Source organism: Podarcis muralis, chromosome 10 (genome assembly GCF_964188315.1).
Source record: "Podarcis muralis chromosome 10, rPodMur119.hap1.1, whole genome shotgun sequence".
Taxonomy (NCBI): Eukaryota; Metazoa; Chordata; class Lepidosauria; order Squamata; family Lacertidae; genus Podarcis; species Podarcis muralis.
The window spans coordinates 20,592,167-20,880,524 of NC_135664.1; the positions used below are offsets into that span (position 1 = coordinate 20,592,167).

Here is a 288,358-nt window from a genome sequence, read left to right on the forward strand (position 1 = left end):
TGGATCTTAGGCAAGTCACTCGAAAAATTGAGCGTTTTTGTAAAAAATAAAAATACCTCAACAACTTTGGGGTTTGTCTAAAAAAAAAAAGTTAAGCAACTTTCAGGTTTCCCTAAGAAAATTTCAACAATTTCGCTGGTTTCCTTTAAAAAAGTTTTGGGGGCTTCCTAAAAAAAAAAAAAAGCTCAATCGTGGGGTCTTCCTGAAAAAACCCCTCAATCTTGGGGAATTCCTAAAAAAAGTTCAATCTTGGGGTCTTCTTAAAATCTTCTTTTAAAAAAGTTCAACAACTTTCGGGGTCTCCTGGCTTTTCGAGTGCTGCTCGTTGTTGCCTTGGGAAACCCTCCTCCAGCGCGGGATCCTCGCGTGCTCTCGCCAAGTGACGCAGCTCCGGGTGGCCTCTGCGACTGGCGGAAGGGGAAGGTTGCTCCCACGAGGTCGCGCCCGATTGGCTGGCGGCGGGGGAGGCGGCCCGACTCCCCCTCGCAATGTTGCAAACCGCGCGCCTTTGATGGGCAGCTGGCCGCTTGTTGCGCAAGGCCAGGCAGGCGGAGCTCGCCGGGGACAGGCAGCGGGGCGCCCACCTTTCCCACGCGTGGATCCGAAAGGTAAGCGAGCAAAGTGGCGCGCGCTCTTGGAGAGGGCAGCCTGCCTTCCTGCCTATATGTGACGGGGGGAAAAGCCTGAGCTTCGCCGCTCCTAGGTGCTGAAGGAGGAGATCATATATATATATTTGCAACGGAGGCCTAGGAGCCTCAAGGAATCCCAGCGCCCACGTTGCTGCTGGAGATGCTGAAGCGGCGAGATCCAGGCGCCTGGAATCGCTTGCCTTAGGCCTCACGGGGAAAGCCGAGGTGCCGACTTGCATTGCACAACCTCTGGTGTGAAGCTGCGTTGCGTTTTTTTAGTGGAGCTTTTTTCCATTTCTGGCAATGCGTAATTGGAGAGCGTCGCGCACTCTTGCCTTTCCTCGCGCACTCTTGCCTTTCACATTTGAGCAAGCCTTTAAGTTTCTTTTTATAATGATTTTTATTAGTTTTCACAACTAAACTAGGCTTTTAAAGTTTCTAGCTCTCAGTGTGGGAGCCCAAAGATTTCTTCTTCGCAACGGATTAGGCAGAGACCCTTTTAAAAAAGAGAGCGAGAGCGCTGCTCCTCTGATTACTCGGCCATATGGGTGCTTTCGTGGGCCAAAGAAACCGGGTTGTGTGCTTCCTGCGCGTCTCCCCATCTCTCCTCGTACCTGAGGCTTCATGCACCTGATGAAGTAGACTTTCCTAGCATCGTGGAGTTGGAAGGGACCATAGGGTCATCTAGTCCAACCCTCTGCAATGCAGGAATCTTGTGCCCAACACGGGGCTCGAACCACAACCCTGAGATTAACCTGCGTGCTCTAGCAACCGAGCTATCCCGCAGAAGTTTATATAATTTTTTTTAAAGGTAGTTTTAAAGTTGCCACAAGCCTTGTTGTTGTTTTTTTGCTGCGAGAGACTTAAAAGGGTTCTGGACATTTTAAATGTCCTCCTTTTTCGTTTTATAGGCTGATGGGCAATGAATGCAGTGAGCAACTGACTCTTCTCCACACCCTTTTGTCTCCCTTCCTGACTTGAGGAATTTTTAGCCTGAGGGAAAGGTGGCTGTTTCTTTCAAGAGGAGTGGTTAGGTTGGCCTTTTGATGCCAAAAAGGGCAGTGCGTCTTTAAAGCAATGGTTCTTAAAGGGTGTGGCAGGAGAAGACGGCAAGTGTGTGTGTGGGGGAGATTCAAGGACAATCAAAGAAACATTTAAACACGTCAGTGTAGTATGGTATCAAACAAACTTTTAGTATAGTATCATAGTCTAGTATCAAAATATTTTTGATAGTATAGTATAATTTTTATTTTTTTGCAGAATATGGATAATTATCTTTTCAAATTGAGAGCAAGATCAGTGAACTAGGACAATCCTAGTTGTGTTTGTTACCAATAAAAAAAGAAAATTGGTGTGCTGCGAACAAATTTTTATTCTGAAAGTATGGCCAAGAGGAAATTTTTTTGAGAACCATTTCAAGGCTCCCTGGCTTTAAAGAGTCTACAAGGTGCTCGTCTTCAAGGAACCACAATACTCTTTATTGTTCGCCTTTCGACCTTGCTTCTCTAGTTGACGATGTTCATAGGCCCTGGCAAATGTACAGCCTTTGCAACTAGAGACAGATAAATTTAACAACCTTTTTGCATTGCCCATAGAAAGGCATAAAATCTCTTGCTGTTGATATCAGTGGTAATTGGCTTCCACTTATTGGAATATGTAAGGACCTTTAAGCTCAGTAATGCGAATGGTTTTACTGAGGGCTTGGTTGTCCTGGTAGCAGTCTTGCATTTGTTTGGAATATATTTAAAAGGCAGTGTGTGTGTTTTTTCCTTTTTTGCCTTAAGCCAAGGCAAAGTTGGACCACAGAGCTCTCCTGACTTCAAGAGAATAGTGTTTGCAGTGGCATCAGTGAGGAGGGAAGAGGGTTGGGAGTGGTGAACTTTTCCACTCTCTTAGTCATCAAATAGCAACTACTGTTTGTCCTAATGACTGGTGAATCCTACAACCGAGACCAAATAGTTGTGAATGTGTGTATTGAACCATTGTTGCTGATAACTGTAATAGTAAAGATGTTAAAGCTACAAATATAACAAATTGTTCTCTGTTATCCAGTCTGATATATTGTGGCACTAAGATCAACAGTTCCCAGTCTGTCTTGCGAATGTTGTCAGGCTATGATGAGATGGGCAGTAGATCATATTTGGAATCAAACCACTTTCTGCTCAATACTGGAGCCACAAGCTATTGAAATTTTACAGTGCCTGCTGGGTAATTTTACTGTGTTGATATGTATCAATAACCACATGCACTTTGAAAAATTGAAAGTTCTCATTCTCCCTTCAATCATCCATGAATTTGGTGTGTAAACCAGTGAGAGTGATGTCTGTTGCAGTTTCAGATTTGTAATGTTTTGGTTTTTGCTTCCTGTGGAATAGCGCTTGTTTCAAAGGAAACCACCAAGGTTACTAAAGGGGTAACTAAAACTTCAGTCCTAGGCACACCTACCTGTGAGTAAGCCTTACTGAACTGAATGAGATTTACTTCCAAGTAGAAGTAAGCGCTGCAAAACAGTTTTGGGACTGCAGTATGGATATCTTCAGGGCTGCGTCTAAATTCTCCTTTTTATAATGTAAAGAGCAGGTCAGGATTTCATATTGCAGTTGACAACGTAAGAAAATGTACATAGTGCTGGTCATGTTTAAGAATGGAGGTATAAATATTTAAATAAAACCAATAAATGTGGAGTTGGACAAGTGTTGGCGGTTATAGGTTGGCCACTGCCAGCCTTTCACACTGCGTATCGTTCATCCTTCCACTTAGTGTGAGAACCATAAATCTATTCTTGCATCCATAGTTTTGGAATTAAATGTCAGAAGGGACTAGCTGATGATTTAGGCCAAGTTTTTCTCATTCATTCTGCACTGACCACACTGTTTAGAATTCTTGGATTCCTTGATTGAATTTGAGATACAAATGTTACTTTTGGCTGTTACCAGATTGCTTCCCTTGTAACAATTTTCAGTTCATGTTCTCGCTTGTAAGGAAGACAACATTCAAGGTTTTTCCCCCTCTGAAAAAGTTTGAAACGTTTGCACAGTTAATTGGCAATGTGCAGTTATGACTTCTGCATTGCACCTTGTGTTAAAAACCAACTAGTTTTACAGCAGATTTCTAAGGAGACCAGGCGTTTTCTTTGTTGGGGGCAGGAGATTGACGGACACGTAATGGCTGTTTCTGAACACCTTTATGTTGCATCTCCTTACTACTTTGTCTTTGCTTGCTGTTAGGTTTTTAATCATGCTTCGAGCATTCAAACGCACAGGTGGTAGGTTTGAGAGCCATCTTTCAAGGTGGCAGCATTATCATAAATCTGTCCTGGCAATCAGAAGAGAGGATGTCAATGCCTGGGAAAGAAGAGCCCCGTTAGCCCCACGGCACGTCAAACTTTTAACCAACCTGGGCTACAAAGTTCTGGTGCAACCGTCCAATCGAAGGTCCATCCATGAAAAAGTAAGTGCCGACATTTTTGTTGTTGACCACGAGGGTAGGAGAGGCATACAGTTTGTTTCTTGTGCACGTCTAATCACAATTATTGGGCCCTTGATGTTACAATGCCCATAGTGGTTTTGTGGGTGCTGATGAAGCCTCTTGGCAGTGATTGCCCGTACTGCTCTGATGTCACAGAGGGACTGAGCAAGCCACAAAGTTTGCTGCTGCTGTTTGAGCTGCCTTGTTTTCTGGAGTGGGGCAGAGCAGGATCCAGAAGGCCCTAGAAGAGGAGAGGTTGAAAAAGCAAACACAAGGGACTTGGTAAAGAGGTGGCAGGCACCAGACAAGTTTGTAGAACTGGGCAGCACCTAGGAAAAGAGGGCTGGAAGGAGGAGTGTGTGAATGAATGACAGGAGGAGATGGGGCAGTGTGGAAGGAGCTGCAGATGAATGAGCGTAAGATGGAAGAGTTGGAAGCAGCAGAGGGGATGGAGGCTGAGGTTGACACAGTGGTGACTTCAGTGGGGGGGGGTCCAGGCCCCACTCAGCAGAATGGGCAAACCCCAACAGGGCCAGCACCCCCCAATTTAAAGTACCGTATTTTTTGCCCTATAGGACGCACTTTTTCCCCTCCAAAAATGAAGGGGAAATGTGTGTGCGTCCTATGGGGCGAATGCAGGCTTTCACTGAAGCCTGGAGAGCGAGAGGGGTCGGTGCGCATCGACCCCTCATGCTCTCCAGGCTTCGCACACCTCTCCACAAGCAGTGGGAGCCCAGCGCTGGGCTCCCGCTGCTTGCGGAGAGTTGCCTGCATGCTGAAGCCTGCGCATGCTGAGCTCAGCGCGTCCAGGCTTCGCGGACGTCTCCGCAAGCAGCGGGAACGCTCCCACAGCTTGCAGAGAGCTGCCTGTTTGGGGGCTGGGGTCGGGGGGAGCTCGAGCTTCCCCCTCCCCAGCCCCGTGCCTGGGGGGGAAATAATTTTTTCCCCTTTATTTCCCCCCCAAAAAACTAGGTGCGCCTTATGGGACGGTGCATCCTATAGGGCAAAAAATACGGTAAATGAAGTAAAACAGCACCTGAACTCCTCCCATAATAAGTCCATAATAAGCTGAGAGTCTAAAATTACTTTAACAGCCCCACTGAGATCACATAAAGATTTATGGAATCAATATTGTGGTGGCCTATGGCTTTAAACAATTAAGGTTCATTCGTATATGAACCCACAAGCCACATCTTTGGCTAAAAGCCTCCCCTCTGCCTCATATGAAAATAGCAATCATTGTGTACTGCCATTTTGCTCTGGCACCGAGTGTGTAGTTTCATTTAGAAATGGCAGGTGAGAACGATACCCCTCATAAGTGGGGAAGGAATCTCTTCTCCCCCACCCACAGGAGTGGATAGCCAGTATAGAAATAAGGCTCACCTTCTGGAATAGCATCTACTGAACTATCTCGATATTTTCTGCCTTTGTTCAGTTTGGCTCGAGACGTCAGTTCCTCTTCAATGCTTTGTTTGCAGGACTATGTTAAAGCTGGCGGTATTATACAGGAAGACATTTCGGAGGCCTGCCTGATTGTGGGTGTGAAGAGGCCGCCAGAGGATAAACTAATTCCCAACAAGAACTATGCATTCTTCTCTCATACTATTAAAGCTCAGGAGGCAAATATGCCCTTGTTGGATGAGATCCTGAGCAAGGTAATATTTCATTTACCGAGGATTGCTAACTATTATTATAATATGGTGAAGTGGTCAGTTCAGCAGAATGAGAGGATTTGCAAAGTGCAACATTGGGTTTTCATGATGCGGCAATGAATTGACGGCAGTGTGTTTTAGTAGCATAAAAGGCAACTCACTCTACGTGACCCAGAAACTCCAGCGGGTGCAGAATGCCGCAGCGAGACTCCTTACGGGGTCCTCACTGCGAGATCACATTCACCCGGTGCTATACCATCTGCACTGGCTCCCAGTGGAGTACAGGATCAGGTTCAAGGTGCTGGTTTTAACCTTTAAAGCCCTATATGGCCTAGGACCCTTGTACCTACGGGACCGCCTCTCCTGGTATGTCCCACGGAGGACCTTACGGTCTTCACATAAAAACAGCTTGGAGATCCCAGGCCACAGGGAGGTTAGGCTGGCTTCAACCAGAGCCAGGGCTTTTTCGGCTGTGGCCCCAATTTGGTGGAACGCTCTGTCACAAGAGACTAGGGCCCTGCAGGACTTGACATCTTTCCCCTAGGCCTGCAAGACAGAGCTGTTCCACCAGGCGTTTGGTCAAGGCACAGTCTGACCCCCTTCTTCTGTAATCTTCATAGAACTCTAGCCCAGTGGTTGCCATTAATTTGATTCTGAATTGATTTTAGAATGTATTTCAACTAATTAACACTGATTTTATGTAAACTGTGTTATTTTTACTGTTGTTAGCTGCTCTGAGCCCAGCTTCGGCTGGGGAGGGTGGGATATAAATAAAATTTTATTAGTGAACTCAGAGTAGACCCATTGAAATAAATGCACTCAAGGCACATTTTCCCTGGTCTAACCCCCTACTGAGATGAATGGAAGTGGCTGGAAGGCTTATCTTTGCCCCTTTTTATTTAGAAATCCCATTTATCTCATAGGAGATGTTCCCAAAGCTTTGCTTTATAAAATAATTGAAGGGACATCCTTTACACACATCTTTCTATAAATGGCAGGGGCTGCTGTGATTTGATTTTAATTTTTAGTGTACTCAGATGAGTGGAGCCTGAGAAGAAATGTATACGGTGTGTTGTACTTGCAGAACATTCGACTGATAGATTACGAGAAAATGGTGGATCACAGAGGAGTGCGAGTTGTAGCCTTCGGAAAGTGGGCTGGCGTTGCAGGTATCTAAAGAAAATTAATATTGTGTTTTGGCCATTTTCAACCAGAAGGAACTCCATGTCTTTGCACCTGCTAGCTTTTATTTATTTAACTTGCTCATTCGCTATAAAAGCATTAACACACTGCTTAATGTTATATTAAAAAAATCTCTATAAACAGTAATTGGTGAGCATGGGATTGGGGAGGAGGGATGCTTCTGCTATGCCACCTTCGAGATTTTTGCATTTTATTTTATTTTATTTTTTATTTTTTTATTTATACTTTGCAGGTTTATACATTTCACTAATTTTACAATCCTTTTGACATTTCAAAACTTTACTTCCTTCCCTCTCTTTCTGTAGTTCTTTAAGTAATTTATTATTATTATTATTATTATTATTATTATTATTATTATTATTATACCCTGCCCATCTAGCTGGGCTTCCCCAGCCACTCTGGGCGGCTTCCAACAAAAAATTGAAATACAGTAATAAATCAAACATTAAAAGCTTCCCTAAACAGGGCTGCCTTCAGATGTATTCTAAAATATATCTGCATATCCAAATTAACTTAATTTGCTCATTTATTCATCTTCTTTAAATTTATGTTCTTATGAAACTGCAGGTTATTACAATAATCCTGCCAATGTTCTTATCTGTTTACAATTTATCTGTAAATATTCAATGAACCATTTCCACTCTTTTATAAAAAGTTATCTTAAGTTTTTGTATCCATTCTTCCTTTGCTGGGACTTCTGCTTCTTTCCATTTTGGGGTGAGTAACGTTATTGCCGCTGTAGTAGCATAGATGAATAAGTTTCTGTACAGTTTCAGTAGTTCTGTCCCTATAATTCCCAAAAGGAAAGCTTCTGGTGGTTGTTTTTTACACAGGTTATTTTAAACATCCTTTTCATTCCATTATATATCATTTCCCAGTAAGCTTTAACCTTACTACAAGACCACCACATACGATAAAAAAAACTTATTTCTCTTTACATTTCCAACACTTATTTGATTTAGATTTATACATTTTTGCCAATTTACTCGGTTTTTGCACCTTAAGTGAGACATAAGAAACTTGGGAAACTGCCTTTCATCTGGTCAGTAGTACTCGTCTGTGAGGAGGTGTTGTGTGAATAGTGTATATCAGTGTTTCCCAACCTTGGGCCTCCAGCTGTTTTTGGACTACAACTCCCATCATCCCTAGCTAGCAAGACCAGTGGTCAGGGATGATGGGAATTGTAGTTCAAAAACAGCTGGAGGCCCAAGGTTGGGAAACACTGGTGTATATGAACGTGCATGAGTGCTGGCTGTGCACATGTGAGTCCAGGTACACGCCTGTAACATGCCTATCCCTGTAAAATCTGCTATGGCAGTGGCTTTCCAGCAGGGCTTTTTTTTCAGCCGGAACTCCCCATAAATCAGTTTCAGCACCTCTCAGGTGGGTGCCATTGCTGTTATAAGAAAACAAGGGAGCCTGTTCATGGCGAGTTCCGGCGTCTCTTTTTGTAGAAAAATAGCACTTCTTTCCAGGGTCTTGAGCCAGGTCTTGCCTGATCCATTTATAACTAGACACGGTGAAACCTGGGAGCTTTTGCATGCAGAACAAGAGCTTCACTACTGCATTATGGCCTTTCTTATTTTCTAATTTTTAAAAATAAAGATACTAAGGCGCATTTGGGAAACAGGAGAACGACACACTCCCTAAAATATTCTGCTTGAAGCAACTATCAGGAAATAAGGATTTGTTTTAAGTTTTTCATGTATGCTAAAACTCAGTCTAAGCCAGTGTTTCCCAACCTTTTTTGGGCAAAGGCACACTTGTTTCATGAAAAAAATCTCGAGGCACAATATCTTCCTTAGCGAGCCGCGTTAACCCCTGTAATGCTTTCTATAGAGTAAGCATAGGGGACACTGGGGGATGTGGAACCAAGGGGGCAGTGGGCCAAAAGAGTTCGGGATCTACTGCTTTAAACAGAAATAAGAGCTAGTGGGTTCTTCCTTTTTTAAAGTATCGTTTCAGCGGGGACAGCAGTCCGGATTTCCAAAAAGCGGCGCTTTTTTGCTTCTGAGCAAAGAAGAGAGAGAGGGGAAAAAAGAGAGAGAGATTGATTTGTGGCTGCGCAAAGGGGGGAGGAGCCCAGGAGTAAAAGTAGGAAGGACGAAGGGAGGGGAAAGGAAAGTTAATAGAAGGAAAGGCGGGTGGGAGAGAAAGAGAAAGAAAGAGGGAAGGAAGGGGGGGAAGAGAAGTGGAAAGGAGGGAGACCGAGGCGGGGGAGAAGCGTCTGGAGAGTTGCTCCGAAGTTTGGGGGGCCGTGGGGGTGGGCGCGCGTCCCAGGAGGCGGAGGCCAGCCCGGACCGCGGCTCCTAGGATGTGGAAAGGGGACGGCGGCGCAGGGGGAGGAGACCCGCACGGCTAGGGCAGCGCGCAGGGGGAGGGGAGCGGGCCGGAGGCGGGCGAGGGGGGCCGCGATCCCGCGCACCGCGAACATGGCCTCCTTCCCCGCGGGCCCCGCCGAGCCCCCCGGCCGGGGAGGGTGGCGCGCCCCCGCCGCCGGAGGAGAGCAGAGGCAGGAGGAGGAGGACGAAGGCGCTGCCGAGGAGGCGCGCCAACTTCTGCCAACTTCGGCGCCCGCCCCGTCGCCGCAGGCTCCTCCCGGCCGAGAGCCAGAGGACGGCGGTGGAGGAGGAGGATCGGGTTTGGTGACGGCTGCTGCGTCCTCTCCAAGCGCGGGGCTGGCCTCCGCCGCGCCCGATCCTCCGCGCTCGCCGCGCTTCTCGGCGGAGCAGGTCTCGTGCGGGTGCGAGGCGCTGCTGCAGGCGGGCGACCCCAGCCGGCTGGGCCGCTTCCTGGGCTCGCTGCCACCCGATGCCGAGGCCCCGTGCCTGGAGGCGCAGGCGGGCGAGAGCCTGGCCAAGGCGCGCGCGCTGCTGGCCTTCCAGCGCGGCGACTTCGCCGAGCTCTACCGCCTGGTGCAGAGCCGGCGATGGGATGTGGGAGGGAGCTCGCTCGCCGCCCCGCGTGTGCCTATGTGGGGCACGTTACAGCCCCGTGACGTCAGCGCCACGCAGGCAGCCAGACAGGCAGACGGCGAGAGCCCCGCGCTGGGCGGCCTCTCCTCGCCGCCGCCGCCCCGCCTATCGCCGCCCGACTCGCCCGCCTCCCTCCCACGGCACACCAGGCAACGTCTCGCGGCACACTAGTGTGCCGCGGAACACCGGTTGGGAAACACTGGTCTAAGCTTCTTCTTTTAAAAAACAAAATTTTTTAACCACATCAGTTAACAAACATGGACACATATGCTATAATGTTAATGTTTTAGTTAAATAAATTTTTAAAATTGTTATTAAGGAAATGATTATTTTTTCTCCTTTCAATAAAGTACAGTGGAAAAGTTGTCCAAATAGAAACAGTTAACTTATTAAACCTCACAATGATTTCATTATTATCTGTCTATGTATTTCTAATAGTATAACCAAATCAGTAATTTTCAATATAACTGTAAAAACTACTCTGAAATTTGATTATTCCAAAAATGAAACCTTCACCTGGTTGTAAATATTAAGATTATACCAGCAAGAATGAGAGTTTCTGTAAAAAATGATTTAAATCAAGTCTTACTAATAATTTAAATCGTGATTTAAATCGATTTGATTTAAATCAAATCCACCCTGGCCCTGGATGACTCTGTTGGGTTTGTGGTGGGCCCAGGCACTTGGAGCAAATAAGCCGTTGGTCGCTTGAGACATTGTGACTCTAGAATCCCCTTTAAATTTCTTACTTCTCTCACCAGTTTGACTCTGTTGCAGCATTTAATAATTGTGTGTACTGTACTAACTGTGTATTATGTAATTCTGACTCAGGTATGATCAACATTTTACATGGAATGGGATTGCGATTTCTTGCCCTTGGGCACCATACTCCTTTTATGGTAAGGAGATTATATAACCGGGGGGGGGGGGTAGGATGGGTAGATTTTCGTTAATTTGTCCCAAAGGCCTATTGGCTCCATCAACATCATCATCATTTTGTTATTTATACCCTGCCCTTCTGATTGGGTTTCCCCAGCCACTTTGGGTGGCTCCCAACAGAACACTTAAAACAGAATAAAGCTTCAGACATTAGAAACTTCCCTAAACAGGGCTGCCTTCAGATGTCTTCTAAAAGCCAGATAGTTGTTTATTTCCTTGACATCTGATGAGAGGGCGTTCCACAGGGCAGGCGCCACTACCAAGAAGGCCCTCTGCCTGGTTCCCTGTAACTTGGCTTCTCGCAGTGAGGGAACTGCCAGAAGACCCTCAGAGCTGGACCTCAGTGTCCAGGCTGGATGATGGGGGTGGAGACGCTCCTTCAGGTATACAGGACCGAGGCCATTTAGGGCTTGAAAGGTCAGCACCAACACTTTGAATTGTGCTTGGAAACGTACTGGGAGCCAATGTAGGTCTTTCAGGACCGGTGTAATATGGTCTTGGCAGCCACTCCCAGTCACCAGTCTAGCTGCCTACTGACATTAATCTCTTCCTGGTTTCAGCACATTGGTATGGCCCATAACTACAGAAACAGTAGCCAGGCTGTCCAAGCAGTCCGCGATGCTGGCTATGAAATTTCCCTAGGCTTGATGCCAAAGTCTATTGGACCCATAACATTTGTGTTTACAGGCACCGGCAACGTGTCTAAGGTAAGGCATTCTTCAAATGCATGGCACTAGTACATTTTCTCATTGCAACCGCCGAGGTATTGGCTTCTTGTTGTACATATAAGGCTTGTTCATATCTTCCAATAAAGCTATAGGCCCCTTTTACTGCATTTCTGTTCCTTCCACACATGAATAATTAGATGCGCACATAAATTTCCCCATGTGATGGCTGGGAGATAGGAAGCTGCCTTATATTGAGTCAGATCGTTGGTCTAAGTCAGTGTTCAAAATTAGCCAGGCGCCAGGCGTGTTTTGCTACTGGCGTGGGTCCAGTTGTGACCACATGGAGATTTCTGGGAGCCAGGTTGGCAACTGGGCCTTACTCCACAGTCGATACAATTTTCATTTCCACAGCGTGTGTTTCTAATTCTTGCATACTGGGAAGAGTGAATTGTTGTAAGAGCAAGCTGCAGTCAAGCAGTGTGTTATTGTTGTTCAGTCGTTTAGTCATGTCCGACTCTTTGTGACCCCATAGACCAGAGCACACCAGGCACTTCTGTCTTCCACTGCCTCCCGCAGTTTGGTCAAACTCATGCTGGTAGCTTCGAGAACACTGTCCAAACATCTAGTCCTCTGTTGTCCCCTTCTCCTTGTACCCTCCATCTTTCCCAACATCAGGGTCTTTTCCAGGGAGTCTTCTCTTCTCATGAGGTGGCCAAAGTATTGGAGCCTCAGCTTCAGGATCTGTCCTTCCAGTGAGCACTCAGGGCTGATTTCCTTAAAAATGGATAGGTTTGATCTTCTTGCAGTCCATGGGACTCTCAAGAGTCTCCTCCAGCATCAATTCTTCGGCGATCAGCCTTCTTTATGGTCCAGCTCTCACTTCCATACATCAGTACTGGGAAAACCATAGCTTTAACTATACGGACCTTTGTTGGCAAGGTGATGTCTCTGCTTTTTAAGATGCTGTCAAGTAGTGTAGTTGAGATCAAAGAATCATAGTATTGTAGCATGGGAAGGGACCCCAAGGGTCATAGACAAATAGACATTTCGTTGTTGGGATGCAAGGTGCCATATGGTGCCTAGCTTATATGCCTGAGTTTCTAACACTGGTCCCAAGTCCGTGTCTAAGTCAGATCATTGGTCATTGTCTGCATGGACTGACAGCAGCTAGGAGTCTTGCTGACCTACCTGGAGATGTGAGGGATTGGAACCTGTGACCTTTTGTGCAAGGCATTTGTTCTTCCACTGAACCTGAGCCCCTTAAACTACTGGGATGAACATGATCTGTAGGTCTCTAGCTGTGTTTATGCTGCCACTGCTGTTTGATTTCAGCCCTTGAGGAGCACCCAACCATCTGGAGAAAGGTGCAGAGGGTTGGAGGAGTTGGATGGTTGAAGGTCTAGGTAGCAAGTCTACAATTTGGAATAATATGGTAGGAAACTTGGACAAAAGCAGACAGAAGGAGATGCCTGAGGTCATACACTGAATGATGTGCTAGTTCCACAATTTGAACTCCAGTCTTCCAGGTTTAAATCCAGAACCTCTCTTGCTCTCTAATGTGTGCAGGATAGTCCTTGGCAGAAGTGTTGTTCCTGTGACTGCCCAATACCTTGCATTTTATTTATTTTTTGGTAAATCTAACCTCACTATCAGTCTTACTTTTATCTACAGGGTGCCCAAGAAATGTTCAATGCCCTTCCTTGTGAGTTTGTGGAGCCCCATGAGCTGAAGGAGGTCTCTCGAACTGGAGGTAGGGCATTCTGGGATGGGCTTCAGAAGCTCTGTGGGGTACGTTCTTTCTCTTTTATTTACAGTGCTCCTCTCCACAGATCTCAGAAAAGTCTACGGGACGGTGTTGAGTCGACACCACCATCTTATAAGGAAGAGTGATGGCGTGTATGACCCCGTGGACTACGACAAGCACCCAGAACACTACACCTCTCGTTTCAACACGGATGTGAGTACACCTCTTCCATTATTGTACCCCAAAGTGTTCTAAATGAGTCATTCTGCCCTATGGTTAACATGACCTCTGTTACCTACGACACCCAATTTCCTGTCGGTGTAGCTCATGTGACCAATGTGCTTCTCTAAAAATAAAAAAATTAAGCTGATGATTCTCACATATATATATAATTTTTCTGTTTTACATTTTAGAATCATTTAAACATCCTTAAAATATCAATGACTTTCCTTCTTCTCTTTCCATGGTTCATTCTGCATATCATAAAACCCTGCATATTTTACATAAACTAAACCATTCAGTATTCCATTATTACATCCATCAAAACTTACTTACACTGTTGAATTTATCTTAATGCTGCCCACGTTTTCAAATGTGCACAATTTCCCCCCATATATTCAATAAACGTTTTCCAGTCTTCTTTAAACCTATGTTCTTCTTGTTCTCTTATTCTATGTGTTAAGTCTGCAAGCTGTGCATATTCTGTCAGCTTAAAGTTCCCATTCTTTAGTTGGGACCTCGCTCATTTTCCATTTAAGCTGATGATTGTCTAGATACCTGTTGCATCTGGAGAACCACCTGGTTCCATGACCAGATGATAAAGGGAGGCATGCTATCAGCATCAAGGATTTGCATCACATAGTTACTGAATCACATAGTTAACTATTTGGATCAAGGTGTTGGTTCCTTACAGGATAAGAAGAAATTGCAGCTTTATTTTACAGATTGCACCTTACGCTACTTGCGTGATCAATGGGATCTACTGGGAGCAGCATACTCCGCGGCTGCTAAGCAGGCAGGATGCACAGCGACTTCTGGCTCCTCTGCGACCTTCTGCTGCTGCCACTGAGGGATGTCCACAATTGCCACACAAGTAAGAAGCTTGTATTTGGTGATAGCAGGCATCAGTGAAATCGGTGCTGGGGATCCTCTGTTTTGTTTTTCTTTTGAGGACTGCATTTGCTCAGAGGCAATCTTACGGGGTCTGAAACTAGAAGTGGGCGGGGCCAGAGCTAAAAATTTGACTTGCCTTAAAGTTTGCTCTGTCATGGAATTCTACTCAATATTGATCCGGAGTAGAACTCTGACGTATAAGTAGCAGAGTAAAAACTTAAACACGTTGCAGGATTAAAAAAAAATAGACCAGAGGCCATTGTATTTCATCCAGCAGAGCTTTACCTCTTGGTTCTCCAGCTGTTTTTTGGAGTATAATTCCCACCATCCCTCACCACGGGTCTTGCTGACTTGGGATTGATGGGAATTGTAGTCCAAAAACAGCTAGAGAACCAAATTTAGGAACCCCTGGTCCAGAACCATCCCTTGTTTGAAATCTTTACTAAGGTTCCCTGAGGAGAGTATTTTGTTGAGTACTAATGGCAGACGAAATCTGTCTTGTTCAGCTGTTGATTTCTTTTGACACTGTCAATGGTGGTGCACTTGGGAGTTGTATCTTCAAGACTTAAAAAAACTGAAAATCATTTATGGACTATGTGGCTGCTGTTTTTTTTAATAGACTTGTTGCAATATGTGACATCTCTGCAGACACTGGAGGGTCTATAGAATTTATGACAGAATGTACAACAATAGACAGCCCCTTCTGCATGTATGATGCCGATCAGCATATTATCCACGACAGGTGAGAGGCTCTTCCTAATTTTCTTTTGTGTTGAAAAGCTCAGTTTTATAGCCACACACAGTTATTTCGTAGTGTTGCATTTAATTGTGGTGGATACAGTTGAGGTGTCTCCAAGCATGCATGGGATTGGATCTTGGAGGTTAAGTAGCTTAACAAAATGCATGAGAGGAAACTTCTTGCGTTCCTATTTTGTGCAGGAAGGTCACTCACACACAAAAAAAGCCACTTCGGAAGGTTGGTGGCCTTTCTGAACAAAATAGGATTGACTCTTGGTGGGGAGAAGTGGAACTACCTCTGAAGACAGTTCGGAAACTTCAGCTGGTGCAGAATTGGGCTGCCAGGTTGCTCACAGAGGCAAGATGGTCTGAGCATGAAATACCAATCCTGGCCAGGACACACTGGCTGCCAATTCGTTTTTGGGCCCAATACAAAGTGCTGGTTTTGACCTATGCAGTGGTACCTTGGGTTACAGACGCTTCGGGTTAAGCGTTTTCAGGTTACAGACTCGCCGAAATCCGGAAGTACCGGAATGGGTTACTTCCGGGTTTTGGCGCTCATGTATGCGCAGAAGTGCTAAATCGCACTATGCGCAGAAGTGCCGAATTGCATCACGTGCGTGCGCAGATGTAGCACTGCGGGTTGCAAACGTGCCTCCAGCACAGATCACGTTCGCAACCCGAGGTTCCACTGTGAAGCCTTAAATGGGTGTGGGCCACAATAGCACAAAGACTGCCTCTCCCCCTGGGAAACTTCTTAGACCCTGTGATCATCATCTGAAACCCTTCTTCATGTGTCTCCTCCAGGAGAGGCCTGGAGGGGTGCAAGGAGCCTTTTCTGCAGTGGCTCCCCTCTTGTAGCATGCTCCCCCCCAGAGAGGCTCGCCTTCTTATCATATCTTTAGGCGCCAGGCAAAAACATTTGTGTAAAAAAAAAAAAAACCTTTAAAAAATGTTTTTTAAAAGGAGAGAAATAGTTTACAAAGCTTTTGTTGCCTAGAATCAAATTTCTGTCTCTTCTAGTGTGGAGGGATCAGGGATTTTGATGTGTTCCATTGACAATCTGCCAGCTCAGCTTCCTATAGAATCAACAGAATGCTTTGGAGACATGCTTTTCCCTTACATTGAAGAGATGGTAAGTGGGCGACTTGTTTCTATTTTGAGTGTTAAGCGTTTGTGCGTTGCGGAGCTTCTTGCCTCCCCCGTAGGTAGGAAATCTGCTGTAAAACTTAACTGGCAGAAATGAAGTGTTTCTTAGAAACTAATTCAGACTACACAAGGTAGAAACTTCTCAAATAACAGTCTTTTGTGGGACCTTTCCCCCTCCTCTGAAACCTATGGCTACTAAACGCAGGTGACATGGAAAGGTGTGCAGACCTCTCTTAAACAAGCCGTTCCAATAAATGTTTTTATCCATTTTGATGAATAGGATTTTGATTCTTTACAGTACACATTTTTCACAATGGTGATCTGGCCAGTTGTGTAAGTGTTCTTTTTCAGAGGGGAATTAACTCTTTGTGTGTGTGTGTGTGTGTGTGAGAGAGAGAGAGAGAGAGAGAGAGAGAGAGAGAGAGAGAGAGAGAGACAGAGAGAGAATTCATTTCCTGTTAACAACCAAATCTTAGTGGCTGTGTTGTGACAAGACATCACGTTCACTACAGTGGTACCTCGGGTTACAAACCACTTTGGATTACAGACTCTGCTAACCTGGAAATAGTACCTCAAGTTAAGAACTTTACCTCAGGATGACAACAGAAATTGTGCGGCGGTGGCGTGGCGGCAGCAAGAGGCCCCATTAACTAAAGTGGTACCTCAGGTTAAGAACTGTTTCAGGTTAAGAACGGACCTTCAGAATGAATTAAGTTCATAACCAGAGGTACCACTACATGGGATTCAGGTTGATAAGGGGAAAAATCCTGGGGTGTGGATTTGTTCCGCTGTCCAGCTTATTGTGGTGCCAGTCCCTGTGGATCTCTCCGGTCAGCAAAGGCGGAGTCTGCAGTCAAGTTAAAGAAGCAAAACAGTGGTCAGTAGACCTGATCCTTATTTATTGCAACAAGGTTCAAATGCACAAAGACCTCTCCCCATTTCCCATAATACATTTTTCAACAGCATCATCAATACATCACAAATATGTCACAAAGTAGGAGTGTTTGGCGTGTAGAAACCTGAGCCCATCACCCACTCTTGTCAACAGCCCAGTTCTCAACACCTTTTAACTACCCTCTTTCCCAAAGAGCAGTAAAGGCATTTACACATCCCCATAGCTAGCTAGCTGCAAGGCTTTCCTGCACTTCTCTTTTGAAAGTATCAGAATTCAATCCACCATCCTGATAGATTTCTGCCTAGGGTATGATCTGCCCTTGGTCGCCTCCTGCCTCCTATTGTGAGGCTAAGTTCACACCTTATGGAGGGGCAAGGAGTATGTGACCTTATGGTTAAGGGATTATGGGGGCAGAGGGAGCCCTGGATTCCCCTCTTCCAGAGGATTCATTAGCCATTGGAACCAAAGAAATCGGTCAAACCGTTGAATTCAGAACAAAAAGAACATCTATAAACAGCCGCATACCCTTAATTTCGAGGTTGCCGGGAATGTGGCTCTGGAGTGGAAAAAAGTTCTCCACCCCTGGTCTATATACTGACTGGCATCTCTCTAGGGCTTCATACCAGTCTTTTCCAGCCTGGACTGGATTGAACCTGGGATCTTTTGCATGCAGATCAGATGCTCTGCCATTGAGCTTAGGAAGCCCTTGCAGTCAAGGCCCAGCAGGTGACATTTATATACCCCTCTTCCTGGTATATACCTGGGACGCGGGTGGCGCTGTGGGTTAAAGCCTCAGCACCTAGGACTTGCCGATCGAAAGGTCGGTGGTTCGAATCCCCGCGGCGGGGTGCGCTCCCGTTGCTCGGTCCCAGCGCCTGCCAACCTAGCAGTTCGAAAGCATCCCCGGGTGCAAGTAGATAAATAGGGACCGCTTACTAGCGGGAAGGTAAACGGCGTTCCGTGTGCTGCGCTGGCTCGCCAGATGCAGCTTGTCACGCTGGCCACGTGACCCGGAAGTGTCTGCGGACAGCGCTGGCCCCCGGCCTATAGAGTGAGATGGGCGCACAACCCTAGAGTCTGTCAAGACTGGCCCGTACGGGCAGGGGTACCTTTACCTTTACCTTCCTGGTCATTGTTTTTCAACTCTTCTCTGAAGCTGTGTGTTAATGGCTTTGGATGAGTCATAAGTGGCTGCTTAGAGAGTGTTAATGGTTGTTGTGTAGACTGGAAGCAAGAAATCCAGGAGTCCTGGGCTCCCTTAATGGCAGCAAGAGCTTTCCTGCGAATATCTGCTGCTGCAAAAAGTGAGAGAATGCCGCAAACCATCTTCCCCCCATACAGTGTTCTGCACTGTGGTGTGGAGCCCCTGTAACATTTTTTCTTTTTACACAGGTCATCGCGACACATAATCTGACCACTTCCAATTCCCTGTTGAATTAAAAAGAGGGGATAATGATTATCTTATAAATACAGCATTTTCTTTTTGCTGTTCATTAAAGGCCGTTGTATATGCTTGTAATAATTCAAGTGAATAACTGTACAATCCTATGCATGGCAAGAGAAAGTGACCAATAAATTTAATTAATAAATAATAATACAGTGGACCCTCTGAATACGAATGTCCGGTAATTCATTCCAGGGGCCTGTATGTACCCTGAAAAATCCGCAAGTAGAGGCGCTGCTTCTGCGCACATGCGCGGTGCAATAAAGTGCTTCTACGCATGTATGTCCGGCGAAACCCAGAAGAATACACTTCTGGATTTGCTGTGTTCGCAACCCGAAAGCTACGTTACCTGAAGGTAACATAACCTGAGGATCCACTGTAATATACTGGAAGTAAGATCGGCTGAACTGAAGTGTATGTGTTCTGTGGAGCTTTGCTTAGACATAGGCCGTAACCATAAAAAACACCCGGTTTTTGAGTTACCACAAAACAGCCAGACAAGAGTGAGGCAACTGCCTCAGGGGACATATTCCCAGAGGCAGTTGCAGCAGCAGTAGCCCCCGGCTGTTCTCCCTGAGACCCTGGTCACCCTCCTCTGTTGGCACACGGCCTCTCCCGAGCCTTGGTCCACTTGCAGTAGGGGACATAATCCTGTAACCCGTTTTGAAATAAGATTCAGCTCCCGTCCCATGAGCTGCTCTGTGTGGAAGTGGCTGTGGGCGCCATCTTGTTTGTCACCTCAGGTACCTAAATGTCTCGGGCCAGCATTAAGCAGTGTTTGAAACTCCCATTGTATCTAGGCACATTTTGCGACAGGGAATTTCATCAGTTTCTGTGCTCTGGGCACAGCCCTGCTCCTGAGATTTTCGATTAAAACTGCAGAGTGGAAGGAAAAGACGACCTTTTTTGCCTCCCCACTTCCAGCTACTCTCCAAAGACTGGAGAAGAGACCCTCTTAAAAATATTAGGAGGGTGGGCAGGGGAAGGACTAATATTTTAGCGGAAGTTCATTCATTTTCAGCTTTGTATTTTTGTTATTTTTTTAAAAAGCAAGCGCCCAGCCATTCCGTTGTTGCGCCTGTAACCTCAGTTTCAGGTGCCATTTAGCTCCTAGCTTTCATGTCTCAGTTTCTTACACTGAGAGTTAGCACTGTGCATCTTGGGGAGACAAGTTGCTGCATCACCTGAGGCAGGAAAATATCTTGGTCCAGCCCTGGGCAGGTAACTCACCAGTGTTAACTTATCTCTTCTCTGACCAGTCAGCAAATACAATCTCATCGCTTATCACCACTTTGTGTAGTTAGGAGAGCTTCTCTCAGCCATCCTGTCTCTTAACTTTACCTCTTCTATGGGTGAAAGAATGAGATTTCCAGAGTTACACATGTCTGTCTAGATTAGTGGTTCCCAAATCTCTACTAAGGAAACCACAAATAGAATTTGTCCCTTGTCTTTTTGGCCACCCACTCACCTCACAGAGTGTTTGTTGTGGGGGAGGAAGGGAAAGGAGAATGTTATCAAATCCAAACTCCTCCTCCTCCTCCTCCTCCTCCTCCTCCTCCTCCTCTTCTTCTTCTTCTTCTTCTTCTTCTTCTTCTTCTTCTTCTTCTTCTTCTTCTTCTTCTTCCCCCTAATCCTGACTCGATTCTCCAGCCTGTTGGTCCTACTTGCGGGCTTTGTGCAATATAGATATACGCAGCAACAAGATTTGTTTCATGCGTATTATATCTTGCCTAAACAGTGGCACAGCGGCTCTGTGAAGCGGGGTGGAAGGGGGAAGTGAATCTAGGAAGAAGAATTTAATTGACAATTGAAGGTCAGGAGAATTTCAGGTCTTCGAAGTAGCCTGACTAGCAACACAGTCTGCATTTTAATCTCAGTTTAAATCTTGACGGTTGCCTTGTTTTTAATGAAATATACTTTTCCAAGACTCTTATCTGTGAAAGATAATTATCTGTCTGAAAGCAAGTGCTCTGACGGGAAACCTTGATCTCCACAGCTGTTATCTGAAGCCTCGGAGCCCCTCGAAAGCCAGAATTACTCACCTGTAGTTAGAGACGTAAGTCTTGCAAGCCAATTGACTCCTTTTTCTCTCTCTTAACTTGGGCATGGCGAGGTCAGCCGCCAGGAAAGTAATGATGTGTTTCATATACTTTTGTAGGCAGTGATTGCATCCAATGGTTCATTGACTGATAAGTATAAATATATCCAGAAACTGAGGGAGCGCAGGTAATATAGCTTTCTCTCCCCACCCCCAGTATATCTGACTAAAGTTTTGAATTATTGTGTCATATTGTGTTTCAATGCTGATGGGTTATTCCTACCTTGTTTTCTGTGGCGAAGCATGAGTGTGGCACGGCTGTCACAAGTATTTATTGTAATGGTGCTGATGCGGAAGCCAACTCGGGGACCTTCTCTGCAGCTTGTTCAGAGACGTGTTAACGATTCCACATTTCAATAATTTCTTTCCTCTGTGAGTTTGCTGAAAGAATGCCCTGGGGTCCCCACAGGTCTCTTGGGGAAAAAATTAAACGGGGTGGTTTTCACTAGAAAAAAGTGACTTCTGGGGGGGGGGGGGACGACTGCGCTGAGGAAGAGGCAGTGTTCAAATGAAAGAACCGGCTGCAAAAGAATAGAATTGAAATACAGCCAGAGACAGCAGTGAACAGATCTCAGCTACACTGGAAAATTCCTTTCTGATCTTGTACACGGGAAACAGTTAGCTCCAGAAGATGAGAACAAAAGTTATCCACTGAGCAACCTCAAGAGAAAGTTCTTTAAAAAGATCTAGCTCAGGGATTGGGGAACCAGCTGCCCTCCTGATAGTCTTTGGTTCCCACCTGCTCTGTGGTCCTGGCAGTTACAGTCCAACAGGAAGTGGAAGGCAAAGGATGAGGCTCCTTGATCTAGGTTTTCAGCTTTTCTTTTAGTGTTTCAGTTCTCATGTTGGGGAGGGATAGGCTTCCCAAAGTTTCATCCTTAAAATATGCCAAAGCCCAAACCTTGAAGACATGCAGCCTGTAGGGACCTGGTTCCTCCATCCAAGGACACGGGTGGCACTGTGGTCTAAACGACTGAGCCTCTTGGGCTTGCCAAGTGGAAGGTTGGTGGTTCAAATCCACACAAGAGTGAGCTCCTGTTGCTCTGCCTCAGCCCCTGCCAACCTTGTAGTTCAAAAGCATACCAGTGCAAGTAGATAAATAGGTACCGCTCTGGCGGGAAGGTAACTCTGGTTTCTGTCACAGTGTTCTGAAGCGGTTTAGTCATGCTGGCCACATGACCCAGAAAGGTGTCTATGGACAAACACCGGTTCCCTCGACTTGAAAGAGAGATGAGCACCGCAACCCCATAGTCACCTTTGACTGGACTTAACCGTCCATGGGTCCTTTACTTTTACTTTTTAACCTATCCAAGGGCTGTAAGAGAAGTGCTTTCTTTGTTCATGTCTCCTTATTCTAAGAATCAGTAACTTTAAAAAGTTGTAGTTAATTTTTAAGTTGACCCTTTTTTTAACGGTGTCAGGCTACCTTATTCCAGAGTATCTCTTTAGCAAATCATGCTGTCAGGTCACATGTAGGCACCTTAGATCAATCCAGGCCATTAGTCAATGTGGCCGCGTGTTGTCTACACCAGGGCGACCCGACTGTTCATGCCAAGGCGGTTGCAAGAGAGCATTGACACAGAACCCGCATCTCGTCATGTGTGGGGTGGCCTGAGACCCTGGCAGGGTCCCAGAGTTCACCAAAAAAGGCACAAAGACTGCTTGTTGGACCGCCCTAGTCTATCTGGACCGGTAGTGTTTATCCAGGTTTATCCTGCAAGGTAGATTTTCTGTCACCGAGCCACTTCTCTTCCCTGGAGCCTTTAAAAGCCAGAGTTTTAAACTTTTGTTTTCATATTGATCATGATCATAACGATGCAATTTAGCATAACAAAATTAGCACAGAAAAGCACATTCAAACGTGTTTTAAAGAGATGATATGCCAGGAGTAATTTTCATAGTTTTCCTTGAAAACATTTTTTAAAAAAATGCAGAGCAGACCCCAGAGTTGTGGGCTGGAGACCTAATATTTTGCAGTGCTCGTCTGGTTACTTTTCCACTCCTAATTGAGGCTGAAAGTGTTTTGGCTAATGTTAGAATTTTTTGGAAGACTGGATCGAAACCATCATGTTAAAGAGAGCTCCTTCTTGCTTTCAAAACTTATTTTAGAACATACCAGTTGTTGAAGCCTGTTATGTTGACTTATTCTCTTTACTGACTTTTGTCTCTTCTAGGGAGTACACCCATTCACTGACCATGGATAAAAAGAGGAAGATCTTGATACTTGGATCTGGCTATGTCTCGGGGCCTGTGATAGAATACCTCACGAGAGACCCCAACATTGAAATAACAGCAGGTTTGTATGTAAGACCGTAGCATTAGGAGCACAAAGGAATTGAAAGTGTTGCCTTTGTATAAGTAAATATTTCCTGTTTGAAGTCCTAACATACCTGATACTCAGATCAGTGCTCCTTATTTTTCATTACAAAGTACAGCCGTTGGATGAGATCTAGCACTGTAGCTCCATACACTTTTTGCTCAGATGAGTCTCTAATAATGATGATGATGATGATGATGATGATGATGATGATGATGATGATGCATTTATTAATACCCTGCCCATCTGGCTGGGTTTCCCCAGCCACTCTGGGCAGCTCCCAACAGAATATTAAAAACACAATAAAACATCAAACATTAAAAACTTCCCTAAACAGGGCTGCCTTCAGAGGTCTTCTAAAAGTCAGATAGTTGTTTATTTCCTTGACATCTGATGGGAGGGTGTTCCACAGGGCGGACGCCACTACCTAGAAGGCCCCCGGCTTACATACAATAAATATATCCACATAGTGGAACATCGCAACATGAATTGTATAAAACAATTAACACATCATCAGTAAAACAGCCACCTTCTGTAAAACACTGTTAACAAAACAAAAAATAGGCTAAAAAGGACAACCCCAGGAAAAGTCACATTATAAAATTTGCAAAGCATTACAGCTCTCATAATCCATGAAACAAGATTAACAGCATTAACAAACCAATAGCCCAAATCAAACTAAGCACTGTTGAATTCACATACAAACTCCCCGTGCCTATGACTCGTAGCCTTCCACTCAGTTCATCGACAGACAAATACACATCATGCCCATGGAAGCAACTCCATTTTGAAGGCTTTTAGGGCTCTGAGGGCTGGGATTTCTGCTCATGCGGGGAGAGTTACAGTGATGGAAAGGGACTTTCTAAGTTTCCTTAAGTACAAAGGCTCCTTCTGTCCACAGAGTGACTGCATTGGCCCATTTTTTCTGTCACGGTAAACTCTAGTAAATTTGCATGTCACAGTAAACCGTAGTAAATTTGCATGCCACAGTAAACCATAGTCAATAGCTTACTGTGAATGTGCTTCTCTAGGTTCCTTTGCTCCCCTCCATTAGCACATGGAAGAAACAAACCACAGACTGTTTTCTACTCAGCCAGGTATTGTGGTTTGTTTCTCCACAGTAGGGAGAGAGGCTCAAAGGAGTTCGACTGACTCATATATGGTTTACTGTGGTGTGTACCTACTGTATCATATCTGCTAGGAGCTATGTCTTAAGGAAGCTGGTTGGAGCAGAAAGGCAAGCCGGTGTCTCGAAGGAGATGGCTGTGGGCTTTTCACTGAGGACTGTTTCATCTTCTGTGTGTCTTGAAGCCTGAATGTATACATACTTTAGATACTTGCCAGTGCAATATCTTTTGTAAATCCAGATTTTCAATATCTTACATGGAATGGTTATTATTGGAATACATTGTTTTCCTTTCTGTTTCTGTAGGTTATTTTATGAACTTTCCCAGATCCTATATTAGCATTATTTTTCTGGAACACAGAGATTTGAAAACTAACAGATCTGAAACTCAGGCTATTAAAATAAATAAATCTGAGCATTTCAGGCACGATTCCATCATGTTCTCGACAGTCATGAGTGCTATAAATTTAGTTTGTTTAAACAAGAGCTGTACCAAAGGCTGGCTGTCACACATGGCCTGCTGGCTATTACAATGCCCACCTCTGTTGGTGGAGACGTTTATAGGAGTGAGTGGCTTAGAGCTTCTAAGACCTAGCCATCTTTTAGTCTTTCATTCGTTGATCTTCTTGATTTCTTTCCCCCACTAACAGTTTCTTCGTTGAGCCTTTATCCTAGAACAGGTACTGCTTTGCCTGCATGGATTAGCTTAGTTTTAGTTGGGTCTTGCAAAGTTCTGGAATGGATTTACCAAAACTGAGCGGGTGACTTTGGGTCGGTCACAGCCTCTTAACCTACCTCACAGGGTCATTGCAGGGATTAACCAGGGGGGTGGGGAACCATGTATTCCTTGAAGACAAAGGTGGGATGTAAATGCAAAGAAATAGGCTTAAGAAAGCTGAAGGCCCAGCTGGATGGAGATGTTAGCCTGGCGTCCAGAAATCTCCATGTGGTCGCAATTGGACCTGTGGCAATTGCAAAATGTGTCTGGTGCCTTGGGAATTGCTAACACTGGGCGAAAGGGAGAGGCCCTGGGAATGTGGAGTCCCGAAGGCTCCCCTGGCAGGAGAGGGTGGACAAGGGGGTTCATTCTTCCTGGTGGCAATCTGTCACAATTTTATACAGAAAAGGGGAATCTACCAGTAAAGAAAATCCACCCCCCATCAAAAAATAATTCCATGACACACCCTTTAAAAGAAGGATGAGCAGCAACCCATGCTATCCGGGGCCCAGTTAATTTCTCTGAAAGCTTCTAAATTTAAACCAAGCATCCCCCCCCCCCATTTTATACAGAATTGGTCCTGCCGAGGTTGCATGACACCACATGACTAAGTTGTCTAAAACTTGCTGAGAGGTTATGATTGAATGCTTATTTAATGGGAGCTCTAGAGGAGAAAGTCGTGTCTACCGCTTTCAGCCAATGTTCTTGCTCTACGACAGCATCTGTCATGAAGAAACAACTTGAGCAGCTGGCTAAGAAATACAGCAATGTTGTGCCTGTCGTTGTGGATGTCACCGAAGACGAGAAGAGATTAGAGGCCATGGTGAAGAAGCACAACCTTGTTATCAGGTCAGTGTGTTCTGGTGATTGCGTAGATCAGGGGTCAGCAACCTTTTTCAGCCGGGGGCCGGGCCACTGTCCCTCAGACCTTTGGGGGGGGGCAGACTATATTTTGGGGGAAAACAATGACCCAATTCCTATGCCCCACAAATAACCCAGAGATGCATTTTAAATAAAAGCACACATTCTATTCATGTAAAAACACGCTGATTCCCGGACCGTCCGCAGGCCGGATTTAGAAGGCGATTGGGCCGGATCCAGCCCCCGGGCCTTAGTTTGCCTACACGTGGTGTAGGTGCTTCAGTGATTCCCCATGGTATGGGTGCAATGGGCCAGGTTAGCTCTTGACGATTTTACCTGGTAGTGATGGTACTGAACCTCAGGCTAGAAGAGGATGCTTTTGTGGAAAAGCCCAAAATGCAACTATCGGGTGTTCCTTCATGTGTTAACACTTTTAAGAGATGCACTGAAGTGTGTATTTGTGAGAGAAGTCCATTCTTTCAACTGCATGCTTGACAAGGATACCGCAGAATTGGTTGTGGCTCCCTCATTCATGGGTGACCTTTTCATTTTAGCATCATTATAAAAACCAGGACTTAATATTTTGCATGGAATTGCCTTCCCCATACTGTGCTACACATACATTGTCCCTTGAGATGAATGGCCACGCAGGAATGGTTCCCTTGTTGGTAACATGCCTCTTGAGAGCCAGTGTGGTGTAGTGCTTAAGAGCGGTAGTCTCGTAATCTGGGGAACCGGGTTCGCGTCTCCGCTCCTCCACATGCAGCTGCTGGGTGACCTTAGGCCAGTCACACTTCTTTGAAGTCTCTCAGCCCCACTCACCTCACAGAGTGTTTGTTGTGGGGGAGAAAGGGAAAGGAGAATGTTAGCCGCTTTGAGACTCCTTTGGGTAGTGATAAAGTGGGATATCAAATCCAAACTTTTCTCTTCTTCTTTGAGAGTCAAGGACAGGGCAGATCACCCTAAGTTCACATTTGTCTTTTTAGCTTGCTGCCTTACGCATTCCACCCTGTGGTTGCTAAGAAGTGCATTGACAACAAGGTGAATATGGTTACTGCCAGTTACCTGACACCTGCTATGAAAGAGCTGCAGGAAAGGTAAGTCTCTCTTATGTTCTCCCTTCTAAAGAGAGAAAGCAACCCTGTATCAGGAATTTTTAAATGTCTAATGTTTTACAATTTTTCATGTGCTGTAAGCCACCCAGAGTGGCTGGAAAAACCCAGCCAGATCTTTCATGCACATCTCTTGACTCGATGCTAGAACATGCATTGCGAAAATAGTGTTACTGTGGCAAGTACCACTGCTTGCACATGGAACCACTTTCAGCAACCATTAGGGCTTCCTCAAAGGTCCCTTTTTACAGTCCACTGGTGGCTCAGAACTCATTATATAGATAACAGGTGGCACCTGCACACATATAAAAATGCTTTAAAAAAAAGTTTTGAAAAATACATTGAATTTGGCATAGCTCACTGTCGCCATCTGGCGTCACATTTGTATATTTCACTTTACAACACATTTAAAATGTTTTATTGCCAGCTGTGTAGACGACTCCACAGAGTCTTTAGCGAAGGCAGCTAGTTTAAACTTTACTGATGCAAATGAAAGACGCAGTCATGTTTTCTAAGTTCTGTTCAAGTCTGCAGATCAATGGGAGAAGGGCGTACCATTCCTCCTTGTTCTCCTTGTAAAAGGGGTGAACAGATTCAGTTGTCTGGATGTGGGTCCCCTATTTATATATTGTTTGTGAACCATTGAGCTTGATTTGTGTTTCGGTGCCTCCCAAGGGTCCCGATTGAAGCGGGACATCCCAGATTGACAGAGCGATGCGGTGCCTCAATTTCCCCATTGGAAATCTTGGGATTTGTTCTTTTGGTCTCTAAAGATGCCCCGTTACGGAATTCTTCTTTTGAAATGATACGCCCTCTTATTTCAGTGTCGAGGCGGCTGGCATTACCGTTATCAGCGAAATGGGTCTGGATCCTGGGCTTGATCATATGCTGGCGATGGAGTGTATCGATAAAGCGAAAGAAGTGGGGGCTACGGTAAGCTCAATAAGTAATCAATCTGTTCAGAGGTCTTCCCCTCCGCACTGCTCCTATTTTATAATACCTCCGTTGTTGTGGGTTTATCAGCTGTCACCCACTGGGCTTAGAACATCCCACTCCTTTCAGCCCTTCCCAGCTCCGAATCTAAAATTTTGTATTTTCTTCCTTTTTCACTTAGGCATCAGCTACTGCCTCACACAGAGACAGGGTGGTAGAATAGAAGTGAAGTCCAGGCTGTTTCCTTTGAATTCCTTTAAAAATTTAAAAAATAAATTTAATTAAATGGTTTTTCAGATTAAAACTTTATAGTCACACATCCAACATACAAGATAGAAACAAGATTTAAAAGAATCTCCTGGACTTCCCTTCCTCCCCTTTGTGGGTCCTATTGTTAATCATTTCCTCCTGCATCTTTTATAATAACCTCTCCATTGTGTCCAAAATTCACCATTAAACTACAAGCATTATCCCAATCCTACTAACGATTTTAACTGGTTACAATGGTTTTTAAGACAAACTATAACTTTTCTCCATTCTTTATTAAAATTTTGTTCTTCCTGTTTCTGATTCTTCTGGTCATTTTAGCCATTTGGGCATAATCCATCAGCTTGATCGGCCATGAGAGCCAGTGTGGTGTAGTGGTTAAGAGCGGTGGTCACGTAATCTGGGGAACCGGGTTTGCATCTCCGCTCCTCCACATGCAGCTGCTGGGTGACCTTGGGCCAGTCACACTTCTTTGAAGTCTCTCAGCCCCACTCACCTCACAGAGTGTTTGTTGTGGGGGAGGAAGGGAAAGGAGAATGTTAGCCGCTTTGAGACTCCTTAAAGGGAGTGAAAGGCGGGATATCAAATCCAAACTCTTCTTCTTCTTCATTCTTCTCTGGTAGGGTCTTGATCTTCTTTCCATCTCTGGGCCAATAAATATGGAATTTCATACAGGAACACGATTGCACACAGGGGATTCAGCTGATATAACTCAAGATTAAGGGTGCAATCCTATAGGCCAGAGGTGGGGAACCTGAGGGCCGTGTTCCCTTCTGTGTAGCCTTTTGAGGACCGCTTGCCAGGTGGGTGGAGCAAGCCCGCCCCCATGAGTTCTGCAAGGCTTACTTCTTGGGACATGAGTCCCATGTTCTAGGTACATTAGTTCAGGGAAAAGTTGACTCTGTCCCCCTCCCCATAGCTGTGTTGGGTCTGTGGGCGATGAGCATCTGGCTGCTTCCAGACTAGGAGGCAACTGGGATGTTGGAGAACTGTTATGGCCATGGGGTGGACTTGTATCCATCTTTGGCATGCTCTGGTAACTAGCGTGTTGTCATCTGTTTTGCTGTGTTGCAAATATATTGTAAGCTGCCTCAAGTAGGTCATTTTGTAAACAAAGTATGGATACTGCTAAATGAAGACGTGGGTATGGAATTGCAGCCTCAGCAATGCAGAATAAAGCTGTGCTGAATGAACCTGGAGTTTTTGGACGGATATAGTTTAATTGGAGACGACTCCTTTTCTTCATCTGCAGGTGGTGTCTTACACTTCCTTCTGTGGTGGCCTGCCCGCTCCGGAACATTCTGGCAACCCCTTGAGATATAAATTCAGCTGGAGTCCACAGGGAGTCCTGCTCAACACCGTTCAACCTGCCACGTATTTAAAAAATGGAGAGGTGAAGTTGTCTTCATATACCTATTAAAATGCAAAGATGGGAAGTCACAAAATCTAATAATAATAATTAATGAGATATTTTCCTGTCTTTTCTCCTTGACTGAGTGTACCGTGCTTAGAAATAAGGCACAGAGTGCCTCTGAGTGCAGTCGTAGCCTTGGGATTTGTTTTTTTTGTGTGTGTTGGAATCATTCTCACAGTCCTGCCACATACAAAAACACAATCCTGTTTCCTCCCAAACTTTCAATTTAGCAACCTAATCTTTCTGTAAAATACTTTTTCATTAAACAATTGGGAGTCGAAGTCCTTACCAATCTACTGTTATGCCCCCAGAGATCTGTTAGTAGATCCTAGGCTACTTTCTGCCCACCCTGTTTTAGGCTACATACCCTCCAACATTTTTCCAATGAAAATAGAGACGTCCCATTCCTTAACGATAATTTTACTATTTATACCCCACACATCTGACTGGTTGCTCCAACCACTCTGGGCAGCTTCCAACATATATAAAAACATTAAAAAAGAACACTTCCCCATACAGGATTGCCTTCAGACGGCTCAGGGGGGTCAGATAACTCCATACCCTCCAACATTTCTCCATTGAAAATAGGGACATCCTAAGGAAAAGTGGGACATTCCAGGATCGAATCAGAAACCGGGACGGCTTCTGTAAATCAGGGACATCCCCGGAGAATAGAACACTTGGAATGTCTGAGGCTATAACTCTGAGTGACCAGAATTAGCTCAGGCCAAGTGAGCAAGGCCAAGGCACCAGGGATTGTTGTGGCCTGTATCATTGCCCATGCATCTATTCTGCTCCTGGTGTAGCGATCTGGTTCAACCAGTTCTACTGGAGTTCAAAATGTGCAGAAGCATCTCGGGGTTCATGTTCTCGTATTTTATTTTTATGAGTACAATTAGTAGAAGAGTGCCTGTCTCTTATTTTCTTGTTTTCTATGACAACTCCATGTAGATGCTCTCATTTAAAATGCATTTCTGCATTTATTTATGTCTCACCCTACTGAAGTCTTCTGTGGTTATCAAATTAAAATGACCAATGACATTAATATCCTTAGAATTGGGGTCATTGTTTGTGAGGTTCTATAGCCAGGTTTACTCATCCCAAGCATAAACTTTGCTGTCAGATGGGATTGTTTTAGGTTACAGTCTGAAGTAGTCCAATCAGATGACTTTAAGATCACTTCTGAAATTTTACGAGATACCATTGGTGTCTAAATAGCTCTGCGCATAAATATCTCTGTGTCTCCAATGCCTTAACATGAGTTTGCAGAGTTGTAATATGAGAGATGTGTTTATTGGCTGCTTGAGCCAGGCAAGGTTCAAGAGCTGGAGTCTATGCATACCCTGAATCCACTTAAATGTTATAATCTTAACACAATTTATTCCTGTGACTTTCAGTGACGTTGTAATTCCATGTGACACTTGCATTTTTGAATGTTTAGGATCAAAGTTTATAATCATTCCGGTTTAAGACACCCCAGAACTGAGAAATTTTTATTGCGAAGAACTGGTTTGCTAAGCTGAACGTTATGCTGTTAATCTTTTAAGCTAAATAGTTTTGAATGGATTCTTGTTGAGAGCCTGAAGGATTTGTTTGCGTAGGTAGTTATACGGAGAGGTGTGGAGAGAGAACAGGAAGTTGAGGATGGGTTTGGGATCCTCCTTCGTAGAAATGAAAGGATTCCAGTCTTCCATCGCACGGGAGACGGACATTTCTAAATAGGGACTTGTTGCATGTGAGGACTCCTGTTATAAAACATAGTACTGACTATTGTTTTTCACAATCCTTAGATTATTAATATTCCAGCCGGAGGAGCTTTGCTTGATTCTGTTACTGTCATGGATTTTTTCCCAGGATTAAATTTGGAAGGTTTTCCAAACAGGGACAGTACAAAATATGCCAAACCCTATGGCATTCAGTCAGCTCACACTCTCTTAAGAGGAACATTACGATACAAGGTAAGTACGTTTGGTACCGTGAAGGTCATGGGGAGTTCCAGGTGAACGTATGTTAAGGTTTTTATCCTTTAAGAGAAAATTCAGCTGGGGTGGGAGGGGACGGTTCTGTAAATGGCTGATCTGCCAAGCTTAGCTTATGGCTGTGCTTATGTAATAAAATATTGTAGAAATGCGAGGATGTGGAGAGCATCCATTTTACTTTGTGCAAGTTTTGGATAAAGATTGTCCTGTGTGCCCTTAACTGTGATCTCACCTGTAGTTTTATAAATCATTTAACGTGGTGCTTTATTTTCTAAAAAAACCAACACGTCTAGGGGTACTCTTATTTTGACTCAAGAAAATCATCATTTTATAGTTCAAATAGGGAAAAATAAATACAGTAAATGGACAAAAGTACAAAGATTCACAAAATGTTTAGGGGTATGTGTACCCCTGTGTCCCACCCCCCAGAAAAAAGCACTGATTTAATGCGTCAAGACAAATGGAAGTTGTTAATATTGCAGTTGTTATATAAGGGATTGTTATCTTGACTGGAATATAATTGAAATTAATAAGATTTTGGAATGCAGAAATAAAGTAAATCATCAAACCATCAATGCTAGCACGCAGGGGGCCACCTAAATTATATCATTTGGTATTTGAATGATTGGTATTAATAATTGTATTATAATTTGGCATTGTTATAATGAGGCTATTATTGGATTATTGTAATTGAAAACTAATAAAAATTATTATTAAAAAAACTGATCAGCCGTAGCTCACCCTTTGCATGTACAAGGTATTGGGTTCGATGGAAATAATCTTTATGCTGTAAAAATGTTCTGTGAGATATTTATGTGAGATCTTGGGAGAATAATTGCTAGTTGGGGGAGGAAATATTGAGTTAGATCAAGGTTAGCTAATCTGTGACCCTCTGCTGTTGGGCTATAACTCCCATCATCCCGACAGGGGTGGACTTTGTTCTATCAAAATTCAATAGTGCCCTGTGGCAAGGCTAAAATTTGCCTTCCATTCTGCTCAATTCACTGTGTCACAGTTACAGCGCCCCCTAGGCTGGGAACCCAGTGCAGCGGAACTGGTCGTTGTGCCCTAATTTTCATTTTCATTTCACCTTTAATTTGTATACTGCCTTTCTATTTTACTATACACAAGGCAGTTTGCAGCAACAAAATATACAACCAGGAACTCGCACCTTGTAATATAACCTGATCCCATACAGAAAGTCACAATAAAACATAACTTTAAAATGGAACGACTTCTATCAAATAAAGTAATATTTAATAAATATTAGACTATAATAGCGCACAATAAAATTAACTCTCAAAACATCGGCAAACAATAACGAAACACGAATTCACTCTTAACCGTTACAATGAATAATTACAAAACTATGATAAATAAAAATAACTGCAAGTCACAGTGCATAACATACCAAAATGCATGCAGAACTATCCACCTCTGGGTTAGATTGACCTATGGCCTAACAGCACAATTGTATGTATGCTTGTTTATTTTATTTAAATTATTTCAGCATAGCACCCTATCCAATTTCAGGGTGGCTTACAAGAGCAGGAAAAGCGCAACAAGGCACTTATTGCACAAGAAGTGTGTGTGCAAAAGCCGTATTCAGATTTGTTGCATGTTGTTTGCTGCCTTCTGTCAAAATATCTATGCAGGCATATCGAAGGAAAGCTCAAAGGTTGGAATGGGAGGGAAACCATGTTGGTAGATTTCTGGTGTCGCATATGAGTTTGGCATGTTGATCCCTGTGTTCTGTGGCAGTTTCTAACCCCTCCCCCCCCCATTCTTCCAGGGTTATTCTAAAGCTATTGGAGGCTTTGTGAAACTAGGACTGATAAATTCAGAGCCGTGTCCTATGCTCAGTGCAACAGCAGCTTCTATAAGCTGGGTGAGTGTTGCTTTCGTGGTCCAAGAGAAGTCTGCAGCTGAGGCATGTGTGAAATGGGTTCGCTTTGTATTTTGCCATCTACACCTATAATTATTTTGAAATCCAGTGTTCACACAATAGTGGGCTATCCCATTCCTGACAACAAAGCTCTGTTTGCACAGCCAATGGCTGTACCTTCTGCCCTTCTCATAAAGGTAAAGGTAAAGGGACCCCTGACCATTAGGTTCAGTTGTGACCGACTCTGGGGTTGCGACGCTCATCTCGCTTTATTGGCCTGGGGAGCTGGCGTACAGCTTCCGGGTCATGTGGCCAGCATGACTAAGCCACTTCTGGTGAACCAGAGCAGCGCACGGAAACACCATTTACCTTCCTGCTGGAGCAGTACCTATTTATCTACTTGCACTTTGATGTGCTTTCAAACTGCTAGGTTGGCAGGAGCAGGGACCGAGCAACGGGAGCTCACGCCATCACGGGGATTCGAACCACCGACCTTCTGATCGGCAAGTCCTAGGCCTTGTTGTTTAACCCACAGCGCCACCCACGTCCACCCTTCTCATAGCCCACCCCTTTTCACAGTTCTACTTTGAATGCGGACCGTTTCTACTATTGCACGAAAAAGCTGGTGTTCATCACCTGCGGTTTTCTTAAGGTGCAAATGCTTGTACTTTCAATGTTCTGACTATCGGATGGTGATCTGTTATTATTGTTTTTATATATATATATACCCAGAAAGAACTTATGTGCAAGCTACTTGGACTTAAACAGTCTGCCACATACGATGATCTCCGAAATGCCGTCTACAATAAATTGAATGAGGATGAAAGGCAGCTGGATGCGGTTGAATGGTAGGAGATTTTGGGATTGACCTTTCCCCACATTTTTTCCCCTTTAAAGTGCCTCTCTAGCAAGACCAGCCCACTCATGAGATAAGGTGAGGCAGAATGGACCCACAGGGGCAGCAGATCCCAATGTAGATCTTCATTCCCCCACTTCTTTCTGATGTAGATCTTTACTCACCTCCTCCTTCCCTGCCAGGGAGGCGAGCGCCATTTTGTGGTTGGCCTTAGGTGCCAAAATGACTTGGGCCAGACCTGCTTTCTATCATCCAGGCATATGAGACTAGTTAAAATGGCTAAGAGTAGCCTGCCAATTCCCAGAGAGCCAGTGTGATGTAGTGGGTAAGAGTGGTGGACTCGTAATCTGGGGAACCGGGTTCGCTTCCCCGCTCCTCCACATGCAGCTGCTGGGTGACCTTGGGCTAGTCACACTTCTCTGAAGTCTCTCAGCCCCACTTACCTCACAGAGTGTTTGTTGTGGGGGAGGAAGGGAAAGGAGAATGTTAGCCGCTTTGAGACTCCTTCGGGTAGTGATAAAGCGGGGTATCAAATCCAAACTCTTCTTCTTCTTCCCATTTCTTAAAAGCATGTTTCAAAGTGAAACATTTGGTGTGGAACTGCAATGTACAGCAGCTCAATTTGCATGTAGGCCACTGGCTTGATGATGTTGTTATGTGATACTGTTCTTCATTTGCATGCTTCATTTTGGCTGTAAGGCCACAAATGCATAACAATAGAATAAGATTATAAAACAAGCAAATCCAATAAAGGAGTAACGGCAATCAAAATAATTACTGTGACATAATCGGGTGTACTTAACCTTCTCTGCTCTCTGCATATATCTTGATAGAACGTAAGTAAAAACTGCAAAGGAAAATGCAAGCTAATTGCAGAAGTTAGGTTATGCATGGCAACACTGGAGGTGTATCCCCACAGCACTGTAATAAGGACGCCAATTAAGATGTGAGAAGTATCGTTGCATCTGCTTTGCTTTCTCCTGACACACCGGTTGCCTGACCCAAATTGCGATGTGGTGGCATCCCATTCTTCTCGCTTTGTGATCATGGGCTCGAGCCGTGGCTCTGTTTTTTGGGAGAAGGTCCTGGGCTTTTTCTGACAAATGGTGCCTTGTCCTCGCTCTTTCAGGCTGGGGTTACTTGGAGATGAGCCCGTTCCAATAGCAGAAACAATAGTCGGCGCACTGGCGAAACACATGGAGGCCAAGCTATCCTATGGTATGTGAAACACTCTCTGCTCATGCTGGCTTTGACCTATAAAGCCTTAAATGGCTCAGGACTACAGTACTTCAAGGGCTGCCTCTCCCCATATAAACTTACCCGAACCCTGAGATCACTTTCTGAGGCCCTTCTGCATGTGCCGCCTCCTTGAGAGGTCCAGAGGGTGACAACATGAGACCGGGCCTTCTCTGCCGTGGCTCCCCATCTGTGGAATGCTCTCCCCAGGGAAGTTTGCCTGGTGCCTTCATTATACACCTTTTTAACCGGGTCTTTGTTTGATTGACATCCGATGCCCTTTTAAATGTGCTTGTGGAAAGGGGAGGGTTGTTGGGTTTGTTTCTATTCCTGTTTTTATTATGTCTTTTGTGTTGTTTATTTTGCAATTTTATGTGAATTCCCCTGAGATCTACAGGCATACAAATCTAATAAATAATAATAAATAATATTATATATACTAATATTATTATATAATCTCAATCCAGCTATATTTTTGGATTGATCTCTCCACCTTGTGTAGGAAGCTAAACAAATTATGTTGCTGCCCCTTCCCAATTGCTAAGGGCTGCCCTCAACCACTTTAGCAGGCCAGAATACTAAAACAAGCAACTTCATTTTGTTCCTTCAGTCAAGACTGTTTAGTTCCCCAACCCCATCCCATTTATTTTTATATTTTCTTTCTGGTTGGCCACAACCAGATATTGGTGGAGATGTCTACATCAGTTACGTTACATTCTGCAACGTTCTACAGAAAGGTGAATTTCCTTCGCAATCAAAAGCAGAGCTAAGGAGAACAGGGGTGGTATCTTTCACACACCAAGTTTTACTCAGGTGTCGTGTAGTTCACTGTTAAAGCTACAGCTTGTTCATCTTTTCTGACAACAGAAAAAGCAACATATTTCTGTCTTTCCCTTAGGTCCCGGAGAGCGCGATATGATAGTCATGAGGAATGAAATAGGAATCAAACATCCGTCCGGTCATTTGGAAGACAAATATGTCAATCTTGTGGTGTATGGAGATGATAAAGGATATTCCGCAATGGCTAAAACTGTAGGGTACCCGACTGCCATCGCAGCAAAGATGGTTCTTGATGGTACGTATGGGTCTTTCTAAGTTGTGTGGTGCACCTGGGATGTGTGGTTCTTTTAAGTAGTCTTCAAATGTGCAAGTATTGCTTTAAGCAATACTTTTAATAATTCTTAAAAGGCTGCATCATCATTATTAATATCCCTATTAATAATCACTTGTGGGGCTTTTTTGTGCGCGTGTTTGTACATGACAACACTCACCAGTATGGAGTACTGGCACCTCTGTTTTTTTGCTCCCCATGGCAGCCATTTTGTGCTAGCAAAATAGTGATAGATAAGACTTCCAGCACTTTTTTATTCCCCCCCCACCAAAGAAAACACCCCACTGCTCATTTGTAAGTGTGAATTATAAGTCTTAAGCTCATCACAGTGATTCTGTGGTCATGCAGTTCATTGTTGTCCTCACATTCGCCACAGTTTTGTGTGGTAAGATCCTTATCACCCATGTGAGCCATCATGTCACATACTTGGGCCAATTTCAGGGTCCCAGCACCCAGCAGGGCCCAATGTTGTTATGCGTCCTGGAACCCCAGACCCCTTGGCACTCTGTAGAGAAGTGTGTTTGTTATAATTGATTTTAGCATTCATACTGTTTTCGTAAGGTGTTTGGGGCCATTTATATGAGGAAAGCAGTTAATTGCAATAATTAATAATATAAAGTGCAGGTAGACTGCCATCTGGAACTCCTTGTAGCTTTCCTCAGAGTATTGCTGCCTACCAAAGAGGAGGGACCTCACAAGATTTTGCGCAGGGTCCCCTCGGCCTAGGGGACATGGGTGGCACTGTGGGTTAAACCACAGAGCCTAGGACTTGCCAATCAGAAGGTTGGTGGTTCGAATCCCCATGACAGGGTGAGCTCCAGTTGCTGAGTCCCAGCTCCTGCCAACCTAGCAGTTCGAAAGCATGTCAAAGTGCAAGTAGATAAATAGGTACCGCTCCGGCGGGAAGGTAAACGGTGTTTCTGTGCGCTGCTCTGGTTCACCAGAAGCGGCTTAGTCATGCTGGCCACATGACCCGGAAGCTATATGCCAGCTCCATCGACCAATGAAGCGAGATGAGCACCGCAACCCCAGAGTCTGTCATGACTGGACCTAATGGTCAGGGGTCCCTTTACCTTTTACCCCTCGGCCTGCAGCTGTAAACTGTAAGTGTAAGAGGAACTGGTTTGTTTTAAGAATTGGTAGGTCTCTCGTGCCCAGTTCCTCCCAACTGAACCCTTTCAGATGCTGTTGGACTACATCTCCAGTTATCCCTGTCTCTTGGACACGCTGACTGGGACTGATATGAGTTGGAATCCAACAACTTTTGAAGCACCCCACGTTGGGGAAGCCTGCTATAAGCGCACATAATTTCGCTGTTCCACTGTGAGCAGAGCGCCAGGGCTTTGTTTTAGTGAGGCTACAATCCTTGTCACCCCACTTAAATTGAATTAAATAGGACATACTTCTAAGAAAACATGGTTAGGATTGCACTGTAAAGTTTTAAAATAATTGCCGTACAAGTTGCTTTTTTCTCTATATCTCCTTTAAAGAAGAGTTAATCAAATACAAGAGGTCTGGAGGGCGGCAACACAGGAATGGCCTTTTTGGGGTTGGCTCCCCCATTTGTCGAATGCTGTCCTCAAGGAGGCTTGCTGGGCACCTTCATTACATAGCTTTAGGCACCAGGCGAAAATGGTTCTCTTCAACCAAGCGTACGGCTGATTAACATACCCTGGCCTTTTAAATGTATCTGTGGAAGGAGGTTATTGGTTTGTTTTGCTTCTGCTTTTGTTTCATTATGTATTTTGAAGTTTTAGGTTGCGAATCGCCCTGTGATCTTCAGATGACGGGGTGGTATACAAATTTAATTAATGATAACAGTGCCATTTTTCTCTTTATGTTCCAGGAGAAATTGACACCAAAGGCATGGTCATCCCATTAACCAAGAATATTTATGGACCAATACTGGAACGTGTTCGAGCTGAAGGAATTACCTACAGTACCCAGAGCGTTATCAAACAATAAAGGAGACATATTTTCTACCCTCCTTTTTTCCAGCCCGTAGTTTTGCACGCACATTTTGAAGCCTAAAAATAGTTGTCCGTAGGCACTATTCCCCTGAAAGTCTTCCCTGTCCAGAGCCCATTGAAATGAATAGCAGCTACACAACAGCAGAACTGTTCTCTTGTGTGCAGTGCCAGTCTGCTTTAGTGAAACTTCGACAAAAGAGAAATTCCGGGTGAGTTGTGCTGTATGCCTTTTTTTACAGACTGGGATCCAACCCACTCTTGACCTGGAAGCAAATCCCATGTAATTCAGTTTGGCTTACTTCTGAGCAGGTTGCCCTTCTGAGCAGGATGATTTGTAAAGCTTTCAGGTGGAGAACAGGTGTCCAGTCATAGCAGAGGAGCGCAGGACTCTTCAAACGATACCAAAATGTTTTTATTCATGTCCTAAATGCTGCAACATTGCTGAATGTAGTGAGTTCAAGACTTCATTTTTAAACGGAACAATGACCCCGAATATGTGACAAGAAGAAAATTGTAATATTTGTTGCTTTCCCCATTCTATTCATCATATGTGTAGTCGGCCTAAGGTCTTGATACATACTATGAAGAGCTTCCGTTTAAAGACCAGGAGGTGTCCCCCCCCCCCCAAAATAGCAGTCATTTTATGGTGTCCTCGGCCTTCTCAGAATGCATATGGGGCAGCCCTCCCACAAATACGCACCTCAAGTTCCTACTTCCCTGATGGCCATGGAGCCAGATGTGTGTTGGAACCTCATGCCTCTGTACCCTACATGGATCTCATCATGAGGTTTGCAGAGGCCATCGCTCACCCCTGGCACCTCCTTGTAAAAGGATCTTTGGCAGAAAGAACAAGAAAGGCCTGTGCCTAGGACTGAAGACCTTTTCCAGGCAGAAGATAAAGGGTCACATAGACCAATGGTCTGAAAATCCTTTCATGGCAGACATAGCCATGGGAGTTGTGCTCTCTCTCTCTCTCTCCTCATCAGGCGTTCCACTTAGGTTAAAGTAAATGTGGGGGGCAGGAAGAGAATAACTTCTGCGGCCTCCTAACTTCGTTGGGTACTAAAATTTGAGGCACCTTCACAAATTTGCTTTAGACCGTCAGTTTCCACAAACTGGAAGGTGACAAGTATAACAATCGTGAGGATGGAGCTATTGTCTTCATTCGCCCCACCTAGGTGTTTACTTTAACCTGATCGTGATACCTGAAGGGGGCTTATATCATAATCAAAAGTGGAAACTCATTTTAATTTGCACTATAGTGCTTAGAAAATCACATCAACGGTATTTTTGTATGTATTGGAAAAAACCGTGATTGTTTATAACACTTTAGTAACATATTTGATGTGAGAGCTTGGAAAATGGCATTCTCTGTATCCTACGTCAAACATAGTTTTTCACATGTGTCAAATTTTGTATTGTTTGAAACCATGCTTCAATCTCCTGGTTAATATCCAAAACGGACCCAAGCTATGGAAAGACAGTGTATTGCAGCTTGTATGCTTGCTACAGGCTTTTCGTTTCTCTACTATATGTTCTGTGAAACTATTACGTTGTGCCTCTAACATCTATATTTGCTTGTGAGGTACAGCAATATTTTAGATGCAGTTTTTGTGCTGTGTGCACTGTCCTTTTGAGAGAAACGCCTAAGTGTTCTTGTTCTGCAGTTGCCTTTCCAATCAACCTCACCCAAAACAATAATAGGACATTTCGGCATACTGGGCTTGTTAACTATGACCATTTCTCTGCCTTATATCACTCTGGTAGTTTTAAATGGAGACGTTCCGGATACAGTCAGGCATCCATGTCTTTGCCTCAATAAATGAATAAAAGGTCACTTTCTTCCTGGAAAAAATAAGGTCAGAGAGAGCCCAACTGCTTTGGTATGTTTTCATTGTAAGCACCAGGGATACATGGAATGCATCACATGACCTGGTTATCATATGGAATTTGGCTTCTGGAATTCAGTGGTTGTCTTTTGCATGTAATGCTAAACTTATGGGTTAGCACATGAGCCACAGCGAGTCTTGGGTTTGCATGCTCCATTCTCTTCCTGCAATGCAGTCCTGAAGGAGAGTTTGGAAACTTTCATTTCTGATGCAGACTTAGACTATATCTGCAGCTTTCCATGTTGCCCAGACGTAGATTGACTGCTTAGTCTGAACCATGCTTAGTCAAGCTATAGTTCTTGAAGCGGCCTTATTTTCACCAACTGTGATTAAGATAAAACACAGTTCAGGGTTCAGTTGTAAAAACTAAAGTGTAGGTTGGGGGAGCGTGGGAGCCCAAGACTCCTTATGGCTTGTCTTCATTATTGCAGTTCGCTGTTGCATGTGAACCATGCCATCGTTTCATTTTCAAGTTGAAACTAACTTGCTAAAAAGATTTTCCTTCTGTTTGCCTCCGGTACTCTGGATTTATCAGACATCTCTCTCGGGGGTGAATTGCCAAAAAATAATTGTCGTCTCTGGCACGATCTCTTTAGTAACGAGTTGAAAATGTAGATGGATCTCTAGTTTTGTTATAAAACTCCTGTTTCTTTTGGACAAAATGAACCGAGGAAATGAACTATAAACTGAAATAACCGTTGTTGAAAACATGTAGTTGTCACGGAGAAGAAGCCGTAGGAAAGTGGTAGAGTGAAAATGATTTACTAGGAGAACAATGAAACTGTTTCATTTCAGTTCTGACCTATACATGTTCTGTGTTCGAATCAGGGGGCTGCCAGCCTAGAAGCCTCTTGCCACATGTTTGAATGAAGGGCAAGCTATGCCTCACAATCCTCTAACTTCCTTACGGTAAAGAAAGGTCTGTTCGAGAGCAATCAAGAAGGTATTAACTTAAGTCATCTTACCTGTGTTCTTACAGAATATGTCTGTGTACAGGAATGTGCTGCAAGAAGCGTGAGGAAGAAATAAGTTCAACGGGTTTTAGTGCTCACTTAGCCCAACTGCTGTGGTGGAGTTTGTATACCAGACCAGTTCGGCTGCTGGCTAGATTCAGCTCTCTCAAATAGCTTGGAGGGTTGACTGAGCAGAAGATGGCTTCTTTGCTCTGTGAAACACCACATTTCCAGTGCCAACCCTGATGAAGGGAACACACAAACTCCCTCCTGGCTGGGTGTCCTTTTCAGTCTTCTTGCCATAGTCTGGTTTACTACCTTTGGAGCTCTCACTTTCTCCCTCAATGTAGGGCACAAAAAGCCACACACACCCCTTTGGCATGGAAGCATCCCTTCTGTTTTTTTGTTTTATTTTTAAGTAATTGGGCAGCTTTTCAGTTCTAATAAGATGATTATGACTTTTATTTTAGAATTAAAAACCCAATGCATGTCCTCTTCCCACCGCTCATCCAACTCCCCCAGGCAAGAAGTTTCTTTTCATGGAAACTCTCCTTTTATATGACTTAATACTTTCAGTTTGCAGGTCTGGAAAGGGACAAGTAAAATCGCATCACTTAGAGCCCGGATCACGGAAAAAGTTTGTGTCTGCATTTCTTTTCAGTATACTTTTTGGGATCCTTTTCTTACCAAGGGCAAAGTGTATTTTTATGTGCTGTATTGGGTTTGGGTAAATCCCGTGCTGCTTCTGCGATGCCATTCTCAATTAAAAACTTTTGACTTTCATTTATACTTGTCTCCTTTCACGTGGATCAAAGCTATGTGAGTATAAGATACGTTTCATCTTCAGGGCCCCTTTGCAGTTCTGTATGTGTAAGCCAGCTGCAGGACCTTCTAGAGGTTTCGCAGGGGCCAGGAACTTTTTTGAAATGCAAACATTTCAAATTCTGAGAGAGTACCTGGGGCCCCAGTCACAAAATAGATGCTATAGCGGGTGGTGGTGGCATAATACAAAGTTAGTCACCCCTGACAATCTATTTATCATGGGAAGTTAGCAAAGTTCTGCTCTTCCGATTGTGGCGATCACATAACATTAATTTCACTCACACTGATGCTGCTGCTGTCTATCAGAGTGCTTCTCGGGACCAAGAAAAGTTTACGAGGTGGTAACACCAAACAAATCGCCTTCTCAATCCGGCCCGCGGACGGTCCGGGAATCAGCGTGTTTTTACATGAGTAGAATGTGTCCTTTTATTTAAAATGCATCTCTGGGTTATTTGTGGGGCATAGGAATTCGTTCATATTTTTTTTCCAAAATATAGTCTGGCCCACCACATGGTCTGAGGGATGGTGGATCGGCCCATGGCAGAAAAAGGTTGCTGACCCCTGGGCTAGAGACTTACTATTTCAAAGAAATGAAAGCTCAGAATCTTTGACACCTGCCCAGGGCACCGGTAAGCCTTTGTGGGTGCCATGGGTTGGCAACCCTGGCCTTACATGCTGTTGGTGTGTGAATCTTGTCAGTTTTATGTTTGCTGATTGTTTTGAGCTGTGAACATTGAGGTTAGTGAGGTAGTGGAATATCTTTCTGGGAGTTTTTTTTTTTTAAGCTGCTTGGGTAAATGAAATTTGTTTAGCATGTGTGGGAAAATATAGTTTAGGGATGAAGGTTGTTTTATTATAGAAAAGCACACGTGTGTGTGTGAAAATGTGAGTCTCCTTTCAATGGCTAGATTTGTTATTCTGCTAGTAGTCAATGTGCTATGTAACCTCCAGGAATCATAGCCGGGAATACTGATGGTGTGTAGGTTATCTGGAGGCATTTGGCTGACCTGGTGGGAAGCAGATTTAGGTGGAACTGGCCAGATTCTTCTTATATTCTTTACCTCAAACCTGCGCCAAGAAAAGCACCTATTAAGTTGCCCATCACATTTTGATGGGGTGGAATCGACACACATATCAAGAACGCTGTGAAAATGCTTTTTAAAAAAACATTTTGAAAAATACATTGAATTTTCCATAGCTCAGTCTCGCCATCTAGTGTCACATTTGTATATTGCACTTTACAACACATGTAAAATGTTTTATTTGCATTTCTGTAGCTGAGCCCAGGATGCCTGTCGGGTGACGAGCTGTAGTACAAAACAAGAATCAGTGTAAGAAAACAGACATTTTGTCAAATGGTTAAATGGCGACAATTTCAAAACAAACACTCATCGAAGTTAAAAGTGGCATCATTACAAAATGTTGGTAGTGACCTCATGTTGATTTTTCTAGATGACTGTGCTTTTGAAATGTGTTAGGCAAATGCACCCATGCAGGTTTACTCAGAAGCAAGTACCACTAAGTTCTGCAGAGTTTATTCCCAAATAAGTGTGGGATTGCAACCTGGATAAATCTTTTCCTGGCACCCGTATCAAGTTCACTTCCTGGTTTTCCATTTTTGTTGTTGTTACTTCAATCCTGTCCTGTCCTGTGTTCGTACTAACTAGGTAGCTATTGTCAAGTTTGCATTTTTGTAGTCTGAGAAAGGCAAACAAAAGTTAAATAGGCATTGCTAGTTAAAGATGTCTTGGGAGACTTGCGATAAGTGAAACAGCATCTTTTCTACACTTGACCCAGTTTACCGAAGTAGGCTCTGTTTCTTTGGAGTCTGCAGCATGGATTACAATAAAAATTAATTAGAATATGTCATTTTTGTCTGAGACTGTTTGCTAGCTCAATTTAGGAACCGATGCACATTTATTAAAATGAATAATCCAGGACAAGTTGAAGATTATGAAAGATTTCTTATTCCTTTTTGCCCCAGATCAAAACCCAATGTGTTGCTAAAGAGATTATTCCAAGGACTTATGTTTAAATAACTAGTCAGCATGCTAAAATGATGAATGTGATTACAGTTGTTGATGGAAGGAGACCTTGCAAGCAGCAGACAATTCCTTGCTTTGTTTTATTTATTTATTTACTTACTTAAAATAACACCCCTTCACCGAAGTTTTGCATAAAGGTGGCTACCTTAGCGTAACATTCTAACGGGGGGGCATTTGCGCCATAGTAAGTGATTTTAGGATTGCAACTTCAGTTCACAACCAGGTTGATTTTCCTGGGTCAAATAAGTGGTGCACAAGATCATTATATCCTCATTGATTATCTGAATTGCTCTGTGCCCTAGGATTATGGGGTGGGAGAGAAAATAGAAGGAAAGAGGATTAGGAAATGGGGTTATAGAAGCAGCCATAAGATCAAAATTAACCCTGTGGCACTTACATCCCCAGAGATATTATGAAGAATTATTATTGGAGCTGCTTATGCTCAGTGCTTGTTTTGGAACAAATAAGGGGGCAGGATGAACTGTCCCAGTGAAAATTGTTTTGCCTTTTAAGGCCGTGCATCTGGAACATAAAAGCCACCTTCTCCTCCGGTGTGTACTTTAAATGCAAATTTGGATTTACTTTCTTTTTGAAGACAGCTCAGTGTCTTCTCTGGTAGCTGCTCAGACTAGAGCAGGGGTAGGCCACCCAAAGCCCGTGGGCAGGATACGGCCCAATCGCCTTCTCAATCTGGCCCGCAGACGGTCTGGGAATCAGCGTGTTTTTACATGAGTAGAATGTGTCCTTTTATTTAAAATGCATCTCTGGGTTGTTTGTGGGGCATAGGAGTTTGTTCATATTCCCCCCCCCCAAAAAAAAATATAGTCTGGCCCACCACATGGTCTGAGGGACGGTGGACCGGCCTATGGCTGAAAAAGGTTGCTGACCCCTGGACTGGAGTGATCCCTGAGGTAGCAGCAAGCATGCACTTTGTAACAATAAACAGCGACAGCACTGGTTGCCTTTTTTGCAGGTTCAACCCCTGTTGTTTTACTGTACCTCCTGAAAGGTGACTGGAACTGCTAAAGATGTCAGTGTACGACATCCGTTTAGCAAGCAATCTGAGAATAGTGTGCCATTTAGGAAAAGAGCATACGCGGAAAGATCTAGTCTTCCTCTCCTGTTTCTGATCACATGTGCTGATCTATCGGCGGCACATCTCTCTCTAGTTATTAAGAGGTATACAGATGTATCCACACAATGTTCAGAAAATATACTACTGGTGTGTTTTTGCTTTCACTTCTTTTCTTTTGCAGTTGGTGACTAGGCCTTTCAAAATTTGTGCTATTTTTAAATTAAAACAATATCGTTTAAATTGGATTTTTTGTGTGTTACATAGCAAACAGATAAATGAGGAACAGTACGTCTAGTGTCTCCACTTTCACTTTATAGTCTATTTTTTAACAGTTTGGTGAGAGACATTTTTGTCATAGACATCTTGCAGTTGGGGAGGGGGATATTGTTATATTGCCTATTCATAGTGTCAGCATCACATCATGGGTTAGGTCCTTTGTTTATGTATTTATTTTTATTCATGAGGTTAGGGGTTCCCGAGCTTGGTTGGTTGTGTTTAGTTGACTGTGGTGTGGCTTATTTGTGTGACGGAGGCGGGCTAGGTTGTTGGGTCAGGTGGGCCATATTGATTCATTTACTGTTGGAGGGGACAGGCCATTGTCCTGTTGTGCTGAGGATGTAATACAGGGGAACCACACTAGGGTGAAGGCATCCTCCATAGCTTGTCCCTGTGCTGCTTTGAGTTTGTTGGTTAACTTTTCTAGTAGGGTGGTTTCCCATACGTTTTGGTACCAGTGGTCTATGTACGCTCCTGATAGGTCCTTCCAGTGTCTAGTTGTGATACTTCTAGCAGTTGAGAGTGACATATGCACTCATGTGCGTTGTTGTCCTGGAAGATACTTAATAAGGTGATTTCTGGAGTTGCTTCTATTAGCTGTTTTGTTATCTTGGAAATTTCCTGCAGCACTGATATCCAGAAGGGTTATTCCACATGTAGAGGTACGTGCCAATTTTGGTGCAGCTCCTCCAGCATTTAGATGAAGTTCCTGGGTGTATCTGTGCCAGTTTCCATGGTGTTAGAGTAAGTTCTTTTGGCTGAGATGGATTTGAATGGTGGTTTAGACCATTGGGTATGGTTTAATTCATGCTCTGCTCCCATTGGTTTTAATTGTGGTAAGGGGTTCTGCAGTATGTTGTAGTATTTAATATATTTACTGATTTATTTATTTTTACCCTGCCTCACTGAAATCTATTCTGCCCTTGAAAAAAATGAACAGACATGCCCCTGGGAGTGAAACTTGATGCTGCAATATTGGATGTTCAGCACTGATGAAGCAGATCTTGTTTAAAGCATATATATATATTTACAGTAGTTGGAATATTGATATTTATTTTTGCAATGCCTTGGATAAAAACACTTTAAACAATGCAGAGTACAGATGTTATTCTCATAGAAACTTCTTATTTCAAAACAAGTATATTTTCAATTTTCCACAAAAGTTAAAACTGCATGCAGAGATATGGTTACTCACTTAGGATGCATGGGATAATATATCAGAAGTTTTTTTGTTTTTTGTTTGTTAAAATTAAAAACAGGTACTGAACTACATCATTTTAACAATGCAATTACACAGAACTAGAAAACTGACTTTGTAGTAAAATATAAAAATCTACAATTATAAATATAAATTTGGTCCATGGAATCCACTCTAGAAATATTTACAGTAAGTATCAGCTATTCTAAATGCCTACCAAAAGTTTTAAAATGTTGAATATTACAGAGAAGAGAATTATATTTACATTCTACCATATTAAAAGTTAGATTTCTAGCAAATGTAAGGAATTCTATAAATAACAACAAGTAAAGGGATACTGAAACATGACATTTGTTGCTAGGAACTTTAGCATCTATAGTTATGATTTAAAAAATAATTTAAAATAAAACCAAAGAAATTAGAAACTATTACTGTAAAAGAGACCACAGTTTCATTCTTAGAAACACAGTATAGTTCAATCAAATTAGTCCAAACATAACAAAATGCATTACAATGAGTATTTCAAAAAGGCACACATAGTTAATGATATAAGTTCAGTAATAGAGCCATTTGTAACAACAGTTTCTTTTGAAGAAGGGAAATAAAAAGATTATTGAATAGCTGGACGTTTCTTCCAACCCCACCTCACCCTCACTGCCCCACACAATTTTTAAAAATTAAAAGCAACAGTAGTGAAATTTCCAGCTCTTGATAACCATTGCCATGTTCCGTCCATAGTCAAACTAAAGATTCCAAGCTTTCCGCTGCGTTGCCGTCTGGTAAAGCTGAACCATTACTGTCTATAGATACTGAAGGGTTTTCTTCTTGCCTTGAGCTAACAAGACTGAGAATAGTTTTGTAGAGGAACTGATACTGGTCCTAAAAGGGGGTGGGGTAAAGTAGAAGGTTAGTGTGTTTGGTCCGAACAATAAGAACCACACCCCATTTGCAAGCTCAGATGGTGAGTGGTGGTCGTATTGTAGCCAAAATAGGGTGAACATAATGAGAACCTGCTGGATGAGGCCAGTATTCTGCTCTCACATTGGCCAGCCTGTGTGGGAAACACTAAGCAGGGCCTGAATACAGTCGTACCTTGGATCCTGAACGCCTTGCAAGTTGAACGTTTTGGCTCCCGAACGCCGCAAACCCGGAAGTGAGTGTTCTGGTTTGCGAACTTTCTTTGGAACCTGAATGTCCAACGCTGCTTCCATGGCTTCTGATTGGCTGCAGGAGCTTTTTAGATGATGCCTCAGTTATGCAATTCCCTCTCATCTGAGATATTACTGGCAGAAACTCCTTACAAATTTTGAACAGGCCCTTGTTAGATATTAGTCTCTGTGATGCCAGATATTTTATTCCTGCTGCTTTACTAGACATGTTGTATTTTAACTTCTGTGTAACTGACTCCAGATTGCTATGGCAAGGAAAAGTGGTTTAAGAATGTTTCCCTGAATTAGAATGACATGGGGACCTTAAAACACCTTTCTGAGTCATTAAATGCTATAATGGGAGGCTGGCTAGCAAAGCAAAATGCTGAAGTATATATCCAACCTTTAGGTAATTCTTCACCTTACCTGAGGAATTATGTAACACTCAATTACCATAGTTTTAACCCTATTTTTATAGAGACATTATGTGATGGTTAGAGTGTTGAACTAGGGCTTAGGAGACCAGAGTTCAGATCCTAGCTTAGCTATGAAGCTTGCTGAGTTGAGTCTATCAAAATCTCTCAGCCTCACCTACCTGAGTTTTCGTGAGGATAAAATATGGAAAAAAGAACCATGTACCCCACACCCATGAGCTCTTTGAAGGAGAGGTGGGATATAAATGTAACACAGTGGTAAGTAAAAATAAAAAGCGTATAATGTGATTCTTTCCTTGATGGGAATTTCATAACACATAAGAAAATTGTGCCAGATATTTATTTATTTACTTACAATGTCTGTGAAGACTCCAGGCCTCATCAGATTTATCATCTTAGCTACGTGATAAACGTCCACACAGTTTTCATTTTCTAGCTGATGCATTAGCGTCGTTAATGCACAGAAGGTACCCGCTGTCACTCCTCCATGCCTTTGAGGGTAAAAAATATATAAAATACACATGCAGAAATAGTCATTTTCTACACTTAAAGTAAGCAAGAAAAAGAGAGACTTGATTTATTTTCTAAACAATGGTGCAAATCTGACCACTAAAACATGTTAATTTATAAATAAGGGTATTTATATATTGTTTCATTCTTACAATATTGTTTCATTCTTACAACCAGTGTTTGCATCTATTTGTTGTAATGTATATATTTGCATGCCTTCCTTTTTTACCTAGAGAGGGAATGTCTTTAAATACAGTGGTACCTCGCAAGACGAACGCCTCGCAAGATGGAAAACCCGCTAGACGAAAGGGTTTTCCATTTTGGAGGCGCTTCGCAAAACGAATTTCCCTATGGGCTTGCTTCGCAAGACGACAGCCCATAGGGAAATCTCCGGGACAGCGGGGAAGCGCAGCGCGTCTTCCCCGCTATCCTCGGACCTCCTCCGAAGCCGGGCGGCGGGGCGGGAACGCCTCCCCCCGTCGCCCGGCATCGGAACGATGCCCCGATGCCGGGCGACGGGGCGAGAACGCCTCCCCCCGCCGCCCGGCATCGGAACGATGCCCCGAAGCCGGGCGGCGGAGCGGGAACGCCTCCCCCCGCCGCCCGGCTTCAGAACGATGCCCCGAAGCCGGGCGGCGGGGCGGGAACGCCTCCCCCCGCCGCCCGGCATCGGAACGATGCTCCGAAGCCGGGCGGCGGGGCCGCGAAGCCTGGGCGCGCTGATCTCAGCGCGCGCAGGCTTCGGCATGCTGGCCACTCTCCGCAAGCAGCGGGAGTGCTCCCGCTGCTTGCGGAGAGGTCCGCGAAGCCTGTCCAGGACAGCTTTTTAAGGCAGGCAGGGGGGAGCAAAGACTTTCGCCCCCCGCCTGCCTTCAGAAGAAGTTCTGGACCTCTTCATAAGGCAGGCGGGGGGCAAAAGTCTTTGTCCCCCCTGCCTGCCTTCCCAGGGGCTTTTAAATCGCCCCGGACAGCGGAGAAGTCCTCCGCTGTGTCGGGCGATTTTAAAATGCTGGGGGTGGGAAGAAAAGCCATTGCCCCCCCCAGCCTTCAGAAGAGGTCGGGGGACAGACTGTCCCCGGACCTGGTCTGAAGTCGGTTTCCCTAGGAACGCATTAATTGATTTTCAATGCATTCCTATGGGAAACCGTGCATCGCAAGACGAAAAACTCGCAAGACGAAGAGACTTGCGGAACAAATTAATTTCGTCTTGCGAGGCACCACTGTATTCCCCATACAAGGTCTTTTGACCAGCAGTAAAATTAGTTAAAGTGGTACCTCAGGTTAAGAACGGTTTCAGGTTAAGAAAGGACCTCCAGAACGAATTAAGTTTGTAACCAGAGGTACCACTGTAATAGGATTTCAGCAACTGCAGCAGGTCAATACTTACTCATCATGCACAATCATGGGTCCATCTCTGTTAGAAGTTTCTTCTTTGATGACATTTATGAGTTCAAATGTTTTACTAATAGGACTGTCTGGATTTGGCCATTTCGGACACTGAAAATGCCTCACTTCAAGCACATAATCATCCTAAATAGGAAAAAAAGACACAGAATTCATACCTTCAACTGATTCTTGTTCTGTGTATTTATTTATAAAAAGCCATGTATTGAGCCAGCTGTCACATATCCAGCTTTCAGCTCTCATGATCTTATGCTTTCAAAGATGTCTGTGTGTCTGCTCATAAATTTGCCTCTCTCTCACCTGTGGGCCAATGGCCCATAAGAAAGAGGTTGGGGAAGATTGTCATGAGCAGAATGGATTGTTTTTATTTCTCAGTTTGTTGTGACTGATGATCCAATTCAAGGAATATGTATCTTCATAATGGCATCATCCTGAATAGCAAAGTGACTTAAAGTTGCTAGCAATATAATCCTTGGGAGGGTTCAAGACTAACTGAGATGGGTGGTGTCCATAGTCTTATTGTGCCTTTTGCAATTACAATAATACAGAGATAAAAGGCAATCTGACAAGTTAGAAATATTAACCTTTTCATCATAGGATTATTTTATTAGCAGAAACCTCTATAGCATGTTTTACATACACGCACCTTACTGCAAAATATTTGAAGTCACTCATGAAAACAAAAAAGGCGTTTTTGTTTGTTTGTTTGTGTGTGTGTGTTTGGTTTGCTTACTTTTTGAAAAAAAATTAATCTGCAATTTACTCTGGGGTATGTTTTTTAGTTAGCAATTCAGATCACAGTTTTGTTGTTGTTTAGTCTCCATCTATAAGGCATGGTATCAAGAGTACCTGTGTAGCTTCTAAAATGAAATCCTGGATTATAAGCTTCTCTTCATTTGACAAGCATTTGTGTTCTTCGGAAATCAGGCTGACTTTAAAGCTCTCACAATTTATAGGGTCTTCTTTGTTTGGCCAGTATACAAATTCATCTTCAGCCTGCTAAAAGAAAAAGAAACACTTCTAAACAGTGCTATTTTTCTAGAAAAGAGATGCTAGAATTCACGATGAACACCTCCTTGTTGGTGGGCAATGGAGCCCACCTGAGAGGTGCCAGAACTTAGTTCTGGCTGGGGGGGGGGGGGGACAAACTCCAAATTAGTTATAAACTATAGCTATATCCAGTTGTTTTGTGAAGCAAAAAAAAATACATAGTGCTAATGATGTGTATGCCTTACTTAAACTTAACTGAAATTATTAAATATGCAAGTAATGTTAAGGGACGCGGGTGGCGCTGTGGGTTAAACCACAGAGCCTAGGACTTGCCGATCAGAAGGTCGGCAGTTCAAATCCCCACAACAGGGTGAGCTCCCGTTGCTTGGTCCCTGCTCCCTAGCAGTTCGAAAGCACGTCAAAGTGCAAGTAGATAAATAGGTACCGCTCTGGCGGGAAGGTAAACGGTGTTTCCGTGCGCTGCTCTGGTTCGCCAGAAGCGGCTTAGTCATGCTGGCCACATGACCCGGAAGCTGTACACCGGCTCCCTCGGCCAATAAAGCAAGATGAGCGCCGCAACCCCAGAGTCGGTCACGACTGGACCTAATGGTCAGGGGTCCCTTTACCTTTTAATGTTATGCTAAAACCATGGTCTTCCCATTTCTTCGCAAAACTCCCCATTCCTCATTTCATATTTTTTTAAAAATCAAGTCATCCTTACATGCAAAGGAATGACTTTCCAGTTCAAAGCTATTCCTATGGATGCCCAGAACACACACAGTTTAGGTCTAAAGTCTTCAGAATTCCTACATTTTAATACTGGTTCTTTATTAGAATTAACACTGCTTTGAGAATATTCTCACAGCACACAAATTAAATCACTAATCACTAACTACCTCTTTATTTTATTTTCATATTCTTAATGTCAAAATAATTACTTGATGAATGGTACCTATAAGAAAAGATGAAGTCTATGTTTCTTGCTGAACTAAAAACAGTGCTATAAAGTGAAGTATTTAACTCTTTAATATAGTCTTACCATATTCTGACTATCTGGAAGCATGACAATTATCTGAGCATTGTGGTCCCATATCATTCTCCAGAAATCTTTGATAGTATGTAGTAGAGGATGCTGGGTAATAATGTATTCATTACTTTGATAATAACCCTGCAAAACAAATACATGCAGTGAGGTTACCCTGTTCCTATCAAGAAATAATAACAATAATAATAACAAATCAGTCTACTTCTCACAAATACAAGATGTGGAAAAACATAGCACGGGTTTAAACCTCATCAGTTCTACACATAGAAAGTTCTGAGTTCTTCTCTTCATGGCATCATCCTAGGACATAGCTAGAATTTTAGCTTAGTTACCAACTTGTTTTTATATATTTATTTGTTTAGCTTCCTAGAACCCCTTTCAGCTTACAGGTGACATATAAATAAATATTACTCCTCTGCAAATAGAAGGCACTCATTTTATTATGCAAGCTGGCCATAGCCTTCATTTCACTAGCTTAGTTTATAAACTGTTGAGAAGCTGTTTTTCCCTACGCTAACAAATATTTTCAGGTTTCAAAATATTTTTATAATACATTTTTATATTATTCTGACTTAGCTGCACTACAGGCAGGTGGAACTGGCTAGCACAATAGAGGCCTTGTTTCTGGATTGAATGTTCCTCCTTACTTTCATAAATTTCTACACTTATAAAACCATATGCAAAATTGAGGAGTTATAGATTAATGATGTCCCTGATATGCTCAATCGCTTTCTTTTTGGAGCGTTGGTGGCATTGATAATGGTTAGCTAGCATAGCAACGCTAAAGGATTACGTCGGAACTAGAAATTAGTGCAATTAGCAGGACACGGGTAGGCATACCGTATTTTTCGCACCATAGGGTGCACCGGACCATAGGGCGCACCTAGTTTTTAGACAGGGAAATCAATAAAAAAAAATCCCCCCCCCAGCCCCAAAGAGCAGCGTACAGGCTGCGCACAACCTCTCCCTGCCGGAGGGGTTGTGCGCGGTTATGGCACAAGCCAAGGCAGCCAGCGGGATGGATCGCGCTGGCTGTTTTGGCTTCCTCTTTAGCTCCATGCAACCTCTCCCTGCTGAGAGAGGCTGCGTGGAGCTAAAAAAGCCATAGCCCCATGCAGCCTTTCTCTGCCAGAGGGGTTGCGCGCGGTTATGGCACAAGCCAAGGCAGCCAGCGCGATCCATCCCGCTCGCTGCTTTGGCTTCCTCTTTAGCCCCACGTAATCTCTCCCTGCCGGGAGAGGCTGCGTGGAGCTAAAGAAGCCATAGCCCTGTGCAGCCTCTCCCTGCCAGAGGGGTTGTGCGCGGCTATGGCACAAGCCTGCATTCGCTCCATAGGATGCACACACATTTCCCCTCAATTTTTGGAGGGGAAAAACTGCGTCCAATAGAGCGAAAAATACGGTAGTTATCAAAAACATTTGGGAGCATTTCTATGTTATCTTCTATGTCCACACTCCACACAAAAGCAGTGGCGTCGCAACGGGGGGGGGGGGTACGCACCCATCGCGATGCCGCAGCTGCCTTTGGAAGATCCTCTGTTTGTGGCTGCAGTCGCGAGCAGAGGATCCCGGCGCCGGCAGCAAACCGCTAAGTACAGTGCATGTGTGGTGTGACACGGTTTGCTCCAGTGCTGTACGGATGGTGCTGGGATCTCTCCGTCGCTGCTACATCCGTGTTCGCGGCTGCAGTGCTGACGGAGGGATCCCGGCACCGTCCGTATGGCGCTGGAGTGGTGCCGGCGACAACTGCTCTACGGCACATGTGTGGCGTCGCTACGTGCGGTGCATGCGTCGCATGTAGTGACACCACACATGCACCCTACGTCGTGACGCCCACCCCGGGTGTCATGACTCCTTCCTTCGCCCCTGTACAAAAGCCATGTGCAGAGTGCAATCACCCAAGTGTTCTCCAGGAAGCTGGCAAAAATACGCAGATGCTTTCAAATTACAGTATAATTTAGGAGGAAACTCTCTCACCATAATATAGGAAGCGTTGATGTAGTCTGTGCCTTCACCAGACAACGATGGAATACCAACTCTAGATCTCTCCACTGTAAAACAAATGCGAGAGCCATTTTACTTTCTCTAGCATACATGCAAATTCCTGCTATTTACACAGATTCTGTATTTCTTCAAATCAAGAGATCTGGGAGAAAAACTGACTTAATGCCAAGGGAACGACATTACCCATTACCTAGATGCTCTGCCATTGTGTAGGAAGGGGAAATGTCACAGGTCTTTTCCTCCCTTCTGTCTGGGCAATGATGAAAGGCAAAGGGCCCAGATTAATTATCCTGCTCTTGTTGTAGGCTTTCACCCTTACAGCAGTGGCACAGGATGAAGCGATGAAAAAACAGCTCTTGCACCACTCCAGAAATTTATGGGACTGTTCTTTTTGGTCCATCAGGATTATGCAAAGTCCCATGCAACACCATTCATGTGGAACTGTTCCCCAATGCAATTGTGACTATTGGAATCACACTGTCACAAACTGTGAACAAAGAGGCTTTATGATGACTTACATTACATTGTCTGAGCTGTATAGGAAGCCAAAACAACTTGCCACATGGTGCTATACCCATATCATGTCTTTTTCATCATCCACCAACACATTAGGCTGCACACTGAATCAGGTCTAAGCGAACTTATAAAATGTGGAACAACACCATAATTAATCTGGGTCACCAAGCAGCACATATTTTAATATGTCAATCATTCAGCTACAGACATCAAAAGGTAGAAGCTGCAACAAAGCAGTATTTATTCTCTCTGAAGTTCCCAATGTCATTTATGGATGGTCACTGTGACTTATAGGATGTTAGGCTTAAGTGGTTTATTGGTTTAATTTTGTAGTCAAACTCAGGGTATTCTCAACAAACCTACCAGGAATTATGGATGAGGTCCTGTTCTTTTCTCTGTTACACTGTTTCAGTGCAGTAGAATAATCACACTGCTGTATATTAGATTGGCTCAGAAGCTGAAGACAAAATTAAGAAAAAGAACAGAGTTTTGGGTTGTGTGAATCACAAAAAATATACATGCAAGTGTGGTTCAGGCCAGGACTGCATATATTTATTAGGCTACAGTGGCCAATGACCCCAGCTCTCATACCAGTTTAAAGGATTACTTATATTGCAAATTCAGCCACTACATAATTAATTTTAGTTATTATTAGAACTTTTAGAATCACATCTTTGTTTTCAACATGCTGTAACAAAAACAAATAATTAAAATTAGTTATAAAACCCTGCAAAAACAGCGGCAGATTAGCACATCCTAATAGATTTCAATCATCAAATGCCTTGGAAAACACAGTTACATTTTAATCTGGCGTTGGAATCCCATTAAAATTAGAACATGGCATGGCTCCAAAGAAAGAGAATTACATAGGGATGGATCCATCACTGAGAAGGTACAATCCCACATCACTAACCAGCATACAACAACCACTTGTGAGGTGTAATCCTGTGTCACTAACCAGCAGAGAACATCCACTACTTAGTGAGACAGAGAGAAGGGCCTTTCCCACCAATCTTAAAACCTCAGTCAGAAGTGCTTTGACAAATACTTGCATCCCAGGCCATGCAGAGCTCTGAATAATGGGTGTTCTATGGCATGATGCAGATGCTGAATTCTACACTAGCAGCAGTTTCTGGCCAGTCTTTCAGGGAAACACAGCACAAAGGAGCATTGCAGTATTCCAAATAGGAGGTTACCAGAGTATGCAGTACTGTGGCCAGGCTCTTCCAGTCCAGGAATGGCCATAGATGGGACACAAGTCATAGCTGGTCTCCTTGCCTGGGGCCCAAGTGGCAGTGCTGAATCTAGAACAAGACTATGAACCTGCTCCTTCAAAGGTGAGTTTTAGCTTCAGGCTGTTGGCCATCAAACTCATTAAAACAGCCCTACGATTCAAATGCCATATAGACATTTTTGTGCAGCATCGGTTGTCCTGAATCCTTGAAATCAAAGGGATCTCACCTTGAATTGTTTCTCTAATCTTGTATTTCCCATTGGTCCAGGTATTAAGAGTGAATTGACATAAGCGTGAATGTGGTTTTCAGGTACTTCTGTTTCTTTGCTAAGTATGGCCTCCACAAGTGCATCATGAATAAAGACATACTGTTCCTATTTTTTTTAAAAAAGTAAAGAAATACATTAGCGAATCATTTCAGATTTATTATTAGTTGTTATTGCCGCCCAAAAGCCAGCTACCTTTGCCTGTGTATGGTACAGGTTAACCCCCAAAACCAGAATAGATCTTGCTAAGGATGTACAAATATTATCCAAAAGGCAGAATCTTGTCATCCCCATGATAAAAATACTATCATTTTATTTTGTATGCTGCCTTTCCACAGTTAAAACAATGCTCAAGGTGGCTTACAACATGACAAGATTTAAATAATTACAATCATAGCAAAGTAATCATAAAAATAAATAAAACACATAAAAAACTACATACCGTATTTTTTGCTCTATAGGACGCACTTTTCCCCCTTCAAAAATGAAGGGGAAATGTGTGTGCGTCCTATGGAGCAAAGACGCCATAGCCCCGTGACCCTCTCCAGCCGGGAGAGAGCGCGCGGGGCTAAAGAAGCCCCCTGCGACCCTCTCCCGGCTGGAGAGGTGAAGCGCGGCTATGGCAGGAGCCCCTTTAGCCGTGCGCTACCTCTCCAGCTGGGAAAGCACGTGCGGGACTAAAGAAGCCATAGAAGCTTTCGGCTGCTCCCCACCTGCTCTTTGGGGCTGGTGGTGGGCTTCCCCCCGCCAGCCCCAAAGAGCAGGTCGAAAGGAACCTGAAGCCTGGAGAGCAAGAGGGGTCTGTGCGCACCGACCCCTCTCGCTCTCCAGGCTTCCAAGGTAGCCACCTGAAGGCGACTGAACGCACCTTAAACGGCACCTTGTTTTAGAGGAGGAAAACAAGAGGGGGGAAATTCTCCCCCTCTCTCCGCAGCGCCTCCTGCCGCTTCACTGAAGGGGCGCTGGGCAGAGAGGGGGAGAATTTTTTTTTCTTGTTTCCCCCCCTCTAAAACAAGGTGCGTCCTATTGTCCGGTGTGTCCTATGGTGTGAAAAGTAAGGTAACCAAACTGAACAATTTCCACATAAAAAGTACAAAGAATTAATATCAATAACAGCAGCAAAAACTCCCCGCAGAACTTCCCCCCAAAATACCTCAGTCCTTGTTGGGCTGCTGCAGCAGCATTCTTTAAGAAGCCTGTCAGGCCCCACCCTAGGCCAGGTGGAGAGAGGCAAGGAGCGGGACCCACAGGCTCTCAGCAGTTATACAGTTTTCTATACTATTTGTAAAGGGTAAAGGGGACCCCTGACCATTAGGTCCAGTCGTGGCCGACTCGGGTTGCGGCGCTCATCTCGCCTTATTGGTCGAGGGAGCCAGAGTACAGCTCCCGGGTCATGTGGCCAGCATGACTAAGCCGCTTCTGGCGAACCAGAGCAGTGCACGTAAATGCCGTTTACCTTCCTGCCGGAGCGGTACCTATTTATCTACTTGCACTTTGACGTGCTTTCGAATTGCTAGGTTGGCAGGCGCTGGGACCGAACGACGGGAGCGCACCCCGTAGCAGGGATTCGAACCGCCAACCTTCTGAACGGCAAGTCCTAGGCTCTGTGGTTTAACCCACAGCGCCACCCACTTTGTACACAAGTATTAATAATTATGCTAATCCCTTCCATTCTGTGATTCTGTGTTGAGATTCCTGCATTGCAGGCGGTTGGACAAGATGAGTGTCGGGAGTCTGTTCCAACCCTACAATTCTTTGATTCTATTTGAAAAGCATCGACTCTGAAGGTGCTGCAGTTTGATCTACCACCAGGGTGGATCCGCATGCCAACGTCTCCTATTTCTCATCTCCCAAATTACTATAAAATTCATAAGAAGTTTACCGGAAAAGAAATAATGTATGGAAGCAATACCTTGGCAGTTAGGAAGCACTTTTGCTCGAGCTAGAGAACGAGAACGATAAACAACTTTTTTTTAATTGGTCTTTTGGAAGCTGCAGTTTAAATTAGTACCAGAGAGTTTGTTTCTCGATCTGTTTTTAAATCTTGTAAGAGGTTTTGTGAATTAAGAACACTCTTTTTCTTACCTCCGTCTGCACCAAATAGTTCCTTTGCGTCCGTATGTGCTTCAGGAATCCAAATATGTTGACAGTCCCTTCGTGCTGAATCTGCTGAAGCATACTATCTAATACTATGTATGTGCCCGTCCTTCCAACACCAGCACTGTTAAACATTGGAAACAAAATGAATAAATCTGAATCTAAGAAAGAGCAAAAGTGCAGCAGCCCAGAGCCATCTGTTCATGGAAACACAGCAAGACGTGGATTAAACAAGTTTGGTATTATGTATAGGTAAAAAAGGTAAAGGACCCTTGGATGTTTAAGTCCAGTCAAAGGTGACTATGGCGTTGTGGCGTTCATCTCGCTTTCAGGCCAAGGGAGCTGGTGTTTGTCCACTGACAGCTTTCTGAGTCATGTGGCCAGCATGACTAAACCGCTATGGAACACCGTGATGGAAACCAGAATGCACAGAAACACCGTTTACCTTCCCACCACAGTGGTACCTATTTATCTACTTGCACTGGCATGCTTTCGAACTGCTAGGTTGGCAGGAGCTGGGACAGAGCAATGGGAGCTCACTCCATCACAGGGAACCTTTCGATCAGCAAGCCCAAGAGGCTCAGTGGTATGCTTACAAAACTCGTATTAGGAAACAATTCTGAACATTATGGTTCAAAGATTGCTTTGTTAAATGTTCTTAACTGAACTAGGAAGCCACCTTCATGGAAGATCTACATGCATCATATTTTCATAGGAAGCTCTTGATTAGAGACATTATGATAGGTCCAGAAAACATTCATTTGGTTTTTATTCTTGCAAATAATGTGAGCAGTAATTGCTTTGGTAAAAACAACAGACCTGCAATGAACCACAACTGGTCCTACAGCGTGACGTTTAGCGTACGATGCCTTTCGGACAAAGGTGAGCACGGGCAAAGTATATTCAGGAACACCCATATCAGGCCACTGAGTATAGTGATACTGAGAAACTACACGACCACAAGGCCTTCCTTTCTGGGAACCCTAAAATGACAATAATTAGCGAGAAATGCATATTTTAAAAAGAAAGAAATACAAACATTATTTTTCAATTGCCCAAACTATGAATTTTCAGATTCTATGTTGGGGAAGAGACAGAAAGCCACTGCATCTGATATGAATATATAAAATGATCTATATAGAGAGGATCAGGACATGGATGATAGAGAGGAAATTTTATTTCTACACCACCCTTCTGCCATCCTAAAAAATACAGTGAATAGTCAAAACATCTAAAAATTAAGAAACTAGCTCATGATATAACAAAGCAGCATAATAAGAGAACTGTAGTAATAATGACAACAATGAATTTATTCATATGCTGCCCATCTGACTGGGTTGCTCCAGTCAATCTGGTTTGCTTCCAACAAATTAAAACACAGTAAGTCATCAAACATTAAAAACTTCCCTATAGAGGCCTGCCTTCAGATGTCTTCTAAAAGTCAGATATTGGTTTATTTCATTGATATTTAATGGGCTTTCCACAGGGCGGATACGACTACCAAGAAGGCCCTCTGCCTGGTTCCCTGTAGCCACACTTCTCGCAGTAAGGGAACCACCAGAAGCCAAATGTGCAGGCAAAGAAATTGGCTTAATATTAACATTGGGGGCCCTAAGTTCAGCAACTGAGGTGCTGCCAGTGGCGTAGCGTGGGGGGTGCAGGGGGGGCCGGCCGCACTGGGCGCAACATCTGGGGTTAGGGCAAATCCACAGGTTAGGGGGCGCAAATCCACGGGTTAGGGGGCGCAAATTACTTGCCTTGCCCCGGGTGCTGACAACCCACGCTACGCCACAGGGTGCTGCCACTAAAAAAGCTCTGTAGTAAGTTGCTAATCAGGTGCGGCCCTAGAAAATAATTTCCTGTGAACATCATTATAATATAATGAACTTCTCTGCTTACTTTAAACCCAGAAGCCAATGAGAATTTTACTGGTAGGTTGACTCCCTTGCAACAAGAAAAACAATCACGTCTCACAATGGTATACAAAACATTTTTTATTTCTTCCTGTATCAAAGTTACTATTTAGTACTGCCACCTACCTTTTTCACCTTGGTATTCCTAATAGTAAAATTCCTCACAGTGTAATAGGCAAGTACATGAATGCTCTTTTGAGTGACTAGAAAGTTTCCATATTCTTCACTACCATCCGCAGGCCAGTATTGGTCACACTTTCTCTGACAGCCAAAGGAATATACAGTGTTAAAACAATGTTTTATCATTTCATACATTAAGTGGGGTGTAATAAATAAAAAAGACTGCAATCCTAACTCCATGTACCTGGAAGTAAGCCCCACTGAATTCAGCTGGACTTGCTCCTGAGTGGACATAGTTAGGAATACATTGGAAGTATTTTTTAATCAATAATATGGCAAGGAGAAGGGGGGAAACACATTTTTGTTTGTTCCCACCAGCTAATCCCAGGTCCCCAGGCTGCTCAGACTTGTTATTTATATACAAAGAATATGTATATTATTTTCATCCCTTAGTACTATTATTCATAGTTTTGAATTGAATCTTACAGTACAATACTATGATTATTTTCTCAGAAATAAGTCCCAAATTGTTCAATGAGGATAATTCTTATGAAAGTGTATAGGTTTACAACCTCAGTACATTAACTAGATTCAGAGAGAAATGTGCTATTTAAAAGGAAAATGTTTATAAAGAATGTTTATACCCTTCCTTTCTCCACCAGGTTAGTTATCATTACAATGACTTCCACATTATGTTCCCAGATCATTCTCCAGAAATCTTCTGCTGTTGATTTTAAAGGCCCTTGAGCTGCAATATATGCTTTTGGTCTGTTGTAGCCCTGTGGAAAAGAAAACTGTCCATTAATAAATAGCAGAATAAAAGGGAAAGAACTATCAATTGATTGCAAGGAAGACATGAAACTAGTCCATAGAGACCTAGTGATAGGTCTTGCAGCAGCTCACATAAAGGTAGCTTGTCACTGGAAGAGATTAAGAGGCGTTCGACAGTGGAACAGACTCCTACAAGAGGTTGGGGGGGGGGCTATCTGTCCTGTATTAGAGATTCCTGCATTGCAGGGAGTTGAACTAGATGACCCTCAGGGTCCCTTCAAACTCTATAATTTTTTGATTCTATGGTCCTAACATTCATTTCAAGGCTGATGCCAGTGAAGCTCTTGCTACAGGCTGCATTGCAAGGGACTCTTAATGAAATCCAGAGTTCCAGATGCACTGCATAAAGGTGAACAGGTTAAACCTGTTGTCAATCAGATGTTGATGATTAGCTAGCTCTGTTGGTAGAGCATGAGACTCTTAATCCCAGGGTGATAGGTTTGAGCCCCATGCTGGGTGAATGATTCCTGCATCCTAGGGGGTTGGATTATATGACCCTTGTGGCCCCTTCCAACTTTACAATTCTATGATTCTATGGTTGGATTCCAACACCCATCAGCCCTAGGTTGCATGGCCAGTTTCTAGAGCCAGTCTTGATCTATTCTACCTAGCCTATAACTTAACAGAACTCCATCATTCTACCTCCTCCAACCCTCCATTGCCACAATCTGTTCCAATGGTGGAAAACAAAACGTCCCTCTCATCTGCTGCTGCTACACCCAAAGTCCTGCTCTAGTGGCTCGAAAGAACAACCCTAACACAAGCTCACAGTAAAGGAGGACAGTGAAATAGGAAGATGAACTTACATCTACGTAGTTGGCATTAATGTAGTCAGTAACTTTTCCATCCTTGTCTGCAAGTTGTGCAAGCTTAACTCTGCTATGATCATCTAAATTGAGAAAGAATATTGGAATAAACAGCTTTCAGAATAGTGGTTTTCATTCTTTAAAAGTAAACATCCAAAGTTAAAAGTCAACATTGATAGCTGAAGCTACTTCAGTCCCCACATGCTGCCTTCCCACTTACATCCCTCCAGTACAGGAGTGGCACTGCATGTCAGCTTCCTCCTCATTCTCAGTGTTGTAGAACTCAACAGATATTGGGTTGGTGCTGCCTGTCATTGGCTCTGGTGCGACCCTGCCTTCCACCCTACCAGTTCCAACGGGAACCAGCCACTACTGGGAGGCACATCTGCAATACAGCTGTACCTTGGAAGTCAAACGGAATCCGTTCCGGAAGTCCATTTGACTTCCGAAACGTTCGACTTCCAAAGCATGGCTTCTGACTGGCTGCAGGAAGCTCCTGCAGCCAATCACAAGCCGTGGAAGCCCCGTTGGACATTCAGCTTCCAAAAGAACGTTCAAAAACCAGAACACTCACTTCTGGTTTTCGATCGGGAGCCGAAACATACGAGTTCTGGGGCGTTCGAGAACCAAGGTACAACTGTATTTGGACAGAAATGAAATTCTGAAAGCCCTACTGGTTGTGACATGTAACTATTTGCCCACGTCTTGGCTGCATTGGGAAAACTGTTTTTCAATATGGTTTTATTCCATATATTTTGGTTCCATTTTTTCGCCCTTACACAGGCAGTATCTGTTATGCGAGGCGCATGTGCATGTCCAACCAGCCCACTCATCCCAGAGCAATGCATGCAGAAGATCTTGTTTTGAGCGCAAATACTCTGAATGTTTGGCCTTTTGGAAGAATGGAGCAACTGAATGCATGGGTGAGATTTGCACACAGGCTTTCTATAACTGGCAGGGGTGGACTTGGGTAAACTTTTGTAATATGGCGCCTGATGTGTGGCCAAAATTTGGAGCACCCAAAAAATGGTTCTTTTCAATTATGGATCTTCTCAATTTTGTTTCCCCTCGGCTCAGCACCCTAATGTGGAGGAGCTGCCCACCCCAGCATTGGCCTAAATCCAGCACTGCAATAGGCACTGGCTGGTTTACCAATGTCCAATCCTGGGATATAGTTCCAAACAGCAAATTTGTATCTTCATGTAAACCCTTGATTTTATTTCCTGACTTCTGGCTCTTAAAGAAGATAAGGCATCATTATGTCAAATTGAAGAGGGATTAACTTGGAAAATGAAGGTACTGTCTCTTCCCCTATCCTTTCGTTAAAAAAAAAAAAAAAAGCATTAAAAGGCAGATGTCTCTTTGATATTTCACATTGGCCTTGTTAGGTGAAACTTAGCAATATTTTTTTTAAGCAACAAAATATTCTAGCTCATCACCCTCTGCAGCTTAAAACAACTACTGTATATTTATTTAGTTATACCTATGCCTTATAACTCACTTGTTTCATTCTAGTGATTTATTACAGATATTGAGGCTGTATGGAGGAGTGCCCAGGGATCAGAAAAGGATTCCCTATACACTTCACTATAGGGGTCTGTTCTGAACATTCAAAGGGATACATGCTTATTGTCAAAATGGATGGGAAAGCTCTGTAAATGTAGGAGAGCCTTGAATACATTTTCATGGGCCCTCAATAGTATCTGAAAGAACTCAGTATACCTGGAGCACTCAAGGGGCTCTGGAACATACCAAGTATTTAAGCTCTTGACATATGTGTACAAATGGAGGAGGAGGAGAAGTATTTATACCCCACACACCTGGCTGGGTTGCCCCAGATGTATGCAGTTACTTACAGGCAACAATATTTATGTATCTATTCTTATTCTTGTTGTCCGGATGATTAGAGCTGTCTGAAGTGATGCCCAGATCAACTGTGCAGCTCTGGATTTCCTGAAAATAGAAAGTGAGAACATTCTGTTGAACACACAAATCTATTTGCGTGCATGGCCCCACCCCACAAAATATACAATGCATCTTGCAACTATGTCTTTTCTAAAATAAGGTATGTTGAAAGAATTCCTTACCTGGTAAAACTCTTTCAGTGTCTAATGAAGAAATGAATGCAAAAAAAAGGTAAAAATAAATTCCACAGCACACAACAAATGAGTAAATGTTTATATAGTACAAATACAATGGGAAGCAATCATGGCTATGAGATAAATATACACATATATACACATTCATCAGAGGACACAGCTGAGTATATCTAATTTGCAGCATGCAAGTAAAAGAAATTAAAATAGAAATATAATTTCAGTGACTAGAGAGATAATTTACCTGCCACTGAGGTAAATAGCAAGCCACCCACTGATTGTAATGAATCAGAATGGCTGATGCAATACACAAGCTGCCAATAATTAACCATAGATTGTCGTAGTATCCACAAAAAGTGGTTTGTGGACACAACCAACTTATTTGTTTTACAAATAAAACTATTAATAATGATAACTTCCCCCATTAGAAACATGCAAATATTCAACCATGCACAAAAGAGCTAAAATATATGAATTGCAAATGAAGTTAAGTTCGGTTTTAGTGATGCAAGGCACAGAAATTAGGTGTTAAATGAAATTACTTTTAACACTTTCTTATAGCACCATATCCATCATGTATTAATCACAGAGTTATCACATTCAATTATCTTTGGGCTACTGCCACTGTCAAACAAACAAACAAACAAACTGAAAATATGATTAAAGTCTCACAATCAGCGTTGAACAGCTTCCCCGACATTTTTCTGAATTTGTCAAATTAGTGAAAAACTTAACCATTCCATTTTGATCAAGGGCCTGTTCAGAAGGTGTATTCCATCTATATTTAGAACACGTTCAAATTTTATACACAAGTGTAAAAAGAAAATGGCTTGCATTTTCTGCTTTTGTAATTATTATATAATGTGTGAAGTGGGAGCTCAGTATCTCCTGACGTGAGATTCATATGTTGAGTTGCAGATTATAGAGCCTTAGAATTTACCAGAAGAGAGCTTTAGGAGTTCACACACCGAACAGAAAATGTAAGCCACACATAATTTCTTGCACTTCTTTGGCTAGTTCTTCTGTTTATTGCTTGATATATGTCCCTGAGTTACTGTACTTCTAAAGCTCTCAAGGTGTAGGAGTTCCCCACTGTCAGCTACACAAATGGTGCTCATGTACATTGAAAGTTTGTGACTCCCCTTTTCATAGCCACACATGAGAAAGCCATGTTCTGAAGAACATATACTCAACAATCCTATCTGTGCACATGATACACTATGTGGTCATGCATAAAATCTGACAGGGGTGAAAGAAGTATCTTCCAAAAATATTAGTGCGTATTTCCTCTACAAATTACATGGAACTTCTACTATCATAGTAATTATAACGGAACGTTCAAAACATGTACCGGATTCTCATTTTAATAGGAAAATATTTCATACCTCAAATTCTTCAGCAAACCCATTACTGGTATGCAAGTCTGCAACGTGTTTTGGAAACTGCTTTGTTGGGATTGCTCCAACATCATCTTAAAGATGAATTTTGAGAGAGCAGAGGGGGAGAGAGAGAAATATAATTCAAAACCATGCAGTAGACAACGTTTCTGCATTTCTCCCAACTGTATTCTGGCAGAGTAAAACATGCAAAATATTCAAGTATTCTTATTAATTCAGCACACAGTAGTGTCCCACAGTCCTGCTTCACACAACTAAGAATGGAGCTGTAAGTGTGAGATACCAGAAATAGAAATATAGTTGTGGGTGGAATGTTGTACTTTGGTCTACTCACAACGCTGCTGTGAATTGCTATTCTGTTTTTGGATTGCTACCCCTCTTGGCTCAGTGATGTATCATTTTTTATTTTTCATTTTTCATTTGGAGCCATACAGTCATTGCGGAGGGTGAAGGTATTGGCTGAGATGATGCAGCAGGTCAAATACTCAAAGAATCCTCCATCTGGAAGCGCTCTTAAGAAGGATTGCTTATATTACTTGAAAACCTTGTTATGAATGAGGGCTGCTGGGTGCCCTTCATCTCCCCCTTCCAGCTGTGTTAAGTTTCTTCCCCCTTCACATATATGCATAGCCAAGATGCCTCCCTTAAAAGGTGCAAAAGGAGAAGGAGGTCATCAACCCCCAAACAAAAACGACAATAACCATGCCTTTATATGCACTACAGTGTGGGGATAAATCCTGATTGTTCTCAAGTTATCCCACAGTCTCACGTTGGCTTTGCAAAGTTCCATTTCATTTTGTCTATTCAGCTATTGGAGAACTGACAGGACATTGAGGAAAATTCAAAATGTCCATCACAGGATGCTCCATAACAACTGATATCAAAAGAGAATTTCTAGGAATACCAATGGATTGAATTGAACTTAATAATAATAATAAAAATAATAATAAATTTTATTTATACCCCGCCCTCCCCAGCCAAGGCTGGGCTCAGGGGACTAACAACCAATAATAAAAACAAGATGATTTAAATACAACTTAAAAATAAGATTTAAATACATCAAAACATTAAAATGCAGCCTCATCACAGGAGGAGAAAGGAAAAAAAGAAAGAGGGGGAGGGAATCAAATTGACTCCAAGCCAAAGGCCAGGCGGAACAACTCTTACAGGCCCTGCGGAAAGAGATCAGATCCTGCAGGGCCCTGGTCTCATGAGACAGAGCGTTCCACCGGGCCGGAGCCAATGTTGAAAAGGCCCTGGGCTCTAGTTGAGTCTAATCTAACTTCCTTAGGGCCCAGGACCTCTAGGGGGTTACTATTTATGGACCTTAAGGTGGTGCCCCATGGTTATATTGGCTTCACTTGCAGGCTGGTTTTCTGATGAAACCTCTACCCAGTGCTATGAGAAGATCACACATTCAAATTATTTTTCATTGTAAGCATGTATGTACATATGCATATTTTACTGTAATGAACAGTGTTCTCTTCCCCACAAGTCAGCATGCATAATACCCAAGGAGGGGACAGTTGGTTTGGCACCTGAGACATAAAATCCCACAAGCACCTCTCTCTCCCTGGCACCAAAAGTACAATAACACCAATTTAAAATAACTAACAATTTCCTTTCCTTTCACGACACCTGTAACCAGCTGCTTAAGGCAGCCACCTCACTCTGCCTAATGGTAGGGTTGGAAATGAACAGCATGTGATTGATCCTGAGCATTGTAAAGTATCAGCAGATTTTCAGGAGTAAATCATATAATTCTTAATCAAGGCCTTGTTCCAGAGATAATGATCACTTGCTGGTCCAATCAAGAGAAAGCCAGGCATTCATAAATGCCATTGAAATCAATGGGGACTTCAGAGCTCTTAACTGTGCACTGAAGTTCCCCTGACTGTAATTGAACTTGCAGCCTGATTGTAGCATGTTTACTTGGCAACCTCACTGGAGTCATATTTTCACACACTGCAGCCAGAGCTTTCAGGACATCATTTTATATTTTAGAATACAATTCGTTTTAGGTACAGAAAACATGCATTAAGTATAATCTCAAATAGACACAGTCTCGTACAGAATCTGAGTGTTCTACTCAAAACAGGTTAAAGTAGTAAACATATGCATTGATTAACTGGTGAAGGTCATACTGTATCAATTACCTTTGCCTCTGGAAGACAATACATTTCCTCAAAAGTATTTTCAAAAGAATTCTACTGATTACTCATGCAAAATTGGGCTCTCTGGGGGCTCCTGGAGGGCCATGGTTAGGCACACATGAGCAAGATGAAGCTTCAGTATCATCCAACAGTTATCTTATTATTTCGCACTATGGAATTTCCAAAGTGCTTCATGTGATGAGGAAATGTCAGGCAAGCTGCATAAGCTTCCATCAGCAGGTGTTTAATCATCTACGACACCTATTATTTCTTAGGCTTCAGTTACCAATAATTTGTTAATTTGTATTGGGATCCATCTGTTCTTTTTACTTGAATGGATCTGAATGCACAAATTGAATTAGCTATTCAAGCTTGCATAAAATTGTGCTAATGGGCAACACTAACTTCAAACTTTGGAGAAGGACACGGTTGTTACAAATGTGCTTTCAAATCAAATTAGGCTGAAATTCTACGCATGTTGTTACAGAGAAGCTTGGTTCATCTGGAACTCTGCACATGACTCAGAACTATGCGTTGATTGACTATGTATTTATTCTAGCTTTGTTCTGTGCCATTGCAAAATAACGAGGACAGAAGCACTGGTTTAAGATGAATCACATCTCAGAGGTCATATCCACACTGTGCACTTAAAGCATTCTTATACCATAGAGCAGTGTTTCCCAACCTTGGGCCTCCAGCTGTTTTTGGACTACAACTCCCATCATCCCCAGCTAGCAAGACCAGTGGTCAGGGATGATGGGAATTGTAGTTCAAAAACAGCTGGAGGCCCAAGGTTGGGAAACACTGCCATAGAGAAACCTGGGAGTAGCAGCTTGTTAAGAATGCTGTGAGTTCAGCATCCTTAACTATGGTTCTCATGATTCTTTGGAGGATTCCATGACTTTAAACCTATAGTGCTTTAACCCTATAGTGCAGACACAGCATGAGTGAACAGCCATAACGGACAACACAATAGGTGAAAGCCTATTTATTTACTTCTGTATCTGCTGCATTTACATCCAAAGAGCTCAGTGTTGAATATACCATTCACCACCACCATTTTAACTAGTCTCTGAAATATATCCAATGCAGCTGGCACCTTCATTATACAGCTTTCAGCAAATGCTGAAGATGTGCCTCTTTACCTTGGCTTTTGACACTTGTGATGAAGCTTGATAAAAGCGCCATGGATGCCAGTACACACACACACACATGTGTCCACACACACATACACATGTCATGGTACTCCTTACTGGTTACAAGTTTCTCATTTCATCTTCTGTACTGGTCATTTAAAAGTCTCAGCTCATCAGATAACTGCCCATGAAGTCATTATGGCTTCTTTAAAGGTAAAGGGACTCCTGACCGTTAAGTCCAGTCGCAGACAACTCTGGGGTTGCGGCGCTCATCTCGCTTTACTGGCCGAGGGAGCCGGCGTTTGTCCGCAGACAGCTTCTGGGTCATGTGGCCAGCATGACTAAGCTGCTTCTAGCAAACCAGAGCAGTGCACGGAATCGCCCTTTGCATTCCCACCAGAGCAGTACCTATTAATCTACTTGCACTTTGACGTGCTTTCGAACTGCTAGGTTGGCAGGAGCAGGGACAGAGCAACGGGAGCTCACCCCGTCGCGGGGATTCAAACCGCCGACCTTCTGATCAGGAAGCCCTAGGCTCTGTGGTTTAGACCACAGTGCCACCTGCATCCCTATGGCTTCTTTAGATGTCTCATAAAAGGAACAGTAACCGTACACATCTTAGGCTCTACAAATGCCAGAAGTTTATACTTTTCAACAACAACAAAAAATGAAAGCTGGGGATCTGGGGTTTGCTCCCTCACCCCCAGATGCCCAAACATAGAACACAACCAAAGGCCGATGCCAATATCTCAGAGCACTGGTTGCCCATCTATATGGACCACAGCTTCTGACATATCCTCCTTCTGGTAAGAGAAACAATTATTAATTTACCATTACTAAAAGATTCATACATGATAAACTCATTGGGTGGGGGGTAATTAACTACACACTTAACCAAATTACCTGACACAGGGAAGACTGGTGCCGGAGGAGTAGATATCACACGAGGGGATGTGTTATCTTCTAAATAAAAGTGTGCTGTTTGGAAACATTTCCTAAAAGAAAGAAAGAAACATTTCAAATGGATACATACTAGCTACCTAAAGCATTCTGAGATGCCTTCTTAGAACTGTTTCCAAAGCTCTCTTTTTTTAATGTTACAGAAACACATGAAAAGTATTACTCGCTTACATCTACTAATAGCTAAATAATCATTGTGGACTTTCTTGCATCTCAGGGTAATAGCACTTGGGGAAAGTTGCAACCAAGGCAAGCATATGTAGATCTCCTTGATTTTATTGAGAGGTTATTATTTTTATTTCTTTGGAATATTGTATTTATAAACTTCCAATCATTACAAATTACCAAAGTGGTATATGGTGTATTTATAAGACTAAAAATACAAGTAAAAGCAGATAAAACAGTTCTGAAATTAACCAGTTAACTAGACACAGAAAATGATGAGCCCCCAAAGTATGCAGCCTTGGCTGGATCATGCCCTTCAGTTCATTATATGAATAGATGGTACAGTCATTCCTAATTGGAACGGTTTTTACCTGAAGAAGATGCAGAAGATATAGCAGGCATCTGTCATAGTGAAGTATTCAAAGGTGCAAATCTGAAGCAGGTATAACTGTTTATGTCATACCAGGTTTCAGTGGTATCGATTCAAGTGCTAGGCAATTGTTCTCTTTAATAGTGTAGCTGCTAGCATACACCTTTTTATACCACTGTGAGAAACCAGCTTCCCCAGAGACATCAAATTTGAATGAAAAAGGAGAAAGTTATGAAGAGGAAAATATAGAAGCTTGTAGTGGGGAAGGATAATTAAGCCCCAGTCCACTCTACTGTGATATATCTCATCCACATAAGTTGCTACACTGCAGAGTGTGTAGTATGTAAATGTTAACCAATGAAGGGAGTGAGGTTTTGGAATCAAAATATTTACTGAGCATCACAATATTAGTTGAATCCTCTTTCATTCTCCAGATGTGAAGATAATAGGAACGACATCTGGTAAGAGACTGCTATAAGCAATTCAAAAGACTGTAATAATCATCTTCAGCTTTACACAATGCAGCATTTTCTTAATTAAAAAAAACTATCTTCAGATAATTAAGCTTGCTAATAACACTTTATATGGGTCATTTGCTTTGTTTGAAGTATTATTCACAATTGATTAACTTTAAAATGAGGTAGCTGCATGAGGGGCGGGGGACAGAAGTATAATGTTACATTTATCACTTTCTACTTTATGCCAACTATACCTAAATTTCCTTTTTTGCTTTCTTTGCCATTTTGTGGAACTTTTAGGCTGACCCACAAATCAATTAAATGAAACACTTAGCTTTATAAGCTGCTGTAGTTTGATTTGAATAAATGACTCTTGCTTACTTTAACAACTTAGATCAGACTGAAAGCCATTGTTCCTTTGGCTTTGCTTCAACAGTCTTCATGCCATGGCATAAAGGAAATAACCTGATAAATTACTACCCAGCTATGCTAATAAAAAAGAAAGCAATAAAAGTACATATATAGCAGCTTAAGTGCATTGCAAATATTATTTAAATGATCAAGGAGGTGGTTTCAGAAGTACCAAATTTTTCTTTTGCTGTAATCAGCTCAAACAGATGTACACAACTGCAAGTTTCTCAATCCAGTCTCTGCACCTGGCTGTAAATGTTTTTGCCACATTAAACCTTTTTAGCGGACACGGTAATTGTTATGATAATTGTCAAGGTTGTGAGGACTTTTCAGAATGTTTTCTTCAAACCAAATTTACAAATTCTGTTCACTAGAAAGCCACATACTTAACGCATTTGGAATGAATCCTCTCAACAGGATCTGAGCAGAAATGGGGAATCTGATTTGGCAAGTGGACTATAGCCTAACCCAGGCTTCTTCAAACTTGGCCCTCCAGATGTTTTTGGCCTACAACTCCCATGATCCCTAGTTAGCAGGACCAGTGGCCAGGGATGATGGGAATTGTAGTCTCAAAACATCTGGAGGGCCGAGGTTGAGGAAGCCTGTCCTAACCTTCCCTACCTGCCGAAGTCCCAAGTCTGAATGGTGGGTGGGGATGCTCACCTATCAATCACCTGATGTCAGTGATGTCAGATGATCATTAAAACACCACACAAGGCTTGTAGAGAGCTCTGCACGCTGCTTTTGAAGTGCTGCTGATCAGCAGGCTTAATGTCATCATTTATCAGCTGTTGGGCAATACAAGCCTGACTTCAGCTTTGTGATTGAGTTCCCTGTATGGAACTCAGCTGTGTAGCCAATCTATCTTCAACTCTAACTGCACCACATCATCTAATGTCACCTGTGGGGCAGGTGGGCATGGCATGGGACCTGTGCTTGGCCAAATTTGGCTCATGGTTTACCACCCCTTGATTTCAGTATTCCCCCTGAAATGTGGGCCATATAGTTTCTTGGCTGCCATCAATAAGATATTGAATTACATTACAGTATTACTGTAAGGGTTAAAATTTGATAATACGCATGAAGTGCTTTAACCAACTGATATTGATCTACACATATTCAGTATTATTACATCAGGATATGATAAACAGTCAACTTACCATAAGAGAGCCCATTAAAAAAGGTCACACCACCAAGCAAGACTATATGAATGTTTAAGCCCATGACATTTTTAAACTGAAAAAATGGGGGCATCATTTCAATCCTGACTTTGTATTAAGGCAGCAAAGAATAAAAACAAAGTGCAAAACATTTTCTTATAAAGCTAATTTTATGTTGCTGACAGTTTGCAAAATATATTTCTAAAACCAGGTTTTTCGTTATAGCATACATGCATGTTTTGCCTGGATCTAGGTGTTAATACAAATTTCATTTTCACACATGACATGTGCCAAGGTTAGGTCAACAGGCTCCTTCGTGTTCTATGTAGCATTCTTGAAACCTGACAATTTTTTACCTATAAATTAGTCCCACTGATTTCAATGGAACTTACTCTCAAGTAAGACTGCAATCTTCTGTACACTGAGCCTTTGCAGTGTCATCCATCACTTATAATTAGTGCATGGAGCAACTGCGAGAGACAGGTAGCAAAACATATTACTGTTGTTTGGGAGATGAGGGAGAATCCAGCACTTATTCTGTAAATGTTATTGTATATGAAACCTGTAGTATGCATTCTTGTGATACTGTGGAAGGCATGTAATGTATGAACCAGCTCTGAGGAAGGCAGAAATAAATTTATACAAATACAAATGTAAACTGCCAAAAAATAAAATAATTTACAATATGGTTCAATGTATTGCATTTTACATTCTTACAGATTCCTGACCAATAATTCAAAAAGAAATATTTCATCTCCCAGACTTTGAAACTGTGGTAAGAGTGAGTAATCTCCTTAAATTATATTTAGTTGTTATATCACAGAAATTGCAAAAAAAATTGTTAGTGACCTCTTGTGGCCAATGCAATTCCTCTTTTGGATTAACAAAAAAAAAGAGAGCTACAAATTCTATTTTGTAGTACACTGAAAAGACACGAGGGATTAAATTTAACATCTAAGAGATATTACCATTAATGGGATATCTGTTTTATTTTGAAACATGAAGGTTGCAAAACGGTATATCTTTTTGGGGAAACAGAACAAAATGAACACAATGTCATCTGAAAAGAACAAGGATCAGAACACATGTAGGATTACTGAAACTACAGCATGCAATCCTGGCTTTAAAGTGTATGGCAGTATTTTCTTCTTAAACAGGAAAGATTTCAAATACCATTTAGCCCCAAAAGATAAAACCTCTTGGAAGATGAATATGAACAGTCATGTAAAATGCCACAAAGCTTCAGAGAAGCTTGTCAACAAAATGAAGATGGTTAGCTATAAATCTCCATTTAAAACCCAGAACAAATGTACAGGAAATGTAAACTAAAAAAATAAAGGGCTGCATTCGACAAAGCCATACTCATTGTAGACCCGTTTAAATAAATGGAAATGACTACCTTAAGTGCACTCTGTGCCTGACTTGGTACTTATTGAAAATGCTCAGCTATTTAGATATTTCTCTTCAGTGGGCTGGTTTACGCATGTATGTACACAATCAACAGCTGAATGTGTGAACTGACATTATTATTAATTTATTAATGGTTAAATTAGGTAAATGTAAAGGGACCCCTGACCATTAGGTCCAGTCGTGGCTGACTCTGGGGTTGCGGCGCTCATCTCGCTTTATTGGCCGAGGGAGCCAGCGTATAGCTTCCGGGTCATGTAGCCAGCATGACTAAGCCGCTTCTGGCGAACCAAAGCAGCTCATGGAAACGCCATTTACCTTCCCACCTATTTATCTACTTGCACTTGAATGTGCTTTCGAACTGCTAGGTTGGCAGGAGCAGGGACCGAACAATGGGAGCTCACCCCATCATGGGGATTTGAACCGCCAACCTTCTGATCAGCAAGTCCTAGGCTCTGTGGTTATACCCACAGCGCCACCCACGTCCCAATTGTTAAATTACTATATATAAATATCATAGAATTGTAGATTTGGAGGCTCATTTAGTCCAACCACCTGCAATGACCAATGGCCATCCAACCTCTGCTTAAAAACCTCCAAGGAAGGAGAGTCCACAACCTCCAGAGGGAGACCGTGCTATTAGGTTTCATGTAAGCTCAAGCTGTGGTGTTAAATCTGTGACAGCTCTTTCATGTCTGAAAGTTATTACTTGATGTTTTAACAATAAAGAGATGAAGCTTTATGCATAAACTAGTACTCATTAGGTAAAGGTAAAGGGACCCCTGACCATTTGGTCCAGTCGTGAACGACTCTGGGGTTGCGGTGCTCATCTCGCTTTATTGGCCGAGGGAGCCGGCGTACAGCTTTCGGGTCATGTGGCCAGCATGACTAAGCCTGGTGGACCAGAGCAGCACATGAAAACACCCTTAACTTCCTGCTGGAGCGGTACCTATTTATCTACTTGCACTTTGACGTGCTTTCAAACTGCTACCCCATTATCCAGAGGTAAAAGATGTTATTTTTAAAATAAAACTGCAAAGGGGGAAAAAAGAGGGGAGATATAGCACTAACATACTTCTCTTGTATGGCACAGCTCTGCTTGATTCCAAGGCTGAAAACTATTTCATAAAGCCTAATCCTATGGATTAGGGGGACAGATCAGGGACTGTAGGGACTGTAGGGCAAAACATTATTTCCTTTGGTTCTGCATACCAACCATGGACAGCTTGTGAGTGCCCCCTGTGGCCATAGTCTTACCTGATAGCAGAAATATCTTCTGAGAAGCCAACCACTATGTTAAATTTCCAACATAACATAGCAACTTTGGGTGCTCTCGAATATTACAGTGGTACCTCAGGTTTCATACGCTTCAGGTTACATACGCTTCAGGTTACAGACTCCGCTAACCCAGAAATAATACCTCAGGTTAAGAACTTTACCTCAGGATGAGAACAGAAATCGCACGGCAGCAGCAGGAGGCCACATTAGCTAAAGTGGTGCTTCAGGTCAAGAACAGTTTCAGATTAGGAACGGACCTCCAGAACGAATTAAGTGCTTAACCTGAGGTACCACTGTATAGGAAATATAACATGATCATGATGCTCAGCTTCTAGAGTCAGAAGCAGCCACCAGGTAAGCCTGCAACTGGAGGAAAGGATGGATAAACTGGAGTTAGCACCAGTGGGTGTTGGGCCCTAGGCATCTGCCCAGGGTGCCAGGTTTTGATGCCAACAAAAGACTTTGCCCCAATATTAAAAGAGTGCATTAGTCCTAATGCACTTCTCTACTGGTAGTAATTACCATAGCTACAAATGGCTTTATGTTACTGTGCAAATGTATCCTGCTCCAGGAAGTTCTTGTGGCCATAGGTCCTATTCATATTCTCTGTGCACACATTGGGCTCTAAAGGTAATCAATGGGATATGGTGGGGAGAGACAGTACAGTGGTGCCTCGCAAGACGAAATTAATCCGTTCCGCGAGTCTCTTCGTCTTGCGGTTTTCTCGTCTTGCGAAGCACGACTATTGGCGGCTTAGCGGCTATTAGCGGCTTAGCGGCTATTAACGGCTTAGCGGTTATTAACGGCTTAGCGGCTTTAAGAAAAAGGAAACAAACTCGCAAGACGTTTCGTCTTGTGAAGCAAGCCCATAGGGAAATTCGTCTTGCGGAATGACTCAAAAAACGGAAAACCCTTTCGTCTAGCGAATTTTTCGTCTTGCGAGGCATTCGTCTTGCGGGGCACCACTGTATTGGGAATGACTTACCTCTTAAAGGGATTTATTTGCTGCTGTTGTGTTATCTATGCTTGTGTCAACATAAACACTCTTGAAGCATGGTGCAAAGAGATGGAAGCATGCACAGGAAAGTGTCAGGCACTTGCCCACTTATCTTATACAACCTGCTGCTTAGCCATGAGAGTGCTAGCCAACATGCACCTCACTGGAGATTGTGGCATTTTAATATTCAGCAATGTTTTATATTATTCTTTGTTTGAAGCAGCTTCTCTGACAGCACAATCTAGTTTTTTTAGGCTATTAACCTATGATGCGAAAGCGTGCAAGTACACGAAAATGAATTGTATCACGGAATCATCATCCAGGACAGCACAGTTAAAGTTTAAAACGCAACAGGTTATGAACACAAATGACAATATAAATGCATTTATAATCTTACCTCCAATATATGAGAATACCAACAAGAATCACCAGACAGATGAAAGTCAGGGCTGATACGACCACAAGAGGTATGACTGTCTTCTGTTCTGGGAGACCAATACGCGACTGAAGGCTACTATTACTTGCCTCTGCAGTCAGAGAAAATTGAAACAACCTATATTTAAACTTTGGCAAAAGGCACAGCATAATTGGCCATGATTTCAGAGACCCAGGTACTGTCAACTTACCATTCTAAAATTTTAGCACACACTGCAGAGAACAAATACATTTGCAAACCAGTTTAGGGGAAAGTAAGCAGGTAGATGGCAAAGCAGAACACCACAGCGGAGGCAACTGAAGACCCTAGCAGAGCAGAATTTCATTTTGCAGCTACTGCAAAATAGTATTTTTGAGGAAAGAGAATAAAAATGAAGAAGTTGGACTCAATTGTATATTAGTAAATAATAGAAAGCTCCAGGATGCTGAAACCAGATATACTGAATTATGTAAAGATTGACCTAAAATAATAGTTTGCTTAGACATTCTGTTATTAGCTAAAAATGGAAAGGAATTATTATGAGTACATATTTGCTGCTGATAGTTCCTTTCGTAAGATGTGAAAACTTGGTTCCCTATCTGTCTCATTTTTATAAGAAAGCTGATCTATACAAGAAAGATTTTATTATTATTGAATGTCTTGAGCATGCTCTTCATTGATGATAAACACATGTATTATAATGTTGCTCTAATAAGAGGGAGGGATTTGGAGTATTTTATGAAGATCAGAGATTAAGCTGTAATCAGTAGTACTTGGTGGAAATTGCAGAATCTTCTGTACCAAAACATCTGCTTTTCTTCATTAATCTATTTGGAATAAATTTTTAGGAAGTGAAGCCTGAGGCCTTAACAGACGAGTCCCATGATCAGTAACCATGTTGTGTAGTGTCACAAATTGACAACTTACCCTCTAAGCACCCTCATTTTTCTTGGTCTTTCAGGCCAAATCCAGATGGGGAGAATGGGGTGCCTGGGGCCAGCAAAGATTCCCCCACTTTATCCTGGTCCTGTATTGCCTTACAATACATATAAGCCTTAGTGTATTGCTAGATAAATCCTCCTCAGAGTTGCTCTATGCCTGTTTGTTGCTAGCATCTCTAGTTGGCAGGGTGGGGTGCATAAGGAGTATTGCATATTGAGTAGACAACAGGCACCATGGAAGGATTTCTGGTCATTTCAGTGAGATGTGTGTGTGTGCTTGCACGCATACACACAATTTCAATTGAATACTGTGGTTTTATACTGGATAGATGTCAAAGACATGTATAAAACATTTCAGTCTTTAAGCGGTGACTGAGAAGTGGGGCTCCCAACTTGATTTAAGAGTACCACTATTCTCACACACGGAAATTAAGCAGAAGAAGCTTGTTCTGACGTTGAGAGAAACTACAGAAAAATCTTCACCACCTTCTCTTATAGTGGCAATGGCACCCACCTGAGAGGTGCTAGAACTGAGTTCTGGTGAGTTCCTGCTGAAAAAAGTCCTGAGTGGAACCATGGTTGGCCCAGTTCTGTCCCCACCCCATAATGCCCAGTTTGGGGGCCTTCTGCTGGCTGCGGCTGGTGAAGTCTTTCTACTACCCATGCATTTGGTGAGTGCAGTGAGGGCCTCTGTATTGGCAGATTCCCCTCAAATGGTAGAGTGAAACCTACAAAAAATCCTAACCCCCCTCTAGCAGTGCTGCTCAGGGGGTTAGTATTGCACTCTAGGAAGCAATTCTGGCCTGTAAAGCAGTACATAAAATAAAACAACAACAACAATTATAATTCTTATTACATATAATCAGTGAATGACAAGAAAAATAATAGTGAGTATGAAAATCAGACAATACCAACACAATAAAATATTTATTTTCTACCCTTAGCAAGGAAGGGTTTCTAATTTTATAGATCAACGTTCCGCTGTCATTGCTGTCATTTTAAAAATAGATTTAATAGGCAGCTCTGCTTGATTAGCGAAAGACCTCCTGATAGAAAGCACCTGTGTTTAATTGCTGTTATGATAAAAGCAAAATAAGGCACATGTCGGAAGGGAAATAGTTCTCATGAAAGTGCTCTAATGAGAATGGGATGCTCAGTCGTTAACAAGTGATGTTGTCCAAGCAATATGATATACAATGCTTTTGAAGTATCCTTTAGCGTTAATTGCAAATGAAGCATTTTACCTTTAATTACAGCAAATTAGAACTTCTATCCTTTATATAATTAACTAGTTTAACATTTTCTTTCAAAACATGGTTCCTTATTTTCCTGTATCTACAATCAGGACACAAAGCACATCATTTAAAATGATGAATGATTTTATGTTGAAGCAGTTCTGCACGACACACCTATATGGCTTTCCTTAGTTTGTTCATATATCAAATTTTCAATTTGATTATCTTTCAAGCTGTGTAGCACATGGGGAGGGAGAGAAAATGGTTTAGTTCACATTTTGATAGGAAACTACCAAATTTGCACACCCCAAACTAATATACAAACTGAAAAACACCATAGTCCTTGCGTACAAAAAATATATGACTACATAGTGAAAACAATGTACAAAAATGCATGGCAGGGGAAATGGCCTAATAAAAAGCATTTATTAGGAGAAATGAGGACAAAAATGCATATGAATTGTCACACACTTTTTTTTAAAAAAAAGGTAACAGCTGATTAAAAAAAAGGAGCAAACTGAATTTAAGATTAGAAAAATGATAAACTGAGATCAACTGAAATTAACAGATTTACCCATTCCCGATACTTCAGTTAAGCAAACTATTAGGCATAGCTACAGGATATTCCTTAAATCTTCTGGTTCTATATCTATGACTAAGATTCCTGAAATACATCCAATTAAGGTTAAGGCCCCTGGAGAAGGCATACTTCCCAGACACCTGTTATTTCCTGAATTTGAAATATTTGTTTAGTTGGGTAACACTGCCCTCTACAGACAATGGATATGTGTAAACGAAACAAACAAACAAACAAATAAAAAAACCCTCAGTGTCTTTAGATTGCTGACTTAAGTGGCAGTTGTCAATTTAATTTGCAGTTTGATCAGCTCACATCTACTTTTAATTAGAGCATATCTGTGCCACAGACCATCAGCAGCCATGTTCACCTGGCTAATCGGGGGCAGGTGTGAATATCAAAGGCTACTCCATCAGGACTGCTGGGACAATAATCATATCATAATCATTACCATCCTCTTTGCCCAGAGAACCCTGGGAATTGTAACTGTGAAAGAGTCTTCTGAGGATGCCTTGGTAGTTAAATTGATATACAACTGATATTTGCAATCCAGTATAGAATGTATTTCAATAAGGCTCAGTTTTAATTGCTTTTTCACTCTTAGTACCTGACAGCACAAACAAAACTTGATTTGGCCAGGAAAGATCAGAAAGTTAAGATGGGTGTTCCTGGTGGAAGTTGTCAAATTTGTGATGTTTCACAAGTTTTTTGCAACTACAGAAGGAAATGTATTACTAATAATTAGGGCAGATTTATTAAGCATATTAAAATTAAAATGAATATTTATGTAGCCAGCTACTTTTCACATCACCCAACATGGAAGAATATAAAAACAAATGTAATTAAAAATCACAATAAGACATAATTAAATCATGCCTTCAGACCACATAGAACTTCTCAGTCTTTCAGTAAGTGGAAACATCCTTAGGTCTTAGGCTAGAAAACTATTGTTTAGTGCATATCTATGCTACTGGTCAAGCCACAGAGCATGTAACTGCAATTAAGAGGGCTAGGATAGGAACATCTAAGACTGGTTAGTACCTTTAGAAGAGAAGAGTTGCAAAGATTATGAGAGTTACATATGTCTAATTCACAGTACAGACATATCCCTTAGCCATCTCTTAACTGAGAACAACTTGGGACTTTTTTTAAATTAAAAAACTGGCTTGCAGATGTGAATATGATAATGCATATGCAAGAGACCTACTTCAGTTTCCCCCAATCTTACTATTGCACCATGCCTGTAATTGAAATAGTCATACTAATTCCTACTGGTCACGTATTTGTGTTTTACCATGTGGTTCCCTTTATACCCAAGTAGAAGAAGAACGCTACAGATCTGCAAGTTACACAATCGATGGCCATAACTAACCTGCCTCAGAAACGTTGAATACTGATGAGTGACCACTAGGTATGGATGCTACTGGTGATTGCTGCGATCCAGAAGTTAATTCTGTTTCTGAGTTACCTGCTCCAACTACCCTTTCAGGGTCATGGTCATTAACATCAGAAAAACTGAAATCTGTGGAAGTCTCATTATCGTTAGAGCTATCTGAAGGACCTTGGCCAGAACCACTCTCTTCATCATTTGCAAAAACCGTCCATGATTTAGGTTCCGGTGCCTTTTGTAAGGGATTGCTAACAGTCTGAATGTAATTATCCAATACAGCTGGATCACTGTGTTTCTTAGTTTTTGTCTTCCAAGCCAGAGCTGGTGCTGCTGTGTATTTCAGCTGGTCCACCTCATCGGTTATCACATGGTCTGAGAGAGCAATCGTGGTTTTTTCTTCTTCCTCTTCAGCCGTTTCAACATCTGGATTTATAATTAAATTATGTTTCTCGTTCACATTGTTTACCTGTGTATCTGGCTCATCTACCTCCTCCTGAGTGTCTCTAGGGGAAATGCATGTGTGACAACTGTTTACAGGCAGGCCACTATCATATTCATAATCATCATCAACAACAGAAGACCACAAATCTGTACCAGAACTGGCCGTGGTAGATAACTCACTGGTTACTTTACTGGGAATTAATAAAGTGTTTAAAGTTTTACCAACTTGGGCGCTGGGAGAACCAGGTGTAACAGAAATATACATATCCAGTATATCTTTAAAAGTATGCTGAGCAGAATCGGAAATTATTTCAGGCACAGGAACGGCAATATCAATAATATTGGTAGTTGAGGGAGGAGTGAGAAACTCATCCTTTTCGGAAGCGCTTGAAAAGCTATGGCTGTTAGCCGACGCATTTGTCTTTGGTAAAATATCAGCCGGCAAAACAGGGATATTCACTGTGTTCACTGTTTTGAGGGGAAAGGCACTTGTATTTTCAAAACTGGTTGACTGATATGACATGCCATTATTGTACAAGGGAGGAGCAACCTGCTGTGTGTCTTCATCGCTAAGCAACCTGGGTGAAATGTATTCACTGCCTATATGGGCAACAGTTAAATCTTCTGGTGAATCTGTGGGGTGGTTGCTGGTATGTGATGTGTTTGCAGCAGATGGTGCTGAAGGGTAACGCAACACTGTTTTATTCACAGCAGAATCTAGTGCCATTTTGTGCAATATTTGGTCAAATATAGAACTACCATTATCAGCCCATGCTATTTTTTCAGTCAGTACTGGATCACTAGGCACAGTTACAGATGCTCTATGCAGTATATCACCATCAGAAGACTGAAAGGAAGTTTGCAGCAATGCATTATTATTTAGTGCAGCTGAAGCCTCATAAAAATACTGCTGGGTAGAAGGAGACAATATTTCACTAGAAGCAGGGGTAGAGAAAGCTTGCGGTGAGAATGCACTAAGCACAGGCTTAAGCAAAGTATCGTCAAAGGCTAGAGCTGTAACATGCAAAGGCTGAATAGGAACATGAGTTTCTGAGAGTTTACTAACATCATAATCAAACACCTTAGTAACAGGAAAAGCAAAAGATACTGGAAGGATTCCCTTTGCACTAGAAACAGCAATGATTTTTTCTTCTAAGGTTGTATCCTGCTTAGTAATCTCATCATTAGAAACTGCTGGTGGAAGTTCAGTCTTTGCACTTTCAGTAGAAGCCATTTCACTGAAAGAAGAAATTTGCAGTTCTCTGTCATTTTCATTTATTGCACCACTTTTGTGAGGCATGTCAACATCACCATTAAACCCAGGTGTGCCGCATATCAATTCGGGTGAAGAAGCTTTACGCATAGACAAAATATCTGTGTCAGGCAAAAGGGACTCACTACCAGAATTTGCTTCAGACCAATCCATTTCACTAGCAAGAGAACACGTAGGCTGCAGCAAAGTATCAGCTTGCGAGATTGCAGAAGTCTTATGCGCCAGCACACTGCTATAGCTGCTAAATAACGGACCCTGATGAAATGCGTCAGCAGACTCATGCACAAATTCTGACGTATAAGCAGCAACATTTTGGAGAGTGCCCACATTACTAGATAAAGCATAGGTAAGTTCAGACATTGTAGACAGGGCATGCATATTTAAATCACTGCTGGATGGTTCAACTTGAGACAACAAGCGAGTTCTATCATGACCAAATATCAATGTCTCTGAAGCAGCACGGGCCATCTGATGCGATACCACATCAGACAATTGAGCGAGGCTTGACTGTATTAATTCGCCACCGTCCGCCAATGTCAAAGAAGCATGCAAGGGCACATTACCACTCTCAACAACTGGAGTAGTTTGCGGAAATGTTTGAGAAACCATATACAGATGGTGAAACAATTTACTACTGGAGGAAGCAGAGGAAAATGGAAGCAAAGGTGCATCATCATAGGAAGACAGGGTGGAGTCAAATGACACATCAACACTGGGAAATATGGGTGTGGCATGCAAGGTCACATCACTACTTGATGCGGCGGGGAAAGTGTTGAGCATCTGAGTGCCAGACAACAAAGGGGTTACTAGAGAAAACACTTCACTACTGTAGGAAGGCTGAAGTGGTATCTCACCATTATACACTGGTTGAGTTGTCTGAGAGAGTACCTCACTGGCAGCAGAAGCTGAGCCATGTTCTTCAGAATTTGAAGAGACAGAGTAAGAGGACAACTCAGTTGGGGAGAGAGCAAAAGTAGAAGGATGTGGCAATTCTACATCCGCAACTGAAGCATCTTGTGACACCAATGGACCACTGGGATGAGGTGCCGTTGTAGGATTTGGGGAACTAATGTGAAAGAGCTGCTTCCTATCCAATGGAAGAGCAGTAATATCTGTACCATTATGATACCACAAATTCCCATCGACTGCAGGCATTTTCTCTGCAGAGTCTTCAGCTCTTGGAGGCACTATATCTTCTGACGGGATTTTAATATAGTCTTGAGAGAGATCATCGTGCATGCTTACTTCTGGGCTTCCTGAACTAAAGATGTTTTCCTGAGAGGTCTCCACAGTGACTAACCATGTAGCAGAAGTGGTGGGAACAGAAACCCAAGAGTCCTCAGTGTCTAGGTCAGGTTTAAAAGCAGACACCTCTATATCATCTTCATTACTATCAGAAGCAGATGCTCTTGTTGTCTCATGGTCAGAAAAATCATGCTCATATTCTTCCCCATTACCTTTGGTGGAGCTGTCTGCTGGAGGGACAACTGCAGTAGCTGACTGAGATTCCATGAAATCATCCTCTTCTTCCTTTGGTACTTCAGTGGCAGATTGAGAAGTTGTATCAAAAATGGATTTGGAATGGTCGTTTCCCTCATACGGGTCTTCCTCTCTTTCCAAGTATCTGTTTGTTCCCGCTTCATTGAATTTTGTCCCCATTCTCTCCTGACTGTAGCTAGGCGTCGTAAACTGGAAGTCTTTTTTCCTTATCTGGTTTGCCACACTATCTGTGCCAGCAATCACCGCAGCTTCTTCACCCACCCCTGCCCTTGCCTCTTCGATTTCATCTTCCTCCTCCTCCTTCAAAAACAACACAGAGACACATACAAAACACAAGTCAATGTCTTATCAGAAGATATGCAAATAGAGGGAGATATGTTACAATGAAATCTCATATCTTTGTGTTTGCATTTCCATACATTATGGAAGAAAAATGGCAATTAAAATATTTAAAATATTTAAAAATTAGCTGCTAGTTCAAAATTATAATTCATTTGATTTTTGCCCCCCAGAAATGGAGAACAGGCTTGTTTGCTTAAATCTCATACATAGAATCTAACTCAACTGAAGGGTAGAGAACAACAATCATATGTATTTTTTATTTTAAAAATGGTGAAGTAACTTCCAGTTTAGGCATTTGGCATTATTTAAAATGAAGATAGTCATCTCAAACTATACTTAACAAGTTTAGAATAAGTAAATTATGACTTAATTTTCGCAACAGCAATTGTTTCAGGCACAAAATATCATTGTTGAATGCATAGTCAAGCAACACAGCATTTGTTCATGGCTGAAGTTGTTTAGAAGGGCCAGATTAAGAGGGATAAAGCATTCTCCTGAGCCATACTTTCCCTAGTCTAGCAAAAAGCACTCACAACACATGGTTTTTCAGGAAGAACCATAAAGCCAACAGTGAAAATGTTTATACAGATTTGGCCTAGATGTAGGTGAATCAACACACAACATACCCAATACCCAAACTCAGTAAATTTGTTCCTAGTTTCTCAAGGGCTATACTAACACTCAGTTGTGTGCACAGGCAGTAGCTGTGATGATTGCTGCTCAACTCAGCATGCCCATTTGACCATCCTCTGTGGTAGGAAGGATGCTATATCTCCTTAAGAGTCTTTTAAAAAACCCAAAAAAACCCCACAACCTTTTTTATTAATTTGATTTAAAAAAAACCAAAAACTACACAAAGGTGGCCTTGTCAACTTGGACCTGTAAATGCAAAAGTTAATTTCACATTTCAATCCAAGGTTCAAACTTTTAAAATTAGGGTGGGCAGATTCAAAATAGGACAGGTCTCTCACACCTTTCAATAGGTAGAAGAAGGCTTTCAGAAGGTGAAGGTTACACAAAACACCTGCTGAAAATTTCTCCTCTAGCTAGTGTCCTGTCCTCTTTTGAATCTGGCCACCCTAGACCACAATGGCTATTCCGCTAAACTCTAGGAGTGTAAGTATGGAGTAAATGGGCAAGTGAAGTACGTGACAATACAATACCTCATAATCTTCAGTTTCAGTCAATTCGGGAAATTCAATTTCTATAAAACAAAAATAGGCACTATATAACCTAACATTTGAGCCTCAAACAAACATCACTCATATATTCAAGGGTGAAATAACAACTGATGGACCGGAAAGAGATATTTTCTTTACAAGAAACCCCTATGATCAGCATTCTCAAACCCCTCCCCCAACTTCTGCAAACCTTGTTGTGACAGGGGATGGGTGTAGGGAGCAGATATAACAACAATTTGTAAGGTAAAAAAGGTAAAGGACCCCTGGATGGTTAAGTCCAGTCAAAGGTGACTATGGGGTTGCGGAGCTTATCTCGCTTTCAGGCCGAGGGAGCCAACGTTTGTCCACAGACAGCTTTCTGGGTCATGTGGCCAGCATGACTAAACTACTTCTGGCACAATGGAACACCGTGACGGAAACCAGAGTGCACAGAAACTCCGTTGACCTTCCTGCTGCAGCAGTACCTATTTATCTACTTGCGCTGACATGCTTTCAAACTGCTAGGTTGGCAGGAGCTGGGACAGAGCAATAGCAGCTCACCCTGTCGCAAGGATTCGAACTGCCCACCTTCTGATCTGCAAGCCCAAGAGGCTCAGTGGTTTAGACCACAGCGCCACCCACGTCCCTTCTAAAAAACAAAAAACAATTTGTGGTTCAATGTTGGAGCACAAATACTGTAAATTTTTCAGTTGTTTATGCTACTACAGTATAAGAGTCAAATTAAATAATGTTGGATGTTGTTTTTCTTTGTTTAAAAGCAGCTACGTGTGTGTGTGTGCTTTATTAGCTGTGTGTGCATGGCTACAGCACTAACAGAAGGTGGGTTGAATCATATTTCCCATGTTGCTTCCTTGATTAAATCTCCTGCCACTTCCAGCCATGGAAGGTGGGGAAGGGGGAGACAGCTACAATATGGAAACCCTCATCCCTTGTGGTTAATTGCAGATCTCTGTGTGTGCATGCATCTCTTAAACCCAGGAAATGGACATGCTTTGCACCTCTGGTGTCCTTCATCATATTACAAATACATTTTATGGCAGGCAACCCACCTGCCAAATTCAGCTTATTTTTATCCATAGTGAATTTTTAAGTTCTTTTACTAAAAAAATCTTTGCTGCTCCGGTCTCTAAATTTCTTTCATTCTTTGTTTGTTGTTTTCCATATTTTATTTAAAGATGATTGCCATCTTTTTTAAAAAACAAAGCAAAAACAAGACAGAAGATACTTTTATTCCACCCTCAACACAAGAATCTCTGCGGAGAGGCTACTTGAATTGATAATACATAAACAAGCGTATTGCTTGTGTACTACTTAAGCGGCCTATGAAATTTAATAAGAATGTACCACTGGACAAGTTACTGTAGTTATATGCTGTTCTTGTATTTAAATGAACAACAATTAAAAAAAATACTGGTGGAGGGGGAAATGGAAAGGTGGGGTTTTTTTCTGAATAAACAGTTAACAACAAATGATGGTGATGATGGGGAAAATGTTGCAGCCCAACCCACACTTTATCACTACCACGGCCCTAATCAAAATTGACCCAAATGATTGACATGTAAAGAAGTAGCATAGAAGCAGAAGCAGCTATAGATTGAGACTCATCAAATATTTAAAAATGGTCTTACCTGTTAGCTTTCTGGAGATTAGGAGGCTAGGGATAAAATAATGATGACATTCCCTGGCTTCTCAATTGTTTGTAATGAAATTTTTTGGGGATATCCATTTAGAATATTTTATACTGCAGGTCCAAAATATATTATATAGCATTTCAGCACACCTTTTGAACAATGTTCATTTCCATTGCAGAAAAGCATGATTGTTATAACAGTTAAAGTGAATTTGGGTTTGGATTTCCACCTTCCCCCCATTTCAATTTCCAATTCTTTCTTTCCTTTTTGTGCAGTGCTTGAACTTATGTCTTATACTTCAGGGAGTTTTAACTGTATGAATGGATGATTAAAAACCATACTGGTAAATGAAATCCTAGGACAACAACAATAACAAATCAACAAAACTTCAATTTACATTTTAGAGGCAGATTTCAACAAAATGTGTGTCAGGAGTGCGTGCAGGAGCCAGGCCCTGTGACCAGTAGGGCTTCTCAGGACTGGGGCCTTCCTAAGCTTGTTCTGGAGAGGCAAGGTACAGCAGCACAGTTAAGGCCATTTGGTAACTCCTGTACCTGGTGGCAAGAGCCAGGAAGGGATATAAGATCAGCATTTCCCTTCAGCTCTTTGCCACAGCAACACATTTCCTGCCTTGCTGCGTTTGGCTTCTTGCTTCCTGACCCTCGGACCCCTGGTTTCTGGACTCTCATTCCTGCTCCCACCCCGCCATCTTGCCCCCGGTTCAGCCGTCCTCAGCTGGGACTTTGATCGCCCTTAAACTGGACCGTGACAATGTGTTCACTTCAGGAAAAATGGCATGTATTGCTACTCTACGGCAAGCACAGTAACTAAGCAGCATGTGACTTTCTGTAGCTTTTAAAGTATCTATCAAATTGGCACCAATGGCATCTCCTTTCCTTCATCTGTTTCATCCCCTGAACCAGAAAGGGAGCTTCCTAATCTCTATGTGATGCATCATCTCCAGAACCTCCTGTGAACAACCTGGCGCCACAACCATCAATTCTTAGAAGCCACTGATATTCCTAGCCCTCTGTACCCCAAGCTGGGAATCATGACTCTACTTCTTATGTAGATAAGTTCTTTTGAGTCGGGATGACAAACCTTTCCCACATCCTTTTAGCACCCTTTCCCCAATTCTTTTATTGTGTTTTGATAGATTCCGGAAGCTATACAAAAATAGAGTTGCTCTCCAGGTTGATCAAAGCAGCCAGGATTACACCTAAAAACAAATGTGTGAAGCAACAAGCAAGAGTACAAAAGGAAGTAAGACCACTTCTGAGGCTCCTGCTGGTGCATTTGCACTGTGCTGACCTTGCCACAACCTCAACCTCTCTGTTATTGTATTCAATAGCAACTTGGTTGGAGAGGGACCAAGTTAGCAGCACAGCCCTACCATGCCATCCTCTATACCAGGCATGTTCAAGCGGTCGATCGCGATCAACTGATTGATCACAGGGCATCCCTAGTCAAGCCTGGTTGATTGCATGATCCTGACCGATCACCCACAAAATATTAATAATAATAATAATAATAATAATAATAATAATAATAATAATAATAATAAAGCTCAGCAACTTTAGGTCTTCCTTCCCCCAAAAAGCTCAACAACTATGATGAAGGCTCAGTGCTGCTATGTGGATTTGTGTCTTGCATGTTCTGAAGATTTGGGGAGATGAATAGGGACAATTCAGTATGAGGGGTTGAGAAGGAAGGGAGCCATCTGCTTCACTGTCTGCCCAGGGTTCAGAAAGAGACTTGCACTGTCTTGAGGTTGTGATCGGCTGCCAATTCCAAAAAGAAACACCCATGAATCTATTTAAGAAATATTCAACATGGCATGTAGAAAAGGAGGAACTGGAGACAACAAATGAAATCATGCAGGAAATTAAGAATGGGAGTAATCAAGAGGAGGCAGCTAATTTAACAAATTATCCAACTTTTTTTTGGATTAGATCAAAACCTGGAGCAATTTCAATCATCTGAACATATTCCAAGAAAACATCTGCAAGTTGTGATCGTGCTATAAAATGGTATTCTAACAAGTTGGTGGGAAACAAAAGACCAAAGGCCTTTTCCTGGCTTTCCATAATCATGTTCGGTAGATAAAGAAAACATGTGTCCGCATGAGAAACAGAGCCTTCTTATGCCTTTCTACAAGGGGAGAAATATAACCTTAAGAACAAAAGAAGAGTCTGCTAGATCAGGCCGCTTGACCATCTAGATCAGCAACCGGTTCTCACAGTGGCCAACAAGATGCCTGTGGGAAACTGGTAAGCAGCACCTGAGCACAAGAGCTGTCCTGGGGCTTTCAGGAACTGGTATTCAGAAGCATTTCTCCCTCAGGCTGTGGAGACAGCGCATAGACATCATGGATCTTTGCTACATATAGCCTTAAGCTCCATGAATTTGCCTAGTCTTCTTTGTTGGTGGCCAACAACAAAAAGATCTCCCTCTGGATTCTCCAGGCATCTGATAAGATCCAATTCAGTGGGTTAAGATCAGGGTTTTGAAAGGTGTGGCAGCAGACCAGTAAGAAAAGATATTGCACTTGGGGAAACTAATTGGTACACAATATGATAAAAATAGGGTTTAAGTAAAAGTGAGGATGAGCCCTTAGTCATTACTAGTATTAACTTAACTTCCAGTCTGTAATTTGGGGATGTGTGTGCTCAACAGTTCTTGATTTCACAGAGGAATCATTGGAGGGAATCCTCAACGATGTAAGAATACAAATGGAGCTATTTTTGAGGACCAAATGAAGACTGCTCTTCTTTGAAAGTTTGATTAACTTGTCTTTCTCCATTTTCTTCATACATATTGTTTGTATTGTACTCCCAAGATAAACAAAACTGTAATCCTATACCCTTGGTGTGGGACACCTTCGGCCTTTTAGATATTGGTGAACTACAACTCCCATCATCCCTGGCCATTGGTCATGCTTGGTAGGGCTGATCTGAGTTGTAGTTCAGAACCATCTGGAAGGCCAAAGGTTCCCCACTCCTGCTATACCCACATAACTGGGAGTAAGTACCTAATACTCTTAATGAGATTTACATTCTGAGCAGAACTGTTCAGGATTTAATAATATATTCCACAAGTTCTCACACTTTGTCATAACAACTCTACCTAGGCCAGTAAAACACTTGGGCTGCTAAATGGTGATAAAAGAAAGGCAAATTACTGAGAAACACTTGCTTTCCACCTCAGATCAAACACAGAATTTAAATTCACTTATGCCATTTGATGCTTTGAAACTGCTCAGAAGTATCCTAGGAGAGCAAAAATCATATGGAAAATGAAAGCCTGTATAAGCATCCTCAAACAACCCAAGATATCAGACTCATGAGAAATGGTAGGATGTTCATGTATCCTCTGGTCCAGAGACTCTTGTAGAAGATGGTTCAGGAATTAGCTTATACACCTCCTGATAACTGTCTGTGCCATTCTGGGTAGGTTGCCTTAGACTATGAAAAATTATTATCATGTACTGTTCAATTTGCACAATTCATGTAAGGATGAGGGTGAAAATTTATATATTTATATAATTTTAAAATGCAATTTTCTTAAGCTGCGGTAACTATTCAACTATTCTGAATTCAGAGAATAAAGTTAGGATGAGTAGTTCAACAGAAACAAACCAAACCACTAATATAGTGTATTCCACATTAAGGAGTGAAAATAGAGCTTTGAAGTAAACAAAATGTGATAGTTAGTTCTTTTGAATTTTGCTGTCCAACATTAAGAAGCAAGGGAATTCCATCACCACATTTGCACTGAAGTAGAATTTCAAAGCGGCAACATGCAATAAGATTTCAAAATCAATGGAATCACATTCAGCAATTTCTTTTTACTAGTACATGGGCTATTATTTAATATACAAGCAATTTAGCAACTGACAGTTTATTTGACCATGTGAAATAGATGGTTCAGCTATGTCATGGTTAAGTAGGCATTTGAACCTAGGTTTTATAAAACTACATTGAAATAACTTAGGCAGCAGCAGGCAGAAACCATAATCAAAGTGGCTGTGGAACATTGCCATTATTATGGTTCATAATCTGAAATAACAGAACACCCAGTGTTTACACTTAAGGAAATGTCAGGAAACAGAAGCTCAGAAATGTCAAATGAAAACCATTGATACTGAAATTCCATAGCACTGCATTTTCAGCTGGTTTGCAAATAAGACTCTTGTGGGTTTTCATAGAGAGAGAAAAAGTGCACTTACCTGGATCATCCAAAGGCATGTCAACAATCACTTGATCACTGTGTTTTCCATAGAGACCATTAGCACAAATGGCAACTATTTGAAGAACATAACTTGTATTAGGCAGCAGATTATTCAGAATGGCCCCCTGGAAGGAAAGAAGCCAATTAACTACATTATGCACATTCAACACACCTGCTTCTTTTCTTGCCCCAGGCTTCTGCATGTTAACTACATTCCCAACTCTTAATAACCCCTATAAAAAGGAATACTCTTCAGGTGCAGCATTCTCTTTCAAGTAATACACATGCATGTTATGGTCAGAACTGATATCCATCTGATAAAACTGACAATGGGCAAAGCTGTTGCCCATTTTATTACACAGAATAAAACAAATTCACACAGCTTAGCCTCAAAATCTTGGGTGCCCTGCTCGGCAGAGTTCATAACTTCTCTGAGTTATTCAAGCCCCTTCACCACGGCAAGGCAGTGATCCATGAAGGGGTATGGAAGTGAGAGCTGGACCATAAAGAAGGCTGATCGCCAAAGAATGGATGCTTTTGAATTATGGTGCTGGAGGAGACTCTTGAGAGTCCCATGGACTGCAAGAAGATCAAACCTATCCATTCTTAAGGAAATCAGCCCTGAGTGCTCACTGGAAGGACAGATCCTGAAGCTGAGGCTTCAATACTTTGGCCACCTCATGAGAAGAGAAGACTCCCTGGAAAAGACCCTGATGTTGGGAAACATGGAGGGCACAAGGAGAAGGGAATGACAGAGGATGAGATGGTTGGACAGTGTTCTCGAAGCTACCAGCATGAGTTTGACTAAACTGCGGGAGGCAGTGGAAAACAGAAGTGCCTGGCGTGCTCTGGTCCTTGGGGTCACGAAGAGTCGGACACGACTAAACGACTAAACAACAACGGCCTCAAAATCAGACTCAATGGTGATGGATGCTTGTTTCTTTTGATGTGCCTGCCCCATTCATGTAGAAAGTAGGGAGAGGATTGGTCTTCCTTTAACAGTAAAAGGAATGTGTAAGGGAGACGAGTCAAATCCTAAATCATGCAAACCTTACTCCCCGCCCTGCCCTCCACACTTGTTGTTCTGGTTGATTTTCTCAATTCATTAGTTTGCTTCTAGTCTCAGAGCTGAGATAAAGTTGCCTGGAGCAGAGCAAACATGGAGAGGTTAGAGGGACAAGGAGAGTTCAGTGCCCTACTACCAGCTGTTCCTTTCATAGTTAAAGCATCATCTAATTTTATATGTGAATAGGGCAGACATGTGAATGATGGCTCTGTCATTGGCCCAAAGCTTACCCTCTGTGAGAAGTGCATTGTACCAGTTATATAAATATCACCATGGGTAATTAAAGTTATCATTGAGAGAGGGCAACCAGCATGCTGAGTTCTCATTAGTGCTAGCAAAACAGTCTCTCGCAATAAGGATTTGTAAGTGAATCACTATCTTTGTTTTTGTACCAAATAAAAAAATAAAAGTGGTCAGTTACCAAGTCCTGATACCCATCTGTTAGAAATTCATGCTTTGTCTGGTCTTCTCCTTCCAACTCCTGATAAAAAACAGCAAATCTCTCGATCATTGTGTCATATACAACTCGTGGCCTCTCCCAGGTAACCAGAAGGCTGGTGTAGTTCTTTGGATCAGCTTGAACATTTTCTGGCTCTAAGCTGCAAACTTAGAAGAAAACGACACAAACATGTTATTACATGTTAAAGAAAGTCATGATACGTATACAACATAAATAAAAGGAAACCCACAACATGTTAATCAGCTATAGGGTGAGCCCAGCATCCTCCTGGCTTCACAAATGAAAGAACAGGCTATAGGCCCATAAATCAGATGCTGTCTCAGGAGTGGTTGTAGCAATAAATTCTAAAGAGCAGGTATACTTCATTACAACCCCATAGCCACACTCTCATAGCCTTGCCCCTGCAAAGACAATGCAACAAAAATGCATTTTGAAGAATGCAGACTACGGTTTCAATATCATGGCAGCTTTTATCTCATTTACTTTTCCTGTTTTGCTGACATTGAATTTGATGAACAGGTATTTTTTTGGGAGGGGGCAGAGATTACTTCTGTTTCAATGACTAGCTAGAACCTTATCTTCTCCAGAGGAAATCTAAGGAGGAAAGTGGCCCCATATCTCTAAAAAACAGAATAGATGTTAAGTCTGTCTTCACCTTAAAAGCCAACTCAAGAGAGTCACTAAAGGGATGGTTTACATTATCAAGCAGCCACGTCGTGGACATTATGGATCCATCTGTATAGAGGTTGTTATGCATGTTGAAGCTGTTAGTATCTAATTGATTACTTTGCAGAGCGTATTGTTTTCATCACTTCAAAGCAGAAACACAGGTCTGTGGAGGTATTAGTGCACTGCCATTTGGAACAACTTCTGTGTGGCTGGATTTAAAGTGGCTAAAATGCAGCCACACAGATATAGGCATTGGCCTTAAGGCTGACGGTAATTTAATCCATCACCTAATAAGCCACTAGAATGGTCAGTTTTCATTAAAATGATTTCAATGAATGGAAGACGTTATGTGTGTGTGTGTGTGTGTGTGTGTAAAAAATCATCTAAGAATTTGGCTCTTGAACACAAGAGGGCACTCAAGGCTCAATATTCATTTCCCGTTTTAAACCTGTATGATACAAAAAGCTAAAGGACCACTGGATGGTTAAGTCCAGTCAAAGGTGACTATGGGGTTGTAGCGCTCATCTCGCTTTCAGGCTGAGGAAGCCACCGTTTGTCCACAGACAGCTTTCTGGGTCATGTGGCCAGCATGACTAAACTACTTCTGGCACAATGGAACACCGTGACGAAAACTCCGTTGACTTTCCCACCACAGCAGTACCTATTTATCTACTTGCACTGGTGTGCTTTTGAACTGCTAGGTTGGCAGAAACTGGGACAGAGCAAAGGGAGCTCACCACTGTTATGCTGATTCGGGCTGACCAATTGCATTGCAGATATCTCAGTTGTGGCCCCCCAACACAAAGCCAGCCCTCCCCCCCAAAAATAAATCCCAGCTATGCCCATGGCACCAAACTCTACTATTTAATTATCATCTCTCTCTTTCCCATAGAAATGGATTATGGGGAGATTTTAAATTATGGATCAACACATAAGAGTTTGGATTTGATATCCCGCTTTATCACTACCTGAAGGAGTCTCAAAGCTAACATTCTCCTTTCCCTTCCTCCCCCACAACAAATACTCTGTGAGGTGAGTGGGGCTGAGAGACTTCAGAGAAGTGTAACTAGCCCAAGGTCACCCAGCAGCTGCATGTGGAGGAGCGGAGACGTGAACCCGGTTCACCAGATTACGAGTCCACCGCTCTTAACCACTACACCACACTGGCTGTCACATAGTTGGCAAATCTCAAAATTCAGGATTGGCCGTGAATACAATTTTAGGCATGTGTTCTCAGATGTAAATCTCACAAGAGGACAACAGAGATTATTCCCTAACAAGTGTGTTTAGGATTGCATATTGGATTTTGAGCCCTATACTATCAACCCAAAGTGTTCAGTCTGCACATGGAGCTCCATGCAAGCTTCTTAGGGATACAGAGAGAAGTCTGCACATATGCACAATCAAGGAAGAGTGTTGTATGTTGCTATATTTATATTCGTAAGATTTATAAGCCAATTAAAGAGCTATTTAAGCAGTGCAAAATAAAATTTGTAGATAAAATGAAGCTAAAAACAAACAAAACAAACAAGGAACAAACAAACTGAGGATGACTCATGCTTCCTATACCTATGGTTCTTTGAAATGTCTGAAGCAATTCAGAGATGCTCTGCTGAAGACAGATGCACAAGCACCAAAACTGCATGAATATTGCCACGCATGGAGGTGCAAGGATTTCTCTTTATAAAGAAGGCTGGGAATGCAAAGTATGAAGCACATATAGCCTGAAGTTGCTGTTTGACATGTAAAAAATGGCTTGTATGGAGCTCTGTTTCCACTCCATGTAAACACTGGAACTCCTGCATGCAGAAGGGGTGCCAATAAAACGAAATTCATTTTCGTTTGGACCCATGAACCTGATGTATGTGAGTGCTTGGTCCCATGAGAATCTTTGCAAGAAGGTTTCTGTGAAAGGCAAGTTGTGATGAGATGCAACTTTGTATGTACTTAGACTTAAACCAGATGGATATGCCTCCTCAGTTCCTCAAGATTCTTATGCATCTCAGTCACCTCCCTATTTTCTAGCTTAATGCATGCCACCTGGCCAAGGAGAATAATCCAAACAGCTGCTGGGGATAAAAGGCAACGAACAAAATAGGGGATAACAGCAACCCCCAATGGATGTTCAGCCATGGGACAAAACTAAGGAGGGAAGCGAAACAGCTGCAGCCCCTCTTCTAGCAGTTAGAACAAGGTCAAAAAAGAAAAGGAAAAAAGCATAGTATCAGGACCCACAGCACAAAAGGAACAGACACAACTGGTGTTCTGATGCAAAATAAATAATAATTAAAATTTAAGTACTCATTTAACAAATAAAAGCAGTGTTTTTCAATGCCCACTAATTCTATATGGAGCTATAATATGCAGAACTCAAGGAACTTAACACAATTTTTATTTTATGTACAACTTCATCCTTATCCTAGCTACTTATAACCACTACTGCTCACTTTATTCTTGGTAATTTATCTCATTGAAAACACCAGCTTATTGTTAAACTGATTAAACCATTAAAGATATTTTGTGACTTTCGGGCGGACTCATTTAGCTAAGTTTCTGAAATGGGAAAGGGAATCATGAGGGCTCAACAGCGATGATTTATAAGTTGGTTTTTTACCCTGCCATTCTGAGGCTTATGCCCCACTCGACAGGTTACATAAATCAAAACCACAACCACAATAAAACATTTTTTTTAAAAAGACAGTTAGGAAAAAATATAGGCATGACAGATAAGAAACAAGACTTCGCTTATACCAAAACCTGCAAAAGCCTGCAGGTTTATTACTGATCATTGGAAAATAGCAGAAATGGAAATACATATGCCATTCAATGCACATTAGTGATGAACAGTAAAATCTACGTTGATTTAACAGGAGAGGTGCTCTTCTCAGGGCAAAGAACACAATTGGAAACTTGTACAGTTTTTATTGCACACTGTCGTCTCTGAAGCTATATGACCATTTCATTGTTGTACTGAATTTTTAAAGTAAGGCTTAAAAAAAAAAGTAAAAAAATCCCAATTGTTGCTTGATACCAAATCCAACTGGGGGGAATATGTGCGTACAGAAAAAATGCATAAAAATTGTCACTGTGCATGCAGGCCCTGCCCCCCACCCCCAATATAGCTGCCAGGACTGCATGTATACGGTCCCACTCTGTAAGCAAACAATCACAAAGAACAGCTGTTCAGGTGGGTCTGGATTTAATTTAAAGTACACACAACTCTTTCCCCCCTGCCAAACAACTAATTGGCATGATGACCGATTTCCTGACTGTTTTGTGCATGTGTGGATTTGAATCAGAGCCCATATATTTCATATAGAAGCAATTTGTTGTAGTTAAGATTATGGTCATATCTGTCAAGTAAGCAAGTTAGCAAGACATACCTGCTTCATGAATTACTTCCTCTCCAGTATATGAGGAAAACACCTGGCCAGAAAATTTATGCTGTTGCTCTCTAAAATTGTTTTGCAGGTAGTCCATCAGCATCACGTAACCAGATTGTTGCATGGTAAGGACATCGCAAAATACCGACAGCTGCAAAAATGCAATAAATGCAGTCACACAGGGAGTTTTCTTTAGAAACAGCTCTGCATAAACTATACTAACAAAAGGCACTTTTAGGGTGGTGGAAAAATCAGTATTTGCATTGTACACATTGTTGTGATTGGGTCATAACTCTCATGCAACATATATTGAAAAGGCAGCATTTACATTCTCATAGTTCTTTCCCCCTTCTTTGTGTTTTAGTTTAGCATATAATGATGTTTGTGTACTAATTCTTTGTGTTCGGATAAGTGAAATTTTGCTTTGTGAATGTTCATAAAGTGGGACATGTTTGTACACATACTTCAGTACTCAATGCCACCACTACAGTGAAAATGTTGTGTATATTTTTGTGTGTGCGATTAAAACAATTATTTCTTTGACATGTATTATGTAAGTTACCTGGTTTTCTGAAATGTTAACAGTGTCTTTGAATATAATCCATTCAACTGTCTCTGAGCAGGGCGGAGTCGACAAAGATCCATTATACGTGTAATATTTGTCTGTTGCATTTGGCAATAGGTTCAACAAGATGAAAGGCTCCAATTCAGTTTTCTTCCCTGCAAAATATAATTTGCAAGTAAACAGTGATGATATGCATAAATCCAGGATGCATAAAATAAAAGCAGAGCCCAAACAATATTTTTTAAACAGTAACAAAGGAATCATCCCACTGTGAGGTTAGTTACTGTGAGGGTTGCGGGGAAACAAAAACTAAACGTTATTTATATACAAACACAATTCAGTAAATGATTTGGTGGGGTGGGGGAGAGGGTTGCACTACATATTTTGACTGGGTAGAAAGGTGCCTCACACACCTGCTGCCCTGATCCTTGCCTGTTTTGAAAACTGAAAGGTTGATTAGAGTCCTTTCACTTTGAGTTCTCTTTGTTTAACCTTTCTTGCATTGCTGGCTGCCTACTTTGTATTCATAGCCAAGCATGACAGTAATTATACATGTGTGAAAAATGCCCTTTAGATACTGTTCCCAGTCCCTGGGTTCTGCTGTCAATTCTTATATTTTACACAGTGGCCAGCAGCCCATCTAGGAGAAGGAAGGCTCTGAACCTAAAGCTCTCTGCTGCCCTGCAGGATATCTTTGGGAGAAGAAAAGGCTAAGGAGTATACACTACACAAATCCAAAGTGGAGTCCCTAAGACGTTTGAATGACCCCTTGTGTGCCTCCTTCCGGCCACTCCTGCAGCCAAGCTGGTGCCAGATGTATTGCTCTGCTTTCTTTGGGCCACATTAAAAGGGCGAGTGGGGAGGGGGTCTTGTTGAATGAGCAGCCCAGGACCTCCATACAAATTGTCCAGGTTTGTGCCCTAGGTTTGTGTCACTTTGGTGCTGTTAACATAGCAGTTTGACTTCACCCACGGAGGCGCACGGCATTGTCTCTCGAGACATTGACGGATGTCAACAACAATGGCCAGCAACCCAAGTAATTTACTAACATCAGTTCTAAGGCCTGTAGTGGAAATGTCACAACTTTGTTCAGCTGGTTTTGTAGCTGGAATGTTCTTCTGAACATTAAACCCAAATCTGTGCCGCCTGCAGTATTTAGTTTTAAATTCAGAGGCTTCGAATAATAACTACCTTCCTTCTTCCATCATAGCTGTCTTTCTGATATCTTAAGATTGCTTTCATAAGCCCCATACTTTAAATATTATCATAAGAACTTGCAGTTGTGACAGCTTCATCAAATTAAGTCAATGTCAAGTGAGTATAAAGTTATGCACAATAACTTTCACCCCTACAGCAATAAAATAAACCAGCTGATGGCAGAGACCAAGGAAAAAAGATGGGAGAGCAGTCTCATCTCTTCCCAGGAAATGCTAGGAAGCACTGCTGCAAGAAAAGTATGCAGCAGCTGCAGAGAGTCTTTCTTTCTTAGGATATTAGCTAGGGCAGGACTATGGCTTAAAAGCAGGCTTCCTCAAACTCTGCCCTCCAGATGTTTTGAGGCTACAATTCCCATCATCCCTGACATCTGAGCCTGCTAGCTCGGGATCATGGGAGTTGTAGACCAAAAACATCTGAAGGGCCGAGTTTGAGGAAGCCTGGCTTAAAGGGTATTCCTCAGCTAGGCTGCCTTTATTGGTAGTTCGAACTGGAGGCTACTGGATGCACAGAGAGCATTCATTTGTGGGCCCCTGCACAGTGGAGCCATGGGGAAGTGGTGTCCAATATTGGAATCAAATAAGGCCACAACTTTCATTGATTATAGATATGAGGAGGTTTTGGCATAGACATTGGGTGTGTATCCGAAAATCAACCAGCCTCCCTGCTGGCTGATGGACAGTAAGGGTTGACCATTGCCAGGCATCACCATATGGCATGCACAACATCTGAGCAACTCTCTCTGATCACTGGCAGGAGGTGCCAAGGTTCCTTTAAAGGGGATACCCCATTATAGTGGGGCAGGAGTGGGGGCACCCCCTGCCTGCCTGGACTAAGGATTCAACACAGCGCCTTATTTGCCCAAAAGTTGGGAAGATTGCTATGAGGTAGGCCCAATTAGTCTTCAAGGAAAACTTGTCCCTGGCCCTGAACATGGTGACCAATAATCTCCATAGCTTGTTTATCACGAGGCCACTTATTCTGCCACTAGAACAAAGGGTGGATGGGTGGGAATCCAGTGGAGATTGAGGTGCTTCTTTCTCAGTGTGCCTGGTTCATATAGGCAGGGAGCAGACCAGAGGGATGAAGTCTTCACTCAGGTCCGCTCTGAGGTTGCACCCCTCTGCTTGCATCCGATTGGCTCCTGGAGCCTCCTAAACATTTACCTGGCAGGGAACAGCCTCTCCCATTGCACTGAAGCTAGATGGAAGGAGCAGGCAGCTGCCCCCTTTATCACAGCTTTGCTTGGTGGCAACTGCTGCCCTGCTGCGATTCCACAGGGAATGGGAATTAAAGAGAATTCCTTCTTTAAGAACAAGAAATCTGACTACACCCCTTCCCAACAATTCACGTTGCCAAGACATTATTTTAATATTCTTATTATTATAATCTTCTTGAATGAATCTCTCTGTAAAATGTATTAATATTTTGTTATTGGCTGCTTGGATCTTTCCCAAACACGGGAATCACAGGAACTTTCCTGAAGTAAGATTTTAATAGTACCTTCTTTGTTCTTATATAATGGCACTGAACTCTGTCAGCAGAGCTGAGCAAAAATGCTTCCACTAAGTTGCAGTGTTTTGCCATCATGTTAGACACTTCCATACATGTATCAAACTAAAATGTGTGTTCTGATAGATAATGTTCACTTCACAAAAGATTGATAGAAATCCTCTCCAGAGTTTGTCCAGTTTGCCACCATCGCAAGACTGACGAAATGACTCGTATTTATTAAAATAAGTTTACAGCTCAGAAAAACAGTATCCGGTTTCACTTTCTGGACTGTGAAACTGAATGTATCAATGGCACAAAGAAATCAGTCTTACACAGCTCTGAGCCACTTTTGTTTTCAGTCCATAAAAGGAGGGCAAAGTGCTTGAATCTTTGTTTTCTGAACTGAACAAGAGACACAATAGTTATATTTTGATTGATTAGGTTAATTTGCAGACTGCTTAATATATAAAAGACTAAGTGTTTCACAAAATAAGAAAACAGAATGCCACAAAGCCAAAATACAAATAAAACAAAATGCATACTGATAGAATCATAGAATTATCACATTAAAAATCACGAATTAAAATACAGAGCAGTGCAGTCTTAACACCTAATGGTCAGGAAATGCAAAAAAAAAAAAAAAAGGAATTACAACATGTCACTGTTGATGCTTCTTGGGTGTCCCAAAGGCATTGGAGCCAATGCAGGAAAGGCTCACTCCATGTTGTAACTAGAAGGCAATCCATCAGCCATGGCACTCCTCTTTAGATGCTGACTATAGGGATACACTGTAGTAAAGGTAAAGGGACCCCTGACAATTAGGTCCAGTAGTGGCCGACTCTGGGGTTGCGGCACTCATCTTGCTTTATTGGCCAAGGGAGCTGGCGTACAGCTTCCGGGTCATGACTAAACCGCTTCTGGCGAACCAGAGCAGTGCACGGAAACGCCGTTTACCTTCCTACTGGAGTGGTACCTATTTATCTACTTGCACTTTGACATGCTTTCAAACTGCTAGGTTGGCAGGAGCAGGGACAGAGCAACGGGAGCTCACCCCGTTGCAGGGATTCGAACCACCGACCTTCTGATCGGCAAGTCCTAGGCTCTGTGGTTTAACCCACAGCGCCACCCACATCCCATTACACTGTAGTAGAACAGTCCAAAATTTATAAACTTCCCTAAAAAGGGCTTAGTTCATAAATCCTAAAACAAGTAAAATTAATGGCTGCCTTATCATTAATTTAAACAGAGTACACGTAGCACCCAGCTATTAAAAGATTTGGATCTCATAAGTATGTGGGCATCTCCATTTACTTCAGAAGCACATCTGGAAATGCAATGGAATGCATGTGCAGACAAATTCACTTCCTCAGCTGAAGTGAATGAGACTGTTCATTTCAGATGGTGGCAGCAGAGAGGGCTCTGCACTGATGCCTGGTAAATCAGCTCCCAATGCCCCTTCCCGGCCCTCACAGGCATATTTATGAAAGGCTATAATAATCAATACGCATATCGATTCAGTTTCGAATGTGGTATATCTAGACTTCATAAATTCACATCACTTCTAGGGGAATCCTATACCCACTTAACATTAAATTCAATGGACCTTACTCCTGAGAGTAGACATGTATAGGATTGCACTGTCAGTGTATTCAAATGGATAATTGTGCATATGGTTTCTCGTTTTACACCACTAACTCACCAAAGCGACTAACACTGGCCACTCCATCGATAATTGAATTGTAATCCGTATTATCTTCCAGACCAACCTATTGAAGAAATATTGCATGATTTATTCTTAAGTCAAGTCTACAACTTTATTAATTTGTTATATCGTGAATTATAAAGTAGTATATTTATATTAGTATTGATGCATATGTGCACACACACACAAACCCGAATGCTAAAATATTTCAGTGGATAAGGCTTGCTTTTCCTCATAGAAAATTAATTAGTAATAAGACACGCACAAAGTACAATGCTTACCTTTAAGATGGAAATGATTACATTTCTGAGTTAAGATGAACAATATGCAAAATGATGATTACCTCAAATAAAATAGATAAAGCTCTTAATTTCCCATTTCCTTCAATTGCCTTATCTAAATCCACAAACTGATTTGGATCATAACAGTATATTTGCATCTGTAAAAAGAATAATAACAACAATTTAGGTGTTTTCTCCCTGTCAAACATCAATAATATCAGATATGTGAATTAACTTCAGATAAAAGCTTTTGAAACTCAGCCCTGTTCAAAGATATCTAAACACTGCTTGGAAACCTATCTTAATATTATCAAGCTCTGCAAAACAGGATGGGAAGTCAATGGGGTCTGTCTCAGGTAACAGAGGAGGCAATCAGAAATAGACCTGATGTGGCAAGTAAACATGAGCTGACTTAAGGCCTCATCTGAACTAGATTGTACCAGTACACAGGGGCGGAGGAAGGGGGCTGCGGTAGGTACGGGCCGCCCCAGGTGTCACCACTGGGGTGTGTGTGACAAAATGCCAGCCACTCCCCACGGGTCCTGCAGCATGCCTGAGCCATGTGTCTCGACATGGTGGCTTGGGTGTATGCAGGCTCCGTGCTGCCCAAACAGTCCGCCTGCTGCCTCCCCCCCCCAGCTGTAGGGCGGCTGAGTGGGAGGAGGCAGGCAGACTCCGAAGGCCCCGTGGTGTGCCCCATCCCAATGGGCGGCTCACCCTGCCCCTGGGCGCACCACCCCAGGTGCCCAAGCGGCTTCCTCCACCGCTGCCAGAACACACATTAAACTCAAGTACAAAATGCATGCAAGTAAAAATGGAAAAATACTCATAAAGCATTCTTAATTATGAAAACAGCAAATGCATGTCTGTGTGGCTGAGTTTGCCTACAGTGGTCCACAGATCAACTTTCCAGTTGAATTGCTTTCCAAAGGTTTCCCATCTCCTTTCCCAGCTAAGGAGAAGACAGCTGGGGTCATTGCTACAATTGTGTTGGGATCTGGAGGTGCTTCAAGTGGAGCCTAATATCAAATGCACTATTAGGAGATGGGCAATGCTGATGGCAAAAACAGATTTGTGGACCTCGTGTCCCTTCATTAAACACTGAAACAGTGAAAACAGTGAATGGGCAAGGATCACATGCCTGTTTCCATATTTATTGCATAGAAACCTGGCAATTTAAATGTGGGTATTTTACATTCCAGTCAGGGGGAAACCGAAGTACGTGTCAAGTTTTAATTGACCCCTAAATAATTTAAAGGCCATCTGAAACATTTCTGGTAGAAACTGTCTGGTTTCTGCCTTTGCCATATCAGCTATGCAGCCAGCAAACCTGTCACTGTTCAGGAAAAGATTTAGGCTTACACTCTGTGGCATAACATTAAAAGAGCTGCCAATTACAAATACTCTGGGGGAGAAATGGAATACTATAGGAAAGGAAAAACAGGGCAAGGAAAGATAAGTAGTCATGAAGACTAGCTTCAGAAATACACTACTGCTAGGGGATCAAAGTTATAGGTGATTAACTTTTCTTGTTTCTCATTAAGTGAAGAGACAATGCTTTTTTCCTGTCCTCAAGGGAGGACTGTCCATTCAAGGGTGGAGGCAATTTATGTAAACCTCTGTGGAAGCAAAATGCTTCCTCCTTGACTGAAACAAAAGCTAGCGTGTATTATCCTTACACCAATGTATTGGCTACATTGAGTATACGACATATTTTAGAAGACCAAGACAGGCTTTGAGGAGATTCCTGCTCCACTTCCAAAACATCTACAAGAGGGATAAATTCCACAGTGTTGCAGGACGTCCGGCAACTAAGGAGTCACCTTGCTGGTGCATCTCTATCTCTGTTGGCAGAGCAGTACTGGCACACTACTTCCTAAGGCCCCCCAGCCAGCTTTATGGTGGGGCTAGGGTGGGCCCTTATAACCGATATTGTGAATTCTGAAAGCATAAACCACCATGGGAAATGATCTTTCAGTATGGCAAAGGAGAAAGCAAGTAACAGATGACAATTGTATGGAACTCCCACCCTCTTCAGGTCAGACAGGCTCCCTCTGTACTGAACTTCAAGTGCCTACTGAATACTTTTTTTAAAAAAAATTCCAGCAGGCATTTAAATAGAAGTCTGGTTTTTTTGTAGTATTAGCTGATTTTTACCTTTTCTATATTGTATTTCATGTACACAACTTGTAGACAATTGTAGTTAAGCAGTATATAAATTGTTTAGATAAATTAATACATGCGCACAAAGAACTTCAGTGATCACTGCTGCATGTTTAATAGCCAGCACTATATGAGGCTATTTTACATTTTAATGGCTTCTGTACACATGAAAGTGCCACAAATATCCTGCTATTTCTAATGGCTTACTGTACAAAATCTCAATACGTTCTTTACCTCAAGAGGATACTTTTGTCCATCTATGCTATGTTCAGATCCATCATGAGATATATTGCATTTTCCCCAGTGAAACATTATTTTGCTTGCTTTAAATACAGCTTCTAAGCCTCCTCCAATTACATAGTAATCATTTGCCAGATTAATTTCCACTAAAAAGAGAAAAGGAGTTGTTATTAGGCATGTTAAAGAGGAAAACGCAACAGCTTTTCAATTCAAACATATCAGTGTTAGAACAACAACAACAACAACAACAACAATACCCCAACATGTTGAAGTTTTCATATAACCAGCCTGCACCAACTTGGTGCACTTCAGATGTTTGGGACTACAACTTTCATCAGCATGTGCTGTCTGGGGCTGTTGGGACTTGTAGTTCAAAACACCTGGAGGACACCAGGTTGGTGAAGCCTGGTATAAACAGGGCCAGCCCAACCATGAAGCAAGGTGAGGTGACTGCATCAGGCAGCAGGATTCACAGGACGGCAGATCCTGATGTAGATCTTTATTCCATCCTTGTTTCTAATGTAGATGCATACTCACACTTTTTTCCCTGGCAGGGAGCGGGTGGTGCCAATTTGTGCTTTGCCTTAGGTGCTAAAATGTCTTGGGCCAGCCCTGGGTATAAATGAAAGCTCAATTCTGTGAGTTGGTTCCTAGGTTAATGCAACTTAAGCCCCATTGACTTCAGCAGGAACTAAGGAAACAATCCAACCTCCCATTGCACCAGGCTGGACTGAGCATTATTGTCCTTCCCCTGAACTAGACTCTGCCTGAGAATTCCTGATGATGTCATTCCATCATCATGGAACGTTCTCTTGCAATCCACAGGATGCCTGGTGGTGGCAGATAAAAGAGAGCCCTGAAACAGAACATTACAGGGCAGGGAGGGTTTGAGCTGGCTTGTGATCTGTTGGATCCTGAGCCAGCCTCACTACCATCATGTTACAGCTTCAGGCCAATTCCAAGTGCAATAGCTGCACCAGCTCCAAGCCAGTGAAGCTATTTCCTGCTTCCCAACTTTCTGCCCAAGTAGGCATGTGTGGTGGGGACCTTGTGGTAGTCCTGCTGCTCTCTCAGTTCCTGCCAGACAGTAGCCAAGGTTTGGATTGCGCTTAAAGTCATTTTCAATACATTCCATGGATGCAATGAGAGCTAAGTTCAACTAACTTAGGCTGCAAACCCCACTTTACCTGGGAGTAAGCTCCATTGAATTCAATATGATTTAATTATAAGTCGACATTGTTAGGACCACCTTGCTTGCCTTGATCAAACCTAATAAATGTTGATTCTATTGTGGACTGTGAATATTCTAGCATCTCCAGGAGGCAGAATGAGAAAATTCCTTGCTGTAATTACAGAATTCTAGTGCTAACAGCTTGATGATGGACCAAGAGTCTTAAAATGAAGCTCAAGGTTGAGCAATAATTTTACTTTCATCCTTTCCATCACCAAAGAAATGCCTGTGTGATCATGCACCACATACAGACTTTCCCTGTGCACTGAAACAGTAACGCTGGTATCTGCATGAGTGCAATCCTTTGCTTTACTGGTTCTGGTTTTTTTACTGGTTCTTTCTAACTATTTTGAGCTCTCAAATGGAAAACTAAAGGAGATCTCAAGAATATTTCACCCACCAGCAAATATAAATATGAGCAACAGCAGAAATTTATTGTTTCTTTCAAAAGTTGTTTGGAAATCCCTCTAAGAGGAAAAACAATCCAAATGCCACCGTTTCATAGTTATATAGTTTCACATAGTATTCTTGTAGGATGGAAGAGAAAACAACTTAGCATTGTAAAATGCGGACAGATCACCAACATACAGTCGTACCTCGGAAGTCGAACGGAATCCATTCCGGAAGTCCGTTCGACTTCCAAAACATTTGGAAACCAAAATGCAGTCATTTTCAATACATTCCATGGATGCAATGAGAGCTAAGTTCAACTAACTTAGGCTGCAAACCCCACTTTACCTGGGAGTAAGCTCCATTGAATTCAATATGATTTAATTATAAGTCGACATTGTTAGGACCACCTTGCTTGCCTTGATCAAACCTAATAAATGTTGATTCTATTGTGGACTGTGAATATTCTAGCATCTCCAGGAGGCAGAATGAGAAAATTCCTTGCTGTAATTACAGAATTCTAGTGCTAACAGCTTGATGATGGACCAAGAGTCTTAAAATGAAGCTCAAGGTTGAGCAATAATTTTACTTTCATCCTTTCCATCACCAAAGAAATGCCTGTGTGATCATGCACCACATACAGACTTTCCCTGTGCACTGAAACAGGAACGCTGGTATCTGCATGAGTGCAATCCTTTGCTTTACTGGTTCTGGTTTTTTTACTGGTTCTTTCTAACTATTTTGAGCTCTCAAATGGAAAACTAAAGGAGATCTCAAGAATATTTCACCCACCAGCAAATATAAATATGAGCAACAGCAGAAATTTATTGTTTCTTTCAAAAGTTGTTTGGAAATCCCTCTAAGAGGAAAAACAATCCAAATGCCACCGTTTCATAGTTATATAGTTTCACATAGTATTCTTGTAGGATGGAAGAGAAAACAACTTAGCATTGTAAAATGCGGACAGATCACCAACATACAGTCGTACCTCGGAAGTCGAACGGAATCCATTCCGGAAGTCCGTTCGACTTCCAAAACATTTGGAAACCAAAATGCAGCTTCTGATTGGCTGCAGGAAGCTCCTGCAGCTATTCGGAACCCACGGAACCTGTGTCGGATGTTCGGGTTCCAAAAGAACGCTTGAAAACCATTTGAAAACACTCACTTCCGGGTTTCGATAGTTTGGGAGCCGATTTGTTCGGGAACCAAGGCATTTGAGATCCAAGGTACGACTATACATTCAAAGCGCATCCAAAGCACATGACTTCCCCCAAAGAATATGAGGAACTCACAGAGCTAGACTTTCCAGTCACCCTTAACAAACTGCAGGAAGCTTTGGGGAAAGTCATGTGCTTTAAATGTGTGGTGGATGTGCCTTAAATACATTGAGTCAATCTACCCAAAGTTTAACTATTAAAAGCAGTATTAACATAAATGTAAGGAATTCTGTGTCTGGGATCAAGAGATATTTTTGGGTGCACCCAATAGCTTAAGCATGCCCAGGAGGACTTTCCATTTTTGTCCTTTGATCAACAGAACCCCAATGGCATTCTACAAATTGTTTTGGAAATACCTTTCAGTTTCCAATGTGATGTGTTATCAGGTAATGCAGCATGGAAATTGCTGCCTGAGAAACAGTTCAAAGCCCCCTTTACGTAGCTTGCAGGGCAATTTATTTATATCCAAGACTGTGCAAGATATTGCAACTCTCCTGGAAAATCTAGAAGAACGATACACTGCACATTCAGACAGACAGCAAGCTGCAGTAGACAGCCTCCTCCAGATCTCAATTCAGGTGGTTCACTAGCGCTTTTCCATAGTAAACCTATGTGTAGACCTTTGTAGCTGGCAGCAGCTGCTCAATTAGTAATGGCTTCTCTTTGAAATTCCAGTCCTACACATAAGTGAGGGGTTCTTATAAAATGATTGTTCAAACGTAACAGCCTTTATAAATTGCTCTTTGAAAACACTAGCTGTGTAGTTGTGAAAACATTAGCATAGCAGCGTGTCAAGTGTAGGTATTAACAGTCAATAATTATTATGTGGAAAATACTTAAATCTTTATTTTCAGTAAGCACGCATTAATGGATTACAGTAATTATGCTATTTCTAGGGCTATTTTTGTCAATGCATATAATTTCCCTTTGAGTCCTCTTGACTTGATGCTTGAATCTTACTGCCAGCTGTCTTCCTCGTAATTGCAAAAACCCAAACTTGAAGATGATTAAAAGAAAGAAAACGAAACAAGAGGTTTTAAAATACTTAAGTGCAAAAGGTTAAATCAAAACATTAAATAAATCAAAAAAAGGAGATGTGAAATTTGTACCTGTTTTGCCTGTATTGTAGATTAAAGTTTCTTCTGCCGATTCTTTTTCCCAGCCTTGGAATTTCAGCTCCTTAAGATTCACATTTACTCGAGTTAGATCCTCATCAATATTAATAGGCGATTGCTTGGCACCATTGCAAGCTGGATGTTTCTTCCCCCAGTTTGTTTGATTTAATGCTCCTAAACAATCAAAACATCAAAGCAATACAGGTAAGCAATCTAAATAAACTTGTATGAAAGCACTTGGTTTTATATGAAAGCAACAACAAATCACTGTTTACAATACATTGTGCATCAATGCCCATTCAGGAAAACCTACTTACATTATAGACCAATTTTGTCCCCTATTCAGTGTGTAAGAGCCTTACAAGGCTGCATCATCTCAAAGCATCTGTGGTAGAATAGCACATATGAATGCTCTACCACATCAAGAACGTGCCTTCATGTGTGAAGCTAACACAAAGAGCTTCTAGGCTAGCATTCTTGAACTCCTTGCTTCAGCCTTTAATTCTGCAGGTTGACTTGTGGTTCAAGACAAGCATGCAAATGAACATCTGGAATGGTAACAGCTAATTAGCAGTTCTGTGGGATTTCTTTAGGATTTACTTGCTGAGAGTACAGGGCTTGGGCCCCAGGTTTCCAAGAGGAATATTTTAATTTTGAAACATCTCTGAACACCATCATCATCATTATCATCATTCTGCCCTTCGTCCGAGGACTGCAGGGAGTTTTACAATATGAAAACACAAAAATGGCAAGAGTTTTGTGAATGTTGCATATGGTGTTGCACTGTGTGTCTTTTTCAAATGTCTTAAATGGCAAAAAATGAAAAGGGGAAGGAATGTTTGCTGTGGGGTAACATGGCTTAACATGGCTCTCTGCAGTCACTGCATCCATGGTAATAGCATTGATGCAGGGATAAGAGCTGTTATTTGGCTAAATGTATCAGTCCGAATGTTTATAATAGCTTCAAGAAAATATCCACAACTCCTGCAAATAACTGCTCACACATCTTCTCCATGTGAAAATGGTAATCTGTCAGCAACCAATTTAAGTAAACACATTCCTTCTCTTTTGTGAAATGAAAAATTGCACTTTATGGAAGGGAGTGGTCAATCTCACATGGGTTGATTGCCTAAAATTTACACTGCTCATTAGAACCAATTATCTCTATATTGCTGAAAAAAACTCTGATGTTGCAGATATTAGCCTTGTAATAAGGCAGGAGCCTTTCCGTACTGTTACCAATATCTGGTTTGAATGATTCATACAAGTGCCCCCAGCTGTCCTTCTGGTCCAGGCACGGCCAAACTTCACCCTCCAGATGTTTGGAGACTACAATTTCCATCATCCCTGACAACTGGTCCTGTTAGCTAGGGATGATGGGAGTTGTAGTCCCAAAACATCTGGAGGGCCAAGTTAGGCCATGCCTGTTCTAGTCCAGTGTTTCCCAACCTTGTGCCTCCAGCTGTTTTTGGCCTACAATTCCCATCATCCCTTGCCACTGGTCTTGCTAGTCAGGGATGATGGGAGTTGTAGGCCAAAAACATCTGGAGGCACAAGGTTGGGAAACACTGTTCTAGTCAATACCTTTCCTATTGTAGCTGGTTATCATTCACCCTCCAACAAGCCACAGCTTTTCCTTGCCAGACACAATATTTCTCCTTTCCAGCTAAATCCAAGAAAGCTGTCTCAGTTCTAAACAAGTGCCTGTCATCTGCATGAGGGTGAGCAAATGTGATGGCCTAGGACTCGGGCTCAGACTCGGAACCAGAGGAGTCTCAGTCTGCACCAGATCCTTTGCCTCAGGCATCATCTGAACTAAGTCTGGGGCCTGATCCTGAAGAGTCCTAGTTTGCACAGGTTCCCCAGCAACAAGCACTAGCTGAGCCAAGTCAGGGGCCTGAGCCTGCCCTGGCTCCAGATGTGGGGATTACCTCGTTGTCTTCAGCTGGGCAATCACTTACAGCTGCTCCACTACCAGTTGGGTTAGGAGAGGCTGAGGCAGCCTCTGGGTCTAGTAACCCACCGACGTCTCCCGAGCTGCAGAGACTAAGGTCTGAGAGAAGGAGAGACCTGAGTACTCGCAGGAGGAGTGCTTGCCTTCAGGTGAAACAGGGAGGTGAGTCGCCGGGGGATCAGGACCAGCTGTTACCCCGACAAAGATAAAAGGCTGTCTGATCCCGCCCCAGGTTGCGGGAGCAATATTGCTATATGCCAGACCCTGCCTGAGATCCTGTCCCTGTCCTTGCCTGGTTTCCTGCCTCATGCCCTGCCTTGACCCTTTTTGGACTGACTCCTAGTGGAACCTATGGATTCTGGACTGAACCTGGACTGCAGTTCTCGGGTTACCCCCAGGCCCAGCACAACAAACTGAAACTCAATCCAGACAAAACCAAAGTGCTACAGGTCAGTTGAAAGGCAGAACAGGGATCCAACCTGTGCTGGGTGGAGTTACACTCCCTGTGAAAAGCCAGAGGTTTACAGTTTCGGTGTGCTCCATGATTCTGCCCTGAACCTAGATACCCAGGTTTCTGCAGTGGCCAAGAGTGCATTTGTATAGTTAAAGCTAGTTCACCAGCTGTGCTTATTCCTCAGTGACATCCCTTTGAAAATCTGTTGGCCAACACTGGTTGCATGGAGCACACAACTCCCTTGTTACAACAACTTCTCTGGCTACCAGTCTGTTTCTGGGCACAATACAAAAACGCTGGTTATGAATCTATTTGGCTTAGTCCCAGGCTATTGGAAGGACCATATACTCCCATGAAAACCTGCCAAGACTCTGAGATCTTTGGGGGAGGCCCTTCTCTCAGTCCTACCACCTTCACATGCATTGTCAGGGGTGCGTGCAGGAGCCAGGCCCTGTGACCAATAGGACTTTGCAGGATTGGGGCCTTCCTAAGTTTGTTCTGAAGAGGCAGGGCACAGTCACACAGGTGATTGGTAACTCACAGCACCTGGTGGCAAGAGCTGGGAAGGGATATAAGGTCAGCATTTCCCTTCAGCTCTTTGCCACAGCAACACCCTTCCTGCCTTGGGCTTCTTGCTTCCTGATCCTTGAACCTCAGCTTCTTGACTCGTTGCTTCTTGATCCTTGGACCCCTGATTTTGTCACTCCTTGCTTCCTGACCCTTGGCTTCTTGACTCCCGGCTCTCTGACCCTCTCACTCTTGGCTTCCTGGCTTCTGGTCCCCCGTTCCTGCTCCCACCCCGCCATCTTGCCCCCGGTCCTGACGTTCCCTGCCGGGACTTCGATCGCCTGTGATCCAGACTGTGACATGCATGTTTGGTGGGGACGCAGGAGAGGGCCTTCTTGGTGGCTGCTTTCAGGCATCTTTCCTAGAGAGGCTTCCCTGGCTTCCTCCTTGCTGTCCTTCTGCTCGCAGGTAAGGACTGTCTTATTTCAGCAGGGTTTTGGGAACTACTGTTGTTATGGAAACAGCTCTTGATAGTGTGCTGTACTTTATTTCCTATATGCATTTCAATAGATACAGTACTTTGCCGAAATTACCTTGCAGCTTTCAATAAATATTTAGAAGCACAGTGGTGCCCCGCAAGACGAATGCCTCGCAAGACGGAAAACCCGCTAGTTGAAAGGCTTTTCCGTTTTTGAGTTGCTTCGCAAGATGAATTTCCCTATGGGCTTGCTTTGCAAGACGAAACGTCTTGCTAGTCTTGCGATTTTTTCCCCGCTTCCCCCCCCTTTTTCTAAGCCGCTAAGCCGCTAATGGCCTTTTAGCAGCTAAGCCACTAAGCCTTTAATAGCCGCTAAGCCACTAAACCGCTAATAGCGCTAATCCGCTAAGCCGCTAATAGGGTTGCTTCGCAAGACGAAAAAACCGCTAGACGAAGAGAATCGCGGAACGGATTCTTTTCGTCTTGCGAGGCACCACTGCACTTTGAAGGTAAAGGACCCTCAGTGATCTGAGAGTGAGGGACAAGGGACAGGATGGAGGGGAAGGGAATGCTGCTAACCACAGACTGTGGGTAACTGACCCAAAACCCCAGCAAAGTTGTTACTATTAAAACAAAAATGGTAAAAAAAATGAAGTCAAATTACTATGGAACAAATAACACAAGAAATAGTTTCTACTTAGGAAATAAATAAAACAATTCTAACTTGCCAAATACCATTTATTTTTATGGGCTTAAACTATGATTATATTCCAGATTGTGTCCTTAGGTTATAAATGCACTGAAGTACCACTGCAGTTCAAAACTATTATATCAGTAGCCATAGTCCATCTCTAAATTTAAAACAGAAATTTTTAAATTGGATATAGCATTTCAGATTCCAGATCATTGTGAACAGTCAATTGGTCAGAAAAAAATCATACTGCTCTTTTGAAGAGTGACATAAATATAACATTGGGCATAGCTAAGATTCAACCATAAGTTCTGAATAATGAGCTATTAGATTGGAGAGGTGATTATTATTGCTTGCTGTTTTAATGTTTTTTCGAAGTGAGTTGCCTATACTGTAGATTTGGATTTTTAAAATAGCGCTTTTTACTGTGCGATAAATATATATTGATTAAATAAGCAATTAAGTTTATTTTAAACATGTTAAAAGGGGTCTATGGCCATACTACCCTGAACACGCTCAACCTCATCTGATTTCAGAAGCTAAGTAGGGTCAGACCTGGTTAGTATTTGGAAGGGAAACCATGTTAAAAGGGTCATTAAAAAAGTCATTGAGACGTGCTAAGTCATAGAAAGACTGAAAACAGCTACTTGTTGCCAACATGCTAAACTTCTATGTCAAACATCAACCCCACTTTATGCTCTACATCATTGGCAACCAAGATTGTGCCAGGGACAATTCTGAACTAAGTTTGCTCATTTCACTGCCTCAACTGATCACCCTCCCAGCAAGGACCAACACTTTAAAAAGTCTTGTTGCACCATTCATTTAGGGACTAATTTTTCTTTTCACCGTTTTGTCTTCAGATTGCTGTTGGCTACAAGGCAGGGCCCCAGACCTTTCCAACAAAATGTAATGTTCACTCCTCTTTTCTGTGGCAATTGTTCCATGCCTCATAGTTTCAGGAAAAGAGGCACAGGGAAAAATTAGTGTTACCTAGAATGAAGACAACAGAGGTTTGGGGTGTGTGCTTGTGATAGGAGACTAGTCGCTGCATGCCTTGCCTGCCCCAGAGGTGTAGTGGTCTGGGGTTACAGGAGGGAAAATGCCTGCTATTATTTCTCCAGCAAGATGCCTGTCTCCTGCATCCAAGAGGAGCCCAATCAGCACAAAAGGGCAGCTTTTTAGCTATTGAGAAAGGTGTCTTCTCACCCTTTGTGCTGATTTGAGCTATTCAGAGTGAAAGGAGGTACCGTATTTTTCGCTCTATAGGATGCACCGGACTATAGGACGCACCTTGTTTTAGAGGGGGAGAACAAGAAAAAAAATTCTCCCCCTCTCTGCTCAGCGCCCCTTCAGTGAAGTGGCAGGAGAAACGGAGCCCCTTCCATTTCTCCTCCCGCTTGGCTGAAGGGGCGCTGTGCAGCTCTCCCTCTCTGCTGAAGCCAGGAGAGTCTTGCCCTCCTGACTTCAGCGAAAGGAACCCGAAGCCTGCAGAGCACAGTGGGAACTCACGCCGTGCTCCGAAGGCTTCAGACGGCTATCCCTGAAGTCTGGAGAGCGAGAGGGGTCGGTGCGTACCGACCCCTCTCGCTCTCCAGGCTTCAGTGAAAGCAACGCGAAGCCTCCGGAGCGCGGAGGGAGCGCTCCCTCTGCACTTTGGAGGCTTCACGTTGCTATCGCTGAAGCCAAGGAGCCTGCATTCGCTCCATAGGACGCACATACATTTCCCCTTAATTTTTGGAGGGGAAAAAGTGCGTCCTATAGAGTGAAAAATACGGTAAGTCAGCCGCTAAGGATTGGCACCTAAGGTCAGTCTGAAGAAGGTGCTCAGGAAGAAAACCGAGAGGTTGTTTTGGAGACTTCAAAGGAAAGCATTTAGGAACACTGAAAACACAAAATGTTTCAGTTTAATGGTGTGCAAGTTTTGTTGTGTGCAATGGAACTTCAAGGAAAGCGCAATTTAAACCACTTCAAAAGAAGATATTGGAGCACTCCAAATCATTTGCTCATGTACATGCACAGAAAATAGTAGACCTAACTGGAAGGTAACACATGGAGAGCTGCATTGATTCAGCTGGAAAAAGAGATGAGAAGCAATTCATTTGCAAAAAAACCCCAACAAAACTATGAACAGAAAGGATGAAAAGGTGGCCAGGCACATCAATATGCAATTTTGTATCTAACAGAGAAGCTAGCACAGTTTCAGATTATTCAGATTTCAAAGAGGGTAAGACCTTTCTCTTGGTGACTAATGGAAAAGCACGGTCTTTCTGTTGCCCTGCAGCATACGACAGAACTGCTGATCTTTGCATACTGTCACCAAATTCCAGGAAGGATGAAAGAAAAGTGTTTCAAAAGGTGCTACTCATGAAAGAGCTAAGACTTCCAGCTATGATGAATTAATCAAGTGGTGCATATGCCAGGAAGCATGAACAGCAGTTGAAAAACTTAAAAAAATAAATAAATCCCTACTTCTGGCTGTCACAGCAGTTGGCAGAACTGGGCATCTAGATAAACAAAGTATAGTATTTTCCTCCATCATTTGCACAACCATAACGAATAGCTAAAACTATCACAATCACATGCATTAAAGCAGAAATAGACTGATCTAAGTATTTTTATTGCTATGAATGCAGCATACAAATCATAGCAACATGTTATTTGAATGATAAATTTAATAATTAAAATGTTGGTCGGTTTAAACAAATAAGGAGTATCCAACTTTTCTTCACAACCTCTTTTTGGCTCCACTGCCCTGAATCTAAGTTGTGAATTTACAAAGCTCACTTGGCTATACTCATGGGTTGGGATAATGGAAAGTACTTCACTTGCTCATTGCACACAACCCGAAACCTTATTTATCTAATATGGTTGTAAGAAAACCTCTGAACAGCTTCAAAAATATAAAATAACCAATTAAAACAGACACTTTGAAACATTCAAGAAGAGTAAAAGCAACAGTAGTTATATCTTTCTAACTTTGAATTTCTTTTTAAACTTCTGAAGTTACTGCTGTAACTTCTACATGCCTGGATAGGCGTGACTAAACAAAAATGTTTTAAGCAGGCATCAAAAAGATTACAGTGAAGGCACCTGCCCGATGTCAGTAGGCAGGGAGAACCAAAGTGTAGTTGCTGCCACACTAAAAAGATTGATTTCCTAGAAGCGTGGAACAAGTTATATGTGGCACCTGTAATTGTGTCAGTTCCATAGGTTGAAGTGGTTGAGGGGGTGCATATGGGCTAGGAAAATCCTGCAGGTAAACTGGTCCCAATACATTGAGGGTGGGTTTTTTTAACATCTTGAGCCTGTAACATCTTGAGCCTGCCCAGGTAGCAAATGGACAATCTAAGTGCAGAAGTCTATGCAGATGTGTTATATGCCGACAGGGTGTGACTCCTGTCAGAAACCAGGCTGCAGCATTTTGCACTAACTGCTGCTTCCAAATCAAGCATAAGGGGATGCATTGCAGCAATCCAATCTTGAAGACACCAATGCCTGAACCTCTGTGTCCATGCTCTCCCCATTCAGGAATGACCTTTGCATTGCTTTTGCATCCACTGCAGCTGGGAAAAGGCACTTCTGGTCACTGTGGCTACCTGTGCCTCCAGAACCACTTATCCATTTCACCAGGATTTGAGCTCAGCTTATTCTGAGATTAGGGACGCGGGTGGCACTGTGGGTAAAAGCCTCAGTGCCTAGGGCTTGCCAATCAAAAGGTCAGTGGTTCGAATCCCCGCGGCGGGGTGCGCTCCTGTTGCTCGGTCCCAGCGCCTGCCAACCTAGCAGTTCGAAAGCACCCCTGGGTGCAAGTAGATAAATAGGAACCACTTACTGGCGGGAAGGTAAACGGCATTTCCGTGTGCTGTGCTGGCTCGCCAGATGCAGCTTTGTCACGCTGGCCATGTGACCCGGAAGTGTCTCCATACAGCGCTGGCCCCCGGCCTCTTAAGTGAGATGGGCGCACAACCCTAGAGTCTGTCAAGACTGGCCCGTACGGGCAGGGGTACCTTTACCTTTACCTTTATTCTGAGATTAACTGGTTTCCAAATCGTTTGAGCTATTCCTTAGACACCCCTACCCTTATAGCACCAAGTCTACTACCCACTTTGTTAGCACTCAGCATTTCGTTTCAATTGCTCTGTAATTGAAAACTGGCCGATTTAGATTTGGAGAATGTGCTAGTCTACAACGTAATCATAAAAATAATTTATTTAGGAACAGGCAGATGGTAGATAAAAAAAGGAAATGGATGCTCCCCGATTAAATGTGCAGCACTTTAGTTTCCTGCCAGGGGTTCTGGGACACAGAGATGTGAAGATGTAAGGTGCTTAGGGTCTAGGGAGGTAGGACAAGGAAGATTCGAACATCAAACTGAGGGAGCCTATGCCTGTCTCAAGTCCATTCACCGGAACACAAACCAGAATTCATGCCCATCGTTGCAACAACCTTAAAGCACAGGCATCCTTTCAAACCAAACTTTCAAGCCCTTAGCCCTAAAAGAATATCCTTGGTGTGAAAGGTATTGAATCACCCTCAAAATAGGTCCCCTCCAAGGGATCATTTTGTTCTCCCTCTCTCATAGCTCTGGAACTCACGGACACCAATTGAAGCTGAATGTAGGAAGGTTCAGGACAGAGAAAAGAAAATACATGTTCACACAGCACGTAGTTCATCCACACCCACAAGAAATAGCGATGGACACCAATTTGGGATGCTTTAAAAGATGATCTAGACAAATTTGTGGAGGATAGGGTTGCCAATGGCTACTTAGCCATGATGGCTGCATTCTCCTTCCACTCCAGTTGTTGGGAATCACAAGTGGGGAGAGTGCTGTTGTACTCAGCTCCTTCTTGGACTATTGACCTGACCCAGAAAGCAATTCTCATGTTCTTGCCTATTATGTTCTTCCAACACGAGACCCTCATTTTCTATCACAGCAGAGGAGGTATCTGTATGGTATGTCCTCCACATCCCTGAAAGTCTTATCTATGTGCCTTCCTGCCTGTTCTCCAAGTCAGCCATGTACGACTCATGGGATTTAACCCTAAGAGCCAGGAGAACATTGCATTACTTCCCAGCCGGCAGAGAGTCATTCATGTGGCGCCGAGTGAGGGAAAAAAACACTGGACAGCCACCACACACCTATTAGCTCTCTATCTTGTTTTATATGAAAGGCTTTTTAATTAAAAAAGATAAGCGCTTTCCAATTAAAAAAATACAATGCAATTATGACATACTGCACACAAATGTGCATGTAACCGCCGTTTTAACCTTCTGCAACTGCTTAAGAGTCTGTGCATCTAGCCACTAATTATTTCCCTGATGGAAAGCCGATCAGATAAAATCAGATCAGTGCCAGATTTAGGGTGGTGCTGGCATCTCCCACCCCACCCCCCGCATACCAAGGTAAAGGGGTGCAAAATTGAAAAGATCCGTAATTGATAACATCCACTTGGGAGCACCAAATTTTGGGCTCACTCAGAGTGCCATACAGTGGTACCTTGAGTTAAACGCCTCAGGTTACAAACGCTTCAGGTTACAAACTCTAACTTGGAAGAGTTACCTCGAGTTGAGAACTTTGCCCCAGGATGAGAATGGAAATTGTGTGCCAGTGGTGCAGCGGCAGCAAGAGGCCCCATTAGTGAAAGCACACCTCTAGTTAAGAACATTTTCAAGTTAAGAACGGATCTCCGGAACGAATTAAGTTCGTAACTAGAGGTACCACTGTATTACCAAAGTCCACCCCCAATCAGATACAGTGGTACCTCGGGTTACAAACACTTCGGGTTACAGACTGCGCTAACCTGGAAGTAGTACCTTGGGTTAAGAACCTTACCTCAGGATGAGAACAAAAATCTAATGAATAGAGAAGATAGACGAGAGAAAAGAGGTAATTATTACAAAATATAAACAAAATAAGCAATATGAAATGTGCATAGATTTAATGAGTGACAAAATTACGCAATGAGACTGGTTGGAAGTCAATAATCACAGTATGTTTGTGTCTTGGTTGGTAGGTAGGTAGAAGGGGTGGTGAAAGTGAGATATGTGTTGTATGTTTTGTACGTAATATATGTAATGTAATGTTAAGTGTATATTGTTTTATAAAGCATTGATATTTATAATAAAATGTTTTTTTAAATAAAGGAAAATGTCCAGACCCCCAAGAATAGATGGTGGCAGTCTCTAGTTCAGAATAAAACATTTGCCTTAATTGATTGCTAGTTTCTTTAAAGAATTAAAGTCATATTTCTATTTGTAAATTTTAACATTACTCAGTGTGAAAACTCTGTGTTATTTCATATTACTATTATGTACTTCTGGGATTTCAGACCTGGCCCACTGCTAGAAACTGGAATAAGATAGTCGCTTGTACATTTTTAGGAACAACTGCAAGTGAGCTGGGATTTTATTAGCCCAAGTAGAACAGGTCTCTAGTGGTGATTTGCACTCCTTCTCTTTCTCCGATAAATCAGAACACGAGGCAAGGGAGGTTATAATGATGCTCGTATGCCGGGTTAGACGTATGTCTAGTAAATGATAGCTGCGGATCTCCCTGGGAGTTTATATAATGACACACATCTTCTGAAAACATGAAATTCACTATAAAACAGATTGACATAAATAGTCAGAAGTGCAGTCGCAAGAGAAGTCTGCTGACATTTTAATTCCCCCCACTCTCTACATTGCTATACTTCTGTTTAAATCAGCCTGACAACTATCATCCAAAATTTATATACACAAACCTTTGGCTATTGAGCCAAAGAGGCACATGTTTTGTGAACATTTCCACAAGAATTTTTTTAACACACACTCCTTTTGAAAGAATGTAAAAATAAAAATGCTTGCAGGTCTTAGGAGGAAGAGAGATGTGTCACCATTGTCAAGGCAATTAGTCCATCTTTCCTTTGCCTCAACCCAGTTGTGCATAGTTGTTGTTTTTTAATACATTTTTGGTTTGTACAGTGGCGTAGCGTGGGTTGTCAGCACCTGGGGCAAGGCAAGTAATTTGCGCCCCCTAACCCGTGGATTCGCGCCCCCTAACCCGTGGATTCGCGCCCCCTAACCTGTGGATTTGCCCTAACCCCAGATGTTGCGCCCGGTGCTACGCCACTGGGTTTGTAAGCATAAATATTAAGTGGAAAATACACTAGTGCCATTGGCCTGCAGCTGATTTTATTTTTATTATTATTTTTATTAAAGATTTCTTAGTGTACAAAAACATGTGCGTTGTCTCTTTTTTCAAGTTGCGTTTTCTACAATTCAGTTTCATTTGTTATGAGACATTAGTGTTATATACAATGTTACGTTAGTAAGGGAAAAAAGGGAGGGGAAAGTTGAGTGGGGTGGGGTGGTTATGTTTCTATTCTTAGTGTATGTGTGGGGTTTTGTGTCAGCGTTACTTGTATGGGTTCTCTTACTATTAGCTTCTTGTGTTTCCTTGGTGGTGAGAGAGGTTGGGGGTGGCCTAGGTTGTGGTTGGTTGTCTTTGGTTGGCTGTAGTGAGGGGTGTGTGGGTGTATTTTTGAATCAGGTTAGCCAGATTGATTTGTATGCTTTTGGTGGATTCTTGTTGTCTTGTTGAGCTGTGTATGTGATAAAGGGGAGCCATACCGGGGTGAAGGTGTCCTCTTCTATTTGTCCCTGTGTCAGTTTCAGTTTATTGGTTAGCTTTTCTAGTAAGGCCGTTTCCCATACAATTTGGTACCATTGGTCCATGCTTACTCCTGACAGGTCTCTCCAGTGTCTGGCTATGAAGTTTCCGGATGCTGAGAGTAGGTGGGTTATGAGCTCTTTATGATGTGAGTGGTTAATTATTATCTTGGAATATGTTTAGTAGGGCCAGTTCTGGGGTGACTTCTAAGTCAAATGTCGCTGGAGATATGAATCGGGATGCCATCGACCTGCACTGTTATCTGCATACATTCAGCGGGATGCAAATCAGAATGCAATCTGAATGTACATCTCCACTCACTCAGCTAGTCAAGTCAGTATCACAGAGAAAATCTTGCCATGTAGCAGTGGCCTGCAAGAAAAGCACCAGCATGGTGTGACACAACAGGGGTGGTTTGCTCATTGCTTCAGCACTGGGATGCTTGCTTTCTCTCCATTGCAAAATGAGGATAATTGGAAGGCTTGGTTTACTCGCAGTGGCCCAATCATGATAAATCAGACAATGATGCAATCACATTACATGGCAATGTAATACTATGATGCCCTCTCACATTAAAAAATAAAATAAAAATGGTGCCAACGGTGCAACACAGGCTGGTAACATGTAGCAAGGTGGGTGAGGCAGGAAAGAGTATAAGTTTGTGTCCCCACTCTGCAATCATTGTTGTGCCCCCTGAAATGGCAACTTCTGGAGTGAAAACTAAACCTGTTGAAAAATTAGCATATCACCACAGACAGAGAGATGTACCTACATACTGCAATAGCATTTGCTAATCTGTTTGCTTTGTTGCTCTTCTCTTGTAACACATTTTTTAAAAAATTATCCCCCCCAAAATTGGAGAACTTTTTTGCCCTACGTTCTTTCTAAAAAAAGAAATATGCTTCATTCTGCCTTGCTTAATCTTTTCAAATTGCTAAGTTATTCACATTACCCAATTCTATGATGGATGTACCAGATGAAAACTCCCTCTTAAAACACATTTGTTTGTAAGTAAGCCCTCGTGGTTTCAATGGAACTAACTTGCAAGTATGGGTGCTTACAATAAACTCTTAACTTGAATTGTTATTTTTACACGGCTTACCCATCTGCAAATCTGTTAAGTCTAATATTAGTCAGTCCTTTCCTTTCCTGTCCAGTCCTTTCCAAATTGATGCCAATGGGTATTGTTGAGTTCTTCGGTCATTAGTACTGTTACATAATGCATTTAATATAATATTACAATAAACAATGCATGTTCCAAATACTTGCAAATGTAGCAAAAATAAATTGAACAAAAATATTTTAATTGAGTTATTTCCTCTGAAAAGACTTGTAAAAAAGGTCAACTTCAAAACACATAAAAGTTTAAAAAAATAGGAAAAAGGCTGTTTTACTGCAGGAAGGATGGAGATTTTGCAATACTCTAATGGAAATTTGTTAATTAAATAGCTTGAGGCAACTGAGCAAGCAACAGTGGTAAAGAACCAAACCAGTTAATCAAATCGATTCCCTGCTTGTCAGAATTGTAAAAGCAGATAGCACTGGAATGTGTTTTTTCATGTTGTGCAATTTCCACATTAACCTACAAATTTCCATTTTCTCCATCATAGCATTTGTTATGATGGTTCCACAGAATAAGAGATAAAGCAGACAGAGATGTTATTCTTATTGAACATCTTTCTCAGACAGCGCAAGTAATCAGCATTATCTTAGTATCTACAGAGCATGAAATTAATGTATTTTCTCTGCTTCCTTTTGCTACATAATGAAATTTCACATTTTAAAACAAATACATGGTTCCAGAATGTGGTGTCACTACTATCAGCATAACTTTCATCAATATTCCATACATGCATGCACAAAATGTCTTTAAATTAAGTAGACATTCTAATACTCCACAGCTGCTAGTACAGGAAAATGGAGCGTCTCCACCCCCATCGTTCAGCCCGGACACTGAGATCCAGCACCAAAGGCCTTCTGGCGGTTCCCTCATTGCGAGAAGTCAGGTTACAGGGAACTAGACAGAGGGCCTTCTCGGGAGTGGCTCCCACCCTGTGGAATGCCCTCCCATCAGATGTCAAGGAAATAAACAACTATCCTATTTTTAGAAGACATCTGAAGGCAGCCCTGTTTAGGGAAGTTTTTAATATTTAATGCTGTATTGTTTTTAACACTTGGGAGCTGCCCAGAGTGGCTGGGGAAATTCAGCCAGGTGGGCCGGGTATAAATAATAAATTACTATTATTATTATTATTATTATTATTTATTTATTATTATTATCATCATCATCACTTTACATATAAGAACACCTTATAAATGCAGGTAGATATTTTTCTGTCAAGAAAAAGTGTAGTCTTTCCCTATTCTAGAGAAAGAGGGATGTTTTGGAACACACAAGTGGATATTTTAAAGGTCTAACAACCCATATTTCCATGCTTTACTTTGCTGCATATTTTGTTTTTAATTCTCTGCTGAGGTTCTCACCAAATAGTACTTGCCCCAATCTTGGCTCTTGGCACCCAGGAATTCTCCTTTTATACTTACTTTCCTTGCCTCCCTCTCTTGTACCAACACTAAGTGTACATTTTCTTTCTGCTTCAAGCTATTTTGGTTTCTATTATATGTCCTCTTACATATTTTTGTTAAAATAGCTCCTTCAGAATTATGACTAAATTGTCAAGAGCAGAAACATAAGATTCATTTTACCAAAACTGTGTCCTATCATACTTTTGTAGCACTATTACAAGATCATTTTTCCTGCAAGTCCTATCATGGTTTCAAAACCTACTATGTGTGAATCGTCTTCTCAGTTGGATTATACTATGCCTTGAGACGTGATAACGTTGCATAAAAAGATTTTGCAGCTGCCTTACAAATTCACCATTCCTCAAAATTAAGTGCTTTGTGAGGATTAAATAAATAATTTATGCATCACTTAACTACAAAAGTCTCTTGTCCAATATGTCAGATAAATAGCTTTGAAGCCAAAGCACCTAACACTTCTATTTCCTAATATATTACAATTAACATTTTGTATTGGAAAAGTGAGAAAATGTATTCTCACATTTTTTTAAAAAAATAATATACCTAGAAAAGGTAAAGTACAGAATATCACTAGCAAAATGGTTTGTGCTTTCTGGAATATGGAAGCAAGCTGCTGAACTCTCTACTGAGAACATAAATGTTTTATAACAAAGGGAAACACTGAAAACAAATTATTGTCTAAGATAATCTAATAAACGCTTCTGGTACACTTTGTGAGACAGAAGGAAAGATTAAAGTTGCATTCAAGAATGTAATTAGTACTGTGGATTGCTGTACAGAATTAAATTGAAAGACGATGAAAAGTTATCAGGGTTCTCCTACCACCATTGTTCTGCTAGCTAGGGGTATTTTAAAGATGACCATTGGTTTGCAAGTATAGAATCCACTTACATTACTTAGAATTCTTACATAGTTTTCATTAGATTAATGGACAGTGGCATCTACTTCCTAATTTGCTTCATGATTTAACAACTGTGGACAACTGAGAACATATTTTAACTACTATTTCAGGGATGTTTGGCAGACGGGGGAATTAAATGCTTCACTGATCTGAAATGAAATCTGTGAGGTACAGCACAACCCTATGCATGGGGTTTTTTTTTCAGCAGAAGCAAGTCCCAATGGAGCTTACTCTCAAGTAGAGTGCATGGAATTGCTCTTTTATCCTGCATGATGCCTGTAATAAAATTATAGTTTTGCATAAATGTATGTTGTTGTCTAGTCGTTTAGTTGTGTCCGACTCTTCGTGACCCCACGGACCAGAGCACACCAGGCACTTCTGTCTTCCTCTGCCTCCCACAGTTTAGTCAAACTCATGCTGGTAGCTTTGAGAACACTATCCAACCATCTCGTCCTCTGTTGTCCCCTTCTCCTTGTACCCTCCATCTTTCCCAACACAAGGGTCTTTTCAAGGGAGTCTTCTCTTCTCATGAGGTGGCCAAAGTAATGAAGCCTCAGCTTCACAATCTGTCCTTCCAGTGAGCACTCAGGGCTGATTTCCTTAAGAATGGATAGGTTTGATCTTCTTGCAGTCCATGGGACTCTCAAGAGTCTCCTCCAGCACCATAATTCAAAAGCATCAATGTACAGTAATTCAAAAGCATCAATGCATAAATGTCTATAACTGGCCTATTTGTAAGTCAAGTCGCTTACTGAGAGCAGTTTTAAAGAGTTATGCGGGGCAAACTAGATGTGTCATCAATCACATCATTAGCCTTGTGTGATCATTGTTGTTTTTATGTAACAGCCATGGGGATGGATGACCTAGATCAAGTTCATGGTGTGCATGTGAGAGTGAGAGGTGGCATACCGTCCAACTTTTGGAAACTCAAAACCAGGATGCACATATTCCAGAACATGCCCCTGGGCAAGTCCCCTCACTTTGCCTCATGGGTGGGCCGGTCCTGATTTGATATGTCCCTAGGCTCTTGACTTTCCAGTTTCACCAAGTGGAACTTGGTGACTTGACTTTCAGCTTTTGGAGTTGAAGGTTAGCTTTTCTTCTAACACATTCATGGTTGAGAACACCATTCACAGTTGTAAGAGGTTGTAAGAAGTTCACCACAATCCAATAAATGTGTGGTTTGGCTAGCAGCCATATAGTAATATGGAATTAAAAGGGTTGGCTTCCTTTTGTGGTATTTCCTGCACTTCCCTAAAAAGTTCAGTTGTTGACACTTGGTAGAATTTCACAGAATTTATCAGACCACTGGTTATAATTGCATCTACAAGTTGTAAAGTACCAATTCTATGAACATCAGCTGTGTATTCAGTTGAATTAAAGCAAGGCAAGAAAGTCAATGTTTTTGTTTCAATAGCAAAAACCTAAGCATGACCTCCTGTTGTATCTAAGCAAGAAAGACAAATTAAATGCTATTTGCATAAGAAAGCAGAAAGCTTGTGGTGAAAGCTACACTGCCTCAGTAATCATGGGAAAACACAACTTTTTATAACAGTCGCAGAAGCCTTAGTTTCCTCTTATGTCCCTTGGTTTTTGGCTGAGACTGAGGTTAGCTTCAGCTCCGCCACAACTTTTCTATAATAGGATAATAATTAGATTTCTATACCTCCCTCCATCCATGGGTTCCGGAGTGGTTTACAATATAAAAACACAAACATACATAACATAGTAACAAACAAAAACAATATACCCTCCTCCAGTTTAAAAGGCCACAGCTTGTTCAATTAGCCAATGGCCTGGGAGAAGAGGAATGTTTTTGCATGGTGCCTAAAGATATGTAATGAAGGCGCCAAGCGAGCCTCCCTGGAGAGAACATTACCCAAACAGGGAGCCACAGCAGAAAAGGCTCGTTTTCATGTTGCCACCCTCTGGAACTCTCATGGAGAAGGAACATGAAGAAGAGCCTCAGGTTATGACTGCAGTGGCTGGGTCAGTTCATATGGGGGGCAGCCCTTGTTGGTAGGCTTTCAGCATGCTTATGGACTGCACCTTCAAGATACATAGAGCCCTGCTTCAAGTAGCAAAACACCACACCAGATTATGAGGCCCCTGTTCTGTGCAATAGCTTTCCTGATGATATATGGCAGGCATCCATAACCTGCACTTTTCAGGTGGAAGGATTCCTAAGGCAACACAAAACAGGTGTAGTTTGATGAGGTCACTCGCAAACTGAACATAGCTGTCAATGTTTTCCCTTTTTTAAGGGAAATTACCTTATTCTGAATAGGATTCCTTGCAAGAAAAGGGAAAAGTTGACAGCTATGATACTGAAGGACTATATTAGCTATCAGTGATTTGCATTTCCAGCAAAGGTAATATATTATTAGGCCAGTGTTGTGCATTTCAGTGGAGTAATATGTGGAGACATGGCTTAAAATGCCACTCATCTATGGAGTGATGACCATGTCTGGTGCAAAGTATAAGTGTTGTTGAACCAACTGGAAATAGTGCTGCTAGTGCTATCAACTTCAATTCTTATGTAAACGGACAATTACCAGAGTCAGGAAGCTATTTAGAAAATGTCAGGTGTTTTTTGAGGAGATAGCAAGAAGGAACAACAAAAATTGGCAAAAGAAATACAAGCAGAAAATAAGAGATGCAGAAAGGAAGTATCAGGTCTTAGAGATTGTATAGGCAATATAATAATCTCTCAGACTTATTTCTTGATTATGTAAAGATCCTATGTTTTACACAATTTCAAAGTCTCTTCAATCACATTGTAAGATGCTATATCCACATTTACATGCTATAAATATAAGAACAAAAGGACTTCTTCCACAAATAAAACTCCAAAGGCATACTCAGTCCAAAAGAATAGTTTAATTGGGCTAGGCGTAGAAACCTTTGTCTCCTAAGAGGAAATGGCTATGCCCAAGAGATGGCTTTGTATCTGAACACCTCAGCTGAGGTGTCTTGAGATTTTAATCATTTAGGAACTGTAGACAATGAGTTAATCCACTTGCATATTATCCAGTTGCAGGTCTGAACACCAAGGAAAGGAAAAGATCTGCAGGTGTGCAGTAGAAGCCCTTCGGCTATAAAAACAGATGTAAAGCAGATCTGCCAATGCTTCGCGACCTGAGGGGAATTTTTGTCCTTTCTTGAATGCATGCTGAAATCCTGTGCAAAGCCTACCTATAATAATTCTTTAGCATGGTTTTTATCTCCCATGTTTGTATGCAGAACAAAGATTAGGAAGGAAGACCTAGGTCACAGACAGTTTAAGCATGACTGCACCCCAACAATATATTGGGCCTCCAAACTGAGTTTAATCTAATTTAGTCACTACTTTTGCACCTTTTTTGTGAACGGCTCCAGAAAAAGTTGAAATGGAGCATCAGCCTAACTGTTTTCTGATTTATAGGATGGTGACTTGGACCACTACTGAAGCACTTAAAGGCCCAGTCCACCCATCACACTAAACCAAACTATGGCAGTAAATGCACAATCATGTAGGTAAAGAGGTAAAGGACCCCTGACAATTAAGTCCAGTCACGGACGACTCTGGAGTTGCGGTGCTCATCTCACTTTACTGGCCAAGGGAGCCGACAGTTGCCCGCAGACAGTTTTTCTGGGTCATGTGGCCAGCATGACTAAGCTGCTTCTGGTCAAACCAGAGCAGTGCATGGAAATGCCATTTACCTTCCCGCTGGAGCAGTACCTATTGATCTACTCACACTTTGACGTGCTTTCGAACTGCTAGGTTGGCAGGAGCTGGGACCGAGCAACAGGAGCTCACCGCATCGCAGGGATTTGAACCGCCGACCTTCTGATCGGCAAGTCCAGAGGCTCAGTGGTTTAGACCACAGCGCCACCTGCGTCCCTATCATGCAGGTACTCACAATAAAAAACACACTTGTTTCACACTTCCCCTGTTCCTCCTGACTCAACTTTAGAAAATTATTCATTCATTTCCAATAAGGAATCCAACAGAAGAGATGAGAAAGTTCCTCTCTAGTTTCACATTCAGGGACTGAACTTCAGGTTTTGTTTTTAGGAAGGGGAAATTGAAGTACAAGACCAAATACAGAACACTCCCTGATCTCTTCATGCTTTTAGTAGCTAAGATTTAATCTATGTGGGAGCACATTTTTACCCAGTTGATTCAGTTTGCATTGTAATGACAGTTTGCTTATTTATAATAACAGACCGACATAAAATATCAAATAGTACACTTACCTGAATAGGACCAGTCAACCTCTTCAATAATTTTGCGTTGCTGTCTAATGTATCCAGAAACAAATTCTAAAATAAACAAGCAATAATAAAACATGTCAGCATCAAGTAGTACAGAGACAAAATAGAAAAGAAACAGCATCAGTGCCAATGTGCTACCTTTGTTCTATATTCACACAATATCGAAACGTAATTAACATAAGTTGTGCAGTGGTAAATTCTGAAGTGCAGGCAGTCTTCATGACAAGCCACACACTCATAGCCAAGCTTCTAAGGCTATGCAGCAAAAATGAATTTTTGACATACAGTATCTGTTTATTTTATTTAAATCTTTTTATGCACCATTTAATAATTCAAAAATCCCCAAGCAGCGTGCAGTCTAAAAAACAATATATTTAAAAAATACACAATGCTGTATATTTTTAAAATACGCAACCTAGAACCAGTAAGACAGCAATATAAAAGAGTATAAAAACATATGAAAGTGAATAAAACAGAAATTCGGAAGATTCAAACACATAAAACAAGGGCCAATTTCTTGGGTCAGGGAAAGCCTGGGCTAAATGAGAAGCTTTTACAAGAAACTCGATGCAACTGATTGGTTCAGCAAAGGGAATTCCATGATACAGGGGAAACAGCAGAAAATGTCCATTTATGGATTCCTGCACTATGAGATTCTGCATGGGGCAGTGCCATAAAAAGAATTTCCCAAGATGCCCAAACTGATCTTACAGGTCTATGCAGGGGCAAGCAGTATTTGTTCACTCCTTCCTCTTTGCTTATCATCTAGGCTGATGAATCGTTGCGGTATACTCAAAAGCTTGCTCATTGTTTTGTGACTGTTTAATTGATCATCATAAAGGGGTGTTTGATCCCCCCCCGAATTGCTGATCATAAGCCAGCAATTTCAGGTTGTACAATTATTATTATTTATTTTTCATTTTCATACCACTTTATTTTTTTAAGAGAGAGAAAATCTCAAAGTGGTTTGCAACACATTAAAACATCAAGTAAAAGAAACCCAGAACAAAACATTACTGAAGAAAGTCAAATATAAAATATACATTCAGAGCAACATAAATAAGTAATAGGAAACAAAAATATCATCTTAAAGATTTAAAAACAAAACATTACAAAGGAGGTCGAAGTTGATTTGGTACTCGTAAGGAACAAACCTGCTTCCCCTCAACTCATCCCCCAATGTCATATAATGTCTCCACAAATAAATTAATTCTCCACAAACTGCTGAAGCTGAATAACCTCCCTGCAAACTCTGTGCAAACAAATAAGGATAAACAGGTAAAAGTGTAGAGGAAACAGGAAGTCTGGATGTGTGAAGCAGACATCTTGGAGAGCAGCAAAGAAGCTGTTTTTGCTGGAAAATTCACAAAATGTTCTGAAGGAAATTTCCCCCCCAATAGCTCACCTATAGCGACAGTGAAATATATTAAAAACAGTGAAATTTAAGGGTACCCAGGTCACCTTCTGTTGGGTTGTTATCATTAGGGGAAAATATAACAGGATTTTGCTTGGCAGAGCATCTCAACATGCAGACAGAGAGAAGAGCTATGGAGAGGCAAAGACTGCTTAGTTTAGCACAAACCTTTCCAAACATTCCTTGTAGGCTTTCCCTTGTGTGTAATGAACATGTTTCAACAATTAATATATTTAGCTATAATTGACATAATAGCTGTGGTTTGTGTTGGCATAGTTACAATGGCACTCTCTTGCTTGGCAAGTGAGGTAAGCTCATACTGCTAAATGCCTGTCATTTATAATTTCCTTAGGATCCATAAATTGGGTTGTTAATTTAATTAATAACTAGATTAATCTAAATATTTAATTTAGGCTAAATATTAATTTAATTAAAACTAGGAAGTTTTTCCACGATAAAGCTGAGAAACTGAAAGGAGCACATTAATCTAGCTGCTCTTGGAGGAAGCTGATTTTCTAGAAAGTTTAGGCCCTGTTTTGTCCCAGAAACTGCTTTGGTGGCCTTGGATGATGACCTCTGTCGGGAGAGAGACAGGAGACATGTGTCCCTGTTAATTTTCCTCGACTTCGCAGCAGCTTTCGATACCATCAACCATGGTATCCTTCTGGAGCAGCTGTCCAAGTTGGGGTGAGTGGCACCATTTTGAGTATATAGTACCACTACTGACCCAACTACACATGCTGCCAGGCCAATTCAAAGTGCTGGTTCTGAACTATAAAGCCTTAAACGGCTCAGGACCACAATACAGTGGTACCTTGGGTTACAAACGCTTCGGGTTACAGACTCTACTAACCCGGAAGTCATACCTCAGGTTAAGAACCTTACCTCAGGATGAGAACAGAAATCGCGTGGCGGCAGCGGGAGGCCCCATTAGCTAAAGTTGGTACCTCAGGTTAAGAACAGTTTCAGGTTAAGAACGGGCCTCCAGAATGAATTAAGTTCTTAACCAGAGGTACCACTGTGCCTCAAGGATTGGCACTCCCCATATGAAGCAACCCAGACCCTTTGATCGTCTTCTGAAGCCCTTCTTCATGTTAGTTCCAGAAAGTGGCAACACGAAAACAAATCTTTTCTGCAGTGGCTCCCTGTTTGTGGAATGCTCTCCCCAGGGAGACTCGCCTGGCACCTTTATTACATATCTTTAGGTACCAGGTGAAAACGTTTCTCTACAACCAGGCCTTTGTCTTATTAACATTCTATGTTCTTTTAAAATGTGTTTTTGGGAGGGCGGTTATTGGTTATTGTTTGGGTTTGGTTTTATCATGTATTTTGTGTTATCATTTTGTATGTTTATGTTGCGATCTTCAGATAAACGGTGGTACAGTGGTACCTCGGGTTAAGTACTTAATTCATTCCGGAGGTCCGTTCTTAACCTGGAACTGTTCTTAACCTGAAGCACCACTTTAGCTAATGGGGCCTCCTGCTGCTGCTGCGCTGCCGGAGCACAATTTCTGTTCTCATCCTGAAGCAAAGTTCTTAACCTGAAGCACTATTTCTGGGTTGGTGGAGTCTGTAACCTGAAGCATATGTAACCTAAAGCGTATGTAACCCGAGGTACCACTGTACTATAAAACAATCCCAGTCCCACACTACTTACTTTCTAGCAGTTTACTTGACCCTCACTATAGATAAAATGTGACTTCAGGGCTTTGAAACTTTTATCACAAAACAAACAAACAAACTGGTGGCAATGGTCGCCACTGGCTCAGTTTTTTTCATAGTATATCTGAAATTCATATGATATCATTATTCTGATACCTTCGTCCAAGTCAGTCTCCAGTCTTGCTTCTCCTGGTGCCCACTTATTGGTATCCGGCCACAATCCTCAGTTTCCAGCCAGTCCCAGACACATGCCTTTGGTGGCTTCAGTCCCGCCAAATATGGTGAGACAAAGTAACAACTATACACTGTTAATGTTTTGACACTGCTCACCCACAGGCAACTGCTAGGCTTATAAATACAGCGGTACCTCGGGTTACATACACTTCAGGTTACAGACGCTTCAGGTTACAGACTCCACTAACCCAGAAATAATACCTCGGGTTAAGAACTTTGCTTCAGGATGAGAACAGAAATTGTGTGGTGGCAGCAGGAGGCCCCATTAGCTAAAGTGGTGCTTCAGGTTAAGTACTGTTTCAGGTTAAGAACAGACCTTTGGAACAAATTAAGTACTTAACCCAAGGTACCACTGTACACATTGAGTTTGAGCATAGACGACAGCAAGTTAATATTACAGAATCAAAACAGAGGTAAATGAAGCAATCCAAATCTATCCGTAAACCTTCAGAAAGTGAGATAAATATGCTACCTTGAGGGTCCTTGGTCTATCCAAGACCCTGCTAAAGCCATACAAAATAAAACCAAAATCTAAAAGATTATAGGGACACCACAGTGCTATCAAAACTCAGATATTTTTTTCTCTACAAAGGTACAGTATTTCAAACAACCAACATAGACATAATCTTTGCTTTTCAGTACTATGCCACCCTTTTACTAACACAACAGCAAAACATTTACAACATCTCATGGTACTGACATAACAAGAAAAGTCTCATTTTGGTTTGTTGAACCAAATAATGGAAGCCATGACCTTTCTTCAATTGTCATCTTGTACTCTATTTATCCCTCTATTTAAACAGGAAGCTCTTCGGTGTAGAGACACTCTCTTACAGGCTTCAGATTAGCTAACTGTAAACAGAAAGGTCATAGCAGTGTTGCACTAAGCTATCCATGTTCCACAGCCAGATACAAATAGTCTTGGAAAGACCCAAGAACTTTCTGCAACTAGAAAATGGAACCTTTATTGAGAAAGTGTGGGGACATACCATTACGGTTTTGTAAATAGCAACTATGAGGATCAGCTAGATCTAGGAGAGAATTTTGACCCACTCCAACCCATATTCCCCCCCCCCCACAGATACCCTCTGTCCCATCAAACCAGTTGTCAGGATGGAATGTAGACCGCAGTTTAGTCCACAGTCGGCTGGCTGGTTCAATTATATTTTGGGGTTTTACCTCCATCTGGAAGCATGCTATGTTATCTGCATGGCAAAGCCCTACAAATTCTTAGGGTGTGTTCATATGACTGCTTTAGCATGCAGCTGTGCTTTTCCTTGTGCATTTCACAGCTCACCACCACCAAGCTGTTCACATCAGTAGACCTTTATTGAAGGTGAAGGGACCCCTGACCATTAGGTCCAGTCGTGACCGACTCTGGGGTTGCAGCACTCATCTTGCTTTACTGGCCGAGGGAGCCGGTGTACAGCTTCCTGGTCATGTGACCAGCATGACTAAACCGCTTCTGGCGAACCAGAGCAACGCACGGAAACGCCGTTTGCCTTCCCGCTGGAGCGGTACCTATTTATCTACTTGCACTTTGACGTGCTTTCGAACTGCTAGGTTGGGAGAAGTCCAACATGTATTAAAAATATTAAAACATTACTGCTAGGTTAGCAGGAGCAGGGACCGAGCAATGGGAGCTCACCCCGTCATGCGGATTCGAACCGCCGACCTTCTGATCGGCAAGCCCTAGGCTCTGTGGTTTAACCCACAGCGCCACCTGCGTCCCTAGACCTTTATTAGGAAAGGCTTAAGGACTGCAATCGCTGTGAAGATGGTTTGAGAAGCCACACCATCAAAGGGTAACGTTTTATAACAAAGCAAAGGATGCATATGTATTTTGGGTAACATCCTGCGAACACAGATTAAAAACCCAGTGCAGGAAATAGGAGTGTGGGGACCCAGCCTCAGTCTTTGGAAGCTAGCTCAAGTTCACTTTCTTCTCATTGAGGCAGCATGCCGGGAATATAATGCCAGAAACATTCATGAACAGCCAGAATATCAGTCAAGTAGGAATGAAACTGGTCTTATGAGACATGCTTATGTTTTTACTTTATGTCAATTGGATGCAAATGGAAAATTAGATGTTTATCTGACCCTCTTATTCTCCAACTTTTCAGTACATTTCTCAAATCAATTATCTCATTCAGCCTGACAGCAAAAAGAAAGGGGGGGTGGGGGGTTGAAAAAACCCTATTTAACTATTTGTGCTGGTGAAATATTGTGCAGATCATAGTGTAGAGAGAGGGAGATCCAGGAGTCAAAATGGAGGAGAATTTATTTAAGCAATGCAATACATATTTTATAATGTGGCCACAGACATGGTTAAAAGACAACCACCACTGCCACTTCTGAAATAGAAATCTTTTACTCTTCACTGCTCTGATTAACTTGGCTATATGAATGCAAAGCAGGTCTTGACAGCTTTCCATGAAAACAGCCAACCCTTTTCATGGGTTAACACCATTGTAACTTCCCTTTATACTTTGAACAGATTGCCATGGACACAGATTCAGAACCCAAACATTCATACCAGGTCTCTGAAAGTTTACACAAGTCTACAGAGTGAACAAAGCCAATAGTTTACTAGCACAATCTTTCTGATATATCTTCTGCAACATTTCCCGCTGTCTCTGAAGACAAAGTTACAGTTAAATTATTAATATTAACCAATATGAAAGGTTTGTAATTTTCTCTGAAGTTCATAACACCTAGTTGTATGGAAGCGATAATATATTTCTCAAATTATACCACATTTCGATAAATAAAAATTGTGGTACTTGATGTGTTCTGCTTAATAAATAATGCTTTTGTCATTTATGTGAGGAGACAAAGCTCTATAGTTGCTGTTTTAGTGGAATATTCACTGCTGGGAAACAGAAAAACCTGCAAATTTTTGAGGAAAAGAATGACGGTGACCACTTGAAGGTGGGGTGAAAGGTGAGACATAGGTGAGACAATATTGCTTCTGGACACTATATGTGTGTTAATACAGGAGTAATGTGTGAAGAAAGAGCTTGTTCTGCAGCAGAAAAACATGTGTTGAGATGCACCTATACGAAGCCCAAGATTTGGTATTTGCATTCAGGTTTCATATTGCCCCTTTTACTTTTCATATTCAGAATTCACCTCTATGCATTTCATCAACAAACAAGCAATTTGTGGGTTTTTTAATTCCCACACCATTTGGAAGGCACACAGAAATATTCTGCTTATAGCAAAGCCTCATAATGTGGAAACGGTGCCAATATTTGCATTATCATAAAAGAGGCATCTTGTTTATTCCTTAACCAAAGCAATCTGGGGCTCTTATTCTACTGAAGTCATTTTCCCTTTTACAAAGCTCATGGGTTTTAATAAAGGCTCCTTTTTTTTCATCTGGAATCTAATTTTGTAGCATACAAAGCTAATTATGGAGCTAGTGTATTTGCCTTTGATCTCAAAGGCTGGAAATTTACTAGGCTCGGGGTTAATTACTACTTTCTATCACAAGCCTTTAAAAAAAAAAAACCCTTCATAAGTCAAGGGTAGATGTAACTATTCTAATCATATACCCTCATAGGAACAGAATCCACAGTATACAAAAAGCCACTAATTAACACGAAGAGCTAAAAAAACACGGAACACAAACAAGCAGCATTTACACCTTCAGAATAGTTCCCCTCTTGGTATTAATTGCTAGATCGTGACACTTAGTAGAGAGAATGCTTGAACTGATGCATTTAACAAATTTGCATTTATTAACTTCTTGCTTTTCCTATCCAGAGTAGTATCTGGCCTTCTTCCACCTAGGCGTATTATGTCTTCCTTTAAATTTGTTTGAGCAGTTATAATCTGAAGATGGCTCTTAAAATGGCATAAACACCCTGCCTTGGACAGCGGCAGTAAAATTGTACACACGGTTCTGAAGAGCTATTAACTTTGTGTCATAGGCTCCTCCCAGCCACAGTCTGGCTGGCTTTCCCCCACTTTCCCCCATTTCACATCCATTCTCAGCACTGAAAGCTTCCTTTCCCTGGTCCTCTTTCCCTTCCTTCTTTCCCCTCATTTATACCCCTAGGGAGTAAATCCAGAGGTTTCTGTCTGTGAAATTACCTTTCTCACTTGATTCTTTCTAGCTGTGAGTTAACCTTTCCCTAACGCTCATACCGAGGAAATGTGGATGACAAAGCCATTCTATAGCTTCAGCGAATATTAATAAAAAGTGGTACAGAGGCTAAATGTTTAGGAGTAAAGAGGGGTGAAGAGCTAACCTCTCAGTTTGCACATCTTGTGTAAGAATTAATTGAACAGCTTCTTTCAAGTATCCTGACCCTCACCTCTCTTTTACACCATACTCAGAAAATATGTGGTTACGGGTGGTTTTTTTCTTTTTACATTTTAAAAATAAAAATGCATATCTATTTTCCCCTGAAACTAATAAGGAACACAAGTTTCTTTTTTAAAACCAGATATGACTTGCAACAGCATGTGTATTTAGGGATATTTAGGAGCAGCCAGTGCTATCTGGACCCAAAGTATTCGCTTAAGGCCCCAAGAGAGACTGGAAGGAAATCTCAAAACCTTGTAAAAAGATTTTTATTTTTATTTTTATGTGTTGGAAGCCACCCAGAGTGCCTGGGGCAACCCAACTTAATTCATTCTGGAGGTCTGTTCTTAACCTGAAACCGTACTTAGCCTGAGATACCACTTTAGCTAATGGGGCCTCCCGCTGCTGCAGCGTGGCTGCCATGCGATTTCTGTTCTCATCCTGAGGTAAAGTTCTTAACCCGAGGTACTACTTCCAGATTAGCGGAATCTGTAACCCAAAGTGTTTGTAACCCGAGGTGTTTGTAACCCGAGGTACCACTGTAATTTTTAACATAAGTTTTGGCATTGTCACCCACAGCTGCAAAGTCATCTAGCTTACGTATAGATGTTCACAAAAGTGTTTCTACCCTCTGTGATATTTATTCCAGAAATAAGTGCTAGCAATTGACAACAAGCACTCAGTTCACTCGGATCATTAGGACCACCTTAGCAACTGCATAAATTCCCTGAACGAGACATATTGGCAATATACAGAGTGATGCAATAGCACAAAACACTGAGTTACATAGTGACCGAAATAATATTGCAGGTGAAAAATATAGAGTGGTACCTCAGGTTAGGTACTTAATTCATTCCGGAGGTCCGTTCTTAACCTGAAACTGTTCTTAACCTGAAGCACCACTTTAGCTAATGGGGCCTCCTGCTGTTGCCACGCCGCCAGAGCCCGATTTCTGTTCTTATCCTGAAGCAAAGTTCTTAACCTGAAGCACTATTTCTGACTTAGCAGAGTGTGTAACCTGAGGTGTATGTAACCTGAGGTACCACTGTATGGGCAAACATTTAGATTCAAGCATTGGACAGGCCTTGTTTTCAGTCTCGGCATTGCAAAGCCTATTCTTACCATGTCTGCGGAAAACAAAGGTGCTACTAAATTCATAATAAAAGAAGGATCAAGATAGAATTAGATTTTCATGCCTGATATTATGCAGCTGACTTCATTAAGTCATTGGTTTAGTTTTATGAAGCAATGCAATGTTTAGAACAATGTACCTTTCATTCAAAGTAATTTCCAACAAGAAAAGAAAGGGGGTGGCAGTTCCTATGGTAGGGCAGGAAATGACTATAAGGTTATTGACATCTAATGGGGAGCTTATAATAATGTAATGGAAAAAATCAGGCATGCAAGCTGAATTTTTAAGATTATTGTTTCGTTATTAGGTGTCATTATACAGTGCAACCTAATGGCTTCTTTGGAGGAGAAAAATATTTCACCTGGCAATTAATAAATCTAAATTAAAATATGTCTTATAGTCCTTTTAGGCTTTAAAAAGGTGAAACAGGACCCTGAGGCCAAAGAAAATATAAAATTAACCAGCTTATATCCACTGGGCTTCCACTTATAAGATTCTGTCAAGATGTGACTCTTAGACGGCTCTTTTTAGTTATTTACAAAATATTTCCCCCACTTTTAAGTCCCAGATGCTCAAAAAGCAGCTAACAAGGGTCATTGTTATATACTCACACTGTTCTTTAAAAGTTTTATTTGCATCTTCTTCATGTTAGAAAAGCTTGTTTCATCCCTGAAGTATATATATAAGAACATTTTTTATAAGGAAAAAGTCTCTGTGTGGTGGACTTCCCATGTCATTCTCTGTATTTAAGGCTTTCTGTTGCAATTATCACAAGCTTGCATTTCACCACATTCTAGTCACCATTCGAGCCACATTCTAGGTTTTAAAGATCCTAGTATAATATTTTGTTATTAAAAAAAGATTGAGCAGATGTTTGGAATACAGTGACCAAGTTGGCACGTAAAAACAGCTTGAGGGAAATGAGGGAGAAGTAATCAACTTGTGTCAATAATATCTGTTGGCAGGGTGCAATGAACCTTCAATGTGGAGTGCCACAGGAGGCTAAATGTGGCACTGGGGGCTCCTCCTGAGTATGAGAGAGGAACCACCGGCCACTGAAGCCGCTCTGCGCATGGTCTCCTCCCGATGATGTGATAGAACATATGTGCCATGCATCGCACATATGACATCACACGTGTGACATGCACCAGGCACATGACAACACACACAAGCAATGCATGCTGGGCCTCCTCAATCTTGGGCATGAGACGGCACCGCACACTTGTGTGGTTGGTCATCAGCATTGGCCTCAGCTGGCTGCAGGGACTGACAAGATTGCCTGACAAAATGTCAAACTTTATTGAGCCAGTTGGGGTCTGGTGGGTGGGTGATGGTTGGGTGGTGGACGTGTTAGGGCTGGGCTTCTGTGGGATCCACCCGCACAGTTGTCCTGCCTGCCCCTTCTCTGTGTTGTGGCTGCCCAGAGGTAGGCAGGCAGCTCATATGTATGGCCTTGCTGTGGAATTATTCATTTGCCATATTCATAGCCAGGAAGGAATTTGCCTGCAGATGCATTGGGCCTGTCTTCCTTGTTGCAATTGCCAGAACTTTTGGCAGAAAAAGGCATTGGATTGAATCCTTAGTCTAAAGCTGGGGTGTTGGGTAGCTAGGTAGTTGCCCCACCCCTGAAATCCAGGATAGAACTCAGGGTACTCCAGTAAAGGGGTCCAAGGCAGGGGTCTGTCCAAAAGCCTAGAGGGGGCTGGTGGGCTATAGAACACTGTGCAAAGTCTTGCAATTTCCCTACAATATGTTCTGAAAAGTTGACCTTAGCTGGAACAATCATTGCATATAACAGTGGGCAGTACTAAGACCATAAATATTGCAGTTTATGATGTGGCTGTTGACTTTTAAATAGAATTGTAAAATCATGGAGCTCGAAGGGACCATGATAGTCAATCGTTTTGTATGACAGGAACTACAGGCAAGTGCTTCCTTGCCATGTCACAGTGCTGTGGGCATGAGAAAAGTTACACCTCCCAAAATCCTCCTTTCTGCTCGGCTATTAAATATACAGCACGTACTGCATCTGCAGATCCTCCAAGTGTCCCTATTTTTCAGGGAAAGTTCCAGGTTTAAAGAAGTCATCCCGGTTCCTGATTTGATCCCAGAATGACCCGCTTTTCCTTAGGATGTCCCTGTTTTCATTTGAGAGGGTGCAGAGGGTTGGAGGGTGTGGAGTTATGCAACCCCCTGAGCCAAGGAGATAAGCAACGATATAACCTTTAGAAGACATCTGAAGACAGCCCTGGATAGGGAAGTTTAATGTTTTAATATTTTTTATACATGTTGGACTTCTGCCAACCTAGCAGTTCGAAAGCACTTCAAAGTGCAAGTAGATAAATAGGTACCACTCTGGCGGGAAGGTAAATGGCGTTTCCGTGCGTTGCTCTGGTTCGCCAGAAGTGGCTCAGTCATGCTGGCCACATGACCCGGAAGCTGTACGCCTGCTCCCTCGGCCAATAAAGCCAATAAAAGGTCCCTTTACCTTTGATACATGTTGGAAGCTTTCTAGAGTGGCTGGGGCAACCCAGTTAGATGGGTGGGGTATAAATATTATTATTATTATTGACTAGGAAGTCCCTATTTTAATCAGAGAAATGTTGGAGGATGTGCATCTGGACACCCAAATACGGTATGTGATAGCATCCCATCTCTCACAGCAAAGTGGAGGTGGATTGACATATAGAGAACTGAACTTTTTTACTTGCTCGTGTTCACATGCTGCAGCTGCTGCATCATGTGAACATTAAGATTCATTGTTCTGGCCTGCAGCACAGTCAATGCCTCATGGAAGTCCAGCTGGGACACAATAGCTATAAACATCAGCCAATAAAAAAGCAGTGAATTAGTTTCATAGTTACATAAGTAAGACTTTTAAGAGGGCAACATATGCTTATTCCTTTGGATGATTAGCCCTGTTTCTGACACATAACAACACACTCCGTTCCTCATGCTATCTCCTGAGGCTTTCCCTGAGAGCTGAACAGTTTTCCAGAAAGCCATGTATCTTGAATGAACAGAAAATCAGCTTATTTAGAAATCATATATGCATGATACAGAGTGTAAAATTATAACAAGTCATGCCAAAAACTAATGGAAGCAGAGCATTTCAGGAAGAAGGAAGCTTTCAGAACTTTGAAGAACATCTCAGGTTCTTAGGATTAATCCTAACAGCTGGCTCTCAAATCTAGCTCTATACATAATTCTAGGACTAGATTAAGGTAGGATTTTAAAATAGCTGTTAAACCCCCTTACACCAAGTTGAAGATAGCTTTTATATATTATTTTGCAGGAACAGAAACTTGAATTGACCAAAGTATAAAATCAAGCATGCTTCATTTCCTCAGGGCTTGCATCTGTCATATTGAACAAATATGTACGTGACAGAATTACACATGGAATACACTTGCCCATGTGTGACATAATACCCATAGCTAATGATTTACTGAATCCATCAATGCAGTAGGCAATAAATCACATATATTCCCCAGCCCATGCGCAAAGAATTTGGTACATTGCTTATACTAGCCTAGCCGAATTTGTTTTATGAGCAATTTGAAGATTGTGTTGAAAACTCATCCTTAAAGAGAATGTCAGTTGAGCTTTATAAGCAATACTTGGCACTTGAAAGTATCTTTCCCCCTTCTTTTCTGTGAGTTCTTCTTCTTCCACTTCAACAAACCTCATTCCAAGCATCTACTTCCAGATCAAACAGAAAGACTGTAAGTACATCAAGGCATTGAAGACCTTGTTCCTTTCCTTTCTCAACACTACAATAAGCATGACCCCCTGCCAATGTCTGTAATAAAAGTCCAGGTCAAACGTTACAAACTCCCAACTGTTTTTCCCCATCCACCTAGATTCTCTGTGCCACATCCTGTCCAGTTCTTAATAGTGCTTCATCACTAGTAAGAGGTAATTTGAATCACAGCAATAAAGGGCTTACTCCTTTTCATTGTTACCATATAATCGCAGGCAGCGGTGCGGTGCCAACTTGAATAAAACATTGGTAGGGGGCAGGTAAGCCCCACCTCACGTAATCTATCACATGATGCAGTGAATGCACACCATTTGAATGACAATGCCCATCAACTTTTGCAGGGCAGCCCCCTCAAATAGTTTATTGGGGGGCAAAGACTATTGAAGTTGGCTCCTATGATCACAGGTGACTTATTAGGTGGCATTGAGGCCCCAAAAGCAAAATAAGGCCCAGATTTTGGTAATCATCAATTAGGTCACCTCAGCCTAAATGAATAAATAACAGAAGGAACCCAGTTCCACATCTAAGTCATGGTTACACAAGAATCTATTTTTTTTCATTACTGAATCATGCCAGACAGCCCTGCCTTACTAAACCAGTCCTTGAAGGGTGGGTGGGGTGGGTGTGGATGGCTTCATTTCAAATTAGCACAGACTTCGTTTGGTCTGTTATCAACTCACCACCTTTATAGCTGAGTAAACTATTTCGAGTAAACAGTTCGAAAGCACCTCTGGCTGCAAGTAGATAAATAGGGACCGCTTACCAGCGGGAAGGTAAATGGCGTTCCGTGTGCTGCGCTGGCTCGCCAGATGCAGCTTGTCACGCTGGCCATGTGACCCGGAAGTGTCTGCGGACAGCGCTGGCTGCCGGCCTATAGAGTGAGATGAGCGCACAACCCTAGAGTCTGGCAAGACTGGCCCGTACGGGCAGGGGTACCTTTACCTTTTTAAACTATTTGCTAACAAGCTTGAATTAGTGCATCCACAATGAAAAGAACCATGCTACTATGGGGCTTATTTCTATTCTCTAGCCTTGCCCAAGCCAGAGTTGCTTGTAGAGCTGGCAGAGACAGCAGGTTGTGGTTTATAAAGCCATATAAAACTTGGGAGTAGGATACTGGGAAGATTTACAAACCCAGTTGATGGCTATGCTCTGCAGGCGAGGAAGGCCTCCTACACATATCATCTTATCAGGACGTCTGTTCCACACAATATAGGAGTCAGGTCTTTAGTGTCATGACATCCACCTTTTGGATTTCCCTCTCCTTAAATATTAAACCCTTCTGAAGGTATTCCTCTTCCAACCAGCCTTTTAAGTTGAGATGCAGTCTGCATCTATATTGGAATTAAAAAGAAGCTTTTACTGTTTTATTGCTTGTTATTTGCTGCCCTGGGCTCCTTTGGGAGGAAGAGCAGGGTGTATATGCAATCAATCAATCCCAAGAGGGTTTTACAATAACTTGGGGAAAAATGGGGTAGTTTTAGATCTACCTGAAAAGAAGTGGGATAGTATTCTACACCACACCATCCCGCTTTGAGAACTACAACAGGTACAAAATCGACCTACTGCATTTGTATAGCTATTGTAAACATTTGAATATTTGGGGGACATTTAGCACATTTGCACACACATTCACATGGGGACATAGGGATGTATAAATTTATCTTTCCCATCCCCATGTTTCCTCTGAGGCTTGCGCTCTAGGAGATGACACTGTGAGTCAGAAAAGCCTCCAGCAGATTGTTCACTGCAGTCACGTTGCCATGAAGGGGAAAGCTGGAGCTCCCTCTGTGCAGATAATAAAGACTACTGGCTCATGGTAGGAACATTTCTCTGCAAGATGCCTACAAAACAAATCTCACAGCAGACAGCATGATTCAGAAAAGGCACAGAAGCACTGAGAATTAAATAGCAGCAGCAGCACCCTGAATCTTTTTGTATAGACCTACTGGCCGTGAATGAAGACAGAGAGTAATTCCTAAGCTAAACTTATTTGTATGAACACTTGAATGACAACTGTTGAGTCCATTTTGTATTCAGTTGCTGACTACTGAAGTTTGCTCTCTTGCCTTAACCAACAGATGCCAAATGCTGAAAACTCTCATGGAAAATGGAGACGCAGTGGTGAAGTAAACAAGTTTTACAGAACAATTGACAACTTAATGTGAAAATTATTGTTTCCCTCAGTTGCTGTTGTTGTTGCTGCAGTATCAGTACAATAAGACAATATGTGCTTGCAGCTCTTAAAAGTTTCAGGAGCCACATGCTTCTTCGAAACAGGTTACAGATGTTCATGGTTTATGAATTATATATTACATTTTTATTCCAGATTACTCCAATAGACTTCAGTGAGGCTGCCTGAAGTGCCCAGATTAATCTTTTTCACCTGAAAACACTTGAAAAATATTCCTTCTTACATAACCACCACAGAGTGATAAAACAGACATTTAACAAACTGGGAGGGAAACGTTAACAGCCGCTTCAGTCCCAATATGGTGGCATAACAAACTCTAGGAAAGGCTATGAATAGATATTTATATACGGTATTTGTTATATTTTATCCCACTCTTTCTCCCGGGAACTCTGGGTGGCTAAATGCTTCTCATTCTCTCTCCCTTTATTCTCACAGAAACCTTGTGAGATGTGGTAGACTGAGATATAGTGTCTAGCCCAAGGTCAGCCGGTGAACTTAATCTGAACCTAGTCTCCCTGGTCCTTCTGGGAGGAAAGAAGATGGCTTGTTTGGGACAGGGCTTTACTATCCTGGAAGGAGCAAGTTTACTGCTTGGAGGCACTCTTCACTCTTGGATCCAAGGAGCTTGAAGCTCAGGTAGCCTCGGTGGCTAGGAGAGCCTAGTTCCTGCTAAAGCACCTGAAGTATGTGTTTTCAGGACCTAACCTATTAATGTAACTTGTTTTTACTTTTTTTAAATTTATTTTTATTAAAGATTTTCTTGGTTTACCAAAGTACATGCCTTGTCTCTTTTTTTTTCAGGTTGTACAGTCTCTCTTAAAAATCAGTTACATTTGTTGTGAGGCATTAGTGTTGAGTCAAGGTGTCATGGGCTTTGAAGACACTCGAACTCAGAATGCAAGGGAGAAACGTGCTAAGAGGAAGGCACGCTTGGCAAATCCACACTGTGATCAACTCCTGCCCAGGAACCAATGTCCCCACTGAGGAAGGACGTGTGGGTCCAGAATTGGCCTCCATAGTCACTTACGGACTCATTGTTAAAACCATGTTTATGGAAGACAATCTTACTCGGCTACTAGTGATCGCCGAAGACAAAGAAGAAGAAGTGTTGAGTACAGTATAAGGTTGAGGAAGAAGAGGGGGGAGAGGAGGGGTGGTGTGGTGAGGCTTATATTATTTCGTATAGTGTACATGTGGGCAGGGTGTGGTTGGTTGTCTGCAGTGGGGTTTGTTTGCATTTGTGATGGGGGGAGGGCTTGTTGGGTCAGGTAAGCCACACTGATTCGTATGCTGTCGGTGGATTCTTGTTGTTGTCTTGTTGGGCTGTGTATGTGATAAAGGGGAGCCATACCGGAATGAAGAAGTCCTCTTCTATTTGTCCCCATCTCAGTTTCAGTTTATAGGTTAGCTTTTCTAGTAAGGCTGTTTCCCATACAATTTGATACCATTGGTCCATGTTTACTCCTGACGGGTCCCTCCAGTGTCTGGCTATGAGGCTTCTGGCTGCTGAGAGTGGGTGGGTTATAAGCTCTGTATAATGTGAGTGGTCATTATGATCTGGGCAGAAAGAACTCAATCATAATCTTCAGAATTTTTGTTTTAATGCATAGTCTCCCTTGCAGCAACTCACAGAGCAGTACTGCTAGGTACCTTTGGCCACAGTTAAAAGGGAATTAGAGTTAAAGAAGATATGTTATCCTAGCCAATCCTCAGTTTTGGAGGCTTCTTCCTAGGCAGAATGAGAAGTGTGGCAGAATATAACTTATTCCTTCCACCATTTTTAGTAGTCCCTTCAGTTCTATTATGTGTGCAGTATATAATAATGATGGTTCTTCCCCTTTCACACCTATGGCTACCTTCACAAAGCCACAAAAAGGCATGTCCTAACTTAGTCATGCTCATTAATTTCAGGGGTCTTCTCTGAGTAAAACTTAGATGGATATCACCCATGGTATGCAAGCTATTATTACTCGCCTTGAGTAAATAGCTACCTGTAGGACTGAGTTAAGCCAGAACATGAGTCTGACAATAGCCAGTGTTGCACTGTGCTTCTAGGTCTAGTCAATATCCACTGGAAGAGAAGTAGGGAAGAAGAGGCTGAGCCTGGCAAAGATGACCAGAGACCTTCCTTGCATTGGTATTTAACATGAGCTTTCAAGCTTTTTGATTTTCAGTGTTCCAGAGGTTCAGTGGATAGTCTGTGCTAAATAATGTCCCTCTTAAGACTTAAATTGCTTGAAGGAAGCCATTCCTATTAAATTCAAATTAAAGCTTTTCCACTGATTGCTGGAATACTCAAATTAGCTGATATACAACATTCAAGGCAACAGAAAGCTAGTCACATTAAAGGAAACGCCTAAAGACTTGCCAAGAAAATTTACATACACTAATGACTGTGTGTGAAATTCTATCACTGTGTGCACAGAAACAGGTCTTTATTCATCAAGATACATCTGGGTGCATTTATTTGTATACAATGTCCAGTACACAAAGCAATTGAAAGAAGAAAACTAGAGCTGCATGTTGATATTTGCGGGACACTATTTTTTTCATTTTCCAAAAACTTTCTAGTGATTTTTTTCTCTCTTCATTCTGCATTACCGGAGATAAAATATTTAAAGTTGTTACTTTTTCTGCAACAACTTTTCAGAGCTATCTAGACATCACTTAACGGAAGTGTTTGGCTCTAAGTCAATTTAGTTCCATTGATATCCTTAGGACAGAGCTGACTTAATTGGATGGACGATTGAAGTTTTATTAATTCTCCAACCAAGCCAGAATTCTTCACATGCACAAAATATGCGACTTTAATTTTGCTAATAACATTTGAGATCAGTAACCCCTAATTTTCAAAGTGGGTCACATGAATGGGTGCTGGGATTTAAAACCTGTGAGAACAAAGACCAACAAAATGATCAGTGCAAAACTGCACTGCTCTGGTTGTTTCAGGATATAAAGGAGCTACTGTCACAGCAACACCTGTAGCCATAAATATCTACAGCAGCAGCACTCAACTCTGATTACTCTGCCACCCACTTTTACATTTTTACCAAATAAAAAGAGCTTCACTGCTATATCCACCATGGCAACACATTCTTGTCACTGAGAGCCAGATTCAACTACCCATTTCTGTTAGAAGAAGCCAGTGCAAGAACTCCTGCTGGTGCAGTGGGGCTTCCCCCCTCCCCCTACATCTTCCCACCCCAAGGAGCAAGTAGGGGGAGGAAAGGGGAGATCATTTCATTGGGCAAGCAATTCCACTCTCAGTGTTTTCTTTGTAGCCTACTCTCCTTTAACTTCCTTTTAAAACCTGTGCGCTATCTCTGTAGTCTCTCTTCTCTCAGTTCATCTGTTTTATTCCCTGTCCCTTATTGTTCTGTCTCTGTATCTCCATCTGTTATCTCCTCCCCTTTGCTTTTCTCATGCTCTATTTTTGCCCATGCCTTCCTATCAATGCTCCTCGTTGCTAAACAGCAACAGCACTAAAGGTGTCTACCTCCCAGTAATTCACATACTAATAGCTTCTGTAGTTATTACATACCTAGGTTTGCAACTGCGTTGGGAATTGTATCTTCTCTCTACCGTCCTGTTTCAGCCTTTTCAAGTACCCCTCCTGTCCCAATTTTTTAGGAAACAAGTGCAGTCCACCATCTGTACCATACATGCTTAAGGCAAAGCTCTAAAGGTGAGACACAGGATAGGCATTGCAAACAGCCCATGTACTGAACTTGTATATGTAAAGCTGGCATTTGGACAAAACCCTATAATTTTTTTATCACAATACACAGTGCTATTTTTCTAGAAAAAGAGGCGCTGGAACTCAACACAAAAGCCTCCCTTGTTCTCTTATAATGGCAATGGCACCCACCTGAGAGGTGCCAGAACTGACTTCTGGCTGGAAAAAAGCCCTGACAACAGAGATGCTCATACAGCATTCCTCATAGGAGAGTGGGTTCATCCCTGGTGGCTATGCCCCTCTGCCACCTAGCATTCTGGCAATTCCCCATGCCTGAAGATATAAGCACTTTTTTATGTGCTGCTCTTAACTGGATTGAGATTAATACACCTGCATTTGCTGTTGCCTTACTGTAGTAAAGGGGAACATATAGCCCTCTTGATGCTATTGGACTACAGCAGGCATAGGCAAACTCGGCCCTCCAGATGTTTTGGGATTACAACTCCCATCATCCCTGACCACTGGTCCTGTTAGCTAGGGATCATGGGTGTTGTAGTCCCAAAACATCTAGAGGGTTGAGTTTGCCTATGCCTGGACTACAGCTTCCATCATTCCTAACCATTTGCCACTGCTCTTGTCATATCCTCCTGATCACTCCCTGACATTAGAACATGAAGAAGTGCTAGGGGGATCAATTATAATGACTGTGTGAAAGTACATTGATGAAAAGAAGGCAGACTCCAGAATAATACACTGTAGACACATGGAATTTCCTGTGAAATTGAACAGCAATTCTTCCTTCGTGAGGAAGCAGGAAAAGACTCAAATGAACTTAGTGAATACTGTTTGGAAATGTCTACTTTATGGGTAATTACCGGGTAATTATACTGGAATAGCCACTTACATGCAGCAGTTAAGTGTTGAGCTCTAAAAAAAAATATGTGATGATGTGATAATGCACAGAGTGGTACATGCCAATATAACATATTTTTCAACTTCCAAGAACGACTCCAGCACAAAACCACCGAATTACAACTAATGAAGTTCAGTTCTATCACCTGTGGCCTGAACCAAGATGATTTTTAAATTCCATTACAGATGTTAATTAATATAAAAATCATGTCATTGATAAGTCATTTTCAACACTGGTGTGTGAATGTTTACTGTCCTTACTTCAAATGCATTTAAGCTTTAACATAATCTGCCTGGAGAAGAGGAGGTTAAGGGGTGATATGATAGCCATGTTCAAATATATAAAAGGATGTCACATAGAGGAGGGAGAAAGGCTGTTTTCTGCTGCTCCAGAGAAGCGGACACGGAGCAATGGATCCAAACTACAAGAAAGAAGATTCCACCTAAACATTAGGAAGAACTTCCTGACAGTAAGAGCTGTTCGACAGTGGAATTTGCTGCCAAGGAGTGTGGTGGAGTCTCCTTCTTTGGAGGTCTTTAAGCAGAGGCTTGACAACCATATGTCAGGAGTGCTCTGATGGTGTTTCCTGCTTGGCAGGGGGTTGGACTCGATGGCCCTTGTGGTCTCTTCCAACTCTATGATTCTATGATTCTATGATTCTATGATTCTATGATTCTAATGTCAATCTGGTTTGTTTACATTGTACTGCATTGCATTCCCTGCCCACCTCACCTGTTTACATTTTTCCCGTCTACAGCTGCCAACACTTCATGCATCTGATGGACTCTAGTTTATGAAAACTTGTGCTATAATAGATGAATTAGTCATTAAAGCATCACAATACTTTTGCTAAGATAGTTGTCATTTTGGAAAATATTCCAGACTCTATGATACTCAATCTCTCCCCCCCACCCACTGTATTATTAACATGCTGTGATCTCGCTATGGCTACTTTAACAGTAATACCAGATAATCTTGCTGCACAACCTAATTTATTACATTGGGTTCAACACTGCCACTGTTCCACAGGTTCCAGAAAGCCTAGAAAGAATTCTGAATTTCAGATATACTACGAAAAAAACTGAGCCAGTGGCGACCATTGCCACCAGTTTGTTTGTTTGTTTTGTGATAAAAGTTCCAAAGCCCCGAAGTCACATTTTATCCATAGTGAGGGTCAAGTAAACTGCTAGAAAGTAAGTAGTGTGGGACTGGGATTGTTTTATAGTACAGTGGTACCTCAGGTTACATACGCTTTAGGTTACATACGCTTCAGGTTACAGACTCCACCAACCCAGAAATAGTGCTTCAGGTTAAGAACTTTGCTTCAGGATGAGAACAGAAATTGTGCTCCGGCAGTGTGGAGGCCCCATTAGCTAAAGTAGTGCTTCATGTTAAGAACAGTTTCAGGTTAAGTACAGACCTCCGGAACGAATTAAGTACTTAACCCGAGGTACCACTGTAGTGTGTTCCTTAAAAAGCACATATGGGTTAAGAGAAACTGCCATGGAAATGAGAATTACATCTCTGTTAGGCTGTATATATTATTGGCCTGAACACAGAAGCATTAGGAATAGCCTCCATGGCAGCTCCACAAGGAGGTTATTACATCTGCAGTGGTTTATCTGATGGATCACTGATGTTATGTGGATTGTTTTCATGATCTTGAAGTGGAACTTCCATCAACCAGCCAAGGGAAGGGTATCTCAGACATCAGGTCAGTTTATTCAAAAACTATAAAAGTATAGTGATTAAGAGAACGAGGTAAGAACTATAGGTGACTGTAGGTAAGCTGCAATATCTCAACCTAACAGCTTTCATTTGTAATATGGGAATAACAATACCAGAAAAGGCCAATTCATTTCAATGGACTTGTTCTAAGCATGACAAAGTCTGGATCAGGCATAATATAAACAAAGTGCTTTGAGCACTTAGAAAACATGCTGCATAAATAATTGTATTAACATTATTACCACTGCCAGAAGACCATGAATAACGCTCCCCATGCTGCAGAGACCCTCCACATGATAAGCTTAAAGTGCTGATTACAGCCGCCATGTTAAGTAGATGCACTTGGGAAGACAACTGTTCCTAATCAGGGGAGGACTAGATGTAAATCAGTCTAAAACCCAACTATGGCATCCTACTTTATTCCCCCAGATTTAGTCTGATTGCTTCATTATTTAAGGATGTGTTGATGTGATGGACAGAACAACTTGGATGTGCATAAAGGTTACTTCCATACACTTCCTTGTGCATAGATGTTGCTCTATATAGATTTCATCATGGGATATGTTTTTTTTAAAAAAAAAACTTATTTAAGTTGCCTTTAGGATTATTATTATTTTAAAAAAATATGTGGGTGAAGGTACAGTATTCTGACTCCCATATGACATCAGAAACAAAGAGGTGCAATATCAGAAACTAAACAAGTGATTAGGGTGCCATATTCCAATGTCTGGAGTAACCTCATTAGCTTCACTGAATTATTTTCTGAAGGTGACTTGTAAACTCACCCTTTGATACTCCTTGCCCACATTTTCTGCAAAGCAAGTTCATTTCTATCTGAAATCTTTGTTAAAACAGGGGCAGTGTGCCTTCACAAAAATACTTCAGAAGTTTTGGGGGCTAAAAAGACCTGTATATATTAGTAGTTAAGTTTCTTTGAAAGAGCTGCCTGTACAGTGATGAGTACATATTCTTTTTTTACTTTGCTTACTTGTAGCTTATAGCTTTAAAGACTTTTCGCTTTAAGGATTTTCTTCCTCTTGATTTATGTTTCCTTATGCAGAACCCTCTGGTGTGTTCAAACAGAACTTGTCTTAATGAGATGAGTTTATAAGCATAGTGACAAGAGAGGTGCAATACTGGGAAGGCTCACAAACGGTGCGTGAAGTTTTAAGAATAAGGCTTTCAGCTGTGATACTCGATTTCTGGAACCGACTCAGTTGTCCAACCCTCGAAGGGAAACTTGAAGAACACTGTTTCAAGATAAATTGAAATTGTCAGCAAAAGAGCTGAACCTTCTCGCCCTTAAATTCCTAATTAGAGCAGCCACAGTGGGAACTGACCATTTAAATGACAAGTGCAAGAAAGAAGGAAAACAAGACTTGCTAAGATGACAGTTCTCAAACTAATTACTTCGCAGTAATCCCACAGTATTCAATGGAAACTACATCAGATGCAAAGACAATGCCGGGGAACCAAAGTAAGATTTAAGCCCTTTTCAGGCCTTTTGGGGGAAAAACCAGTTCTTAAATAGGCTGAAATTCAATACTGTACTTTGGCACAACTAGGTTGCCGATTGGGCTGTAAGTGACTCAAGAACTTTGAAGAATGCTGTGAGGGGAAACAGGGTGGGGGGTGCGGGGGTGGGGCATTCTATCAGTTCATGACTGCAACTCTGTCCCTTCCAGATATTACTGGACTCCCATCATCTCCAGCCAGCATGACCAGGGTGATGGGAATTGTAGTACAGCAACATAAGGATAGCTCAGCTGGTTAGAGCGTGGTACTGCTAACACCAAGGTTACAGGTTCAATCCCCATATGGGACAGCTGCATATTCAGGTTTAACTAGTAGATGATCCTCAGGATCCCTTCCACCTCTGATTCTATGATTTCCCAACATTTGGAGGAGAGCTCCAGGTTGGGAGAGGCTGCATTATAGTACAGTGGTACCTCGGGTTAATTCGTTCCGGAGGTCCGTTCTTAACCTGAAACTGTTCTTAACCTGAAGCACCACTTTAACTAATGGGGCCTCCTGCTGCTGCCGCGCCGCCGGAGCACGATTTCTGTTCTCATCCTGAAGCAAAGTTCTTAACCCGAGGTACTATTTCTGGGTTAGCGGAGTATGTAACCTGAAGCATATATAACCTGAAGTGTATGTAAGCCGAGGTACCACTTTATCCACTCACCACTGCTTCTAAAATGAACTATTTATATGATGTGACAAATGTGTCCAAATACTGTACTGTAAGAGTAAATAACATTGCTCCATGGAAATTATTGCAACATACTAACAATTGCAAACTTTATGCTGTCTCATTCCTTATACATAGTATCCACACACTGTTTTCATTTGTTCAGCTGTTCTAATGTCTTGCAACAATCTAATGTAAAATGTAAGTAATTTTCTTTGTGCTCCAGCAAACAGTGTGGATTTGGAGAGACTTGTCAATTTTTTTGGGGGGACGGGTAGATATAAACCCTCTGAATCTGATCTCAGCAGTATTGGTGGGTGGAACCTATCGTATCATTTGTATCATTCTTGACCTTTTGCTCTGGTTTAATCTGTGCACTGCCATTTATTTTCATATGGTCAAGATTCACTAAATAGGCCCCAACCAGTCTCAATGGAGAGAACATAAACAAAGACAGTACAAAAGATCATTCAGTTGAGGAGTTACCGCTGGCCATTAATGTGCAACCGGGCAATACTTTCCAGAGATTTAAGACTGGGGAGAGGCAAATGACTAGTAAGGATGCCAAACACCCACACATTCATTTATACAGCACAGCTGAAGAAATGAATAATGGTGCTCCCAAGAGGAGGATATTTCATACAAGTATATTATAAGCAACACAACGCAAAACGAAGAAATTATCAATCAAATCACCACAGTCTTCAGCACCGTCATGGCAAACACTTTTCATGCTAGCATTACAGAGTAGTTAAAGGTAAAGGGACCCCTGACCATTAGGTCCAGTCGCGGATAACTCTGGGGTTGTGGCGCTCATCTTGCTTTATTGGCCGAGGGAGCCGGCATACAGCTTCTGGGTCATGTGGCCAGCCTTGACTAAGCCACTTTTGGTGAACCAGAACAGCACACAGAAACGCTGTTTACCTTCCCGCCAGAGCGGTACCTATTTATCTATTTGCACTTTGATGTGCTTTCGAACTGCTAGGTTGGCAGGAGCAGGGACTGAGCAACGGGAGCTCACCCCTTTGAGGGGATTCGAACCACCGACCTTCCGATCAGCAAGCCCTAAGCTCGGTAGTTTAGACCACAGCGCCACCCACGTCCCCACCGAGTAGTTACTATAATTTATTTATACCACACCTCAAGGAGGTTATATGTATGCCCCATGTGCACAAACACAAAGATTTCCTCAATAATTTTGGAACTAGACTTTTTTTAAAAAAATGATTTTTAAAAATACAAAACCAAATGTTAGGCAAAGTGGAAATATTGCATAGATTAGAAAACAGTAACAGGTAATGAGCATCCAAATTTACTATGATACTCCAGTACTTGGTACAGTATCTTCATTCATGGGAACAATCCCATAATTCAGTATACAAGTCATTCTCACTCAAGAGGATCAACAACAGACTAACACTGAGATGATACAACCTGCTATAGTCTCTCAGGTCATATTTGAAAAATAATCAGGGGCCTTCAGACGTATATGGCTAATGTTACACCTGATGTATGAATAAAACTCTTGATCTTATTGGTGCTGTATGTTTTAGCATGTCCAAGTTTCATATTCACATATCACAAATTAGCATTCTATTTTTCAATGTAAGCTTTGAGGCTCTTCAGTAAGGAAATGTTTCATCAAGTCTGCAAAACTCAAGGTTCTGTTTTACGCCTTTTAAGTAAGATGATTTATAATATAAGGCTACAGAAAAAGCAGGCTTTTAAAAAATAAGGGCTCAATAAATATTCCTGTAATATTAAGGTTGCAAGCAACAGATGCAGACAAAAAACAATCATTTCCTCATTATGAGGAAATGAATAAAGTTCAAATACTGTTGAGTTTGCCACTGACTTCAGTTGGTGGATTTCTGCTACTATACCTATTTTTACCTACAGCTGAGGACATACTAATTTCATTAAAATGACGTCTTTGTAAAGAATCAACCCCAAGCACTTAATATTGACAATAAGAATGGCATTAAATTACTCAAGTCATTTTAATGTAACCTCTGTTGAACCAGTCACAGTTAGCTACAAATTAAGCCCTTCCAGCAGTCTTCAAAATGGGAACTCAGATTATTTTTATATGTGCAATAAATCATACATTTAATATAATGGCATCTCTTGCATATCTGGTATATGACACTGGTCCCTTACAGTTTACAAAGGTTTAATGAACCAAAAGCAGCAGCACCTATTGGACAAAAATGTAGGTTAATATCTACTTTATCTGTTGTAAAACTGGACATGGGTATAAATGACTGCAGGAAATATTTACTTTCACTCACAGCACAGGAAGCAATATGCTCTAGTCCTCTGATTGGCAAATGCTAAGACATCGTTATATGTTCCATGCAAATAACAACCTGACCGCGTATTTAATTTCATTTTACATTTATTGGACAAAATAAAAAAAATACTTCCAGTAGCACCTTAGAGACCAACTAAGTTTGTTATTGGTATGAGCTTTCGTGTGCATGCACACTTCTTCAGATACATGATAGGACAGTTAGTTGTTTTGCTCGCATGCCTAGCTCATCTATTTGACATGATTCCTTCGAGAAATTCCCACCCTTGCCCGCTCTCACTGCATCCCACTTATGACACCCCCACCCCCACCCTCATTGGACACAAGTGTCGTTCATGTCAATGGCAACAGCTCTCACATTCGTGGCTTGCGGTTGCTACTCAATGACAACTGCCCGAACACGCAGTGCAATCCAACACAGAGCACATTGCACAGGCAGGTCGATGCCTGTTTCCAACGCGTTGTTTGGACTGTAGGCAATTTCTCATTCAGTGACTCTCTTCCTTCCTTCCCTCTCTCTCTCTCTTCCTTATGTCATGTGCAGATGCAAACAGGAGCGCTTCCTCCTGCCTGGCTAGGCAGAGAACAAATGGCTGAAGCAGCAGCATCTCCCCGCCTCCCCGCCCCCCATGTCCCTGCTTCCTTGTGCACAGCTTATGCCTTGGGGGCATCCTTCCTTCCTGCTCTGCAATGCAACCAAGCGAGGCTTTCCCTTGTGGTTTCACAGTTAAGGCAAAAGGACGGGGGAAGGAGCCCCCCCCTCCCAGCTTCCTCCCAATCGATGTGTCTGCTGGCAATTCTGGAGAGAAACAGGGGCACCCCGCCTGGAGCAGGAGGTCAGGAGGGTGCACAGGTGCCAACTTGAATAAAATATTTGGGGAGCACAGGTACACCCCGCCCCTCATAGTTGATCACATTACATGGTGCATGCACACCATTTGAATGGCAATGCCCATCAATTTTGGGAACCCCAGTCTCCTCAAATATTTTATTGGGGGGGGTGAAGACCCCTCGGCCGCTAGAAGTTGGCTCCTATGGGAGGGTGCCAACTTGAATAAAATATTGGAGGTAAGCCCATGGACATGGCCAGGATTTTTGTTAGGAGGGGCAGGCCTTTTGTTGGGGGGGGGGGAGAGAACCTCAGTTTGCTAATGCATTTTTATTGATTTTTATTTATTATTGGTGGGGGCCAGCTGCCCCTCCCTGCCCCCATTGGTTATGCCCATGGGCATGCCCTGCCCCACATAATCAAATCGGCATTTGAATTGCCCCCCTCAAATATTTATTGGGAGGGGGGGCAAAGATCCCTTAGCCCCTAGAAGTTGGCTTCCACGGGAGGGTGCCAACTTGAATAAAATATTGGGGAGCAAGCCCATGGACATAGCCAGGATTTTTGATACGGGAGGCAGAAGCTCAGTTTGCTATGCATTTTTATTATCGGGGGGGGGCAGCTGCCCCTCTCTGCCCCCCCCCCCGTCCCACACAATCGATCCGGTGCACGCACACCGGATTTCATTTTACATTTATTGAACAAAATAAAAAAAATCCTGGGGGGGAGCGGCCCCCTCAAATATTTTATTGGAAGGGGGGGAGATCCCTCAACCCCTAGAACTTGGCATCTAGGGGAGGGTGCCAACCTGAATAAAATAAGAGGGGTGAAGCCCCGCCCCACATAATCGATCGCAAGAATCGGTGCATGCAACCCATTCGAATGGCGATGCCCATCCATTTGGAGGAGAGGGGAGCTCAAATATTTTAGGGGGGGTTCTGAAGGGACCTCAGCCCCTCGGAGTTGGCTCAGGCTGACCCGAGCTTCCCTCATGAGAGACCCTGGGGAAACAGCAGGTGCTTCTTATTCCTCCTTCCTCCTCTTCTTCCCTCAGGGGCTCTCCCTCCCTTCCACACACACGCGACGGAATGGCTGCCCTCCCGAGAAGTCTTCCTCAACTTTGGGAGCGAGGGGAATGGCAGACCCCCCGGTTCGAGAGAGGGGACCCGTGAGGCTGGAGGCGAGGCGACGCCGGGCGAAGTTGCCTCCCTCACGCGCCACAAACACTCACCGAGTCGGCAGAGGCAGAAGAAGAAGAGCGGCAGGGACGCGAGCAGCCAGCGCCGGAGGATTCGCATTTCCACACCGTCTCGGCTGCTGCTTTCCTCCCCTCGAAATGGAAAAGAAAACAGCGCCCCTCTATTCGCTCGGTTCTCTCCGGGCTAGGGAGGGCGTTACGCCCGGTGGGGAAGGAAGCGAGCGAGCGAGAGAACGAAATAATCCCCGCCAAAGACTCTCGCTCTCTCTCCGCGAGGGACTTCGCAGCCTCCTCGGACCAAATGCGCTCCGAGAGGAGAGCGCTGTTGCGGCTCGCGCGGCCGGTATCTGCGCGTGCGCGCGTGCGCGTAGCTGCGAGAAAGGGAGAGAGGGAGGAGGGGGACGCATCTAGCTCGCGCGCGCGCGCTACGCGGGAAGAAAAGAGCTGCGCGCGAGACGCAGGCGGAGTTGGCGCGCGAGCGCGACTTAGAAGGAGCAGAGCGCGGGGAGGGGGAAGGTTTGGCGGGAAGGCGGGGGGCGGGGGGCGAGACGAAGAGCGCCCCGCGTGAGGGGAAAGAGAGCGCCTGAAAACCAGGCGGGCGGCTTGGACACCGAGCATCCTTCCTTGGGGCTCATGCTACCCGCCGCCGCCGCTGCTGCTTCAAGTCTCTCACGCTTGTCTCCCCTCAAGAAAGCAGGAGACTAAGAGAAGCGCTACCTCAGAGCTTGCGGAAAAGATGAGGTGGAGATTTTTCGCCCTGCCATGTGTCCAGAATTTCCCGGGCACACGAGAGTACCGCGCTCCTCGGCCCCTCTGCCTCTCATGCGCCATTCAAAATCATAGTTGTGCCCCCCCCCCAAAGCTCGGCGCCCAGTGTGACCTAACTGGTCCTGCTCCCCTAAATCCGCCTCTGGGAACGGCTCCCCGGGATCAGCTACCTAAAGGCTTCCTCACTCTTTCTAATGGTAGAGCCAGCCCCACATTCTGTGTATAGCTGTCAACTTTTCCCTTTTCTTGCAAGGAATCCTATTCGGAATAATAATAATAAGAGTTTGGATGTGATATCCCGCTTTATCACAACCCTACGGAGTCTCAAAGCGGCTCACAATCTCCTTTTCCCTTCTTCCCCCACAACAAACACTCTGTGAGGTGAGTGAGGCTGAGAGACTTCAGAGAAGTGTGACTGGCCCAAGGTCACCCAGCAGCTGCATGTGGAGGAGCGGGGAAGCGAACCCGGTTCACCAGATTACGAGTCCACCGCTCTTAACCACTACTACACCACACTGGCTCTCAGTTTTAAGGGAATTTCCCTTAAAAAAGGGAAAAGTTGACAGCTATGATTCTCTCCCATGGGGTCATTTCCCCACAGACCTATGAGAGGTACTTCAGTAGGGTTGCCATATTTCATAAACCAGTACGCCCCAAAAGTTTTTGATCATTTTTTAGGAAGACCCCAAAATTGATGAAATTTGTAAAGGAAAACCCCAAAGTTCTTGAAGGTTTTTTTAAGACCCAAAGTTTTTTAATCCCAAAGTTGTGCTTTTTTTTTTTCAAAACACACACACACACACACACACACAAATTTCCAATTGACTTGCCTAAGATCCAAGACAAAGCACCACCTTTGAAATCCTTGTAATGTCGGGACGTATGGCAGCCTTATATTTCAGCCTCTATTAGTGATGAGCAAAGGCTATGGTAGCCCATAGAGCTGGCTTCATTCTGTGAGTGTGGGTCTTCTTACTATCCTTTTTACAGCAATTGGGCACATGGAATTCTGCCCTTAGGGTGCTTCCTGAATTATCACAACTGTTAGCAGCCCTCGGACATCAAGATTAGGAGGAGTTTGACCTAAACTCTGGCACCACTCATTTTAAAAATGAAGCTGCCAAATTAAGTTTGCACCATTCTCTTGAATCCCAACAAGTGTGAGAAAGTTTCATATTCTGGTTTAGCCATTCTCCATTCAAGACACATCCGCCCTCCCCCTGTCCCCCAGAAACAGTACTTCTGTCTTGTCCGGATTCAACCTCAATCCGTTAGCCGTCATCCATCCTCCAGCTGCCTCCAGACACTCACACAGCACATTCACCGCCTTCACTGGTTCCAATTTAAATGGGAGGTAGAGCTTGATCTTCTAATCAAGAGCGTAAAAGAGACAATGAGAGGGGCTGTGATCAACTCTCAGCTGCCAACTCAAAGAACTCGTGTGGGGTTCTCTAGCCCCTGCTTGGTCTGCCTTGTCTACAGTAATCACGGCCAAGACAAAATGGAGCACCAGTACTTTACTGGAGCAGTAAAGTTATCAGGGCAGCAAAGCTTTATTGAAAGTGCACATATTTATTTGGCTGCTCAGAGACAATTATTCCAACACCTTACAGACCAGCTGATTTATTTTGGCTTCATGACTTGGATGCTCATCCCTCAGTAACTTAGTCCTTATCATGACTTTCTTACTTATTTCTTCTAGAATTGCCATATTTCAAAAAGCAAAAATCCAGTGGCCAGAAGGCGGAGCTATGCAAGATGTCGCCATGACGGCAGTAGCCCAAGATCTCTGATCAGCGTGAGCTCCCTTTGTCATAAGACAGCAAAGTGGGTTTTCATACCCTGAAACATCTTAAAGGCTCTCCTATTTGATGAGAAGGGCTGAGCGTCCAGAGAGACAGAACAAGCTCATCGGGAAACACTCCGCTTCAGATGACAAGCTGTTCTTATCTATGACTTAATTTTCTATGCAAGTCCATACAAGAGATAAAAGATTGCTTGGTTCACCTAATGGAACTGTAGGGGAAGCAGTTTAATTCAGCTTTGCTATGATTCCCTTGATCCCTATGTCTGTCTTACGGTATCTGCAAATGGTCTTAACCACTGAATCTCTCCATGGCAAGCATTCAGTAACCATCTGAATCCCCACTCTTGGTAAGTAAAAATCATCATCGATCCTACCACATCCTGCATTATACCTTATTTAACTGTACATGGAAAATCCACTTTATAGTCTCTTTTATCTCCATCACACAGATTAACCTCCCCAGCTGTCCAGTGTGGGCCCTGCTCAGTTCCCCCTAGACAGTGACACTGACTTGGGTCCTACACTGTGGGTACCTAGCACATGCCCGCTGCAATGTCATGACATCACATTGCTGCAACATCATGACATCGCAGCATGTTGTGTGCACATGTGCTCCGGTGCCACTGCGGCGCCTAGACCAGGGCCAGCACCTCTGCTGCAGGTTCTCTGTCTGCTGCGTGGCCTCCATCCACTGCCACAGTGGCCCCCAACAGAGGCCCTGGAGGCACAGGCACAGGTCCTAGCTCAGTCGCTACGGCAGCATCTGAGTGCCAAAGGTAAGGTGGCAGGGTGTCGGTGGCAGCGCACAGTGATGGGAGGGTGGCGGTGGAGACTGGGCACCCCCAACAAAAATTGTTGGTGCCAGTGCCCCTATGGCTGACTCTGTCCATAAGAAATGATGCTCCCATGACTTCCCTGGTCTAATGAGGCCCAACAGCAAGGACTTTCTGCTGCAGCCACATTCTCCAACCACCTGGTAAGCCTAGAAGGGAATGACTGTTTTGGAGAGGGCTGGCAGTTGCCTGAGCCTGTTCAAGCCAGTCCCAATCTTTGGAAAGCTGTTTGGCTTGCCTTGCAGTGAGCTCAGAGTTTCTGAACCTCACCTATTCTGATTCTCATTAACGATGCCCAAGCAAAAAGGATGGCAAAGCTTTGGTATTTCAAATGTCAGCGGTGCCCTGTGCAAGGCCAAAATTCGGCACCCCCTGCCTCTCACCTTCTGTTCAGTACATCATAGTTGTGATTCCCTGCAGCAACCCCTAGGCTTGGCACCGAGTGTGGTGGAACCCATCGCACTGTCCTAAATCCACCTCTGGCCAGTCCTGCAGTTATGTAAAAATACGTCATCTGCTGTGCAAAATTTCACTGTTCAGAATTCGTGCAACACATAAATCCTGCTCCGTAGCAAATTTGTGCATGCTTCCAGAGTCTACAAATGCAAAGACCTCCCCACCCCCTCAACTCTTCATTTCTCATCCACCATGGAGCTGAGGAGGAGAGGAAGATTGCATGAGCACTGACAGAACGTGTGTTGACAGGGCGAGTACAATTTGTGCAGGCTCCTGCTGTTACCCATCTCCCCCCAAGGCTGGCTACAGAACTAAGCGCTGGGAGTGAAAAGGAGAAGACATTGCATTTGCTGTGTGGCCGATATTCCACATGGCCTCACATTTTGTCCACACATGCCAAGTTATCTGCCAGCTCAGATTGCTTTTGGAATTGCCATTATTACCTCCAAATGGCCCCCACCAAAATAGTGATAAGGCATGCAGATTTGTGTGTGTATGTGTATTCCAGTGTTTAATGTCAGTAGAAAAAAGAAATAATCCAATATTCATTTTGACTCCATAGATAAGATAAAATGTACAAAATAATGGTGGGGATATAAATTTATTGTCCGAGATTACTTATCTCATTTTGGGAACAATCCCGTTATCTATTTACACTGAATAACCTCACTTTCCAGCTGAGAAGGATTTTTTATTTCATCAATGGTTTGCAAAACATTTCATGTTTTAATTCTTATTTAGCTATACATGGGGACATCCTTTCCTAAAAATGTAACTATTATTGTCCATGGAAAGGAGTTTAATAAACATTGGGTAACACAACAGCTTCATTGCTTGCCTCCAAAGCTCAGAAGCTCCAGCCATGGTTTTGGGTCAATCCCTAGTCTGAGTCAACTTCAACACACACACGATGAATGCATGAACACATCTGGGAGGGGTGTATTTGTGTGCATGCACATACCTGTCTAAGCCAATGACAGTAGTGGATACATACAAGGTGACTGAAAACCGTGGTGCTCATTCTCTTATTCTCAGGTGGCTGTTTTTGAGAAACTTTAAATACAATATTCCTGTCCATCTCTAGACACAGAAGGAAAAATTGCTCAGATTTTCATCTTTCATTTCGGAGAACTCCAAAACTGTCCCCTTTCAGTTCTGTGAGTCTGTTCAGGAAATCTGTTCCAGTCTATGGAAAACCTTTATTCCCTTGCTGTCTGAGATATGGCAAGCAGACATAAGAAAGAAAGGACTGTAGTGCTAAGATTCTGAAACAGCTTGCATGAGAAGATGCTCTTGACCTTCTTTCTTACTGCTCGCTTTTCAGGAGAGAGCAAAGAGGATTTCATTCCAATGAGAGTTCCCCTAATCTGGTCTCCTTACCATTGGTTTTTAACTATTTTATTGTTGGTTTATTTTAAAACCTTGAGCAGCTCAACTAACCTTCCCTTTTTAAGGAGCAGCTGTTTCTCATGGTTTGTTTGTTTTATTAATGAATCTCCTTCTACATTTGTGTCAAGGTGATTTACAAATATATAAAAACAGGTTAAAATAGTTTTAAAAACAGTACAGTACAGAAGATAACTGAATATAGGTTTTAAAAACAATACAAAATGAACATCTAAAGAAGAGGTCTTTTATCCAGCTATAAAACAAAAATAAGATGATGATGATAAAATAATAAAATTATGACGACGACAATGATGATACTAATAATACCCCACTCATCTGGCTGGATTGACAGGCCTAAAAAGCCTGTCAAAACAAAAATATCTTCAATTGTTTCTGGAAAGTACTGTTTCACGTCACCCCAATCGCTCACCCGGGGTTTGTGTTTTCTCTAGAATGAGGTTCAGCAAAGACTGTGGTGTCTCTATGATATATGGTTTAGTCCAGGGGTCAGCAACCTTTTTCAGCTGTGGGCCAGTCCACCGTCCCTCAGACCATGTGGTGGGCTGGAGTATATTTTGAGGGGAAAATGAACAAATTCCTATGCCCCACAAATAACCCAGAGATGCATTTTAAATAAAAGGACACATTCTACTCATATAAAAAGACACTGATTCCCAGACCATCCGTGGGCCGGACTGAGAAGGCGATTGTGCCGCATCCGGCCCACGGGCCTTAGTTGCCTACCCCTGGTTTAGTCTTTCTAACTACCAACGAGTTGAGGGACGGGGGCCACCCATTTGCTGTCTGGCACAGAGCCACTTCCTTTCTTACCTTAATGGCCCATACTTAGAGGGTCATTACCTCACCAGGAAGCTAGCATGGCTATTCCAGGAATTGAATCCATGTTGGATTTAGGAAGGGGGCCCTGGCAAACACCCACCCCACCAAACTCATAACAGTACAGAGAGTACTCTTATCTCAACAGCAGCCGCACTGAAACACCCGCTCCAAGTTACTGAGCAGTGGACTTTTGATATTTTGGAGAATTGAAGGAGAAAGACTCCTGCAGAACACAGTGACCTAGGTGTATAAGGAGTAAGGTGGTCTCTCAAATAACCTGGTCCGGTGTTCTAAAGGGTCTTATATGTTAGTACCAAAAACCTTGAACTTGGTCTCGTAGCAGAATGGAAGCCAGTACAAATTCCACAGACAGGATGTTATATGCTGGTGGTAGTTTGTCCCCACAAAGCAATCCAGCTGCCATGTTTTAAAGTAACTGCAGCCACTGGGCCAATCTCATAGAGCACACTGCAGTATTATTATTATTATTATTATTATTATTATTATTATTATTACTACTACTACCCCGCCCCACCCACCTGACTGGGTTGCCCTAGTCACTCTAGGCAGCTTCCAACATATATAAAAACACAATAAAACATGACACATTAAAAAGATTCCCTATACAGGGCTGACTTCAGATGTCTTCTAAAGGTTATATAATGACTCATCTCCTTGACATCTGATGGGAGGGCGTTCCACAAACAAGACTAATCTTGGAAGTTGCGGATGTAAGGTCAAAATGATGAAGTTGTGATGATTGCTTGTGTTTTATAGTTTTCTGTTGTTTTTGCTGTGCGCCACCTTGAGCACACTTTGGTGTAGAAAGAGGGGATATTTTTTCTTATGTTTATTGTGTGTGGGGGTTATAATAAATAATAATACAGCTAACTTGTTTCAGCAAAGTTGTTAACTAACCCTTCAGAAAACATATTGGTGTTTCTTGAGTGATTATGCAATAAGCTGTCACTTTTACTTAGTAATTTGATCACACTTAAGCAGTACTCCACTGGTCTCTCTAACACTGCATTGTCAGCATTCATTATAGGATTTTGTCATTTGGTGTCCACACCAGGCTGCTTCCTTAGTAAAAATAAAATTAAAAAATGATGGGGGCTAAATGGTAACTGTGTGGGTTTAAAAACCAAAAACACAAAACCATCTACTGTTATTACATGAAGTGTAAAGAAGATGTGTGGAGCAGTCTGAGGCCTTCAGTCAACTAGTGCTATTCTGGATGGCAATGGGGGTGAGGGGAATGCACATAGTTTATTGCCAAACTGCTCCCAATTAGTAGAATCAGACATTGACATTACTGAAAAGGTTACTACGCATTGTATGTTACCCAACATTTCATGAGTATACTGCAGCCCTGTCTTCCTGACAGGATTTTCAAGGGGTTCAGGTAGAGAATGAGGGGGTTGGGGTGGGATGGGGAAGACTGCTTGCACAAGCTGTCTTCTAATCCCACAATGTTCGGTGCAACCTATTAGATCAGGGGCGGATGTTATTGGGCTCAATGTAAGATGGTTTGATTTCAAATCCTTAGGAACAAGTTACCTGTCATGGGAGAAAGACTTTAGGTAACATCTAATCCCCCCAACCCCGATAGCACCCTTGGATTTCAAATATATTTTTATCATACTATATACCCATGCAATCTGTCAGCAAATATATATATATATATATCAGGGCTGCCTGTGTGGGGGTTGCATTTTAGCGGTTACATAGTGCCAAAATGAAATTGGCAACATTGCCCAGGTACCATTTGTTATGTGGGAGGAAGAACCGAGACATGCTTTACGAGAAGCAAATCACAGGATCCAGAGAGGCATAGAAAAGTCAAAAGCTAGTTGGGCTACCAGCAACAAAGCTACATTTGTTTGTTGCATCTTCGTTTTTCCAATCTCATTTCTTGAGAATTCCTTGCATCTCTTTTGCTACTTGTGCCATTCTAAACGCAAGTTTTGCCACATCTATTACTTGAAAACTGTTGCACAGCTTGCACAGTAAGGTGGATGGTACGTTGTTGCAAACAGCCAGATTGTATTCTCTTTTATTTCTACCATGTAGCAAATATGTCAACACACCCTATGTATGCTTTACTGACTGCTGTATTTAGGTATCATATCTGTTTTCTATTTTTCTAGCTTCATTATGTTTGCTAGCATTAGAATGATAACTACATACATTGTCTTGTGCAACGGCATCTTAGGGTTTTTGCACTGTAGCTTTCCCTGCCCTGCCCTGTGGCAGCTACCTTTCCCTAAATTAGCAACCCTATTCTGTGCAGCGAATTAAACCCCAATGAGTTCAAAGGAACATATTCCCAAATAGGAATGAGGCCAACATTTAATTCAGTTCACATTTGAAGGGAAACCTACCTAATGGCTGCTCAGTCCTTTCTCAGGTGGGTGGCAGTTGTGGCCCCTGACCCTTGGTCACCATCCCCAGAAGCCAGGACACATGCATTTGCTGGCCATTCTGGGAATTCCCCCTGCCAGCACAAACACAGGGTAGGACTTCCTCCAGAAAGATAGCTTCAAATGGGCCAATCAGAGGCACCATTGGCTGTGCCTTGCTGGCTGGTTGGGCATTGGCTGCTGCCATGCCCAGTCTGGAAGCAACACATACCTAATTTGCAGTTTCTGTAACAACATACAGACCCAAACACAGCCATCCTTGTGGTGGCCCAGCCAGATGGGTGGGGTATAAATAATAAAATTACTGCTACTACTACTACTACTACTACTACTACTACTACTACTACTACTATTATCATCCTTCAATATTTGCACTTCTCTGAATTTTGCAGTGCAGTGCTCCAGCCATGTCATGTGTTGTTGTTAAGTCGTTTAGTTGTGTCCGACTCTTCATGACCCCATGGACCAGAGCACGCCACTGCCTCCCACAGTTTGGTCAAACTCATGCTGGTAGCTTTGAGAACACTGTCCAACCATCTCGTCCTCTGTTGTCCCCTTCTCCTTGTGCCCTCAATCTTTCCCAACATCAGGGTCCTTTCCAGGGAGTCTTCTCTTCACATGCGGTGGCCAAAGTATTGGAGCCTCAGCTTCACGATCTGTCCTTCCAGTGAGCACTCAGGGCTGATTTCCTTAAGAATGGATAGGTTTGATCTTCTTGCAGTCCATGGGACTCTCAAGAGTCTCCTCCAGCACCATAATTCAAAAGCATCAATTCTTTGGTGATCAGCCTTCTTTATGGTCCAGCTCTCACTTCCATACATCACTACTGGGGAAGCCATAGCTTTAACTACCGGTATACGGACCTTTGTTGGCAAGGTGACGCCTCTGCTTTTTAAGATGCTGTCTAGGTTTGTCATCACTTTTCTCCCAAGAAGCAGGCGTCTTTTAATTTCGTGACTGTTGTCACCATCTGCAGTGATCGCGGCGAAGGGACTTGAATAACTCAGAGAAGCTATGAGCTATGTCATGCAGGGCCACCCAAGACAGACAGGTCAGAGTGGAGAGTTTTGACTAAACATGATCCACCTGGAGCAGGAACTGGCAAGCCACTCCACTATCGCTGCCAAGAAAACTCCATGGACAAAAACAACAGGCATGTCATGTGTACAGAAATGCAAATATTAGCAAAAAAACCAAAACACATACACAAAAAAACCCCATATATTAGGGGGAATTGTTTTGCAAAACAATGTATCTCAGACAAAATTGCATACAAAAAAAAATGTGCATGTTATGAGAAATTTGCTGATGAACTTCCATGAGAACTTCTTTAATTGCAAATTGATGTGGAAGTGTGGAGATCTGAACTTACTGGAAAGGTGAGAAACTGAGAAAAACCGAAACTGACAGATACATTCATCCCTACTCTCAGACATGCATAAGCTTGAACTGCAATATTGCAACACACACTTACTTGGCAGCGAGGCTTCTTGAAGTGAACAGTCCTTACCTCTGAATAAGCATGCATGGTTGCATTGCTGCAATTCCAAACACACAATCAGGCAGAAGCCCCACTGACATCACTGTGGCTCCTCCAGACAACCTGCTTACTGAGTATTCATCCTGATGTGCTTGCACAAAGCCTACACCCAGGTTATTCAACTTCACATCAATTCATTGTTATCCCATACTTCCTAGTGCGTTTCCCCACCACCTTCCTTACTGCAGAATTCTTTTTTAAGTGGGTTTGTTGCACAAACAAGCCAGAACACTTTACTCCACTGAAATTCCACAAACGTAAATCTGCCAGTATGTGATGATTTCCAAAAAATAACGGCACTCTAGGGGAACATTTCTGAGTAAACATACTTAGGATTATGCTATAACCATTATTAGGAGGATTTCTCGACACCCTAGGGACAAGTTTTAATTTGTTATGCCTTCTTGTTTGAAAACAGGTTCCACAAAAACACTGGAGCTTTATTTTTATGAACACAGTCTAACCAAATGTATTACTTGATAGGAATTCAATGGGAAATTAATGATCAGATTCCTTTAAATGGGAAATCGGTGCTCAAGTTGCTCTGATTTAAATGGCTCAAATAAAATATTTAGGATTGAGCTCTGAGAATTGGGCATGTTCCTACGATTTTTATAAAAATTAATATGCCCTTGCATTTTCTATATTTCCAAAGCTGGGTGTCCTTTTGCTCGGGAAAGGGAAAGAGTCAGGGAAGGTTAGTGTATTGCCACTAATAGGATAGTAGATCCCCACTACTGTGTGGGCTTGGAATCCAGGGAAGCCCAGAAACATGGCTGCTGACTCACCCATTATTTAGTATTCTGGACATTGTGCCCTACATGGCTGGGTTTGGGTTGTTTTGTATTGTTTTGTTTTTGTCCCCCTGGGAGGGACAGTGAGCTGTCAAGTTGCAGCAGCTTGTGCATGGTTTTTGTACTGGCAGCAGATTGAGCAGCGCTTCCTTACCTTCTAACAGATTGTAGAGGGAATATGGGGAAGGGGTTCGTATAGTTAGCAGGAAGAATAAGCCAACACCAGCAGCTACACTGCTCATTCTCCTGCTTGCTAACTTCCTTGTCAGAGTTGGAGAATCCAAGCCCAACAGCAGAAAGAAGAGAGAACAAAGGTTTCAGCGAGCTTGAACCTCAGCACCTCTCATATTAGAGATTAAACGCTGTTTTAGGTGCATGGTAATGTGGTTATTCATTTACCATGTGGCCAAAATTCAGTTTTTCACTACACAGCACAGGTACTGCACAGGTACTTTTTAAATCTGGGTGGAGGCTTGGCATTATCAGGTTTTGTGCTTTCAGATCAAAAATTGATCGTCTTGACATGGCATGACTGTAGTGTTATCTAGAACACTGGTTAGCAAAAGGAGCCATTAACTGGCTAGACCTCACTCTAGTCTATTTTGCAGATATCCATTCTAGCCAAAAGCTGTGACTCAGTGTCTCTTGGAAAGAACAGTTGGGCTATGTGCAATGAATGCTAAGCACACTTTCTAGATATAAGCAACTGCTGCTTAGAAAAAATGGGAACTTTCTAAGGAATGGGAAGGACAAAGTAAGGGGAATGAAAAAGTAACTGTTCATCATGAACCTTATCCTTCCTATTTGTTTGCAGATGTGATTAACTTTCCATTTGTGTTTATCTGCCATACTGCTTAGCATATCATACATCTATTATCAAGGTTTAGTTTAAAATTTGCCTTATTATTTGTAATAACCCCTGCTTACAATTACTGCTCCTACTCCACAGTACAAATTAATCTTTCATGAGTTCATGAAAGAGGCAAAAGGACAAAACAAAGACTATGTATCCAAACATTCAACATTACATAAGCAATAAACATACTGAAAATATTACAGGAGAAAGGGAACAAGGTTTCTCCTTCAATTCCTTTCCCTAGGGAACCCAACTCTATTGCACGGCTTGAGATGTTTAATAAATATTTCAAGGAAACATTAGGAGGAGTGCAAAGCATCTATTGCATCAGACAAAAAGTATATTTTATTTTGACTTTGCCGAAGCTGACACATTCATTCCTGCCTCAGTGGGTGACTTTGCTTCTGTTCCTTGTCCTAATAGTAAACTGTGGATTTGTAAATCACAATCCAGCCTTTGCTATCAGAAACAGGGAGTAGATATATGCTTGTGACATATGATTCTCCTAGCACTTACAGTAACACATAATCTTAGTATTTTTAAATGTCACAGTACTTCTATGTACCTCTTTCCATGATCCTGGGATAACAACTGCGGTCATCTAATGACAATCTCTTGTTTCTGCACTACCACCAATCTGGGCATGAAAAATGGGTACAAAAGGAGTGATTTGTTTCCATGATCAAGCTGACAAAGACTAAAAAAGATATGGAAGTGCCTAGCAAAATCAAATGCCCTTAATTAATTTCCTTTCCATGTGATTATAAAAGCTATAAGTGATAGACTGCACACACTCATAGATAGGTATGTTCCCAGTTGTCAGCTATCTTTGATCTACAGCCTTTACTCAATATTTTTCCAAACAGATGCAGAAATTCTTATTTGACTTTATCCTTTTAAAACAAGTCTGGATAGTTAGCTTTGTCTGCAGTTGATATTACCCTAATTGCCAAATTACTCTGCAAGCTTTGCTTAATTTGCCACATTCTAGTTACTCTCTGCTTCTTTTCCCTTCTTCTTCACCTTTGCTGCTTCCCCCCCTCCTTCCTTTCTTTTCATGTTTTCTTACCATTCTTTCCCTGCTTCCATTCAGACCATCCTCCCTGCATTCATTTCTGCTTTTCATGCCCCATTTGTTCTTTCCTCGCCATGCCTGCTTCTTCTTCGGGTTCAGTACTTCTTATTCCAGGCCTCTCTTTTTTGTTGTTCTTGCGATTTGAATAATCACTCTTTCCTTTGTGTCACTGGACATCTCCATTGATCTTACCAACCTTCTCCTTACTTAAAAGGTAAGGTTTTTCCCAAGGCCATATTGCTGTAGTAGGGGAGAAGCTCAGTGACCCCTTCCTAATCAGGGCATCATGGCTGTGCCATGAGGCTACAGCAGGACCACAAAGACAATTAGAGCATTTTAATTGGTGAACAAGTTACAATTTGGTGCTGTAGTTATTGGTAATTTTAGAGTTAAATACTGCCTCTAGTTTTTATGCTTTGGAGATAAGACTCCACCCATTAGCTTGTTGTGCATACTTTTAATTTCCTCTGCAGTTGTGGATTAGCTTGTTCATCAATAAGCAGTTGTTTGTTTCAGGCTAAGCTTGCCATACGTCAGGTAAATTCCTGACATGTCCTGGTTTTCAGTTGTAAAAATGGTGTCAGTGAGGAATTTTGCCGAATTGGCAAAATGTCAGGGAAAACCCGGATGTACAGCAAGTTGAGCTACAATTATTTCAGCAGGATTCAAGCACATGTAGCAAAGCACTGCATCACAGCCTTGACATATAAATAAATGCTTTGTGGTGCAATACAGATAATGTTAAGTGTATCTGCAAAGAGCCAACGAAAACAGTGGTGGAAAAAAATCAGGCTCCGTTGATTTAATTGGGATTTGAGCACATCCTTCTGTATATTGTACTGACATAGCTCAAAATTTGGACAATGTTTCAAAGGAAGCAAATGATTTCTCATCGACTACTGTTTCAGCACAAAGTGAAGAGCTTGCCTACTTGATTCAGGGTTAAGCCTTGAGAAGGATTGCTCTGTGTAGACATTCATCTGGGTCCATCCTCATGTGCAATCCCTTGCCATGTCTGTTTATTATTGCATATCTTTATACTCTGGGACGCGGGTGGCGCTGTGGGTAAAAGCCTCAGCGCCTAGGGCTTGCCGATCGAAAGGTCGGCGGTTCGAATCCCCACAGCGGGGTGCGCTCCCGTTGTTCGGTCCCAGCGCCTGCCAACCTAGCAGTTTGAAAGCACTCCCGGGTGCAAGTAGATAAATAGGGACCGCTTACTAGCGGGAAGGTAAACGGCGTTTCCGTGTGCAGCTCTGGCTCTGACCCGGAAGTGTCTCCGGACAGCGCTGGCCCCCGGCCTCTTGAGTGAGATGGGCGCACAACCTTAGAGTCTGTCAAGACTGGCCCGTACGGGCAGGGGTACCTTTACCTTTTACCTTTATACTCTACCTTTCAGGATATAAATCCTACCAAGGTAGCTTACAAGTAATGCTCAATTGTGTGCTTTAAAAGTGTAGCTTAAAAATTGCCATATCAGGATCCTTCCCACATGGTGGTTGGTGCTAGATCACTTGGTGGTGCTGGGTGGGGAGGAAGTAGTTCAACAGGCCCTGAAGTGGTCTTCATCTGCCTGCCTGCTTCTCCTGGAATCCTTCCTGTAGAGCACTTGATGGTAGAGCACTCTGCTTTTTGAAAGAGGCATGGAAGGTGCTGGCAGTCCTAAATCTCAGTCCCAGTGAAGAAACATCAAACTTGGATGAAGATGAAGGTGGAGGAAGATCAACTCAATGGAGGATCCCTGCACTGTACCTGTGCCTAGCTGCTCAGTGAGGAGATATAGTAGAAGTGTGGGCATATTCTGAGCTCCCTCATCAGCCAATGGAACCTCAAGCCATGTGCTGTTACTGCCTCCTCACCTCATTATGTTGTACTTCAGGTTAGGCTCTGCAACCTTTGGAGTTCCAAAAATGTTATATGGTCTTCCCTCAGTCCAGTGGGTGATTCAGTGCATGTATTCTGAACTGCATGTAGGCCCTTCCCTATTAATTTATCTTTGTAGACCTGCCCCTTCCACTGAATCGGTATACAACCTTGCCAGAAGAGGACCTCAGTATGTATATTAGAGCACGCATGGCACTCTGAATCAGGATCTTGGCTTTCATGAAAATCTGCAGTCAGCAGGTTTCATTTCCTACCAAGCAAACACATGGACATTGACTTTCCGCAAGAGCCATAAGACTTCTGAATGGGAAACAGTGGCACAAAGAGGACAAAGAGTGCCAATTCGGGAGGCGGGTGTGAAAGCAAGAATTCCTTCCATGCCTGCTAAAGTGTATATTACAAAACTGGCACCTACTTGGCAAATCACCCATTCAGGAACTGACATTGGCAGAGCTACAGGGATAATCCATGTGTGAGGGGGCTCTGTTAATTAACAATGTCTCTAGTATATGTGGCACTAACATAGTTTTGTATAACAGCAGATCCAAACCCCCGTGCTATCCAGAATTTCTTTTTTCTTTTTTGTTCAGTGGGACACTCTTTGGAGCTACTTTGTATTATGAACGAGATCATTCTGCATTGCCCCTTAATTTAGTTCAATTATTTATGCCATAGTTATCCGCTTAGTTGCCCTTGTCACAGAAAAACAGCATTAGTACAATTCATTTAAGGAATATATCCCCCCCTTTAAAAAAAATACTGTTTTTATTTATTTTCATGGTACAGAAGATAAATTTTCAGAAAACAATTGTTATAACTGTAAACAACAAGTAACATGTCTTGATAAAATTACAGACTTTTATCATGCCATGTGTCAAAGTTTCATTTGATTAAGAGATCACACCACTTTTCCCATGAGTGCTAGGTGGATTCCTGCCACAGTCTGAACAATTTATGTATTCAATAAACATTTGCCATATGCTATAAAAGGAATATGGATTGTGTTTGCCCTTTGCCGCTCTCACCTGTTAGTTTCTCAGCCAATGCTATGGACCATACTCTGTTATACCAAGAATCAATGTTCAGCCCATCACCGGTTTTCCAACATCTCTTGATAGTGATAAGAGCTTGTACTCAACAAAACGGGTACCCATTTGCCAACTTCATATATATTAAGGGTATGTCTGTATCTAAGCCCTTGCTGCAAGAATAATTTCATTTCCCTTCATTTCTCTCCCTCCACCTCTCTTTCCTTCTTTCCCCTAATGTCCCAAGGGTGACTATCATTCTTTTTTACACATATGTACAGTGGTACCTTGGGTTACATACGCTTCAGGTTACAGACTCCGCTAACCCAAAAATAGTGCTTCAGGTTAAGAACTTTGCTTCAGGATGAGAACAGAAATCGTGCTCCGGCGGCACGGCGGCAGCGGGAGATCCCATTAGCTAAAGTGGTGCTTCAGGTTAAGAACAGTTTCAGGTTAAGAATGGACCTCCAGAACAAATTAAGTACTTAACCCGAGGTATCACTGTACTTCTTCATTTTGGAATGAGAAGGCAATTGCATGAGATAGGATTAGGTCGTTTTTGAAAAAGGTAAATGTTACATTAAGTGCAGATAGCAATACCACAAACACTGTGCTTACTAGGGGAGGGATGGTTTGGAATGCAAGCTCTAATCAGCATCACTGCTTGCTCTGTTACTGAGGAGCAGGAGATGAGCAGCTCTTGCATCCTCAGTGAGCAGCAGTAGTTGTGATGACACCCCTGGAGCTGCCATGTCTGGATCTGGAGCACAGCAGGTGTCAGCCAGGTCATTGCCACTATCCTCAACAAGAAAGAGGCAAGCTCACCCCTTCTATGTGTTGGTGGTAGAGTTGCACAGCAGGTTTGGCTGGGCTAAACCCTGGCGTGCCTCACAGATCGATAATGTCATTGCCTCACATCAGCTGGCTAGGTTTCAGCACAAGCCTAGAGGCACGTGGTGCAAAAGGAATGGGCACTCACCACTTCCCTGTCAGGTATCTGTTACAGACCCACTCCCTCTTCCTCCTTCCCTTCAAGCCAGACCCACATGGTCTTCGGCCAATTAGGAGTTTCCCTCGGCCGCCGCAAACATGAGGGCATTACCAGCAAGCGAGGTTAAAAATGAGCCAATCAGGGCCCAGATCTTGGGGATTCCTTTGCTGGCCAGCCATCCATTGGCCACAGCCAGCAGTGCCAGGGTTGGGGTGGAGAGGGCTTCAGCCCCCCCCCCCAATATTTTTGGGCAGGGGGCAGCAGGTCCCCAAATATTGAGGGGGCCGCCATCCCCCGCTGCCAGATGCACTCTGTGCGAAGATCACATGCAGTGGGCGGCATCATGTGACACGTCACATGACACGTCACATGACTGCGGCCCCTCATTGTGGGGGGCAAGTTGGCGCCCCTGGCCACAGTCATGACTGGCCAGAAAACAATGCATAAAAGGGCCCAAGTCTGTTCTGTCACAGGTTGTCTAGTTGCTGGCAGAGGGGAGAATGGCTCTGTGACTGGGCCCGCAAAGACTTTTCCAGTAGGTTCCAGGACATAGGAGCCAATTCCTAGGGGCCGTGGGGACTTCAGCTTCCGTAATAAAGGTGATGGGCATTGCCATTCAAATGGTGTGTGTGAACCAATGCCATGTGATCAGTAATGTGGGGCGGGGTTTACCTGGGTGCCCACAATGTTTTATTCAAGTTGGCATCCCTGTTCCAGGAGGCACCTTCCCTAAGACAAGTCTGCCATGTTAGACATCAGAATATGCCATCAGTTTCTACTTTGTGTATTGATACTTTCATCAATATCCTTGCCTTCTCTCAGAAACAAAGAATTGTATACGTATAATTCTACAACAGGCCATTTTGTGCATGTACTTGACCAATGATTCTGTTATGTTATATATCAGTTAATCAAGGGGGGGAAAGGAAAAAAAGTCATGAGCTTTCACTGGGACTTAGTTCCTAGCACTTGTGCTCTCGACCGCAGCTATTTTCCACTAAGGATCATTTGTTTGTCCAAAGGAAAACTGATGTGAAACCTGGTGCTACCATAGATAGCCCCGCTCCTCTGTATACAATGCATGTGTACCAAACTGTATAGGAAGAAAAGGGAAGAAAACACATTTAAATGTGCCCTTTCCTGCATTCCTAATACACCATTCCCTTAAAAAAAATATTTTCTACTTCACAGGTAAGAATATTCAAAGAGTATACCGCTTGTGATCTACAAACTTTTGCTCATCTATATATGCGATGCAAAGTGACCCCTCCCCAATTCTTCCTACAGAAGCATCTTACATGCAAGTATTCTTTATTTATTTTACAGAGGTACGAAGGGTCAGCAGCATCACATTAACTAATCCAGCTGTTCTGGGGGAATCGTGAGGCTTTCTAGGAAAGAACCATGTGGTTTGCAATCAGCAGAGAACTCATGACATTTTAGCCTCTTTTTTGTAGGGAGGTGGCACACAGGATGGGGGGGGGGAGAGAAGGAAGGAGTGCTGTGCAAAGCAATGCTCTAGAAGCTTTTCCCATGGCAACTGATATGCCTATTATATCTTTCGTTTATACCATCGCCAAAAATGTGGGTCGTTAGCAGAAGCATCAAGGTTGTTGCATTAATGATAAATGTCATGGAGCTTTTGGAGTGTCTCATGGTGCCCTTTTGTGTTAACCGCTTTTTAAAAAAATATTATTTACAAGGTACCGTATTAAGGAAGAGCTAGTACATAAAAGTACAGTTTAGCAAAATGCCACCTCTGGAAGATAAGGGTTATTTGGTTGCCAAGCAACGGATTTTCTAAAACCGAAAGCTTAACTGAGGCTGAATGTTGTGAGCCTCTGTAGGCTGGGAGCAGGAAAAGTTCCACTCTCTCATTTCATTTCTTAAGTTTATTAAGAGGTTATTGGTGACATTTGTAATTCGTTAAAGGAGAGCTAACGGTACACGGCATCAGACTCGATGCAAACAGCCTTTATTATATTTTCTTCATAAATGGAACAGTACATTTCAAACTGTTGCGAATCAAAGTATCGCAGCACCGGAGTAAATTCTAATTGCAAGTGCGAGTGGAGAGACTTAAAACCGTGCAGCTGATTACATAATAGAGCACATAAAATGATTGTCTTGTTATTCTGTTTAGCATAGGCTTTTCTAAACAGGTGCAGACGACAAATCTGTGCACGCACCACTGTATTAACTTCCTCCCACAAAGTATAGTTAGATCATGGTGCAACAGGAACATATGATGTTCCAAAGCGAAACAAGGTGATATGTTTGAACTTGGCACTCATACCACATGCAACTGGGCCAGCTCTGCCTTCATCTCCTTAGGCTGTGCCCAATGATTCATATGTTATTAGTTGTGGGGTGGGGAGAGTAGGTGTGGATCACAGGGTAAATCTTGCAGATTAGATGCAGCAAGGAATAGCAAGAGAATGTTAAGACAGTTAACCTTAGAAGGAATTTGGTTTGGTTTGGCTTGTGAAATGCTTATTCCTTCTAGTGGAATATGCAGTCCCATGAAAGTGAACACTCACAAAATACATTTTATCAATCTTCAACTGACTTTGGTATGTGTAATATAGCACCTTATATTTTTTAAACTGTTTTGCATTAGCTTCCACGTGTCTGTGGCCAGCATGGAAAATTTGGCTTCTAGGGCCACTCAACCTGTATTTCCCAACATTGTATCATAGCCCCCTGACTCCTTTGCAACATTTTGGCTATTTGGATGTGTCAGGATGTCAGCAGCTTTGGAGCCAGTCACCATGAAGTCAAAATGCAGCCACTCATATTTGTAGGGTTTGCATGGCCCCGTCATATGACTTCCCTGAATAACATTAACTTAAATAAATGACAGCGATAAGAATAATATTACTATGATTTTTAAATGGCTCAGCTCCTCACATAGCACAAATTGTCTTATAATAAGGTTCCAAATAGAAAAAAGGAAGAATTCCCCTTTCATAAGCAGGATGGGCAAATGTAATAAGAAACAGGGACCTTTTGCTCTGAGGAACAGCAGGAGATGTGATTTACAGATGCCAGAATTTATGTCGGTAAATAAACCAGAGGTCTGGTTTCCAGGGGACATAGAAGAACTGGCACTAGCTTGGAGGGATGAGGGACAGTGTCTTGAAGGCAGGCACACAACAAATTTTGAAATTAGTTGCATAATTTTGACTTCTTTCTTCCCTCTCTGTCTTGAAATGCATCTCACGACAGTTGATGGTTGGATGGTTCTGTGCAGCAGGTAAGAGAAAGACCATTATTCTTGCCATGCCACCTGAAGTGCAATCTTACATATGTCTGCTCAAAGTGGCTTACTCCCAGGAAGGGAGGAAAAGTTAAATGCACCACCTCAACCTAGAACAGTGGTGGTGCTGAGGAACCACATTCCCCATTGCTTTCCTTATGCTGTTGTTTTGACATGGCTCCGTCCCTTTGTTTCCTGCTAAACTAATCTCTTTTAAAATTGCCTCACTTCCCCTCCCTCTTGCTTGTTCCATGACTTTTCCCAAGCTCTCTTAGCTGTGCCCTTGACTGATAGTTCCTATACTGGCAAAGCTGTGAATGAGCTAAAGCTCTCTTCCGGTTTCTCTCTCTGCTGTCCTGAAGCACCAAGCTTCTGGTTTTTCATGCACGATCTCATGCGGCCGGAAAGCTGCAATGCTCAGATAGCCCTCAATTCCCACCAGGCAATCATCAATAAGAGCGAATTTGTAAAGCAAAAACACCATGTTAGAACTTAAAAAGAAAATCTGTTGCTCAAATGCTTCCATAACTGTAGCTCTTCGTTTATAATTTATAGTGTGCCTCATTTGGATGCAAGGAAAATGTTAATTACAGCGGCTACCAAATTTAGATGTGTCTAAAATATGTAGAGAGTGGGGAGACACTGAAGCGTACTTGGAAGACTGTTGTTTCTATAGAGATATTGTAGGATAAAGCGTGCCCGTGTATTGCTCTTCCATTTTTAAACTCTGATGCTCCATTTGAGATATTAGTGAGTGGGGAAACCCTCATTCAAAGTGAATCTTAAACAGGGAGTATCTTCTCAGTGTGCTATATCATGCAATTTTCAGCCCAGTAATATTTACTGCCTGGTTTTAGCCAGAGCGTTCTTTCTCAGACCTGCTACCTGAGATCTTTTAGCTTTTAGGATGCCACGGATAAACTGGGTCTGTACGCATGCAGAGCATGTGATCTACCAGTAATTATGGGCTTGAAATCTAAATAGATGTGCACGGCCATAAATGTCTCAGTTGAGTCTTATCAAATATGTTACTTCTTCATGATGTGGAAGACATTGTATTGACTTGATCCCCCAAAATGGGGCTGAATGGGACTTTTTCTATATACTTGATATCCCAGCAACAAAGGTACAAACTAGACAAAGAGCAGGGCATAATTCCTTCTCATCAATGAGAACATTTTCAAATCTGTTGAAAAGTGTTGATCTGGTAAGCATTTAAAATACAGGAGTAAAAATTGGACAGAGCCATTGACAAAATGAATACAAAATATGCTAAACAAATGCAGGCGTGTGAGTCTTTTCATCTGTGTTCTACAAAACGAGAGTCTCTAATCGAGATTATTGTAGGTTTCCTTTTAAATACCCATTTCATAGACTTTGAAGGAATTTAGACTCAGCACTTCACTTTCCCTTGGTCTTAATGAAACCTTGAATTTAAATGAATATTAGCTCTCTCCTCACATATTCTGTCTAGGCTTATGAGAGCTGCCTATTGTAACCAGATACAACAGTTTCTTTAGCAGTGCTGAATTTACTAAAAGACAGCCCTTCCTCAATGGGGGGTTACCAAAAAGGGAGAGAGAAAATTTCAGAGTGTCAGCAAAGGGACAATCTAATCCTCTTTGCTACTACATCTGTTCTAGCAGTCTTGCTCTACAAATCAAAAGGCATCCCATTAATTAAAGCCCTTTTCCCTTTCATTTTTATTCAACTCGTGAAATGTGACCAGTATTCACAAAGATGGGGGGGGGGGTTACCGTACTTCCAACACCAATGTATACCAGAAGAGTATACACTTTGATTTGTTGTCTAGTTTCCGCTTACTATTCTTCTCTTGTTTTCTCCCTCCCTCCCTCTCTCCCTCCCTCTCTTTCTCCCTTCTTTTTAAGTCGAGGACCTTCTCCTGCGGTAAAGCGCACTACATTCAGAGAGTCTTACGAAACAAAGCTCCTGCTTCTTGGTCAGCAACAAACTCATCTTTGTTTGTGCAGCTCAGTTAAGGAAAGAAGGCCAATTTGATGCAGGTTTCTATGGTCTGTGGTACAAAGGCATCCATTTGTATGCAAGCTCTCTGGCAGGCGCACCGCAGACTATGAGATCATCTGTTGCTGGAATTGCCAGCTGTAATGAGGAACTGTAAAAAATTATAAACTCTTTAATACAGTTCATTTATTTTTCTCAGCTGTCTGTGCCACAGATTTATGCACAGTTCTGTGGGCAGCTAACAAGGGCATCTCTAGGAGCACCTCTTCAGACCAAGAATTCATTGGGCATTTTCTTCACTTTTGATGGGATACTAATGATATTTGTCTTAAGCAGGAAGTGATGCTTAACTGCCTCAGCTGGGCTGACTGGTGCTTAGAGTATTCTAATCCGATATTTGTTGGACTTTCACAGTGGTTTTGTGATCCCACAGCAGGTGAACATCTACATCATTCAATCATTGTGTGTGTGTGTGTGTGTGTGTGTGTGTGTGTGTGTGTGTGTGTGTAAAAGCAGGGATACATTTTATGTACTCAGATTCCCTCCCCCATTTTTTTCAGACATTCATTTACATAGAAATATGTGGATTTCTTTTTGCATTGTATTGATTTCCTAAGAGAAGGAACAATTGTTAGATTGAGTTTTCTTTAAAATAATAATTAAATAAATGCTTGTGAAATGAAACGAAAGAAGAAATGGTTATTCCTGTAAGTCCGCTCACCTTTCCTGGTGGGCAGCATTGCAGCCAGGCATCCGGGAATCAACAGTGATCCGACGTGAGGGGGGGGGAGAGTTGATCTGTGTCTTCCCTGCTGCATCACCGGCGCTGGGTGGGACCCTGCCCAGGGTGGCCCCGCTGAGCAGTCAGCACCAGGAAGGGGTGTGGCAATGGGAGATTTAACCGCGACGCGGCTGGGAGGGACCTCCTTTCTTGCCCTTTCACACCAGATACTGAGGTCCAGCTCTGAAGGCCTTCCAGCAGTTCCCTCACTTTGAGAAGTGAAGTTACAGGGAACCAGGCAGAGGGCCTTCTTGGTAGTGGTGCCCTCTCTGTGGAACACCCTCCCATCAGTTGTCAAGGAGATAAGAAACTATTCAACCTTTAGAAGACATCTGAAGGCAGCCCTGTATAGGAAGGTTTTGGTTTTTAATAAAAAAAATGCTTAATGTTTTATTATGTTTTTATATATGTTGGAAGAGGGACGCGGGTGGCGCTGTGGGTAAAAGCCTCAGCGCCTAGGGCTTGCCGATCGAAAGGTCGGCGGTTTGAATCCCCGCAGCGGGGTGCGCTCCAACCTAGCAGTTCGAAAGCACCCTCGGGTGCAAGTGAATAAATAGGGACCGCTTACCAGCGGGAAGGTAAACGACGTTCTGTGTGCTGCGCTGGCTCGCCAGATGCAGCTTGTCACGCTGGCCACGTGACCCGGAAGTGTCTGCGGACAGCGCTGGCTCCCGGCCAGTGAGATGAGCGCACAACCCTAGACTCTGGCAAGACGGGCAGGGGGGGGGGTACCTTTATATGTTGGAAGGCTGGGACAACCCAGTCAGATGGGCAGGGTTCTATTACTACTACTACTACTACTACTACTACTACTACTACTACTACTAATGGTGTATGTGTTTTTCTCTTTTAAGCACATACTACTGATGCAGAGGGGACATGGGTGGCACTGTGGGTTAAACCACAGAGCCTAGGACTTGCCGATCTGAAGGTCGGCAGTTCAAATCCCCGCGACAGGGTAAGCTCCCGTTGCTCGATCCCAGCTCCTGCCAACCTAGCAGTTCAAAAGGACGTCAAAGTGTAAGTAGATAAATAGGTACCACTCTGGCGGGAAGGTAAACAGCGTTTCCGTGCGCTGCTCTGGTTCGCCAGAAGCGGCTTAGTCATGCTGGCCACATGACCCGGAAGCTGTACGCTGGCTCCCTCGGCCAATAAAGCTAGATGAGCGCCGCAACCCCAGAGTCGGTCACGACTGGACCTAATGGTCAGGGGTCCCTTTACCCTTTACCTTTACTGATGCAGAATGATTAAATATATTTAGCTAATTAATCATTTGCCCTTTATCCAATCACTCTTGGCAATGGCAGTTTCTTAGTCCTTGGAAGGAGAGTGTGCAAAGTCTAAGTTGCTTGTGGGCCCACCTTAGCCCTGACATTGTTGTCCATGTGAGGACAAAGCATGGCACTCAGTGAGCCTGGGCTCTTTTTTCTCAGCTTCATATTAGTGCCCAGGGATTCTAGGCTATTTTTGTGGGGGAAGAATATGGCAAGTAGTTCTCTCTGGGTGGCTTACCTTCAGGAAGTGTTGCTAGTCTTATACGCTATGAAATACATGTTATCATACCACATTCAGCCTGCGATGGTGCAACTTAAACAGCATACAGAAAGATAATCTTGGTTCTCTTTGTCAGCCAGATATATTTAAATTTGCATGTTACCAAAACCTCAACGTAGATTATTGTGCGTGTGGTTTATCTTCACTGCGAAGTATGTAGCTTTGTTTATGGGATTGCACAGTTATTAGAAGGCCATATATAATATTGTAATTGTAATAAATTCGTCAAATGGCACTATGACATAAGCCTCAGTTGGTAAAGTATGAGACTCTTAATCTCAGGGCCCTGGGTTCAAGCCCCACGTTGGGCAAAAAGATTCCTGCAATGCAGGGGGTTGGACTAGATGATTTTTGTGGTCCCTTCCAACTACTAGTTTATGATTCTATGACATGCACTCTAATAGGACTCATATGTGCAAAGCTGAAATCCTAAACACATTTGCATGGGAGTCCGCTGCGCTCTTTCATGAGAGTGAAGCAGAAGAACTTTGGATCTGAAGTTTGGGGAAATTATAGGAAATGCAGTTTCAATTGCAGAATTTGGGGGTGGCTTAACTGGTGAGTAACAATTTGTAATGTTGCCATTCAAGCATACCTTGATCTTCATTTGAGAACTTTAAAACAACCATATATAAAGAATTCATAAGCTTTTGCTTATCAGATCCTATGGTCTGGAGATAATTAATCTCCGTAATTAGAGATTATTGTATTCTCCATGAATGCAGAATATCTAATTCCAGGCTGCACAAAAGGTAAGTTCAGTTTGTTTGTGAAATTCTCTGTTTGCATCTGGTATATATTTATATAACTGGCATATATTCCTTATCAATCAACCATAAGTAAGATGTGAGTTCTGAACTCAATGAATGTATATATACTACTAAATTGATGGAATCTAAACTAGATGTCAGCCAACAACTAATTAATTGTTAACTTCTTCAGATTGATTCAACATAGTCCAGTTATACGCTGCCAACATACAAGTAGCTCCCTTTGACAACATTAATTATGGATTCTGGCAGACAATAGCCGATGGAATTATTCACTCTGGGTGTGATCCACATAACACAGAGTTTCTTGACAAAGCTTTCATTAATTTGAATGGAGCTGAATACATTGTTTTAAAAATTCTACAGAATGACAATAAGGATGTATTGTTTTGTTCTACACTACTCTTGTTAGTGCGTGGGAAGTAATCTATATTAAAGATGAACTATTTGCAGCACACACTTCCAGCTGATTTGCCACTTTCTTAGGATGCTGATGCTGATTTATGGAGCATATTCTTGTTGTACAAGGCAAGCTATATGTTGGTGCAGAGTATGGATCCCAGTTTATAAACTGAGACTTTCTTAATGATCTTCAAGTCCATGCAGGCAAAAGTGCCCCTTGTCTGACCCCAGAAATTCCAGTCTTCCAAACTGTACACCTTGCATCCAAAACAGTCGTCCTGCATCAGCCTCTTCCTGAACCATCTTCAAAATGGATTCCTTCTGGGTAGCAAATTCGCACCCCATTTGTGAGCAGTGGTCAAAACTCCCATTGTTCTGGGCGCATTTTGCCGACAGGGAATTTCATTAGCGTGAGCAGTTTCTGAGCTCTGGGTGCGGTACTGTGCCTAAGATTTCCAATAAAAATTGAAGAGAGGACCTTTTTCTGCTTCTCCACTTCCAGCTACTCTCTGAAGGCTAGATAAGAGACCCTCTTAAGAATATATGGGGGGTGGGCAGGGGAAGGACTAGACCATATGAAAAATGAACATAATATTTGAGCTGCAGTTTGTTCATTTTCAGCTTTATATTCTTGTTATAAAAAAAGTGCACCTAGACGTTCCGTTGTTGCTCCCATAAGCTTAGTTTAAGGTGTCATTTAGCTGCCAGCTTTCATATCTCAGTTTCTAACACTGTTTGTGAGCTTCCGGTCATATTGGAGGCAGATTGCTAGACTAGATCAATCTTAGTCTGATCTAGCAGAACAATTGTTATCTTGATGAATCTATGCATAAGTCTAATAATCTGATCACAACTTGGATTTCAATAAAATGAAGAGCTGCATAAGCCTATTCTTGGCTTCTTCCTTTTATTATACTTCAGATAAGAAAAGCTAATAAAGGTGCACTTAGGTGACTAGCCGTAATTCTATGCACACTTGCTAGGCAGAAAGCACCATGAGGGTGGGCAGATGAACCTCAGCTTGTCCAGTTTCATTTTTGCTGTTACTCAAAAATAAGTCTGTCTCATCCTCTTTTGTGCAGATCTATCGAAAGATTTAATGAAAACTTCACATTATAATTGTATGTATTATTATATGTATTTTCCCCCATGCGTATTTTCCAATGAGCTTTCATGTAAAATACACATTTTATATGGATTTTAGCTGTAAAATGCTTGCTTTTGTGCAGCAAAAATTCATTGCAATATCCAGAGAAGTGTGTTATCTGATTGCAGTTGCATCCCAATCCTCAAATAAATTTGAGACCATCAAATTGGGTCAGCTGGCTGTGAAAAGCAGACCGAGCAACCTCTAGTGGGACATGCTTTGGAATAAGCATGCATCGTATTGCACTGCAAGTTTTGGAACAAGAGGTGCGCGGGGGGAGGGGAATTACACTGGAATAATGTGATATCACAAGCCTTCAATTTCTCATTCATTTCTTGACAATATCAGCAGTGACTTATAATGCAATGCAGCAATCTTCAGCTCCGTTCTTTTGAGGCCAACAGGCTTGGAAAGACATTCTGAAGCCTGTGAAAAAATCCATACAGAGCAACAGTAAAGTCTGTAGGCTTTCAGACTCCATGGTAACTCAAACTGCCTGACAAATCCAGGGCACTTTTCCATTTAGGGCTTTCTCGTCCTCTGCTAAAGAATAAAACAGTCTCCTTTTCAACCTTCTTAGTCACTGCAAATTGGTGGATCTTCTCAGAGGAAGCCAGTTGGAGCTGGCCTCCCCTGCCGGCTGTATAGAACAAATCCAATGGTTGGCAAACACAGAGCAAAAATTTATAAAGCAGGGAAACCAGCATAATGGTGAGTGCTCTCAAAGTTGGCAGCCCTAGAGGCCTCAGCCACGAAGGGAGTGTCAGTGGGCACACAGTAAATTACAGAAGACTTCAATGGACCAGGAAGACCTGCTCCAAAGCCTATTCAGTTCAATGGGAAGACTTCTATTGATTTCAATGAGCTCACAATCTGGCCGTGGAAGAAGGATACACTTCAGACAGTCCTTTGCTTTCCAAGCTGAGCTGAAACACACCCAAAGACTTTGCGTGATCCAGTTTTCAGAGATTTAGCTGTGAGATCTGCATGGCATACCATAGGAACATTTGGACGGCACTAGGCTTAGGGACAGGAGAACTGGGGACCATTCCCTTTGACTTCTTAGTTCTATTGCCTTATGACAAGAAGGAATTGAAGGGCTCCTTGGACAAAACTAAAGAAACCCTATATTGTAGTAGAGAGGTTTCTATGATTGTAGGAGCAGAACACTGGGTGAATGAAAATGAGCAGGCTTTGGGATTAGAATCATAGAATTGTAGAGTTGGTATATTTCTGGGTTATATATATATATATCTCCCAGAAATGTGGAGATTATATACCTCTCCCTGAAATGTAGAGAGCTGAATTTAAGATTGATAATATGAGAAACTTGGAGAAAATAAAAATGGACAGCTCCATTTTTCGTTACTTGAGACACTTTTTAATGTCACAATCCAATGTGGAAACATGAGAACCTTCCCTCAATAATCTGAATTTGCCTCCTATCTGGGGTAATCACAGAACTAATATGCACCCTAGTAGATGCTATAAAACAAGGTGGCTTTCCTAGAGAAGGAAACAGATTTGTTTGTGGAAGAGCTGACATTTTGCTGAAGTTCACACTAATTCTGTTCTTTTAATCTGTGTCTTCAAAGACTATCAGAGCTATGAATTCATCCATCTAAAGGTCATCCTTACCTGATATGATATTGAAAACATGCAAGTGCTTCCATGTATCACTAACTACAACAAGGATTGTCAAAAACAACTCCCCTGTAATTGATTTGTGTTTTTGAGCAAAATTGTTCCTTTTAGTGGACGTGGTTGTAATTTTAAGGCAGGTTTGATTAGTGGCATCTGTTGTGCATGAAGGTTTAAAGCAAAAAAGAAAACAATTCCAGATCCAAAGTACAAAAAAAGGGGGGTGGAGATCAGGATCAATGACATTAAGTATTTAAAGTCAAATACATAACATGACTTGGATGTTTTGAGTATATTAGATTGGATAAGGCAAGGTTAACTGACTGCTCTGTCCAGCCATATGTTGCTTGCTACTATTAAATACCCTTAGTTCAGCATGTGGACTTGAAAACAAGCCTTCTCTTTAATGTAATGCTTAATTACGGAATATCTCCAAACTGGGTGAATGGGTGGTAAAATGGCAAACAAAACTCAATGTAAGCAGGTGGAATTGGTGCACATTTAAGGCAAAATTTCCCCCCTAATTTCACTTATATGATAATAGGGACTGAACTAGTGATTAGAGTTGCCCTATTTCAAAAAGTAAAAACCAGGACACCCCAAAAGTTGTTGAGCTTTTCTTTACAAAACCACCAAAAAAGGCAATTTTTCAATTGACTTGCCTAAGCTCCAGGACAAAGCACCACAATTCAGAAATTCCAGCTGGATGTCAATTCTGCTGCCCTACTAGTGATGATTGACCAAGAATGAAACCTTGGATTTGTAAAAGATAGCTCAGTGAAGATGCTGACCTTATGCTCGGAAGCTATGAAAAAGGGGAAATCCATTTTAGGGATCATTAGGAAAAGGAGAATAAATAAAACTGTCAATATCATAATTCCATTATGTCAACCTATGGTGAGATCACACTTGGAATACTGTGCACAATTCCAGTTAGGTCGCCTCAAAAAGTATATTGTAGAGTTGGGAATACAGTGGACGCTCGGGTTGCAAACGTGATCCATGCAGGATGCACGTATGCAACCTGCAGCATTCGCAACCCGCATCTGCGTGTCTGCACACGCGCAGGTTGCGATTCGGAGCTTTTGTGCATGCACAAAGCACGATTTAGTGCTTCTGCACATGCACAACTGCCGATACCCGGAAGTAATCCTTTCTGGTACTTTTGGGTTTCGGCAGTCCGCAACCTGAAAAAACACAACCTGAAGTGGACGCAACATGAGGTTTGACTGTAGTTCAGGAGAGGGCCCCCAAAATTATCAGGGGCAACTTCCCTATGAAGAAGTTTGGTGTTTCTAATTTGGGGGGGGGGGGGAGAACAGCCATTTCATTCCTACTCTCTGCTTCTTGTTTCCTAACCAGTTTCCAAAATCAAATGTGACTGGGTTGAATTTTCTTGGCAACTGTCCATTTACATATGTGCTGAATTTGCTAGAGTGAGGGTCACTGTCTCTGAATGGTTCAGCAGCTTTCCATTAGGCTCCCCCCCCCCACGCACCCAAAAGACCCCAACAGCTAGTGTAAAAACAGCCCAGCTGTAAGAACAAACCAGAAGAACAAAAAAACTATGCTAGATGGTAATTCTCATGGATGCAAGTTTTTCCAAGTAGTTTTTCCTAAAGACAATAGACAAAAAGTTTTGATTGATAAAGAAATGACCATTTCCTTTTCTCCCCAAACAGGGTGGGAGCTAGCAATGTGCTGCTGTCTTTTTGTTTGCTACCCCTAACCCTCAGTTCATGCATCAAATAAAATTGTAGAGTTGGAAGGGACCCCAAAATTGTAGAGTTGGAAGGGATGTCCAAGCTCCTGCAATGCAGGAATCAAACAATTCAGTATTCATATTCTTGGAAGCCTAGTTTGCTATGGGGTGGAAGAAAAGTGATTTTGCTAAATCCTGCAGTAAAGAGAGGGAACTTTGCTAAAACTTTGCTTTGTGCTACTGAAGCTAAAGTTGCGCATCAGGAACAAATCAAATCACAACCGGTGTCCTTTGTGAAGTCAATAGCAGCCAACCTCTGTCTCCCAGAGCTGATATGCAGCTAGTAATACTGAATGATGTTAGAGAGTTGGTGCTAATGCCCAGGTAGCACTTTGAATGTTCTCATCAATATCCTCTTCTCAGACTAGTACAATCACACAAATTAAGAACATTTAAATTAATAAACTGGCTTTGTGTAGCCTGTTCTTTATCAAGTATCCAAAGGTTTTTAAGTTTTGTGAGCCTAGCTAGGAGAGGGAATGATGATGATGATAGGAGACCACCAAAGAAAAAGGCAGAGATGGTCAGTGGGCCAACATAAAGCAGTCAGACAAAAGCCATACAAGTTGCCATGAAATTGAAACAAGCCACAGTTTCTTCACCAGCATTCTGAGCGATGATGCTAACAATCATTGTCAAGTGACACATTTGACCTCAACCAAAGTACTGGTTTCAACCCAATAAACTTATGGTTGATCTGGCTTTCCAACAGCACTAGCACGGGTCAGCTTCATCCAGAATTAAAGGTGGGTAACTTGATGCATTTGCATGCAAGGTAGTTCCCACCCCAGCAGATATCTTTATTTAAGGAGCTTAAATCCTGCAAAACCCAAGGTACATGCAAATGGCACCAGGTGTAGATTCAAGATCAGATATATTCCCTTTATTAAGGAAAGAACTTTTCTGCAGCACACCTATAATTTTATTAAGAGGCTCTGGCAAGTAATTGCACTGCTTAAGTGGTGGCTGGTGGCTTCTGACACAACTGAGTGGGATTAAATACCTGTAATTCACGATTCCCTGTTATTTATTACGGAAGTGGCTAACAGCAGCATGCATAAATGCACAGTAGTTTCTATTTGGTAGCAACACAAGCCACTCATTATTAGAGTTACTATGTTATTGTTGGGCACAGAATTATTAGGATTACTATGTTATTGTTAGGTACAGAATCGGCACTGCTTGATCCCGGTTGGCAATTATTTAGTTGGGGATAATTCTTAATAGCATGCAACAGCTCAGCATGCAATTTTTGAAACTGCCTTTGAAAATATATTTTGAACCAAGGAGACAGATAATGACTGACCTACATTTTTTGCAAATCAGTGCCTGCGACCAGAGCAGTAAGGTAAAAGAGAATATATTCATGAATGGCATATAGGAACAGGAAAAAGAGTATATTTGAAAACAATACTATTACTAACAACTATGGATGAAGGGATGAATACCTTCTGGTATTCTTCTTTTCATTTTGTTAGGAACTATGTATGGCCAGAGAGAATGGTTATTCTGAATATTCACACACAAATAAGGCAAAATAGATTTTGTCGGCTTTGGGGATTGTACTGAGACTTTGGTTGGGGAAGGTATGTCACAGGGCATTTGTGAGGAATCTATCTGGATACTTTTACAGAAGTTCAACAATCCAGATGTGATTAGAATTGAGTGTGATGGATCCACTTGCAGCAACCTTTAGGCAGAGGACAACGAGATAAAGGAAACAAATGAACAAACATGGGTGGTTGATGGGAGCCTGGCGCACAAGCCTGTGCATGAAATTTGCTAGAAGGCTTTGCGAAATGCCTATTCAGTCCAGGTGTGCCCACATTGAACCCTGTTTCAGGGAGGGAGAAAAGAGAACACACTGAAATACCTCCCAGCTACACCTAGCAAGTTAACAGAGGATTGCTAATTTCTCTCTTAGGGAGAGCTATAATTACCAAATAGAATTTACATGGGCTGGGTTTGTTCTGTATATATACATAGCTTTAGAGATGAATTTAGAGGAGAATTTATGTCGTTCAACCCAGCTTTAACTATGTGAGTGCAGCTTTCTCCCGATTGAAGTGCAGAGTGTTTGAGGACCAGGACATTCGCAGGGAAACCAAAATGCTTGTTTGCAAAGCTATTGTACTACCAACCTTACTGTATGCTTGTGAAACATGGACCACGTATAAACGCCATCTCCAACTCCTTGACAGATTCCATCAACAGTGTCTCTGAAAAATCTTACACATCACTTAGGAAGACAAGTGAACTAATGCCAGTGTACTGGAAGAAGCAAAGCTTACCAGTGTCGAAACAAAGATTCTTCAACATCAACTTTATCCCAAGTTGATGGCCTTTCAGCTGATTCCCTGGTGGCACGCTGGAATGCGGAGTTAACCAGGGCTATTGACTGTCTGGCTCCGAAGCGCCCTCTCCGATTGCATGGAGCCCGGACAGCCCCGTGGTTTTCCCCGGAGCTGAGGGTGATGAAACAATCGTTGAGACGGCTAGAGCGCCGGTGGCGGAAAACTCATTCTGAATCAGACCGGACACGGGCTAGAGCTCAACGTCGAGCCTACCAAGTGGCAATGGCGACGGCGAAGAGGGCCTTCTTCGCTGCCTCCATAGCATCTGCAGAAAACAGCAGCAGGAGACTTTTTCAGGTGGTTCGCAATCTATCGGAACCACCTGTACCACCGGGGCCTGGTAGGGACCCCAAGATCTCCTGCAATGCTTTTGCAAAGTTTTTTGCAGATAAAATCGCTCAGATTCAGAAGGAGGTAGACTCCACCGTGGGAGCAGGGCCAGGGCGGGAGAGTGCTAGAGTTCTGTCTGGTCCTGTTACATGGGATCAATTCCAGTCTGTTACCTCCGAGGATGTGGACAGGCTGCTTGGAAAAGTGAAACCGACCACCTGTCTCCTTGATCCTTGCCCATCCTGGCTGATAAAAGCGAGCCGGGAAGGGCTGGGCGATGGGCTCTGCGGGGTGGTGAATGCTTCCCTCTGTGAGGGAGCCTTCCCAGACCCGCTGAAAGAGGCGGTCATTAAACCGCTTCTTAAAAAAACATCTTTAGACCCGGCCAATTTGGCCAACTATCGCCCAGTCTCAAATCTACCATTCTTGGGCAAGGTGATTGAGCGGGTGGTTGCTGAACAACTCCAAGCACGCCTGGAGGAAACGGACCATTTGGATCCCTTCCAATCGGGATTCAGGTCTCACCATGGGACTGAAACTGCCTTGGTCGCGCTGGTTGATGATCTCCGGCGGGCTAGGGACAAAGGTGAGAGCTGTTTCCTAGTTCTGCTGGATCTCTCAGCTGCCTTTGACACCATCGACCATAACATCCTTCTGGACCGTCTAGAGGGGCTGGGAGCTGGGGGCACTGTCATACAGTGGTTCCGCTCCTTCCTCCTGGGTCGTGTCCAGAAAGTGGTGGTGGGGGATGAGTGCTCAGACCCCTGGGCTCTCACTTGTGGGGTGCCTCAGGGTTCTGTCCTCTCCCCCATGCTTTTTAATATCTATATGAAGCCGCTGGGAGAGATCATCAGGGGGTTTGGACTGGGTGTTCATCAGTACGCAGATGACACCCAGCTCTACCTCTCCTTTAAATCAGAACCAGTGAGGGCGGTGAAGGTCCTGTGTGAGTGCCTGGAGGCGGTTGGAGGATGGATGGCGGCTAACAGACTGAGGTTGAATCCTGACAAGACAGAAGTACTGTTTTTGGGGGACAGGGAGCGGGTTGGTGTGGGGGATTCCCTGGTCTTGAATGGGGTAACTGTGCCCCTAAAGGACCAGGTGCGTAGCCTGGGAGTCATTTTGGACTCACAGCTGTCCATGGAGGCGCAGGTTAACTCTGTGTCCAGGGCAGCTGTCTACCAGCTCCACCTGGTACGCAGGCTAAGACCCTACCTGCCCGCGAACTGTCTCGCCAGAGTGGTGCATGCTCTAGTTATCTCACACTTGGACTACTGCAACGCGCTCTACGTGGGGCTACCTTTGAAGGTGACCCGGAAACTGCAATTAATCCAGAATGCGGCAGCTAGACTGGTGACTGGGAGTGGCCGCCGGGACCATATAACACCGGTTCTGAGAGACCTGCATTGGCTCCCAGTACGTTTCCGAGCACGATTCAAAGTGTTGGTGCTGACCTTTAAAGCCCTAAACGGCCTCGGTCCTGTATACCTGAAGGAGCGTCTCCACCCCCATCATTCAGCCCGGACACTGAGATCCAGCGCCGAGGGCCTTCTGGCGGTTCCCTCATTGCGAGAAGTGAGGCTACAGGGAACCAGACAGAGGGCCTTCTCGGTAGTGGCGCCCGCCCTGTGGAACGCCCTCCCATTAGATGTCAAAGAGATAAATAATTACCTGATATTCAGAAGACATCTTAAGGCAGCCCTGTTCAGGGAAGTTTTTAATATGTAATGCTGTACTGTTTTTAACACTGATTGGGAGCCGCCCAGAGTGGCTGGGGAAACTCAGCCAGATGGGCGGGGTATAAATAATAAATTATTATTATTATTATTATTAACTTCATTGGACTGGTCATGTTGTTTGGATGCCTGATTATCGTCTTCCAAAGCAACTACTCTACTCTTAAAAATGGAAAGCGTAATGCTGGCGGTCAACAAAAGAGGTTTAAAGACTATCTAGGCAAATCTTTAAAAATGTAGTACAATCACAGACAATTGGGAAACACTGGCCTGCGAGCGCTCAAGTTGGAGAACAGCCTTTACCAAAGGTGTCAAGGACTTTGAAGACACTCGAACTCAGGATGAAAGGGAGAAGCGTGCTAAGAGGAATGCACATTTGCCAAACTCTCACTGTGATCAACTCCTGGAAACCTTTGTCCCCACTGTAGAAGGACATGTGGATCCAGAATTGGCCTCCACAGTCACTTACAGACTCACTGTTAAGACCGTGTTCATGGAAGACAATCTTACTTGCCATGAGTGATCGCCAAGGAAGAAGAATGAATAGTTCTCTTGGAAATTAGATGACATTCACTGACAATGTTATTGAAACTAATTCCAGCTTGCTAGATTCTGGACTTCTAATTTACCTGGGAGAAATCTCACCATACTCATACATTTTAGACTGCCATGTGCCCTTCTTTTTGCATTCCACCGTCGTGAGAAAATAACAAGTTAAACTCAATTATAGTATAGTTAATTGATGGTGGTATTGAACTGGACACCAATCTATATTTAAATGAACGGGGGTAGGGATGGAGTTGTCAGGGAGACCTCACATTTAAATGAATGGGGAGCACTTAGAGCTGAATACATGTTAGAAAACATGTTAAGCATGCATTGGGGGCCACTTTCAAAGGCTAGAATCTTTGGTTAAAATGACAAGGTCAGGTAGCTGGCAGAACTAGCTTGGGACATTTTGCTGCCTGAAACAAAGGACAAGATTATGCACCCATTTACTGCCCCCCTCCTTGAGACCACATATCCAAGCCTGAGCACAATCTAGCCATTATCCCAAAGAATGCAACAATACCTGTTTCCCTCCCCCTCCAACACACACACACACACACACACACACACACACACTCAGATTTCAGCAACTCAGTTAAGCAGAGCTTTCTTTCAAGGTCTGTACACAGAACATGTGGGCCAGCTTGGTGTAGTGGTTAAGAATGGTGGACTCGTAATCTGGTGAACCGGGTTTTCTTCCCCGCTTCTCCACATGCAGCTGCTGGGTGACCTTGGGCTAGTCACGCTTCTCTGAAGTCTCTCAGGAAGGGAAAGGAGAATGTTAGCTGTTTTGAGGCTCCTTCAGGTAGTGATAAAGCTGGATATCAAGTCCAAACTACTCTTCTTCTTCTCCTCCTCCTCCTCCTCCTCGTAGAATGTCACGTCACCACAGTGCATACACTTGGATTTCATTTTCATATTTTTTTTAAGTACAGAAGTCCGAAGCCTGGAAGCACCACCCAAATCCAAGCTGATCAAAGCGGGGAGAGGATGCAGATGCTCCACAATCAACCTCTGAAAACCACCCGCGATTAAGGTGGTGACCTACTCCTGCTGCCTCTCAAGATGGTCTACAGCTGCAAGACATGTGACCTGTGAATAATCGAACCCTTGTATGCATAATCAGGTCGCCTTTGAACTCCCCATCTCTGATACTTACAAGCAGATCAGAGACACTTTCAGTCCCAGGGTTATTAATATTCAGAAAGGACTTCAGGACTTTGATTCCTCTCGTAAAAATTGCTTTCATTTCTTTCTTAAAAAGCTGTTGGTTAATTGAGAGCATTGTGATGTTGCTCAATTAGTACATCTCTCTTTTAAAGTACACCCCTTTTTATGATCATTGCCCACAACTCACTCGCTTAAGTTATAAAGAGGGAAACCAAAGAGGACTCAAAACCAAAGCTTCTGCAGCTGTCTGTCATTGTTTACATCAAGGGCAGATGCATGCTCTGCCGGGAGAGAGGGAGTCAGAGCGAGATTGATAGGGAAGACAAATAACCTGTTGGGAAAAATGCAGAAGAGATGCAAAGGACGTTCAATGAGAATGGCTTTCAAAGGAATAATGCCTTTTAAATTTAAATCTCTTTTCATCTCCTTTTTAATTGTTTCGTGCTGGGCTATTTGTGCATCAGTACTTTTTATTCATTTGTTGTGGGCTCTCCTGAGGAAAAATATATAGAGCTTTTCTGGGAGTAATATTCCAGGTGCTCTTTCAGGTTTTTAAATTACCGCACTACGGATCCTACTTAGTTAATTGTGCTTTTGTGCTTTTCTCCCCTCACCTGCAGATAGATGCAAGATGTGAAACTCGTGGATCTTTTGAAATCATGCTTTCTGCCTTTGCTGTACCTAGAGCTTCATTTATCAGTTTATATCTTGCATTTTGCTCCATCTATTCTTAAATGGATCAAGTGGGCAACAATATTCCAATGAAAAAACAAAAATAATATATAGAATGCAGACTATCATAATTAGGGGCTGTGGGATTCTACAGTTGGAATATGCATTTGCACAGAGTACATATGTCATAGGATTTCCATATTTGATATAATGGCAGCCAATTCATGATCAACTCTCCCATGTTGTCGTTGTTTCAAATTGATAGCTGACGTAACTGAAACGACAATGTTGAGTGATAGCGGGTGTCAGCGGCTGCCTCAGGTCCCAGCTCACAAAGGACCAACGCCAGTTGCTCTTTATAAACAAAAGTCTTTATTGTGGTTCATTGTTGGTTTGACATCCGTGGCGCGCAGCGCTACGTCTGAGTCCTTAGACCGGCGAAGTCCCGTCTGAATCCGCCCCTCCTTTACACCAGTTCAATACCTGAGCTTTGCTCCACCTCTTCCTTTCCTCCCTCTGCTCCTTTCGCCTCCGGGTCCTCCTACCCTCTGGGGTCCCAACCCTCCTGGACTCTTCGGAGGCAGATTCTTCTGACTCCTCCCCCTGTCTCCGGCGGGCTTTGGGACCTGGCTCCCAATCCGGATTTTCTGCTGTCCCTCGCGCCTCTACATTTGAACTTGGCGCGCGCGCCCAGCCGCCCGCTTTCCTCCTAACGGCTACACTGCTCCCTTCACTGCTTTCTCCTTCCGGGAGGCTGGACGGCCCTGCTCTCTCCTCCGCCCCTCCACTCTCTGACGGAGGCGTGGTCAGTCCTGCCTCACTCCCTCCTCCTGCAGGAGGAGGCTTTTGTTCTAATCTGTGGGATTCTTCCCCCCCGCTGCGCTCTGGTGGGGAAGCTACCCCCTGATTTCCAGCTGCCGCTTGGCGACTCCCCACTGGCCCCCCTTGCCCTGACCCTGGGGGCCTCCTTCTGGGAATCTTCTGATTCGCTGGAGAGACTCAGGGAATCTCTCTGGTCACTGTCACACCCTCCTGCGCTCCCCTCCGATTGTTCCCCTTCGCTCTCCATCTCCTCCTTCTCCTGTGGCTCAGTCCCTGAGCCCCTGACAGCGGGCATAACCCTTTCTGCCAACCATTTGCCCAATGAAAATAGTTCTTACTCCCCAGAAGCTACTATTTGCTCCCTGAGGGCCAAGCTACATATTACACTTTATTGTGTAGCATGTTACTATGCTTCTTGTTTTTCTTCAGTCACAGGCACAGTTGTGATTCCAATCAGGATCAGATACCAGGGTGTCTACAGACCTTTCCAGGTGTTCACGTCAGCAGAGGGGGTCCTCTTGGTAGTGCCACCTCTCTCCGAATTTTGTAGGGTTGTGGTTGAGACAGCCCCTAAGTTGTGGAATTACATCCCCACAGAGATGCTTCACTATACAACTTTAGGTGAATGCTGAAGACACACCCTATTGACACCTGAGATGTGTGTTATTCCTGCGACTATATATGGCTTTGTCATGTCCTCAGAATGGAAGATGACATGCTCTTCGGGGAAATGGCTTCAAGCAGCAGGCCCATAGGCAGACCAACTCTGTGTTACAAAGATGTCTGCAAACGTAGCATGAAGACTGACAACATCAAGCCCACCATGTGGGAATCCCTTGCAGACGATCGCAGTGCCTGGGCAGAATCAGTCAGGTCATGCACCCACAACAGCGACTAGAGGAGGAATGACCACTGCGAGGAGCGCAGAGAGATGAAACACCATGGTGCATCTGCAGCATCACAACTGGATGCCGTCATATGCCCCAGCTGCAACAATATCAGTTTTTACAACCACAGCAAACTCTTCAACAGTTTGGCGCACTCCTCCTTCGTCTCCCGAGACAGATGGATGCCAATAACAAAATGTATAGAAATTGTTTTTAATACTGATTTTTTTAAAATGGTAGTAACCTGTCCTGGGACTTGCTGGTGAGGATTGACAATAACAATATCATGGGATCATAGGATTTTTCCAGCCATGACTCTCTTGCAAATTTGTTTCCCACATATGATGCTAATGGGAACTCCCCCCTAAGCCCATAACTGCACAGGTGAGGAATAATTTTCAAGGCAGTCATGGTTGCTTTCCTTCTGTGCACTGCACTCCTAACAGTTGCCCATGCCTGCAAACAAGAGACATAGTCACATGCTGTGCATTAAGCATAACGTAGTTTGGCTCTAAAAGGTACCACATGGGTAGGCAACCTGCAAAGCAGAAGCCTTCAGCATTTCCTCGCCCATGCGGTTGAATGCTGTGAGGGCTGTTCACACGTTATGCTAGGAATATGCAAGGAATATGTTTGTGTGAATGGAGGTGAATGGAAAGTCTTCATGTGGACTCTTCAAAACTCTGGCATACAGACTGAATGTGCCGATTTCAGGCAATTTGAATGTATGTACCCTGGTGTGCCCATGTGCTATGTTCTCTTTATATCTTTGTATGTGGGCCTATATTAAGCAAATGACTGAAGAGAAATGAATTCGGTGCTTTGCTAAACTGCCTCTTAAGAAGAGGAAACCAGCAATAACCGTTTAATATTTATACATTTATTTTATTGAAATTAAAATGCTCTCATTTAGAGCATGTTTGAAGCGGGTAGGGAAATGTCCTATCATGTCTATCAAAGCCCATATGCTTTTTAGGGCAGAACATCTGTTCTTTTCAAAATAGTTCTTTCCCCATTTTTCACCCCAAATGACTTGTCTGCGAGCATTTCCATTTAAGCTGCCTGCTCTTTATCATGCCTTTTTCATTATTTAGCATCCTCCTTTTTTCCATCACTTTACTCTGGTCTCTTGCTTGCACTGACATCAAAAGTATTTCATTGAAGATTTTAATATCTCTCTCTGTTCTCTCCTAATCCCTGGTGGTTAGTCAAACTGGCTGGCACAAAATTCATTGAGAACTGTTTCCTTGGCGACTGCTGACGCATTGAAATTTTCTTCTTTCCTTAAGAGCATAAAATGTCCAGAATCCATACCTATCAATATCTTGCTAGGTTACCTGCAATATAATCAATATAGGCACACCTCTTTTATGGTGAAATTACCCATTATAGTCATGGCTGCAGGGACAGAGAAAAGGGGTGTGGTGGGGGCGAGTTACCCTGGGTGTCACCACTGAGGGGGGTGACAAAATGCCAGGCGGCACTCACTGCGGGGCCTGCAGCATGCCTGAGCCACGCGTCTCTCCTGGAAGTGACACGGTGGCTTGGGCACCCGCAGGCTCCGTGCTGCCCCAAATGGTCCTCCCACTTCCTCCCACTCAGCTGTAGGGCAGCCGAGGGGGAGGAGGCAAGCAGACTCCTTGGAGGCCCCACAAAGCGTCCTGCCCCGGCTGGCCCCGCCCCCGCAGGCAGCTGGCCACGCCCCTGGGGGCAGGGCACGCGCATCACCCCAGGTGCCTGATTGGCTTGCTCTGCCACTGCATGGCTGGGGAAACTGTGGCTCTCCCACAGTTGGACTGCAACATATCCTAACTAGGTAACTAGTAAGGCAATAGGCAATTCTGGAACAGTTCTGGACAACTCAAAATCATTTGGCTCTCCCCAAGGAATCCCACTAAGGCTGCAGATTATTGCTTTCTGCTACCAGCTTTAATATTTCTGTCCACCAAGAGTTGCGATTGATTTTTAATTGATGCCACTGTTTTAACTATCTTTTAAGGCTGTGCTATTACTGTGTTATGATTTTTACATATGGTAAAATATATATATATAATCTCTTAGAATGGCAATGGCGCCCATCTGAGAGGTGCCGGAACTGAGTTCCAGTGAGTTCCGTCTGGGGCAGGGGTCTGCAACCCGCGGCTCTGGAGCCGCATGTGGCTCTTTTACACCTTTGCCGCGGCTCCGGGGCGGATACTAGCGAGGGGAGGAGGCGCATTGTGCGCCCCGACACTCCCCACTGTGGCGGGCGCTGTACTGGCTGTGACGTCGCATGGGGGCAGTGCGTGAGTTAGTCACGCACCATCCCGACGTCACCTTCCCACCCGCTGTCAGATCGGAGGGCAGTGGCGCGCATGCTTTAAATGTCGCAATGGTTTTGCGGCTCCCAGGTTTTTTTTTCCTTCGGAAACGGGTCCAAGTGGCTCTTTTTGTCTTAAAGGTTGCAGACCTCTGGTCTGGGGGGAAAAGCCCTGCATAGGACAATTTGAAAACAAGATGTAGAGGCTGAGAATGTTCTGTGCGTGAACACAGAAACTTACGATGAACTCTGTCTCACACAGGTATTTAGGTAACCTCATCCCAGTGCCCATAGCTAGCAACCATCATCAATGATTAAGAACTAGAGTGCTAAAAGTTTCATCCACTAGGCCAGAGGTTTTCTTTTTTTTTTTTAAATAATTTTTATTAATTTTCCAGACATGTAATAAAAACAAACAATAAAACAAAACATACAAACAAATAAACATGTATAATTTCATAAACTCATATTCCTTCACCTTATTTCCCGGACTTCCCCATACCTCCCTTTTTCTGCATCCTTATTTTTCCCTTTTGACAGCAACTAGGCCAGAGGTTTTCAACCTTTCTGAGTCCACAGCTCCCATGACCAACTACATTCTTTCTGTGGCACCCCTGTGGGGCTCAGGAGCCCAGTTATGTCACCTCTTGCCTGCAGAGCTGGCAGCCTCTCAACCTTTTTCAAACACCCTCCTTTGTGGAAGCCTCCTCTCCCTTCTCCTTGGGAGTCCTCCAGGCAGCCGCTGCTGCCGTCCCTGGTCTCTGAGCTGTCTCCCTGCTCCCCTGCCTCCTCACATTGCCCCACAGGGGCCTGGGAAGCACCCCCTGACCAGCCTCAGAGGTACCATTTGCCTGTGAAACTTGTAGCCAGAGCTGCTGCAACAAACAGTTGTGAAACCTGGGGCGGGGGGCAGAGATAAGGTGAGAGGACATCAGAGGAAGGGAGAGAAGGAAAGAGGGACAGAGGACAGTGTTTCCCACGGCTCCCCTGACCATCATACAAGGCACCCCAGGGTGCCAAGGCACACTGGTTGAAAACCACTGCACTTGGCTCATTTTTACTTGGTTGCTATTATCTGCTTCTCACTTGGGGTTTTTAATTGTTATGGTGGCACTGTGGGTTAAACCACAGAGCCTAGGACTTGTCGATCAGAAGGTCAGCGGTTCGAATCCCCGCAACGGGGTAAGCTCCCGTTGCTTGGTCCCAGCTTCTGCCAACCTAGCAGTTCGAAAGCACAAAGTGCAAGTAGATAAATAGGTACGGCTCTGGTGGGAAGGTAAGTGACGTTTCTGTGCACTGCTCTGGTTCACCAGAAGCGGCTTAGTCATGCTGGCTACATGACCCAGAAGCTGTACCCCGGCTCTCTCGGCCAATATAGCGAGATGAGCGCCGCAACCCCAGAGTCGGCCACGACTGGACCTAATGGTCAGGGGTCCCTTTACCTTTACTTACCTCCAAGAGTCTGCCACCCAAACTGTTTAAATGCAGAAAGTAACATGGTGATTTAGAAGGCAATGGCGATGCTTTTACTGCCTCCCTTAGGAGTGGTTTTGCTTCAATAATTTATAGCTCCGGCATCAGACAAGTACATGCGCGCAAATATCAGAAAACTCCTCGAGGGGAATTATCTCGTGTTGATAGCTCAGGGGTATCTGCTTTCAGTGGGAATGCTTCATCTCACAGGCCCATAATGTATGCACATCTCATTACCCTTCCTCTGCATCCCACCGTGAATTGTTTGTAATGAAATGCGTCTTCTGCAGGAGGCTTGATTTGGGGCTATGGGGATTGCCTTCCTATGCGTTTTATGCTGCTTCCACTTTGGCATTCTTAAAATAAAATACCAAAGCCTTAGTAGCAAATAGTCAGTTTTCAATTTCTATTTTATAACGGGAAGGGTGTAATAAAGTGTACGTTTATAAGCCCTAAAGTTATTAAATTCCAATAAAAGGAGATAAGTTATGGTATTTATTCAGGAGAAGGTATTGTAATGATATGGGTGAGCATTAATGATTTGTTAAAAGTTCAGGCAGTTTAATTGTAGGTTCTTTAAGCAGGTCAAGCTGAGGTGGGAATACATGAAGATCCTTGGAGCAGTTGAAGTCTTCCAGCCCTGGTTCAATAATCAATTGTACTTTGCTATAGGGACTTTTATCTCTCATTTATCTTTTATCTCTCATATCTGATTTTGATTCCTGGCTTACTGGTTTTTCTTTCAGATAATACCTGTGCTTTGGTAGCGGGAAATGTCTGTATTCAGCTGGATGATCCGTCTCATTCTGCCACTTCTTGTTGTCTTTATTTGAAGTCTTGGATTCATTTCCCCACTCATATTAAGAGGTCTTGTCCTTTCTCATAACTTCTCTATTTCTGATCTTTCTGCTACTGGTTTTGTTTTTGTTTTGTTTTGTTTTGTCAGATCACTATGTTATCTCTTTTAGTCTTGCTCATGTCCCTCCCCTCAAAGGGTTCTGCTCCTTTTTGTGATATCCAAATCGTTGTTGTATAGGCTTTTTGCTGAAATATTGTCCTCTTCAATTCCATGTGTTACTCTGCTGCTTGTATGCCAGATGCTGCTGTTTCTTCATTTAATTCTACTCTCTCGACTTCCCCGGGACAAACTCACACCATTTTCTACACCAGAGTTGCAAGGCTGCAAAAGGTGGGTCATAGCAAAGTTACATACCCTCCAACATTTCCTCGATGAAAATAGGGACGTCCCATTCCATAGTGGTAATTTTACTATTTATACCTCACCCATCGTACTGGGTTGCACCAGCCACTCTGGGCAGCTTCCAGCATATATAAAAACATTAAAATATCTTCCTGATACAGGATTGCCTTCAGACAGCACAGGGATCAGATGACTCCATGCCCTCCAACATTTCTCCAATGAAAATAGGGACATCCTAAGGAAAAGCAGGACATTCCAGGATCAAAACAGAAACTGGGACAGCTTCTCTAAGTCTGAGATGTCCCTGGAAAATAAGGACACTTGGTGGGTCTGAAGTTATTGCTGCCATGTTAGGTTCTAGCTAAAGCTGACTAGACCAAAGTACCACAACATGTGATATCTAGGCTAGGACTCTTCTGATGAACCACCCATTTTAACAATTTCCAAGCATGCAGCAATATGGTAGGAGAAAGACATGAGCCTTAAAAAAATAAAATAAAATACATATTTCTGACCAGCCACATACCCCACCTTCCTATATCTATGGCTATGAGAGCCAGTGTGGTGTAGTGGTTAAGAGCGGTGGACTCGTAATCTGGTGAACCGGGTTCGATTCCCCTCTCCTCCACATGCAGCTGCTGGGTGACCTTGGGCCAGTCACACTTCTCTGAAGTCTCTCAGCCCCACTCACCTCACAGAGTGTTTGTTGTGGGGGAGGAAGGGAAAGGAGAATGTTAGCCGCTTTGAGACTCCCTAGGGTAGTGATAAAGCGGGATATCAAATCCAAACACTTCTCTAGTGAGGGAACTCTATACAGACCAAGAGCACTTAGTTCACTTTTTGTAGTGACTTTGTCTTGTGAACCTCCCTGTGATCTTCAGATGCAGAGCAATATATGAATTTAATAAATAAATAATATTTCTATGGCTTTCTAGACTTCTCCCAAAATCGCTGGTTGTCAATAGCTTCTTAGGCTAAGATTAAGCATAAAAATTGCTGCTTTTCATTTAGTTCTAATGCTAACGTATACCGCTCTGTGAATTGCAATTTTGGGATTAATAATATGCAATATCAGCACCATGAAGTATAAAGCAGAAATGAAACTGTGAACATGGAGGCCTGGTAGTGGGTGGGTGATAAGAGACAGGGCCTTTTTGGTGGCTGCACCAGCACTGTAGAACAACTTGCCCTACAAAGTGCATGTGGCTCTCTCTTTGGTTGTATTTTGCTAGTGGGTGAATAAATTGTTATTCTGTAGGATTTTGCCTGCTAAGTACTGATTTATTTTTTTACAAAGTTATTTAAAGGTTGTGCTTTTTATCTGTGGTCTTTAATGCTGTTGTATTTTACTGTATTTTTTTGCATAATTTTGTATAACATTGTTTTAACTGCTCCAGGTATGGGCACCAGAAAGGGGAGATAGATATTTGTGCAGAATAGCAGGAGCTTGATTTTTGCACAGGGCTTGAAAATGATAAAAGTTACAGGCCCAGAAGCACTTCATATTATTAAACGAGAATCTGTCCTAGGATGTGGGACATAACTGAAACCAAAGAGATGAATGAATTGGCAGGAGACAGAGCAAGAATTTACAAGCCAGTATCTGGCACTGACAGCTTTTGAAAATTAATTGGAATAGAACCTAGATGGAATCCTTCAATCCCAGAGCTGCTGTAACCTACTTTTCATCAAATGCAAACCTGGTGTATCTAAAGCATTGAGCAAACCTACAAAAATGATACAATTCTGCCATATCATATAAAGACTGACCTACTTGAAAATTACACAGAAAAAGCGACAGATTCCACCCTGGTGTGCATTATTATTATTATTATTATTATTATTATTATTATTATTTCCTGTCCCCAGCCACTCTGGGTGGCTTACATCTCATAAAAAATTGTAAAACATTAGACATTTAAAATTTCCCAATACATGATTGCCTTCAGGTGTCTCCTAAAAGCCAGATAGTTGTTTATTTCCTTGACATCTGATGGGAGGGTGTTCCACAGGGAGGGCACCACTACCAAGAAGGCCCTCTAACTGGTTCCCTTTAACCTCACTTCTCACAGTGAGGGAACAGCCAGAAGGCCCTTGGAGCTGGACCTCAGTGTCCGGGCAGAACGATGAGGGTGGAGACGCTCCTTCAGGTATACTGGGCTGAGGCCGTTTAGGGCTTTAAAGGTCAGCACCAACATTTTGAATTGTGCTCGGAAACGTACTGGGAGCCAATGTAGGTCTTTCAGGACTGGTGTTATATGGTCTTGGCGGCCACTTCCAGTCACCAGTCTAGCAGCCGCATTCTGGATTAGTTACAGTTTCCAAGTCATCTTCAAAGGTAGCCCCACGTAGAGTGCATTGCAGTAGTCCAAGCGGGAGATAAACAGAGCATTGCACCACTCTGGCAAGACAGTCCATGGGCAGGTAGGGTCTCAGTTGGTGTACCAGATGGAGCTGTTAGACAGCTTCCCTGGACACAGAATTGACCTGCGCCTCCATGGACAGCTGGGAGTCCAAAATGACTCCCAGGCTGCATACCTGGTCCTTCAGGGCCACAGTTACCACATTCAGGACCATGGAGTCCCCCACACCCGCCCGCCCCCTGTCCCCCCAAAACAGTACTTCTGTCTTGTCAGGATTCAACCTCAATCCGTTAGCCGACATCCATCCATATGACATGCTTTATTGATTTAAACTGATAATGTCTAGTTCAGGGGTCGACAAGGCTTACTGGGCATGGAGAACCTCCGTGAGCCGGACCGGTGCAGTGCGACCCCGGAAATTGCATCTGCACATGTCCGCTGTGCTGGAAATCGCTTCTGCACATGCCCAGATGCCGAAAATTGCACCTGCGTGATTTCCGGCATCTGGGCATGTGCAGAAGTGATTTCCAGAGCCACAGAAGAGAGTCCCTGTGCCACACTGCGCAGGGTTAGCACAGCACATGGGGACTTGCTGAGTGGGCAGCTCGGTTCGGGAGCAGCTCGTGGATGGGTTAAACAGCCTCCATGGGCTGCTTCCAGCCCATGGGCCGCAGGTTGGGGACCCCTGGTCTAGTTAAATGTATTCATTTTCCTTTTACCCAATGGAATATTAACTCATGGCAGTGGAGGAAAAGGTAGCTACACATCTGCAACACTCCATCGCAGAGATACGTGCAATACGTGTCAAGCGATAATTAACCATATCCACCATTTCTTCCATTCCACAGAAGTGTATATATGATAATCAGTATGCTTGTTACTAGGGAACTGAGAGGATTTAGTGTGGTATGATACTGCTTTAAATGTAGTGCAGATGGGGGAATAACAATGTGGTTTTAACCTAGCTAAGTGACAGACCTGTTGAAAGGGATGCAACATAAGAACGTATGTGAAGTATTTACAGATGTTTAGTATTATCGAAACTTAGCCTTCTGAGGCTTTAATCAAACCCTTCTGGTTCAATTAAGCTGGATTGTTTTGTACCTACGTAGCTTGGGCAAAACGAAGCGGGCTGCTGTATTACAAACGAGTAAAAGCGTCTTGGAAGTTGCCTTTCAGTGATACCTTTACGGTTTCAGTTGCAACTAACTCATGTTTTAACTGGTTCCAAAACACAGTCCTCTGTACGTAGCCAGTGATAAAAGGCTTTCCCATGGGATATGTATGTTGAAAGTCGTGAAAGCGAGTCCATTACTAAACAGAGGGCAATAATAAAGCAAAGTGAGATGCAATTGTGAAACCTTGTGGAATTGCAAACCACACCTTCTCCCTTTCCAAGTAACTAGGTTATCAAAGGATCTCTCATTAAGGCTTCTGATAAAATTAAATGGGCAATTATGGCATGAGTGTGTAAGGACAGAAAACACCCTTTTTAATTATGTATGGCTTTTCCTCATGCAATGTCGAATGAAAGCTGCTTTCTTGTTCGGTGCAATACCATCAAAAGTTACTGCTTCAAGGGATCTTATAGATGTAATGACATTATTTAATAACCGCTTCGCTTAATTTCATCACGTTGCCTTTAGTAGGAATATGTTGGGTGAGTACGAAAGGCTGCAAGCACACAGGGTGAAAACGTAGCTCTTGGTTTTATCATGAGAAATTTGGAATAATTCTATAAATATTTAGACCCTAGGGCCAGGGTGGTTAAACCGACAGAATAAGAGGTCTAGCAAGAGTATTCTAGGTGGTGATAAACTGTTTCTCACGATGGTTGTGAAATCAGATACATGACTAAGAATAATAAAACTATAGAAATCATTCTGAATGTGGTTTACTCACATCGGGTGGACATTTGTTCCAGGCAATACTATATATCAAATGTTTAAGATATATACATAATGGGACACAAAAAGCACCTGAAAATAGACTAGTTAGCCATCTGCATAAATTTTAAAAGGCTGTACTTTTTATCTTTATAGCATCATCTACGAACGACATGTTCTGGAGTGTGTTGCTGAATCCGCAGACCCTCATTTTTCTGACCTTAAATTTGGTTGATCCCATTAACACATCAGTTTTCCAGCATTTTTTTAAAAATCTGCATGAAAATTTATATGCATTTTCACACACATTTTCCTGAATATATTCATTTTGTATGCAATTCTACCTAACATGCATATTTTTTTAGTGAGTGTGTGTTGTTGTTGTTTTAAGGAAGAACTGCCGAATTTTTTGCACCATAACACTCACTTTTTTCCTCCTAGAAAGTAAGGGGAAATATCTGTGTGTGTTATGGAGGAAATGCCTACGGGTGGCGGGGGGGGGGGGGATCTGCTGCAGTCGTGAGCAGAGGATCCGTGGTTCCCCTTCCTTCCCTCCTCCGTGGCTCGCTTTGAAACAGCAAAGCGGGAGAAGAGCCGCTGAGTGGGGAAGAGAGAGGGGCAGAGAGCCTGCTTCTTTAAAGGAGCAAAGCTCCTTCTTTAAAGGAGTAAGCGGCTCCTGTCCGGTTGGTTCCTTTAAAGCAAGCAGGCTCTCTGTCCCTCTCTCCTCCCCACTCAGCTCACTACATAGCAGCAAAGTTTTTCAGCTCGCTAAGCTGGGGATGAGCAGGGAGGAGGGAGAAAAGCAGAGCCTGCTTGCTTTAAAGGAGCAAAGTGGGAGAGGAGAGGAGCCTTCTCCCCTTATACCCCTCTTCTTCATTATTAGCAGCATCCTTCTCCACACACCCCACGCGTGCTCCTTGTCCCTTGAGTGCTTTTCCTTCCCTCCCCACTTAAAACGTGGTTACAAAGCACGGATCCACATGGATCCTCAGGATTTTTGCACTGGGTCACCCCAAATTCACCATCAGATCACATAGCATGTCCATGGCTACATCTTGCACCAAAAAAATCACGCACCCACTGTTGCCTGGGGCCGCAGTGGTGCAAAAATGTGGTTACAAAGCATGGATCCACATGGATCCTCAGGATTTTTGCATTGGGTTACTCCAAACTCACTGTCAGATCACATGTCTGTGGCCACAGCATGAACCACAAAAATCATACATCCACTGTTTTGTTTAGAATATTTTTTTTCTTGTTTCCCTCCTTTAAAAACTACATGTGTGTTATGGTCGGGTGCGTGTTATAGAGTGAAAAATACGGTACTTTGCAGAATGCTAAGAAGTGCAATGCTCAAAGAATAGCCTCTTAACTCAGGACTCCATGGGGTGGCCACACCACTGACACCAGGGAACTATGCTTATATCAAACTGAATAGCATTTGTGTTGTCAGGGGATTTTGTGTTGACAGGAGCTGAAACAGAGCAACAGGAGCCCACCCCATTGCACAGAATTGGAGTGCCAACCTTCTGAATGGCAAGCCCAAGAGGCTCAGTGGTTTAGACCACAGGGCCATCTGCATCCCTAAGACCAAGCCTAGGCTTATGGGATGGGCTGCTGGGCTTCTTCACATATCTGAAGTAGCCTCAAATCAGAGAGGGAGATTTACAGCGACAACCAGGATTGTTATTCTGTAGATGACACTTCCCCCTTCTTTAGCAGCATGGATAGAGGGGAAAGAATCTCCTGCAGGAGACTCTTGCAAACAGCAAGATGCATTTTTTTATGGAATAAAGGTATTGCCATTGTTTGTCAGTAGCAGAAGTCTAAAATCACCCCCAGCCTTCTTGTTTCAAACATGCTAGCATAGGAACAAAATGCAGCCTGATCTTACGTGGGTGCTTCAAATTCTGTTTCTGAATTTGGGACTCAGCTATACAGCTGCAAATAAAACGCTTTAAGTGTGTTGCAAAGTGCAATATACAAATGTGACACTAGATGGTGGAAGTGAGCTATGCCAAATTCAATGTATTTTTCAAAACGTTATTTAAAAAAAAGCATTTTCACAGCGTTTTTTTACATGTGTGCAGATTCCACCTCAGTTTCATTTGCCAATCTGGGGAGGGGGGGGACCCACTGGAGCTACCACACGTTCATCAGCCTCACTTGCTACTTTCACCCCAATAACAGGGGTGTTCTATTTGCAAAGAAACAACATCTAACAAGATGACAGATTGGTCTTTGGGAGAGAAAAACAAGAAATACAATCAGCCTGGAAGTTTTCCATTTGTCTAAAACAAGTGTAATTTATGGCACTGACCTACATGTTGGTGTACTTGGAAGAAACGAGCTAGATTTTTGTCTGGGTGAAGAAAAGGTGACCAATTCAATTACTGCAAGACAAGTTAGTATCTGCTAGCGCTACTAGCATTACCTAGTATTACTAGACAGATCAGTTGTTTCAGGAGCCACCCTTAGTTTAAACTCAGTAGTTGCGATTATTTGCAATCATTCACCAAAGTGAAGCGGCACTTTAAACAATGACCCAGATATTTCAGAAGCTTGTTTCTGATCCAGCATATGTAATCCTAGAAGGTCAGTGAATATCTTCACGGTTTCATTGCACAAAGATTTTTGTGGGTTTCCTAGGTGATTTAGAAGGCAAAGAGAGAGAAGTGTTTATCTGCATGAAAGATCTGTGTACAAGCTGTTAACATGGGAAAGGTTAATCCTTACGGCAAGTTGTAGGTGTGATTGACTTTCTGATCCATTTAACTTTGTTGTGTTTTTTTTTAAAAAAAAATTAAATGACAGCTTAATCCTGAACATGATCCCTAGGGTCCCTTCCAACTCTGCAATTCTATGATTCTGTTATTTATACTTAGAATAGGGTTGCCATATTTCAAAATGTAAAAACCAGGACACCCCAATTTTTCAATTGACTTGGCTAAGACCCAGGACAAGCGTAGTTTGGGTGGGTAGGGAGTGAAGAGACAACGTCCAAAAGGCAGACTTCTTGCACTGACGCCATTAGCTTTTGTTTGCCTAGCCTTTTCTTCCCATAAAGTGAATGCTGAGGTTGATCCCATAATGTGTTGAGGCACGCAATACATGGGACATTTCAATACCTTGCCTTGTTTATTGCGCACAAAGGCAATGCCCTTTTTATGGGAACAACGACTGCTGTTTGATAGCTACCTGCGTTTTCATGGTGCTCCAGCTCCGCACTTGGAATGTGTTTATTGCCGTGGTTCAGTATGAGGCAGCCAGCTGGAGAATTTATTGTGATAGTTAAGTAGAAGGGACTTCCTTCCCCCTCCCACCATGTTGCAAATTTACAGCGCTTCCACAGAGCTCAAAGCAATGCCTCCTGTTGTTTTCCACATGTACAAGGAACGATTTCCTATTGTTAGTGCATACAATTCAGCAAAGACGTTGGGAATAAACGGGTTAAGGCATTCCTTTCTTATGGAATGTGCAAAGCACTGACTTTGTCAATGCAACATGCATGTTCCTGGAACATAATGATCCCGCATCAGAGGGAAAGTGGGAACCTTGGTCAGCAGCAGAGCAAAAACAGAATAACCTGAAACGAAAGAGTAGAAAACCAGGGGCTTATTTGCCTAATCATTAAATTAAACCCACCTCCCTCACCCCACCCCTGTGGATCTCTGTCCTATTATTCTCTCAAGTTTTATGCTAATGTTGTGTAAAACAGAGGAGATCTTTAAAGTGAAATATAGGATCAAATACTTAAATGCTTTCCATAGACTAGTATATTAAAAAACACACAACGTATGGTTTAAATTAGTTTCTGTTTCTGGTTTAGGCCAGTTTAGGCTGTAAATGAAAACAAGACTTAGATATTAAGTGCTGTAAAGAGAGTTTTACCAGTGAAGTACACTTATTGGAAATATCCAAGGACAAGATTTGTATGGATCTTAAATTCCCCGTCCCTTTAAAACTAGGAAAACTGGCTGCTAGCTCTTTATCTTCCCCACACACCATATCCAGGTCCAGTATTTTAGTCCTACCCCACCTTGGTATCAGAAGCAGAAGCCTAAGGCTCCAACAACTTCTTCCTTGGTGAACATTCCAGACACGTCTGCCAATTCAGACCTAACACCAAACCACAGATTATTATTCTGTGTGGTAGCCGCCACAAAAGTCTTTAGCTTCAGGTTTATCTACTCTCCTTCACTTCCTTCCTCCTTTTATGCACTTGGGGAAGCAATTTAAATATTTGGGTATGGGGCGTTACAAACCATAGGTTTCCATTTCAAGAGAATACACACAAAACAGTGCTTTGCATAAACCACGACCAGCTAATAAATCAGGATATCAAAGCCACAAACCAGTTTCCTGTATTTGAGCAAAAAAGAGAGAATGCATTTTGTGACTCGCCTTAACCAGAATCTTAAAAAAAAATCCCTCCTCACACACAGAGATGTGGTGAAGGGGATCGCGTGAGCCCTAAGACTTGGCGCAGCATGTGCACATTAACAACAGCCTGTGCTTTAGGGTTAGGTCTGAATTGCACCAGTGCTGATGAAAATAACAAAGCACATCCACAATTTGTACTGGGCAGTGGAAAGTGTTCAATAATTTAACCCAATGAGCAGTGCTTTGGTGCAGTAGCAAACCCAGAAGTAATAGAAAGTCATGCACAAGGAAGAGAAGAGCTGCTAGGCAAAACAAGGATGTCGTCTCAACAAAGACTTGTGCTCAAATGACTGTCTCGTTGTTCAACAGTCTAAATCAGCTCCAGACTGGCAGGGATTCAAATGCACTCTGGAACTTTACATTTGCATAATTAAAGTGGATTAAAGTGTTCTGTTGCTCTGCTGCAACAAATCCACTTTAAAAACACCAGATTGTTTGGGGTTAGGAAAGTGCTGAGGAAATGCACAACCAATAACAACTGATTGATTGACAAGAGGGCATAACCATAAGTAAACTAGGATGAAATTAAGATGAATGCTGATTGCCATATAAGCTTCACACAAACCAATCAGAATGAATGCTTGATGAAGACTGGATATCGCCTAACTTCTGTGGGGAAGACGCCACGTGCTGTCTTTCCGGACTGAAATTATTGCTGGTATTCGCTTTGTTTTGCAGAAATCCTTTATATTTGCAGATTTGCACATGCCCTTAAATTATACTCCTGTGCCATGGTGAAGGGTCTAATAGATGGACAACAAACATGGATTTTACAAGTCCCTTTGCTTGTTGAGAGACTTATATTACAAAGACAAGCACCCATGATTTTCTGCTTAGTGGTTGGAATATCTCACTGCCCTTTCTGTATTCAAACACATGGTTTATAATTCTTGGTCTCATTTAGGTACATATTTGGACACATGAGCTGCTTATATTAATCTATACATTTAAATTCAAACTGGTGGATATTTGCAAATAAAAATTCTACAGATTTTTTTTAAAAAAAGAGAACTTTAATATCAGCTTTGCAAGCACATCAGGATGAATGCTCAATAAGCAGACCATGTTGAGAAGCCACAAAGAAAAACAGTGGCTCATCAGCTTCTTGTGTGGCCCAGGCATCTTCTCCCCAATGCTGAGCTCCCAAATAAACAGGTAGGACAACATTACTTTGCATCAAGTCAGGAGGTTTGGCATGGGCATTGAGTCTAACCATTGAACCACCAGGCCACCTGCTGGGGTATACCTGTTGGGGATCAACGGGAGGAGAAGAGGTCCTATGGCACATATCAAGTAGGGTTGCTGCCTTACATCGTGCTATGGCCCTAGCTCCCACCTGAGCTTCTGGACAGAAGCGACTACTTCCAGATCCCTGCCTGTCCCCATATATGGCGACCATCAAATAGTCCATAGCAAAGTCAAGCACAGCCTAGAGCCATCAAAACTGTGTACATTGTAAAAACAGAATAAAACACAGAAGTGCAAGCTCTAAGAACAGTAAAATCACATCAACAAATTCTGAAAGTATTAAAACAATTTCATCAGATATAAAATTGACAATTTGATAATTTTAGTTTACTTTGCACAATGCAAAATCATAAGATATGGAGCTAAAATGGCCTGTGTAAATAATTTAAGGATATAAAGGGGAGGTTATTGTTCTCCTAATTGGCATGATACATTATAACAAAATGCATTTAATTAAAGTAAATGAGGATGAGTTTGGGAAGAGATATGGGCCCTGTATTGGGAAGTTTTTAATGCTTGACGTTTTATTATGTTTTTATGTGTTGGAAGCCGCCCAGAGTGTCTGGAGTAATCCAGCCAGATGAGTGGATGATGATGATGATGATGATTAGCATGATCACATACACTTGTTTATTTATGTTTATCTATAAACTTTGTATAAGCATTTGTGTCCATCCTATTTCTATAATTAGAAATTTCCCAAGCTGCTTACAAAAATGAGCAATCCAGTTAAACAATTAAGAAATGTGCAGAATAAAAAGCACATTAACCAACATCAAAGGTGAAACCAATAATCCAGAATGAATCAAAAATAAAAAAAAAATGTAAAGACACAAAACTACTTGTGCCAGTTGGCACTGCCTGTAGTATTTTGTTCAAGACCTTACATGATTACATGCTGCAGGAGCTTTTGTTCCAGAGTAAAGCCAGTTATTTCATTGTTCAACTCTGTTTCAAGTCTATACATTCTAGGATTATCTGAAACCACAGCATGTAATATTCGCAGGCAATCAGAGGAGAATCTTGGGATATTTAGCATATTGCCTCAGTCTTGACGCAAAAGATGTTTCTTTTTGGGGGGAGAGTGTTCTGGAATATCATAATGAATTATAACAGTGCTTACAATCTGCATCTATGATATGAAACATCTATGATATGAAGTGATGTGTTGCACATCATTGGAAAGAATCAACTATTTCAAGAGAAACAATACTGTGAATAAGTGGACAGAAGGAGAATTTGATAAAATATAATAGAGTTTCATATACAAAATGCCCCGTAAAAGTCCTCGATGAAGTTTCCAAGCCAATTGACATACTATATGGGTCATTAAAGATGCAGGCCCCGTCCATTATGCATGGCAGAAATGCAAGACGCTTGAAGTAAATAATTGACAAAGTGTAAAAAACACACACAAAAAACCCCTGATGAAAAGCATAGAAGAAAACAATGCTACAGCTTGAGAATGAGGAAGACATTTGGATCCTATGCAAAATATAATTTAAAATTTGTAAGTTGCTTCAGGGGACAGAGGCAGCCACAGGTGGGGATTTGTGAATCTGTCAGTTTCTCATTTTATCAATTTTAATTTCAGTTCCCCACATTTCCACATCATTTTGCGATTTATTTATTATTTAAGTCCTCGTGAAAATTCACCAGCATTTTGGTATGAATTTCTTCTACTACGGTAGACACATTTTGCCTAATGCATATATCTTTGCAAAGCAGCGTAATGTGTTTTTGTATTCCATCTTCACCAATATATTGATTTTTATCCATTTCACCCTAGTTTCATGCATTTTGTGCACATTACTTGACTGGGCAACAGTCTTGCAGAATTCAGAGAAGTGCAACTTTCAAAGGATGCCTGTTTATCAGTTTGCATATTGTTTAAAAAAGTGTGAACTGGTAGTTTCACCTTTAAATGTGAGCTAAATTGAATTTCACCCCAATCCCTAACCACAGGTTCCCCTTCTTTTTACTAGTTTTGGACCTGTTGGATATCAAAAGTCTCAACACTTCCCAGGATGGCACAGACAACTGGCTTATCATTTGAATGGGCATCAACTGGGTGGAAGACCGCCTCAAATATTTTATTGGGGGGCAAAGACCCCTCGGCTCCTAGGAGTTGACTCAGCACCCAAAACAAATTACAGTTTCCAAGATTATTTGGCGGGGAAACCATGACTTTTTAAAGTGCTATAATACGGCTTTACATTTATGGTGCAGATGGGGCCATGGTGCTGTGGTCTAAACCGCTGAGACCCTTGGGCTTGCTGATCGGAAGGTTGGTGGTTCGAATCCCCTCAACAGGATGAGCTCCCATTGCTCTGCCCCAGCTCCTGCCAACTTAGAAGTTCAAAAGCACACCAGTGCAAGTAGATAAATAGGTACTGCTGCAGTGGGAAGGTAAACAGTGTTTCTGTGGGCTCTGGTTTCTGTCATGGTGTTCCGTTGCACCAGAAGCGGTTTAGCCATGCTGGCCAAATGACCCAGAAAGCTATTCTGTGGACAAACGCCAACTCTCTCAGACTGAAAGCGAGATGAGTGCCGAAACCCCATAGTCGCCTTTGACTGGACTTATCCGTCCAGGGCAAGCATAGGCAAACTCGGCCCTCCAGATGTTTTGGGACTGCAACTCCCATGATCCCTAACCACTGGTCCTGTTAGCTAGGGATGATGGGCGTTGTAGTCCCAAAACATCTGGAGGGACGAGTTTGCCTGTGCCTGGTCCAGAGGTCCTTTATCTTTGCCTTTACCTTTACCTAGTGTGGCATGAACTCTAGTCCACAAATACATGTGCTGGCAGGGATGGACTACCAGCAGCTCCTATCATCTAGTTCCTTGTTGAGTCAGTCAGTTTCCATGCTGAAATGTAACAATAGGTGCAGCGAGGGTGTGTTTGCATTGTATGTTCCCAAGCACAACCTGTGTGCTTTCGTAATCCATAACAAGCAATACAGTGGTACCTCTGGTTAAGAACTTAATTCGTTCCGGAGGTCCTGTTCTCATCCTGAAGCAAAGTTCTTAACCTGAAGCACTATTTCTGGGTTAGCGACGTCTGTAACCTGAAGCGTATGTAATCTGAAGTGTATGTAACCTGAGGTACCACTGTAGTTAAATAACTGGGGTTCTTAAAGTGTCGTTGGACTCACGTTGCCCCCAAAGCTGACCACCTGCCTGTCTCACTCTTGCCATAATAAAGGAAGAACTTTTTTGTTGTTAAATTATTTCTTTGATGCTAAATTCCCCCTCTTTCCTGACCTTTCCAGCACTCTGGCCCTTCTTTCATCTCCTTGACTGATTTCTTTCTCTTTGCAAAAAAATCCAGGGTCTTGAAGACTGTCAGCCTACGCTTTAGTTCTTCTTTCTTCTTCCTCCTCCTTCTCCTCTTGCTTTCAATGTCCTCATCTTACCCTGCTCAAAATCCTCTGCTTTTCTACCACCACCCTCGTTTTCATGCCTTTCCCCCATGCGACCAGTCCGCTTTTGTGTCCCTTTGTATTATCCGGCGACTGTGTAATAAAGGCTCAGCTTTTGTCAGCTTCCTCACTTCAGCACATCTTCCCTCTGTGGTCTGTAAGAAGCAATGGAGCGAAGAATAGTAATATTTATAAAAACTTAAGTCAGAAAGTGCAAAATCCCAAAATGGTTTTAGATATGCCTATCATCTGAGGAAGGCTCATTTCCTCTGCCAATGATTTGTTCTTTCTAGCGGAGAGTGCAGAAGTTTCTGAGCTTTAAAATCCTCAAGGGAATTCAAATGTCTTGAGGACTATCTCATTGGCTCCACTGTCCCCATTTCGTGCTTAAAGAGGGTGGAACTAACCCTGTACAAATCTGGAGCTAGTGTGATCCCTAATCCTCGACTCCTTTCTGCTGCTCATGATATCAGCAGGTAGGATGGATTAAGAATTGTGGTAGCAATATATACAGGAGAGTATCATTGGCAGGGAGCCCTTTGATACTTGCCAGGTGTCTTGACTGAGGGAGTGTAGAAATCCTGAAATGGGACTCAACTTACCCTTTGATTAATAATACAGTGGACCCTCGGGTTACGTTACTTTCGGGTAACGTAACTTTCGGGTTGTGAATGTGGCAAACCCGGAAGTGTATACTTCCGGGTTTCGCTGTGCGCGCATGCGCAGAAGCGCTCTGCAGGCCATGCACATGTGCAGAAGCGCTCTATCGCACCACATGCATGTGCAGAAGCGGCGCCTCTAGATGCGGACTTTTCGGGATACGTACAGACCCTCGGAACAAATTAAGTTTGTATCCGGAGGGTCCACTGTAATAATAATAATAATAATAATAATAATAATAATAATAATAATACGTTGCCCATCTGAATGGGTTGCCCCTGCCACTCTGGGCATCTCCCAACAAAATATTAAAAACACAATAAACCATCAACCTTTTAAAACTCCCCTGAAGAGGGCTGCCTTCAGATGTCTTTTAGAAGTCAGTAGCTGGGATTGGGAACTTTTGTCCAATCCTCAGGGTGGAAACTGACTGACTCAACCAGGAACTCGACGACAGGTATTTGTCTGCATATTCTATGCTTGAGTGAAAGTTACATTAATCTAGTAATGCAGACTTGGCTCCACCACTGTATTTTTGTTGCTCCGAGACATGTTTTGGGTACCTGCTCCCATCCCATTTCTAACGTGTATTTTGATTTACAAAAAAAAACCAAGCATGCCTCTGCCACAATCATTCCTCTGTTGCAAATTATATACAAGCAGCATGTATTTGCATATGGAAAAGGGCCCTGAAATGTGATTAATATGTAGGCATGATCAAATGCTGCCAATTGGGTTGCGCAAACTCTCCTGCCCCCAACGTAATCTAAAAATGATCATCGTGAGAGGAGTTGTGCATATTCTCCTGAGCTTCCTGAAGCTGAGCAATGGTATGTTATACACCAGTATTCCCTTTTCCAGGATGTCATTTTGGTCTATCTGGCTCTTACATATTATTAATTTTTGCACAAAATGAAAGCGTCCAGCTTTATTTGAACAAACTATGTAAAGCTATTACATAGGTGGCATCACGTGCCTGGGCAATTGTTTTGGATGATTTTCTCAATATCCCCCTTATGCAGGAGAGACTGTGGGCAATGTGCAATGTCTCACGGTGGAAACGTACCTAGGTTAAAAAATAAAATCTGGAAGTTGTTTCAAATGGATGTGATGCGTTTCTAGAGAGCAAACTACATGCCTAAACTGATGCTGTTAAATTTCTCTGATGCAGAAAATGCTGTGCAGCCTGTCTTATTCTTGAAACTCATTGGAAAACAGCTGAAGATCTTACACTGGACAGGTGTAACGTAGTGATTATGGGAAAAAACCCCATGATTTCATTTGAAATTTAGGCTGAGACAAGAAGCCCCACAAGGCTGTGGCTATGGGAGAAGCAAGACTCTCTTGGGGTGATTCTGCTATGAAAGCCTTCATTGTAGTTTCAGGCTGTATATTAGTGCAAATAAACCATATGTTATAAAGACCCCACAGTCTCCGCTATGCCTCATTCCAAAAGGAAACATGAACCCCAGGTAAATGCCTGGAACTCCTGGAATCTTGCACCACTTGGAGATTGGGGTGCTGTGCAGTAATATTAAACTCAGGAGGGGGCAAGAGAGAATTGTGTCTTTCTTCCAGTCCTGTACACTGCCAAGAGCATCAAAGACTTGATGCAAATAAAAAGAATTGTAAATAATAATCTCCTGGAGCTGAGCTGTGACAGCAACCACACTCTAAATCACTGCATGCCTTAATGTAGTTTGACATGTTAATTAGTTCTGAGTAGGCTCATTCTCTTGCGAGGGGAAACAGCTATTACACTGAACTCAAATATACTATGTGACTTTCACTTATTTCATTTATCCTAATGCAAGGCTAGTTGCATTGCATTAAAAACAAGTTGAATTAAACTTACACATCTAGCAAAAGGAAATCTTGCACTGTAAACTCTGCACTTCCTCCAATGTGTGGGGTAATGAGCCCAACTCACACGGCTTATTGTTCTACATCGTGAAAATTCACCATTCCAGTAGACATGACTGCACCAAAATAAGTGCTTAAAATGCACTGGCGCTTTGGATAATCATGGCAGAAGTAAGCTTTTTGAACATTTTTCGGCATGGGTGCGGAATTGCTCTGCATAACAAATAATTTAAAAGGTGGTAGCTTGATTGTATTTCCATCTCAGGGAGGTACAAAAGGCACATGCTAGGGTTGCCATACACCCTCTTTTTCCAGGACATGTTCTCTTTTCCCCCTGCTCCTGCCAACCTAGCAGTTTGAAAGCACGTCAAAGTGCAAGTAGATAAATAGGTACCACTCCGACGGGAAGGTAAACAGCATTTCCGTGCGCTGCTCTGGTTCACCAGAAGAGGCTTAGTCATGTTTGCCACATGACCCGGAAGCTGTACGCCGGCTCCCTCGGCCAGTAAAGCGAGATGCGCGCCGCAACCCCAGAGTCGGCCATGACTGGACCTAATGGTCAGGGGTCCCTTTACCTTTAAAGGGACATTGTAGAATGCACCACCTCTAGCCCCCTACCCCAGGCACTGGCAAATGTGTCTTCTTTTTTGCTATTCAAAATATGGCAGCCCTAGATGCCCTCTATGCAACTCTAGAAAGGGTCGAGTGATTTCTGACAAAGGATTCCTTTCACTCCCATTAAGATACAATTCCGAGGGTTCTATGGGATGCCAAGACAGTTGAACCATGTTAAATTTATAGCACAGATACACTGTTGGCTCTTTGAGAGTGTGTTTGTTTGGGGTTTGCGACGGCCAATGAATAGGGAAATATGGGTTACAGTTTCCAGCAAAGGCTCATGTAGCAGTTCATTGGCACATTACCAGGTTCTGCCCCTGAGACCCACTGAATGGGGACATTAAAACCTTATTAGAGGATGACACCATGCCTTGTTGTTGCATCCTCCCTGGTGGACATTGATAGTCAACAACAACAATTTTATTATTTATACCTCGCCCATCTGGCTGGGTTTCCCCAGCCATTCTGGGCAGCATCCAGAGTATATAAAACCATAATAAAATATCAAACATTTAAAACTTCCCTAAACAGGGCTGCCTTCAGTTGTCTTCTAAAAGTTGTGTAGCTCTTTATCTCCTTGACATCTGATGGGAGGGCATTCCACAGGGAAAGCACCTCTACCGAGAAGGCCCTCTGCCTGGTTCCCTGTAGCTTCACTTCTCACAGTGATGGAACCACGAGAAGGTAGAATTGAGTGTCCGGGCTAAACGATGGAGGTGGAGACACACACAAGCCACTGCTGGCTTCCATGTGCTATCACATCACACAATTGCAATCAAAATAATTAGCCATGTCTCCTATGTGTGGTTTGATTGTTCAATACCAGGATCTCTGCCCTGACGAGCCGACAAGCTAGTTTCTGCTGAGTAGACATAAAGCCAAACCTGCACATAGTGATAAAGTGAACAGCTAATAGATTACAAAACCAAAAACAAGAGGTTTATCTAAAAACACCTATTAAGAAATGCTTGAGTAAAATCATGTGGATTGTTGCCACATTGTCAGCATCTTGGGTGTTCTCTGTCTCCTTCTGGGAAGGGAGGAAAAGTGTTTAGGTTCCTCAAAGCAGTTTGGAATGGGAGTGGCAATGAGGCACAAGAGGTTAGAAGTGAAGCACTAAAAACAAATGATACTTGTTTGGAAGGATACTAATATTTCTCGAGGAGTGCATGGTTCCGTGCAAAGATTTGGGCTCTGAACTCAGCTGAACCAGCCACACAAACATTTTGGGGAAAACTCACCAAATTCCATTACAGTTTGTTTCCTCCATCCTGAGTTGAATTTTGTCACCATTGCTCCAGGCTAGTAGGGTTGCCATATTGCCATATTTCAAAAAGTAAAAACCAGGACACCCCAAAAGTTGTTGAGCTTTTTTTTACAGATCCAGGACAAAGCTTCTAGTTACTGACACACTCTGGCAACCATGTTGTCATGTGACTTAGCACAACTTGCTGCTATTCCAGATGGAGGCACTTGGTTCCAGACCTCTATTAGGCCAGAAGCGGCTGGTTCGCCAGAAGCGGCTTAGTCATGCTAGCCACATGACCCGGAAGCTCCCTCGGCCAATAAAGTGAGATGAGCGCCGCAACCCCAGAGTCGTCCGTGAGTGGACCTAACGGTCAGGGGTCCCTTTACCTTTACATTTATGCCTGACTCCAGCTCCTGACACAATATCTCAGGCTATTATGAGTTATTTAGATTTATACAACAATTGTGTTCAGAATATTTTGGGGCTTTCTTGCCATTTAATCTTGATTATATATCCATAAGCAGGTTTGAGCCTTCCTGCAAATTTTGCCGCCTCCCCTTGGCTTCCCCTACAGAACCCTGAAATTGTGCGCTTCATAAACTTCAACAATAAATATTGTCCTCAACAAAGTTCATAACATTTCCCTGTAGGCCAATATTTAACAATATCTAAGCACAAGAAATATGTTCCTGGATCTCTAATGGCAAATTGTGCTAAGAGGAAGCTGCCTATCATATGGTAAATTTATTTTACTGAAAGATGCTTTCTAAATGGCTGTCTTTTCCTTTAGTCGCTATTTCATTCTCATACTGTGATGACACTTTGAGATGGAATCATTGTGTTGGCATGAAGAAAATCTGTCAGATCAGCTTTAGTCACCAAGTTTAACTAATCAGTTAGCTGTTGTGTCTTGTTGAAGCTCACCTTATAGGCTTGCATTAATTGCCTGCGCCAAGTTTTCATCTTCACCCTCAGGCTCAGATAATTTCATTTGATCCGTCTTGGTACATAGCGATGTTTGAAGCAAATCATTGAGATATAAAAATGAAGATTGTGGGCCTGATATACTTCAGTCAGTACTAATCCCTAAAAGTGAAAGGAATACATGAGAAGCAATGCGCTACTGTTCACGGTGCTGTGCTGTTTTTGAAAACTGGATGTTGAAATTTAATGAGTTGAACTTGGCAAAAAGAATGAAAAAGAATCTAATTGCTTTTGCTGTTGAAAAAAATGTTCCACAAATCTGCCTCTAACACAAGATCTCACATTTCAAACAATTCCCCTTTGTGTTTAATCTTGAATTAACCCTAGTATCTTGGTTGTTTGGACAGAACCACTCCCAATAGTGAGGCTAATATGAAAGAGGACTATTTATAATGAGCATGAGCATTCTGGCCCAGGTTGGGTTTATGGCCCCTCCAAATGTCCTTTTTATTTTATATTCATGATGGTTTGTGCTCATGGTGGTTTTGGGCTGGTTATATGTGATCTATCTTTCAGTACTGTCTACGCCTGCAAAAAATTTGGGACAGGCAGAGTTTAATTTCCAATCAGTGCGTATCCCATAACTTCAAGTTGAATTCTGTTGCTTTTTTATACCACAAACGTTCTGGTTTATTATTTGTCCTACTTTTGTGCAAGAACAACCCTCCAGACCGCAATAATGTGGTAACACTGGGGAAGCATCACAGAACAAATGAAGCAGAATGATGCGTGGACAGTCCAGTCTAAATCCACTGCTGATACTCTTATGTTGTGTCAATGGCCACTGAAAAAATGCTTGTATGATGGGATGGTTTCATTCATTGAGCCAGTGTGGTGTAGTGGTTAAGAGCGGTAGTCTCGTAATCTGGGGAACCGGGTTCGCGTCTCCGCTCCTCCACATGCAGCTGCTGGGTGACCTTGGGCTAGTCACACTTCTCTGAAGTCTCTCAGCCTCACTCACCTCACAGAGTGTTTGTTGTGGGGGAGGAAGGGAAAGGAGAATGTTAGCCGCTTTGAGACTCCTGAAGGGGAATGAAAGGCGGGATATCAAATCCAAACTCCTCCTCCTCCTCTTCTTCTTCTTCTTCTTCTTCTTCTTCTTCTTCTTCTTCTAAAGCTAGAATGTCATTAAGCCAAGAACTATCCCCTCCATCCAGTAAACACAAATGGTAGATCTCTCCTAAAACTGTACCACTTCAGGATGCAAGCAGAGGATAGCATGGCTGAATGCTCCCTCTTTCAAAACCTGCAGAATTTCTGCCAAGTTATTTTAAGTGATGCTTAGCTGCAGGCTGGTGGTCTGACCGAAACCACAGCAGTTCCCTCATCCTCCTCTCCGAGAGAGATGCTTGGCTACTCCATGCATGTTCCCAAGATGGTCTAATGAAGCAGCATCCCTTCCAGCTAGGTTCTCTTCTTGACATGCTCAGCTGGGGAAATGAAAGAGACAGAAACCTTTGGGGGAACCGTACAACTGTTGTTGAGCACGCTATGAACACAACATATAAAAGCCCTTCAAATGAAATAGGATCCAGGACAACGACTCCATGTGCTCTCGCAGACTTGTTAATTTGAAGATAATTCTATGAGAAGGTAGAAGACTATTCTGTCTTTTGCTCTGTAATACATTTGTTTAAAAGCAGGATGGTTCCTCCAAATTTAATAAGATCAGTTGTATCCTTTCCAATTCATCACACACACACACACACACACAATTTTTGGTCGTATGTAGTTGAGAGGCCTGTTGAAAGAAGCTTCAGTATATTTTTGGCCTCTTACATAAATCTGAAAATGCACATTCAGCCTGCAGGGATAGCTGCAGCTTTTCCCAACCAAGCATGGATGAAGCAGATCTATGGAGAATTCATAGTCCAGTGACAGCAGTAAGTGTGGCCACAGATGGAACAGACCTCAATTAGGCCATGGTCCAGTGAGGATCAGGCAACCAAGCATACTTGGAACAGATTCACATAATTTATGGGCCAGTGGTGATGATCACAAGTCCGTTTATGACAAACGCCAAGAGAAGATATACTTGTAAAGCCACCAAATTTAAAATAGTGGCTAGCTTACAGGAAGCCTTTTGAAAAGTTCTGTTTGAAGAATGAGATGATATTAGGTGAACAATAAAAACGGCAGCTCTTCCACAGGACGTTCATAATTACAAGCGCAACTCCCCCTCCAATTTTGCCCCTCCCAAAAAAATATGAAGTTGAAATAATGTTCAGTAGCACCGTAACACATTCAAAAACTAGTCTAGGCTAAACAGTCCTGAAACAACACCACTGGATTATGACAGAAAAATAATAATCGGGGGATTTTTTAAAAAATCAAACAACTTACATTGAACATGAATTGTATCCCAACTCATCGGTTTCAGCCTCACTGATTGTGCGGTATAATGACAAATGTGTGTAGCATGTTGGTCTCTTTGAGTCCCCACCACCACTTGTGCGTTGAACAGAAGTTTGCACCTCACTGCTGGCAGTGGAGCAGAATTCAAGGATTCATTACCATTCCAGACTGCTGAGTCCTGGCGATGCTGCTCTCTGCAAAAGAAGCAGTAAGATCAGGCCTACCTCTTTACCCCAATGAATCCCAACGAATCTGTGTGAAGGTATGAGGGGATATTTGAAGGCTCCACACCCTTTATCACTCTCGCGTGGGGCAGCTGAGAGACGGAAGGGATTTCAGCAAGAATCTCAATTGTTCTTGTTGGGTACACAACTGGATAGGGTTGCCATCTTCCAAACAGTGAGAATCAGCTGCTTCTTCTTCTTTTGGTCAGGGTTCTTGAGTTCTGTTTTTGGTTTTTTGCCCAAAGTTGTTGAGCTTGTTTAGCAAAATCGCAGGAACTTGCCATTTTTGAGCTCTTTTCATGGATACTGCTGCCGACTGTAGTATTCTGGATATGCCCAGGAAATTCCAGATGTATGGCAACCCTACAGTTGGATGGTAAGCTAGACGTACAGGGGAGAGGGAAGCAATCAGAGCCATGTGCAAAAGATCTGCAGTTGGAATTTAAGGGCATATACTCTGAGCTGCAGAATTTGTTTTCAGTACCAGAAAGAAACTGCATTCGTAGCCCTTTCACACAAAAGTCCATTCCTAGCAAGCTTTCTTCATTTTGGCAGCCTAATTTAGGTGGGAAAGTCATGTTGTTGCTGCTACTCTTAAACTCTTGCAGATCATCCAGAGAGCTACCTGTAGATCTTGATCTCCCTTCTCCACATCCCTGCCCAAGGACACCTCACTGGTGGCAGAGATCAGAGGGTGCACCCCCCCTTAGCTCACTGCTCCCTAATCCAGTCCTCTGCCTGAACTTGTTATAAAGGGCTCCTTAGTTGCCTTTTCCTACTAAGGAAAAAGAATTGGCCCTATATATATATATTAATTCAAAATTCTCCCCTTGTAAAATGGAATGTCAGTCAACCACAGGCTATCGTATGAATATTGAAACATTTGCCAAATGCAGAATGTTTAATACCTGTATCTGACATCTGATTATGTTTTATTTCAATGTTTGATATTTGACAGTAGAAGGTAGCTGACATGCATTGGGATTTAGTGTTTTTAGCAGCATTTGATATTTGGCACTCAAAGGCGTTTAATACTTGACAGATGGTATGCAACGGTAAGCATTTTCACGCAGCGTCTTATGGAATTTCATTTTTAATACTTGCCCAAAACAAAAGCAAAATATCAGGGTCTATGGTTGTGAGCCACACTTACATGGGAAGAAATTCTATTGCATATAGAGAGGTTTATTTCTGAATCAACATGCATAAAATTGCCCTGTGAAGCACTAATATATCAAATTTAGATGTAAAATTTCACATTTATTTATTCATAACATTACTTATATGCTGTTGCTTTGGGCATAGCTCACATGAGGCAACTCAAAACATCATAAAAACATGGTAAATGCAGGAGTCCAAAAATAAGTGAAAGCAACAAAGGCAGCAACATTTATTTAAAAGTCCCATTACAACAGATATCAAAGACTTACAGAGCTCTCTAGAAGAAGAAGAAAAGGCAATAAAAATGAGGGGTTAAAACACAGTCTGTGGGCCATCACAGAAAAGTCTCCACCTTGTGTGCAAATTCAGAATTTGTAATTCACAATTTGAAGAGGAGAAATGAATATTTCAAATATTTGTGAGCATTTGTATCATTTTTGTTTTTTGTTTTTTAAAATCACGGCCTTAAAATCTAACAGTTCACACCACTCATGAAATATGAAAGGAAATTTGGATTCACGTTAGGGATCTTTCTGAGAGCAAAAAGGGTCCTTCCACAAAAACACCTCGCCTTCCATGAACTGAAGCTCTCTCCATTCATGGAACGAAAAGGTGGAACCATCCAAGCCATCATATTCACTGTTTAAACGGTACTTTCTTTGCAGCCACCTTTCATTAGCTATTAGTCAAAATCTGCCTATTATGCAATACTTCCAATTCCCAGATTATAAACACTGATGGGATGTCCAAAGATAACATATGTGTGTCAAGCACTTTAAGCTTCTTCAGGCATCAATGATAGTGATCTTATTAAGGCAACATTTGTCTGGCTTGGATCCAAACCTGCCAACTCTAACAATATCAAACACAATGTCACAAAGACTTCTGACTTGGAGGTGTTTGTGGGTGGATTTATTCACAGTCCTTTTCACCAGTGGCATAGCATGGGTTGCCAGAGCCCAGGGCTGTGCAGAGTGGGGAGAGGTAGGGAAATGAATGGAATACACATGCACATTCAACTGCCTAACATCGTCTGCGTCACCCAGAAGATCACGGCTGCAGAGATAAGAAAAGAAGAGTTGATCCATTGTCTGGAGAGGTCACTTTGTCAGGCTCTAAGAAATATGGGGTTTTCACTGCCAAACATTGCACGGGGCCTTTTGCGGTTTTTTTGCGCTGCTTTGGAGTGAATCGGACGGCGTTGGATTTCTGGTGAAACCGTGGCCCCATGGGTTAGGGTGCCAAAGGCTCATTTTGTCGGGCTCTGTGAAAAGTAGGGGTTTCACAGCCAAACGTTGCAGGGGGTCTTTTGCCAGCACTTTGTGCTGCTTTGGAGTGCAAAACCTTGCCTCTTGCAACACAGGAACCACCAAAATGCCTTCAGAGCTGGATCTCAGTGTCTGGGCTGGACGATGGATGTGTAGACACTCCTTCAGGTGCAAATGAAAGGAATAAAAATAAGAATTTAATTAATGAATTAGATTGCTAATGACAACCATAGATGGATGAATCAATCTGTGCCCAGTCTTTTGCCCCCAATAGGCCTTCCTAGAAGTAGGAACACCAGAAGCTAGCCTTATCACGAATCAAGCCATTGGTCCATTTAGCTCAGTATTGTCCACATTGATTGTGGCAGCAGCACTCACTCCAGGATTTCAAACAGCCCTACTTAGAGATGCTGGGGATCTTCTGCCTGCAACGGATGTGGTCCACCCCTCAGCTACAGTCCTTCCACATTCATCTGAAAGCTTATTTCTTTCATCCTAAAGCAGGAATTGAAATATGTATTTCACAACATGTTTTCTCTCAAAATGCTGGTTTCAAAAGGATCTTTTTTTATTTCAAAACAGACTTTTAATTTTTTTATTTGGAGGCCAGGACCGTGTCAGAACTTTCAGGGAGCGCAAAAGGCTGTGGGTAAGTAGGTTCCGACCCACAGCTTAGTCTGGGAGGTATGAGCCAGTCAGTATGGAAACTGGCAAGGACTGACTTCTATGAGCATCCTAAAGGCAGCACACTCTATCTCTCCTTCAGATGTGACCAAGCTCTTCCCGTGTAAAGGCCTTCAGCTTACGTTTGCTGGCATAACATGTAATAAAGCACACAAACTGCAGCAAAAAGATGTATATTTTGATGCCGGTTTTATATGCATGTTGGCGCTACACACACAAGAAGGAGGCATCTGGGTGCATCAGAATGAGTGGAGGAATTACAGGCAGAGTTCCCAGAATTGTAGCTAAATCTTAGCTCTAAGCACTTCCAATATTTATGTCGGCTTCATGCTCACTCAGAAAGTGGCGGAGCAAAAATAACTGCATGAGTTATCTCTTGATTTGCAGCTGCTCCAGCAATTCACTCGGAGCTGCTGGGATAATACATTAATCTTTGCACAGCTGCTGTGAATAGTCCAGGAAGCCGCTTGCTCCGCAGCAATCCCAGTCGTGGTCAAGACGCTCCCAATGTCTCTGTTTGAACTGTGCCTTTCAGAAGGCTGCAAAATGCCACATGCTCACAACCTAATGCCAGGGAGGGCAATATCACTAAATCGTCAACACTTGCCGATGCCAGCAATGCGACTGTCAAGTGGTCGCCATTTGTAGAACAAGTACTGTTCTCCCGAGACGGACGAAAGGAGGTTCTGAAAGGCTGGCTCCCCAATGGCTGCTTCGCCATGGGTGAAAAGTTCAAGCCATCATCCCAAGGGCTTATGGGAGCCTAATAAACTTTTCTTGGGAGAAAAGCAATGACAAACCTAGACAGCATCTTAAAAAGCAGAGACATCACCTTACCAACAAAGGTCCGTATAGTTAAAGCTATGGTTTTCCCAGTAGTGATGTATGGAAGTGAGAGGTGGACCAATAAGAAGGCTGATCACCGAAGAATTGATGCTTTTGAATTATGGTGCTGGAGGAGACTTCTTGGACTGCAAGAAGATCAAACCTATCCATTCTTAAGGAAATCAGCCCTGAGTGGTCACTGGAAGGACAGATCCTGAAGCTGAGGCTCTAACAACAACAACAACAACAACAACAACAACAACAACAACAACAACAACAACAACAACAACAAAATTATTTATATCCCGCCCTCCCTAGCCAAAGCCGGGCTCAGGGCTGCTAACAACAATAAAACAGTACAACAGTACAACACAATACAACACTCTAAAATCATTCATTATAAAATTAATTCAAATCAAACCAATGACAACCATTGGGCCAGAGCTCCGCGAAGATTGCCGAAGGAGGGAGTCAGGCTGTGCCCTGGCCAAAGGCCTGGTGGAACAGCTCTGTCTTGCAGGCCCTGCGGAAAGATGTCAAGTCCCTCAGGGCCCTAGTCTCTTGTGACAGAGTGTTCCACCAGATTGGAGCCACAGCCGAAAAAGCCCTGGCTCTAGTTGAGGCCAGCCTATCCTCTCTGTGGCCAATACTTTGGCCAGCTCATGAGAAGAGAAGACTCCCTGGAAAAGACCCTGATGTTGGGAAAGATTGAGGGCACAAGGAGAAGGGGACGACAGAGGATGAGATGGACAGTGTTCTCGAAGCTACCAGCATGAGTTTGACCAAACTGCGGGAGGCAGTGGAAGACAGGAGTGCCTGGAGTGCTCTGGTCCATGGGGTCACGAAGAGTCGGACATGACTAAACGACTAAACAACAACACCATCCCAAGGGTTTACGGGAGCCTAATAAACTTTTGCTTAAATGTATTTATGTCATGAGTCATGAGTTGGCTTCACCTGCTGAGCAGCAGCCTGAAGGAGCAGAAGGCAAAGTGCGGGTTTCCAGCCTCAGTCAGTTGCTGAAAACAATTCATCATTCCTGAGCAGACCTTATTGCTTCTTGCTTCACGCGACCTTGGACCCTTGGCTTTCTTGACCCCCAGATCGTCTGACTACGTGAACTGGGATATTCCTGAGGACTGGACTCCACCTCGTATATGGACTTTGCCTCCAGGCAAGTAGCACCCTGAAAATTGGCTGATTGGCTGGCTTCTCCCTCCACTGAGCTCTGCTGTGGCTGGCAGCACAGGACTACAACAATTTATTTACCTACCATTATCTAGGGCTGCCATACATCTAGATTTTCCTGGACAGAAGGTGAAACTGACGTCCAGTGGGCGCCTTGTCTTCCATCTTTGTAAAAAGGCTCAACATCTTTCAAGCTGCCCTGGTTTTTTACTTTTTGATACATGGCAACCCCACCATTATCGGCTAAGGAAACGTTTATATAGAAGAGACATGTTCTTTTCCCTGAAAGGCTAATAAATTATAAACCCTTTCAGCTAAGTTATTGGAAGCAATTAAAAGTGCAGTTTTTCCACAGCCATGTGTGCTGGCACGACATTTCTCCATGAGAACAAAGATATTTGCCTGGTGAGCCTTTCACCACTTATTATGTTTACAATAAACCACTATTATGTTTACAAGATAGATTGTCTATGTGAGGCTTCCTTTCAGCTTGATCCAGAAGCTGCAGTTAGTGCAGAATGCTGTGGCATGGTTGCTGATGGAAAGGAGACCCTGACAGCATGCAACAGCTCTTCTCAGAGACCTGCACTGGTTGTTGATCTTCTACCAGGCAAGTTCAAGAGGTTACCATCAGTGGAAGAAGTCCTTGACAACTTGGAGCCAGTTTACTAGCGAGATTCCTTTACCCCATATACACTTGTCCCTGATACAGGTTCCACGTAACAATCATTCCGTACTTATAAGAAACTGATATTTTAGTGAGGAAGTGTGTACATTTTGGAACTCCCTTACTATTGACATCAGGCAGGTGCCTACACTACATTTTTGTGTAGGCAAGTCTAGGCACGTAGAAGCTTTCATGTGTTTTAATTTGGTTTGAGTTTATTGTTGTTTTTAAATGCTTTAAAATACTTGTTTCTATTAATTAATTAATTAATTAATTAACTAATTAATTGCTGGGTGGTGGGGTTTTTTTGTAAACTCCTTTGATGTTTTATTACAATCAAGTAGCTCAGCCGGTACAGTATGAGCCTCTTAATCTCAGGGTTGTGGTTTCAGCACTCTGTTGGGCAGTAGATTCCTGCATTGCAGGGGGTTGGACTAAATGTGATCCCTAGAGGATGATCTCTTCCAATTCTATGATTCTATGGATTTTTTTTTTTAAAAAAACACCTCTGTGAAAATGTTTTTTTAAAAAAATGTTTTGAAAAATACATTGAATTTGGCACAGCTCACTGTCACCATCTAGTGTCACATTTGTATATTGCACTTTAAAACACATTTAAAACGTTTTATTTGCAGCTGTGTAGCCGAGTCCTATGATTCCTCTATGAAATAATGGGAGGTATGAGGTAATACAAGACAACTTTATATTCTTCACGTAACTGAATAATTAATGTGGAACATCAGATTTTTTATTTTTTTATTACGTTTGTACTCCCCGCTTTATCCTCAGGTTAGACCCAATATCACCCATGGAGTTTCATGGTTGAATGGGAATTTTCAAAAAGTGAAAATCTGGACACAAAAGTTGTTGAACTTCCCCGCCCCCCGTTTTGCCCAAAGTTGTTGAGCTGTATGGCAGCCCTACAGCTGCTGAGGTTAAATATTAGGGTAATCAAAAGCTCTGATAAACCTATGTGCCATCTCATAAGAATTGATTGGTATGGGCACCATCCAAAAGGCCAGACGAGCAACCCAAATGCAATGTTCAAAGGGCTCTCTCCTTCAAGAGCATTTTGGAAAGAGCAGGGGATTAATATTCATTCATTCAAGTTCTCCTCCATCTTCTCCTCCTCGGATATGGAGCTGCTATCGAAAAGTCCTGTCCCTAATGCTGCAAGGTGGCACTTCTGTTTTCTCCTTTTTCTTGTAATGGAATGGATTTGCAAATTCGGCCTGCAATAGGATCCAGTGGAGCTCAGGACCCACAAGACCTCTTTTCCCATGTTAAGAGTGCAAGCAGCAAAAGCAGACATTACCTGCTTGCTGCTTTATTCCCTAAACAGGCTGAGAAAATATCCCGGCGGCCAGTTTCAGCGGCGTCTTAAGCAAGTACACTAAGATTTATTTTCTGCCCCATTTCATGCAGTGTCGGAATGTGAATTGTTTCACTGGCCACTGGTAATAGCGTATTTCCGAAGGCAGCGTAGCAAATAAAAGTCAGAAATGGATTAAGGAAAAACACACCAACAATCATTCTGGTGCAGTAAACTGAGGTGTTGAGAGCATGGCATCTATCCACATTGCACAAAAGCTGCCTATTTTTGAAATAGAACACAGGCTTGCAATTCCTTCTCCTGAACAATATTAAATCACAAAAATCAAGGCCTGGCCATCTATTACAGCCTCTTTTTCATGGCAGGCTATATAACATTAACTGCCTGTGCAGCAAGCACACAATGGATTTTACTCTGGGTTGATGTATAGCAGCTACATTTTTATATCGGCATCTGCAATCTTCACCTCTGCATACCAGCTCCAGATAAGTAATTCACTAGAATTCCACATCTACCAGCCGCTGCCAGCCTTACTACAAAGTAACAAGGAGCAGCTCATTTGAACAGCGTTTTTCCGCCTCCAATCTCCATGCGCCTCTCCTGTCATTTTTACAAAAAGGAGTTCAAGGGATTTCTATTTGGCTTTTACACACTGGGGCTGGGAAATGTCATAGGCTTAGCACTGTTCAGGGATACATGGTGGTTTAGTTAGGCCACACAGCAAGGATTTAGTAGAGTAATGGCTGTAAAATTTCAAATGCTTGAATCCATAGATCAGACCAGAACAATGTATGACTTGCCAGGGTGAACATTCCCTACCAGCTGTGTACGACATTTTTGTCAGCTACTTGGGGCACATTTTTGTCAGCTACTTGGGGCACGTAGGATACTTTTGCCCTGGTGGTGCACCAGTTGGGGAGGCCTCTGGTAAATAGATCGATCAACTACATTGTTAATTAACCAATCAATTAGGGCCGATTTTCATCAATAGGGCAACAATTTAAGGGCACTTTATTTTGCGGGTCCACTGAGGCCATGGGCAATGGAGTCAAGGCATGATGAAATTGCAGTGGACATAGTGCAACCATTTCGGGATAAAACCAAGCACAACTTTATTGATTACAGATGTTAGCAGGCCTTGGTGCAGGCATTATGTGTGTGTCCTCTTTCAACCAGCCTGCTACTGGTTGATAATTATTTGGCAGGCTTAACCAAGGTTAGGAATCACCCTGTGAGATAGATCAAATCTCCGAGACCACCCCTCCGAGACCACCGTTTTGGGAGTGCTATGGCCCATCGGCCCCTGTCTGAGTGTCTGGACAAAGCACCTCTCCCTGGATCCATTTAACAAAATATCTGGGTCCTTTGGACTGGGTGGGGCTCTCAATCCTGCTACGTCCACCTTGACTAAAGAGCCACCATTTCTGACATGTAAAATATGTCAGATCCTTAGAATGGATCTGAAAGGTCAGAAGTTAGAGGCAAGGGATGAGAGAAGGTTTGGAGGCCACTTTTACAACATGCAGTTGTGTCTGGCTGAAAACGACTATCAAGAAGCAGCATAGTGATGGAAAGGAAGCAGAACATTGATTATTCAGTTTAGATGGGCAGAACCCATTCACCCTACTTTAGCAAGGGCAGTCTGCTTGGGGCCACAGGTTTCAGTGTGTTGAATGCCCTCTAGATCAGTGGCCGTGTGTGCAAAAGGATGCCATGTGTGAAATTATTGCATCTAGTCCCAAGGTTGCCCACGTGCTGCCCTTGCTAGATCAATGCTGAACAGAGTACTAATTGCTTTGGCTGTGCCAATGGCTTATTTGTGGTGTGGGTGGGAACTGATTTCAGACCCTATTTTCCAGGGACAGTCCTGGATTTACAGAAGCCATCCCGGTTTCTGATTTGATCCTTCAATGTCTCACTTTACCTTAAGGAGGTCCCTATTTTCATCAGAGAAATGTCGGAGGGTATGGAGTTATGCAACCCCTGAGCCAAGGAGCTAAGCAACTATACAACCTTTAGAAGACATCTGAAGGCAGCCCTGTATAGGGAGGTTTCTTAATGTTTAATGTTTTAAATGTTTTATATGTTGGAAGCCATCTAGAGTGGTGGCTGGGGGAAACCAGTCATATGTACCAGTAATAAAATTATGATTATGACTATTTTCATCGGAGAAATGTTGGAGGATATGTGATTTCAGTCAACTCCTTTCCCACTCAGTGGGTGATCACATGCATCAAAGTTGCTCTTTGCAGCAGTGCCCTTTATCTCTGAACTGAGGTAACTGGACAGCAAGCCGGGGAAATCAGGGAGGGGGCCAGATGTTGCTGAATTCTCAGCTCCCTTCATCCCCAGTCAGCATACCCTATGGCCACGGATAATGGAAGTTATTATGGGGTACCCACAATATCAGGAGGGCCACTGGTTCCCCACCTGTGCTATAGGGTGTGTTGATGCTTTCCATCTCCTGAATTAAAGAGTGTTGGGGCAAAGAACAGGATGCAGAGGTGCCTGGACCACCGGAGTGGAGATTGTGAGGCTCTCTATTCTACATTCTCTGTATAGAACATTTTATGTAACTTTAAATCTCCCATGCAATTTGCTTTCCCTCTGTGTACAGGGTTGGTGAGGTAGCAAGATCCAACAAGTTTATCCAAGCAAAACATCTTGCTTTAATAAAGTAACGTAATCCTGGCAACAAATGAATATTTATCAGCTGTTTGAAAGTACCTCTTTGATGACACATAGCGCATTTACATAAAGGCAGGTGGCTTTAGCAGCGTTCTCACTAGTTTCAATTGAACAATGAATAATAGAAGGGGGGGGAGGAAATGGAGTATAAATTGTCTTGCCCAGATGTGTGTTTCAAACTATAGCGCACCTCAAATAGCTGATGAGATGACAGCATGTAAAAAACTTGCCCCCCACATGCATTTGGACAGTCCGTATGGGCAGCGCAAGTTGTTGCTAAGCAACCATGAGTCACAATATATTCAGAATTAATACAAATAAAGGGAAGGACTTCTGCACCAGATCATGTGTGGGGTAATAGCTAGAGTATGCTGGGCATGACTGTGCAAAATGGATTTAAATAAAGATCACTGGGTGGCCTACTTGAGCAACCAACTCTTAGGCTGAAGGCTGGTGTGATATTAAAAAAAGGGCTCACGGTGTGTTCAGATACAGTGTTGTGAACCCACAGATAAACTGTTGGGTGAGCACACCAGCAAATCAAATGCTGACTGAAGGCAGCATTTTCCTTCACCTGTTTCCTGGGCACTATCTTGGAGGCTGGAAAGTTAATAAAGCACATTGAAAGATCAGGGCCTTATTGGGTATGGAATTGGATCTACTCTATTCTGAACTTTAAAATGGAAAGCATAATGGTGGTGGTGAACAAAAGCAGTTCAAAGACTCTCTCAAGGCAAATCTTTAAAAATGTACTATAAACACTGACAACTGGGAAACACTGGCCTGCGAGCGCTCCAATTGGAGAACAGCCTTTACTAAAGGTGTCATGGGCTTTGAAGACACTCGAACTCAGGACGCAAAGGAGAAACATGCTAAGAGGAAGGCATGCTTGGCAAACCCTTACCGTGATCAACTCCCGCCCAGAAACCTGTGTCCCCGCAGTTTGGTCAGGCTCATGTTTGTAGCTTCGAGAACACTGTCCAACCATCTCGTCCTCTGTCATTCCCTTCTCCTTGTGCCCTCCATCTTTCCCAACATCAGGATCTTTTCCAGGGAGTCTTCTCTTCTCATGAGGTGGCCAAAGTATTGGAGCCTCAGCTTCACGATCTGTCCTTCCAGTGAGCACTCAGGGCTGATTTCCTTAAGAATGGATAGGTTTGATCTTCTTGCAGTCCATGGGACTCTCAAGGGTCTCCTCCAGCACCATAATTCAAAAGCATCAATTCTTTGGCGATCAGCCTTCTTGATGGTCCAGCTCTCACTTCCATACATCACTACTGGGAAAACCATGGCTTTAACTATATGGACCTTTGTTAGCAAGGTGATGTCTCTGCTTTTTAAGATGCTGTCTAGGTTTGCCATCGCCTTTCTCCCAATCCCTCATTGCCTGATCCTTTAAAACCCAAGGGATTGAAAGTTCACCTGTAGAGCCAGGCCAGCACAGGGTTGAGCACCCACCCACCCCAGTGAGAATGATGTTGTTTTTATATCTAAACAGAATTAATTACGTCCTTTTTACATTATCCCACACCGTTCATTTAAATGCAGAAGCCGTTCATCTCTGTGCAAAGGAAATGCAATGCAAATGCGGGGTAGGGTGGGACAATTATGTATTGTCTGTGGGCTGAAAACAACAGCAACAGTGAATGCCGATTGTGTTTCCTGCATTGATTTCCATTCAGGACACAGGGCGAATAAATGAACGTCAGGCATTTCTGCATCCCGTATCCATTTGAATTCTCCGACATCCTTATGTGTAGGCCACCCTGGGCTCCTTCGATAAGCTGTGGGATTCAGATGTGACAAAGAAATATGAGTGAGAGCAGGGTAAAACAGGCCATTTCAGCAAGTGCAGCCTCTCATATTATTGCAGAAATTCCATCTTCCACACAAGGACCGTTTGCTTTTCGTTGTCTCCCTCCCTCGCCAGAGAGATGTGTCCATCTCAAGAAGCATCTCTCTATAATTGTGTCAATCATCTGACATGCCTTGCTCAGCATTTGATGAAAGCTCCCCACCCCCGGACAGAGATGCTAATTGGCATGAATCCTTGCATGACAATTGCATACTAAAGGTCAAAACCTGCCATGAATTTGACAGAGGCTGGTTGACAGGAGATCGTGGTATTCAAATTGTAGCAACAGCATGTAATAAATAGCATAAGGTAAAGGTAAAGGGACCCCTGACCATTAGGTCCAGTTGTGACCGACTCTGGGGTTGCGGCGCTTATCTCGCTTTATTGGCCAAGGGTGCCGGCGTACAGCTTCCAGGTCATGTGGCCACATGACTAAGCCGCTTCTGGCGAACCAGAGCAGCACACGGAAACGCCGAAGCGGTACCTATTTATCTGCTTGCACTTTGACGTGCTTTCGAACTGCGAAGTTGGCAGGAGCAGGGACCGAGCAATGGGAGCTCTCCCCGTTGCGGGGATTTGAACCACCGACCTTCTGATCAGCAAGCCTTAGGCTCTGTGGTTTAACCCACAGCACCACCCACATCCCAATAAACAGCATAGAATGCTGTTTATTTTCATGACAGCATGTAATGTGACAATCCCTCCTCAGCCACCCGGTTTCATGGCAAACATGCAAGCCTTTCACACCCAAACAGGAGGCTTTGTATGAAGCAGGAGGCTCAGGAGAAAAGGCAAATGATAAGATTTCAGTGTCTTGTTATTCATTAACTTTTCAATGTGCACAACTCTGCTTCAAACGACTGGAAAGAAAGAACATCCGAGCTGTTCACCTGCAGAGAACTGAGGATGAGTCAGACTTAAAGTCAGACTTAAGTCAGACTTAACAATGAGTCGTACTCCAATAACACTTGCCATGCATTGGAATATTCTAGGATTGTCATACGTCTGGATTCTCCCAGACGTCACTGGGATTTCAAAGGCAGAAATGATGTCCGGGGGGGGGGGGTGATTTCTGAAATGTGGCGCTTTGTCCTGGATCTTAGGCAAATGAATAGAAAAATTGTGGTTGGTTGGGGTTGTTGTTTTTTGCATAAATGCTCGACACCTTTCAGGTTTTCCTAAATTTCAGGGACAGAGGAAAACATTTCAATCAAAGAACTCAGGAGTAAGTCCCGCTGAGTTAAATGGAGCTCATTTCTAGGTAAGGGTATATTAGGGTTGCAGCCAAAGCCTGAGAAGGAAAATATGGGGGTTATTCTACTCCAAGTTCAGGAAATGGGAAACCCCCAAAATTGTTGAGCCTTTTTAAGGGAAACCTGACAAACCTCAAAGTTGTTTACAAAACCAAAACCACAATTTTTCGATTGATTTGCCTAAGGACAAAGTGCTTAGGAAATTCCCCCCGGACATCAATTCCACCTTTGAAATCCTAGTAATGTCTGGGAAAATGTGGACATATTACAGCCCTAGATCTGGGTATGAAGTATTTGGCACAACTGTTGTATGAAGTGGACTTTAAAGTGCCCAAACAATTCTTGGAAACTGCATTTTTTTAGGGACTGGGACTTTGTGCTCAAGATGGCTAGTTCCTACATAAAACTAAAAAAGTCAAGGTCCTTTGATTAGGAGCCATTGATATGAAATATGGTTCAGTTGCCTATTTAATGAAAGCATGTGATGTTTTACTGGGGAGGGATGGGAGTTGCTACAGGGCTCATTATCCTTCTCAAATAGTGGCACTAAAAATGCTTTTCCACACATAACCACATTTATTTTTAGAATTTAGTTGGAAAGAGCCATTAGCTGTTAGAAATATTTTGTGAGTGGTGCCTCCCCATCTCCCGGTTTTGGAAGGCATGTTGAATAAAAACCACTCACATACACTCCCAGAGTACCTGTTTTCCAGGGACATTTCCAGAAAAGCCACCTGAGCTTCTGATTTGACCGTGGAATACCCCTATTTCCCCCACCAGCTTGAGGAGGAGGAAGAGCAGGCATTTGTTCTGAGTGATGTCAGCAGCAGTAGGGGCAGCTGTGAGGGAGCATCCCATTGCCTCTTTGTTGCCTCTTCATAGCCGCCACTGATGTGCATCCCCACGCCCAGTGTTAGAAATTGAGATATGAAAGGTAGGAGCTAAATGGCACCTTAAACTGAGGTTACGGGCACAACAATGGAATGTCTAGGCACACTTTTTTAAATAACAAGAATACAAAACTGAAGATGAATGAACTGCAGCTAAAATATTATGTTCGTTTTTCACATGGTCTAGTCCTTCCCCTGCCCACCCCCCTAATATTCTTGAGGGTCTCTTCTCCAGTCTTTGGAGGGTAGCTGGAAGTGGGGAGACAGAAAAAGGTCCTCCTTTCCTTCCACTCTTTAGTTCTAAACTGAAATCTTATGCGCAGCACTGTGTTCAGAGCTCAGAATCTGCTCGCGCTGATGAAATTCCCTGTAGCAAAATGTGCCTAGGACAATGGGAGTTCCGAACACTGCCCATGCCCATTATGGTGCAACCAATCAGCAGTAAATACAGGTTTAATGAGGAACTAGAGCCAGATTGCGGCATCTGATATTACAATGGCATTTTATATTTTGGGTGGGGATTTATTTGAAGACATTTGAGGTGTAACTCTGTGCCTTTCTGCACATTTCCGAGTCAAATATGCAAAGCTAATATATAACCCAGCAAGATGGGCAGGATATAAACAATAAATTAATATTATTATTATTATTATTATTATTATTATTATTATTATTATTACATATAAGGTTAAAATGGATCATATGGGAAAATCTCCAACCTAGCATTGCACACTTAGTGACTACTTTCCTCCCAGTCATTTATTGTTAGATACGGAACTAATAGGATGAAGTATGTTAATCCTCATTCTGTGCTTATTACAGCAGTATTAGGAAATCACAAATTTGTCAGTCATGTCTCTGTAACTTTGGAGACAGACAACCGCATGGTGTTCCATTTGGGGATAGCTATGAACAGTATGAGGAAGCTTCAGCTACTGAAGAATGCAGCGGGTTACCTACAGAAGTGCCAAATTGAGGAAAATATTAGGGAGTTTCAGAGCTGGAAGTGAAGGAGCAAATTGATTCTACATAACCTCCAACATTTCTCTGATGAAAATAGGGACATCCTAAGGAAAAGCAGGACATTTGGGGATCAAATCAGAAACCAGAATGGCTTCTGTAAATCTGAGACTGTCCCTGGAAAATAGGGACACTTGGTGGGTCTGTAAGACGATGGGTTCTTCCACAATGCTTGCAGCTTGCCTTCTCTCTCTCTCTCTCTCTCTCTCTCTCTCTGCTTCTTCCTCCCCACCCCCCATTTTTCAAAATATTTTGATTCATTCCCCCACTTTTGTGATATTAACACCCAGCGTGGAATTAACTTGTGAAAAGGCAGTGCCCGCTTGATACCTGCAAGAACTTAAAACCGCAATTGTCTTCCTGAGATGGCCAACGCTGCCAACCTTGCATAACCCTCTAAAGTACAAATTGGTAGATTGTTGAACATTTTTAAAAAAGTAACCTTCAGTTGAAATGTCAGATTAGCAAGAGGATTTGTACAGTGTGAAGAGTTAGCTGCCTTGTACGGAGAAGGGACTGTCCCTGGAAAATAGGGACACTTGGAGGGTCCGATACAGTGGTACCTCGCAAGACGAATGCCTCGCAAGATGGAAAACTCGCAAGACGAAAGGGTTTTTTGTTTTTTGAGCTGCTTCGCAAGACGATTTTCCCTATGGGCTTGCTTCGCAAGACGGAAACGTCTTGCAAGTTTGTTTCCTTTTTCTTAACACCGTTAATACAGTGCGACTTGTCTTCGAGGAGCAACTCATAGCATGCGGTGTGGTAGCCTTTTTTGAGGTTTTTGAAGACTTTGGTGATTTTTGAAGCTTTTCCAAAACTTTTCCGACACCGTGCTTCGCAAGACGAAAAGAATCGCAAGACGACAAAACTCGCGGAACGAATTAATTTTGTCTTGCGAGGCACCACTGTACTCCTTTTGTCTCTCTCTTCCCTCTGACTCCAGGTTCTTGTAGTTAGCTGAGACCAAAATGCATTGACTGATGTGGTGCTTTTCCTGGTCTGGAAAGGCAAGCTGCAGGAAACCTGTGGAGAGCATAGCCGGCATGTTCTGGGTAATTTTCTCTCCCTCCAGAGGTTGCTATTACAAGATGGTTGACAAGGGTTAAAGCATTCATTTTAACCACACAAAGGGCATAGGTGACTGGCAGGCCAATTGGCAACCATCCCTACAATTCTATGATTTAATTTCGACACTGGAATCAAACACCAGTCAGGTGACCTATCAATGGCTCATGGTGGCTTGAATGAAGAGAAAACCTCTAAATCCTTTATGCTGCCAGAAGGAGATAATTTCACAAATGTGGCTTCTTGGCAGGGAATCTGCATCGCTAATATGCCAGATAAAAACCTCTCATACTCTCTTTTTTGTTTTTGTTTTTCTGCCTGTTAATTGCAACTGTGTTGCTTCTAATAATTAGTTTTATGCAATCTAGAGCAAAAACAGCTTTTAAGTGGTGGGAATTTTTCCATTACACTGATGGTACAGAAAATAAAATAAATTCAAAACACACTGAAATGCTCCTGTTCCCCCAGAATTTGACAACGTGATGATTTTGCTTTTCTCCTCACAAAACCCACATCTATATTGGAAAAGTATCCCTGCCCCCCGCCCCCCGTAATCCACAACAATTTATTTTCCTGTAAAAAACCCTTCTTTGCCAAATGCACCATAATCTCCTTTTAACTCTGCTGCATCTAATCCCACTTCTGTGTCAGATATCACCAAACAGATGCTTTCATTTCCCACCACCCAAATGAAGACTGCTATGTTAGAATGTATATATGGAAGACATTTCTGCAATGCATTGGAAAACAGAATGATCTCTGCACAAGAGACACTGTAAGAGGCCTAAAATGAACTTATTTCAAACCAAATACTGTATTTTTCGCCCCATAGGACACACCGGCCCATAGGACGCACCTAGTTTTTTTGGGGGGGGGAATAAAGGGGGGGATTTTTTCCCCCCCAGGTGCTCTGCGCTAAGCCCGAAGCTTGGGGCGTGCTGAGCTCAGTGCACCCCAAGCTTCTGGGTGCCGGCAAGGTCTCCGCTAGCCGTGGGAGAGCCGCGCGACTTCACACGGCTCTCCCAGGGCTAGCGGAGCGCTGCGCTAATCCCAAAGCTTGGGGCGTGCGGAGTTCAGCGCGCCCCAAGCTTCTGGGTGCTGGCAAGGTCTCTGCTAGCCGTGGGAGAGCCGCGCGGCTCTCCCACGGCTAGCGGAGCGCTGCGCTAATCCCGAAGCTTGGGGCGTGCAGAGCTCAGCGCGCCCCAAGCTTCTGGGTGCAGGCAAGCTCTCCGCTAGCCCTGGGAGAGCTGGGTCTCCCACGGCTAGCAGATAGCTTCCTGAAGCCTGGAGCACCGACCCCCCTCGCTCTCCAGGCTTCAGCGAAAGCCTGCATCCGCCCCATAGGACGCACACACATTTCCCCTTCATTTTTGGAGGGGGAAAAGTGCGTCTTATAGGGCGAAAAATACGGTATTTTCAGGACGCTCCCTATAATTTTTTCCTCCCTTGCTGATTAGACCAGATTGACACTATAGCATGAGATATAACTGCTGGCATTTCAGATTTCCTGTCCTTTCCTGTTGTAAACAACTGGTGGAGTGGGGGGTGAATACCAGAATGAATGCTTCTGCGGTGCTTTGGGGCAATGCCAGGAACTTGCTGTCATTCATAAATTGTTCAAGCCAAACACCTTACTTTGAAGCCTCAGCAGAAAATTCCCCAAGATCAAATTCCAGTGCAAGGCACAATTGCTTATTATGTATCGCTCTTTATTAAAACAGACAGCCAATTGCTTCGCAACAGGAAAACTGCCAGTGAAAAGGGTTCCTGCCTCCCGATTTATAACCCAGTTTATTTTGCAGGTGGGTATTTAAAGGATTTACAAAAGAATGTTTGCCAAAAATAGGGAGGGGAGACACCTATGCCCAGAAATAAGTTTATCTGTTCTGTAACACACACACACACAAACCATTAATAATAACTTTTTTAAAAAGTGCCCACATTTCATAAAATCACAGGATTGGACACCTATCCTCATAAATGCCCCCCAAATAGGGCTGCCATACATCCAGACATTACAGGGATTTCGAAGGCGGAATTGACATCTGGTGTTTTTGTATATAAAAAAAGGGTCTTCATTTAAAAAGCTCAACAGCGTCCTGGTTTTTACTTTTCGAAATATGGCAACCCTAGAATTCTATTGAAAAAAAATATCAAGAGTAGAGTACTCTCAGCCTCCCCTATGCCATATCTTTGAAATACCACTAGATGGTAGTATAAGCACCAACTAGAAAAGGATAATCCCGCACCCCCTCCAGAACATGATGAAACTAAACGCCTTAGGTGCTTCTCCGTCAATGTTTCATTAAGATTTATAAGGCTTCGTTGTCAAAAGTAATGTGATTTTAAACTCCAATTCATCATGTTAGGTCACACGCCTATTGCAGATGAAGACAGGTCTTCCCATTTCCTCAAACTTCAGGGAGATGAAGCATGTCAATTAAGCGTGTACCGAAATGAAAAGTCAGTATTTTTGCATATATTGCAAAAATAGGCTATATAGCCTCCAGGAGCATCTTATAAACAGCCGCTGCTTGTTGTTTACGCCACAATTTCTGTCTAGAAATCTCAGCAGATGGGCAGGACCAAATTGGACCTCAGGAACTTCAATCACATTTTTCAAGCTCTTATTAGTTTTATAAAATACAAAACAGTTTGCATATTTAGAGAATGTTTCACACCCCCTTTCCCATTGCGCATATAAGTAGTGCTCATTTTTTTGGTGAGGCTATTTATCACTGGCCTCCTTCCCCTACAGCAGGGATGGGGAACCCCTTCCAGCCCAAGGGCCACATTCCTTTCTGTACAACCTTCTGGGGTTCTGGTGGGCAACCCCTTCTGGTGGGCGGAGTCAGAAGCAAAAGGGGTGGAGCAAGGGATGCAGATTTTGTTGTTGTTGTTGTTTAGTCGTTTAGTCGTGTCCGGCTCTTTGTGACCCCATGGACCAGAGACACGTCTGTCTTCCACTGCCTCCCGCAGTTTAGTCAAACTCATGCTGGTAGCTTCGAGAACACTGTCCAACCATCTCATCCTCTGTCATCCCCTTCTCCTTGTGCCCTCAATCTTTCCCAACATCAGGGTCTTTTCCGGGGAGTCTTCTCTTCTCATGAGGTGGCCAAAGTATTGGAGCCTCAGCTTCAGGATCTGTCCTTCCAGTGAGCACTCAGGGCTGATTTCCTTCAGAATGGATAGGTTTGATCTTCTCACAGTCCATGGGACTCTCAAGAGTCTCCTTCAGCACCATAATTCAAAAGCATCAATTCTTCGGCGACCAGCCTTCTTCATGGTCCAGCTCTCACTTCCATACATCCCTACTGGGAAAACCATAGCTTTTACTATACGGACCTTTGTTGGCAAGGTGATGTCTCTACTTTTTAAGATGTTGTCTAGGTTTGTCATTGCTTTTCTCCCAAGAAGCAGGCATCTTTTAATTTCGTGGCTGCTGTCACCATCTGCAGTGATCATGGAGCCCAAGAAAGTAAAATCTCTCACTGCCTCCATTTCTTCCCATTCTATTTGCCAGAAGGTGATGGGACCAGTGGCCATGGTCTTCGTTTTTTTGATGTTGAGCTTCAGACCATATTTTGCGCTCTCCTCTTTCACCCTCAATAAAAGGTTCTTTAATTCTTCCTCACTTTCTGCCATCAAGGTTGTGTCATCTGCATATCTGAGGTTGTTGATATTTCTTCCGGCAATCTTAATTGCTACTCCTGTAGCAAAGGTGTTAGGCTCACCACTGAGGCCATATGTGAGAACTTGTAATCTAATCCTGCATTTGTTGCACTGGCAGACTCCATTTTCTTGCTCATGTTTTTGTCACACTAACCGCATCTTAACAGGCATGCTAGTTTCTACACATGCTTGCACGCCTTTCTCTATCCTCCATCCAAGCTAGGAAGAAGCATTGTCAGAATGGAAAGACACATCCCAGCCAGGCAAAACCTCTTTGGGTGACCTGTTTATTGAACATTCATCCAGATATGTTTGCAAGGAGATTAGATGACACTGGCTGTTCAATGAGCATTTGTTGTGATTTGTTTGCGGGGAGGTTAGATGATGTTGCGTCAAAGCAAACGTTATCCTGCACTTTCCAGTACATTCCCACCCGCCCCATTGTTTCCCTTCTCGCAAAAAGCCCAAACTTTTGGGAGGCAGATTTGTTGTTGTTGTTGTTGTTTATTGAGTTTATATACTGCCCTATACCCAGAAGTTTCAGGGCAGTTCACAGAAACGATCACAACATATATAATTGGAATAAAAACAATGACCCAATAACAAACACACCCCAGAAAAGAGCCACATTTTAAAAGGGTATAAGATGCCAAACAGATCAACCAAAAGGTTAAAAAGGAACATTTTTGCCTGGTACCTAAAGGTGTATAATGAAGGTGCCAGTTGAACTTCCCTGGGGAGAGCATTCCATAAACCGGGAGCCACTGCAGAGAAGTCCCGTTCTTGTGTTGCCACCTTCTGGACCTCTTGAGGTGGAGGCACACGAAGGAGGGCCTCAGAAGATGATCTCAGGTTCCGGGTAGATTCATATGGAAAGAGGCGGTCCTTGAGGTATTGCGGTCCTCATTTGTTGCATAAGAGCTACAGAACAACTATAACTGTGCAACCTGAATTTGCCAACGTGTGACTGAATCCCATCCAAAAATAGCAACAGCCTGGAATCACAGTGGGAGGGGCTGGTTTTCTGAGTGGTATGAGACCATCTGACTTTGCCTGTTTGATGGCTGAAATTATCTACAGAACAGCCATTGCCTTTCTGTGGTTGATAAGCCTACAACTCTCAGCATCTCCCACATTCTGGCTGGGGCAGATGGGAGTTGTAGTCAAAAACATCTGGGTGGCGTTTGGTTGGTGAAAGCTGATATAGAGCATTTTGTCCAATTGGACACACAGCTGTCAACTTTTCCCCTTTCTTGTGAGGAATCCTATTCGGAATAAGGGAATTTCCCTTAGAAAAGGGAAAACATTGACAGCTATGATTGGACAACATTAGGCACTTCATCTTATTAATGTTAATGAATTAACAAACGGACAAACTAGGGGTCCCCGCCTCCATTCTCGTGACATTAAAAAGAATAAATCAATACATACTGAAGTATAGCAGTAAAAGTCGTGGTTTTGAAAGTATCACATTCATGGCGCAATGGGTCTGTGCATCTGACGGCCAACCAAAAGGTTGGTGGTTTACTTTAAGCCCCATTTCACCTCTACAATTCTATGATTCTGTGAGAAATCTCTTAAAGGGAAGATGAGACAGCAGCTGAAATAACATCAGAACTTAATGTCACACTACAGACGAATAGGCCATTGTTATCCAATCAACAGCTTCATTTGCAGATGGGGCACATAGCATTGGACTGCCATATGTCCAGATTTTCCCGGACATTATCAGGATTTCAAAGGCGGAATTGATGTCCGGGTTGGAGGGGTGGATTTCCAAAAGGTGGTGCTTTGTCCTGGATCTTAGGCAAGTCAATTGGAAGATTGGGTTTGTGTAAAAAAATAAAAATAAAAAAAAGCTCAACAGCTTCTGGGTTTTTGTTAGAAGAAGAAGAAGAAGAAGAAGAAGAAGAAGAAGAAGAAGAAGAAGAAGAAGAAGAAGAAGCAGCAGCAGCAGCAGCAGCTATACTGCTAAAACACAAGACAGCCCCTTAACCACAGCTAACTACTAAGGGACACGGGAAGAATTAAGCTACGTAAGGAAATAGCACAGTGTTATGAATATTGTATAAGCAGTAAGTGTGCAACTCCTTGGTTATTATTTCAAGAGAATAATGGAAGCCCATTGACTGAGCTGTCTGAAGTGCCTTGCGATGCTATTTTCTGATCCTTAGACTGCTCTGCTAACAGCACTGCCATTCATTTCAATATAAGTCTCATCTAACAGAGCACTTTGGGAACAGGGCCTTTTAATTTCTGTTATTTGGATCAAAGGAGACGTAAACGTTCATTTTTCGAGAGCCCTTAATTCTCTCTTTCACACAGGCCAAACTAAGCAGAGTTAGAAAACCCATTAAATAATAATAATACGGTCAGGCCGCGGAATGTTGCTATGTTCAAAATATAAAGCCACTTCTTGAATGCTAATTAGGTATAAGAAAAATTCCCTTCTAGCGTGACCTTTTTAAAAACTGCCATAAAGCTAAATTTGTTTTAAAGACTTAAATATGCTCTAGGCTTTCCCTCTCACTTTTTTAAAAAATGCACGGTAACTAGACAACTTGTAAATGAAAGTTGCCCAGATACCTTTTACGCACCTTTTAAAAAGCACTGGAAATTGATGTCAAAGGCAGGATGATACTGTAGCTGATGCTTAAGGGAGAATTGAAAGAACAAACATGCACAAGTCAGGATGTGACCTCCTTCCAAATCCCGATTCAGCTCTTTTTAATAACTGTTTGTCTCCCAGCAGTTTGCATCAGTAAGGTTACAGCAATCCTATTCACAATTAGCTGGGAATTAGTTCCGCTGAGCACAGTGAGACTTGCCTTCGTGCAAAGGATCTGCCTTCATGTTATTCAGCACTTAGCACCCAACATCCAACACATTCAGCCCAGAAAAGAGAAGAACAAGAGGCAATATGATAGCCAATGGTTTCAAGTTACGAGAAAGGCGATTCCGACTAAACATAGGGGGGGGGGACTTTCTGACAGTAAGAGCTGTTCGTCAGTGGAACGTTCTCCCTCGGGAGGCTGTGGGCTCTCCTTCCTTGGAGGTTTTTAAGCAGAGGTTGGATGGCCATCTGTCATGGATGCTTTAGCTGAGATTCCTGCATTGCAGGGGGTTGGACTAGATGACTCATGGGGTCCCTTCCAACTCTGTGATAATATCCTTTGAACTGGAGATGAGAGGGACATTGGAAAACGTGGAATACGTGGTGGTGTGAGACCAATGATATATGTCTGTGGCATATGAACTCTTTCACACTCGCTAGTCACCACCGGCTGCTGCACGTACAGAATGATTGTGTATGTGTGAAGCTATGATAAATTATGGATTTTCAGAGACTTCAATGATGGCAGGGTTGTCGTTGGCCACAATGCACATACAGTGGTACCTCGGGTTACAGACACTTCAGGTTACAGACGGTTCAGGTTACAGACTCCGCTAACCCAGAAATAGTACCTTAAGAACTTTGCTTCAGGATGAGAACAGAAATCATGCTCCGGCTGCGTGGCAGCAGTGGGAGGCCCCATTAGCTAAAGTGATACCTCAGGTTAAGAACAATTTCAGGTTAAGAACGGACCTCCGGAACAAATTAAGTTCTTAACCCGAGGTACCACTGTATTTATTGTGCCTGTCTCATTTTGGCCCCTGGTCAAACAGGTTTTCCTTTTCTTTTGTTTGGATGAAGGAACGAACAAATGGACAGCAGAAAAAGTAGGATAAAAATAAAAATGAATCATGTGGATTTTTAGTGTGGCTTTCTGTTTTGTCACTGCAGAACACTTTGGAAAGGCAGAAGAACTCGGTCACTTTCTGTAGCCTCTGACAGAATGTTGAATGAGGGTTTTCTTTCCTTCATTTGATTCTTGTTTGTGTGAGCCGAGACTAATACTTAAAACTCTCAAATTCAGTTAACTCTCCTCAATCTAATAAAGCAGGGGGATAGAGACATCCTGCTGATTTGAAAAATATTAATACCATGGCATATTAACATTTTGTTTGAAAGAGATGTTTGGTCCCCTGTGTTGTATTAAAAATAAATGCAGGATTTTGCCTTTCATCAGCTCTAAGTAATTTTGTGGAATTAATAGATTAGGCAGTGCAAAAGAATCTCATTATAAGGGTCATAAACTAACAGTTACTGGTCATAAGGCTTTGATTAGAGAGAAATGATATTTCTAAAGCTAGAAGGAAAGTAATAAAAGCATGATTGCTCCCTGTGTTGTATTCCCCCCCCCCCCAATACATTTACAACTCCAATAATTTGTGGTCATTGGTCAATTTTACAAAAATGCAATTTTGACTTCCTTTTGTCCATTCAGGACAAAGCGCTGCCTTCCAGAAATCCCCCCGAAATATACTCAACATCTGGTTGTGATTACAGTTTCCTAGCTTCTGGATTTCTCAAAAGTGTCCAATATACTCCTTGATCCAAGTATAATAGTAGTGCGTGAAAAGACATTTTTTCTTTGTTTCATTTAAACCTGTAGTGTCCAGTCTGAATCTTTGCATACAAGAAATAAATAATGTTTCCAAGGGATGCGTTCTCTTACCATCTTTAGGTATTGATTTAGCTAGAAGTTATGTTATTTGACTGCTGTCACCATCTGTAGTGATCATGGATTTCAAGAAAGTAAAATCTCTCACTGTCTCCATTTCTTCCCCTTCTATTTAGCAGGAGATTATGGGACAAGTAGCCATGATCTTAGTTTTTTTAATGTTGAGCTTCAGACCATAATTTGTGCTCCCCACTTTGACCCTCATTAAGAGGTTCTGTAATTCTTCCTCACTTTTTGTCATCAAAGTTATTCAATTCACTCAAAAATTGAGCCAAGCTGTTGTTTTTATACTAGGCTAAGAAATAAGGACTCGACGCCTTAACCTGCGGAAAATCATTGTTTTGAAAAAATCCCTAATCCTAATATCAAAAATCTGAGGTTCTCCAATTCACTCCAAAATGGTGCCAAACTGTTGCAAACGCTCCCCTGAAAGGTTGGCGGTGGAAACAGGCGGCCTTTGATGCTCAACTAAGAAATCAGGCCTCGACACCTTGACCTGCAGAAAAAGATTTTTTTGAAAAAATCCCTAAGCCCCGGGGTGACAATTTCAGCAAAAATCTGACATTCTCCGATTCACTCCCCGGAAAGGTTTTTCGGTGAAAACACAAGGGTTTTTAACATCGGACAAAGAATCAGCCCTCGACGTCTTAGCTTCATAAAAAACATTTTTTTGAAAAAAATCCCTAATCCCCGGAGTCACAAAATCTGACGTTCTGCAATTCACTCAAAAATGGTGCCAAACGGTTCCAAATGCTCCCATGAAAGGTTTTTTGGTGGGGAAAGAAGGGTTTTTATCATCAGAAAAAGAATTAGCCCTCGAAGTCTTAGCTTGCGGAAAAAGATTTTTTTTGAAAAAATCCCTAAGCCCCGGAGTCACAATTTCAGCAAAAATGTGACGTTCTCCGATTCACTCAAAAATGGTGCCAAACGGTTGCAAATACTCCCCTGAAAGGTTTGCCGGTCGAAACAGAAGGCTTTTTATAACAGGAAAAGAAATCAGCCCTCGACAACTTAACCGGCAGAAAAAGATTTTTTTGAAAAAAACCCTAAGCCCCGGGGTCACAATTTCATCAAAAATCTGACTTTCGGCAATTCACTCAAAAATGGTGCCAAACGGTTGAAAGTTCTCCCCTGAGTTGTGTGGCGGTCGAAACAGAAGGCTTTTTATCACAGGAAAAGAAATCAGCCCTCGACAACTTAACCGGCAGAAAAAGATTTTTTTGAAAAAATCCCTAAGCCCCGAGGTCACAATTTCAGCAAAAATCTGATGTTCTCCAATTCACTCAAGGATGGTGCCAGACGGTTGCAAATGCTCCCCTGAGAGGTGTGGCGGTCCAAACAGAAGGCTTTTTATCACAGGAAAAGAAATCAGCCCTCGACAACTTAACCGGCAGGAAAAGATTTTTTTGAAAAAATCCCTAAGCCCCGGGGTCACAATGTCATCAAAAATCTGACTTTCGGCAATTCACTCAAAAATGGTGCCAAAAGGTTGCAAATGCTCCCCTGAGAGGTTTGGCGGTCGAAACAGAAGGATTTTTATCATAGGAAAAGAAATCAGCCCTCGACAACTTAACCTGCAGAAAAAGATTTTTTTGCAAAAATCCCTAAGTCACAATTTCATCAAAAATCTGACTTTCGACAATTCACTCAAAAATGGTGCCAAAAGGTTGCATATGCTCCCCTGAGAGGTTTGGCGGTCGAAAAAGAAGGCTTTTTATCACAGGAAAAGAAATCAGCCCTCGACAACTTAACCGGCAGAAAAAGATTTTTTTGAAAAAATCCCTAAGCCCCGGGGTCACAATTTCATCAAAAATCTGACTTTCGGCAATTCACTCAAAATGGTGCCAAAAGGTTGCAAATGCTCCCCTGAGGGGTTTGGCGGTCGAAACAGAAGGCTTTTTATCACAGGAAAAGAAATCAGCCCTCGACAACTTAACCGGCAGAAAAAGATTTTTTTGAAAAAATCCCTAAGCCCCGGGTCACAATTTCATCAAAAATCTGACTTTCAGCAATTCACTCAAAAATTGTGCCAAACGGTTGCAAGTTCTCCCCTGAGTGGTGTGGCGGTCGAAACAGAAGGCTTTTTATCACAGGAAAAGAAATCAGCCCTCGAAACTTAACCGGCAGAAAAAGATTTTTTTGAAAAAATCCCTAAGCCCCGGGGTCACAATTTCATAAAAAATCTGACTTTCGGCAATTCACTCAAAAATCGTGACAAAGGGTTGCAAATGTTCCCGTGAGAGGTTTGGCGGTCGAAACAGAAGGCTTTTTATCACAGGAAAAGAAATCAGCCGTTGACAACTTAACCGGCAGAAAAAGATTTTTTTGGAAAAAATCCCTAAGCCCCGGGGTCACAATTTCATCAAAAATCTGACTTTCGGCAATTCACTCAAAAATGGTGCCAAACGGTTGCAAGTTCTCCCCTGAGTGGTGTGGCGGTCGAAACAGAAGGCTTTTTATCACAGGAAAAGAAATCAGCCCTCGACAACTTAACCGGCAGAAAAAGATTTATTTTTTAAAAAAATCCCTAAGCCCCGGGGTCACAATTTCAGCAAAAATCTGACGTTCTCCAATTCACTCAAGAATGTTGCCAGACGGTTGCAAATGCTCCCCTGAGAGGTGTGGCGGTCGAAACAGAAGGCTTTTTATCACAGGAAAAGAAATCAGTCCTCGGCAACTTAACCGGCAGAAAAAGATTTTTTTGAAAAAATCCCTAAGCCCCGGGGTCACAATGTCATCAAAAATCTGACTTTCGGCAATTCACTCAAAAATGGTGCCAAAAGGTTGCAAATGTTCCCGTGAGAGGTTTGGCGGTCGAAACAGAAGGCTTTTTATCACAGGAAAAGAAATCAGCCGTTGACAACTTAACCGGCAGAAAAAGATTTTTTTGGAAAAAATCCCTAAGCCCCGGGGTCACAATTTCATCAAAAATCTGACTTTCGGCAATTCACTCAAAAATGGTGCCAAACGGTTGCAAGTTCTCCCCTGAGTGGTGTGGCGGTCGAAACAGAAGGCTTTTTATCACAGGAAAAGAAATCAGCCCTCGACAACTTAACCGGCAGAAAAAGATTTATTTTTTAAAAAAATCCCTAAGCCCCGGGGTCACAATTTCAGCAAAAATCTGACGTTCTCCAATTCACTCAAGAATGTTGCCAGACGGTTGCAAATGCTCCCCTGAGAGGTGTGGCGGTCGAAACAGAAGGCTTTTTATCACAGGAAAAGAAATCAGTCCTCGGCAACTTAACCGGCAGAAAAAGATTTTTTTGAAAAAATCCCTAAGCCCCGGGGTCACAATTTCATCAAAAATCTGACTTTCGGCAATTCACTCAAAAATGGTGCCAAACGGTTGCAAGTTCTCCCCTGAGTGGTGTGGCGGTCGAAACAGAAGGCTTTTTATCACAGGAAAAGAAATCAGCCCTCGACAACTTAACCGGCAGAAAAAGATTTATTTTTTAAAAAAATCCCTAAGCCCCGGGGTCACAATTTCAGCAAAAATCTGACGTTCTCCAATTCACTCAAAAATGGTGCCAGACGGTTGCAAATGCTCCCCTGAAATGTGTGGCGGTCGAAACAGAAGGCTTTTTATCACAGGAAAAGTAATCAGTCCTCGGCAAGTTAACCGGCAGAAAAAGATTTTTTTGAAAAAATCCCTAAGCCCCGGGGTCACAATGTCATCAAAAATCTGACTTTCGGCAATTCACTCAAAAATGGTGCCAAAAGGTTGCAAATGCTCCCCTGAGAGGTTTGGCGGTCGAAACAGAAGGCTTTTTATCACAGGAAAAGAAATCACCCCTCGACAACTTAACCGGCAGAAAAAGATTTATTTTTTTAAAAAATCCCTAAGCCCCGGGGTCACAATTTCAGCAAAAATCTGACGTTCTCCAATTCACAACCTAACCGGAAGAAAAAGATTTTTTTGAAAAAATCCCTAAGCCCCGCCCGGGGTCACAATTTCATCAAAAATCTGACTTTCGGCAATTCACTCAAAAATGGTGCCAAACGATTGCAAATGCTCCCCTGAGAGGTGTGGTGGTCGAAACAGAAGGCTTTTTATCACAGGAAAAGTAATCAGCCCTCGGCAGCTTAACCGGCAGAAAAAGATTTTTTTTGAAAAAATCCCTAAGCCCCGGGGTCACAATTTCATCAAAAACCTAACTTTCGGCAATTCACTCGAAATGGTGCCAAACGGTTGCAAATGCTCCCGTGAGAGTTGTGGCGGTCGAAACAGAAGGCTTTTTATCACAGGAAAAGAAATCAGCCCTCGACAACTTAACGGGCAGAAAAAGATTTTTTTGAAAAAATCCCTAAGCCCCGGGGTCACAATTTCATCAAAAATCTAACTTTCGGCAATTCACTTGAAATGGTGCCAAACGGTTGCAAATGCTCCCGTGAAAGTTGTGGCGGTCGAAACAGAAGGCTTTTCATCACAGGAAACGAAATCAGCCCTCGACAACTTAACCGGAAGAAAAAGATTTTTTTGCAAAAATCCCTAAGCCCCGGGGTCAGAATTTCATCAAAAATCTGACTTTCGGCAATTCACTCAAAAATGGTGCCAGACGGTTACAAATGCTAACCTGAGAGGTTTGGCGCTCAAAATAGAAGGCTTTTTATCATAGGAAAAGAAATCAGCCCTTGACAACTTAGCCGGCAGAAAAAGATTTTTTTGCAAAAATCCCTAAGCGCCGGGGTCACAATTTCAGCAAAAATCTGACTTTCGGCAATTCACTCAAAAATGGTGCCAAAAGGTTGCAAATGCTCCCCTGAAAGGTTTGGCGGTCGAAACAGAAGGCTTTTTATCACAGGAAAATAAATCAGCCCTCGACAACTTAACGGGCAGGAAAAGATTTTTTTGAAAAAATCCCTAAGCCCCGGGGTCACAATTTCATCAAAAATCTAACTTTCGGCAATTCACTTGAAATGGTGCCAAACGGTTGGAAATGCTCCCGTGAAAGTTGTGGCGGTCGAAACAGAAGGCTTTTCATCACAGGAAACGAAATCAGCCCTCGACAACTTAACCGGAAGAAAAAGATTTTTTTGCAAAAATCCCTAAGCCCCGGGGTCACAATTTCAGCAAAAATCTGACTTTCGGCAATTCACTCAAAATGGTGCCAAACGGTTGCAAATGCTCCCGTGAGAGTTGTGGCGGTCGAAACAGAAGGCTTTTTATCACAGGAAAAGAAATCAGCCCTCGACAACCTAACCGGCAGAAAAAGATTTTTTGAAAAAATCCCTAAGCCCCGGGGTCACAATTTCAGCAAAAATCTGACTTTCGGCCATTCACTGAAAAATGGTGCCAAACGGTTGCAAATGCTCCCCTGAGAGGTTTGGCGGTCGAAACAGAAGGCTTTTTATCATAGGAAAAGAAATCAGCCCTCGACAACTTAGCCGGCAGAAAAAGATTTTTTTGAAAAAATCCCAAAGCCCCGGGGTCACAATTTCATCAAAAATCTGACTTTCGGCAATTCACTCAAAAATGGTGCCAAACGGTTGCAAGTTCTCCCCTGAGTGGTGTGGCGGTCGAAACAGAAGGCTTTTTATCACAGGAAAAGAAATCAGCCGTAGACAACTTAACCGGCAGAAAAATATTTTTTTAAAAAAAAATCCCTAAGCCCCGGGGTCACAATTTCAGCAAAAATCTGACGTTCTCCAATTCACTCAAGAATGGTGCCAGACGGTTGCAAATGCTCCCCTGAGAGGTGTGGCGGTCGAAACAGAAGGATTTTTATCACAGGAAAAGAAATCAGCCCTCGACAACTTAACTGGCAGAAAAAGATTTTTTTGAAAAAATCCCTAAGTCACAATTTAATCAAAAATCTGACTTTCGACAATTCACTCAAAAATGGTGCCAAAAGGTTGCATATGCTCCCCTGAGAGGTTTGGTGGTCGAAACAAAAGGCTTTTGATAACAGGAAAAGAAATCAGCCCTCGACAACTTAACCGGCAGAAAAAGATTTTTTTGAAAAAATCCCTAAGCCCCGGGGTCACAATTTCCTCAAAAATCTGACTTTCGGCAATTCACTTAAAAATGGTGCCAAAAGGTTGCAAATGCTCCCACGAGAGGGTTGGCGGTCGAAACAGAAGGCTTTTTATCACAGGAAAAGAAATCAGCCCTCGACAACTTCACTGGCAGTAAAAGATTTTTTTGAAAAAATCCCTAAGCCCCGGGGTCACAATTTCTTCAAAAATCTGACTTTCGGCAATTCACTTAAAAATGGTGCCAAAAGGTTGCAAATGCTCCCGCAAGAGGTTTTTCGGTCGAAACAGAAGGCTTTTTATCACAGGAAAAGAAATCAGCCCTCGACATCTTAACCGGCAGAAAAAGATTTTTTGAAAAAATCCCTAAACCTCACAATTTCATCAAAAATCTGACATTTGGCAATTCACTCAAAAATGGTGCCAAACGGTTGCAAATGCTCCCCTGAGAGCTGTGGCGGTCGAAACAGAAAGCTTTTTATCACAAGAAAAGAAATCAGCCCTCGACAACTCAACCGGCAGAAAAAGATTTTTTTGAAAAAATCCCTAAGCCCCGGGGTCACAATTTCATCAAAAATCTGACGTTCTCCAATTCACTCAAAAATGGTGCCAAACGATTGCAAATGCTCCCCTGAGAGGTGTGGTGGTCGAAACAGAAGCCTTTTTATCAAAGGAAAAGTAATCAGCCCTTGACAACTTAACCGGCAGAAAAAGATTTTTTTGAAAAAATCCCTAAGCCCCGGGGTCACAATTTCATCAAAAATCTGACTTTCGGCAATTCACTCAAAATGGTGCCAAACGGTTGCAAATGCTCCCGTGAGAGTTGTGGCGGTCGAAACAGAAAGCTTTTTATCACAGGAAAAGAAATCAGCCCTCGACAACCTAACCGGAAGAAAAAGATTTTTTTGAAAAAATCCCTAAGCCCCGCCCGGGGTCACAATTTCATCAAAAATCTGACTTTCGGCAATTCACTCAAAAATGGTGCCAAACGATTGCAAATGCTCCCCTGAGAGGTGTGGTGGTCGAAACAGAAGCCTTTTTATCACAGGAAAAGTAATCAGCCCTCGGCAGCTTAACCGGCAGAAAAAGATTTTTTTGAAAAAATCCCTAAGCCCCGGGGTCACAATTTCATCAAAAATCTGACGTTCTCCAATTCACTCAAGGATGGTGCCAGACGGTTGCAAGTTCTCCCCTGAGTGGTGTGGCGGTCGAAACAGAAGGCTTTTTATCACAGGAAAAGAAATCAGCCCTCGACAACTTAACCGGCAGAAAAAGATTTTTTTGAAAAAATCCCTAAGCCCCGGGGTCACAATTTCAGCAAAAATCTGACGTTCTCAAATTCACTCAAGGATGGTGCCAGACGGTTGCAAGTTCTCCCCTGAGTGGTGTGGCGGTCGAAACAGAAGGCTTTTTATCACAGGAAAAGAAATCAGCCCTCGACAACTTAACCGGCAGAAAAAGATTTTTCTGAAAAAATCCCTAAGCCCCCGGGGTCACAATTTCATCAAAAATCTGACTTTTGGCAATTCACTCAAAAATCGTGCCAAAGGGTTGCAAATGTTCCCGTGAGAGGTTTGGCGGTCGAAACAGAAGGCTTTTTATCACAGGAAAAGAAATCAGCCGTTGACAACTTAACCGGCAGAAAAAGATTTTTTTGGAAAAAATCCCTATGCCCCAGGGTCACAATTTCATCAAAAATCTGACTTTCGGCAATTCACTCAAAAATGGTGCCAAAAGGTTGCATATGCTCCCCTGAGAGGTTTGGTGGTCAAAACAGAGGGCTTTTGATCACAGGAGAAGAAATCAGCCCTCGACAACTTAAACGGCAGAAAAAGATTTTTTTGAAAAAATCCCTAAGCCCCGGGGTAACAATTTCATCAAAAATCTGACTTTCGGCAATTCACTTAAAAATGGTGCCAAAAGGTTGCAAATGCTCCCGCAAGAGGTTTTTCGGTCGAAAAAGAAGGCTTTTTATCACAGGAAAAGAAATCAGCCCTCGACAACTTAACCGGCAGAAAAAGATTTTTTTGAAAAAATCCCTAAACCTCACAATTTCAGCAAAAATCTGACTTTCGGCAATTCACTCAAAAATGGTGCCAAACGGTTGCAAATGCTCCCCTGAGAGGTTTGGCGTTTAAAGCAGAAGGATTTTTATCACAGGAAAAGAAATCAGCCCTCGACAAGTTAACCGGCAGAAAAATATTTTTTTGAAAAAATCCCTAAACCTCACAATTTCAGCAAAAATCTGACTTTCGGCAATTCACTCAAAAATGGTGCCAAACGGTTGCAAATGCTCCCCTGAGAGGTTTGGCGGTCGAAACAGAAGGCTTTTTATCACAGGAAAAGAAATCAGCCCTCGACAACTTAACCGGCAGAAAAAGATTTTTTTGAAAAAATCCCTAAGACCCGGGCTCACAATGTCATCAAAAATCTGACGTTCTCCAAATCACTCAAGAATGGTGCCAAACGGTTGCAAATGCTCGCCTGAGAGGTTTGGCGTTAGAAACAGAAGGATTTTTATCAAAGGAAAAGAAATCAGCCCTCGACAATTTAACCAGCAGAAAAAGATTTTTTTGGAAAAAAATCCCTAAGCCCCGGGGTCACAATTTCATCAAAAATCTGACTTTCAGCAATTCACTCAAAAATGGTGCCAAACGGTTGCAAGTTCTCCCCTGAGTGGTGTGGCGGTCGAAACAGAAGGCTTTTTATCACAGGAAAAGAAATCAGCCCTCGACAACTTAACCGGCAGAAAAAGATTTTTTTGAAAAAATCCCTAAGCCCCGGGGTCACAATTTCATCAAAAATCTGACTTTCGGCAATTCACTCAAAAATGGTGCCAAAGGGTTGCAAATGTTCCCGTGAGAGGTTTGGCGGTCGAAACAGAAGGCTTTTTATCACAGGAAAAGAAATCAGCCGTTGACAACTTAACCGGCAGAAAAAGATTTTTTTGGAAAAAATCCCTAAGCCCCGGGGTCACAATTTCATCAAAAATCTGACTTTCGGCAATGCACTCAAAAATGGTGCCAAACGGTTGCAAGTTCTCCCCTGAGTGGTGTGGCGGTCGAAACAGAAGGCTTTTTATCACAGGAAAAGAAATCAGCCCTCGACAACTTAACCGGCAGAAAAAGATTTATTTTTTTAAAAAATCCCTAAGCCCCGGGGTCACAATTTCAGCAAAAATCTGACGTTCTCCAATTCACTCAAAAATGGTGCCAAAAGGTTGCAAATGCTCCCCTGAGAGGTTTGGCGGTCGAAACAGAAGGATTTTTATCATAGGAAAAGAAATCAGCCCTCGACAATTTAACCTGCAGAAAAAGATTTTTTTGCAAAAATCCCTAAGTCACAATTTCATCAAAAATCTGACTTTCGACAACTCACTCAAAAATGGTGCCAAAAGGTTGCATATGCTCCCCTGAGAGGTTTGGCGGTCGAAACAGAAGGCTTTTTATCACAGGAAAAGAAATCAGCCCTCGACAACTTAACCGGCAGAAAAAGATTTTTTTGAAAAAATCCCTGAGCCCCGGGGTCACAATTTCATCAAAAATCTGACTTTCGGCAATTCACTCAAAAATGGTGCCAGACGGTTCCAAATGCTCCCATGAAAGGTTTTTTGGTGGGGAAAGAAGGGTTTTTATCATCAGAAAAAGAATTAGCCCTCGAAGTCTTAGCTTGCGGAAAAAGATTTTTTTTGAAAAAATCCCTAAGCCCCGGAGTCACAATTTCAGCAAAAATGTGACGTTCTCCGATTCACTCAAAAATGGTGCCAAACGGTTGCAAATACTCCCCTGAAAGGTTTGCCGGTCGAAACAGAAGGCTTTTTATCACAGGAAAAGAAATCAGCCGTCGACAACTTAACCGGCAGAAAAAGATTTTTTTGGAAAAAATCCCTAAGCCCCGGGGTCACAATTTCATCAAAAATCTGACTTTCGGCAATTCACTCAAAAATGGTGCCAAACGGTTGCAAGTTCTCCCCTGAGTGGTGTGGCGGTCGAAACAGAAGGCTTTTTATCACAGGAAAAGAAATCAGCCCTCGACAACTTAACCGGCAGAAAAAGATTTATTTTTTTAAAAAATCCCTAAGCCCCGGGGTCACAATTTCATCAAAAATCTGACTTTCGGCAATTCACTCAAAAATGTTGCCAGACGGTTGCAAATGCTCCCCTGAGAGGTGTGGTGGTCGAAACAGAAGGCTTTTTATCACAGGAAAAGAAATCAGTCCTCGACAACTTAACCGGCAGAAAAAGATTTTTTTGAAAAAATCCCTAAGCCCCGGGGTCACAATTTCATCAAAAATCTGACTTTCGGCAATTCACTCAAAAATGGTGCCAAAAGGTTGCAAATGCTCCCCTGAGAGGTTTGGCGGTCGAAACAGAAGGCTTTTTATCACAGGAAAAGAAATCAGCCCTCGACAACTTAACCGGCAGAAAAAGATTTATTTTTTAAAAAAATCCCTAAGCCCCGGGGTCACAATTTCAGCAAAAATCTGACGTTCTCCAATTCACTCAAGAATGGTGCCAGACGGTTGCAAATGCTCCACTGGAGGTGTGGCGGTCGAAACAGAAGGCTTTTTATCACAGGAAAAGAAATCAGCCCTCGACAACTTAACCGGCAGAAAAAGATTTTTTTGCAAAAATCCATAAGCCCCGGGGTCACGATTTCATCAAAAATCTGACGTTCTCCAATTCACTCAAAAATGGTGCCAGACGGTTGCAGATGCTCCCCTGAAAGGTGTGGCGGTCGAAACAGAAGGCTTTTTATCACAGGAAAAGTAATCAGTCCTCGGCAACTTAACCGGCAGAAAAAGATTTTTTTGAAAAAATCCCTAAGCCCCGGGGTCACAATGTCATCAAAAATCTGACTTTCGGCAATTCACTCAAAAATGGTGCCAAAAGGTTGCAAATGCTCCCCTGAGAGGTTTGGCGGTCGAAACAGAAGGATTTTTATCATAGGAAAAGAAATCAGCCCTCGACAACTTAACCTGCAGAAAAAGATTTTTTTGCAAAAATCCCTAAGTCACAATTTCATCAAAAATCTGACTTTCGACAACTCACTCAAAAATGGTGCCAAAAGGTTGCATATGCACCCCTGAGAGGTTTGGCGGTCGAAGCAGAAGGCTTTTTATCACAGGAAAAGAAATCAGCCCTCGACAACTTAACCGGCAGAAAAAGATTTTTTTGGAAAAAATCCCTAAGCCCCGGGGTCACAATTTCATCAAAAATCTGACTTTCGGCCATTCACTCAAAAATGGTGCCAAACGGTTCCAAATGCTCCCATGAAAGGTTTTTTGGTGGGGAAAGAAGGGTTTTTATCATCGGAAAAAGAATTAGCCCTCGAAGTCTTAGCTTGCGGAAAAAGATTTTTTTTGAAAAAATCCCTAAGCCCCGGAGTCACAATTTCAGCAAAATTGTGGCGTTCTCCGATTCACTCAAAATTGGTGCCAAACGGTTGCAAATACTCCCCTGAAAGGTTTGCCGGTCGAAACAGAAGGCTTTTTATAACAGGAAAAGAAATCAGCCCTCGACAACTTAACTGGCAAAAAAAGATTTTTTTGAAAAAAACCCTAAGCCCCGGGGTCACAATTTCATCAAAAATCTGACTTTCGGCAATTCACTCAAAAATGGTGCCAAACGGTTGAAAGTTCTCCCCTGAGTTGTGTGGCGGTCGAAACAGAAGGCTTTTTATCACAGGAAAAGAAATCAGCCCTCGACAACTTAAACGGCAGAAAAAGATTTTTTTGAAAAAATCCCTAAGCCCCGGGGTAACAATTTCATCAAAAATCTGACTTTCGGCAATTCACTTAAAAATGGTGCCAAAAGGTTGCAAATGCTCCCGCAAGAGGTTTTTCGGTCGAAACAGAAGGCTTTTTATCACAGGAAAAGAAATCAGCCCTCGACAACTTAACCGGCAGGAAAAGATTTTTTTGAAAAAAATGCCTAAGCCCCGGGGTCACAATGTCATCAAAAATCTGACTTTCGGCAATTCACTCAAAAATGGTGCCAGACCGTTGCAAATGCTCCCCTGAGAGGTTTGGCGGTCGAAACAGAAGGATTTTTATCATAGGAAAAGAAATCAGCCCTCGACAACTTAACCTGCAGAAAAAGATTTTTTTGCAAAAATCCCTAAGTCACAATTTCATCAAAAATCTGACTTTCGGCCATTCACTGAAAAATGGTGCCAAACGGTTGCAAATGCTCCCCTGAGAGGTTTGGCGGTCGAAACAGAAGGATTTTTATCATAGGAAAAGAAATCAGCCCTCGACAATTTAACCGGCAGAAAAAGATTTTTTTGCAAAAATCCCTAAGTCACAATTTCAGCAAAAATCTGACTTTCGACAACTCACTCAAAAATGGTGCCAAAAGGTTGCAAGTTCTCCCCTGAGTGGTGTGGCGGTCGAAACAGAAGGCTTTTTATCACAGGAAAAGAAATCAGCCCTCGACAACTTAACCGGCAGAAAAAGATTTATTTTTTGAAAAAATCCCTAAGCCCCGGAGTCACAATTTCAGCAAAAATCTGACTTTCGGCAATTCACTCAAAAATGTTGCCAGACGGTTGCAAATGCTCCCCTGAGAGGTGTGGTGGTCGAAACAGAAGGCTTTTTATCACAGGAAAAGAAATCAGTCCTCGACAACTTAACCGGCAGAAAAAGATTTTTTTGAAAAAATCCCTAAGCCCCGGGGTCACAATGTCATCAAAAATCTGACTTTCGGCAATTCACTCAAAAATGGTGCCAAAAGGTTGCAAATGCTCCCCTGAGAGGTTTGGCGGTCGAAACAGAAGGCTTTTTATCACAGGAAAAGAAATCAGCCCTCGACAACTTAACCGGCAGAAAAAGATTTATTTTTTAAAAAAATCCCTAAGCCCCGGGGTCACAATTTCAGCAAAAATCTGACGTTCTCCAATTCACTCAAGAATGGTGCCAGACGGTTGCAAATGCTCCACTGGAGGTGTGGCGGTCGAAACAGAAGGCTTTTTATCACAGGAAAAGTAATCAGTCCTCGGCAACTTAACCGGCAGAAAAAGATTTTTTTGCAAAAATCCATAAGCCCCGGGGTCACAATGTCATCAAAAATCTGACTTTCGGCAATTCACTCAAAAATGGTGCCAAAAGGTTGCAAATGCTCCCCTGAGAGGTTTGGCGGTCGAAACAGAAGGATTTTTATCATAGGAAAAGAAATCAGCCCTCGACAACTTAACCTGCAGAAAAAGATTTTTTTGCAAAAATCCCTAAGTCACAATTTCATCAAAAATCTGACTTTCGACAACTCACTCAAAAATGGTGCCAAAAGGTTGCATATGCACCCCTGAGAGGTTTGGCGGTCGAAGCAGAAGGCTTTTTATCACAGGAAAAGAAATCAGCCCTCGACAACTTAACCGGCAGAAAAAGATTTTTTTGGAAAAAATCCCTAAGCCCCGGGGTCACAATTTCATCAAAAATCTGACTTTCGGCCATTCACTCAAAAATGGTGCCAAACGGTTCCAAATGCTCCCATGAAAGGTTTTTTGGTGGGGAAAGAAGGGTTTTTATCATCGGAAAAAGAATTAGCCCTCGAAGTCTTAGCTTGCGGAAAAAGATTTTTTTTGAAAAAATCCCTAAGCCCCGGAGTCACAATTTCAGCAAAATTGTGGCGTTCTCCGATTCACTCAAAATTGGTGCCAAACGGTTGCAAATACTCCCCTGAAAGGTTTGCCGGTCGAAACAGAAGGCTTTTTATAACAGGAAAAGAAATCAGCCCTCGACAACTTAACTGGCAAAAAAAGATTTTTTTGAAAAAAACCCTAAGCCCCGGGGTCACAATTTCATCAAAAATCTGACTTTCGGCAATTCACTCAAAAATGGTGCCAAACGGTTGAAAGTTCTCCCCTGAGTTGTGTGGCGGTCGAAACAGAAGGCTTTTTATCACAGGAAAAGAAATCAGCCCTCGACAACTTAAACGGCAGAAAAAGATTTTTTTGAAAAAATCCCTAAGCCCCGGGGTAACAATTTCATCAAAAATCTGACTTTCGGCAATTCACTTAAAAATGGTGCCAAAAGGTTGCAAATGCTCCCGCAAGAGGTTTTTCGGTCGAAACAGAAGGCTTTTTATCACAGGAAAAGAAATCAGCCCTAGACAGCTTAACCGGCAGAAAAAGATTTTTTGAAAAAAATCCCTAAGCCCCGGGGTCACAATTTCATCAAAAATCTGACGTTCTCCAATTCACTCAAAAATGGTGCCAGACCGTTGCAAATGCTCCCCTGAGAGGTTTGGCGTTTAAAGCAGAAGGATTTTTATCACAGGAAAAGAAATCAGCCCTCGACAAGTTAACCGGCAGAAAAAGATTTTTTTGAAAAAATCCCTAAACCTCACAATTTCAGCAAAAATCTGACTTTCGGCAATTCACTCAAAAATGGTGCCAAATGGTTGCAAATGCTCCCCTGAGAGGTTTGGCGGTCGAAACAGAAGGCTTTTTATCACAGGAAAAGAAATCAGCCCTCGACAACTTAACCGGCAGAAAAAGATTTATTTTTTAAAAAAATCCCTAAGCCCCGGGGTCACAATTTCAGCAAAAATCTGACATTCTCCAATTCACTCAAGAATGGTGCCAGACGGTTGCAAATGCTCCCCTGAGAGGTGTGGCGGTCGAAACAGAAGGCTTTTTATCACAGGAAAAGAAATCAGCCGTTGACAACTTAACCTGCAGAAAAAGATTTTTTTGCAAAAATCCCTAAGTCACAATTTCATCAAAAATCTGACTTTCGACAACTCACTCAAAAATGGTGCCAAAAGGTTGCATATGCTCCCCTGAGAGGTTTGGCGGTCGAAGCAGAAGGCTTTTTATCACAGGAAAAGGAATCAGCCCTCGACAACTTAACCGGCAGAAAAAGATTTTTTTGGAAAAAATCCCTAAGCCCCGGGGTCACAATTTCATCAAAAATCTGACTTTCGGCAATTCACTCAAAAATGGTGCCAAACGGTTCCAAATGCTCCCATGAAAGGTTTTTTGGTGGGGAAAGAAGGGTTTTTATCATCGGAAAAAGAATTAGCCCTCGAAGTCTTAGCTTGCGGAAAAAGATTTTTTTTGAAAAAATCCCTAAGCCCCAGAGTCACAATTTCAGCAAAAATGTGGCGTTCTCCGATTCACTCAAAATTGGTGCCAAACGGTTGCAAATACTCCCCTGAAAGGTTTGCCGGTCGAAACAGAAGGCTTTTTATAACAGGAAAAGAAATCAGCCCTCGACAACTTAACTGGCAGAAAAAGATTTTTTTGAAAAAAACCCTAAGCCCCGGAGTCACAATTTCATCAAAAATGTGACGTTCTCCGATTCACTCAAAAATGGTGCCAAACAGTTGCAAATACTCCCCTGAAAGGTTTGCCGGTCGAAACAGAAGGCTTTTTATAACAGGAAAAGAAATCAGCCCTCGACAACTTAACCGGCAGAAAAAGATTTTTTTGAAAAAAACCCTAAGCCCCGGGGTCACAATTTCATCAAAAATCTGACTTTCGGCAATTCACTCAAAAATGGTGCCAAACGGTTGAAAGTTCTCCCCTGAGTTGTGTGGCGGTCGAAACAGAAGGCTTTTTATCACAGGAAAAGAAATCAGCCCTCGACAACTTAACCGGCAGAAAAAGATTTTTTTGAAAAAATCCCTAAGCCCCGAGGTCACAATTTCAGCAAAAATCTGATGTTCTCCAATTCACTCAAGGATGGTGCCAGACGGTTGCAAATGCTCCCCTGAGAGGTGTGGCGGTCCAAACAGAAGGCTTTTTATCACAGGAAAAGAAATCAGCCCTCGACAACTTAACCGGCAGGAAAAGATTTTTTTGAAAAAAATGCCTAAGCCCCGGGGTCACAATGTCATCAAAAATCTGACTTTCGGCAATTCACTCAAAAATGGTGCCAAAAGGTTGCAAATGCTCCCCTGAGAGGTTTGGCGGTCGAAACAGAAGGATTTTTATCATAGGAAAAGAAATCAGCCCTCGACAACTTAACCTGCAGAAAAAGATTTTTTTGCAAAAATCCCTAAGTCACAATTTCATCAAAAATCTGACTTTCGACAATTCACTCAAAAATGGTGCCAAAAGGTTGCATATGCTCCCCTGAGAGGTTTGGCGGTCGAAAAAGAAGGCTTTTTATCACAGGAAAAGAAATCAGCCCTCGACAACTTAACCGGCAGAAAAAGATTTTTTTGAAAAAATCCCTAAGCCCCGGGGTCACAATTTCATCAAAAATCTGACTTTCGGCAATTCACTCAAAATGGTGCCAAAAGGTTGCAAATGCTCCCCTGAGGGGTTTGGCGGTCGAAACAGAAGGCTTTTTATCACAGGAAAAGAAATCAGCCCTCGACAACTTAACCTGCAGAAAAAGATTTTTTTGCAAAAATCCCTAAGTCACAATTTCATCAAAAATCTGACTTTCGACAACTCACTCAAAAATGGTGCCAAAAGGTTGCATATGCTCCCCTGAGAGGTTTGGCGGTCGAAGCAGAAGGCTTTTTATCACAGGTAAAGAAATCAGCCCTCGACAACTTAACTTGCAGAAAAAGATTTTTTTGAAAAAATCCCTAAGCCCCGGGGTCACAATGTCATCAAAAATCTGACTTTCGGCAATTCACTCAAAAATGGTGCCAAAAGGTTGCAAATGCTCCCCTGAGAGGTTTGGCGGTCGAAACAGAAGGCTTTTTATCACAGGAAAAGAAATCAGCCGTTGACAACTTAACCTGCAGAAAAAGATTTTTTTGCAAAAATCCCTAAGTCACAATTTCATCAAAAATCTGACTTTCGACAACTCACTCAAAAATGGTGCCAAAAGGTTGCATATGCTCCCCTGAGAGGTTTGGCGGTCGAAGCAGAAGGCTTTTTATCACAGGATAAGAAATCAGCCCTCGACAACTTAACCGGCAGAAAAAGATTTTTTTGGAAAAAATCCCTAAGCCCCGGGGTCACAATTTCATCAAAAATCTGACTTTCGGCAATTCACTCAAAAATGGTGCCAAACGGTTCCAAATGCTCCCATGAAAGGTTTTTTGGTGGGGAAAGAAGGGTTTTTATCATCGGAAAAAGAATTAGCCCTCGAAGTCTTAGCTTGCGGAAAAAGATTTTTTTTTGAAAAAATCCCTAAAAAATCCCCGGAGTCACAATTTCAGCAAAAATGTGACGTTCTCCGATTCACTCAAAAATGGTGCCAAACGGTTGCAAATACTCCCCTGAAAGGTTTGCCGGTCGAAACAGAAGGCTTTTTATAACAGGAAAAGAAATCAGCCCTCGACAACTTAACCTGCAGAAAAAGATTTTTTTGAAAAAAACCCTAAGCCCCGGGGTCACAATTTCATCAAAAATCTGACTTTCGGCAATTCACTCAAAAATGGTGCCAAACGGTTGCAAGTTCTCCCCTGAGTGGTGTGGCGGTCGAAACAGAAGGCTTTTTATCACAGGAAAAGAAATCAGCCCTCGACAACTTAACCGGCAGAAAAAGATTTTTTTGAAAAAATCCCTAAGCCCCGAGGTCACAATTTCAGCAAAAATCTGACGTTCTCCAATTCACTCAAGGATGGTGCCAGATGGTTGCAAATGCTCCCCTGAGAGGTGTGGCGGTCCAAACAGAAGGCTTTTTATCACAGGAAAAGAAATCAGCTCTCGACAACTTAACCGGCAGGAAAAGATTTTTTTGAAAAAATCCCTAAGCCCCGGGGTCACAATGTCATCAAAAATCTGACTTTCGGCAATTCACTCAAAAATGGTGCCAAAAGGTTGCAAATGCTCCCCTGAGAGGTTTGGCGGTCGAAACAGAAGGATTTTTATCATAGGAAAAGAAATCAGCCCTCGACAACTTAACCTGCAGAAAAAGATTTTTTTGCAAAAATCCCTAAGCCCCGGGGTCACAATTTCATCAAAAATCTGACTTTCGGCAATTCACTCAAAAATGGTGCCAAACGGTTCCAAATGCTCCCATGAAAGGTTTTTTGGTGGGGAAAGAAGGGTTTTTATCATCGGAAAAAGAATTAGCCCTCGAAGTCTTAGCTTGCGGAAAAAGATTTTTTTTGAAAAAATCCCTAAGCCCCGGAGTCACAATTTCAGCAAAAATGTGACGTTCTCCGATTCACTCAAAAATGGTGCCAAACGGTTGAAATACTCCCCTGAAAGGTTTGCCAGTTGAAATAGAAGGCTTTTTATAACAGGAAAAGAAATCAGCCCTCGACAACTTAACCGGCAGAAAAAGATTTTTTTGAAAAAAACCCTAAGCCCCGGGGTAACAATTTCATCAAAAATCTGACTTTCGGCAATTCACTCAAAAATGGTGCCAAACGGTTGAAAGTTCTCCCCTGAGTTGTGTGGCGGTTGAAACAGAAGGCTTTTTATCACAGGAAAAGAAATCAGCCCTCGACAACTTAACCGGCAGAAAAAGATTTTTTTGAAAAAATCCCTAAGCCCCGAGGTCACAATTTCAGCAAAAATCTGACGTTCTCCAATTCACTCAAGGATGGTGCCAGACGGTTGCAAATGCTCCCCTGAGAGGTTTGGCGGTCGAAACAGAAGGATTTTTATCATAGGAAAAGAAATCAGCCCTCGACAACTTAACCTGCAGAAAAAGATTTTTTTGCAAAAATCCCTAAGTCACAATTTCATCAAAAATCTGACTTTCGACAATTCACTCAAAAATGGTGCCAAAAGGTTGCATATGCTCCCCTGAGAGGTTTGGCGGTCGAAACAGAAGGCTTTTTATCACAGGAAAAGAAATCAGCCCTCGACAACTTAACCGGCAGAAAAAGATTTTTTTGAAAAAATCCCTAAGCCCCGGGGTCACAATTTCATCAAAAATCTGACTTTCGGCAATTCACTCAAAAATGGTGCCAAACAGTTCCAAATGCTCCCATGAAAGGTTTTTTGGTGGGGAAAGAAGGGTTTTTATCATCGGAAAAAGAATTAGCCCTCGAAGTCTTAGCTTGCGGGAAAAGATTTTTTTTGAAAAAATCCCTAAGCCCCGGAGTCACAATTTCAGCAAAAATTCACTCAAAAATGGTGCCAAACGGTTGCAAATACTCCAATTCACTCAAAAATGGTGCCAAACGGTTGCAAATACTCCCCTGAAAGGTTTGCCGGTCGAAACAGAAGGCTTTTTATAACAGGAAAAGAAATCAGCCCTCGACAACTTAACCGGCAGAAAAAGATTTTTTTGAAAAAAAACCCTAAGCCCCGGGGTCACAATTTCATCAAAAATCTGACTTTCGGCAATTCACTCAAAAATGGTGCCAAACGGTTGAAAGTTCTCCCCTGAGTTGTGTGGCGGTCGAAACAGAAGGCTTTTTATCACAGGAAAAGAAATCAGCCCTCGACAACTTAACCGGCAGAAAAAGATTTTTTTGAAAAAATCCCTAAGCCCCGAGGTCACAATTTCAGCAAAAATCTGACGTTCTCCAATTCACTCAAGGATGGTGCCAGACGGTTGCAAATGCTCCCCTGAGAGGTGTGGCGGTCCAAACAGAAGGCTTTTTATCACAGGAAAAGAAATCAGCCCTCGATAACTTAACCGGCAGGAAAAGATTTTTTTGAAAAAATCCCTAAGCCCCGGGGTCAGAATGTCATCAAAAATCTGACTTTCGGCAATTCACTCAAAAATGGTGCCAAAAGGTTGCAAATGCTCCCCTGAGAGGTTTGGCGGTCGAAACAGAAGGATTTTTATCATAGGAAAAGAAATCAGCCCTCGACAACTTAACCTGCAGAAAAAGATTTTTTTGCAAAAATCCCTAAGTCACAATGTCATCAAAAATCTGACTTTCGACAATTCACTCAAAAATGGTGCCAAAAGGTTGCATATGCTCCCCTGAGAGGTTTGGCGGTCGAAACAGAAGGCTTTTTATCACAGGAAAAGAAATCAGCCCTCGACAACTTAACCGGCAGAAAAAGATTTTTTTGAAAAAATCCCTAAGCCCCGGGGTCACAATTTCATCAAAAATCTGACTTTCGGCAATTCACTCAAAAATGGTGCCAAACGGTTCCAAATGCTCCCATGAAAGGTTTTTTGGTGGGGAAAGAAGGGTTTTTATCATCGGAAAAAGAATTAGCCCTCGAAGTCTTAGCTTGCGGAAAAAGATTTTTTTTGAAAAAATCCCTAAGCCCCGGAGTCACAATTTCAGCAAAAATTCACTCAAAAATGGTGCCAAACGGTTGCAAATACTCCAATTCACTCAAAAATGGTGCCAAACGGTTGCAAAGACTCCCCTGAAATGTTTGCCGGTTGAAACAGAAGGCTTTTTATAACAGGAAAAGAAATCAGCCCTCGACAACTTAACCGGCAGAAAAAGATTTTTTTGAAAAAAACCCTAAGCCCCGGGGTCACAATTTCATCAAAAATCTGACTTTCGGCACTTCACTCAAAAATGGTGCCAAACGGTTGAAAGTTCTCCCCTGAGTTGTGTGGCGGTCGAAACAGAAGCCTTTTTATCACAGGAAAAGAAATCAGCCCTCGACAACTTAACCGGCAGAAAAAGATTTTTTTGAAAAAATCCCTAAGCCCCGAGGTCACAATTTCAGCAAAAATCTGACGTTCTCCAATTCACTCAAGGATGGTGCCAGACCGTTGCAAATGCTCCCCTGAGAGGTGTGGCGGTCCAAACAGAAGGCTTTTTATCACAGGAAAAGAAATCAGCCCTCGACAACTTAACCGGCAGGAAAAGATTTTTTTGAAAAAATCCCTAAGCCCCGGGGTCACAATGTCATCAAAAATCTGACTTTCGGCAATTCACTCAAAAATGGTGCCAAAAGGTTGCAAATGCTCCCCTGAGAGGTTTGGCGGTCGAAACAGAAGGATTTTTATCATAGGAAAAGAAATCAGCCCTCGACAACTTAACCTGCAGAAAAAGATTTTTTTGCAAAAATCCCTAAGTCACAATTTCATCAAAAATCTGACTTTTGACAATTCACTCAAAAATGGTGCCAAAAGGTTGCATATGCTCCCCTGAGAGGTTTGGCGGTCGAAACAGAAGGCTTTTTATCACAGGAAAAGAAATCAGCCCTCGACAACTTAACCGGCAGAAAAAGATTTTTTTGAAAAAATCCCTAAGCCCCGGGGTCACAATTTCATCAAAAATCTGACTTTCGGCAATTCACTCAAAAATGGTGCCAAACGGTTCCAAATGCTCCCATGAAAGGTTTTTTGGTGGGGAAAGAAGGGTTTTTATCATCGGAAAAAGAATTAGCCCTCGAAGTCTTAGCTTGCGGGAAAAGATTTTTTTTTGAAAAAATCCCTAAGCCCCGGAGTCACAATTTCAGCAAAAATTCACTCAAAAATGGTGCCAAACGGTTGCAAATACTCCAATTCACTCAAAAATGGTGCCAAACGGTTGCAAATACTCCCCTGAAAGGTTTGCCGGTCGAAACAGAAGGCTTTTTATAACAGGAAAAGAAATCAGCCCTCGACAACTTAACCGGCAGAAAAAGATTTTTTTGAAAAAATCCTTAAGCCCCGGGGTCACAATTTCATCAAAAATCTGACTTTCGGCAATTCACTCAAAAATGGTGCCAAAAGGTTGCAAATGCTCCCGCAAGAGGTTTTTCGGTCGAAAAAGAAGGCTTTTTATCACAGGAAAAGAAATCAGCCCTCGACAGCTTAACCGGCAGAAAAAGATTTTTTGAAAAAAATCCCTAAGCCCCGGGGTCACAATTTCATCAAAAATCTGACGTTCTCCAATTCACTCAAAAATGGTGCCAGACCGTTTCAAATGCTCCCCTGAGAGGTTTGGCGTTTAAAGCAGAAGGATTTTTATCACAGGAAAAGAAATCAGCCCTACACAACTTAACCGCCAGAAAAAGATTTTTTTGAAAAAATCCCTAAACCTCACAATTTCAGCAAAAATCTGACTTTCGGCAATTCACTCAAAAATGGTGCCAAACGGTTGAAAATGCTCCCCTGAGAGGTTTGGCGGTCGAAACAGAAGGCTTTTTATCACAGGAAAAGAAATCAGCCCTCGACAACTTAACGGGCAGAAAAAGATTTTTTTGAAAAAATCCTTAAGCCCCGGGGTCACAATTTCAGCAAAAACCTGACTTTCGGCAATTCACTCAAAATGGTGCCAAAAGGTTGCAAATGCTCCCCTGAGGGGTTTGGTGTTCGAAACAGAAGGCTTTTTATCACAGGAAAAGAAATCAGCCCTCGACAACTTAACCGGCAGAAAAAGATTTTTTTGGAAAAAATCCCTAAGCCCCGGGGTCACAATTTCATCAAAAATCTGACTTTCGGCCATACACTCAAAAATGGTGCCAGACGGTTGCAAATGCTCCCCTGAGAGGTGTGGCGGTCGAAACAGAAGGCTTTTTATCACAGGAAAAGAAATCAGCCCTCGACAACTTAACCGGCAGAAAAAGATTTTTTTGAAAAAATCCCTAAGCCCCGGGGTCACAATTTCATCAAAAATCTGACTTTCGGCAATTCACTCAAAATGGTGCCAAACGGTTGCAAATGCTCCCGTGAGAGTTGTGGCGGTCGAAACAGAAGGCTTTTTATCATAGGAAAAGAAATCAGCCCTCGACAACCCAACCAGCAGAAAAAGATTTTTTTGAAAAAAAATCCTAAGACCCGGGCTCACAATGTCATCAAAAATCTGATGTTCTCCAAATCACTCAAGAATGGTGCCAAACGCCCTACGGATCGTGGACAGAGTGGAATGTTTTGGAAAGTGGCAGAAGGATATATCTAAGTTTGTCTGGCAGGGCAAAAAGCCCCGAATAAAGTTTAATATATTAACTGATTCGAAAGAAAGAGGGGGGTTTGCCCTGCCGGACTTGAGGTTGTATTATGAATCCGCAGCCTTCTGCTGGCTGAAGGATTGGTTTCTGTTGGAGAACACTAATGTCCTGGATCTGGAAGGGTTTGATAATGCTTTTGGCTGGTCATGCATATTTGTGGTACGACAAGGTTAAAGCTCATAAATTATTTAAAAACAATATTGTCAGAAGAGCAATTTTTGCGGTCTGGTTGAAATATAAAGACTTACTGGAGGGCAAGACCCCGAGGTGGCTATCACCGGTGGAGGCCAAGGCCAGGAAAACACCCAACATGGAGGCCTACTGGCCAAAATACTGGGAAATAATTGAAAAAATTGGAGACTATTGGAGGCTGCAGAGCCAAGACAAATTAAAAAATAAGGTGCGGGATTGGTTACATTATGCTCAAATCCAAGAGGTTTTTAAAATGGATAAAAAAGTTGGTTTCCAGGTGGAAAAATCGAAATTAGAGACGGAATTGTTAGAACCAAAAACTAAGACACTTTCGAAAATGTATAACTTGCTGCTTAAATGGACTACACAGGACGAGACAGTCAAATCTGCCATGATAAAATGGGCACAGGATATTGGACACAACATTATGTTTGAAGACTGGGAAAGGTTATGGAACACCGGAATGAAGTTCACGGCATGTAATGCCTTGAAGGAAAACATTATGAAAATGATATACCGGTGGTACATGACCCCAGTCAAGCTTGCTAAGATATATCACCTGTCTGATAATAAATGTTGGAAATGTAAGGAGGCAGAAGGGACATTCTTCCATCTCTGGTGGACCTGCCCAAAAGTGAAGGCCTACTGGGAAATGATTTACAACGAGTTAAAAAAGGTATTTAGGTATACCTTTCCCAAGAAACCAGAGGCCTTCCTATTGGGCATGGTGGACCAGAAGGTGTCAAAGAAGGATAGAACTTTGTTTATGTATGCTACCACAGCAGCAAGAATCCTTATTGCTAAGCACTGGAAGACTCAAGATTTACCCACGCTGGAGGAGTGGCAGACGCAGTTGATGGACTATATGGAACTGGCTGAAATGACTGGCAGAATCCGAGATTTGGGGGAGGAAACAATGGAAGAGGATTGGAAAAAATTTAAGGACTATTTGCAAAAACATTATAAGTTGTATGAATGTTAAGAAATACGCACGATTAGGAAACTTTTGCTTTTAGCAACTTGATTAGGTAAACTGAAAATTAAGACAGGAAAAAAGAGGTGGTAAATATGAAACAATTTTATTATGTTAACTTTAAATGTACAAAGTTGGGATACAATATTGTGAAATTAGAAACATAATAACTGAAAGATACAGTAAGTTAAGAAACAAGGTAACAAATTGCTGAAACTTTTATTGCAAAGAACGCAGAGTCGTGAGGATGTGGGGAAGTCCATTTGGAATATTGGAAAAACTATTGAAAGTTGGATTGTAATAATCTTTTTATCATTTTTCTTTGTTTTTGTTTCTCGTATTTTCTTGCTTTAACTTTGTGTCTATGACCCTAAGAAAAGAAACTCAATAAAAATATTTAAAAAAAAAAAAAGAATGGTGCCAAACGGTTGCAAATGCTCCCCTGAGTGGTGTGGCGGTCGAAACAGAAGGCTTTTTATCACAGGAAAAGAAATCAGCCCTCGACAACTTAACCGGCAGAAAAAGATTTTTTTGCAAAAATCCATAAGCCCCCGGGGTGACGATTTCATAAAAAATCTGACTTTCGGCAATTCACTCAAAAATGGTGCCAAACGGTTGCAAATGCTCCCCTGAGAGGTTTGGTGGTCGAAACAGAAGGATTTTTATCATAGGAAAAGAAATCAGCCCTCGACAACTTAACTGGCAGAAAAAGATTTTTTTGAAAAAATCCCTAAGTCACAATTTAATCAAAAATCTGACTTTAGACAATTCACTCAAAAATGGTGCCAAAAGTTTGCATATGCTCCCCTGAGAGGTTTGGTGGTCGAAACAGAAGACTTTTGATAACAGGAAAAGAAATCAGCCCTCGACAACTTAAACGGCAGAAAAAGATTTTTTTGAAAAAATCCCTAAGCCCCGGGATCACAATTTGATCAAAAATCTGACGTTCTCCAATTCACTCAAGAATGTTGCCAGACGGTTGCAAATGCTCCCCTGAGAGGTTTGGCGGTCGAAACAGAAGGCTTTTTATCACAGGAAAAGAAATCAGCTCTCGACAACTTAACTGGCAGAAAAAGATTTTTTTGAAAAAATTGCTAAGCCCCGGGGTCACAATTTCATCAAAAATCTGACTTTCGGCAATTCACTTAAAAATGGTGCCAAAAGGTTGCAAATGCTGCCGCAAGAGGTTTTTCGGTCGAAACAGAAGGCTTTTTATCACAGGAAAAGAAATCAGCCCTCGAAAGCTTAACCGGCAGAAAAAGATTTTTTGAAAAAATCCCTAAACCTCACAATTTCATCAAAAATCTGACTTTCGGCAATTCACTCAAAAATGGTGCCAAACGGTTGCAAATGCTCCCCTGAGAGCTGTGGCGGTCGAAACAGAAAGCTTTTTATCACAGGAAAAGAAATCAGCCCTCGACAACTTAACCGGCAGAAAATGATTTTTTTGCAAAAATCCATAAGCCCCGGGGTGACGATTTCATCAAAAATCTGACTTTCGGCAATTCACTCAAAAATGGTGCCAAACGGTTGCAAATGCTCCCCTGAGAGGTTTGGTGGTCGAAACAGAAGGATTGTTATCATAGGAAAAGAAATCAGCCCTCGACAACTTAACTGGCAGAAAAAGATTTTTTTGAAAAAATCCCTAAGCCCCGGGGTCACAATTTCATCAAAAATCTGACTTTAGACAATTCACTCAAAAATGGTGCCAAAAGTTTGCATATGCTCCCCTGAGAGGTTTGGTGGTCGAAACAGAAGACTTTTGATAACAGGAAAAGAAATCAGCCGTAGACAACTTAACCGGCAGAAAAAGATTTTTTTGAAAAAAACCCCTAAGCCCCGGGGTCACAATTTCATCAAAAATCTGACGTTCTCCAATTCACTCAAGAATGTTGCCAGACGGTTGCAAATGCTCCCCTGAGAGGTTTGGCGGTCGAAACAGAAGGCTTTTTATCACAGGAAAAGAAATCAGCTCTCGACAATTTAACTGGCAGAAAAAGATTTTTTTGAAAAAATTCCAAAGCCCCGGGGTCACAATTTCATCAAAAATCTGACTTTCGGCAATTCACTTAAAAATGGTGCCAAAAGGTTGCAAATGCTGCCGCAAGAGGTTTTTCGGTCGAAACAGAAGGCTTTTTATCACAGGAAAAGAAATCAGCCCTCGACAGCTTAACCGGCAGAAAAAGATTTTTTGAAAAAATCCCTAAACCTCACAATTTCATCAAAAATCTGACTTTCGGCAATTCACTCAAAAATGGTGCCAAACGGTTGCAAATGCTCCCCTGAGAGCTGTGGCGGTCGAAACAGAAAGCTTTTTATCACAGGAAAAGAAATCAGCCCTCGACAACTCAACCGGCAGAAAAAGATTTTTTTGAAAAAATCCCTAAGCCCCGGGGTCACAATTTCATCAAAAATCTGACGTTCTCCAATTCACTCAAAAATGGTGCCAAACGATTGCAAATGCTCCCGTGAGAGTTGTGGCGGTCGAAACAGAAGGCTTTTTATCACAGGAAAAGAAATCAGCCCTCGACAACCTAACCGGAAGAAAAAGATTTTTTTGAAAAAATCCCTAAGCCCCGGGGTCACAATTTCATCAAAAATCTGACTTTCGGCAATTCACTCAAAATGGTGCCAAACGGTTGCAAATGCTCCCGTGAGAGTTGTGGCGGTCGAAACAGAAGGCTTTTTATCACAGGAAAAGAAATCAGCCCTCGACAACCTAACCGGAAGAAAAAGATTTTTTTGAAAAAATCCCTAAGCCCCGCCCGGGGTCACAATTTCATCAAAAATCTGACTTTCGGCAATTCACTCAAAAATGGTGCCAAACGATTGCAAATGCTCCCCTGAGAGGTGTGGTGGTCGAAACAGAAGCCTTTTTATCACAGGAAAAGTAATCAGCCCTCGGCAGCTTAACCGGCAGAAAAAGATTTTTTTGAAAAAATCCCTAAGCGCCGGGGTCACAATTTCAGCAAAAATCTGACTTTCGGCAATTCACTCAAAAATGGTGCCAAAAGGTTGCAAATGCTCCCCTGAAAGGTTTGGCGGTCGAAACAGAAGGCTTTTTATCACAGGAAAAGAAATCAGCCCTCGACAACTTAACCGGCAGAAAAAGATTTTTTTGAAAAAATCCCTAAGCCCCGGGGTCACAATTTCATCAAAAATCTAACTTTCGGCAATTCACTTGAAATGGTGCCAAACGGTTGCAAATGCTCCCGTGAAAGTTGTGGCGGTCGAAACAGAAGGCTTTTCATCACAGGAAACGAAATCAGCCCTCGACAACTTAACCGGAAGAAAAAGATTTTTTTGCAAAAATCCCTAAGCCCCGGGGTCACAATTTCAGCAAAAATCTGACTTTCGGCAATTCACTCAAAATGGTGCCAAACGGTTGCAAATGCTCCCGTGAGAGTTGTGGCGGTCGAAACAGAAGGCTTTTTATCACAGGAAAAGAAATCAGCCCTCGACAACCTAACCGGCAGAAAAAGATTTTTTTGAAAAAATCCCTAAGCCCCGGGGTCACAATTTCAGCAAAAATCTGACTTTCGGCCATTCACTGAAAAATGGTGCCAAACGGTTGCAAATGCTCCCCTGAGAGGTTTGCCGCTCGAAATAGAAGGCTTTTTATCATAGGAAAAGAAATCAGCCCTCGACAACTTAGCCGGCAGAAAAAGATTTTTTTGAAAAAATCCCTAAGCCCCGGGGTCAGAATTTCATCAAAAATCTGACTTTCGGCAATTCACTCAAAAATGGTGCCAGACGGTTGCAAATGCTACCCTGAGAGGTTTGGCGCTCAAAATAGAAGGCTTTTTATCATAGGAAAAGAAATCAGCCCTTGACAACTTAGCCGGCAGAAAAAGATTTTTTTGCAAAAATCCCTAAGCGCCGGGGTCACAATTTCAGCAAAAATCTGACTTTCGGCAATTCACTCAAAAATGGTGCCAAACGGTTGCAAATGCTCCCCTGAGAGGTTTGGCGGTCGAAACAGAAGGCTTTTTATCATAGGAAAAGAAATCAGCCCTCGACAACTTAGCCGGCAGAAAAAGATTTTTTTGCAAAAGTCCCTAAGCCCCGCGGTCAGAATTTCATCAAAAATCTGACTTTCGGCAATTCACTCTAAAATGGTGCCAAACGGTTGCAAGTTCTCCCCTGAGTGGTGTGGCGGTCGAAACAGAAGGCTTTTTATCACAGGAAAAGAAATCAGCCGTAGACAACTTAACCGGCAGAAAAATATTTTTTTAAAAAAAAATCCCTAAGCCCCGGGGTCACAATTTCAGCAAAAATCTGACGTTCTCCAATTCACTCAAGAATGGTGCCAGACGGTTGCAAATGCTCCCCTGAGAGGTTTGGTGGTCGAAACAGAAGGATTTTTATCATAGGAAAAGAAATCAGCCCTCGACAACTTAACCGGCAGAAAAAGATTCTTTTGCAAAAATCCATAAGCCCCGGGGTCACGATTTCATCAAAAATCTGACTTTCGGCAATTCACTCAAAAATGGTGCCAAACGGTTGCAAATGCTCCCCTGAGAGGTTTGGTGGTCGAAACAGAAGGATTTTTATCATAGGAAAAGAAATCAGCCCTCGACAACTTAACTGGCAGAAAAAGATTTTTTTGAAAAAATCCCTAAGTCACAAGTTAATCAAAAATCTGACTTTCGACAATTCACTCAAAAATGTTGCCAGACGGTTGCAAATGCTCCCCTGAGGGGTTTGGCGTTCGAAACAGTAGGATTTTTATCACAGGAAAAGAAATCAGCCCTCGACAACTTAACCGGCAGAAAAAGATTTTTTTTGAAAAAATCCCTAAGCCCCGGGGCCACAATTTCCTCAAAAATCTGACTTTCGGCAATTCACTTAAAAATGGTGCCAAAAGGTTGCAAATGCTCCCACGAGAGGTTTGGCGGTCGAAACAGAAGGCTTTTTATCACAGGAAAAGAAATCAGCCCTCAACAACTTAATTGGCAGAAAAAGATTTTTTTGAAAAAATCCCTAAGCCCCGGGGTCAGAATTTCATCAAAAATCTGACTTTCGGCAATTCACTCAAAAATGGTGCCAAACGGTTGCAAGTTCTCCCCTGAGTGGTGTGGCGGTCGAAACAGAAGGCTTTTTATCACAGGAAAAGAAATCAGCCGTAGACAACTTAACCGGCAGAAAAATATTTTTTTAAAAAAAAATCCCTAAGCCCCGGGGTCACAATTTCAGCAAAAATCTGACGTTCTCCAATTCACTCAAGAATGGTGCCAGACGGTTGCAAATGCTCCCCTGAGAGGTGTGGCGGTCGAAACAGAAGGATTTTTATCACAGGAAAAGAAATCAGCCCTCGACAACTTAACCAGCAGAAAAAGGTTCTTTTGCAAAAATCCATAAGCCCCGGGGTCACGATTTCATCAAAAATCTGACTTTCGGCAATTCACTCAAAAATGGTGCCAAACGGTTGCAAATGCTCCCCTGAGAGGTTTGGTGGTCGAAACAGAAGGATTTTTATCATAGGAAAAGAAATCAGCCCTCGACAACTTAACTGACAGAAAAAGATTTTTTTGAAAAAATCCCTAAGTCACAAGTTAATCAAAAATCTGACTTTCGACAATTCACTCAAAAATGGTGCCAAAAGGTTGCATATGCTCCCCTGACAGGTTTGGTGGTCGAAACAAAAGGCTTTTGATAACAGGAAAAGAAATCAGCCCTCGACAACTTAAACAGCAGAAAAAGATTTTTTTGAAAAAATCCCTAAGCCCCGGGGTCACAATTTCATCAAAAATCTGACGTTCTGCAATTCACTCAAGAATGTTGCCAGACGGTTGCAAATGCTCCCCTGAGGGGTTTGGCGTTCGAAACAGAAGGATTTTTATCACAGGAAAAGAAATCAGCCCTCGACAACTTAACCGGCAGAAAAAGATTTTTTTGAAAAAATCCCTAAGCCCCGGGGTCACAATTTCCTCAAAAATCTGACTTTCGGCAATTCACTTAAAAATGGTGCCAAAAGGTTGCAAATGCTCCCACGAGAGGTTTGGCGGTCGAAACAGAAGGCTTTTTATCACAGGAAAAGAAATCAGCCCTCAACAACTTAACTGGCAGAAAAAGATTTTTTTGAAAAAATCCCTAAGCCCCGGGGTCACAATTTCATCAAAAATCTGACTTTCGGCAATTCACTTAAAAATGGTGCCAAAAGGTTGCAAATGCTCCCGCAAGAGGTTTTTCGGTCGAAACAGAAGGCTTTTTATCACAGGAAAAGAAATCAGCCCTCGACAGCTTAACCGGCAGAAAAAGATTTTTTGAAAAAATCCCTAAACCTCACAATTTCATCAAAAATCTGACTTTCGGCAATTCACTCAAAAATGGTGCCAAACGGTTGCAAATGCTCCCCTGAGAGCTGTGGCGGTCGAAACAGAAAGCTTTTTATCACAGGAAAAGAAATCAGCCCTCGACAACTCAACCGGCAGAAAAAGATTTTTTTGAAAAAATCCCTAAGCCCCGGGGTCACAATTTCATCAAAAATCTGACTTTCGGCAATTCACTCAAAAATGGTGCCAAACGGATGCAAATGCTCCCCTGAGAGGTTTGGCGGTCGAAACAGAAGGCTTTTTATCACAGGAAAAGAAATCAGCCCTCGACAGCTTAACCGGCAGAAAAAGATTTTTTGAAAAAAATCCTTAAGCCCCGGGGTCACAATGTCATCAAAAATCTGACGTTCTCCAATTCACTCAAAAACGGTGCCAAACGATTGCAAATGCTCCCCTGAGAGGTGTGGTGGTCGAAACAGAAGGCTTTTTATCATAGTAAAAGAAATCAGCCCTTGACAACTTAGCCGGCAGAAAAAGATTTTTTTGCAAAAATCCCTAAGCGCCGGGGTCACAATTTCAGCAAAAATCTGACTTTCGGCAATTCACTCAAAAATGGTGCCAAAAGGTTGCAAATGCTCCCCTGAAAGGTTTGGCGGTCGAAACAGAAGGCTTTTTATCACAGGAAAAGAAATCAGCCCTCGACAGCTTAACCGGCAGAAAAAGATTTTTTGAAAAAATCCCTAAACCTCACAATTTCATCAAAAATCTGACTTTCGGCAATTCACTCAAAAATGGTGCCAAACGGTTGCAAATGCTCCCCTGAGAGCTGTGGCGGTCGAAACAGAAAGCTTTTTATCACAGGAAAAGAAATCAGCCCTCGACAACTCAAGCCCCGGGGTCACAATTTCCTCAAAAATCTGACTTTCGGCAATTCACTCAAAAATGGTGCCAGACCGTTGCAAATGCTCCCCTGAGAGGTTTGGGGTTTAAAGCAGAAGGATTTTTATCACAGGAAAAGAAATGAGCCCTCGACAAGTTAACCGGCAGAAAAAGATTTTTCTGAAAAATTCCCTAAACCTCACAATTTCAGCAAAAATCTGACTTTCGGCAATTCACCCAAAAATGGTGCCAAACGGTTGCAAATGCTCCCCTGAGAGGTTTGGCGGTCGAAACAGAAGGCTTTTTATCACAGGAAAAGAAATCAGCCCTCGACAACTTAACCGGCAGAAAAAGATTTATTTTTTAAAAAAATCCCTAAGCCCCGGGGTCACAATTTCAGCAAAAATCTGACGTTCTCCAATTCACTCAAGAATGGTGCCAGACGGTTGCAAATGCTCCCCTGAGAGGTGTGGCGGTCGAAACAGAAGGCTTTTTATCACAGGAAAAGAAATCAGCCCTCGACAACTTAACCGGCAGAAAAAGATTTTTTTGCAAAAATCCATAAGCCCCGGGGTCACGATTTCATCAAAAATCTGACGTTCTCCAATTCACTCAAAAATGGTGCCAGACGGTTGCAAATGCTCCCCTGAAAGGTGTGGCGGTCGAAACAGAAGGCTTTTTATCACAGGAAAAGTAATCAGTCCTCGGCAACTTAACCGGCAGAAAACGATTTTTTTGAAAAAATCCCTAAGCCCCGGGGTCACAATGTCATCAAAAATCTGACTTTCGGCAATTCACTCAAAAATGGTGCCAAAAGGTTGCAAATGCTCCCCTGAGAGGTTTGGCGGTCGAAACAGAAGGATTTTTATCATAGGAAAAGAAATCAGCCCTCGACAACTTAACCTGCAGAAAAAATTTTTTTTGCAAAAATCCCTAAGTCACAATTTCATCAAAAATCTGACTTTCGACAACTCACTCAAAAATGGTGCCAAAAGGTTGCATATGCTCCCCTGAGAGGTTTGGCGGTCGAAGCAGAAGGCTTTTTATCACAGGAAAAGAAATCAGCCCTCGACAACTTAACCGGCAGAAAAAGATTTTTTTGGAAAAAATCCCTAAGCCCCGGGGTCACAATTTCATCAAAAATCTGACTTTCGGCAATTCACTCAAAAATGGTGCCAAACGGTTGCAAATGCTCCCCTGAGAGGTTTGGCGGTCGAAACAGAAGGCTTTTTATCACAGGAAAAGAAATCAGCCCTCGACAACTTAACCGGCAGAAAAAGATTTATTTTTTAAAAAAATCCCTAAGCCCCGGGGTCACAATTTCAGCAAAAATCTGACGTTCTCCAATTCACTCAAGAATGGTGCCAGACGGTTGCAAATGCTCCCCTGAGAGGTGTGGCGGTCGAAACAGAAGGCTTTTTATCACAGGAAAAGAAATCAGCCCTCGACAACTTAACCGGCAGAAAAAGATTTTTTTGCAAAAATCCATAAGCCCCGGGGTCACGATTTCATCAAAAATCTGACGTTCTCCAATTCACTCAAAAATGGTGCCAGACGGTTGCAAATGCTCCCCTGAAAGGTGTGGCGGTCGAAACAGAAGGCTTTTTATCACAGGAAAAGTAATCAGTCCTCGGCAACTTAACCGGCAGAAAAAGATTTTTTTGAAAAAATCCCTAAGCCCCGGGGTCACAATGTCATCAAAAATCTGACTTTCGGCAATTCACTCAAAAATGGTGCCAAAAGGTTGCAAATGCTCCCCTGAGAGGTTTGGCGGTCGAAACAGAAGGATTTTTATCATAGGAAAAGAAATCACCCCTCGACAACTTAACCTGCAGAAAAAAATTTTTTTGCAAAAATCCCTAAGTCACAATTTCATCAAAAATCTGACTTTCGACAACTCACTCAAAAATGGTGCCAAAAGGTTGCATATGCTCCCCTGAGAGGTTTGGCGGTCGAAGCAGAAGGCTTTTTATCACAGGAAAAGAAATCAGCCCTCGACAACTTAACCGGCAGAAAAAGATTTTTTTGGAAAAAATCCCTAAGCCCCGGGGTCACAATTTCATCAAAAATCTGACTTTCGGCAATTCACTCAAAAATGGTGCCAAACGGTTCCAAATGCTCCCATGAAAGGTTTTTTGGTGGGGAAAGAAGGGTTTTTATCATCGGAAAAAGAATTAGCCCTCGAAGTCTTAGCTTGCGGAAAAAGATTTTTTTGGAAAAAATCCCTAAGCCCCGGAGTCACAATTTCAGCAAAAATGTGGCGTTCTCCGATTCACTCAAAAATGGTGCCAAACGGTTGCAAATACTCCCCTGAAAGGTTTGCCGGTCGAAACAGAAGGCTTTTTATAACAGGAAAAGAAATCAGCCCTCGACAACTTAACTGGCAGAAAAAGATTTTTTTGAAAAAAACCCTAAGCCCCGGGGTCACAATTTCATCAAAAATCTGACTTTCGGCAATTCACTCAAAAATGGTGCCAAACGGTTGAAAGTTCTCCCCTGAGTTGTGTGGCGGTCGAAACAGAAGGCTTTTTATCACAGGAAAAGAAATCAGCCCTCGACAACTTAAACGGCAGAAAAAGATTTTTTTGAAAAAATCCCTAAGCCCCGGGGTAACAATTTCATCAAAAATCTGACTTTCGGCAATTCACTTAAAAATGGTGCCAAAAGGTTGCAAATGCTCCCGCAAGAGGTTTTTCGGTCGAAACAGAAGGCTTTTTATCACAGGAAAAGAAATCAGCCCTAGACAGCTTAACCGGCAGAAAAAGATTTTTTGAAAAAAATCCCTAAGCCCCGGGGTCACAATTTCATCAAAAATCTGACGTTCTCCAATTCACTCAAAAATGGTGCCAGACCGTTGCAAATGCTCCCCTGAGAGGTTTGGCGTTTAAAGCAGAAGGATTTTTATCACAGGAAAAGAAATCAGCCCTCGACAAGTTAACCGGCAGGAAAAGATTTTTTTGAAAAAATCCCTAAACCTCACAATTTCAGCAAAAATCTGACTTTCGGCAATTCACTCAAAAATGGTGCCAAACGGTTGCAAATGCTCCCCTGAGAGGTTTGGCGGTCGAAACAGAAGGCTTTTTATCACAGGAAAAGAAATCAGCCCTCGACAACTTAACCGGCAGAAAAAGATTTTTTTGAAAAAATCCCTAAGACCCGGGCTCACAATGTCATCAAAAATCTGACGTTCTCCAAATCACTCAAGAATGGTGCCAAACGGTTGCAAATGCTCGCCTGAGAGGTTTGGCGTTAGAAACAGAAGGATTTTTATCAAAGGAAAAGAAATCAGCCCTCGACAACTTAACCGGCAGAAAAAGATTTTTTTGGGAAAAAATCCCTAAGCCCCGGGGTCACAATTTCATCAAAAATCTGACTTTCAGCAATTCACTCAAAAATTGTGCCAAACGGTTGCAAGTTCTCCCCTGAGTGGTGTGGCGGTCGAAACAGAAGGATTTTTATCACAGGAAAAGAAATCAGCCCTCGACAACTTAACGGGCAGAAAAAGATTTTTTTGAAAAAATCCCTAAGCCCCGGGGTCACAATTTCATCAAAAATCTAACTTTCGGCAATTCACTTGAAATGGTGCCAAACGGTTGCAAATGCTCCCGTGAGAGTTGTGGCGGTCGAAACAGAAGGCTTTTCATCACAGGAAACGAAATCAGCCCTCGACAACTTAACCGGAAGAAAAAGATTTTTTTGCAAAAATCCCTAAGCCCCGGGGTCACAATTTCAGCAAAAATCTGACTTTCGGCAATTCACTCAAAATGGTGCCAAACGGTTGCAAATGCTCCCGTGAGAGTTGTGGCGGTCGAAACAGAAGGCTTTTTATCACAGGAAAAGAAATCAGCCCTTGACAACCTAACCGGCAGAAAAAGATTTTTTTGAAAAAATCCCTAAGCCCCGGGGTCACAATTTCAGCAAAAATCTGACTTTCGGCCATTCACTGAAAAATGGTGCCAAACGGTTGCAAATGCTCCCCTGAGAGGTTTGGCGGTCGAAACAGAAGGCTTTTTATCATAGGAAAAGAAATCAGCCCTCGACAACTTAGCCGGCAGAAAAAGATTTTTTTGAAAAAATCCCTAAGCCCCGGGGTCACAATTTCATCAAAAATCTGACTTTCGGCAATTCACTCAAAAATGGTGCCAAACGGTTGCAAGTTCTCCCCTGAGTGGTGTGGCAGTCGAAACAGAAGGCTTTTTATCACAGGAAAAGAAATCAGCCGTAGACAACTTAACCGGCAGAAAAATATTTTTTTTTAAAAAAATCCCTAAGCCCCGGGGTCACAATTTCAGCAAAAATCTGACGTTCTCCAATTCACTCAAGAATGGTGCCAGACGGTTGCAAATGCTCCCCTGAGAGGTGTGGTGGTCGAAACAGAAGGATTTTTATCACAGGAAAAGAAATCAGCCCTCGACAACTTAACCGGCAGAAAAAGATTCTTTTGCAAAAATCCATAAGCCCCGGGGTCACGATTTCATCAAAAATCTGACTTTCGGCAATTCACTCAAAAATGGTGCCAAACGATTGCAAATGCTCCCCTGAGAGGTTTGGTGGTCAAAACAAAAGGATTTTTATCATAGGAAAAGAAATCAGCCCTCGACAACTTAACTGGCAGAAAAAGATTTTTTTGAAAAAATCCCTAAGTCACAATTTAATCAAAAATCTGACTTTCGACAATTCACTCAAAAATGGTGCCAAAAGGTTGCATATGCTCCCCTGAGAGGTTTGGTGGTCGAAACAAAAGGCTTTTGATAACAGGAAAAGAAATCAGCCCTCGACAACTTAAACGGCAGAAAAAGATTTTTTTGAAAAAATCCCTAAGCCCCGGGGTCACAATTTCAGCAAAAATCTGACTTTCGGCCATTCACTGAAAAATGGTGCCAAACGGTTGCAAATGCTCCCCTGAGAGGTTTGGCGGTCGAAACAGAAGGCTTTTTATCATAGGAAAAGAAATCAGCCCTCGACAACTTAGCCGGCAGAAAAAGATTTTTTTGAAAAAATCCCTAAGCCCCGGGGTCACAATTTCATCAAAAATCTGACTTTCGGCAATTCACTCAAAAATGGTGCCAAACGGTTGCAAGTTCTCCCCTGAGTGGTGTGGCGGTCGAAACAGAAGGCTTTTTATCACAGGAAAAGAAATCAGCCGTAGACAACTTAACCGGCAGAAAAATATTTTTTTTAAAAAAAATCCCTAAGCCCCGGGGTCACAATTTCAGCAAAAATCTGACGTTCTCCAATTCACTCAAGAATGGTGCCAGACGGTTGCAAATGCTCCCCTGAGAGGTTGGCGGACGAAACAAAGGCTTTTTATCACAGGAAAAGAAATCAGCCCTCGACAAGTTAACGGGCAGAAAAAGATTTTTCTGAAAAAATCCCTAAGCCCCGGGGTCACAATTTCATCAAAAATCTGACTTTCAGCAATTCACTCAAAAATTGTGCCAAACGGTTGCAAGTTCTCCCCTGAGTGGTGTGGCGGTCGAAACAGAAGGATTTTTATCACAGGAAAAGAAATCAGCCCTCGACAACTTAACGGGCAGAAAAAGATTTTTTTGAAAAAATCCCTAAGCCCCGGGGTCACAATTTCATCAAAAATCTAACTTTCGGCAATTCACTTGAAATGGTGCCAAACGGTTGCAAATGCTCCCGTGAGAGTTGTGGCGGTCGAAACAGAAGGCTTTTCATCACAGGAAACGAAATCAGCCCTCGACAACTTAACCGGAAGAAAAAGATTTTTTTGCAAAAATCCCTAAGCCCCGGGGTCACAATTTCAGCAAAAATCTGACTTTCGGCAATTCACTCAAAATGGTGCCAAACGGTTGCAAATGCTCCCGTGAGAGTTGTGGCGGTCGAAACAGAAGGCTTTTTATCACAGGAAAAGAAATCAGCCCTTGACAACCTAACCGGCAGAAAAAGATTTTTTTGAAAAAATCCCTAAGCCCCGGGGTCACAATTTCAGCAAAAATCTGACTTTCGGCCATTCACTGAAAAATGGTGCCAAACGGTTGCAAATGCTCCCCTGAGAGGTTTGGCGGTCGAAACAGAAGGCTTTTTATCATAGGAAAAGAAATCAGCCCTCGACAACTTAGCCGGCAGAAAAAGATTTTTTTGAAAAAATCCCTAAGCCCCGGGGTCACAATTTCATCAAAAATCTGACTTTCGGCAATTCACTCAAAAATGGTGCCAAACGGTTGCAAGTTCTCCCCTGAGTGGTGTGGCAGTCGAAACAGAAGGCTTTTTATCACAGGAAAAGAAATCAGCCGTAGACAACTTAACCGGCAGAAAAATATTTTTTTTAAAAAAAATCCCTAAGCCCCGGGGTCACAATTTCAGCAAAAATCTGACGTTCTCCAATTCACTCAAGAATGGTGCCAGACGGTTGCAAATGCTCCCCTGAGAGGTGTGGTGGTCGAAACAGAAGGATTTTTATCACAGGAAAAGAAATCAGCCCTCGACAACTTAACCGGCAGAAAAAGATTCTTTTGCAAAAATCCATAAGCCCCGGGGTCACGATTTCATCAAAAATCTGACTTTCGGCAATTCACTCAAAAATGGTGCCAAACGATTGCAAATGCTCCCCTGAGAGGTTTGGTGGTCAAAACAAAAGGATTTTTATCATAGGAAAAGAAATCAGCCCTCGACAACTTAACTGGCAGAAAAAGATTTTTTTGAAAAAATCCCTAAGTCACAATTTAATCAAAAATCTGACTTTCGACAATTCACTCAAAAATGGTGCCAAAAGGTTGCATATGCTCCCCTGAGAGGTTTGGTGGTCGAAACAAAAGGCTTTTGATAACAGGAAAAGAAATCAGCCCTCGACAACTTAAACGGCAGAAAAAGATTTTTTTGAAAAAATCCCTAAGCCCCGGGGTCACAATTTCAGCAAAAATCTGACTTTCGGCCATTCACTGAAAAATGGTGCCAAACGGTTGCAAATGCTCCCCTGAGAGGTTTGGCGGTCGAAACAGAAGGCTTTTTATCATAGGAAAAGAAATCAGCCCTCGACAACTTAGCCGGCAGAAAAAGATTTTTTTGAAAAAATCCCTAAGCCCCGGGGTCACAATTTCATCAAAAATCTGACTTTCGGCAATTCACTCAAAAATGGTGCCAAACGGTTGCAAGTTCTCCCCTGAGTGGTGTGGCGGTCGAAACAGAAGGCTTTTTATCACAGGAAAAGAAATCAGCCGTAGACAACTTAACCGGCAGAAAAATATTTTTTTTAAAAAAAATCCCTAAGCCCCGGGGTCACAATTTCAGCAAAAATCTGACGTTCTCCAATTCACTCAAGAATGGTGCCAGACGGTTGCAAATGCTCCCCTGAGAGGTGTGGTGGTCGAAACAGAAGGATTTTTATCACAGGAAAAGAAATCAGCCCTCGACAACTTAACCGGCAGAAAAAGATTCTTTTGCAAAAATCCATAAGCCCCGGGGTCACGATTTCATCAAAAATCTGACTTTCGGCAATTCACTCAAAAATGGTGCCAAACGATTGCAAATGCTCCCCTGAGAGGTTTGGTGGTCAAAACAAAAGGATTTTTATCATAGGAAAAGAAATCAGCCCTCGACAACTTAACTGGCAGAAAAAGATTTTTTTGAAAAAATCCCTAAGTCACAATTTAATCAAAAATCTGACTTTCGACAATTCACTCAAAAATGGTGCCAAAAGGTTGCATATGCTCCCCTGAGAGGTTTGGTGGTCGAAACAAAAGGCTTTTGATAACAGGAAAAGAAATCAGCCCTCGACAACTTAAACGGCAGAAAAAGATTTTTTTGAAAAAATCCCTAAGCCCCGGGGTCACAATTTCATCAAAAATCTGACGTTCTCCAATTCACTCAAGAATGTTGCCAGACGGTTGCAAATGCTCCCCTGAGGGGTTTGGCGTTCGAAACTGAAGGATTTTTATCACAGGAAAAGAAATCAGCCCTCGACAACTTAACCGGCAGAAAAAGATTTTTTTGAAAAAATCCCTAAGCCCCGGGGTCACAATTTCATCAAAAATCTAACTTTCGGCAATTCACTTGAAATGGTGCCAAACGGTTGCAAATGCTCCCGTGAGAGTTGTGGCGGTCGAAACAGAAGGCTTTTCATCACAGGAAACGAAATCAGCCCTCGACAACTTAACCGGAAGAAAAAGATTTTTTTGCAAAAATCCCTAAGCCCCGGGGTCACAATTTCAGCAAAAATCTGACTTTCGGCAATTCACTCAAAATGGTGCCAAACGGTTGCAAATGCTCCCGTGAGAGTTGTGGCGGTCGAAACAGAAGGCTTTTTATCACAGGAAAAGAAATCAGCCCTCGACAACCTAACCGGCAGAAAAAGATTTTTTTGAAAAAATCCCTAAGCCCCGGGGTCACAATTTCAGCAAAAATCTGACTTTCGGCCATTCACTTGAAATGGTGCCAAACGGTTGCAAATGCTCCCGTGAGAGTTGTGGCGGTCGAAACAGAAGGCTTTTCATCACAGGAAACGAAATCAGCCCTCGACAACTTAACCGGAAGAAAAAGATTTTTTTGCAAAAATCCCTAAGCCCCGGGGTCACAATTTCAGCAAAAATCTGACTTTCGGCAATTCACTCAAAATGGTGCCAAACGGTTGCAAATGCTCCCGTGAGAGTTGTGGCGGTCGAAACAGAAGGCTTTTTATCACAGGAAAAGAAATCAGCCCTTGACAACCTAACCGGCAGAAAAAGATTTTTTTGAAAAAATCCCTAAGCCCCGGGGTCACAATTTCAGCAAAAATCTGACTTTCGGCCATTCACTGAAAAATGGTGCCAAACGGTTGCAAATGCTCCCCTGAGAGGTTTGGCGGTCGAAACAGAAGGCTTTTTATCATAGGAAAAGAAATCAGCCCTCGACAACTTAGCCGGCAGAAAAAGATTTTTTTGAAAAAATCCCTAAGCCCCGGGGTCACAATTTCATCAAAAATCTGACTTTCGGCAATTCACTCAAAAATGGTGCCAAACGGTTGCAAGTTCTCCCCTGAGTGGTGTGGCAGTCGAAACAGAAGGCTTTTTATCACAGGAAAAGAAATCAGCCGTAGACAACTTAACCGGCAGAAAAATATTTTTTTTTAAAAAAATCCCTAAGCCCCGGGGTCACAATTTCAGCAAAAATCTGACGTTCTCCAATTCACTCAAGAATGGTGCCAGACGGTTGCAAATGCTCCCCTGAGAGGTGTGGTGGTCGAAACAGAAGGATTTTTATCACAGGAAAAGAAATCAGCCCTCGACAACTTAACCGGCAGAAAAAGATTCTTTTGCAAAAATCCATAAGCCCCGGGGTCACGATTTCATCAAAAATCTGACTTTCGGCAATTCACTCAAAAATGGTGCCAAACGATTGCAAATGCTCCCCTGAGAGGTTTGGTGGTCAAAACAAAAGGATTTTTATCATAGGAAAAGAAATCAGCCCTCGACAACTTAACTGGCAGAAAAAGATTTTTTTGAAAAAATCCCTAAGTCACAATTTAATCAAAAATCTGACTTTCGACAATTCACTCAAAAATGGTGCCAAAAGGTTGCATATGCTCCCCTGAGAGGTTTGGTGGTCGAAACAAAAGGCTTTTGATAACAGGAAAAGAAATCAGCCCTCGACAACTTAAACGGCAGAAAAAGATTTTTTTGAAAAAATCCCTAAGCCCCGGGGTCACAATTTCAGCAAAAATCTGACTTTCGGCCATTCACTGAAAAATGGTGCCAAACGGTTGCAAATGCTCCCCTGAGAGGTTTGGCGGTCGAAACAGAAGGCTTTTTATCATAGGAAAAGAAATCAGCCCTCGACAACTTAGCCGGCAGAAAAAGATTTTTTTGAAAAAATCCCTAAGCCCCGGGGTCACAATTTCATCAAAAATCTGACTTTCGGCAATTCACTCAAAAATGGTGCCAAACGGTTGCAAGTTCTCCCCTGAGTGGTGTGGCGGTCGAAACAGAAGGCTTTTTATCACAGGAAAAGAAATCAGCCGTAGACAACTTAACCGGCAGAAAAATATTTTTTTTAAAAAAAATCCCTAAGCCCCGGGGTCACAATTTCAGCAAAAATCTGACGTTCTCCAATTCACTCAAGAATGGTGCCAGACGGTTGCAAATGCTCCCCTGAGAGGTGTGGTGGTCGAAACAGAAGGATTTTTATCACAGGAAAAGAAATCAGCCCTCGACAACTTAACCGGCAGAAAAAGATTCTTTTGCAAAAATCCATAAGCCCCGGGGTCACGATTTCATCAAAAATCTGACTTTCGGCAATTCACTCAAAAATGGTGCCAAACGATTGCAAATGCTCCCCTGAGAGGTTTGGTGGTCAAAACAAAAGGATTTTTATCATAGGAAAAGAAATCAGCCCTCGACAACTTAACTGGCAGAAAAAGATTTTTTTGAAAAAATCCCTAAGTCACAATTTAATCAAAAATCTGACTTTCGACAATTCACTCAAAAATGGTGCCAAAAGGTTGCATATGCTCCCCTGAGAGGTTTGGTGGTCGAAACAAAAGGCTTTTGATAACAGGAAAAGAAATCAGCCCTCGACAACTTAAACGGCAGAAAAAGATTTTTTTGAAAAAATCCCTAAGCCCCGGGGTCACAATTTCATCAAAAATCTGACGTTCTCCAATTCACTCAAGAATGTTGCCAGACGGTTGCAAATGCTCCCCTGAGGGGTTTGGCGTTCGAAACTGAAGGATTTTTATCACAGGAAAAGAAATCAGCCCTCGACAACTTAACCGGCAGAAAAAGATTTTTTTGAAAAAATCCCTAAGCCCCGGGGTCACAATTTCATCAAAAATCTAACTTTCGGCAATTCACTTGAAATGGTGCCAAACGGTTGCAAATGCTCCCGTGAGAGTTGTGGCGGTCGAAACAGAAGGCTTTTCATCACAGGAAACGAAATCAGCCCTCGACAACTTAACCGGAAGAAAAAGATTTTTTTGCAAAAATCCCTAAGCCCCGGGGTCACAATTTCAGCAAAAATCTGACTTTCGGCAATTCACTCAAAATGGTGCCAAACGGTTGCAAATGCTCCCGTGAGAGTTGTGGCGGTCGAAACAGAAGGCTTTTTATCACAGGAAAAGAAATCAGCCCTCGACAACCTAACCGGCAGAAAAAGATTTTTTTGAAAAAATCCCTAAGCCCCGGGGTCACAATTTCAGCAAAAATCTGACTTTCGGCCATTCACTGAAAAATGGTGCCAAACGGTTGCAAATGCTCCCCTGAGAGGTTTGGCGGTCGAAACAGAAGGCTTTTTATCATAGGAAAAGAAATCAGCCCTCGACAACTTAGCCGGCAGAAAAAGATTTTTTTGAAAAAATCCCTAAGCCCCGGGGTCACAATTTCATCAAAAATCTGACTTTCGGCAATTCACTCAAAAATGGTGCCAAAAGGTTGCAAGTTCTCCCCTGAGTGGTGTGGCGGTCGAAACAGAAGGCTTTTTATCACAGGAAAAGAAATCAGCCGTAGACAACTTAACCGGCAGAAAAATATTTTTTTTAAAAAAAATCCCTAAGCCCCGGGGTCACAATTTCAGCAAAAATCTGACGTTCTCCAATTCACTCAAGAATGGTGCCAGACGGTTGCAAATGCTCCCCTGAGAGGTGTGGTGGTCGAAACAGAAGGATTTTTATCACAGGAAAAGAAATCAGCCCTCGACAACTTAACCGGCAGAAAAAGATTCTTTTGCAAAAATCCATAAGCCCCGGGGTCACGATTTCATAAAAAATCTGACTTTCGGCAATTCACTCAAAAATGGTGCCAAACGATTGCAAATGCTCCCCTGAGAGGTTTGGTGGTCAAAACAAAAGGATTTTTATCATAGGAAAAGAAATCAGCCCTCGACAACTTAACTGGCAGAAAAAGATTTTTTTGAAAAAATCCCTAAGTCACAATTTAATCAAAAATCTGACTTTCGACAATTCACTCAAAAATGGTGCCAAAAGGTTGCATATGCTCCCCTGAGAGGTTTGGTGGTCGAAACAAAAGGCTTTTGATAACAGGAAAAGAAATCAGCCCTCGACAACTTAAACGGCAGAAAAAGATTTTTTTGAAAAAATCCCTAAGCCCCGGGGTCACAATTTCATCAAAAATCTGACGTTCTCCAATTCACTCAAGAATGTTGCCAGACGGTTGCAAATGCTCCCCTGAGGGGTTTGGCGTTCGAAACAGAAGGATTTTTATCACAGGAAAAGAAATCAGCCCTCGACAACTTAACCGGCAGAAAAAGATTTTTTTGAAAAAATCCCTAAGCCCCGGGGTCACAATTTCATCAAAAATCTAACTTTCGGCAATTCACTTGAAATGGTGCCAAACGGTTGCAAATGCTCCCGTGAGAGTTGTGGCGGTCGAAACAGAAGGCTTTTCATCACAGGAAACGAAATCAGCCCTCGACAACTTAACCGGAAGAAAAAGATTTTTTTGCAAAAATCCCTAAGCCCCGGGGTCACAATTTCAGCAAAAATCTGACTTTCGGCAATTCACTCAAAATGGTGCCAAACGGTTGCAAATGCTCCCGTGAGAGTTGTGGCGGTCGAAACAGAAGGCTTTTTATCACAGGAAAAGAAATCAGCCCTCGACAACCTAACCGGCAGAAAAAGATTTTTTTGAAAAAATCCCTAAGCCCCGGGGTCACAATTTCAGCAAAAATCTGACTTTCGGCCATTCACTGAAAAATGGTGCCAAACGGTTGCAAATGCTCCCGTGAGAGTTGTGGCGGTCGAAACAGAAGGCTTTTTATCACAGGAAAAGAAATCAGCCCTCGACAACCTAACCGGCAGAAAAAGATTTTTTTGAAAAAATCCCTAAGCCCCGGGGTCACAATTTCATCAAAAATCTAACTTTCGGCAATTCACTTGAAATGGTGCCAAACGGTTGCAAATGCTCCCGTGAGAGTTGTGGCGGTCGAAACAGAAGGCTTTTCATCACAGGAAACGAAATCAGCCCTCGACAACTTAACCGGAAGAAAAAGATTTTTTTGCAAAAATCCCTAAGCCCCGGGGTCACAATTTCAGCAAAAATCTGACTTTCGGCAATTCACTCAA

At 42.6% G+C, this 288,358-nt stretch overlaps 2 protein-coding genes across 10 annotated transcripts; one reads left to right on the forward strand and one right to left on the reverse strand.

Moving 5' to 3' along the window:
- The first annotated feature begins 453 nt into the window (after positions 1-453).
- On the forward strand, positions 454-42,125 carry AASS (aminoadipate-semialdehyde synthase). Of its 2 annotated transcripts, XM_077935858.1 has the most exons (25): positions 454-608; positions 3,857-4,079; positions 5,576-5,752; positions 6,834-6,918; positions 10,759-10,826; positions 11,427-11,573; positions 13,206-13,284; positions 13,364-13,491; positions 14,223-14,371; positions 15,011-15,133; positions 16,153-16,264; positions 20,614-20,673; positions 20,776-20,843; positions 22,890-23,011; positions 24,809-24,838; positions 25,596-25,725; positions 26,724-26,834; positions 27,674-27,782; positions 29,302-29,442; positions 31,254-31,421; positions 33,235-33,330; positions 34,060-34,175; positions 35,313-35,401; positions 36,318-36,494; positions 38,377-42,125. In XM_077935858.1, exons 2-25 carry the CDS (start codon positions 3,867-3,869, stop codon positions 38,493-38,495), a joined length of 2,817 nt encoding a protein of 938 aa, XP_077791984.1. In that variant the 5' UTR covers positions 454-608; positions 3,857-3,866; the 3' UTR covers positions 38,496-42,125. The 2 variants fall into 2 exon arrangements, with proteins under 2 accessions (XP_077791984.1, XP_028601694.2); XM_028745861.2 differs by lacking the exon at positions 24,809-24,838.
- Positions 42,126-46,596: 4,471 nt separating this feature from the next.
- On the reverse strand, positions 46,597-155,780 carry PTPRZ1 (protein tyrosine phosphatase receptor type Z1). 8 transcript variants are annotated; one of them, XM_028747030.2, is made up of 30 exons: positions 155,444-155,780; positions 127,836-127,901; positions 108,405-108,584; positions 104,452-104,603; positions 102,117-102,212; positions 101,771-101,837; positions 97,360-97,517; positions 96,798-96,948; positions 92,707-92,891; positions 91,218-91,344; positions 85,341-85,381; positions 80,604-84,135; positions 76,461-76,590; positions 69,761-69,852; positions 65,557-65,642; positions 64,163-64,183; positions 63,932-64,028; positions 62,076-62,158; positions 61,083-61,217; positions 60,445-60,579; positions 59,225-59,388; positions 58,394-58,529; positions 56,270-56,416; positions 55,172-55,265; positions 54,266-54,339; positions 52,284-52,412; positions 51,104-51,250; positions 50,238-50,380; positions 48,696-48,831; positions 46,597-47,637 (listed from the first exon to the last, which is right to left on the reverse strand). In XM_028747030.2, exons 1-30 carry the CDS (start codon positions 155,508-155,510, stop codon positions 47,497-47,499), a joined length of 6,912 nt encoding a protein of 2,303 aa, XP_028602863.2. In that variant the 5' UTR covers positions 155,511-155,780; the 3' UTR covers positions 46,597-47,496. The 8 variants fall into 8 exon arrangements, with proteins under 8 accessions (XP_028602863.2, XP_077791977.1, XP_077791981.1 ...); XM_077935851.1 differs by having other exon boundaries at positions 51,104-51,253; positions 155,444-155,779; XM_077935855.1 differs by having other exon boundaries at positions 83,190-84,135; positions 155,444-155,771.
- Positions 155,781-288,358: the final 132,578 nt, after the last annotated feature.

Bases quoted from the DNA above. Each gene is read 5' to 3' on its own strand.
- AASS (XM_077935858.1), top strand. From the start codon at position 3,867: ATGCTTCGAGCATTCAAACGCACAGGTGGTAGGTTTGAGAGCCATCTT. The intron at 13,492-14,222 runs GTGAGTACACCT...TTTATTTTACAG, and splicing joins CCTCTCGTTTCAACACGGAT to ATTGCACCTTACGCTACTTG. The intron at 31,422-33,234 runs GTAAGTACGTTT...CCATTCTTCCAG, and splicing joins GAGGAACATTACGATACAAG to GGTTATTCTAAAGCTATTGG.
- PTPRZ1 (XM_077935851.1), bottom strand. From the start codon at position 155,510: ATGCGAATCCTCCGGCGCTGGCTGCTCGCGTCCCTGCCGCTCTTCTTC. The intron at 92,892-96,797 runs GTATGTCTTGCT...TTTTCTTCTAAG, and splicing joins GGAAGTAATTCATGAAGCAG to TTTGCAGCTTAGAGCCAGAA. The intron at 51,254-52,283 runs GTAAGACTATAT...TTTTTCTTTTAG, and splicing joins TTCCAGATAGTCAGAATATG to CAGGCTGAAGATGAATTTGT.